This window comes from Schistocerca nitens, chromosome 9 (genome assembly GCF_023898315.1).
Source record: "Schistocerca nitens isolate TAMUIC-IGC-003100 chromosome 9, iqSchNite1.1, whole genome shotgun sequence".
NCBI classification, from domain to species: domain Eukaryota; kingdom Metazoa; phylum Arthropoda; class Insecta; order Orthoptera; family Acrididae; genus Schistocerca; species Schistocerca nitens.
The window spans coordinates 514,023,953-514,275,088 of NC_064622.1; the positions used below are offsets into that span (position 1 = coordinate 514,023,953).

The window sequence follows — 251,136 nt, forward strand, 5'->3', positions numbered from 1 at the left end:
TAAAGTACAGTGGAAGGAGGGAAAAAAAAGTGGATGAACGGAAAAGAGGAGGACACCAGACTACGAAGCAGTTGGCGTGGAACACAATCAGATGGAGGCAGCAGTGGTGGGTTCAGGAACCTGTCAGTGGGCACAACACCATATAATGATGATTACCTGAATCCCAGTCCAATCGGCGCTGTGTCCCTCCTGTCGTTAACTTGCACTCCTTACTCAACTTTGACGTTTTGTTCGCACTTCTCACCGTCTGCTCCATCGCCACTGTCACCTCTTTCCCCTTCTCATCGTTAGTAAATTTAATGGGATTAGGAGCAAGCAGTCCCACCTGTCCGTCACGACACTTTCTACGATTCTTTCTGTGTTGGCACTACGGGTTAACAATGCACACTACTTAGAAAAAAATGGTTCAAATGGCTCTGAGCACTATGGGACTTAACATCCATGGTCATCAGTCCCCTAGAACTTAGAACTACTTAAACCTAACTAACATAAGGACATCACACAACACCCAGTCATCACCACTACTTAGAACTGGAGCGTAACTTTAGCTAGTCACGTGATCAAGTTAGTACCCACTACGGCCGTGTCTACGGTTCACTTTGTTGAGAAAAACCTCTTTTGCACGAGTAATTTTCTTATCTCAATCGACGACTCGCGGCAAGTGAATCTGCTGTAGAACCCCTGGTGTATTATCTCTTTACTAACGAGGAGAACACGGCAAATGCTATCAAGCAATTTCTCAGGAACTACGATTCTTTCGTCTTAAATTTTAATTCCACTCCTCGCATTTCTTTCATTTCGATCATTGCTTCTTCGATATACAGATTGAACAGTGCGGGGGAATGATTACGTCCCTGTCTTACACGCTTTTTAATCTGAGCACTTCGTTCTTGGTCGTCCACTCTTTATTATTCCCTCTTGGCTCTTGTACATATTGTATATTACCCGACTCTCCCTATAATTTACCCCTGTTTTCCTCAGAATATCGAACATCTTGCACGATTTTACATCGTCGAACGCTTTTTCCAGGTCAACAAATCCTATGAACGTGATTTGATTTTCTTTTAGCCTTGCTTCCATTATCAACCGCAACGTCAGAATTGCCTCTCTCTTGCCTTTACCTTTCCTAAAGCCAGACTGATCGCCATCTAGCGCATCCTCAATTTTCTTTTCCATTGTTCTGTATATTATTCTTGTCAGCGACTTGGATTCATGAGCTGTTAAGATGATTGTGTGATAATTCCCTCACTTGTCAGCTTTTGTAGTCTTCGGAAATGTGTGGATGATATTTTTCCGAAAGGTAGATGATATGTCGCCAGACTCACATTCTACACACCAACGTGAATAGTCGTTTTGTTGCCACTTGCCCGAATGATTTTAGAAATTCTGATACAATTTTATCTATCCTTTCTGCCTTATTTGATATCGGGTCCTCCAAACTTCTTTTAAATTCTGATTCTAATACAGGATACCCTGTCTCTTCTAAATCGACTCCTGATTTTTCTAACACATCCGACAAATCTTCCCCCTCATCGAGGATTTCCATGTGTTCTTTCCTCCTACCAGCTCTCTCCTGTGCCTTTAACAGTGAAATTCCCGTAGAATTCTTAATGTTACCACGCTTTCTTTTGATATCACCGAAAGTTGTTTTGACTTTCCTGTGTACTGAGTCTGTCCTTCCGACAATCATTTCTTTTTCAATTACTTCGCATTTTTCACGCGGCCAATTCCTCTTAGCTTCCCTGCACTTCCTGTTTATTTCATTTCTCAGCGAATTATATTTCTGTATCCCTGAGTTTCCCGGAACATTTTTGTACTTCCTATTTTCACCGATCAACTGAAGTATTTCTTCTGTTACCCATGGTTTCTTCGCAATTACCTTCTTTGTATTTATGTTTCTTTTCCAACTTCTGTGATGACCCTTTTTAGAGATGTCCATTCCTATTCAACTGTGCCACCTACTGAGCTATTCCTTACAACAGTATCTGTAGCCTTAGAGAATTTCAAGCGTTTCTTGTTATTCCTTAGTACTTCTTTGCGTATTGATTCTTCCTGACTAATGTCTTAAACTTCAGCGTACTCTTCATCACTACTATATTGTGATCTGAGTCTATATCTCTCCTGGGTACACTTTACAACCCAGGATCTGATTTCGCAATCTCTGTCTGACCATGATGTAATCTAACTTTTCCAAGTGTACCTCCTCCTTTTGTGATCCTTGAACAGAGTATTCGGTATTACTAACTGAAATTATTACAGAACTCAATTAGTCCTCCTCTCTCATTCCTTGTCCCAAGCATCTATTCTCCTGTAACCTTTTTTTCTACTTCTTCCTCTACAACTACATTCCAGTCCCCCATGACTATTAGATTTTCATCTCCCTTTACGTACCGGTGCTGTGTTACCCTTTCAATAATGTCCTCATATACCTTTTCTATCTCTTCATCTTTAGCTTGCGATGTCGGCATGTATGTCTGAAATATTGTTGTCAGTATTGGTTTGCTGTCGATTCTGATAAGAATAACCCTATCACTGGAATGTTCACAGTAACACACTCTCCGCCCTGCCTTCCTATTCATAACGAATCCTACTCCTGTTATATCATTTTCTGCTGCTATTGATATTACCCCATTTCACTTCACTGATCCCTACTATATTTAGATAGAGCCTTCGTATTTCCCTTTTCAGATTTTGTAATTTCCCTACGAATTTCAAGCTTCTGACATTTCACGCACCAACTCGTAGAACCTTATCTTTTCGTTGATTACTCAATCTTTTTCTCATGATCACTTCGCCCTTGGCAGTCCCCTCCCAGGGATTCGATTGGGGGACTATTCCGGAACTTTTTGCTCTGTCATTATGACACGTTTTCAATTACAAGCCACATGTTCTGTGGATACACGTTACGTGTCTTGCCTTCTGCATCTTCACGTCGTTTATCGTTGGTGATTCTTCCGCATTTAGGGGCAATTCATGATGAATGATCTTCACAAGGTTCGTTTGGTAAATCCTCCACATTGCTGAGAACTGAAACAATAGGTAAATATGAAAATTGTTTGTTCAAGACATACAAACTATCAAACATCATTTAGAAAATTTTAAATACCATCTTTTGACTTATTCCTTTGTATTTTGTGCCTTTCTAAGCGCCAAAAACTTAGAAAATAATTCATCTCGTTTAATAACATGACTTTTTACAACTGAAATACTTCTTGACAAAAAAATGCCTGTTTATGTTTCTTATCTACACACAGTGTAGCCTTTCTCTTTGTGCAGGTATTTTTGTTCTCAGATATTTCGTCCCTCTTTGTCAGACAACAGTAAGACCATAAATATCATGTCCCCACGCAACTTTTGCAATACATCACAATAAATAAATATCAAGAAGTGGAAAATCGAAAAATCCAAAACAACATCACGTCTGAGTGCTGATGATACCTGTTTCTGTACATGCGCAGTTTGCAGCATACTCTGGGTTTAGAACTTTCCGCTCAGCATAGTCAGTAATTGACTGTTGTTATCACTGGCCCACTCGTGACGTGGTTGGCAGCTGATGTACACGCAGGCACGTGATGCGCACCCATAATGAGTACTCGCTTTTGATCAGAAAGTCGCTCGTGCAAAATAGCGTTTAACACAGGGTATCCATAAAAGAACGTCCCAGCATAACTTAGACTAATGACAACAAATCATACAACAAATCATATCAGCTAAAAATTGCTTGCGAATATTCAATCTGTGCGCCTATAGTAATATGGCAAACATCCAAGCTAAAATATACATTTCATCCCACACTTTGGTTAAAAAGTCCGGGGTAATGGCAGCAACAGCCTCTTCAATTCTGTGTCTCAACTCTTGCAAACCATTAGATACTGCCAGGACGTGAAAAAAAAAAAAATCGCATGGCGTGAAGCCAGGTGAACATGGTATTGGAAAAGAGCTCTATTCTGTTTACTATTACGACCAATCTAACAATCAAGATCTTCGACGTTCAACTTCGCTCATATGAAGAGGTGCCTATGGGGAGGAGTTCCATATTCCTGCCAAAAAGGTTTTCAGTTTCATCTTCTAATGGGGGAAGAGCCATTCTTGCAACATATCCAGATAAGCTATCCTCTTACAGTAGCTTCAGTGGAAAAAAAAATTGGTACCCATACCCTGACCCAGAAAACGTTTAATTTTGAGGAATCTCTTTGAAATTCCACAATTTCATGAGACTGTTCTGACCCCAGACACGGAAGCAGTAGGGAGATGGCGGCGTCTCACCAATTTTGATATCAAATTGATATGCAAATTAATGAAATTGATCAATTTATTACACCCCCGACCATTCCTACCTCCGCCTCCGACCACGCCTCAGCCTGCACGTGGGCCCCAGCCCTCCCCTCTTACCCTCTTTTGGCGGGAATTCCGAACTTTGGTGGGAATTTCTAAGTCCCAGGCCTGTGCTGACGTCCCACACGGGAACTGCTGGGAAATTAAAAATGGCGCTGCCCTTTCCGGGACTTGAACCCTGGTCCTCCTGGAAGAAAAGCCCAATAGCACTGCCCTAACACAATTATTCCACCAGAGGCATTTGAAATTGGCAGTGGCCAATAGGAACGCAGCATCCGATCACAACGGGGATATAAGGCCGGCCCAGCTGCTCCGCAACCTCCGTTGCGCTCAGTCACTCAGAATAAAGCGCCAGTCGAGATCGTCCAGCGCTGTCCAGGCACAGCAGCAAAGGAATACGAAGAAGCCGCGGCAGAGTAACTACCTCCAGCTTAATGTCTGAGTTTACTGCCGTGTGAGGGTCTTTGTACTTCTATCATCGCTTGTAACAGTTTTTCTTCTTTGCTCATCAGAGGATGCGACATCCTCCAGCCTGTCGGTGTCTGCAATAGCGACGTGTCACAGCCCGTCCAGACCCGCAGCAGCGGCAGCGTCCCGGGATCCTGTCGCGCACCTGGTCAGCCTGATGGAGCAGGACAACCAGCTGTTATTGTCGCTTGAAGACACCCTTTAGCATGACACAGTTCGGTACTGGCCCCCATCATATGCGCTATCACAGAATATTCCAGTGATACTGCATGGACAAAGTGAGGATGTGGTGGATGAGAAGATACCAACTGAGCCGTGTGCGCCTCTACTCTTCTCTTCAATGTATAATTTAACAGCTAGTGATTACGGAGGTGGAATAGGATGAACTGTGTTGTGCAGAGCCGTACATCAAGCAGCAGTTGACTGCCGAGTATCGGCCGAGCCGTCCTCCTCCAGACATTTACTGTTCTACTCTAACTCTGTCCATTGCAACAGTGTACAATGACTCTGCATTCCGTGTGAAATCAGGTGACACATCCAAGTATCTACATCAGTCCACCGTTAAAAAGTTTTTCAATCTACAGATGGTGCTATCCATTGTGTTGGAAAGACTGAACAGATGGCTGCGTTATGTTAAAGCTGTGCATACAGACGTTGCAGAGTATCTAAGTATGAACTGTGTGCATGTGGACGACTTCGAACAATGGGTCAGTGTGGTGGCGACGAAAACTGACATACTGCCAATAAGTTTGAGAGAAGTACGTGCTGAATTCTGTGCTTACAAGAAGGCTTTATTTTCTATATTCTGTGCTGACGTTAAGATAAAGAAAGTATCAGTTATGTAGTGCGTCCTATGTATGATTACTGAATAAGAAAATGTATATAACCAAATATGTGTTTTTTTTTTGTTTCTTACCTCTTATTATGTTGCAAGTACTAAAGCTATTGTCTCAGTATTTTCACTGCAAACATGCAACAGCAGAAAATTCTCTCATTTAACTAAATTCTCCGTAAAAGCCCATTACACGCCAGTACCTGACGGTAGGTATCATGGAAGGATATAGTGTTCATTATTTTCTATAAAATCCCATTGCACGCCAGCGTAGTAGGTATCATGGCAGGGGGTGGCGGGGTTGAAGAAGTATCGAGACTTTATTGTAAGCCACTGGAGCTGAGGCCGTGTGCAAGAACACTGGAAGAAAAAGAATAGCGCACTCCTTCCCGACAAACCGAGCGAGGTGGTGCACTGGTTAGCACACTGGATTCGCATTCGGGAGGACGACGGTTCAATCCCGCTTCCGACCATCCTGATTTAGGTTTTCTGTGATTTCTCTATATCGCTCCAGGCAAATGCTGGGATGGTTCCTTTGAAAGGGCACGGCCGACTTCCTTCCCCGTCCTTTCCTAATCCGATGAGACCGATGACCTCGCTCTTTGGTCTCTTCCCCCAAACAACCCAACAACCCTTCCCGACAACATACGTGCAATAATTGCAGGTCCATCCAACTGCGGCAAGACAAATGTTTTCATGTTGCTGCTAACGCACCCGGACGGAGGCCACTTTGAGTATGTATGTGTATTTTCAAAAACACTATTTCAGCCCAAATACCAACTATTATAGGAGATTCGGCAGGGTGTAGATGGTGTGACACACACGGCATTCGGTGAGAGCAGTGATATATCTCCACCAGAAAAAATAAACCCAATTTGATGGTGTTGCTGTGGAAAACCAAGATCAAAATAGACGATATTTATGTTTCGGTTGCCATATGCCTGTTGATGTATTTTATCTGAGTCAGACATATTCCAGAATTCCAAAACAGCCGGTGAGGGATAATGCAAATCTAATTATAGCATTAAAACAGTACAATCTGAATTTAAAACATATTTACCAGGGTAATGTAGGAACTAGCATGTTGCCAAATTATTTTATAAAAATATGTGCAGATTGCTGGAATCAGTCACAGTATGGGTTTATCGAGTTCATAAAACAAAAAGACTGAATGATGGCAGGTATAGACGGAGCTTCCGGAGTTCCTGTTAGCACACTCGACTCGCATTCAGGAGGACGATGGTTCAATCCCGCGTCCGACCATCCTGACTTAGGTTTTCCGTGATTTCCCTAAATCGCTCCAGGCAAATGCTGGGATGGTTCCTTTGAAAGGGCACGGCCGAATTCCCTTCCCATCCTTCCCTAATCCGATGAGACCGATGACCTCTCTGTTTGGTCTCTTCCCCCAAACAACCCAGCCCAACCCAGGACTTCCTGTATATACAGTCATGCAAAGAGGTGGGTACATCTGAATATCTATTCGCACACCTCCCATGAGCTCAGTTCGATAGGGTGGGTGTGCATACACAGAACATTCGCTTAAACATGGACGCGAAAATTCATATTCTCGAACATAAAGTTGGCGGCGTACGCAACTAACTAGAGACGTATTGTCAAACACTGAATGTCCTGGTTAATGCAATCGAGAAGAAAGTTAATGGCTTAACTCAAGGGGAATAGCTGTTATTGAGAACGCGACATAGTACGAACGGATTAACGCAATTGAAAAGAAAATAGGTGACGTAACTGAAGGGAAAATAGCTGTTGCCGAGAAGGGGGAACACCATAAGAAGAAGAAGAAGAGCGGGTATATAAAACCTCACGCTGCACAGAAGTCCGATTAGTATACACCTAGATGTCAACTACCCATAAAGTCATTAAGACACGGAAGGTCGTTCGCGACAAGTTACGGTTGCTGAGGTTACGGCATTTAAAGGTTTTTCGCAGTGTCTGCGAAAAACCTTTAAAGCAGTTACTAAATCTCTCGATGAACTCTCAGCGAAATTCCGCAACGACGACGATGACGCTATTGCCTATTTCATTAACCGTCACAGTGACGCCAGCATATACAAAACATTCGGTGTCAGTGCGGAGAAACGACACATGTTGGGCACACAGCCTATAATTTTAAATGAAAAAACAATACAGATAGGCGATAAACCGTTCAAAGAACATCCGGTCCACTGAACCTTATTTTCCTAAGACCCACGAAAACTGTAAATCATTCGCCTAAAGATCTGGAAATGTATAGTACTGGCCATTAAAGATGACGTGCTACAGACGCGAAATTTAACCGACAGGAAGAAGATGCTGTGATCTGCAAATGATTAGCTTTTCAGAGCATTCACACAAGGTTGGCGCCGGTGTCGACACCTACAACGTGCTGATATGAGGAAAGTTTCCAACCGATTTCTCATACACAAACGGCAGTTGATCGGCGTTGTCTGGTGAAACGTTATTGTGATGCCTCGTGTAAGGAGGAGAAATGCGTACCATCACGTTTTCAACTTCGATAAAGGTCGGATTGTAGCCTATCGCGATTGCGGTTTATCGTATCGCGACATTGCTGCTAGCGTTGGTCGAGATACAATTACTGCTAGCAGAATATGGATTCAGTGTGTTCAGGAGGGTAATACGGAAAGCCGTGCTGCATCCCAACGGCCTCTTATCACTAGCAGTCGAGATGACAGGCATCTTATCCGCATGGCTGTAACATGGCTGTAACGGTACGTGCAGCTACGTCTCGATCCCTGAGTCAACAGATGGGGACGTTTGCAAGGCAACAACCGTCTGCACGAACAGTTCGACGACGTTTGCAGCAGCACGGACTATCAGCTAGGAGACCATGGCTGCGGTTACCCTTGACGCTGCATCACACACAGGAGCGCCTGCGATGGTGTACCCAACGACTAATCTGGGTGCACGAATGGCAAAACGTCATTTTTTCGGATGAATCCAGGTTCTGTTTACAGCATCATGATGGTCGAATCCGTGTTTGGCGACATCGCGGTGAACGCACATTGGAAGCGTGTATTCGTCATCGCCATACTGGCGTATCACCCGGCGTGATGGTATAGGGTGCCATTGGTTACACGTCTCGGTCACCTCTTCTTCGCATTGACGGCATTTTGAACAGTGGACGTTACATTTCAGATGTGGCTCTACCCTTCATTCGATCCCTGCGAAACCCCACATTTCAGCAGGATAATGCACGACCGCATGTTGCAGGTCCTGTACGGGCCTTTCTGGATACAGAAAATGTTCGACTGCTGCCCCGGCCAGGACATTCTCCAGATCTCTCACCAATCGAAAACGTCTGGTCAATGGTGACCCAGCAACTGGCTCGTCACAATACGCCAGTCACTACTCTTGATGAACTGTGGTATTGTGTTGAAGCTGCATGGGCAGCTGTACCTGTACACGCCATCGAAGCTCCGTTTGACTCAATGCCCAGGCGTATCAAGGCCGTTATTACGGCCAGAGGTGGTTGATATGGGTATTAATTTCTCAGGATCTATGCACCCAAATTGCGTGAAAGTGTAACCACATGTCAGTTCTAGTATAATATATTTGTCCAATGAATACCCGTTTATCATCTGCATTTCTTTTTGGTGTAGCAATTTTAATGGCCAGTAGTGTATCATGAAATATTGCCTTTAACTGATTGCATATGAATGCGAAAAGCCGAAGCAATGTGAAATACAAATCCATCATTAGACCTATTTTGGATGGTGAAAAAAATAGCAGTGGCGATGGAATTGACATTCAGTATAAAAGAGTGAGAAATTGACTCCCGCAGTATATATAATACCTCAATGAGCTAATAGACCTGCTACGACTGCTCACGTCATCAGCTGCCGCTGGTAATACGGTTCATTCGAATGCTGTTGTTTCAATAATTTTTGAGCTTAGAAAGAGAGGCATCATCGAATAAGTTCCAGAACTGCACGAACCGGCACGCAAAATATACCCCCGAAGATACGATATGATTAAAGATTTGAACGACCTGTGGTAGGCGGATCTTGTCGACATGAGCGGATTCAAATATATTTTAATGGTCACTGATACTTATTCTAAATATGCCTGGGCATTACCCATGAAAGCGAAAACAGGGAAGGAAGTCGTACATGTGTCTGATGGATTGCTGCAGACGGGGATGAATCGAAGCAGTCAACCTTCAAATAGATCACGGCGGTGAGTTTTACAATACATATTTCAAGACTGTGACGGAGCGGTAAGGAATACACCACTACTCGACGTTCCCCCACCTGAAGGCGAATATCGTGGAATGTCTGAACAGAGTAGGGAAAACTCAGATGTGGATGCAATTCAATCTTCGTGGCTAACACAAATGGATCTATATCTTCCGACAAATAATTGCACAGTATAATCAAACCAAGCGTCGCACAATAAAAATGAGACCAATCGATGTTCGTGATAATAGACTTCTAGATAAAGTATACAATTGTATTAAAATGTTTGATTCTCTCAAACAGCTATTTAATGTAGGTGGTTTTAGTAAATGTTTCAATACACAAGACAGCATTTGGGAAGTTATACATTTCAAAGTGGTCAAATGAGATATTCACAGTTTCCAATGTGCAGAAAACGAATCCTAGAACCTACCTCTTAAACGACAGCAGTGGTATTGAAACTGCAGGATGTTCTCACATACAAGAGTTACAGAAGAGCTCGGAACCAGGTGTGTATCTTGTAGAGAGTGCCATACAGTGTCGAGGGAATAGAGCGTCAATTAAATGGCTTGGTTTTCCCGCATCGCAAGACAGCTGGACCGACGCTGACGATTTGTTACATAACAGGGAGCGCAGACCACAAGCACCTCAGTAGCATAACAAGCGTGATAGGAGACGCATTAGAGGAGGAGGCTGTATTCTGGACAAACTACAAATTCTTGTATATAACTACTGTGGACCTGGAACAAATGGTTCAAATGGCTCTGAGCACTATGGGACTCAACATCTTAGGTCATAAGTCCCCTAGAACTTAGAACTACTTAAACCTAACTAACCTAAGGACATCACACACACCCATGCTCGAGGCAGGATTCGAACCTGCGACCGTAGCAGTCCCGCGGTTCCGGACTGCAGCGCCAGAACCGCTAGACCACCGCGGCCGGCCCTGGAACAAATCTTCAAATATTGGCACGCAGTGACAAAATGATAAATCTATCCAACGAAGCGTTTATGGAACACGACATCAGATACGCAGCATCTACATCTACATGGATACTCGAAAAATAACATTTAAGTGCCTGGTAGAGGGTTCATCGAACCACCTTCACAATTCTCTGTTATTCGAACTGCGTGTAGCGCACGAAAAGAACGAACACCTATATCTTTCCGTACGAGCGTCGGTGTCAACAAAATATTTTCGCATTCGGAGGAGAAAGTTGGTGATTGGAATTTCGTGAGAAGATTCCGTCGCAACGAAAAACGCCTTTTTTTTAATGATGTCCAGCTCAAATCCTGTATCATTTCAGTGACATTCTCTCCCATATTTCGCGATGATACGAAACGTGCTGCCCTTTGAACTTTTTCGATGTACTCCGTCAGCCCTATCTGGTAAGGATTCCACGCCGCACAGCAGTATTCTAAAAGAGGACGGACAAGCATAGTGTAGGCAGTCTCTTTAGTAGAACTGTTACATTTTCTAAGTGTCCTGCCAATAAAACAAAGTCTTCGGTTATCCTTCCCACAACATTTTCTATGTATTCTTTCCAATTTAAGTTCTTCGTAATTGTAATTCCTAGCTATTTAGTTGTGTTTACGGCACTTATATTTGACTGATTTATCGTGTAACTGAAGTTTAACGGAGTCCTTTTAGCACTCATGTGGACGACCTCACACTTTTCACTATTAGGGTCAACTGCCACTTTTCGCACCATTCAGATATTTTTTCTAAATCGTTTTGCAGGTTGTTTTGAACTTCTGATGACTTTATTAGTCGACAAACGACAGCGTCACCTGCAAACAACCTAAGACGACTGCTCAGATTGTCTCCCAAATCGTTTATATAGATAAGGAACAGCAAAGGTCCTATAACACTACCTCGGGGAGCGCCAGAAATCACTTCTGTTTTATACGATGACTTTCCGTCAATTACTACGAACTGTGACCTCTCTGACAGGAAGTCACAGATCCAGTCACGTAACTGAGATGATATCCCATAAGCCCGCAATTTCACTACGAGCCGCTTATGTGGTACAGTGCCAAAAGCCTTCTGGAAATCCAGAAATGCGGAATCGATCTGAAATCCGTTGTCAATAGCACTCAACAGTTCTTGCGAATAAAGAGCTAGTTGTGTTTCACAAGAACGATGTTTTGTTACCCATGGTTACTGTGTGACGATAGACCGTTTTCTTCGAAGTAATTCATAATGTTCGAACACAACATATGTTCCATAGTCCTGCTGCATATCGACGTTAATGGTATCGGCCTGTAATTAAGTGAATTACTCTTACTACCTTTCTTGAATATTGGTGTGACCTGAGCAGCTTTCCAGTCTTTGGGTACGGATCTTTCGTCAAGCCAACGGTTGTATATGATTGTCAAGTATGGAGCTAATGCATCAGCATACTCTAAAAGGAACCTAATTGGTATACAGCCTAGACCCAAGGCTTGCTTTTATTAAGTAATTTAAGTTGCTTCACTACTCCGAGGGTATTTACTTCCACGTTAGTTATGTTGGCAGCTGTTCTTGAACCGAAATCTGGAATATTTACTTCGTCTTCTTTTGTGAAGGCATTTCGGAAGACTGTGTTTAGTAATTCCGCTTTGGCAGCACTGTCTTCGATAGTATCTCCATTGCTATCGCGCAGAGAAGGCGTTGATTGTTTTTTGCCGCTAACATACTTCACATACGACCAGAATCTCTTTGGATTTTCTGCCAGGTTTGGAGACAACGTTTCTTTGTGGAAACTGTTATAAGCATCTCGCATCGAAGTCCGCGCTAAATTTCGAGTTTCTGTACAAGATCGCCAATCTTGGGGATTTTGCGTCTGTTTAAATTTGGCATGTTTGTTTCGTTGTTTCTGCAACAGTGTTGTGACCCTTTTTGTGTACCAAGGAGGATCAGCTTCGTCGTTTGTTAATGTGTTTGGTATAAATCTCTGAACTGCTGCCGATACTATTTCTTTGAATGTAAGCCACATCTGGCCTACACTTATATTATTAATTTGGAATGAGTGGAGATTGACTCTCAGGAAGGCGTCAAGTGAATTTTTATCAGCTTTTTTGAATGGGTATATTTTTCGCTTATTTTCCGAGGATTTGGGCGTTACAGTGTTCAATCTCGCTACGACAACCCTGTGTTCATTAATCCCTGTATCCGTTTTGATGCTCGTTATTAACCCAGGATTATTTGTTGCTAAGAGCTCAAGTGTGTTTTCACGACCGTTTACTATTCGCGTGGGCTCATGAACTATTTGCTAGAAATAATTTCCAGAGAATGCCTTTAGCACAATTTCGGATGATGTTTTATGCGTTCCGGACCTCCGGAATTAAACATGTATTTTCGCAAACATATCGAGGATAAATTAAAGTCATCACCAATTATAATCGTATGAGTGAGGTATGTGTTTGAAATCAAACTCAAGTTTTCTTTGAACGTTTGAGCAACTGCATCATCTGAATTGGGAGGTCCGTAAAAGGATCCAGTTATTATTTGACTCCGGTTGCCAACAATGACCTCTGCCCATACTAACTCACAGGAACCATCTACTTCAATTTCGCGACAAGATAAATTACTTGTAACAGCAACAAACACGGCACCACCAACCGGTGTTTAGCCTATCCTTTCGGAATACCGTTCGCAAAAATTTCGGCTGAGCTTATTTCCCGCTTTAGCTACCTTTCAGTGCCTATAACGACTTGAGCATCAGTGCTTTTTATCAGCGCTTGGAGCTTTACAACTGATACACCGATGGTTCCTGTATCTAGTTCTTCCTGTGTCCGGCCTGCACCCTTTGTGGCTGAACCCCTTCTTGTGTTTTCTCCTCTAACATAAAAAACCACCCAGTCCACGCCACACAGCCCCTGCTACCCGTGTAGCCGCCTCCTGCGTATAGTGGACACCTGACCTATTCAGCGGAACCCGAAATCCAGCTACCCTTTGGCGCAAGTCAAGGAATCTGCAGCCTACACGGTCGTAGAACCGTCTGATTCAGACCCTACACTTGGCTCTGTACCAGAGGTCCGCAATCGGTCCTGTCGACTATGCTGCACGTGGTCAGCTCTGCTTTCATCTTGCAAGCAAGACTGGCAGCCTTTACCACTTTTGATAGCCGCTCGAAACCATAGAGAATCTCTTCTGATCCAAAGTGACACACATCATTGGTACCGACGTGAGCAACCACCTGCAGTTGGCTGCACCCTGTGCTCTTCACGGCATCTGGGAGGACCCGTTCCACATCTGGAAGGACTCCACCCGGTATGCACACAGAGTGCACATTGGTTTCCCTTCTTGGTTTTTCTTCTTTCCTAAGGGGTCCCATAACGCGCCTAACGTTGGAGCTCCGAACTATTAATAATCCCACTCTCTGCGACTGTTCGGATCTTGCAGGCTGAGAGGTTTCCTCTGAAACAGGCAGGCCACACCATCTGGATCAGCGACAGCGTCAGCCACAGACAGCGCCTGGAACCTGTCAGACAAACCGGGGAGGCTTTACTTGCGGCCGCCTGGGAAGTCTTTCGCTGCCTGCTACGCCCCCGGCGACCTCCCACTCGACCACAGGTGAGGGGTCAACCGCAGAGTGAGCAGTAACGGGGCTGGGCACCAGTGAGGACCAGTCGGAGGACTCGGCCGTGCTGGACGTCCGTTGGATCCCCACGGCCAGCCCACAACAGTGGTGCCCATCCACTGCAGCCTCGAGCTGTGTAACCGGAGCCATCACAATCTGAAGCTGAGAACGAAGTGTCACCAACTCGGCTCTCATCAACACACAACAGTCGCAGTCCCTGTCCATACTAAACACCGTGGAATAAAGATCGTCACACCGCCTATCGAATTTTAGCTGATAAAGCTAAGGCAATACATGTGACAGGGGGTATTAGTATAGGTCAACGCACTGCAGCATTTGCAGTTGAAAAAACTACGCGTGGTAAAGTTGGGCTTGGGTGTGAAGAAACTCAGTCACGTTGTGAGCACAGTGCGTAGGGCACTAAGGAAGAAGATGAAAACCAAAGGGTGCATGAAAAACTATATTCTGACAGCGCTGTATGAAGCTAAAAGCGCTCTGAAGCAGAAAGGAGCGAGAAAAAAAAGATCGATTAAATCACCCAGGGCCCTACCAATACCCAAGACGTCGGGCGGATTTATTCCCTTCCTCATTCCTTCCCTAGCCAGTGTCTCAGCGTGGGTTCACAGGCTGCGGGTGCTGCGGCTATTGCCAGGACAGTCAGGATGAACAAAGCTCTCAGGAGCAACTGCAGGAGGCACGAAGACATAACCTCATGATGGAGGCAGGAGCCGTCGGAAAAGGGCTACACTTGAAACCGTACAAGAAAGGACTAGATATCTGTGGTGTCACCGCCAGACACCACACTTGCTAGGTGGTAGCTTAAATCGGCCGCGGTCCATTAGTACATGTCGGACCCGCGTGTCGCCACTGTCAGGATCGCAGACCGAGCGCCACCACAAGGCAGGTCTCGAGAGACGTACTAGCACTCGCCCCAGTTGTACGACGACGTTGCTAGCGACTACACTGACGAAGCCTTTCTCTCATTTGCCGAGAGACAGTTAGAATAGCCTTCAGATAAGTTAATGGCTACGACCTAGCAAGGCGCCATTAACCATTTGTAACGTTGCATGTACCTCAAGATAGAGTCTCACTTGTATCATCCAGAATGCTGTATACCAAAGGACAATATAAAAGTTAAGTGTTCTAGTAGCTACGTTCTTTTCTTTATCACATTCATTACGAATCCTGTTCCAGACTTAACGCCAGATGGCGTGAGTTGACGCGTGCCCTTTCGGCTGCTTCACTGTGGACTGGCTGCCTTAACAGTCCACTACATTGGCGACGAGGATGGGATCAGGATCTTGTTCTTTCTCGTTGCTTACATTTACTTGTGTCATGGCTTCGCCACATTCTCCAGATGTACTGTCAGAATTTTATCGCTTGCAGAATCAGCAGACGCAGGCGTTATTGGATGCCCTGGGACAGCTCGTCCAGGGTCAACGTGCGCAGCAAAACGATGCGGCCGCCGCCGCTTCATCGCTACCGCAGCCACAACACGCCGTTGCGCCGTCCTTCCGTAGTTTTGATGCAGCCAACGAATCTTGGACAGAATGGTCCCGACAATTTGGATTTCATCTCGCCGCCTACAGAATTCAAAGTAATGAGCGGCAGCCGTTTTTGCTTTCGTGTGTAGGTGTGTCCATCTACCGTGTGATAGTGAAATTGTTTCCCCGACGCGACGTAGCAACTCTGTCCTACGAAGAAATTTTATCAGCTTTAGATGCCTATTTCAAGGAAACAGTAAATGTCGTTGCAAAAAGGTATACGTTCTTTCGTACACAACATACGGCCGGTCAGACTAATAGGGAGTGGGTTGCAACTTTGCAAGGACTTACTAGGGAGTGTGCATTTGAATGTGACTGTGGACTCCCTTATTCAGATACTATGGTGCGTGATGCAATAGCACAGAACGTTTCTGATGTTCGCATACGGGAACAGATTTTGAAACTAGTAAATCCCTCCCTTCAGCAAGTGATAGACATATTGGATAGGCAAGACACACTTGACTTTGCTCAAGAATCATTTGCAACTTCGCCAGCCGTGTGTCACATTAACCGGCCCGCCGGGCCCGCTGCACGGAACGCTAACCTGCCCTCGCGCACGTCCGCGCAGCCACGTGTCCTGCGCAAGCAAGCAAATGCAGTGAAATCATGCCCGCGGTGTGCAACTAGACATTCGCGTGACAATTGCCCGTCACGCCAAGCTATTTGCTTTTTCTGTAACAAGAAAGGACATGTTCAAAGTGTTTGCCAGAAAAAGCTCAGATCAGACAATCGCAACCATTCCCGGCCCTTTGCTTCGCGCCGGAATCGCACCAAGGACACTCAGGCTCGGGAACCTTTGCCCATGGACATTCATGTAGTTAATGCCATTCCGCCCAGTGTTCCTCTCGCTAACAGTGACTGTGTTCGTCCCACAAAAAGTGTGCGTCGACGTCGACGGCAGTCCAGTCACGTCGCACGTGATTCTGTACCAGTGTCTGTTCACGTTGCGCAAAACAGTCGCTCTTGTCGTCAGCAGGACAATAAACTTTTTGTAGATTTGGACTTTGCCGGACAAGTGATACCGTTCCAGCTCGATACCGGAGCTGCAGTTTCATTGCTCAATCACGCCATGTACCAACAACTGGGCGCACCTCCGTTGCGTGCCGCAAATGTTCAGCTCAAGAGTTATTCCGGACAAGCTATCCCTGTGTTAGGACAGTGCACTCTTCTTGCTACATACAAGGAACAAACGAAACTTGTGTCATTTTACGTTCTTCGTTCTTCTACTGCAGTGAACTTGTTTGGTTTAGATTTATTTCAATTGTTTAACTTGTCTATCGTCAATCAGGTCCTATCAGTGAACCAGACTGTGCCTTCCGCCAGTGTTTCTCGTCTTTGTGAGGAATTTGCTGACATTTTTTGCACCGGGCCTTGGTTGCGCTACGAACTATGAAGCACATTTGGAACTTAAAGTCGACGCGCAACCGAAATTTTACAGAGCGCGCAATGTTCCCCACGCATTGCCTGATGAGGTCGCAGTACCGCTACGATATCTTGTATCGGTCCACTGCTAAGCACGGAAACGCTGATGCGTTGTCCCATTTGCCTGTTGCTGCGGATAAAGCATTCGATTCTTCCGAACTTGCTTGCATGTTCATTGACTCGGAAACCGATGACGTGGTCGACTCGTTTCCGATTGATTTTCGTCGTGTAGCTACAGCCACAGCCGCTGACCCTGTCCTTGCTACTGTTTTGCGTTTTGTTGCTACGCAATGGCCCTTGTCAAAGTCGCGGATCGAGGATCCGTTGGTTCGCCGATTTTTTGCTCACAAGGAGAGACATTTTGTACGATGTGGTGTTTTGTTGTTGCGTTCTGATAATGGTCAGTCCAGAGTAGTGGTCCCACGTTCGTTACAGTTCTCTGTCTTAAGGCTTCTTCACCAAGGACGTTGGGGTATAGTGCGAACGAAACAACTTGCTCGTCAGCACTGTACTTGGTTCGGAATCGATGCTGCGATTACGAATATGTGCTCTTCTTGCATGGCATGTGCCGAACAACAATCCGCACCGCCGCAGAAATTCTTTGCATGGCCGAAAGCCACTTCCCCTTGGCAACGCTTGCACATAGATTTTGCCGGTCCATTCTGGAATGCTCGATGGTTGGTTGTGGTCGATTCTTTCAGTGATTTTCCTTTTGTTGTCCGGATGTCTTCCACGACGTCCTCTGCCACCATACAAGCGTTCTCCGCTATTTTTTGCGTTGAAGGTCTTCTGCAGACTATTGTTTCCGACAATGGCCCACAATTCATGTCCGCAGAATTTCAGTCATTCTGCAAGGCCTATGGTATTCAACATCTGACATCCGCGCCATTTTCGCCTCAGTCAAACGGTGCCGCTGAACGGTTGGTCCGGACTTTCAAGTCACCGATGTTGAAGTTGACAGAGTCGCATTCTCAGGAGGACGCTTTGTTGCTCTTTTTGTCCTCGTATCGCTCTCAGCCCCGCGATGGTCGCTCGCCGGCTGAGTTGCTCCATGGTCATCCTCATTGAACCTTGATGTCTTTGCTGCATCCGCCGCATCAGGTTCCTGTGCAGCGGCAGACTCCTGCTTTTGCTCCTGGCGACGTTGTATTCTATCGCAACTATCGCGGTTCACGGCGTTGGCTCGCAGGGCGCATTCTTCGCTGCCTCGGCCGCGCGATGTATTTGGTTTTGGGGGCCTCTGGTGAGGTGCGTCGGCATCTCAATCAGCTGCGCCTCTGTCGTCGCACGGGTTCTGCCGCTCCTCATCTGCTTTCAGCGACGGTGCCGTCCGGTCAGCGCCCTGGGGACCCATCTACTGGCTCGCCTCATCCCCAGGTGTTCCCGACGCTGCCTTCCATTTTGCCCCATGGCGACGCGCCGCCGCCGCCTGTTCTCCCGCCGGCGCCGCCCGCAGTGGACGCGTCGCTGCAACCGCCTGGCGCCTCCCAGGGTCACGCGCCGCCGCTCGCTTCCCGTGACCAGCAGTCCTCCGCCATGGAACTCTTGCCCGCTCCGGACCACATGGCGTCATCGCGCGTTGGATACCCCGACGCAATGGAGGTCGACCCTTCGGCCCCTCCTGTCTCATTACGGGCGCATACACCGCATGTTGACGTGCACCCTGGACTAGGTTTTCAGGCGTTTCCTAGCTCCCCTCGGACCGAATGGCAGGGTGCGGGTGGCACGGCCTCGCCTGTTGTTAGGCTCCCCACCCCATCGCATACGTCAACATGGGGTCCTCCCCACGGCGGGCGGAAGCCTTATCACACGACCGTTCGCCGATTTGCGGGGGAGGAATGTGGTGTCACCGCCAGACACCACACTTGCTAGGTGGTAGCTTAAATCGGCCGCGGTCCATTAGTACATGTCGGACCCATGTGTCGCCACTGTCAGGATCGCAGACCGAGCGCCACCACAAGGCAGGTCTCGAGAGACGTACTAGCACTCGCCCCAGTTGTACGACGACGTTGCTAGCGACTACACTGACGAAGCCTTTCTCTCATTTGCCGAGAGACAGTTAGAATAGCCTTCAGCTAAGTTAATGGCTACGACCTAGCAAGGCGCCATTAACCATTTGTAACGTTGCATGTACCTCAAGATAGAGTCTCACTTGTATCATCCAGAATGCTGTATACCAAAGGACAATATAAAAGTTAAGTGTTCTAGTAGCTACGTTATTTTCTTTATCACATTCATTACGAATCCTGTTCCAGACTTAACGCCAGACGGCGTGAGTTGACGCGTGCCCTTTCGGCTACTTCACTGTGGACTGGCTGCCTTAACAGTCCACTACAATATCTTCATAAACAAAAAAAAAAAAACAAAAAAAAAACAAAAAAAAAACCCTAGCAGTCCTACCAGACAGGGCGCTTACAAATACAGATCTTCTTAAAACTGTTTCGAAGAAATTCACCATTCCGAGATTCCGAGGTGTGTTTATGCGGAATACATTACCGAGGAAATCAGGACAATGCGGAATTGTGAATTTGGATGTAGCGGGAGAGCGTGGAACTCAGCGGGTAGCATAAGTTAAAAAAAATATAAATAACGTTTACTATTTCGACTCATTCGGAGACCTGCAACTCCCAGAAGAATTACAAGTATACTTCACAGGCAGAAGACATATGTTCTACAATTTTCGACGCTACAAAGTGTGGTCATCTATGGATCATGTTCCTCCTGACGTTTACGAATGATATATAAGGACGAGTATTAAGCACCCATTCACCAGTCGATGTTTAGACGCAGTGTCGAACATTCTGACATTAAAAGAACGATGGTCTGTACTAAGTGCGAATTACTTCCCACCAGTTGATTTAAGCATTGGAGATTGGCGCTGGTTGGACTGGAGGCATACAATACCATCCCAAATATCACAGAGGCTAACAATAAACTGCATCTGGGAATTAATGGTAAAAACGAAACTGGAGAAATTGAACCTGGTGAATAAGATGTTGACGATTTAAACGAAGTTTTAAAACAGTCTGGAAAAGAGATTGAGCTCCACGCAAACTTCAGTACACTTAAATCCGAAATAAGGATGGTGAATGCAGCGAGTGATTTTAAGCAGAAAAGGTTCGATAGGTCCGCTATTAGGTTTCACAAAGGGACAGGTTTTGAGGACGGATCCCGATAAATTTTACAAATCTGATCAGACAGTGGATATTTTTCCTGTCAGTACAATCCGTTTTGAGTGTTACATTGCAACAAACTATCTCAACGATATATTGGTTCATTCAATTTACGGATTCTTCTCATCAGTTGGAACAGTGTGTAGGATTGTTGAGACTTGTACCAACGCTGTATACCTTCCAGTGACAGTTCAGACATTAGACTATATGGAGCTGCGTGTTGTGGATCAGAATAACCAACATGTTTACTTTCGTGGTGAGGAAATCATTGTATGAATACTTCTAAGACAAGATGGGCGTAAGGTGTAAAACCAGCGCACATAGCGCGCAGCACAGCACTTCGCAGCAGAACCGCAAGGCGATAGCACGTGCCAACTACGAGTTTCCTAAATCAGTAGGCTTGAAACCTCGCAATGACGTCGTCGCTCAATATATCTTACCCAGTGGAATATGATCAGCGAATCATGCGCCAGGATTAGTTCTCGCATAAACCTTATGCTTCAACGACACTTAACAAGAACGATGAAATTAGGATTGTCAAACAGCACCAAGACGTTTTAACTCTGCCATGCAAGAGTTTCATATATTTGGATGGATACTGTAAGAAAAAGGATGGTAGTCATACAGTGGGATCAAAGCTTACTCGTAATGCTTTGGCATTCCCGTTCCAGGAAATACGTTAGAAACTTAATGGGGTAGAGATTTATTGTATGCGTAATGTTGGTGTAGCATCATCAGTCCTTAAAACACATGTCTCATCATCACACTCGGATCTGAATGGCTTAGAAAATGCAGGGTGGTTCATAGACGAGCCTGTAGGCAGAACAACAAAAGAGTACTGCCGATTTACTGCATGCATACCTCTACAAATGCTTATGGGGTTCTTTGAGGACATGCAGCGAATTATTGTGAATGCTAAACAGGAGCTTATTCGGGTACGGGGCACTACGGATAGCAACTCATACGGTCAAGAAGCTCAAGAGGAGAATCAGATCACCATCAAAAAATTATATGGAAAATGCCGCACATCACCGTGGCGGACGAGGAGCGTCTGAAGTTTTTAAAAGTTCTGAATACATCTACGTCTACATCTACGTGATTACCCTGCTACTCACAATAAAGTGCCTGGCAGAGGGTTCAATAAACCACCTTCAAGCTGTCTCTCTACCGTTCCACTCTCGAACGAGCCCTTAATTTTTTCTGTGCGAGCTCTGATTTATCTTATTTTATCGTGATGATCATACCGGTACACATCTGGCATTAACTTTCCGCTCATGGCAAGTTTTCGAGTAACCGTTGCTGCCGACAGCGAGCAGACAGACACGGGCCATTAAAACCTCAGTGCAGCTGGAGACACCAAGATTCAGCATACTTGCCTTCCAGACCAATAGAAGGGGGAATTTAGCAAATGATTCCACCGTATTTGGCAACTGCAATTTAACTAATGCCAGAGTCTACTTGACTTCTCAATTCTATACGTATGCCAGTTTACTGCTGCAGTGGTATCAGAATGTATACATTAAGCATTTGACATGTATGCAAGGTTCCGTGCTTCTTACTATGGAGGTATTTAAGAGGAAGGATGCCTACTCAGTCCACGGAAATTCAAGGAGCTGCCAAGCTGGAACCAGTCATCGTGATGGACTGTTCTAAGCAGAATGAGATATTTAAATCAGGACCGATAGATGTACGAATCGAATTTGAATCTTCATCAAATTTCCCAGAACACACTGCAGCGTATGCTCTAGTTCTACATGACCGTGTGATTCACTATTGCCCACTTACTGGTGTTGTGCAGCGTGCTGCGTAAATGACCAAGTGCTGTGGCATGCCCAGAGCATTTCACAGTGACAACTTGCAGGCTCAACATCATTATCGACATTCAAGGTTTCTGTGATGGTGAGTGTAGACAATTCATATTTACAGATATTGCACTCACAGTATACACGGAAGATGCTGGTACAAAACACATTCTCAGCAAGAACTGCATTACTGAGGCCTTTCAAGGATGAGAACTGTGCTAAAACAGAGGAGTGCAAAGTGGCTAACACGTTTCTTTCACGGACTCCACTGGGACGATCCTGGTATACCTCATAAAGGAATGATAACGTCACTTCGAATTTCGATCATCCTGAGACCATTATCTACGGCAAACGAGAGGAGAAGATCACTTGGACGCAGCGAATCTTCAAGTTTGCATCTATTCAGGACCTGGAATTCTACAGGTGCCCTGCTTTCCATAATCTCGAGAGGAAGAAGACGTGTGAAAATAGTGCTGTGTCTGCTTATGAAAATGTAAAATTACTTTTAAATTGGATTGTTGTTGTTGTGGTCTTCAGTCCTGAGACTGGTTTGATGCAGCTCTCCATGCTACTCTATCCTGTGCAAGCTTCTTCATGTCCCAGTACCTACTGCAACCTACATCCTTCTGAATCTGCTTAGTGTATTCATCTCTTGGTCTCCCTCTACGATTTTTACCCTCCACGCTGCCCTCCAATGCTAAATTTGTGATCCCTTGATGCCTCATAACATGTCCTACCAACCGATCCCTTCTTCTAGTCAAGTTGTGCCACAAACTTCTCTTCTCCCCAATCCTATTCAATACCTCCTCATTAGTTACGTGCTCTACCCACCTTATCTTCAGCATTCTTCTGTAGCACCACATTTCGAAAGCTTCTATTCTCTTCTTGTCCAAACTGGTTATCGTCCATGTTTCACTTCCATACATGGCTACACTCCATACAAATACTTTCAGAAACGACTTCCTGACACTTAAATCTATACTAGATGTTAACAAATTTCTCTTCTTCAGAAACGATTTCCTTGCCATTGCCAGTCTACATTTTATATCCTCTCTACTTCGACCATCATCAGTTATTTTACTCCCTAAATAGCAAAACTCCTTTACTACTTTAAGTGTCTCATTTCCTAATCTAATCCCCTCAGCATCACCCGATTTAATTTGACTACATTCCATTATCCTCGTTTTGCTTTTGTTGATGTTCATCCTCCTTTCAAGACACTGTCCATTCCGTTCAACTGCTCTTCCAAGTCCTTTGCTGTCTCTGACAGAATTACAATGTCATCGGCGAACCTCAAAATTTTTACTTCTTCTCCATGAATTTTAATACCTACTCCGAATTTTTCTTTTGTTTCCTTTACTGTTGGCTCAATATACAGATTGAATAACATCGGGGAGAGGCTACAACCCTGTCTCACTCCTTTCCCAACCACTGCTTCCCTTTCATGCCCCTCGACTCTTATAACTGCCATCTGGTTTCTGTACAAATTGTAAATAGCCTTTCGCTCCTTGTATTTTACCCCTGCCACCTTCAGAATTTGAAAGAGGGTATTCCAGTTAACGCTGTCAAAAGCTTTCTCTAAGTCTACAAATGCTAGAAACGTAGGTTTGCCTTTTCTTAATCGTTCTTCTAAGATAAGTCGTAAGGTTAGTATTGCCTCACGTGTTCCAACATTTCTACGGAATCCAAACTGATCTTCCCCGAGGTCCGCTTCTACCAGTTTTTCCATTCGTCTGTAAAGAATTCGTGTTAGTATTTTGGGAATTTCTTACCTCACGTTCTGTGTTTTTCTTTCTTTGTACCTAGCTCCTACTTAGATAATGTGTAGCTTTGCCCAGAACCTATGTCTGTGGCTTTGTTCAAACACAGGAGAAATAATTTCATTCATGCTTGCTAGATGTATTTGGAAGTGGACACGATCACGCGCTGCCTGTTCTCAAAAACCTATACGTGCAGCACGATAGGGAAATCCCATGCAGACATTAGATATATTTTGCATTCCTCCATCTTAAACATCATCTCCCTCATGCTTTTGGTTTATTCTAATATCTTGTGTGTCTTCCACAGCCTTTACATACATTTGTAAGGGTAGGGATTTGCGAAACAACTACAAAGACGTATGGTAACGAATAACAATTTTTTATTCATACATAAATACTGACAGTAGTAATAAAGTTTTACATCCACAAATCTTGTTGTTTTTACAAAACACGATGTAGTACTGCTTTTAAATTCACAGTTCTTGCTACTGTTTGAATTTTTTTATTTACATCTCATAATTTTAAAAATAATAGGACTGACTGAAAAAATTTGTACTTTACATTGCAGTACTGTTTACAGCTATTGCAGAGGTATAGTTTCTCTTACACTAATACATAGTAATACTAGTAATACGTACTAATACTAGTAAAATTCCACCCAAGCTAAATACTTCATTTATACCTTTAACTGGGTGGCGCTAAACATTTTCCACCTCAAGCCAGCTGAAATAATTTAATAATACATTGAAGCGGATGGCTCTAAAATGTTCGTCCCAAATAGCTGCACTAAAATGAACTGGGTGGAACTCACACTTAAAACTAATATACTTCGATAGCTAGCGGTAGGTGAAACTTACACATGTACTCATACAATCGCACCCGCTCATGAAGTGCAAAAGTGAGAAATACTATAAACTATTTTTTCCTTAATTTACATTTTTTAACTTTTTTGATGATTTTGGTTCAATTTTTAAAATCTTATATATAAAATTTTTATTCCTGCTTATCTATTCGTGTATAGATATTATGCTACTTATTTAGAAAAAAAATATACACTCCTGGAAATGGAAAAAAGAACACATTGACACCGGTGTGTCAGACCCACCATACTTGCTCCGGACACTGCGAGAGGGCTGTACAAGCAATGATCACACGCACGGCACAGCGGACACACCAGGAACCGCGGTGTTGGCCGTCGAATGGCGCTAGCTGCGCACCATTTGTGCACCGCCGCCGTCAGTGTCAGCCAGTTTGCCGTGGCATACGGAGCTCCATCGCAGTCTTTAACACTGGTAGCATGCCGCGACAGCGTGGACGTGAACCGTATGTGCAGTTGACGGACTTTGAGCGAGGGCGTATAGTGGGCATGCGGGAGGCCGGGTGGACGTACCGCCGAATTGCTCAACACGTGGGGCGTGAGGTCTCCACAGTACATCGATGTTGTCGCCAGTGGTCGGCGGAAGGTGCACGTGCCCGTCGAACTGGGACCGGACCGCAGCGACGCACGGATGCACGCCAAGACCGTAGAATCCTACGCAGTGCCGTAGGGGACCGCACCGCCACTTCCCAGCAAATTAGGGACACTGTTGCTCCTGGGGTATCGGCGAGGACCATTCGCAACCGTCTCCATGAAGCTGGGCTACGGTCCCGCACACCGTTAGGCCGTCTTCCGCTCACGCCCCAACATCGTGCAGCCCGCCTCCAGTGGTGTCGCGACAGGCGTGAATGGAGGGACGAATGGAGACGTTTCGTCTTCAGCGATGAGAGTCGCTTCTGCCTTGGTGCCAATGATGGTCGTATGCGTGTTTGGCGCCGTGCAGGTGAGCGCCACAATCAGGACTGCATACGACCGAGGCACACAGGGCCAACACCCGGCATCATGGTGTGGGGAGCGATCTCCTACACTGGCCGTACACCACTGGTGATCGTCGAGGGGACACTGAATAGTGCACGGTACATCCAAACCGTCATCGAACCCATCGTTCTACCATTCCTAGACCGGCAAGGGAACTTGCTGTTCCAACAGGACAATGCACGTCCGCATGTATCCCGTGCCACCCAACGTGCTCTAGAAGGTGTAAGTCAACTACCCTGGCCAGCAAGATCTCCGGATCTGTCCCCCATTGAGCATGTTTGGGACTGGATGAAGCGTCGTCTCACGCGGTCTGCACGTCCAGCACGAACGCTGGTCCAATTGAGGCGCCAGGTGGAAATGGCATGGCAAGCCGTTCCACAGGACTACATCCAGCATCTCTACGATCGTCTCCATGGGAGAATAGCAGCCTGCATTGCTGCGAAAGGTGGATATACACTGTACTAGTGCCGACATTGTGCATGCTCTGTTGCCTGTGTCTATGTGCCTGTGGTTCTGTCAGTGTGATCATGTGATGTATCTGACCCCAGGAATGTGTCAATAAAGTTTCCCCTTCCTGGGACAATGAATTCACGGTGTTCTTATTTCAATTTCCAGGAGTGTATTTACACTCTGTCATATATGTTTACACAGGCATCCACAGTCAAATGCACTCAAGTACACACACACACACACACACACACACACACACACACACATGCATGCATGCCATGCATCACACATACAATATTTAAACTATGATAAAACAAGCATACTATTAGGTACAAACTCTCAGTCACTCACACACTCTCTCTCATTCAGACCATTGGAGACCCCATCCCCTCTCGCACTTCAAGCAAGTAGTGTGAGTAAGGTAGGGTTTCGATCCCGTCATTACAAATGGTTCTTTTATCGTCATGAGGTGACAATCTGACTTTAGATTGCAGCACAGTGTACACCTCGTGATCTCATGATGGAATGCTAGTTTGCTGTACCAAATACGGAGGTTGTGGCAGAATACCGCGAACGCCACCATGCAGGCACTGTAAATAGTCTTCGACCGTGTGGACACATGATGCTGTGCATTGCACATCTTTAGCTCACTTCTGGGTGGCTCCATATATTGTACGATATGCATACACTTTGGATCTTAGACCCACAAACTCCACAATCGGCAATCCACCTGCCTCATCTTTCATTATGCCAATAACGTTCTTGTTCTGAGGAAAAATACTGTAAGGATTATCGGCTCCATATAGCGAAGCGTCGAATCCATTACCGTGACACTTAATTATATGGCTTGCAGTTCTTCACCTAGTGGATGAAGCTATCTGTATCCATATAAAGTAACTTTGGTTCTGTGAAATGAGTTTTAGCAAATTCATAGTGGAAGCAGTACATTTGGAATTTGGAGATATCCATTATACACATACCCAGATAGATTGGTTTCTTAAACTATACTGAAACCTTCGACATCTCCACAGCACCAAAGTTCTCATTGAAAATAGTGACATGCTTAAAATTTGGTCTGGTGATGCACTTTCTTACGCCCCACAGTGCATCCCATTTGGTCCATCGTGTTCATTTCTTCTCAATGGTTTTACCGAAAATGGAATTATTCATCACTTTCTAAAAATCTTTTCGAAATCACTAGTCGCGTCCGCCCTCTTCTCGGGATTTAATTCAATATACTCCTTCACCCAGGGGGACTGATTGAAGGAGATAGCCCGGAAGATTCTAAGTAGCTGCATCCCTAAGATGAGACACTGCTAGAGATTACAATGATTAATTACATATCTCTACTTGTTTCCAACATCGGTCATCAGTTTAGGGATAGTGCTTCCTGATGGAACTGGTTGCTCTGAATATAATGCAAGTCGCTTGTCATTTCATGTAACCTAACAGGGTATATGAGATCTGCCTTCACCACATACCCTACATCAGAATCAGCCGCCAGACCCAATATTTATCCACCTAATCCCTCAAGTTGGTTTTTGGGCACCCATTGAAACCCACCAACTGGCAGTGCCTGCATCAAAGGCATGCCCGTATCAGTTATTTGCATCTAAATTTAAAATATAGCTTGAATCGAGGGATGCATTGAACCCCACACCCATATGTGAATTATTAGCCTTGGCATGTCTTGGACACACTGGCAAAGTCCTCCACAGACCCCCGCACTCAATAAGAAGAAGTATATCAGCATAAGTCAAAAGTTCGATGATGCGCCTTGTTTTCTTGAGCATTGCATCACAGGACAACCCAGGTGTAGTGATATAAAAGGCAGGGTCCAGAGAGTGCATGGACATGCATACACTCTGAAACTTCTCAGAAACATCCGCAAGCCAGCACACGTTGGTGTGCATGTATAGTCTTGCACATTGATGTAAATTTGGAATGTTGAATTGCCGCCAGACATTCATGACATATTCGTAAGCTGCACTAGTAATGGCATCGCCTGTAAGGATACTACTGAATGCACATATATCAGGTAGCCTGGCTTTCGTCGAGTTTCGCCTTACTATCCAGGTATTCATAAGGGAAAACTCCTCTCCTAGTCACAAGCTGAAACTTTCCCTTATCGGTGTATGCAGATCAGATGATACGCATACCCTCCCGAGTTAGAGTTTCAACGACTTTCTGGAGTGGCGCCTGCATAAAGCGTAGTGTGCCAAGGAAACAGAGCGTAATTTTTGACGTCATTCATTTGGAGAATGAAATATATTTCTCAACACTTTCAGGCAGGACACTGATCTGATTTTTCTCCCAACCGAAATTAACCAATTGCTCAACTAGAAAGTGAGCGTCATAGCCATTTAAATTATGGAAGAAAACGGGTATGTGTCGTGGTAACCGATACTTCAAATTGCATACATTGTGAGCTGCACTGCCGAACTTCCCCGTAAGATGACAATGATCTCTACAGGGAGTTTCAGGTTTTCTATCTAACGGCAGCCCACAAATATGACAGTTAACCGCATCATTGTATAATTTTTTATCCTCCTCTGATTCGACCATGTGGATGGTGCCGTAAAGTCTGTCAACATCCCAGGAGAGTTTTTCAAGCTCAGTGAGCAACCAAACTGCAGGATTATCCCTGATATAAGATTCATAGCGGTTAAGACTTGAACCATATGAACATGCAAGTTGGTACACGGCCGCATGCAGTACGTGTTCTTGTGTGAAAATGGTATGTGAGGGTAAGTGGTTCCGTTCACAGCGTGTGATAGGGGCAAAGAGACAGTCGAAGTCTGTGTACACAACGAATGGACATTGTTCGTGGTGGTTAGCATTCTTGAGTTTAATGAACATTTTTTCTTCTGAAGGCCGGTTCCTAGTGTTCACAGTCTTCCAGAGGCCTTTTTGAAATACTTTTGTTCTGAAAAGATTTTTACACCTGAAGCAAAGGTGTTTTTTATGTCCATGTTTCGACAATTGGCTGTAAAGGAGACGGGACATGTCTTTGACCCACACATAATGCTGATTATCACCTTCAGAAAATAGCAGCATGTTTACATGAAGATCATGCTCATCTGCATATTTCGAAAAATGGAGTGGTCCAGTTATAGTATGTTTGTGCTGCTCATCTGGCTTGCTTTTCTTCTTCTTCTTCAGGCCATAAACGTGAACCAATATTCCGGCATTTTGTGCTTCAAATTTTGCCATGTGCAGAATCTTTACAGGGAACTTGATACCATCGAAATTATAACCTCTGCGGATTTTATTCTTTCGTACGTTGTATGTTGTTGTGCGCTCGGGATTATATCTGTAATCTTCAACAAGATATTGATTATTAGAAACAACAACAAAAAATTTGTACTTAATTTGACTACAGAGAGATAGTGATTAAACATAACTATGAAAAAATTAAATAAATAAGTAAAACGTTCATATCAGGGGGAAGTGATGAGTTTTGGTCATCATTCTCGAAGAATACCCCTACCAGAATCTCATTTTCCTCTAGGGCAACGTCTACAATAATGAATAGTGTATACCCCACACAACTGTATAAGATGAAAAAAAGTCTAACGGAAATATATCATAATTGTACGTAATTTCTTGCTGCATTTAAGGCTCCATCAGTTGCTCAATGTCCATCAGCTGCTGCTCTAAAGGTGCAACAGCGAGATCAAAAGTTTTACAAACACTTGCTACAATCTGAATACATGAAGAGCTGTTTTCTGAACATGTAAACTATCACACAGAATTTGGAGATGTACTTACATGATGCTGGCACAACCTCTTCCGCTTGGTGGAGACTTTCAGCTTCCAGCTGGCGTCCTAGTCCCGTCAACATTTCGGGAATGAATGCTGTAATAGTAATAAAAAAGAACTTTTATAACCATTTGTTACGAAAATGTATCACAATTTCGAAAAATCTGAATACTTTGCTACGAAATTATATAACTGTCGTAATTTGAACTCGTAATTTTTTTAATAAACACATTAGTGCTCAATAGCATTAGCAGCCCTGACGCCGGCTACCAGCGCATTTCGCTTGCTGTTTTACAAGATATGTAATTTAGCTAGTAATCAATCGTTTTTACTGTCTATTCTGTGGTATTTACGTGCATTAGTGTCAGATACACGTGATAAAGGTTTCAGTTTATATTTGCGTCTGAATAAGATAAGCGAAGTTTTCTGTTTAGGATAGTTCCGGGTGTATGCAAACGTTTGTTTACATTCTTAACTGACGTTAAATACGCGGGATTATCAATTAATTCAGTGCAAAATACTCAGTATTTGCGATTATTAGTGTCATTTAGGCTCGATACATTGAAGGTAGCAGTTTTTGTAAGTTATATTAGGTTATTTTTACAGTGAACTTAAACATTTGTTTACATTATCAATACGAGGGTTAATCAGTTTAAGTTAGTGTACAATACTCAGTATTGACGTTTATTTGTGTAATTTAGACTCGATACATTGAAGGTAGCAGTTTTTATACGTTTTATTAGGAATAGTGATACTGACAGTGATTTCTAACCTCACTTGTATACGTTTGACTAGCGCAACCTGCGACCGTTAACAGTTAAGCAAACGTAAAATACGTGGTAAATTAGTATTACACTACAAAATCTGAGTAAATCAGTGTTACAATACAACTTCCGAGCCCTTCTTACATACGGTTTAGTTAGCAGAAAGCTAAAACTCACCTCGCCGTCTGCTTAAATTCCTTAGCTTGCTGTGGGCTTTAATGATCGTATCCTGTAAGCCCATCTGTTCCTATAAAGTAGAATTCGTATTTGTGCCTTACATTCTGAACTCTTATTGTTAGCTAAAGGTTTTGTTTTGTACCTACATCTGTCAGTGTACAATACCCAGTGTTTACGTTTATTAGTGTCATTTAGACTCAGTACATTTAAGGTAGCAGTTTTTATAGTTTTATTAGGTCACTTTCGCGTGTATGTAAACGCTTGTTTAAATTACAAAAACGAGGGATAATCAGTAGATGCAGCTTCACTAGATAGCCCCTAGCAGTTAACTGTAGGTCACTGTCTTATTCTTTAGTATTCACTAAATAGTCCCAGCAGAAAAATAAGCACCAGACCTCGCTGCTACCATAAATTTTTACTTTAATTATTGAGTGTCCTTTCTGCCAACTAGAGTGTAGCTGTTAACCTTGTGTGGCAGTAGGTTTCCTTAAGTTTTTTAGTTAATCAGTTATTATCTAGATGGATAGGGACTGTGTCTGTTGTGTGCAGATGCAGGAGGAGTTGACCACAGTCCAAACGCAGCCAGAAGCTTTGTTGGCCACAGTCAACAAGTTCCAGAGTGCCACCTCGAGGTGCGGTGGGGATGAGGTGCCTGGGGCAGCCTCTGCTGTACTAGATGTGCAGGGGGGAATGTTACAGCTCTCTGGCACTGAGCCGACCTCAGGTGCGACTGAGCCAGCTAGCCCACTCTCACCTCAGTGTGGGTGGCAGACTGTGTCGAGGTCTCAAGCCTCAAGGCAAAGGCTGCATGGGGGAGGCAGGCTCCTGCCAAATCCCATGCACTTTGCTAATAGATTCAGTGTACTATTTGATGCTGGGGGGGGGGGGGAGGCTGAGCCGGATCAGAATGCACCTTCTACCAGGATAGTGGCCACTCTTTCAAAAAGTTTCGGACAGGCACATGAGGGTAGAGGTTTGTTAGTTGTTGGGAGCTCCAATGTTAGGCAGGTGATGGAGCCCCTCAGGAACATAGCGGCTCAGGGAAGAAGTCCAACGTTCACTCGGTGTGCTTGCTGGGGGGCCTTGTCCGGGATGTGGAAGAGGCTCTTCCAGCGGCTATCGAGCATTTGGGGTGCAGCCAGCTGCAGATTGTTGCACATGTCAGCACCAACGATGCCTGACGTCGGGGTTCCAAGGAAATCCTTGTATGCTTTCGACAGCTGGCTAAATTGGTGAAGGATGCCTCCATCTCTCGAGGAGTGGGAGCCAAGCTGACGATCTGCAGCATTGTACCCAGAGTGGACCGGGGTCCTCTGGTTTGGAGTCGAGTAGAGAATCTAAAGCAGAGGCTACATCGACTCTGTGACGAAAATGGTTGTAGATTCCTCGACCTACGCTATGGGGTGGAAGGCTGTAGGACGCCCCTCGATAGATCGGGGTTGCACTACACACAGGAAGCAGCTACATGGGTAGCACAGTACTTGTGGCATGCACATGGGGCTTTTTAGATTAGGTTCCTCCCCATGGGAAACAAACCACTGGCCTTAAAAATTACCAGTTCATGACACTGATGTCGGTGTGCCAACCGTAAAAATTGTTAGTTCACCTAAACAGGTTATTCCAAAGGATTTAAATATGCTTAATCTTAACTCATCTGTTTCACATATGGGGTTATGGACATAGCTAGCAAGATGTTAAAGATGCTCAAAGTAATGTTCATGCTAAACGTTATGTGACATCTGCAGCTCAATGGTATTCTAATCAATTAAGTCAATTTTTATCTAAAGCTCAATTTCATAGTTTACCTGATTATCATTATGTTAAATCTATTTCTATTAATTTAATACCTGTTGGATTAGAAGCTTCATTTTCCACAAGTAGTACATTAAGTGGATCGGGATCCATAACACATGTACCATTTATAATTTATATTAGAGATGGAAATTTAGCTATTGCTAATGAAATAGTTGAAATAAATAGTATAGCTACTAATCCAATGTTAATTAGTGGTACCAAAAGGAAAAAAAAAAGATTTAACAAAAATCATGTGGGGAGATGGATATAAAGATTATCCTTCCTGTACAACAGTAGTACGTAATTGACCTAATTATGATGCTAATTTGATACTAATGGTTCAGCGAAAAAAATATTTGGAGTATACAAAATGAAGTAAGAGGACTAGTATTATTAAATAAAATATATTCACAAGGTATAGCAAGTCATGCAGTTGATAATTCATAAATTTTTTCATGGAATTAGAAGCCACAAATAGGTATAATTAAAACAGCATGGCGTCCTCATGGTTTTGGTTTAGCAGGTGATACATATATGTTAGGTTCAATGAACAGACCTGCTTTTTCCACTGTAGTGAAAAATGTAAGTCCATCTGGTTTTGCAATACAAGAAGAAAGTGAAAAGTAAAAACCAATATCTAATAATATAACATTATCTGTGTATGACCAGCGTATTGAAAACGGTCAGGAACTAGGTAAATTAAATGAAATTCATCAAGCACGTCAAATACCTAGTTTTAGTTTAGGTATTAATCCTGTGTGAAATAATACTCCTACAGAACGAAATTCATATCTGAATGCTAAAATGGTAATTCAAATGACAACTGGAATTACTATAGGTACTAGTTACAAAACATATAATTCTTAAACACGTACATTAATCCATACTGACGAATTGTGGATGACTTCTCCTACTAAATCATTTGTAAATGATTTTAGAGGTGTTTGTTTTGACTCTAATGCAACATATAGCACTGATATATTACCTGGATCCTCTGCACGTGTTACTAGTCATTTAAATATACCAAAAAATAAAGACAAAAAGGTAGGAACTGTGATCATAGTAGATCACCTATTTTAGGTGAAAAGCATGTTGAGGATTAAATATAAGACAATATGTATTATTTTTGTAAAAGTTTATATTCAATAAACAAATTCTACAAAGAAAATGGATTTAATTGTTTTTCTAATTTTATACCCCATGTTGTTTTTCTTGTTGTGGCCTTCAGTCCTAAGACTGGTTGGATGCAGCTCTCCATGCTACTCTATCCTGTGCAAGGTTCTTCATCTCCCAGTACCTACTGCAACCTACATCCTGTTGAATCTGCTTAGTGTATTCATCTCTTGGTCTCCCTCTACGATTTTTACCCTCCACACTGCCCTCCAATACTAAATTGGTGATCCCTCGATGTCTCAGAACATGTGTCCTACCAACCGATCCCTTCTTCTAGTCAAGTTGTGTCACAGGTTCCTCTTCTCCCCAATTCTGTTCAATGCCTCCTCGTTAAATATATGATTTACCCATCTAATCTTCAGCATTCTTCTGTAGCACCACATTTTGAAAGCTTCTATTCTCTTCTTGTCTAAACTATTTATCGTCCAAGTTTCACTTCCATACATGGCTACACTCCATACAAATACTTTCAGAAACGACTTCCAGACATTTAAATCTATACTCAATCTTAGCAAATTTTTCTTCTTCAGAAACGCTTTCCTTGCCATTGCCATTCTACATTTTATATCGTCTCTATTTCGACCATCATCAGTTATTTTGCTCCCCAAATAGCAAAACTCGTTTACTACTTTAAGTGTCTCATTTCCTAATCTAATTCCCACAGCATCACCTGATTTAATTCGACTACATTCCATGATCCTCGTTTTGCTTTTGTTGATGTTCATCTTATACCCTCCTTTCAAGACACAGTCCATTCCATTCAGCTGCTCTTCCAAGTCCTTTGCTGTCTCTGACAGAATTACAATGTCATCGGCGAACCTCAAAGTTTTTATTTCTTCTCCATGGATTTCAATACCTACTCCAAATTTTTCTTTTGTTTCCTTCACTGCTTGCTCAATATACAGATTGAATAACATCGGGTTTGGAATTATTATATTCTTCTTGAAGTCTGAGGGTATTTCGCCTGTCTCATACATCTTGCTCACCAGATGGCAGAGTTTTGTCAGGACTGGCTCTCCCGAGGCTGTCAGTAGTTCTAACGCAATGTTGTCTACTCCGGGGGCCTTGTTTCGACTCAGGTCTTTCAGTGCTCTATCAAACTCTTCACACAGTATCATATCTCCCATTTCATCTTCATCTACATCCTCTTCCATTTCCATAATATTGTCCTCAAGTACATCGCCCTTGTATAGACCCTCTATATACTCCTTCCACCTTTCTGCTTTCCCTTCTTTGCTTAGAACTGGGTTTCCATCAAAGCTCTTGATATTCATGCAAGTGGTTCTCCTTTCTCCAAAGGTCTCTCTGATTTTCCTGTAGGCAATATCTATCTTACCCCTAGTGAGATAAGCCTCTACATCCTTACATTTGTCCTCTAGCCATGTCTGCTTAGCCATTTTGCACTTCCTGTCAATCTCACTTTTAAGACGTTTGTATTCCTTTTTGCTTGTTTCATTTACTGCATTTTTATATTTTCTCCTTTCATCAATTAAATTCAATATTTCTTCTGTTACCCAAGGGTTTCTACTAGCCCTCGTCTTATTACCTATTTTATCCTCTGCTGCCTTCACTATTTCATCCCTCAAAGCTACCCTTTCTTCTTCTACTGTATTTCTTTCCCCCATTCCTGTCAATTGTTCCCTTATGCTCTCCCTGAAACTCTGTACAAACTCTGGTTCTTTCAGTTTATCCAGGTCCCGTCTCCTTAAATTCCCACCTTTTTGCAGTTTCTTCAGTTTTAATCTACAGTTCATAACCAATAGATTGTTGTCAGAGTCCAAATCTGCCACCGGAAATGTCTTACAATTTAAAACCTGATTCCTAAATCTCTGTCTTACCATTATATAATCTATCTGAAACCTGTCAGTAGCTCTAGGTTTCTTCCATGTATACAACCTTCTTTTATGATTCTTGAACCAAGTGTTAGCTATGATTAAGTTACGCTCTGTGCAAAATTCTACCAGACGAGTTCCTCTTTCATTTCTTCCCCCCAATCCATATTCACCTACTACGTTTCCTTCTCTCCCTTTTCCCACTATTAAATTTTCGTCTCCCTTCACTATCGGAATAATTTCTTGTATCTTCTCACACATTTCTTCAATTTCTTCGTCATCTGCAGAGCTAGTTGGCATATAAACTTGTACTACTGTAGTAGGTGTGGGCTTCGTGTCTATCTTGGCCACAATAATGCGTTCACCATGCTGTTTGTAGTAGCTTACCCGCACTCCTATTTTCCTATTGATTATTAAACCTACTCCCACATTAACCCTATTTGATTTTGTATTTATAACCCTGTATTAACCAGACCAAAAGTCTTGTTCCTCCTGCCACTGACCTTCACTAAATCCCACTATATGTAACTTTATCCTATCCATTTCCCCTTTTAAACTTTCTAACCTACCTGCCTGATTAAGGGATCTGAGATTCCACACTCCGATCCATAGAACACCAGTTTTCTTTCTCCTGATAACGAGGTCCTCTTGAGTAGTCCCCACCCGGAGATCCGAATGGGGGACTATTTTACCTCCAGAATATTTTACTCAAGAGGACGCCATCATCATTTAATCATACAGTGAAGCTGCATGCCCTCGGGAGAAATTACAGCTGTAGTTTCCCCTTGCTTTCAGCTGTTTGCAGTACCAGAACAGCAAGGCCATTTTGGTTAATGTTACAAGGCCAGATCAGTCAATCATCCAGACTGTTGCCCCTGCAACAACTCAAAAGGCTGCTGCCCCTCTTCAGGAACCACACGTTTGTCTGGCCTCTCAACAGATACCCCTCCATTGTGGTTGCACCTACGGTATGGCTATCTGTATCATTGAGGCATGCAAGCCTCCCCACCAACAGCAAGGTCCATGGTTCATAGGGGGTGATATCCGATGTAGTCCAATAATATTTAGAAATCCTTTGTTCCCATACATCTCCATTGAAATATTCAATATTAGGACATACAAATACAGCAGTTTTTCAAGAGTAAAATCTCCTTCAAACTTTATTTGAACATTAGTAGGATCACCACTAAAATTCATTTTAATTGTTCAAATGATCCTGGATCAAAAATGGCACCATCCATACATATTAAACGTTTATTAGCACATTCCATCAACCCAAACATAAAATGTTTATTATTTTTATTAGACCATCAAATGTTCAAATGTGTATGAAATCTTATGGACTTAACTGCTAAGGTCATCAGTCCCTAAGCTTATACACTACTGAGCCTAAATTATCCTAAGGACAATCACACTCACCCATGCCTGAGGGTGGACTCAAACCTCCGCCAGGACCAGCCGCACAGTCCATGACTGCAGCACCTTAGACTGCTTGGCTAATCCCGCGTGGCTATTAGACCATCCTGTATTTATCATAGCACTTGCTATTACAAGAGCAAAGGTAGGTTTGAAACTATTTGGTGGACCTATTAAGTGAGTACAATTTCGTATTCCATTTGTTTTGTTTAATACATTATACAATGTACATATAAAATCATAAATAATATCCCAGTCACCACCAAATTTGTATTCTAACAAATGTTTGATTATATCTAAAGATTCTTTTTTATTGTAATAATATGAATCTAATTGTTGTGCATATGCTTGAAAATACACTTCTTTTGCATTCAAAAGATAATTATACAATTGCCATAAAGAAACATCACTTAACATAATTTGAATATGTTTTACAACATTTGAAAAAATCTGATCATTAAAGTACATAAAGAAATATTATTTCTCCAAAATAATGTATTTTGTATCTTATTAATTGGAACAGTAACATGATTTTCTACAGTATTAACTAGTTCTGAAAAGTGTACTTTTTTGCAATTTGGTCTGGATTTAAATTTTCCAGATAAAGTTGTGTACTGGTTATCAAATTCCGGGCTGCTTGAGTCACTTTCGAATTGGGATTCTCCAAATTCACATACATTTGAATTTCCCTTAATTTGGCTTTGTACCAAACATTGCAGGATAATGTTTTGATTTTCTGCCCATTGTACAATTCACAAATCATAAATACATTTTCTGGTTTGTCCAACCATGATGAAGAAACATATCCATCTTGGTTTTGCAATGAAATATTTGAGGAGATTAATTTTTCCATTAGAGTCATAAGGTCCGATGACTATAATAAATTCGGCCCACCCAAAGATATAAGTGATGCTGTTGTGGAAGATACATATGCATGATCTGTTACGTAATTTACAGTTGTGAATGAGGTGGATGTGTTCTCTATTACTTTCTTCCTTTTCGAGGAAGAGGAAGTCGAATTTTCCATGTTTTGGGTTTTGTGCGAATTTTCTATAAAAATTTGTAATAATTTTATAATTATTTTTATATTAGTTTTGCCTGAAGACGTGATATGACCAAATCCTTTGGAATTTGAACATATAGCAGAAATCAACGAAATGTTCTGATTTTTGGAACGGTTCCACTTGTCTTGTATACAATTCACTATTTTGAATAGTGACACTCATATATTTGTTGATAAAGTGGTTACATAACCATACAAGGAATCTATACATTCTTGTTCTGCTTGATATAACTTAACAATTTTAATTATTAGAGCTATAATTTCTAAGCATGGTACTGAATCAGTACTGTCAGTACTTTCAAGTTTCCTTTTCCTGCCCCTTTTCTTAGGTTCTAAATTTGTATTGGTACCTTCTTCTTCTGCTTCTTCTGCTTCAGCCATTTCTAAATCTTTACCTGGGGTTTTAGGAGGTTCTTGGTCGGTAATGTCTTCAGTATCAGAATACTCTGACGATGAAACAGTAGCACAAGTTTTATTTTTGGACATGGCTTTAGATCCAAATAAATGGTTAATTTCTTTTTGATTTGGACGAAAATAATATATGTCTTCCTTTCCTTTTTTCAGTAACCTAAAACATTTCAAAATTTCACTTTGCTCTATATTTGTGATATATCATGATAAATATATTTATCAACAAATTTTGTATGTATATTCCAAATGTTGTTTTTAAACATACATTGCAAAAAAGAATTGAACTCATTTGCAGTATAGTTTCAAACATATTGGTAACACTTTTACATCTAATTTCCATTGTCTGAAAAGTATAATGATCTTGACTTGGAGAATAAGTTGCATAGATAAAAATTCTGCTATCAACATATGCATGTACATTAGTTAATTCTTTCAGTGTGTCATTATCTTTCTTATTAACAATTTAATTAATTCATATCAGCGCACACTCTGCTGCAGAGGGAAAATCTCATTCTGGAAATTTAATTAATGTAACATTCAGCGCATTATGCTGATAATAATTGTGGTTTATAAACATTACTCAGGAGATAATGCTGATAATAATTGTGGTTTATAAACATTGCTCTTATGTAAATTACAAAAAAAACATGTAGTTTTCTAATATTACATACTCATTATATACAACTGACCAAAATAATTTTTGTAATTGCAAACATGTACTGATGTGGTCATGATCATTTTATACAACATATATCAGGTATTATAGCCAAATACCACATAAAACGATCATATCTCCTAAATTCTTTTAATTTCCAATCAAAAGACCACTGAAAATTATTATCATTAGGATGTATATCATAAGTTGTTTTTCCAATAACTTGAATTGTGTGAATTAAAAACACATTTACGCCAGGTTAATTCAAAAGAAAATACATCAGGTCGAGATGTAGTTCTATAGTTCAATGGATTAATAATTGTTATATCTTTTGTGCATTTAAAAGAAATGCTTTCAATCGTTCTTTTATTTGTAAGTCAGAGATAGTTCTATTTGATTCCTCATCTGAATATGTAATAATGTCATCAGATTCGTCTGAATCCCATTCTAACATTGCCCTTGCATCTGATATAGATGGGAGAGAATCATTAGAATTGGTGTCCAAAGTTTCTATAGCTTCATAAGATGGTTCATCAGACATTTCTAGAAATAAAATTAAAAAATAAATTATGTGTAATAATAAATACCTGCTCGTGCTTTTACATAATATAAAGACTACTTGCCAGAAGAGGTGCAGAGCAAATTACTCCGTGACAGTAGTACTGCATCTGTCGCATACTACAGTCCTTTTATACCTATATTTGTTTGGCTGCAAAAAAATGCGCGCTTACGGTCTATCTGATGACGTATGTGGTTGGATAGAAAGTTTTCTAACAGACAGGGAGCAGTATGTCGTTCTGAAGCGGGTGACTTCAACAGAAACAATCGTAACTTCAGGTGTGCCCCAGGGTAGCGTAATAGGTCCTCTGCTTTTTATGATTTACATAAACTATCTGGTTGATGGTATTGACAGCGGCCTGAGACTGTTTGCCGATGATGCTGTAGTCTACAGGAAAGTAGTATCACACGGAAGTTGTGAACAAATCAATGAGGATTTGCAGAAAATAAATGCATGGTGTAATGACTGGCAGATATCTCTCAATATTAGTAAGTGTAAACTACTGCATATAACAAGGCGAAAATCGCCATTGATGTATGAGTAAAAAATAAATGCCCAGTCTTTGGAAGTGGTAACGTGCTTCAAGCATCTGGGTGTGACTATTCGAAATGATCTCAAACGGAATGATCAGATTACACAAGTAACAGGTAAGGCGAACTCTAGATTGCGGTTTATTGGTAGAATCATGAAGCGATGCAGTCCTTCAACAAAGGCAATAGCTTACAATACGTTAGTTGGTCCAGTCTGGGAGTATTATTCGTCTGTATGGGACCCTTACCAGTTGGGTCTGATTCAAGAGATTGAGAAGGTCCAAAGGAGAGTGGCAAGATTTGTCACTGGCACATTTAGCCATCGCGAGAGCGTTAAAAATCTCATAGAAAGTTTAAAGTAGGACACACTTGCAGATAGACGTTGCGCTAAACAGAAGGGGCTGCTCACTAAATTCCGAAATCCGATCTTCACCGAGGATGTAGAGCATATATTATTACCACCAACTTTCAAATCGCGCAATGGTCACCATTAAAAGATAAGGGAAATAAGAGCTTGTACTGAGGCATTCAGATAATTGTTTCTTCCTCGCGTGACCCCCTAGTGGAACAGAGGGGGGGAAACATGACTTTGGCGCGAATTATGCCCTCCGCCACACACCGCTTGATGGCTAGCGGAGTATATATGTAGATTTAGATTTAGACATGGCAACTGACCAAAGTTTGGCCATTTCCCACCACCGCTACTGCTGGCATCACTGCTGCCTGACCATTTCATGTTGCAGGAATCATACTGACACAACTGTGCACTGTCAAAGACTGATGATGATTGTGGTGGGGGTTGGGCTTTATATAGCTTTAGACTCCACCCTCTATTTTGTAGAGGACCAATAGAAACTCAGAATGCCATATCGGCAAGTTATAACTTGCCTTATTTTTTGTTCAAGCAGGCTTGGTGCAGCTATTTGAGGGAGATTTGGTATCACATCTATGGGGGGGGGGAGGGAAAAAAAGGTCAGAGGCAAACATCCTTTATTTGCTGGCAAGCGGCTGCAATATTTGACGCAATTTGTTTTTAAAAGGGTTCTTACGGTGGAAGGGTGGCAACTTTATAAAAACGACTATTTAAATAAAACCCATCAAATTCAGACTTACATAAGGTGTACAACATGCTCTACATTACACATATACCGCCTCGCAAGATGATAGGCAAGATAAAAACATAATTCAGGAATTCGGCCTTTACCTCAATTCTATAAATTCGTTAAACCGAATCCGACAAACATGACAGAGGCAGACAGTCAGACAGACACTAACTGCCTAACAAATGCTGATGAGAGACAGACGAGCAAGCTGGGGACGAGAGACTGACCAAGAGAACAAGTAAAATTTAACAAGTAAATGAACAGCATATCACCAGTCACTTAACTTCTAATAAACTGCGATTTCAGGCGAAGACCTGGCGCAGCACCCCCAAAGCACTCTTCCGAACTGTCCGCTGCCAGCCGCTTCAACATACGCAGGAAGGCCGATCTCCCGTCTCACGGCGTCGCAGCTCACAACGGTCAGCCGGATGTCGTGGTTTGACCCCTGTTGTTCTCGTGTCGACCGCGAAGCCACTACCCCTTTCCATACGGCGCGGCCCACTGGACTGATGTGGGGACCTCACATGCGCCGACGTTCAAGATGGACAAGTCATCTTGTGTCTCAGTGCGCGACCGACCAACCGATCGATCCAACTCGAGCAGACTGGTGGGCTAACATGCAGACTCAGATACAGGAACTCAGCCCCGTCTGGGCGACCACTAGCTGGGTTCTGTTATTGGCGGAGCGGCAAGACTCTCATTTCCTGGTTTTAAAATTTGATCTAAATGACAGACATAGTAGCACTCCGATGACAGACAGACACTAACTGCCGCACAAGTGTGAATGAGAGACAGACCAGCAACTGGTGATGCGAGACTGACCCAGCCTCACTCTGACTGACCCCCTTCCAAGTTTCTTTTTTTTTATTTATTGTGATTTCATTCCCCTGCCCCATATGGGCAGGGGAGGGCTGTCAGCGGCACAATCCGCCGCTCTTCAGCCAAGTGACACGACAACTAAAACAAGAATAAAATGATAGATACATAAGGAGATAAAAAAGGGGAACATAAAACAGAGTAAGGGGAGAAAATGGAGATAAAAATACACGGACATGGAGACATTCATGGGGGACCGTTAAAAAAAGTCACCAGAAACTTAAAAAACACAGTTGGCGATTCTTAAAACATAGAGATGACACTGAATGCACATGCACAGGTTAAAGGTCGGCCACACTATTAAAAACACTTCGGAACAACACACTTAAAACCCACTTGGAGCACACACGACGAAGAATAAAACTGCCAGGTGGGACCTGCCGAGGGAAAGGTTAGAGAGGATGGAAAAGGAGGGGAGAGCATGGGGCAGCTGGGGAAGCGGTGGGATGAAGAGAGGAGGAGCATCAGTGGGTTCACGAAAAGGCAGGAGACACGTGGGGTGGGACATGAAGAGGGAAGACAGGGCAGGAGGAAGCGCAGATACACTGAAAGGAGGCACAAGAGATGGAGGGGGAGTAGGAGGGGGAAGCCGCTCAGGACGAGGGACGGGGAGGAGAGGGAGCCCTGAGGCAGGAAGATGGGGTTAGAGTTGGTAGGAAGGGTAGATGTCAGGGCAAAGCTCATCATCCGGGAGAGGTAGACGGTGGAAGTTGTGTTGGGAAAGGAGATGGAGGGTGTGGAGATGGAGAGAGGGTGGGACACAACGGTAAAGGTGCGGCAACTGGTTAGGGGTGGAGAGGAAGGCAGACACTAGGGGGTGAGGGGGATCAAGGCGGCGGACAATATATAGTGTGCGGATGTGTTCAAGGAAAAGGAGAGGTGGGGGAAGGACGAGGTCGTAGAGGATGCGCGTGGGTGACGGAAGGCGGATGTGGAAGGCGAGACGGAGGGCATGGCGTTCGAGGATTTGGAGGGCTTTATAGAACCAGGGAGGGGCGGAAATCCAAGCGACGCTGGCATAACAAAGGATGGGGCGGATCAAGGATTTGTAGGTGTGAAGGATGGCGGAAGGATGCAGACCCCACGTCCAGCCGGACAGGAGTTTCAGGAGGCGGAGGTGGTTGTGAGCTTTGTTTTGGATGGTAAGGAGATGGGGAGTCCAGGTGAGGTGGCGGTCGAATGTAAGGCCAAGGTATTTGAGGGTAGGAGTGAGGTGGATAGGACGGCCATAAATGGTGAGGTAGAAATCATGGAGGCGGAAGGAGTGGGTGGTGCGGCCTATGATGATCGCCTGGGTCTCGGAGGAATTAACACGGAGGAACCACTTGATGCACCAAGCGGTGAATTGGTCAAGGTGGGTTTGGAGGGTACGTTGGGACCGTTGAAGGGTAGGATAAAGGGCTAGGAAGGCGATGTCATCAGCGAACTGGAGAAGATGAACAGGAGGGGGAGGTTTGATCCCCTGCCGAGCTCATAGCGCCCCTTAAATGCACGTGAACAGGCAACCTTTCCCCTTTCCCACCAGAGGGAGACACCAAAGCTACGGCCACCACCAGAAACGGAGGGCGACTGCTTCACACAACGCGCTACGGCGCGCTCTTCAAAACAGCAAATTTTTACCACGGCTCAAACAGAAATATAGACAATCGACCGATTTTTATTCATAAGATACTGTCTCTCAAAAAAATTGGAAATTTCTGGTAGGGTATTATAGGACCAAACTGCTGAGCTCATCAGTCCCTAAGCTTCCACACTGTTTAATATAACTTAAGCTAACTTACGCTAAGCCTGCTCAGATAGTCGTGCAGTCTAACGTACTGCTTTCAGAGTGGCAAGGTGTGCCGGTCCCCGGCACGAATCCGCCCGGCGGATTAGTGTCGAGGTCCGGTGTGCCGGCCAGTCTGTGGATGGCTTTTAAGGAGGTTTTCCACCTGCCTCGGTGAATGCAGGTTCGTTCCCCTTATTCCGCCTCTTACACTATGTCGGCAGTTGCTGCGCAAACACTTTCTCCATGTACATGTACTCCTTAATTACCACGCAAACATTGGGATTACACTCGTCTGGTCTGAGACGTTCCGGGGGATGGGGGGGGGGGGGAGGGGGCGGGAGGGGGAGGTCCACTGGGGGCCGATCCGCACAATAACCCTGGGCGGCGGTGGGGTGAGTCGACTGCTGTAGCCTGTTGTGGGGTTGTGTACACTGCAGGCTACGGCGAGGACGAAGCCTCTGCGTCGTTTCTAGGCCCAGTTCCATACAATGCAATACAATACAACTTACGCTAAGGACGACACACACAACCATGCCCGAGGGAGGACTCGAAGCTCCGACGGGGAGAGCCGCGCGGACCGTGACAAGACTCCCCAGACCACGCAGCTACCCCGCGCGGCCACTGTCTCTGTGTACGACATGAAACTATAACGAAATCATTAAAAATGAAACAAATCCAGCATCTCTGTCGTTATACATCTCGCACGAAGTGTCTCAGAAACATCTGTAGTCTTTCAGCTTTTCTCCTAAAACTCTGCAATCAAAGCTTCATCCCTCTCGCACTGTGGCATGTTAAGGCGTGTGGACACAGACCAACGAAGGCCGACGAACGATAGACAGCCGCTTCGTTGACCGAGATTTGCTTAGTATGTACGTACTGTACACTGGAACCAACGAAGCGATTGGCCTTGGCTGCAATTCTATCTACTGGTGGAAACATCAAAGCATTGGCGATTATTCGAATGTTTGTTGGTTCAGTAGCGAATTGTGTCTTTAGAAATTGTCTGTAAAGTAAAGTCCCCGAATATGGTCCCTTATCCAAAAATGGCCACCCTATCTAAGCTCTCCAGCAAGTGGCGCAATCATGCGGTATTACTGTGAAGTTATTCAGAAGGTGCTGGAGAGCTACGAACAGTGTATGAAACAAGAAGCTTTCCTGTGACAGTCCGGAATCTTGTGTGTTCTTTTCCAAGCAAAGGTAAGTTTTTGCCACGTTTTACACTCCTGGAAATTGAAATAAGAACACCTTGAATTCATTGTCCCAGGAAGGGGAAACTTTATTGACACATTCCTGGGGTCAGATACATCACATGATCACACTGACAGAACCACAGGCACATAGACACAGGCAACAGAGCATGCACAATGTCGGCACTAGTACAGTGTATATCCACCTTTCGCAGCAATGCAGGCTCCTATTCTCCCATGGAGACGATCGTAGAGATGCTGGATGTAGTCCTGTGGAACGGCTTGCCATGCCATTTCCACCTGGCGCCTCAGTTGGACCAGCGTTCGTGCTGGACGTGCAGACCGCGTGAGACGACGCTTCATCCAGTCCCAAACATGCTCAATGGAGGACAGATCCGGAGACCTTGCTGGCCAGGGTAGTTGACTTACACCTTCTAGAGCACGTTGGGTAGCACGGGATACATGCGGACGTGCATTGTCCTGTTGGAACAGCAAGTTCCCTTGCCGGTCTAGGAATGGTAGAACGATGGGTTCGATGACGGTTTGGATGTACCGTGCACTATTCAGTGTCCCCTCGACGATCACCAGTGGTGTACGGCCAGTGTAGGAGATCGCTCCCCACACCATGATGCCGGGTGTTGGCCCTGTGTGCCTCGGTCGTATGCAGTCCTGATTGTGGCGCTCACCTGCACGGCGCCAAACACGCATACGACCATCATTGGCACCAAGGCAGAAGCGACTCTCATCGCTGAAGACGACACGTCTCCATTCGTCCCTCCGTTCACGCCTGTCGCGACACCACTGGAGGCGGGCTGCACGATGTTGGGGCGTGAGCGGAAGACGGCCTAACGGTGTGCGGGACCGTAGCCCAGCTTCATGGAGACGGTTGCGAATGGTCCTCGCCGATACCCCAGGAGCAACAGTGTCCCTAATTTGCTGGGAAGTGGCGGTGCGGTCCCCTACGGCACTGCGTAGGATCCTACGGTCTTGGCGTGCATCCGTGCGTCGCTGCGGTCCGGTCCCAGGTCGACGGGCACGTGCACCTTCCGCCGACCACTGGCGACAACATCGATGTACTGTGGAGACCTCACGCCCCACGTGTTGAGCAATTCGGCGGTACGTCCACCCGGCCTCCCGCATGCCCACTATACGCCCTCGCTCAAAGTCCGTCAACTGCACATACGGTTCACGTCCACGCTGTCGCGGCATGCTACCAGTGTTAAAGACTGCGATGGAGCTCCGTATGCCACGGCAAACTGGCTGACACTGACGGCGGCGGTGCACAAATGCTGCGCAGCTAGCGCCATTCGACGGCCAACACCGCGGTTCCTGGTGTGTCCGCTGTGCCGTGTGTGTGATCATTGCTTGTACAGCCCTCTCGCAGTGTCCGGAGCAAGTATGGTGGGTCTGACACACCGGTGTCAATGTGTTCTTTTTTCCATTTCCAGGAATGTAGTTAGAGAGCCGGCCGGGGTGGACGAGCAGTTCTAGGCGCTACAGTCTGGAACCGCGCGACCGCTACGGTCGCAGGTTCGAATCCTGCCTTGGGCATGGATGTGTGTGATTTCCTTAGGTTAGTTACGTTTAAGTAATTCTAAGTTCTAGGGGACTGATGACCTAAGGAGTTAAGTCCCATAGTGCTCAGAGCCATTTGAACCATTTTTTAGCTAGAGATTCACAGGTAGTCAACATTCTTTGCTTCATTTTGGATTTGTTGAACATATTTTATATCAACTGTACCGTTGGCAATCACGCGCCCTATGCAATGCTTGCCTTGCTCCTAATATGGCCCCCATGCCGCATCTAATTATGGACCCACGGCCATATTTGGGTAAATAGCTTCTCATATCATCAAATAGTTTCTCTTCCTATTTTCATATGGCAAATGGATGAAACTATGATAAAAATGCAATGTTCAATGAAATTAAAGTTGCTCAAGAGGAAAATATGCCTGTTAAACAAGCATACGTAAATCTGGGTTACCGGGAACAATATTGATGACGTATTTGAAGACTCTAAAGTCGCAAAATGCAGACTCTGGAGATGTTTTGAATGTTAGTCTAGGAGTAAAATTATTTTACCTCCGGAGAAGATAGAGACTCAGCACGTCAAGTACTATAAAACAGTGTAGAGCAATTATTATGGGTTACATGCAGATGATGTTAAACGTACAGCTTTTCAGCTAACCATTATAAATAATACTGAGTATCCTCTTAAGTCTCAATAAGAACCCGCAAGTAAGAAATGGTTGCAACTGTTGCTGAGAGGCCGGCCGGTGTGGCCGAGCGGTTCTAGGCGCTTCAGTCCGGAACCGCGCGAACGCTACGGTCGCAAGTTCGAATCCTACCTCGGGCATGGATATGTGTGATGTCCTTAGGTTGGTTAGGTTTAGCTAGTTCTAAATTCTAGGGGACTGATGACCTCAGATGTTAAATCCCATAGTGCTCAGAGCCATTTGAAACATTTTTTTTGTTCGTGACACACCATCCAGATATCTCCTTCACAACACCGCAGCTGCTGTCTAAAGCTAGAATCCACAAATTCTCAAAATAGAATGTGGACAGCTTTTTTTCGACTCTAAAACGAGAAATGGAGAAAACAAAACAAAATCCTATGAAAATCTTTAATGTTGACGGAACAGGCTTCACGATAGTTCAGCATAAATGTAGAAAAATTGTTGCTGCAAGAGGCATATGTCAAGTTCACTAATGGTCTTCCGCTGGACGTGGCTCACTAGTAAATCTTATAACGTGCATGTCCGCATATGGACAGTTTATTCCGTCCATGATGATTTTTCCACACAAGAACTTCAAGGTTGAATACTAGATTGAACTCCTGCAGGTACAATCTGGGCGAATCATCCTTCTGTATGGGTACAGCTGAAGTTGTTCACAAAGTGGTTCCAGCACTTCATTAACACAGTCAAACCATCCAAAGACGATCCATTGCTCCTGATTTTAGACGGCCACATGACGCACACTCGTAACATCGGCGTTATTCAGCCTGGCCGCGATAATGGTGTTTCCATAGTTTACCTGCCTCCGCGCTGCACTGATAAAATGCCACCTTTGTACGTTTCTTTTATTTTCCCATTAAAATCATACTACACCCAAGAAATTGAAAAGAAGTTGGATGCTCAGTAAAATAGAGTTGTTACTCATTATCAAATAGGTGGTCTGTTGGGTCGTACTTACACAAGAGATGCAAACGTGTCAACGGCTATCAATGGGTTTAGATCCATGGGAATTCAGAGGAATTCAGGATGAAAATGTTGTGGCGTAACAAGCTAGCTACGCCACACTGAGAAGTAGCCGGAAGGGCACGCGTCAACTCTCGCCGTCTTGCGTTAAGTCTGAAACAGGAAACGTGATGAAAGCTATAAAGAAAAGAACGGAGCTTCTCGTATACTTAACTTTAATTTCTTGTTGTACATTGCTCTTGATAATACAAGTGAGACTCTCTCCAGATATGGTTAACTGCGCCTTGCTAGGTCGTAGCCATGGACTTAGCTGAAGGCTATTCTAACTGTCTCTCGGCAATTGAGAGAAAGGCTTCGTACGTGTAGTCGCTAGCAATGTCGTCCGTACAACTGGGGCGAGTGCTAGTCAGTCTCTCGAGACCTGCCTTGTGGTGGCGCTCGGTCTGCGATCCTGACAGTGGCGACACGCGGGTCCGACATGTACTAATGGACCGCGGCCGATTTAAGCTACCACCTAGCAAGTGTGGTGTCTGGCGGTGACACCACAGAAAACATCTTGGACTCACATTTTATGCAGCCATATCCTTCTCCAGAAGTTTGCTAATCGTACCATATCACCTATGCCTCTTGTCAAACCATGCACTTCCACCCGACGAAGTTCAGCTACCCTTGGCACACGCTCAACTCACAAAAATATTATTGTGAAGTCACGTCAGAGGAAGCAAGACAAGGAGGAATCATGTGCAAGAAAGAGACAGGTTGTGCAAACCGAAGGGGGAAAAGAAAAGTTGCTTCCCATGAAGATTCTGTTGCTGAACAAGATTCAAATTCTGGTGAATTAGATGTTAGTGAGGAAAGCGACGGCGGTGAAGACGCAAAACGCCCAGTGACAAACTCTATTCGGAGGACAACAAAGGACAAAAATGGGTTCGGTGCATACAGTGCTTTTTCTGGAGCCATGAAAACTGGAATGGACGAATTTCACGTAAAACTACATGTATCTGCACTCTTTTTTTTAACTTAAATGCTATTATTCGAGAGTTTTCTAGTATTAATTAATTTTTGCAAGTTCTTATGTATTTTCCGGCTTAATTACCAACTGTCAAAGTTTTGTGTTCCTTTAATACATACGGGCATATTTGGATCACCGTTCTCATAAAAAAGGAATGCTACTTTTTGTATTATCATCATTTTTTACGTTCTACATAAAGTTATTACAAAACATGACATTGACATATATAGTAAACAAACTTGGGTGTATAATGACACATTCACTTGTCTTTCTTCTAGCAACTTGATGGATTAACAACTGGAAGGGGGCGATACATCTACATCTACATCTACATGATTACTCCGCAATTCACATTTAAGTGCTTGGCAGAGGGTTCATCGAACCACACTCATACTATCTCTCTACCATTCCACTCCCGAACAGCGCGCAGGAAAAACGAAAACCTAAACCTGTCTGTTCGAGCTCTGATTTCTCTTATTTTATTTTGATGATCATTCTTACCTATGTAAATTGGGCTCAACAAAATATTTTCGCATTCGGAATAGAAAATTGGTGACTGAAGTTTCGTAAATAGATCTCGCCGCGACGAAAAACGTCTTTGCTGTAATGACTTTCATCCCAACTCGCGTATCATATCTGCCACACTCTCTCCCCTATTACGTGATAATACAAAACGAGCTGCCCTTTTTTGCACCCTTTCGATATCCTCCGTCAATCCCACCTGGTAAGGATCCCACACCGCGCAGCAATATTCTAACAGAGGACGAACGAGTGTAGTGTAAGCTGTCTCTTTAGTGGACTTGTTGCATCTTCTAAGTGTCCTGCCAATGAAACGCAACCTTTGTTCGCCTTCCCCACAATATTATCTATGTGGTCTTTCCAACTGAAGTTGTTCGTAATTTTTACACCCAGGTACTTAGTTGAATTGACAGCCTTGAGAATTGTACTATTTATCGAGTAATAGAATTCCAACGGATTTCTTTTGGAACTCGTGTGATTCACCTCACACTTTTCGTTATTTAGCGTCAACTGCCACCTGCCACACCATACAGCAATCTTTTCTAAATCGCTTTGCAACTGATACTGGTCTTCGGATGACCTTACTAGACGGTAAATTACAGCATCATGTGCGAACAACCTAAGAGAACTGCTCAGATTGTCACCCAGGTCATTTATATAGATCAGGAACAGCAGATGTCCCAGGACGCTTCCCTGGGGAACACCTGATATCACTTCAGTTTTACTCTATGATTTGCCGTCTATTACTACGAACTCCGACCTTCCTGACAGGAAATCACGAATCCAGTCGCACAACTAAGACGATACCCCATAGGCCCGCAGCTTGATTAGAAGTCGCTTGTGAGGAACGCTGTCAAAGGCTTTCCGGAAATCTTGAAATACGGAATCAACTTGAGATCCCTTGTCGATAGCGGCCATTACTTCGTGCGAATAAAGAGCTAGCTGCGTTGCAAAAGAACGATGTTTTCTGAAACCATGCTGATTACGTATCAATAGATCGTTCCCTTCGAGGTGATTCATAATGTTTGAATACAATATATGCTCCAAAACCCTACTGCAAACCGACGTCAATGATATAGGTCTGTAGTTCGATGGATTACTCCTACTACCCTTATTAAACACTGGTGAGACTTGCGCAATTTTCCAATCTGTAGGTACAAATCTGTCGGTGAGCGAGCGGTTGTATATGATTGCTAAGTAGAGAGCTATTGTATCAGCGTAATCTGAAAGGAACCTAATCGGTATACAATCTGGACCTGAAGACTTGCCCGTATCAAGCGATTTGAGTTGCTTCGCAACCCCTAAGGTATCTACTTCTAAGAAACTCATGCTAGCAGCTAGCAACTGTTCGTGTTTCAAATTCTGGAATATTCCATTCGTCTTCCCTGGTGAAGGAATTTAGGAAAACTGCGTTCAATAACTCCGCTTTAGCGGCACAGTCGTCGGTAACAGTGCCATCGGCACTGCGCAGCGAAGGTATTGACTGCGTCTTGCCGCTTGTGTACTTTACATACGACCAGAATTTCTTCGGATTTTCTACCAAATTTCGAGACAATGTTTCGTTGTGGAACCTATTAAACGCATTTCGCATTGAAGTCCGTGCCAAATTTCGCGCGGCTGTAAATTTTAGCCAATCTTCGGGATTTCGCGTCCTTCTGAAATTCGCATGCTTTTCCCGTTGCCTCTGCAACAGCGTTCGGACCTGTTTTGTGTACCATGGGGGATCAGTTCCATCTCTTACCAATTTATGAGGTTTGAATATCTCAATTGCTGTTGCTACTATATCTTTGAATATGAGCCACATCTCGCCTACATTTGCATAGTCAGTTCAGAAGGAATGGAGATTGTCTCTTAGAAAGGCTTCTAGTGACACTTTATCCGCTTTTTTAAATAAAATTATTTTGCGTTTGTTTCTGGTGGATTTGGAAGAAACGGTATTGAGTCTAGCTACAACGAGGATCACTAATCCCTGTATCAGTCATGATACTCTCTATTAGCTCTGGATTGTTTGTGGCTAAGAGGTCAAGTGTGTTTTCGCAACCATTTACAATTCGTGTGGGTTTGTGGACTAACTGCTCGAAATAATTTTCGGAGAAAGCATTTAGGACAATCTCGGAAGATGTTTTCTGCCTACCACCGGTTTTGAACAAGTATTTTTGCCAACATATCGAGGGAAAGTTGAAGTTCCCACCAACTATAACCGTATGAGGGGGGCTTTATTTGTTACGAGACTCAAATTTTCTCTGAACTGTTCAGCAACTATACCTTATTTAAATTATTCAGGACAGCCAAAAGTCGTTCTTTCATTGGTCGGTTTCGCTCTTTAATTTAACAAAAACATCATCAGAAACTACGCAATTTCAAGTTTAAAGTACAGTAGATGACTGTCAAATTAAAGAGTGAGACAAGTTAATAAAACCTACGGAGTGCGACTTGTGGCTGTCCTGGAAACTTAGTTTCAACAGTCGATGTTTTCCCTGCAGGCGATGGCTGCAATCGCTAAAAGTGTGTATTTATTGTGTTCTGTCCACCAGCGTCGTTCGTCCTTCGTGTTTTTCTGATGGTCAGCTTCTTGCAGAAAAATACGCCTAAATGCTGCACATGTGACGACTGCTACGTTCTCTCCTTCCATCGTAATGCCGCCCGGTGAAACTGTAGTTAAAGTACTACTTTATAACGGTAGCAAAACGTGAGCAACGTATGCGTGTTATCAGAGCCGAAAACGATTGCATGTGGCTGAAACCCTTGCCCCAAGTCGCAAGTTTGGTGTGGATGAGAAACCGAATGCATTGACGACCAGCGTTCAAATGTTGAAATGTGTGTGAAATCGTATGGGACTTAACTGCTAAGGTCATCAGTCCCTAAGCTTACACACTACTTAACCTAAATTATGCTAAGGACAAACACAGACACACACACCCACGTCCGAGGGAGGACTCGAACCTCCGCCGGGACCAGCCGCACAGTCCACGACTGCAGCGCCTTAGGCCGCTCGGCCGACCAACGTTCGGCCGAATCCAAGCTTGACTGGTTGGTTGGCTGTTGGACCAAACAGCGAGGTCATCGGTCCCATCGGATTAGGGAAGTATGGGGAAGGTAATCGGCCGCACCCTTTCAAAGGAACCTTTGGCTGACGCATTTTAAGGACATCACGGTAAACCTATGCCAGGATGGCCGGATGCATGTTTGAACTGTCATCCTCCCGAGTGCGAATCCAGTGTGCTGTGCTACCCACTGCGCCACCTCGCTCCGTGAGTCGAGGCTCTGTCGTTCGTTGGCCTGGTATGTACGTTCCTTTAGCTGTATCTTGTAGGAGTCGCTTGCACACGGACGCTCGACGCTCCTGGTCGGCCCAGACGAGCAGGCCAGGCCGCCACCTGCCTCGCCCTCCCTCCCCCTACCGCAGCCCCCCCCCCCCCCCCACCTGCACGTGCTCTGCCGTCTCGTCGCCCGGCAGCTAACGCAGTCGCCGAGCGCTCGCAGCACGCATCGGCATTCCGCCGCAGGTCACGCCACACAGCGCGCTACGGTACGCCACGCCTTCCAGCCACTGCCGCAGGTGAGTCCCAACTTTCCACAAGTTTTCCGTTTCTGCATTTTCAAAAGCCTAAGGCGCACACAAACAAGGAGCAGCGTTAAAATACGTCACATAACAGAACCCAGAGCGTTGACCTCGATGGGGAGTGTTCATCAGAGGCAAGGGTATAGGAGTGCCCCAGCAAGTGTGACAGGACAGCCATTGTTTTCTATTTACGTAAACGATCTTGCGGACAGGATGGGTAACAGTCTGCGGCTGTTTGCTGAATCTTCTGTGGTTTATGGGACGGTGTCGCGTCGTGGCTGTCGGAAGACGCAAGGTGAACAATACAATGAAAAGATAGCTACACACCGTAAGGACGACACGCTGAGTTGCAAACGGGCACAACGAAAGGACACTTACACATTAGGTTTCGTCAAAATCCTTCTTCAGAGAAGAAAACATACACACACTCATTCACACAAGCAAGCACACCTCACGCACACACAACCACCATCTCCGGCAGCTCGGACGAAAAGGGCGGGTAGAAGAGAATGAAACAAGCAAATAATCCTAGTGAATGTATGTCCAGAAACGAATGGTTTCCACGGTAGCATGTGTTACGACTGAGTTCGTGAACACCTTATGACAGATCACATTCGATTTGTTCGACACGTTCGACAGTGCTACACGTATCCTTATATGGCGAGAAGTTGTAAGACGCAATGCACCCAGGAACCGTGTGGAACATGATCGTTTTGGTGGTATAGGTGTGGGGAGGCATAATGTTGCACTGACCTCTAAACCTCTGAACACGGCACACTCCGACCAACGTCATTGTTACCCTCTGTTCCTTCCCCTATGCGTCTTTTGAGGGGTGCATTCGGAACTCCTTTTTAGGGTTCCTTACCTGAATCGGTAGAAACGGATCACCTCTGTCCGTCCGCCACTCTGGTAACACCCTTTCTACTCAGAACTGGGTAGAGGTATCAAGCGGCAGAGCTGTTCTCGGCGCTTCAGTCCGGAACCGCGCTACTGCTACGGTCTCAGGTTCGAATCCTGCCTCGGTCATAGATGTGTGTGATGTCCTTAGGTTAGTTAGGTTCAAATAGTTCTAAGTTCTAGGGGACTGATGACCTCAGATGTTAAGTCCCAGAGTGCTCAGAGTCATTTGAACCATTTTTTTGAGGTATCAAGCTGACATTTATGTCACATGCTAAGGTCTAGGTCCCTCGGCGGCGTGAAAAATTTAACCTCATAAGTCAACGCAATCGAAAGATAAAACCGTAGATGGCAGATGTTCTGATACTCGCATAATCAACCTGCAAAATCTATAAGCGAAATGTATGTAGTCAGGGGGCCTCTAAGTCTAGAGGTTGAGCGCTTGCCTAAAAACAGGCAAGTCGTGGCATTGAATCTCTCTCGGACAACGGATTTTTCAATCCTCCTTTTGAGTAGCGTTAAACTCTAAGTACGTTAGGTGTCGCCGGAAACAACACGCAGTTGAACTGTAGGTCCGTCTTCTGCGGCTGCAGAACTGCGGCAAGTTAGCGACACATAAATCGCCGGTGTGGTGTCCAGCTCGTGGAGCCACGTGAAATTATTATCGTCTGTGTACACAATTAAGTCGTCTTAAGCACATCTCCAGATTTGATGGATGAGAATGCGCGATCGCATCGAAGGGCGGAGGTGTAGGAGCCCTTGGAACCAGGGGGATATTCGGCGCGTGAATTGGCCTGCCCTTTCCCACGACATAGAGCACATCGAGCAAGTGTAGACTGCATTGGGCAGCAGTACTGCAACACGTTCACGTGCGTCGAAAACCGTCGATCACTTCTCAACCGCGCCGGTGGAAGAACGGAACGCCCCACCGCTAGAACCTTGTGGCCCGCATGCGACCACACCACCTTGCAGATCGTCCGCTGCCGCTCGTGGCACTCACAGACCCTGTTACGAAGCATTCACCGCCTTTTGTAATGTCCAAGTGACCGTCATAAATTGCAGTGCCTTCAGAGTAATTATTGTCTCGAATAAAAGTGTTATTCCTCTCGGTCTCACTGCACATTTCTTTTTATATTTCACTGTAGCAGTTCTTTCTATATATGACCCGAGTTTCGTGTAGCTATGTGACTTGGAAGCAACAAATTATGCGAGAGTTTCTTTCGTCCTTAAGTTTTGCACACCAGTGTCTCATTTATGAAACGACTACTCGCTTTATTAAAGCAGTTGAGTTTCACGTAGAATGATTTTACACTTATTAAGTTGACAGTGTAAATGTCCATGGCAGGATCTCCCAAACTCTGTTCCGCAGAACACTGTCTCCGAGAAAAATTATCAGTAACGTGCGTCTCTTCTCCGACATTTTTACGACACTAATGACACACAAATCGTGATATCCTTTTAAAAATCACGATTTCTGTGTCATTAGTTAAGTATTAAAATTGAAGTAATCACTGAATAAAACAAGTTGTCTCATTTTTTTAAATTTTTTAACTCTCAAAATAAACAAAGTGCTTCATCAGAGTACCGGAATTCTCAAAGTGTTCCGTCAGAGGAAAGGTTTGCGAACCCCTGGTCAGTGATAAGCCTATTCTTCCAGCTAGACTCAAGTTCACTGTCATTTAATGTCATCTCACTCTCCCTCACACAATTTATAGCAGGAGTTACACTAATCGGCAGTGCTGCTATTGACAACGTTTCTGTAGACACACCGAGAACGCAAAACCAGTACATAAATACTTGTAGTTAAACTGGAAGACTAAGGAACGAAAGATAAATTGATGACTAATAAATGAAAAACAAAGTGTATTAGCACATTGGAAAGATATACACATCCCATTTGGCGTCTTTAAAAAATGTAATGCATTCAGTAAAGTAGCCTGCCCCTAAACAAATTACTGCCAGAAACTTATGGGTAAATCGAACGTGTGTCGCACGGTCGAGGCGAGCGACCGATTGCAGGCGGTGTCGACCTTCGGAACTCGACACTCGGCGGTCAGCTGGTTTACACGCGAGCACGTGACACAGACGCACGACGCGTCGTCCTTTTTGACACGAAAGTCGCTCTCGTGAAACCGGTCGAAGGCGGAGATCTGGAACTCTGCCAGCTCTGCGTTTGAGTCACATCATTATCGATCTAAACTTCCAGCAAACACTTTTATTGGTACAGCTAATCCTGTTCCATCAGAATGACAGACAGTAAGAGCAATAATAATCCTAGTGGAAAATTCGTGGTGAGGTTCGGTTTCATAATGCTTTCACGTTGTTGCAGTGCCAGAGCTGATATCTCCTGAAGATTACATCACTCTTAATTCCTTGCTACTGCATCTCTTTACAGGTCCGGTATTCATACTGAAATACGCATAATTTCCGCCAAAAATTACATGACTGTTCTTTATAGATGTTGTATTTTCCGCTATCTTTATTAAAATCATATGCGCGTGTTAGAAAGAGATATTCATAAAATGTCTGTGCTCTTATGACAGCTACTACCTCAAATTCTGGCGGCCTACCAATGAGGAGGAAGAATTATAAATGTAATGACTTCCTGTGATAACAGTTCAATATGCGCATGGGTGTATCGATAATTTAATGTTAATTTCACGATGATTTCTTATTATACAGACAGTGCACCACACCACCGACATACCGCTATGATTGTTATGCTTCTTATTCCTCTTCTTCTTCTGCTTCTTCTTCTTCTTGTGATTTTACTGCCTCGTTGGACCACTTCAACCATTTTCCGGTCGTCTTTTTCAATAGATTTTCTTTCCGAATTGCCGAGTATCTTTTCATTCGTTCTGATATTTTTTGTCATTTCTCATCTCTAAATACCCTTTTTATTCTTTGTCTATTTTTGGTTCAAATCTTATTTTTATGTTTTTCAATTTCCTTAAACTTGCTGTTTGTTTTGCAAATCTTCCACGGTTAATTATTGCTCCTTCACATTCTCCCTGGTTTTATTTATCCACTCTACTTGCTGGTTTTATTTATCCATTCAAGAAGAATGGATAAATCGTGTTCCAAAATTCCTCTTTAATTTTTCTTGTTAATCTAGTTTCTGATGTCTTCGTAATGCGAACAAAAAGAGATCTATTTTTCTGTATAGTGTCTGTAATGGTCACTGGTTCACCTTACACCACTTCATTTCGAACTATCCACCTTTGTCCTTTCTCCATCTTTCTGACATTTATGCATGTTCTAGCTAGTCTTCTCTCTACTTTTAGGATTTTGTCGGTTCTGTTTTTGTGGGTGACACTGAAAAGTTTCACTTCCACATGTCACCTCTGGTTAAATCACCATCTTGTAACGTTGTACTTTAGTTTTCATTGACAGACATTTTTTATTGTATGTACACCATGTTAATTTTTGAGCTTTTTTATTTTGTTAGTTCTTCCTTGCCATGCAGGTTTCTACTCCAAGTTGCATTTTATAATTTCTCATAGGTTTTAAAATTGCTTCACTATTTTTACTTTCCTGTTATTTACTGTCATGTGGTTGATTACTAATAGATCTGCTTCCATTATCTCAGTCTTTTCGAATAATATCTGGAGTCCTATTTTTTATGCTACATTTTGTAGGCTAGTTATTTGATTTCTGGCTTCTTGAATGTTATTAGCTAGTAACGCTAAGTCATCAACGAGTCCCAAGCAGTTGACGTTTATTTGGCTTCTTGGTTCCAATTCTTAGGTTTTTAGAATTTTCCTTGTACCATTTCCTCATCTCGTACTCCAGAGCAAAGTTGCAAAGTAATGACGATAAACCATCTCCCTGTCTTAGCTCTGTTTTAATCGTAAATGGCTCAGACATTTCAGATCTAAACTTTACTTTAGATATTATGTTTGTTAGTGTTTTTGAAGGTTATAATTTTTATTACTTTGTGATGGAACTTCTTCATCACTGAAGATACGTGGATACAATCATAAGGTCTTTTTGAAGACTACGAAGGTTATGACTCCTTATTTTTGTCTTTTTTTGTAGTAATCCATTACCAATTTCAAGATGATTATCTGCTCTGGGCAGCTTGTCCAGGGTCTAAATCCTCCTTGGTATTCTTGGGTCTAAATCCTCCTTGGTATTCTTGTAGTTGTACTTCAAGCTGATCTTTACGGCGATTGTATAGAATTCTTGACATGACTTCATATGTGACATCCAAAATGGAAATTCCTCTATAGTTGACTGAATTTGATTTGTCGCCTTTTAAGTGTTCTACACCTTTGTTCCATATTTTCACTATCCATTGGTGTAATGATGTCTTCACTGTTTCTGCTGCATATTTCCAGTGTTCCGAACGTTGATCTTCTCCACTTGCTTTGTAATTTTTGAGCTCTTTCAGAGCTTTTTAGACTTCATGGATTGCCGGTGGGTTTATATTTTCTTCTGGTTTTTTAATAGAGGTATCTGAGTTTATTTGAAGTAGTTCTGAGCGATCTTCGAAATTTAGTAATACGGTAAATGTTTCCGCTGAAATTCATGTATTTAACTACTATTGTGGTCCATCTTATTCTTTTTATCTTTTAACATTAATGTTGGAGGATCATATCTTTGTAAGTGTCTACTAAATATTTTGTAGTAATTCCCTAAGTGTGTTTTCTCGCTATTTGTTTCTATCATTAGAAATATATCTTTTTGACAGAACGACAGAACGAAAACACCATCAGGAATTGTGAAGCAACTACGGACAATACGGCCGCACAAATGAAAACTATCTTTTTGATGTTGGTGCTTAATCCTGCTTATTATTTTTGTGTTATGTTTCTTTGCTCTGTGAGTTCCAAGTGCGATTCTTCTGTTTTATAACTGTGATATCTTAACCAGGCTTGGTGTCGGTGTGCCACTGTTTTAGCACGCTCTTCGTTTCACCATTGGTGTTTGTTCCCTGGGTTTGTTGAGGCCATCTCTTCAGCTATTTCTGGGAACTATTTCCTCTAGACCATGTGCCATTTTTATATTCCTTGTTTCTTGTTCGTATTTCTTGTTACTTGTGAATTTATGAGAGTCGTAGGTTCTCTTCTTTTTAGGGTGCTCCTTTCTTTGTCAATGGGGTGAATTCTGCTATTATTTTTGTAATGATCTGATCCAGTATCTGTCCCTTTCAGAACTTTCGCATTGTAGATTTCCATACGGTAATTTTTATCCTTACAGACATGATCCAGTTGCCATTCTCCATTTTTACGATTATCGTTATTATTGCTTACATTCCTGAACGAGAAATCCTCATACGTTATGTAACACTAGGAAATAAAAATAACATGACTCGAATCCAGTATGGGCTGACGTGTAGTCTGCCGCACTAAGATCGAGTCACATTCGATGGAACACAAGGGAAGTTGAAAACATTCCACAATGCACTATAGCGGTGCCATCCACACAGCCTGTCGACGGAACGGTACGCGACTTCAGCCGTCGAGAGAAAGTTTTGTCGTTTGCGTTGGAGGGCAAGAGGGAGGGGGGGGGGGGGGGTGGCGGCGGACAGAGCTGGGGAGGAACGGTATCGTCTTCCGGAAAGTTAAACTGCTCCCGCAGTGCTCACTCAAATTGCACCAATCGATCTCGTGCTTTTGCACTTTCTTCGCATTTAGTTTATTACTAGCTGAGGACCCGACGTTTCTCGGATATGTATTTATTCCAGTTCTTTTAGTCTATCTCCTCCTTTCCCACTATTTGACCTCCTCCAGTCTCTCCCTGTCCATTCCCCACTCTCTCTCTCAATCTCCTCCTCTATCCTTTCTCTGTCCATCTCCTCCTGCACCTCTCTCTGCCTCTCTCTTCTTCCCTTTCTCTGTACATTTCCCCCTCCCACTCTCTCTGTCCATCTGCTCCTCCCTCATCTGCGCGTCCATCTCCTTCTCCCTCTCTGTATGTTCATCTCCGCTCCCACCTACTTCAGTAGGAGGTTGCTGCCTCTTACCCCAACAGTATTTCTTTCCACGTTTGGTTGAAATCGATCCATTGGTTTAGAGGGATTTTTTTTCCCGCGGCTTTGCCCGCATACGCATACATTTAACTTACTTCACTCCTATTGCTACACATATTTCACCTGTATTTCTAACGGACTTGGCCCTGCAGTTTCGCTTCCACGCTTTATGACGTCATACCTCCTGACGTAGTGTCATACAATGATATAATTTCGCAGGTATATCCAGTGGTATACGCTGACACTGTTTGCGAAATGTGTTACAAATAGAGTTAGTAGTAATAGAAGTTGTAAGCGATAAACTTTTCTCCTTTCATCATTTTGTGGGTGGTGTGAGAGAAAAAGCCTCGTAAAGGTTTGAAATTACGTGTAAAGCTTGTTGCAATTCAGTAAGCGCTCTCATTCTCAAACATCGAATAAAAAACAAAGTGCGGCTATTCGCTCCTCGCGAGCTGCTCTCCCTTTCCACTTCCACCCGTTTGAGAGGTTGATGGTTCTTACTCCCAGAGTAAATCTTTCCAGGCGGTAAATGACGTGTTTACCAAATTTGGTTGAAATCGAGCCAGTGGTTTACTAGTAGATGTGGAACATACATAGTTCCAACATACATAGTTCCATAGATTTAGCTCCATTTTACATGACGACTGCGATATTTCTTCCAAGGGTGTTCTTCCACAAGAGAAGCCAGATATTTCAAAGCGAAAATGACTTAGGTTTTATAAAATCTATACAAAGACTGCACTGTGCATAAATAATAACATCAATTGATGAAACATTTGTTATTAAGTAACCTTTTCTTTAACAGTGAGAATGTAATCTTTCTTGAAGAAGAAAGTTGTCGTGATTTTATTTAGTACCTGTGAATAAAAAACACAGTAGATGAGGCAAACAGGCTCCACCGACGAGGGAGTGCCTCCGAATATTAAATTAAAGTTTTTAAATAAAACAAACGTTATTAACATTCTGTATCTTTATTACTCTTGTCTACATATTTATTTCTAAATCAAATCACCAAGGCGACGAACTCATTTCACCCAACGAGAGACCAGTCATAGCGTCATAGCGTCATTATAGAATGTTTGTTAACGGATCTACAATCTCATTTCTGCCTGCACTGCTTCATTACTATCGCAGTGAAGTCCTTGAAGGTGTTCTTTAAGTTTTGGAAACAGAAGAATATCGGATGGGGCCGATTCGGGACAATGGACTCAAGACGTCGGGCTGTTGCAAGCGTCGCAGCACTCGCATGTGGTCTGACGTTGTCAAGTTGAAGGAGATTGTGCTCCACGTGTGGACCAACTGTTTGAATTCGAAACTCGATTACAGCTCGCCGTACGCTACACACCCCCATGTTGCACGCTGCAATTCTGAGCCATCGAGCGGCACACGATTGCAAATATATAGATATGAAGAGTAAAGATGTAGAATGCTAATAATGTTGGTTTTATTTAAAAAGCCTTAAGTGATTTCACATAAAAAATTTGCAGGCATGACTTTTCAGTACGCTCTCTTTTTCGTTTCTAAATATAGTTGGATGAGCTTCTATGTAATGAATGCTGATGTTTTAAAATCTTTGTACGATACTTTTCCAGTTACTTCACTTCTCCGCAGCTTACCATTGAAACACTGTCACGATTAACCATTTTGAGGTTTGCTATGGATACCAATAAACCTTATCGTTGCAAGTTGCTTAATGCTGATAGTATATTTCGACTTTTTTGCAGCACACATCATATCTCATAACGATCACTTACACCATAAATTTGTTTTCAGTTAGTTCTGCCGTGAGTAAGCAAAATTTTTCCTTCATTTCCACCCGGATGTGTGGCGCGGCAGTTACAGCGTCATCAGCGCTTTTCTTTTTTTTAAAAAAAATATTTAAGCGGAATGAAAATAAATACTCCATTATTACTGAATGGTTTTTTGTACAAGTTTTGGTAGCGAAACGAAGAGTGGAAAATGGACAACTGAGATATTAAATGGATCAGCGTGAGGACTAATTTTAGCAAATAATATTTAATTGCTTTAATCAGGATAATTACGAAAATATTAATTGGTGATTTGAGAGAAAATTGAAATATTTGACGAGCAGTTGCTGCTCTCAAAAGCCTAGCTATTTTGCACCTAAAAGTTACATTGGTGTATATTGGTGACATAAAGGCTTCCTTCGATTCAAATACTAAATTTAGGACGTTTCGAGAGCAAGAGACACTAAGAACACGAATGAGGAGTGGAAATGTTTATCTAATCAAGGCAGAGCTACTTTGCATGCAGCCAAATAAGAGTTACATTTAACTGTCAAAATGGTTAGTTGGTACCAAGCACTAAATTCAGGACACTAAGAAAAGAAAAGACCATAGGAAAAGAAATGAAATGTCAAGATCAGGCTTTCTGAAAAAAAACCTGAAAATTAAAAAAAAAGTTGAAAACAATGGGTCAAATGTTTTGTGTAGACTAGAGAAATATTTCACGTGCATTTGAATGATGCTCGAAATTTTATACAGGAACTGGGGTGCGTCAAAAGTTCCTCTAATCTTTTTTATTCCTTACTTTTAGACAAATCATTTCAGACAGCATTTGATGGATATTTTTCAAAAACGTTTGTTAACACGTGTTGTGGTTTTTGTGGCACAGCATGTGTTAACACGAAAACAAGTAAGTCTACCACTGAGGACGCTGTAACTTCAGCTTAACGTGTCTGGCGTAGAAGAAGGGAAAAAATGTTTGTTCAAGGCGGAACGTATCCAAAAACAAACCGACACAAGTGAGCTTCAGCGTCAAGGTGACTATCACTTTCAGCGTTTGCTATTGGGCTAAGCGGTGTGTTGTCGTTCGGTCGAGTGTGAATTCAGCGCTGTTCGACGGCGAGGTCGCCTTCCAGTTCTGTGAACTGTGTGTTCTCGGTTGCGCTAGCGTCGCTCCCCGACGCCTAACGCCGTCCTGTGGTACACAACAGGCTGGTCAAACTTTGAACGTCGATTTGCTTCTGAAACGCGAGAGCAGCATTCTTTGTATGTGAGTATGCGCTACATTCGTGCAGAAATCGAGCACTATCGGTGAGCCGTTGGATGTATGCTTCCCCTGCGGGAATTAACACGCTATCTGCCAGTCACTTATTTTAGTTTTCCAGTCCCCGAAGTATTTTCACGAGGCGAGTGTACATCTTCAGCGGGGTTATGTAGTATTCGCATTTGACGTGACATACAGTTCCTATATTCCATTAATCGTAAAAGGATTAAATAAAGGTCTTGCCGACGACGGCGTCATCAGGGACGGAAGACAAGGGGCGGAAGTACATCGGCTGCCTCCTTCCCAATGGAACCATCCCGGCTTTGAGCTGTACATACTAACTAAAAAAAAAATCACAACAGCAAGAAAGTGTTGTGCAACATAAACGAAAATTGTTAGGTATGTTTATACATCTGAAAGATGATGTCCATCCAAATTTTCCGCCAGTTGCATAAGAGTGGTTATAGTACCAACAATATGCGGATGCAAATCACGTTTGCTTTAAATACACGGTGTAACGGTCCTGGACGATAGTTACCTTTGAGATTGGGCGTGGTCAGTTGATGTTAGTGAAGAATGCCTTTAAGGCAACAAAGACGCCATTTCCAACACCTCACTGAGTTTAAGCGAGGTCGTGTAATGAGGCTACAAAAGCTGGTTGTTGCATCTGCGATATTGCAGAAAGCTGTGGCAGGAATATAGTCACTGTACGAGATTGCTCGCAGCGGTGGTCACAGGAAGGTACGGTCGCAAGGAGGCCGGGCTCCAGGTCACGTGGCGGCACTGAGGGGAAGACCATCGCGCTCAGCGTCGTGCTGCATCTGCAGCAGCAAACTGAGCAGCAGCTGGCACCGCAGTGGCACAACGAAATGTTACAAATGGGTTACTCCGAGGACAGCTCCGACCCAGACACCCAGTAGCGTGCATTCCACCGACTCCAAGCCACCGCCATATGCGACTTCATTGGTGTTAAGCGAGGCTCATTGGAGGCAGAGTGGAAGTCTGATGTGTTTTCTGATGGAAGCTGGTTCTGCCTCGGCGCCAGTGATGGCCGCGTGTTGGCTAGGGGGAGGCCACTGGAGGACCTGCAACCATCCTGCCTGCGTGCTAGACACACTGGACCTACACCTAGAGTTGTGGTCTGTGGTGCAACAGCAGGGGCACTCTCGTGGTTATCGCACGCATTCTGACTGTAAAATTGTACGTCAGTGTGGTGATTCGATCTGTTCTGCCACCATTAATGAAGAACATTTTAGGGAGTGTTTCCAACACGATAACGCTCGCCCACATAGCGATGTTGTAGCCCGACACGCTGTACAGAGTGCTGACATGTTGCCTTGGTCGGCTCGATCACCAGACCCGCCTCCATCATCGGACGGAAACTCCAGCGCCATCCACAGGACATTAACTGTCCCTGTGTTGACCGACCAATTGCAACGAGTATGGAACTTCGTCCCAGAAACTGACATCGGGAACATATACAACCAAATACATGCTCTTTTCCACGCTTGCATTCAATATTCTGGCGGTTACAGCGGTTATTAATGTACCACCTTCACATTTGCAATGACTCATCTCACGCATATACAGGGTGGTCCATTGATCGTGATCGGGCCAAATATCTCACGAAATAAGCGTCAAACGAAAAAACTACAAAGAACGAAACTTGTCTAGCTTGAAGGGGGAAACCAGATGGTGCTATGGTTGGCCCGCTAGATGGCGCTGCCATAGGTCAAACGGATATCAACTGCTTTTTTAAAAATAGGAAGGTTTTAGGAATATGAATGTTTTAGTTGGACCACTTTTTTTTTATTAACCTGTTAGGTAGACAAATGTATTCCCGAAATTTCATTACCCTACATTAGTTTTTGGCGTTTCAGTTTTTTTTTTTCTGGCACTGTATGTTTACAGGAACCAAAATCGGGTGGCCTGAAAATGTCTCCTCCATTGGCGGGGCCAACTCGTATTTCGTTTTTTGCCTTTTATCGTAGTCTATACTCGTTGTTAGGGTACTACTGGAAAGGTCCATGTTAATAAAAATGGCAGAGAGTGGTTCTGATGTTATGTGATATATTTTGGGCCCCTTTACTTTTAAGTGTTTCAACCTTACGCATCTCAAGCTATTTTCGCAGGAGCGCAAATAGCCTCGCTGTTGCACACACGCATGCGCGCACCTCGCTATGCAGTTCCGTGCACGGTATAAACAGACGAACCTGAGAGTGAAAGAAATGTGCACGCATCTCAGATTGTCTAATGCACTTGTTTTTCTCACAAATGTGCCGGCCAAATATACCCACATCGCGACGACGTTTTTCCCTGCTGCTGCAAGGAGTAAAGAAACCTACAAGAAGCGTTTCCGCTTATTTTAAGACCCAATTTAGTTCTGCGTAAAGTAACATCCTCAAAAGGAAACAGCGGATGTAGTGCCGGATAAACACTTGAGACATTCGTATCGGCACTGTAGTGGGAGCTACCAATCTTTTTTACTTCTGGAGGAGTTCGAACGGATACTATTAGTACACGAAGCACATTATATCACTTAAACACAGGTTGAGCAATATAAGAATAGTTAACCTGGGAACAGTCCATATCAACAGGAATGTCATCATCTTTTCATTGCTGTCACTGAACACTACAGAGCCGCTATCACTTGATATCTCAATGGACACCTGACTATAAACTCTGGTACATAGATGTCAGGTCGCAGTGGGGTTTGACTGAAAACGTTGCTGTTATCGTAGGCGGTGACTGTAGAGAGGGCAGAGCAGCGCCATGCTCTGACGTAAGTAGTCTTCCGGCAGCGGCGGCCTATGGAGCCTCTCCCATTCGCTGCTACGTCAGGCAGCGACTGTCCTTACCTGTGGCTCCGTCGTGGGGTACCAACTCTCTGACATGGGGCCTCGTTCTTAGAACGACACCTCAGTGAATATCAGTTGTCGTGTATACTATGTGCGATATTTCGCGACTACATTCGTGACAGACATGAGCAGAAACGCCCATTTTCACATCTGTGCATATTTTTAAAGTCTCTTCCGGTTCGTCTCGTCAGAGCAAATGGGACTTTTGCGATAAATCTGTACTGTGTTCCATCAGATGTTAAATACCAGGTGGTTAAAATTAAAGTGCAACTACTCGCGGAGGTCCAGTGTGGGCTGTAGTCATCGTATGGCAGCGAAAATTGATAGATATGCTAATGCGTTAATGCGGAACCGATATACACTGGAAAAAATTAGTTCTCATTTTGGACACCAGGTGCAAATCTGGCGCTGTGCACTGTTTTTGTATGACGGTGCGACATTGACGCTGTCATTTGACAAGCCATTAACGTGAGTGGACAGTATGGCCATCAGTAAGAAAGACTATGCTATGTTAGTGGAATTGTTTTTAGGAGTACGTGAATGGCAGCAATTACAGAGCTGCATTGTAAGAGCGTAGCCGATTGAAAGGTCTGAGGAGATGCCTGATGTTACTATACTTTTTAAAGAAGATGATAATGAAATTCAAAAATACGGGTGAGCTCTGTGGCACCTGGAAGAGGAAGGCGTCCTATCCCGGTGGAAGTTATTGACGAGGTTTCTGTTGCTGCAACTGACCATACAGCTCGTGGCCCGGGTAGAGCTAGCGCTCGTGAAGTGTCGCGAGAATTGTCCACACCGTGGTGAACAGTATGGGAAGTGTTGCGGTCTATTTTACACCGGTACCCGTACGACGTACAGACGATGCAGCATCAGCTGAATCCTCATGATCCGCAGCAAAGTTCTAGATTTGCTCTTCGGTTTCTGGCAAGGATCGAAGTTGACGACGTGTAATTCGGTAATGTTGTGTTGAATGACGAGGCGCATTCTACACTGGATGGTGCTGTCCATACATGGAACTGAAAAATTTGGGGTGCTGCTTAACCGCGTGTTGTGTATGAACTACCATTGCACTCGCCGTATGTGATTGAGTGGCGTGGTGTGGATTAACTTTTATTCTCGGTCCGTTATTCTTGGAAGAGAATAAATTTTTACTAGTAAAGTGAAATAATGATGGCAGTTTTTACAGTATGTGTGTGGATCACCTCCATGAAGGCAAACTGAGTACCCCATTGCCTCCACATTATCCCCTACTGTAATGTTTTCTGTAACTCGTTACCATAACTTCGTCATGAAGCTCAATCAGGCACGTGCATTAGTTTTTGACTTGATTGTAGACCATTTCAGGTCAAATATACTAATCTTGAATAATGACCATCTATTTTATGTGGCCCGTATTGCCAGATGCTACAGATTAGATATAGACGTTCGTAAGTTCAATCATGACCATTTGTGTGCTAAGTCAATGCATTGTAACCATAGCTAAGCAAGTGCTTAACATTTACGTCTCAAAAATGTTTAGACCTAGTCATAATAATGACGATGTTGGCTTTATATTATCCATCCCACTCCTAAGTTCTTTTTTTAAGTGATTAAACTTCGTGCTTAAGCACAAAATTTTCCTAGAAAGGACATACGTTGTAAGCACGTGATGTCTTCCTCATATCATGACCAACGAATACTTCATATATGTTAAGTCAGTCGATCTAAGTACGTTCTGCACAGGTTAACGTATACGCCCTTTTCCTCAGCTGTACCTTCATTTCACTTTACTAGTAAATTCAAGGTCAGGAGTTAGGTTCGCGTCTTGTCCCAACGAGTAACTATCACACAGTTTATGCGCAGCCGCAAGGTACTGCGTCCGCCTAGGCGGGCCTCATGACGCTACGGTCAGTTCCAGTACAGCACTCGTGGCGGTCGCGAAGTGGGGCCGAGGCAGTTCCAGATAAGTTTTTACCAGTCTGACGATAATTTATGGATTTGTAGTTTTACCTTGACGATGTCCACTATAGACAAACTGTAGTTACTTTTATTCTGAAGAAGTGTGATGTTCAAAAATCGTTTTTCCACCTACCAATAAGTTTTCCTTACAAAATCTGACCATTCTAGCACCTCTTTCGTTTCTGTTACACAATCTAAACTTTCCAACCACATCTCCGTCTTTCCTTTCGCCAACCACCGCGTTCCAATCTCCCATTACTATGATGCACGCCTTTTTCTTCTCTCTCTCCACCAGTGACTCAACTCTGCTGTAGCATTCTTCAATCCCATTGTCGCTGTGTTGGCTCGTTGGTATGTAGACCTGTATCAGAACTACATCTTTCTTGTGACCTTTCAACCTCAGCATTATCAATCTCCTATTTATGTATTCCACCTTCATTATCATGGTTTTTACCTTCTTCTTTACCGTGATAAGTCCGCACCTCGTGGTCTCGCGGTACCGTTCGCGCTTCCCGAGCACGCGGTCCTGGGTTCGATTCCCGGCGGGGTCACGAATTTTCACCTGCCTCGAGGTGACTGGGTGTTGTTGTGTCGTCTTCATCATTCAACCTCATTACGGTGGGAGGAAGGCAATGGCAAACCACCTCCACTAGGACCTTGCCTAGTACGGCAAGTTTATGGTCATCACTCTGCAACACACCATTGCCTCCCCATTCCACCTCGCACATTCCGAGAATATCTGTATTGTTGTGCTCCACCTCTTTTTTCGCATTTTCCAATTTGCCAGATTGTAAGAGGGTGCGAACGCTCCATGTACCAATCCTTAGCTTTTCCTCTTTCCTTTTCTTTATCTTTACACTTTCCATTAGCCTCGAAGTACTCCCCTCCCGGAGATCTGATTGAGGGGATGTTTTACCTCCAGAATCATTATTTTAACATAGAGAGCCATGCCAAGTGTGCCTTGGGAATAATAATGTGGTAGCTTCCGGTTGTTTTCCACATGCGATACCAGCCGCCCACCCTGGGTCAGACGCTGTTTGCAGTTGCTCACTCCGAGTCAGACACTGCAGCTGCCTGTTGGTCCGCGGGAGTATACGGGCAGCTAATTCAGAAGTTAATCATTTTCGCCAAGACGACGTTTCCCACTGTAATTAGAGTTGTAAAACTACCATAGGCCACGGTCGGCTGTGAGCAGTAGGCGTAGACCACAGCAGTTCTCCTAGCAGCCTTGGTCGGTTAAGATTGTAACACCTACGTGTTAGGTGTGTTGCGTGCCTATCAAACGTTACGTTTCCATCGCTTTGTTTGTACATTCTATCAGTAACCTATTAGATTCCCCTAGAAGCCGGAAGTGATGAACCATCTAGAAACTGAGTGAGGATAGTAAAAAGGGCTGTATATCTACATAGTCATCCTGCTGCCTGTTATTTAAAAATAAACAGTATTTATAGCAAAATTGAAACTGTCAGAGTTTAATTCAGTTTTTATTAGAAAATTGTTGATTTGTAACGTGAAACAGAGGGACGCTGTAGTAAAAATTTAAAAACAATAGCAAAACGAAGCACAGTTTCCTCAATATAAAGTTAAATTAAAAAAGAAACGCAAAACAAAAATATATCAAAGATCGCTTCAATATGTCGTCGAGCTTATATAAAACTTGTTTCTGTAATTCAAATTTATCATACTATCCGGAGAAACATAACTGGCGTTCTATGGATGGGAACGTGGACTGTCGGATCCCTTAATAGGGCAGGTAGGTTAGAACATTTAACAATGGAAATGGATAGGTGAAAGTTAGATGTCGAGAATTAGTGACGTTAAGTGGTAGGAGGAACAAGACTTTTGGTCTGGTGAATACAGGGTTATAAATACAAAGTCAGATAACGGCAATGCAGGAGTAGGATTACTAATACACTCCTGGAAATTGAAATAAGAACACCGTGAATTCATTGTCCCAGGAAGGGGAAACTTTATTGACACATTCCTGGGGTCAGATACATCACATGATCACACTGACAGAACCACAGGCACATAGACACAGGCAACAGAGCATGCACAATGTCGGCACTAGTACAGTGTATATCCACCTTTCGCAGCAATGCAGGCTGCTATTCTCCCATGGAGACGATCGTAGAGATGCTGGATGTAGTCCTGTGGAACGGCTTGCCATGCCATTTCCACCTGGCGCCTCAGTTGGACCAGCGTTCGTGCCGGACGTGCAGACCGCGTGAGACGACGCTTCATCCAGTCCCAAACATGCTCAATGGGGGACAGATCCGGAGATCTTGCTGGCCAGGGTAGTTGACTTACACCTTCTAGAGCACGTTGGGTGGCACGGGATACATGCGGACGTGCATTGTCCTGTTGGAACAGCAAGTTCCCTTGCCGGTCTAGGAATGGTAGAACGATGGGTTCGATGACGGTTTGGATGTACCGTGCACTATTCAGTGTCCCCTCGACGATCACCAGTGGTGTACGGCCAGTGTAGGAGATCGCTCCCCACACCATGATGCCGGGTGTTGGCCCTGTGTGCCTCGGTCGTATGCAGTCCTGATTGTGGCGCTCACCTGCACGGCGCCAAACACGCATACGACCATCATTGGCACCAAGGCAGAAGCGACTCTCATCGCTGAAGACGACACGTCTCCATTCGTCCCTCCATTCACGCCTGTCGCGACACCACTGGAGGCGGGCTGCACGATGTTGGGGCGTGAGCGGAAGACGGCCTAACGGTGTGCGGGACCGTAGCCCAGCTTCATGGAGACGGTTGCGAATGGTCCTCGCCGATACCCCAGGAGCAACAGTGTCCCTAATTTGCTGGGAAGTGGCGGTGCGGTCCCCTACGGCACTGCGTAGGATCCTACGGTCTTGGCGTGCATCCGTGCGTCGCTGCGGTCCGGTCCCAGGTCGACGGGCACGTGCACCTTCCGCCGACCACTGGCGACAACATCGATGTACTGTGGAGACCTCACGCCCCACGTGTTGAGCAATTCGGCGGTACGTCCACCCGGCCTCCCGCATGCCCACTATACGCCCTCGCTCAAAGTCCGTCAACTGCACATACGGTTCACGTCCACGCTGTCGCGGCATGCTACCAGTGTTAAAGACTGCGATGGAGCTCCGTATGCCACGGCAAACTGGCTGACACTGACGGCGGCGGTGCACAAATGCTGCGCAGCTAGCGCCATTCGACGGCCAACACTGCGGTTCCTGGTGTGTCCGCTGTGCCGTGCGTGTGATCATTGCTTGTACAGCCCTCTCGCAGTGTCCGGAGCAAGTATGGTGGGTCTGACACACCGGTGTCAATGTGTTCTTTTCTCCATTTCCAGGAGTGTAAATTAAAAAAATAGGAACGCAGATAAGCTACTACGAACAGCATAGTGAAGGCATTATTGTAGCCAAGATAGACACGAAGACCACGCCTACCACACTACTACAAGTTTATATGCCAACTAGCTCCGCAGATGATGAAGGGATTGAAGAAATGTATGATGCAATGAAACAAATTACTCAGACAATTAAGAAAGACGAAAATTTAATAGTCATGAGGAACTGGAATTCGATTGCAGGAAAGGGAAGAGAAGAAAAACTAGTTGCTGAATATGGACAGAGGGCCAGGAATGAAGGAGGAAGCTGCCTGGTAGAATTTTGGACAGAGGATAACTTAATCATAGCTAACACTTGGTTTAAGAATCATGAAAGAAGGTTGTATACATGGAAGAGGCCTGGAGACACTGGAAGGTTTCATATAGATTATATAATGGTGAGACAGAGATTTAGGAACCAGGTTTTAAATTGTAAGACATTTCAAGGGGCAGATGAGGACTCTGACCACAATTTATTGGTTATGAATTGTAGATTAAAACTGAAGAAACTGCAGAAAGGTAGGCATTTAAGGCGATGGCACCTGGATAAACAGAAAGAACCAGAGGTTGCAGAGAAATTCAGAGAGTGCATTAGGGAACTTTTGACAAGAATGGGGGAAAGAAATACAGTAGAAGAAGAATGGGTGGCTTTGTGAGATGAAATAGAGAAGGCAGCAGAGGATAAGGTAGGTAAAAAGACGAGGGCTGGTAGGGATCCTTGGGTAACATAATAGATATTGAATTTAATTGCTGAAACGAGAAAATATAAAAACGCAGTAAATTAAGCAGGAGAAAAGGAATACAAATGACTCAATAATGTGATCGAAAGCAATTGAAAAATGACTAAGCAGGGATGGCTAGAGGACAGATGTAAGGATTAAAAGCATATATAAGACAGATGCGGCCTACAGGAAAACTATAGAGACCTTTGGAGAAAAGAGAAGCACTTGCATGATTATCAAGAGCTCAGACGGAAAACCAGTCCTAAGCAAAGAAGAAAGATGGAAGGAGTATGTAGTTGGTCTATACTAGAGCGCGATGTACTTGAGGGCAATATTATGGAAATGGAAGAGGACGTAGATGAAGATGAAATGGGAGATATGATACTGCGTGATGAATTTGACAGATCATTGAAAGACCTAAGTCGAAACAAGGCCCTGCGAGTAGATAGTATTCCTTTAGGTAGCCTTGGGAGAGCCAGAGACAAACGAAATACCTTCAGACTTCAAGAAAAATATAATAATTCCAAAGAATGCAGGTGTTGATGGTTGTGAAAATTACCGAACTGTCATTTTAAAAAGTCATGATTGCAAAATACTAACACGAATTCTTTACGCGCTGGTAGAAGCCGACCTCGGGGAAGATCAGTTTGGATTGCGCAGAAAAATGTTGGAATACGCGAGACTGTACTGATCCTACGACTTGTCATCGAAGATAAGTTAAGGAAAGGAAAACCTACATTTATGGCATTTGTAGACGTAGAGAAAGCTTTTGACGATGTTCACTGGAATACTCTCTTCAAATTCTGACGGTGGCAGGTGTAAAATACAGGAAGCGAAAGGCAATTTACAATTTGTACAGAAACCAGGTGGCAGTTATAAGAGTCGAGGAGCATGAAAGGGAAGCAGCGGTTGAGGAGGGAGTGAGACAGGGTTGTAGTCTATCCCAGATGTTACTCAACTGAGCAAGCAGTAAAGGAAACAAAAGAATAATTTGGAGTAGGAATTAAAATCCATGGGAAGAAATAAAAACTGAGGTTTGCCGACGACATTGTAATTCTGTCAGGGAGAGCAAAGGACCTGGAAGAGCAGCTGAACGGAATGGACAGTGTCTTCAAAGGAGGGTATGAGATGAACACCCACAAAATCAAAACGAGCATAATGGCATGTAGTCGAATTAAGTCGGGTGGTACTGAGGGAATTAGATTAGGAAATGAGGCACGTAAAGTACTAAATGAATTTTGCTATTTGGGGAGCAAAATAACAGATTATGCTCGAAGTAGAGATGATAAAAATGTAGACTGGCAATGGCAAGGAAAGCGTTTCTGAAGAAGAGAAATTTGTGGACATCGAGTACAGATTTAAGTGTTAGGAAGTCTTTCCTGAAGGTATTTGTATGGAGTGTAGCCATGTATGGAAGTGAAACATGGACGATAAGCAGTGTAGACAAGAAGAGAGTAGAAGCTTTCGAAATATGGTGCTATAGAAGAATGCTAAAGATTATATGGTAGATCACGTAACTAATTAGGAGGTACTAAATAGAATTGGGGAGAAGAGGAATTTGTGGCACAACTTGACTAAAAGATGGGATCGATTGGTATTACACGTTATGAGGCATCACTGAATCAGTTATTTAGTATTAGAGGGAAGCGTAGAGGGTAAAAATCGTAGAGGGAGACCAAGAGATGAATACACTAAGCAAATTCAGAAGGACGTAGGTTGCAGTTGTTATTCGGAGATGAAGAGGCTTGCCCAGGATATAGTAGCATGGAGAGCGGCATCAGACCAGTCTCTGGACCGAAGACCACAACAATATTAGGAAACTCTTATCTCTCATCATGACGAAGAACGTTCTATTGAGAGAAAATAAAAACAATAATTATATAGATTCTTTTTAATGTTTGAGCATGTAAACTGTACTTGTATCAAAAGTAACTGCTTTATTAGATAAAAGAGCAGAAGTTACGCTATCAGATAATTTTTATTACTTGTGAAATACAATTTATATTCCGTAAGGATGTAAAATACACAACGGACTAACACTGAACGAAGTGTGGTTCTAATTATGTGCAAAACAAACAAACAAACAAAGAGAAGTTGTTGGCTCCCATTTCCTCTCTCACACATTCATTCATGTTTCTTTCCCTTCCAGTGTTTCACATATTACAGGCAATCCTTTCATTTTGTCAGTTATTAGTTTATCAAAACTATGGGACCGTAGTTTTTGTAGAGCGCATCTGTAATTGTAGTGTAGCCTTTGTCGTAAGTCTGAATAATCGTTTGCGCAGGAACACCAGAGGCCTAGAAAAGCGATTCCGACCCTTGAAAGAACTCGCTGTCCGTGCACCTCAGAATCGTGCACATGAGCGAAGTTTGGATGACCTCGGAGAGTAAAGCCCTCAGCGCAGGCTGGAGTTTTGTTGGAAATCCGGGTGTTAAGTAAACCCTGCAGCACGGGCTCTGCCTCCCTGGGCCCCCGAGTTGTGCTGTCAAGACGCGTTTCCGTGGCTGGTGGGGGTCGCGCACAATTGCAGAGTAAACTACACTTCACAAGACTTTGTGCAAACGTGACGTCATTTTGACGTCATACTCACGTAACCAAGACCGTAGGAACTGCTATCGACTTTCGTTATCATTAAATGCAGTGTGCTTGGGAAACACCATGTTGGATTCAGTAATTTCGTATCGTAACTTGCGTGTTATGAAAGTATGCAGTTTCAAGACAATGGCACATTAAAGGTTAATGAAAACACGTCATTCTTGTACGATTTGCTATAGTTAAACGTTGCATAACGACGCATTGGCGTTAAATCCTTCGTGAGATCTAAGTTACGAGGTGCATTCAAGTTCTAAGGCCTCCAATTTTTTTTCTAATTAACTACTCACCCGAAATCGATGAAACTGGCGTTACTTCTCGACGTAATCGCCCTGCAGACCTACACATTTTTCACAACGCTGACGCCATGATTCCATGGCAGCGGCGAAGGCTTCTTTAGGAGTCTGTTTTGACCACTGGAAAATCGCTGAGGCAATAGCAGCACGGCTGGTGGATGTGCGGCCACAGAGAGTGTCTTTCATTGTTGGAAAAAGCCAAAAGTCACTAGGAGCCAGGTCAGCTGAGTAGGGAGTATGAGGAATCACTTCAAAGTTGCTATCACGAAGAAACTGTTGCGTAACGTTAGCTCGATGTGCGGGTGCATTGTCTTGGTGAAACAGCACACGCGCAGCCCTTCCCGGACGTTTTTGTTGCAGTGCAGGAAGGAATTTGTTCTTCAAAACATTTTCGTAGGATGCACCTGTTACCGTAGTGCCCTTTGGAACGCAATGGGTAAGGATTACGCCCTCGCTGTCCCAGAACATGGACACCATCATTTTTTCAGCACTGGTGGTTACCCGAAATTTTTTTGGTGGCGGTAAATCTGTGTGCTTCCATTGAGCTGACTGGCGCTTTGTTTCTGGATTGAAAAATGGCATCCACGTCTCATCCATTGTCACAACCGACGAAAAGAAAGTCCCATTCATGCTGTCATTGCGCGTCAACATTGCTTGGCAACATGCCACACGGGCAGCCATGTGGTCGTCTGTCAGCATTCGTGGCACCCACCTGGATGACACTTTTCGCATTTTCAGGTCTTCATGCAGGATTGTGTGCACAGAACCCAAAGAAATGCCAACTCTGGAGGCGATCTGTTCAACAGTCATTCGGCGATCCCCCAAAACAATTCTCTCTACTTTCTCGATCATGTCGTCAGACCGGCTTGTGCGAGCCCGAGGTTGTTTCGGTTTGTTGTCACACGATGTTCTGCCTACATTAAACTGTCGCACCCACGAACGCACTTTCGACACATCCATAACTCCATCACCACATGTCTCCTTCAACTGTCGATGAATTTCAATTGGTTTCACACCACGCAAATTCAGAAAACGAATGATTGCACGCTGTTCAAGTAAGGACAACGTCGCCATTTTAAATATTTAAAACAGTTCTCATTCTCCCCGCTGGCGGTAAAATTCCATCTGCCGTACGGTGCTGCCATCTCTGGGACATATTGACAATGAACGCGGTCTCATTTTAAAACAATGCGCATGTTTCTACCTCTTTCCAGTCCGGAGAAAAAAAATCGGAGGCCTTAGAACTTGAATGCACCTCGTACAGTAAAAAGAAGCAAGCCCCAAAAGTGCTGTCTCAGCGAGCTCGTGTGTGGTGTTGCGACTGAGGATGAAGCACAACTACAGAAGCGAACTGAAAATGGCTGTGCGACTGTGAAAAATTTAATGAACGGAATCTGAAACATCTGGAGAGAGGGAAGACGTCGAGCACGTCACTACCTTCGTCTGCACCGACACAGTATGTAGTTAAGTTGAATTTCAGGTCTCTTCGTGTCGTTGCTTCCTGGGAAGAATTAATTTTGTGTTGATTGTGTTGCACTTGTGATCCCTACTATACTGCAAAACTCTGAAATAAAGCAATTTCAGATAAAACTTTATCTCACGTTTTGCTCTTACTTTGATGCGTACACTACACCCATGAAATGTGTACAATTACTTTAATCACCCTGTATAGCAGATTCTCATCCTATTGTATTTTTTTAAAAAAGTTTTCATCTTCCCGTTTCTACAAGGTTCTGGGACTAACTTATTAAGTTAACAGATCTCTCTCTCTCTCTCTCTCTCTCTCTCTCTCTCTCTCTCTAAGGAGTGAATTGGTACTATCAATACCTTACAAATTAAGCATGACACACGCAAATCCGAATAAATATTCAAAACACGTTGATCATCTGATGAAAAAAACTCAATACCGACACGCTTTCGAGAGATCCTCAATGTTTTGTTTATTCATCGGACGTAAAATAAATGATATGCTGCTTTAAGACGTCCCTTCTAATCACAGACCAACTCCTGAAACTAGTTTTCGGAGTTTCTAAAAATAAACTTATCTTGTTGAAACATCTTAATGAACGCGGTCGAACGTATAGTTATTGGATTCAATGCTAGCTGGCTTCAGTTTTTTTTTCCCCTTGTAAATCAGTAAGTCGTCTCAGTTTCTGAGTTGGTAAAGGCATATTATGAAAAAAATAGTACAACTTTTTCAGTATGTTTCGACATTAATTGTAGCTATCATTTCAATGTCTCCCTTATTCACAGTCCAGTCCATACGAATGCAGAACTTCGCATATTTATAAACGACGTAACGCCTACCTTAACGTACCGTGCAGTAAAGAAAAAGCGTAACCACCAGTTGACTCTACGTGGGGTGAATGTTATTGTTTTGAACGTCATGTTCGCCTCGCGTGCACTGAACCGAACTCAAAAGTCGACGAACGGCTCTTTTCGTCTTCGATGCAGCACGTGACGCCAAAATGACGTCATGTTTGCACGAACTCTTGTAAGCTGTAGGTAACCCACAACAACGTCGTAAAGGAGAGAACATAGTCAAAGAAATCATCGAAGTGTCTACTTATGCTATCGAGTTTAAGGATTCTCTTAAGTCATCTATCATAGTACTGTATTCTATGAACAATGTTTCAGTGCAACCTTCACAAAATACTATAATTTCGAAAAGGTTTGCCTGTCCGAGAATACCGGAGCTTCTTGCAAGGCATGCAATTTAAGGCAACGCGACACAATCTTGTTATGCAGACAAGTTGTGGTGGCTGTGCACCCTGCTGCATTTAAAATAATATATAAAACACTGCGCAACACCAGCCACGCTTTAAAAACATAATTTTTAATAATTTCTTGTTTGCGGTACCTGTTTCTGGGACACTGAAAAGGCCGTCAGGCCTTTCGTTCCTAACAAAGAGTCCAGTTTCTCTCAGCTGGTCCGATCAAGGTTTCCGAGATGTTGTTTCCCTTGGCTGTAGCGCAGTTCGAGAACTGGAAATTCCTACCGGAATATTCCTAATTGCCCCACTCCTGAATCCAGGAGAAGAGGGGGGAGTGCGGGCAGGGGGAGTGAGAGAGGTTCCACAGTTCCTTACTTGCTCCTCTTCCACATCCTGCCCCAATGTAATTTGCTTTCGCCATTACTTTTAACGTGCCTGCGATAATAATAATACCAACAATAAAACATACAAAACGTTTTAATATAATAGTGATAATTTGTTTCCGTTAGTGCTCGGTATATTTGCTGTTGGCTTAATCTGCAAGAGGTTGCAAGTCAGAAAAACATGCGCTGAGGTGACAAAAGTCATGGAATGTCTGCTAATACCTTTTTCCCCAATGTAGTGGAGCAACTCTATGTGGCGTGGACTCAGCCGCTGGAACTTCGCTGGAGAGATATTGAACCGTGCTGCCTCTATAGGTTCGAAAGTTGTGCCAGTGCAGGATTTTGTGCAGGGACTCACCTCTGGATTGGGTCCCATAAATGTTCGTTGGGATTCATGCCGGGCGATCTGGGTGGCCAAATCATTCGCTCGAGGTGTCCAGAATGTTCTTCAAACCAGTCGCGAGCAGTTGTGGCCCGATGACATAGCGCATTGGCATCCATAACATGAAGTCCACGAATGACTGAAAATAATCCGAACGTAGCCGAACATAACCATTTCCAGTCAATGATCGATTCAGTTGGGCCAGAGGACCCAGTAAATTCCATGCACACACAACGGACATCATCGTGGGGTCACCACCAGTTTGCACAGTGCCTTGTCGAAAAATCCGTGGCCACACCAAACCCTACCAGCCCTTACTAGCTAAAATCAGAACTCATCTGTCCAGGCCACGTTTTCCATTCGTCTAGTGTCCAACCGACACGGTCACGAGGCGTTTCAGGCGATATCGTGCCGTCAACAAAGGCACTGGCGTCAGTCGTGTGCTGCCGTAGCACATTAATGCCAGATGCTAACGGATCCGTTCGTTGCACATAGCACCTCGATTTCTGCCGTTATTTCACGCAGTGTTGCTTGTCTGTTAGCACTGACAACTCTACGCATACACCTCTGCTCTCGGTCATTAAGTGAAGGAAGTCGGATTTTTGTCACCTCAGTGTATATCATTTTAAAAGCATATGTTTGAAAATTTGCGAAATTCCCGTGTCACGCAGTTGCTTTAAGACGTTTGATAAAAACACTCTCTCACAACTCTGGCAAAGTCCTAATGTATCAAATCGAAGTGTGGGATCACTATAACCAAATTTCCTTCAGTAGTACGAGGCGTGAACACAGGTCGCCACACTATGGCTATACGAATCTGTCAATGAGAGCACTACCGTTTCACTCAGACATCTTTGCCGATGTTCGAGAAGTCAGTTCTAGGTTTTCCCCCTTTCTCGTTACATTTGTAGTTAAACTCCGCAAGCCATCTCAGTGGCGGAGGGTATTTTGTGTACCACTGTAATTCCCCCCCCTCCCCCCTTCCTGTTGCAGTCGCAAATGGTTCTAGGAGAAAGTGATTGCTGGTAAGTCGCCTTGTGAGCTAGAATCTTTCTAACTTTTTCTTGATGGTCTTTTCGCGAGCAAGGGTTTCGTAGGCTATATCCCTTATGGGAGGACTACATTTCCTGAGGATTGTTCCAGTGAATCTGTCTGACACGGCCCATACCTGTGAAATGAAATGAAATGAAATGATCGTATGGGATTGATGGCAGGGAGTTCAAAAGACAAGTTAATGAATGCTATTGAAAACCATTAAATTTACAGACACCTCTAAAAAACAGCCCGAGAATGTACTAAATCAGCAACATGGATGTAGCAATAACTCTTTTTAGTCCTTGTTCAGACGCCGGCCGGAGTGGCCGAGCGGTTCTAGGCGCTACAGTCTGGAACCACGCTACCGCACGTTCGAATCCTGCCTCGGGCGTGGATGTTTGTGATGTCCTTAGGTTAGTTAGGTTTAAGTAGTTCTAAGTTCTAGGGGACTGATGACCTCAGAAGTTAAGTCCCATAGTGCTCAGAGCCATTTGAACCATTTTTTTGTTCAAACACCTCCTTCGAGGCTGACACACTACTTTCTCATTGCTTTAAGAAGATGGATCAATAAATTATTCGCACACTGGGAGAAAGACGTCAGAGCTACGTGTACCTGTACCAGCCTGAAATTTATTTTTCTTTTCAACCTACACCCTTGTAAATTTAAGCACGAATCGCATCGCTCGACAAGGTTTTAAATCCTGCAGCATAGAATTCTTGTGGCAGGCTTCGCATCTAACGAGTGACCTCTCGGCACATATTAAGTTGATGTGGTTTCTTAAACTGCTGCAGTCCACAGCACCGATGTGTCCCGGGGGAAAGAGCGTGCCGTCACTGTGTAACCACGGCGGCCAAGACGCTCCTTGTTTATGATTTGTTCCCTGTTCTTTGCTGTATTCCTGTATCCAACTGAACACAAATTTCCAAGAAATACAGTCCTAACCACGTACGGGACGAATGTCGCTATGGGCGTGCTCTGCGGATAGTTCCTGGACTCATAAAAATCGCCCACAGGGTACTGCATTAAGTTTCAGACTCTTTCTCATCGCCATGGGCTCTTTCCCATAGATTGCAGTTTTCTCTCTCCAAAACGCGAGTTATGCATGTTTGCCGTAGACCTACAGTACACCCCGATACAGATCTTTATTTGGGCGACCAGCTCGTCGATGCTGTGGCGCAGTTCCGTTTTTTGGGATTTCTTCTTGATAAAAAGCTGACGTGGCTGTCCCATATTCGCCACCTGAAGACTCGCTGTATGCGGAAGCTTAATGCTCTTCGCCTCCTGGCCCACAGGCCTTGGTGTGCAGACCGTGCCTCTCTACTCCATCTTTACCGTGCTCTGGTTCTGTCCAGACTAGATTAAGGTTGTCAAGTTTATGGCTCGGCGGGTCCTTCCACTCTATAACTACTTGACCGTGTTCATAATTGAGGCGTGCGTCTGGCTGTCGTTGCCTTTCGCACTAGTCCTGTAGACAGCCTCCTCGCAGAAGCGGGGATTTCCCCTCTAAAAATGCTACGCAGCCAATTCCTGGTTTCGTACGCAATCGCCATTCGACTATTCCCTGACCATCCCGTGTACACCGTCCTCTTCGCAAACGAGGGATGTCACCTCCCTGAGGCTGTGATGTAACAAAATAGAAGTGATGTTGTTATTCAATTGAAAAGTTGGAGTTTGAGATTTTGCTTATTGTTTTATCAATCACAATTGGCGTAAGAGTCATGGATTGACCATTGTCAAAAAATATTTCATTATGAAATGTGAATAGTCTTTAGTTGCAGTTTCTCGTGGCTTGAAGCAATTACAGCTAGCGTGCTATTGATTAAGAAATTGCATTATCGTCTTAAAGCAATTTCAGATAAAACTTTATCTCACGTTTTGATCTTACTTTGATGCGTACACTACACCCATGAAATGTGTACAATTACTTTAATCACCCTGTATAGCAGATTCTCATCCTATTGTATTTTTTTTAAAAAGTTTTCATCTTCCCGTTTCTACAAGGTTCTGGGACTAACTTATTAAGTTAACAGATCTCTCTCTCTCTCTCTCTAAGGAGTGAATTGGTACTATCAATACCTTACAAATTAAGCATGACACACGCAAATCCGAATAAATATTCAAAACACGTTGATCATCTGATGAAAATGCTGTGGAGCCAGACTGGCGGTATCCCGTATACTGGAGGAATGTCCCCTTCTTTTGGCCCTTTGTACTAAGTACGGTCTTCCAGTCTTTAATATTAGCGGACGATTCACGTATGGCTGAACTGGCCCTCAGTTTCCTCGGTGAAAGTGGTTTTTATTTTCAGTTGTAAGGTTTTGCTTTCCTCCTGGAGGAGGAGCTGGATGCTTATGGTCGGGACATTTCTTCGTGTTTTCTGTTTTTCTAGTTTTTAGATTTGACCTGCCCTTTTATGCTTTCTACTGTATCTGTTTTTAGTTTCCTCGCTTTATTGTTTGATTCCTCTGACAGAATGCATCCACTTTTCATTGAGACCTCTTACGCACGTACTTTTGATTTTCGGGACTGATGACCTGGCTGTTTAGTCCCATAACCCCACCCACACGGTCGATCACAAGAATCGCGGTGCTGCAGTCGCGAAAATACTCATAGTACGCCTACTATCTTGGTCTGACCGCAGATCATTAAGCACGGCCACGGAATACTGCGATATCGGGTAGGCCTACCTTCCACACTCTGTGCGCTGCCACCTTCTTCATACAGACAGGCGCGAAATTTAAAACGGTGTGCAGTATTCTGGCGCCTGCGACTTATTTATTGACTCACTCTCATAGATCCGTGGCTGTCGTACACGTTTCATCGTTTTCTATCTGCCATTGGATCCACCCTATTGCACAATCAGCGTATACGTGACACGTTTTCCAACATTAACGTACGTTATGTCTTCCCCACTTCAATACATTAGGCACAGCAGTCGTTGCCGAGCAACGCTCTGGAGCCAATCGCTGCGGTGGTCGCGTAGCGTCCAAGGAGACTTCGCTGGCTTGTCGGCAGCATAGAAGTACTTCGCTGGCGCTGCTGTCGCTTAGGAAAGCTATGCTGCCCAGCCGGTACGGATGTGGCGTCTCCTGCGATTGCCTGATGATTGCTGCGTTCGCTGAACGCATCGCCGACTTCTTCTGCAACCTTACATTTTTGAAATTACGTCACCTGATTACACGTCGCTGCTTGAGCTCACCATACATATCGCGACCCTATTTGATTATTCAAGAATTTTAAAAACAGTTTTAAATAATTCTCGTCAGCTCTTCCACGTATCGGTGGAATGTCCCCTTCTTTTGTCCCTTCATACTAAGATCTCTTACACGGCCGGAAAAAAAGTTAGTACATCTGGAGAGACGACATCCATTTTGATGCGATGACGGCATATGTCATCTGGGGGACAGTATATCTTATGATAATGGTTTCAACGTCGTCCGCTAATAGAAAGCATAATGGCATAGCTGCCAGAGCGCCATCTGTGTCTACCCTCTGAGAGGGAACGCTTACACCCAGGTGGCCCAGTGTGCTGGAAATGTGTGAAGCAAGCCACGGAGACCCACTCGTGTGCTAATTACGGCCAACCGAGCGAGTTTGAAAGGGGCCAAACTGTGGCCTCCACACAAGTTGGACATGTTGCGTCGGTTGTGCAACGTTGCTGGTCTCGGTGGTCACGTCAACATTCTGATTGTCCACGCAGCAGAGACGCCCTCAAGGATAGTCGTATTGTAAGGGCAGCAGTGGTAGTTCGTACAGCACAGAAAGTGGGCTTGTGAACCCAGATGTGTCAACACCAACTGTTGCCAACCTGTTATTAGCAACGGGACTACGGGCACGAACACGTCTAGCCCGTCTTCCACTCACGCCACAGCACTGTCATGCACGGCTCCTCTGGTGCCATCAGGATCATATGGAAGATGGACTGGCGCGCATGGCCTTCAGCAATGAAAGCACATTCTACCAACACGCAAGTGGTGGTCGTTTGCGCGTACGACATAGGCCGGGTAAGCGCTGACTCTTAAAGTGCATCCATCCGAGACATGCTGGCCCCATCCCCGGCCTTACGGTCCGGGGTGCGATAAGCCACAACTCTCGTTCACCTTTGGTGTTTCTGGAGGAGACGCTAGCTAGCGCTCGGTACTTGCAGAATGTTATTGTACCCGTGTTTTTTCCGTACTCGCAACAGGACGCTGATGTGTTGTTCCAACAGAATAACGGTCGCCCACACACTGTCCGTCACACTTAATGTGCTCTGCAGGGCGTGTGATAACTTCCTCGGCCAGCACGCTTTCCGGACTTGTTTTCAATCGGGCATGTGTGGGAGATGACGAGAAGAGAAGTAACTCGCGTGACTCAGACCTACGTGTACAGGTAGAGCAGGCGTGGCGTAAGGTATTCCAGTACGGTATTCGCCATCTGTACGATCAAATGGACGGCAGACTCCGCGTCTGCATTGCCGCCCGTGGACGCTACACCACGTGCTAATACGGGTGTTTCAGCATGGGTCGATACCCCGCACCTCAGAACCCTTGTGCTATTCATCTGCAAATGTAATCATTTCATGTACTCGACGTGCACTGATGCAAATCTTGAGTGAACTGGAAACGTGTAAAGGGGCACGCTGATCTTTCACGATAGTGTATGTATGAGGATCACCCGTAAGGCAATGCCCCACTCTTTTGTTTCTCAGCAGACAACAATATTCCGAAAGTGAAATATTAGGTGTGAATTCTTTGTAGCTTCCCGAGCAGGCCTCCAGAATTTCTGTTTCGCCTGGCAGATAAAGTAGCTGCAGCAATGCTTCAAAATAGCGCTAGTAAGTGATGTAAGTTGGTTGGGGGAGGCGATCAGGAGGCACGTGAGCGGAAATCCACGCTTTGTACCGAGCGGAGGGGCCGTCCACGGCTGTCACACGTCGTGCGTCGCGAGGGAGCTGAACTTCCGACGCATTACGACGCAGTAGCTGGCTCTGCCACGATCATCAGCGAAGAAAGCCTAGGCGCAAATTACAGGACAGTTGCGGTCATTATACAGCGCCTCCGTGGGAATCGCTTCTTACCGGATAATCTTTGACTATCAGCACACATCCTAGCGATATTTCCATCGAAACGGCGTCTCTAGAACTACCAAGAAGCGTCAACATATGGCGTTCAGCGAGCCTACAACTGTTTCTATTGGTATTGTTCAACGAGTCCACAACTGTTTCTATTGGTATTTGAAAGTATTTCACAAAATATTTCATAAATTTGTAGCAAGGCTATCAAATACTTGTATAATTTGTTTCAACAGTCACATCTGTGTAATGTTGTACATACAATTGTCCCGTAATTTTTACATTTTATTCACAAGTTACAATTTTTTTACGTACGTTAGATTGCCACTGACGTAATGCAGCAGATGCGTGCGCCTTGGTACTCTATTTAACCCGTGGCAGAATAGCCACAAGGAGCAGTTCCCACACATCCGTTCAAAATGGTTCAAATGGCTCTGAGCACTATGGGACTTAACATCTGAGGTCATCAGTCGCCTAGAACTTAGAACTACTTAAACCTAACTAACCTAAGGACATCACAGACATCCATGCCCGAGGCTGGATTCGAACCTGCGACCGTAGCAGCCGCGTGGTTCCGGACTGAAGCGCCTAGGACCCACGCATCTGTTCGCCACGCGGCCAGCTCCAGTGATTGAACACCACACTGTAGCACTTCTGGTCTTTTGCATACTTTATGTAAAGCGCCAGCGAAATATCACGCTGTTATGTTACGTAAAGGCTGTATTCCCGTAAAAAAAAAATAGGTAGTTTCATATCTTCACAGTGAAGATGGCCGTTTAAAACTGCCGAAACCGGTCATTTTAATAAATGAGAAATTTTGCGATTCTGATTGTTTTGTTTATAAATTTATCATCAAGAACAGATCGCTGTCACCCCTTTACCATGTTGCAAACTGTGGAGACACGTGCAGCTATATGCAGATTTCCACCGGCTGGCACCACGCAGTGCTCTGATGGGAGAACTGAGGCCAGGCTCGCTCCTGCCGCATTCTGATGCAGCCGTCGGCTAACAGATGCCGGTTCACTGTTGGGGACGAGGAAGGCAGCTGCGATGTGCCGAGAGGGAAGCAACGCCGATAAAACCAGTGAAGCCTTTAGTCTCCTCCTGAATCGGGAATGGATTTGTTTAAAATGCAGGCTGACGTAGTCCATGTTGCATCTGCAGGGATCTTCTAGAATTTTGTAAGACGCGAGTTAGAGACCAGTTTATTCCAGTGTAGTTGGCCTGAAGTGGTGAAGAAGATGAGAGAGATCCGGTGTTACGCAAAGGCACAGCGAAATTGTTGGTCGTAACAGGTGTGGCGCTGCAGATCTGAAAAGGTGACAGGTACTTGATGTGCGAGGAGAGCTATGAGGGACACCAGCGACTTGGAAGCAGACGAAGTGTGTGGGGGTGACGTCGGCTGTGTGGCCGCGTCCCGCCGAGAAGCCGCGCTCGCAGGGGGCGCGGGTGGGAAGCGCAGCTTCGCCAGAGGCAGTGCCGCCGACGAGCGGGTCGAACCGGTCAGCGTGATTCCGCGCTCTCCAGCGGCTCTTGTCGGCTCTAGTTGACTCGAAAACCACGTACTTTGTCACGAAAATCGACGCGCCTTAAAATTCCTACATTAGCTCTATTAAAACGCACATTCCCTGCCGTATCACTACGCTAGTCGTGTTGTTCTGTCTGTATTACATACAAATAAAATCTTCAAATGTTTTTTATTCCAGTGTTTGATCACAATATCAATTATTTTGACGATGACCTGTTGCAGTCCGTGATGACCATCCTCAGATCTTTTCTACGCCATGTCCTAAAGTGATAAGGCCATAATGCCATCGTCGAAACATATAAATATAGTCAGCACAGCATCGACGCATACATCTAAAATGAGGTGTAGAGTGGGCCACATCGTCCACACAGTCAGCAGCAATCAGTCATCAATGACTGAAACCGGTCATTGACAAAAAAATTGATATTGTGATCAAACACTGGAATAAAAAACATTTGACAGTATTGGATCACTGTTCGCATACACGATTATGTCGCAGCTGGTGAAATAAAAACTTCAATATCCGTGACCATGTAGTAAGACAAAAAAGATAAATGTCTAGCCAGTAAGGAGATCAGCTTATAAAATTTCACAAGATCGAAACGATTCACTCCTGACAGAGGGCGCACTTACGTTTACAATACATCAAATATTAGAGGAATTATTTCTATTAATTTAATAAGGAAGTCCCACAGTCCCTCAGAAAAGACGAAGATAAAAAGAAAGCGAATACGGCCGTACACTAAAGTCCCGCAGTGTGCGACCTTGTATTTTATGCCACAGTCTTCTGAAGGCTTTTATATCCGATATGCTATTAACTGACATATAATTACAATAATTCCTTCCAAGAAGGGCACGTTTATGATGCATCTTCAACGTGCCTTCGCATTAAAATAGCGTACTTTCATAACACGCGAACTTACTTTGTACAGTCACATCAATGTGTCCTCCTGTCAAAAGCCTGAGTAACCAGCTCTAGGAGCGCGGACCGCTGGGGGACGTGCGGTCAGAGTGAGTGCGGCTGTGGTGGAAGGCAGCGACACCACTTTGGAGCCGTGCCGACTCCACTGCTGCGGCCACATGTGCTGTTGGAGATTTCACGGTTGAAGTTCCGTGATGCGCACAGCACGAAAGAGGTGGCCCTGCAGATTCTCGACACGGCTTAAATCCGGGGAGTTTGGTGGACAGAGGACTACAGTAACCTGACGTCGGTGCTTTTCGAGCCACGCACTTACACTGCGAGCCGTGTGACACGCTGCATTCTCCTCCTGGGAGAGCCATCGTGCTGTGGAGAAACTATCTGCATGTAGGAGAGGATCTACATCTACATCTACGTGATTACTCTGCTATTTACAATAAAGTGCCTGGAAGACGGTTCAGTGAACCAAGCTGTCTCTCTACCGTTCCAATCTCGAAAGGGTCGCGCGAAAAACGAGCACTTAACTTTTCCTCTACAATCCCTGATTTCTCTTATTTTATCGTGATGATCACTTCTCCCTACGTAGGTGGGTGCCAACAGAATGTTCTCGCAATCGGAGGAGAAAACTGGTGATTGAAATTGCACGAGAAGATCCCATCGCAAAGAAAAACGCCTTCGTTTTAATGATTGCCATTCCAATTCACGTATCATGTCTGTGGCACTATCTCCCCTATTTTCGCGATAGTACAAAACCAGCCGCCCTCGTTTGAACTTTTTCGATGTCATCCGTTAGTCCCACCTGATGCGGATCCCACACTGCAGAGCAATACTCCAGTATATGGCGGACGAGCGTGGTGTAAGCAGTCTTTGGTTTGCTCTACCCACAACATTATCTTTGAGATCTTTCCAATTAAGGTTATTTGTAACTGTAATTCCTGAATATTTAGTTGAATTTACAGACTTGAGATTTGTGTGACTTACTGCGTAATCGAAATTTAGTGGATTTCTTGTAGTACTCGTGTGAATAACTTCACACTTTTCTTTATTCAGGGTCAATTGCGACTTTCGCACCATACGGATATGTTATCTAAATCATTTTGCAATTCTTTTTGGTCATCTGATGACTTTACAAGACGCTAAATGACAGCATCATGTGCAAAAACGCCGGCCGCTGGTGGCCGAGCGGTTCTAGGCGCTACAGTCTGGAACCGCGGTACCGCTACGGTCGCTGGTTCGAATCCTGCCTCGGGTAAGGATGTGTGTGTTGTCCTTAGGTTACTCAGGTTTAAGTAGTTCTAAGTTCTAGGGGACTGATGACCACAGATGTTAAGTCCCATAGTGCTCAGAGCCATTTGAACCATTTTTTTTGTTCAAAAACAATCTGACGGCTACTCAGATTGTCGCCTATGTCGTTAATATAGATCAGGAACAATAGAGAGCCTATAACACTTCCTTGCGAAACGCCGGATATTACTTCAGTTGTACTCGATGATTTTCCGTCTATTACTACGAACTGTGCCTTTTCTGACAGGAAATCACTAATCCAGTCGCACAACTGAGGCGATATTCCATAGGCACGCACTTTGGTTAGAAGACACTTCTGAGAAACGGTGTGGAAAGCCTTCTGAAAATCTAAAAATATGGTACACTGTCGGTAGCACTCATTGCTTCACGAATATAAAGAGCTAGTTTTCTTTCACAAAACGGTGTTTTCTGAATCCGTGCTGACTGTGTGTCAGTGAATCGTTTTCTTCGAGGTACTTCATAATTTTCGAATGCAGTATATGTTCCAAAACCCTACTGCAAATCAACGTTAGTGATATGGCCCTGTAATTGAGCAATTACTCCTACTTCCCTTTTTGGGTGTTTCTGCATACGGAAGAGGATTTGTCCTCAAAGAACGATGCGTACTTGTGTAGATCCAGTGCGCCATCAGAATGGCAAGATCACCCAGGGAACGCCACGAAAACATTCCCCAGATCACAACGCCCCCTCTTCCAGCCTGGACCCGGACGTTTTACGCCGTACATGCCGGTGGCCACGCGTCCGTCAGAGAATAAGACGCGCTTCGCGTAGGAAGGCCACCTGCCGCCCGCCACTCAGCGGACGTCCAGCTGCGTCACCGGCGCCACACTTCCAGCCTTCGCCGCCGATGAGCGGCAGTCAGCCTTGATGCAAGTACCGGTCACCTGCTGCAGAGGCCCATACGCAAACAACATTCTCTCAACGGTCGTCGAGAAGACACTGCTGTCAGCTCCACGGTTCGTCTGGGCGGTCATTTGCTAAACAGTTGCACGTTACTCGCCCGTACACACCACCGTTGACCTCTGTCCTCTACGGCCCGAGGTGCACCGAAGTTGCTTCGGCGCCGGTTTTGAATAACGCCATTTTGCCATGCACGGTGTACTTTAAACACGGTGGCACGTGAACCGTTTACAGACTCGACCGTTTCCAAAACGCTTCCACCCTCGGCCCTTAAGTCAATGACCTTGTCCTTTTGGACGTGAGATAAGTCGCTCCGTTACCGCATTACGACGGTGGCTGCGCCGTATTTCTCGTCTCCTCGACACGTTTTACATACCCACCACCGCTAGTGCTGCCACCCACCATCTGTGGCTGATGATTGTACGTTGACGTCGAACAGAGGCGGTAGTCACATTAATGTCACTGGACCCTCTGTACAACACAAAAATAACTAAATACGGAAATTCTTTAACCACCAATATGACGTTTCATGTCATTTAGTGATAACAGTTCGTACCAGCAGTGATGCGTTCTCGAGAGATCCTCAATGTGCTAGTGCTTGGAAGCAGCGTATATTCATTGGCTGTAAGTTACAACATAAAACCTACTAAATATGGGCTTGAACTAAACACGTCGAATACAGTTTGGCGTCTCTCAATTTCTGGTTCTTCTTGGTTCTAATTCACGTGGCACGTGGCCGAAATGTCGCAGAACTTATTTTGTGTTCATTCTGTGATAGGAGCCCGAATAACATGGAACTGACGTGCTGGAAAATGTATTAAAAATCGGAACTACCACAATGATAATGGCTAGTTACTAGCCGAAATCTAGATTTGCTTTATTAAAGCCTGAAAGGAAAGGATGACTGATCGCTGTGTTCTATCAGTTTCAAAGCCTTATCACAGTAGTTGAGTGCATTCCACATTCCTGATGGAAGGTAACTTATTTTGTGTTTCACGTTTCGAAATGCTTCCTCAATGTGAAATAATAGGAAGTGACGTCTTAGGACTCGCAGAACGCCACACCAACGTCGTCTAATTCGTCCTTCGTCACGAAAGCTTAACGATCCGTAGGTCGGAGTGACGTGAGAAATAATCCTACGTTACAAATGTATATTACGCAAGCATTGCTAGCTAGCTGAAGTCGTCTGAAGTTATCGCCATATTTTGTCCCGTGTTGCACTACATCACACAAATAAAAGACTTCGCAGGTCTAATTTTTGTTTAATATCGTGTCGAAATACTTTTCTACATTTTTGGACTGCGTGTAGGCAAGAGATTTCCTGCATGCTGTGACAGTTTCTTCTTCCAATATAACGCAGACATCTTTTAATGTTTTATTCGATACCATGAAGGATTATTGAAGGAACTATTTTACGAAAATATACACTGATCAGCTTTCGATGCAACATGAAGGTAACCTATGAGTCCTTAGGGTTTAGTTTAAAATCAGTGTTTTTCTCTGTATGGCGTGTAATTCACACATTGCGTTTCAATGCTTGACGCAAGATCTGTTGTATTTCAGTCTCGATTATTTCAACGTTCAAAACATTTATTTATGAACCAATGGAGGTTTGGTAGCCAATGTGCTAAAGGTTTATCTCAAATGTCCAATTTGGCATTTGTGTTTTGATGTTCACCCCTGAGGACTTGCCCTTTCTTGTAGCTTGTGAATGGCAAAGTAAACATTTTGAATGTTTGACCTCTGCAAACACCTTGGGTTTGCTCTTAGTGTTCACAGTACCCGAGGAACGGCTGGCTCTCACCAAATTTTGCAGGCTATACATAAAACTTACAAAGCACCCGATTTTCATCTCTACGGAAGACACCGAAATCTTGCTCAACACTTCGCAGTATCCCGTATTCTATTTTTTAAACATGATGGTCTTTACAGTATTGCAGGATCTTGGAAGTACTTTCTGTCGCCTTTTCTTTTCTCCTCTCTCCAAAGAAGGGCATTATTAACTGTGGAAGGGATACATAGAATGGCTACACGAGGGAGATCAACATGAAAAGAATAGTATTAGAAACAGGAAGAAGGTGAGGATGATGTGATACTCGGAGAGAAATCTCTCAGAGCGCTGAAAAACCTACGTCGAAGAGAAGCCACTGGAGTAGACGATATACCCTCAGAATTATTTAGATGCTTATGAGAACAGAACTATTGCACATGGTTCGCGAAATAAGACGTGCGTTCAATAAGTAATGCGATGCATTTTTGTCGGCCAATTTTGGTTGCAAACGAGGCAGAATTCGTTGTGGGACATAGTGGAATATTCTCACTTCATCCCCTAAAGCTTCATGAAGTTCCGATGGATGGCGGCGCTATAAGTAGCCTTCAAAATGGCTTCTGTAAAAAAGGTGCATTCCAAACAGAGAGCTGCCATCGAGTTTCTTTTGGCGGGAAACCAGAGCACTGTAGGTCCTCGTAGGCGCTTGCAGAATGTCTACGGAGACCTGGCGGCGAGCTGTTGGGCGAGGTGTCTGTCACCGTGGCAGCAGGGCCCTGCTAACATGTCTGATCTGCCACGCGCCGGCCGACCGCACACAGCTGTGGTGTTGGAACGTGCGGACACTCTCATTCAAAGTGATCGACGGATCACAAGCAGAGCCCTCGTTGCACAACTGGACATCTCTGCTGACACACTCGTCCACCAGCTGGGGTACTCGAAGATGTGTGTCCGCAGGATTCCTCGCCTTAAAGTGCAATGAAGCTATGCGCTCCGTGGGAGGCAGTACGTGGATGACGGGGAGAATATTGAGGCAGCAAGGCGTTGGCTCTGACGTTGACCAGTAGAGTGGTACCGTGCAGGCATACGACGTCTCTCAGTAAAGTGGCGGTCGCATTGAACGGAGGTTATCCGAAAGAATGGGGAATAATATGGTGCATTGGAATCCAGAATAAAACCAACCTGCTCAAAACAAATGTTGCATTACTTATTGAAAGCCCCTCGTATACATGACAAGTGACATACCCACAGATTGCAAGAAAAGTGTGTAATGATTCTGATGAAGGAAAAAGAAAAAAATGGTTCAAATGGCTCTGAGCACTATGGGACTCAACATCTTAGGTCATAAGTCCCCTAGAACTTAGAACTACTTAAACCTAACTAACCTAACGACATCACACACATCCATGCCCGAGGCAGGATTCGAACCTGCGACCGTAGCAGTCCCGCGGTTCCAGACTGCAGCGCCAGAACCGCTAGACCACCGCGGCCGGCAAGGAAAAAGAGAGAGAGAGAGAAAGAGAGGCCAGGTTCTGGCAGCAGCGAATATTACCGACCTACCAGTTTAATAGGTCATGGGTGCAAAGTACTCACATGATTTATTTACAGAAGAATAGAAAAAAATGGCAGAAATCGACCTCGGGGAAGATCAGTTTGGGTCTCGGAAAAATGAACGAATATAATACATGGCAGTACTGACCCTACAACTTATCTTAGAGGATAAGTAAACCTATCGTAAATATCATTTGTAGATTTATAGAACGCTTTTAAAAACGTTTACCAAATTACACTCTTCGACATTCTCAACATATCATGGATAAAATATTGGCAGCGAAAGGATATTTACAGTATCTGTAGAATACCAGATTGCAGTTACTAGAGCCGAAGCTCATAAAAGGGAAGCAGTAGATAAGAAGAGATCGAGACATCTGCGACCACATAAATACTCCCCTAGCCACCTGACAGTGCACGGCAGAGGGTACTTCTGGTACCAATAACTGGTCTGCTCGGCCCTGTTCCACTCGCAAACGGCGCGTGGAGATCACGACTGTCGGCAGAGCTCTGTAGTGGCTCTAGTTTCTCCAAGTTTCTCCTCGCGGTCATTTCGCGGGACGTATGTGGGAGGAAGCAATATGTTGTCCGACTCTTCCCGGAAGGTATTCCCTCGAAATTTGGGTAGCGCACCCCTCCGTGATGCACCAAGCTTCTCTCTTGTAGCTCCCTGTACTGCCACTGGAGTTCTTTGAACTTCTCAGCAATGCTCTTGCGCCGAGCAAACGATTCCGTGACGAAGCACTCAGCTCTTCGTCGGGTCTTATCTAGCTCTTCTATCAGTCGTACCTGGTAAGGATGCCAGACTGATGAGCAATGCTCAAGAATCGGCCGAACAAGCACCATGTAAGCCACTTCTTTCGTGAATGAGTTCCATTTCCGGAAGAAAATGGTTCCTATGGCTCTGAGTACTATGGGACTTCACTTCTGAGGTCATCAGTCCCCTAGAACTTAGAACTACTTAAACCTAACTAACCTAAGGACATCACACACATCCATGCCCGAAGCAGGATTCGAACCTGCGACCGTAGCGGTAGCGCGGCTCCAGACTGTAGTGCCTAGAACCGCTCGGCCACCCCGCCGGCCATTTCCGGAAGATTCTTGCTGTGAATCTCAGCCAGGCATCTGTTTTTCCTTCTATTGTTTTACGTGGTTTGTAGCGTCTCCCCGATTTATTAGTTCATTTAGCAAACAATAAAGGAAATCAAAAAGAAAACTGCAAAAGGGGGAGAAAAATAAAACTTGGGGTTTTCCGATAAGGACACTGTAACACCCTCAGAGGTGGCAAATAACTAGGAGGAGCAGTTAAACGGAATCGATAGATTCTTGAAAACGGAATCGATAGATTTTTGAAAAGAGGTTATAAGGAGAATATCGAAAAAAAAATAAAACAAGGGCAATGGAATGTACTGGAATTAAATTAGGCTATACTGAGGGAATGAAATTCGAAAATGAGACACTAAAGGCAGCCTATATGAGCAGAAAACTGACGATGGACAAAGAACCGGGGAAACAACATGCAGACTGGTAACAGTAAGAGAAGCATTTTCGAAAAAGATGAATTTGTTGACATCGAAAATAAATTTCAGTATTAGAAAGTCTTTCCTTAAGGTATCTGTGTGCAGTGTAACCTATTACGAAGTGAAATGTGAATGATAAGGATTTCAGATCATCACGACGGATACAGGGATTAGTGAAGACACAGTCGTAGCGAGGCTCAATTCCGTAACAAAGAAATTCAGCAAAACTGAACGCGAAATATATCTATTTATAAACGCAGCTAAAAGTACGCTTGACGTCTTTCTAAGAGACAGTCTCCAATCCTTCCAAACTGTGTAAGTGAAGACCATATGTGGCTTAAGTTCAAAGAAATAGTATCAACAGCACTCGAGAGATTCATACCAAATAAATATATAAGAGACGGAACTGATCCGCCACGGTACACAAAACACGACAGAAAGCTGCTGCAGCTGCACCGAAAAAGGCACGTATAATTTAGACGGACGCAAAATCTCCAAGATTGGCGAAGTTTTACTGAGGCTCGAAATTTGGTGCGGATTTCAATGCGAGATGCATTTAATAGTTTCCACAACGAAAGACTCTCTAGAAATGTAGCAGAAAATCCAAAGAGATTCTGGTCCTATGTTAAGTAAACCAGCGGAAAGGCTCAGTAAGTACCTTTACTGCGCGACAGTGATGAGGAGGAGGAGGAGGAGGGAGAGACAAGGGACCCAACCCTTCGGAGCAGGTAAAATCGTGGCAAACGTCCGGCATTCGATCAGAGAGAGCCAGCAAGAGGCGCGCGCCCCTCAGTCGGTGTTCTCGCCCGCTGGCGGCCGCGCAGCTCCGGGAAAGGCGGCGCTCCGCCGGCGAAGAGCAAACACTTGTCTAGCGCGGCGCGCACACAGCCCTCCCACTCCACTGCGGCCAGCTAAGGAGCCTCCCGAGGTCGCGCGCCAACAGGTCCTGCCGCAGGACAGGTTTCCTTTACAGCTAAACGGAAATCCCGCTTCCGTCTCCCGCACTGCGAGAATCACAGGCCGTCCTGCACTCACAGCGCATGGAAGTAGAGAGGCTTTCCGCGTGGCGAAGAACCGAAGGGCGTATGTCTGGACCCCCCCTCCCCTCCCCCCCCCACCCCCGCACTCTTGGATACCTTCAGCGCCTAGCACAGCGCCAGTGACCGCTGTTTCCTCTGTGTTTGCTTGTTTACTCACTACCTCATCTAGTCTCTCTATCGGGTGTGCTTCAGATGTGTTAGTTTTCAAGTTACCACTAAGTTGCTCATTTTACAACTGCCGACGGCAGAACGTGGGACTACATACAGATTGAGCCAAACGCGTCCGACTGTACTCCACATTACACGACTGACGCACGTGTCTCGACGTTGTACAGCCACGTTACGGTCATAGTACGTTACTACTTTTTCGTATTCTTAGCGTCTTCTGAAGTGGATAGTCATCCCGTAGACATACATTATCGAACAGTACGCTCAGATGGAAAAATGATAATAACGTAGTTCCGTTCCGTCTAGGAAAGAAAAAAAGAAAGGTCTACTTCGTTTTAAAAACTGTAAAAATAGCATATACATAAAGGATTTGGCTGACAGGGTGGGCGGCAATCAGCGGTTTTTTGCTGATGAAGCCGTAGTGTACGATAAGGTTTCGAATTTGAGTGACTGTAGGAAGGCACAAGACAACTTAGACAAGGTCTCCAGTTGGTGTGACGAATGGCAGTTAGTCCTAAACGTAAAAGCGCGGATGAATAGAAAGGTCAAAACTGTAATGTTTGGATACAGTATTGCTAGTGACCCGCTTGACACAGTCAAGTCTTTTAAATATCTGGGGATAACATTGAAAACCATATGAAATGCAACGAGCATGTCAGAACTGTGGCAGAGAAGGCGAATGGACGACTTCAGTTTATTGGGAGAGTCTTAGGAAAGAGTGGTTTACCTGTAAAGGAGACCGCCTATAGGACGCCTGGTGCGACCTGTTCTTGAGTACTGCTCAAGTGTTTGGGATCCGTACCAGGTCGGACTGAAGGAAGACATCGAAGCAGTTCCGAGACGGGCTGCTAGATTTGTTACCGGTAGGTTAGAACAACACGTAAGTGTCACAGAGATGCTTCGCAAACTCAAATGGGAATCCCTGCAGGGAAGGCGACGTTATTTCCGAGAAACACTATTGAGGAAATTTAGGGAAACGACATTTGAAGAACGACTGCTGAACGATTCCACTCCCTCCAACATACGAGGGTAATTCCAAAAGTAAGGTCTCCTATTTTTTTATAAGACCTGTTTATTTCTACAATGGTTTACAACAGTTTAAAGCTTGAACATTTAGCTATTTTTTACATAATCACCATTTCTGTCGATGCATTTTTGTAGACGCTGTGGCAGTTTTCGTATGCCCATGTCATACCATCTTGCCGCCATGCTGTTCAGAAAGATATGAACCTCTTCTTTCTCCTCGTCGTCGGAGCTGAATCGCTGGGACCACAATTAACGCTGACAGGTTCTGTGAGACTCTCAAAAAACTCAAACGGTCAATTCAGAACCGGAGAATAGGAATGTTGAGCAAGCGCGTACTCATTCTCCATGACAGCGCTCGCCCACACATCGCTCGGGAAACCGTTGCTCTCCTGCAGCAGTTTCAGTGGAACATAGTCACCCACCCACCCTATAGTCCTGACTTGGCGCCCAGTGACTATCAATTGTTCCCTAGGTTAAAACAATATTTGGCCGGAAAGCGATTCAGCTCCGACGGCGAGGTGAAAGAGGACGTTCATAGCTTTCTGAACAGCATGGCGGCGAGCTGGTATGACACGGGCGTACAAAAACTGCCACAGCGTCTACAAAAATGCATGGACAGAAATGGTGATTATGTCGAAAAATAGCTCAATGTTCCAGCCATAAACTGGTGTAAACCATTGTAGAAATAAATAGGTCTATGTAGTTATAAAAAATAGGTGACCTTACTTTTGGGATTGCCCTCGTACATTTCGCGCAAGGAACACGAAGAAGAAATACGAGAAATTAGGGTTCACATGGAGGCATACAGACAGTCGTTTTTCCCTCGCTTTATTTGCGACTGAAACAGGAAAGGAAATGACAAGTGGTGGTGCAGGGTAACCTCCGTTACGCATCATACGGTGCGGATTGTCTCTGTAGATGTACATGTAGATTCTGGTTAAGAGGGAAGACATTGTAGCATGACATGCACACATTCTTAGAACAAAGAGAGAAAACCAGAAAGGTGCAAATAAACCTAAAGCTGTGTTCTGAACCTCCAACTGGGAGGTACGGAATGTCGTGTGCGGTCGCAACAGAAATCAGTATTAAATAAATGCTGTCCGTAGATCTCCGGTTTATACAACTCTATCCCGTCGTTCAACCGACGACTCTCAGGACAATATTGTCCTGAAAGTCGTCGGATTTCGTTCTCTGCTCCTCTGAATTTTCCTGTTCCATTCGAATAAAATTGCGAAACGAATCTCTACCTTGAAATGTATCTTATGAACTCCAATGCAACATCGAAAATATGGGCGTAATACTTTATTCTAAAACCGAAAATGTTGCGGAACTTCGACTGAGTTAAGGTATAATGTCTATTAGTACGTATTTCTGATCGTCGTGCAGCGTACGAGAAGTTCGCTGTTGAAGCTATCGACGTGTTCAGAATCCTCTTCGTGATTTTCTCCGCCTTTCACTTTCGGTAGAGCGCCAGATGCAGCCAAATCACGGTAAAGAGCTCGTTATGTTCTGTGAGACGCAGCGGGTCGTTTCAGAGCGCTCAGCGAAGCGACCACGACGGACAGAACGTCTGGCGTTTCTCCGTGATGCGAAACTCGTCCTGTCTGGGAACGACGGACTGGCTGGTATCGCAGGCCGCGAACCTCACACTGTGACTGCGTAAAGGCCGCGAGTTCGAAAAGTAACGTGCAATGAAACAAGTCAGTATTCCGAATGTGGATCCTCTGGCCGCAGTGCCGTGAACCTCACACTGTGACTGCATAAAGGCCGCGAGTTCACAAGTAACGTGCAGTGAAACAAGTCAGTATTCCGAATGTGGATCCTCTGGCCGCAGTGCTGCGAACCTCACACTGTGACTGCGTAAAGGCCGTGAGGTCAAAAAGTAACGTGCAGTGAAACAAGTCAGTTTTCCGAATGTGGATCCTCTGGCCGCAGTCCGCGAACCTCACACTGTGACTGCGTAAAGGCCGCGAGTTCGAAAAGTGACGTGCAGTGAAACAAGTCAGTATTCCGAATGTGGATCCTCTGGCCGCAGTGCTGCGAACCTCACACTGTGACTGCGTAAAGGCCGTGAGGTGAAAAACTAACGTGCAGTGAAACAAGTCAGTTTTCCGAATGTGGATCCTCTGGCCGCAGTGCTGCGAACCTCACACTGTGACTGCGTAAAGGCCGTGAGGTCAAAAAGTAACGTGCAGTGAAACAAGTCAGTTTTCCGAATGTGGATCCTCTGGCCGCAGTCCGCGAACCTCACACTGTGACTGCATAAAGGCCTTGAGTTCGAAAAGTGACGTGCAGTGAAACAAGTCAGTATTCCGAATGTGGATCCTCTGGCCGCAGTGCTGCGAACCTCACACTGTGACTGCGTAAAGGCCGTGAGTTCGAAAAGTAACGTGCAGTGAAACAAGTCAGTTTTCCGAATGTGGATCCTCTGGCCGCAGTCCGCGAACCTCACACTGTGACTGCGTAAAGGCCACGAGTTCGAAAAGTGACGTGCAGTGAAACATGTCAGTATTCCGAATGTGGATCCTCTGGCCGCAGTGCTGCGAACCTCACACTGTGACTGCGTAAAGGCCGTGAGGTCAAAAAGTAACATGCAGTGGAACAAGTCAGTTTTCCGAATGTGGATCCTCTGGCCGCAGTCTGCGAACCTCACACTGTGACTGCGTAAAGGCCGCGAGTTCGAAAAGTGACGTGCAGTGAAACAAGTCACTATTCCGAATGTGGATCCTCTGGCCGCAGTGCTGCGAACCTCACACTGTGACTGCGTAAAGGCCGTGAGGTGAAAAAGTAACTTGCAGTGAAACAAGTCAGTTTTCCGAATGTGGATCCTCTGGCCGTAGTCCGCGAACCTCACACTGTGACTGCATAAAGGCCGCGAGTTCGAAAAGTGACGTGCAGTGAAACAAGTCAGTATTCCGAATGTTGATCCTCTGGCCGCAGTGCTGCGAACCTCACACTGTGACTGCATAAAGGCCGTGAGGTCAAAAAGTAACGTGCAGTGAAACAAGTCAGTTTTCCGAATGTGGATCCTCTGGCCGCAGTCCGCGAACCTCACACTGTGACTGCGTAAAGGCCGTGAGTTCGAAAAGTGACGTGCAGTGAAACAAGTCAGTATTCCGAATGTGGATCCTCTGGCCGCAGTGCTGCGAACCTCACACTGTGACTGCGTAAAGGCCGTGAGGTCAAAAAGTAACGTGCAGTGAAACAAGTCAGTTTTCCGAATGTGGATCCTCTGGCCGCAGTCCGCGAACCTCACACTGTGACTGCGTAAAGGCCGCGAGTTCGAAAAGTGACGTGCAGTGAAACAAGTCAGTATTCCGAATGTGGATCCTCTGGCCGCAGTGCTGCGAACCTCACACTGTGACTGCGTAAAGGCCGTGAGGTGAAAAAGTAACGTGCAGTGAAACAAGTCAGTTTTCCGAATGTGGATCCTCTGGCCGCAGTCCGCGAACCTCACACTGTGACTGCGTAAAGGCCGCGAGTTCGAAAAGTGACGTGCAGTGAAACAAGTCACTATTCCGAATGTGGATCCTCTGGCCGCAGTGCTGCGAACCTCACACTGTGACTGCGTAAAGGCCGTGAGTTCGAAAAGTGACGTGCAGTGAAACAAGTCAGTATTCCGAATGTGGATCCTCTGGCCGCAGTGCTGCGAACCTCACACTGTGACTGCGTAAAGGCCGTGAGGTCAAAAAGTAACGTGCAGTGAAACAAGTCAGTTTTCCGAATGTGGATCCTCTGGCCGCAGTCCGCGAACCTCACACTGTGACTGCGTAAAGGCCGCGAGTTCGAAAAGTGACGTGCAGTGAAACAAGTCAGTATTCCGAATGTGGATCCTCTGGCCGCAGTGCTGCGAACCTCACACTGTGACTGCGTAAAGGCCGTGAGGTCAAAAAGTAACGTGCAGTGAAACAAGTCAGTTTTCCGAATGTGGATCCTCTGGCCGCAGTCCGCGGACCTCACACTGTGACTGCGTAAAGGCCGTGAGTTCGAAAAGTGACGTGCAGTGAAACAAGTCAGTATTCCGAATGTGGATCCTCTGGCCGCAGTGCTGCGAACCTCACACTGTGACTGCGTAAAGGCCGTGAGGTCAAAAAGTAACGTGCAGTGAAACAAGTCAGTTTTCCGAATGTGGATCCTCTGGCCGCAGTCCGCGAACCTCACACTGTGACTGCGTAAAGGCCGCGAGTTCGAAAAGTGACGTGCAGTGAAACATGTCAGTATTCCGAATGTGGATCCTCTGGCCGCAGTGCTGCGAACCTCACACTGTGACTGCGTAAAGGCCGTGAGGTCAAAAAGTAACGTGCAGTGAAACAAGTCAGTTTTCCGAATGTGGATCCTCTGGCCGCAGTCCGCGGACCTCACACTGTGACTGCGTAAAGGCCGTGAGTTCGAAAAGTAACTTGCAGTGAAACAAGTCAGTTTTCCGAATGTGGATCCTCTGGCCGCAGTCTGCGAACCTCACACTGTGACTGCGTAAAGGCCGCGAGTTCGAAAAATGACGTGCAGTGAAACAAGTCAGTATTCCGAATGTGGATCCTCTGGCCGCAGTCCGCGAACCTCACACTGTGACTGCGTAAAGGCCGCGAGCTCGAAAAGTGACGTGCAGTGAAACATGTCAGTATTCCGAATGTGGATCCTCTGGCCGCAGTGCTGCGAACCTCACACTGTGACTGCGTAAAGGCCGTGAGGTCAAAAAGTAACGTGCAGTGGAACAAGTCAGTTTTCCGAATGTGGATCCTCTGGCCGCAGTCCGCGAACCTCACACTGTGACTGCGTACAGGCCGCAAGTTCGAAAAGTGACGTGCAGTGAAACAAGTCACTATTCCGAATGTGGATCCTCTGGCCGCAGTGCTGCGAACCTCACACTGTGACTGCGTAAAGGCCGTGAGGTCAAAAAGTAACTTGCAGTGAAACAAGTCAGTTTTCCGAATGTGGATCCTCTGGCCGCAGTCCGCGAACCTCACACTGTGACTGCGTAAAGGCCGCGAGTTCGAAAAGTGACGTGCAGTGAAACAAGTCAGTATTCCGAATGTGGATCCTCTGGCCGCAGTGCTGCGAACCTCACACTGTGACTGCATAAAGGCCGTGAGGTCAAAAAGTAACGTGCAGTGAATCAAGTCAGTTTTCCGAATGTGGATCCTCTGGCCGTAGTCCGCGAACCTCACACTGTGACTGCGTAAAGGCTGTGAGTTCGAAAAGTGACGTGCAGTGAAACAAGTCTGTATTCCGAATGTGGATCCTCTGGCCGCAGTGCTGCGAACCTCACACTGTGACTGCGTAAAGGCCGTGAGGTCAAAAAGTAACTTGCAGTGAAACAAGTCAGTTTTCCGAATGTGGATCCTCTGGCCGCAGTCCGCGAACCTCACACTGTGACTGCGTAAAGGCCGCGAGTTCGAAAAGTGACGTGCAGTGAAACAAGTCAGTATTCCGAATGTGGATCCTCTGGCCGCAGTGCTGCGAACCTCACACTGTGACTGCATAAAGGCCGTGAGGTCAAAAAGTAACGTGCAGTGAAACAAGTCAGTTTTCTGAATGTGGATCCTCTGGCCGCAGTCCGCGAACCTCACACTGTGACTGCGTACAGGCCGCGAGGTCGAAAATTAACGTGCAGTGAAACAAGTCAGTTTTCCGAATGTGGATCCTCTAGCCGCAGTCCGCGAACCTCACACTGTGACTGCGTAAAGGCCGCGAGTTCGAAAAGTAACGTGCAGTGAAACAAGTCAGTTTTCCGAATGTGGATCCTCTGGCCGCAGTGCCGCGAACCTCACACTGTGACTGCATAAAGGCCGTGAGTTCAAAAGTAACGTGCAGTGAAACAAGTCAGTATTCCGAATGTGGATCCTCTGGCCGCAGTGCTGCGAACCTCACACTGTGACTGCGTAAAGGCCGTGAGGTGAAAAAGTAACGTGCAGTGAAACAAGTCAGTTTTCCGAATGTGGATCCTCTGGCCGCTGTGCTGCGAACCTCACACTGTGACTGCGTAAAGCCCGCGAGGTGAAAAAGTAATGTGCAGTGAAACAAGTCAGTTTTCCGAATGTGGATCCTCTGGCCGCGGTGCCACCTACAATGGGCTCAAAAGAAGTAACAAGGTGAGGTCACGACGTTGGGATCGCGGGAGTACTTCAGACTTTGTACGCCTCTAGTAGGCCATTAAGACAGCAGAATGTGCGAGTTGTCAGGTCCACTAATCTGGCAATTCCGAGAAAATCGCAAGAGAGTTTCTATACCCATCTATTATGTAATTGATGTATCTGTGCGAAGGGTTGCCTGTGAGAAGTCGTTGTGGTTAGCGTTCGCGCTTTGCAAGAGTATGCCGGACGAAGCGACAGTTAGAATTCTGCAAGCACTTATTTTTTAATCTACAATTTCTTCGTCACTGGTCACATCATATACTTAATACGACATTTCCCAGGCAATATAGTGAAAGAAACCCACGCACATTTTCATCAAGTTGTAGTGAATTTCCTAAGTTATTTGACTACTTACTGTTTTAATTAAATTTTCAAGGACGAGGGAAGGGCCTGGAAAGCCCAAGTCGAACCTCAATAAGTAATGATGCCAATGACGTTATTGGGTAGTATAGTAAGTCACAATGTGCCGGACTACAAGAGTCATGTACAATTACTCGTCGGATGTGCTCTCGACGTCATACGTTGCAGCGTGGTATTTGCCATACAGACATGCAAAACGCAAATTGAAAAGGCATCTGCTACGTTGAATGAGTGCATTGTTCCCGCATTTACAGGGAATGTTCAGAGATCCTAAGGGAAACGGACCCCGTTAACATGTTGAAAAATTTCTCTTTCTTCCGATAGTATAGATTAAAATTTAAGTCGGAGCGTCACCTCACACAGGTTCGTTTTACGAAGCTCGAACACTAACCACTTCCAACTCTAAAGTCCGGCACCTACTCACAGATACATCAGTTACACAACAGACGCGTAAAACTTCTCTCGTGATTTTCTCGGAATTGCCAGAGTTGTGCACCTTACAACTCGCACATTATGTTGTTTTAACGGCCCAGTAAATATCTACTAAGTCTGAAGTAAATCTGTGATCCCAACGTCGTGGCTCCCCCTTGTAACTTGTACAAGAGCCCGATGTCTTTTTCTGGAGGAATGACAGACGAATTAATGGGAAAAAAGTGCAATGAGCGTCGAGGGGCGGACCGCCACTCGACGAACGGCACCTGATCATCACCTCTAAGGCACCTGATCATCAATGAAGCAGCCTGTTCTCGGTATGAAGTACCTGGAGAAATTTATGGAGTGTCTTCCTCGGCAAGCTGCGGCCACTATCAAGGCGACACAGGCGTGTTGTTTGTTTGCAGTGAATAACTTTTTGTGCGCTTTTATTATCATAATTAGAAGGGATCCGCGTGGAAATGGTGGAACTCTTACGAAACGCTGCTGCAGCAGCAGCAGAAAGACCTGTGCAAGTACTGACGTCAACATTAGAGCTCCTGCGGAAAATCACCGACAGCAGTCAGCCGTGTTGTGCGCGACCGAGGCCAGCCGCAGCGCTCGCGTCTCTTTGCGAAGGCAGCGCGCGTCCCGGAGTGAAGCCAGGTGTCCACAGACATGCCTGCAGTCGCCGCCTGTGCGTCGGCCGGTTCCGCTACTACGCCACTGCTCGCAAAGCCGTGGTTACACGGAGCGGGCCAGCTAGCGTTGACGTGGACGCGGGCGGCACATCCGCCCTCACGAGAGACGGCGCCGTCGCGTCGACACACGGAACGAGCTGGTCAGCGTGACCTGCGCCCACGGCGCTCTCCAGCGGCGCTCGCTAACCGTACACTTTCTTCACGAAACCGGACGCGCGTGAACTAGCTGCGACAACCCTCTGTGTGTCGAAGAGGAGCGGAGAAAGTAGCGAGGAATATTCTTGACTCGAACAGCTAATTTCTGGTGGAGGAGCACTACTTAATGCTGTACAATGATCTGAGAGACAAACTAGTAGAAGTTATACGTTAACTGAGTTGAATTTTCAACCCACTTCCGGTTTTAAATTAAATATTGCTCCGGGATAATGTCTAATGTCAGCCTGCGCGTGTATAATATCCACATTCTTAATGTTCCATATACTACCAACACTCTGAAATAAAGTAGTTCATTACATAGATTTGTAGATCGACATTCTTTTCGTGATTTCGTTCCAGTCGAAGAGGAGATTTTTTCGGAGCTGCTCACCATAAATGAGAAAGATATTTACTGTGAAGCTGCAAACATGAACCAGTCCAAGAGATAACTATATACAAATTTTACAGAAAGTTTCATAATACCAAAAAGTACCATGGAGTAGGTTACGTTTACTTTTATCCACAGACAGGCAATCGCTCTTAAGACAGCTGGACACTGGGGAAACATTCCAGTCTTTCTCTGCCTCGTCATGACTGGGTGTTGTGTGATGTCCTTAGTTTAGTTAGGTTTAAGTAGTTCTAAGTTCTAGGGGACTGATGACCATAGATGTTAAGTCCCATAGTGCTCAGAGCCATTTGAACCATTTGAACCAAACATTCCAGTCGTAGGTCTGTGCGACAAGAACTGCTGCAAATACATTATTAATAATAAATAACATTTACAGTTGAGATAATACTTCTATTAAATGAATAAGAAAGACCTAGAATCTCTTAGAAAAGAAAAGGTTAAAAAAACTGGTAGAAGGCAAATGCAAACCTCGTGCCATGGTCCACAACGCACGAAGCTATCAATAGCGCTACAACTTCGACAGCACATCCGCATCTCCCTATATAGCATACAAGCAGTGGCGGCTATTGTGTAAGAACTTAGGAGCACGTCAACTCCCTAATTTTTGACACCTTGCCGATTTATTGGTTATTATTCTTTCAGTGCCGTTAAACGTAATGTAGATGCTGTAATCTGAAACACACGACCCTAAATCTACCGCACTATGCTACATTGCTACTCCTCTAATCTCCGTGAAGCGTAGCATCACGGTCGCGAGCACATCTCCAGTTGTGCAAGTTTTAAGGAGCTTCTACGCATTGCCGTCCGCCGTCGCCGAGCGGTTCGAGGCGCTTCATTCCGGAACCGCGCTGCTGCTACGGTCGCAGGTTCGAATCCTGCCTCGGGCATGGATGTGTGTGATATCCTTAGGTTAGTTAGGTTTAAGTAGTCTAGGGGACTGATGACCTCAGGTGTTAAGTCCCATAGTGCTTAGAGCGTCAGAACCATTTCTGCGCATGCGCAACTGGCATTATGTAATTGCCTTACCGGCAATATATACGGATTTGATAAACAACGTACACAGTTCACCACTCAACTACAAGTATACACCCATGCCAGCAATCAAAGAAGCATACTTTTATCCTTATTCGCTTGGCATAAATCCCGCTAGACGGTAGCACACGCCTTAGAAGTGCCATTTCACTTATTATATGGTAAAATTAGATCGGGTATCATTATATGTTAGAGTCATACAGATAGAAAAACCTGTTTTGTGGGATTCTTAATGAGATATAGTACATTAAGTCTTGGATTTTGTCATTCAGTAATCCGTTTGAGACGCTGAGAGTCATAAAGCACATTATCGTCCATTGCAAGTCTGTAGGATTTATTCACGATTCTGACATCTGTTGATCTCATGCAAGACTCAGATACTGTATGTATGAACATTCACAAAAGGCAGTCTCGCTGGTTTCTTTGATATTCACACGTGGGATCGAGAACAGTGTGCTTTTCGCCCTTATGATTCTCATTTGTTTTCCAGTCAAGTAATCATCTTGATTGATAGTACTACTAGAATTTAATGTTTTCCACGAACGGCTGTTTTTGTTTGGAGTTGGTTGTTTTCGGTGCAGGAATTGGCTTCGTGTGCAGTGTCCATGTGAACACTGACAGAAAAGGGAATTACTAGGAAAAGTTAGCCGCAGAGGAACTAGGGCCTCCCAGGTCAGATGCGTTGACCGAGGAAGTGGCGAAGTCAAATATGCGTGGCTACAAGCGAACATTTAACAAAGAAATATATAACAGGCGTAAGTTGTTGTCGGGGTGCAACGTAACCGTCTCACTTTCAGCCCGGAAGATAATTCGTTAGTTAATACATGTTTAGGAACTTGTACATTTCTCCAAATATATATATATATATAAATTTATCAGCTTATGTATACATGTTTCCCATTTTTGTGTAAATGGAACTTTTCGTGCTTATATATATATATATATATATATATATATACGTAAATATGTAGAAAACCACAAATTTCACAAAAACAGTTCTTTCTTTTTTCAGAAAAGTTACACATATCACTACGATTATTATTATTATTGCTATTATTATTGTTGGAAGTGGCTGTAGGTGTATAAATATAAGCTAATCTGTTGTACAGTAGATGCCACTAATTTAACTCTCATATTTATATGAATCTAAAAATTTGTGAACACACGTAATGTGTGAGGGTTGCCCACACATTTTTGTTCTCAGCCGGAAAAAAATGCTACGAATGCAAAACGTTACGTGTGTATTATCTGAAGTCTCCTGAGAGGGCGCGCCAAGTTTCCGTTTCCTGAGACAGATAGCGTAGCTGCAGGACAGTTTCAAAATGAAGTCTGTAGGTGATGTACGTTATTAGCAACGTGCCGTCATTGAATTTCTCGCTGCGGAGAAAGAAACTGTGGGGAATATTCACAAACACTTGTGCAACGTCTATGTAGCGTATGCTGTTGACAAAAGTATAGTTACTTGGTGGGCACGGAGGGCGAGGTCATCAGAAGGCGGTTCGGCGGAGCTCCACGATTTCGAGACCATCCGTGGCTGTCACGCCCGACATGTTGTAGCGACCTGATGTTGTCATTCACGAGAGCAGACGCATCCGTGGTAGACATTTTGAGGACGATGAGGAGGTGATTCACACAGTGCCCTTGTTTCTCGCTGGAGGAAGACCATACAGGATTGAGATTACGTGGAAAACTAAGGTGTGTGGATAAAACACCAATTTTTCGTGTGTGTAGTTCTCATTACGTTCAATAAAGAATTGTTGAAGAGAAAAATGTGGTGCATTACTTTCTGGGCGACCCCCATATACTGACGTTCCGCCACTGCCTACAACGTCTAAAGACTATATCTACAAATGTCATTATTTGATATTTAATATGCAAGACGCGCGCTTTTGGTAGATCATCGTCGTGCCGAAGCATCGAAACGTATACTTTCGTAATACACAAGCTATAACACTAAAAACATCATCTACAGGAAGTACCTACCGATATGCAGTTTCCTGCTATTTTAATGTAACAAATCGCAGCTAAAAAGATGTGATTTTGAGAGATCCTCAATTACCTGATGCTTATATTCATACCACGCACTCATTGAGAAAGAAGATCCACTAAATACGATGTTTAACGCCATACAATGTGGCCGTTCCTATGTTAGGTTTGTTTTCTGTTTAGCAAAAGTGACAAAAAGTAGATTTCAGAGTACCTGCCGGCTCAACACAAAAGTTAAGTACAGATGGTGTTGAGGATCAGTGGACAAAGTTCAAAACCATCGTACAATATGCGTTAGATGAGTATGTGCCAAGCAAGATCGTAAGAGATGGAAAAGAGCCACCGTGGTACAACAACCGAGTTAGAAAACTGCTGCGGAAGCAAAGGGAACTTCACAGCAAACATAAACATAGCCAAAGCCTTGCAGACAAACAAAAATTACGCGAAGCGAAATGTAGTGTTAGGAGGACTATGCGAGAGGCGTTCAATGAATTCGAAAGTAAAGTTCTATGTACTGACTTGGCAGAAAATCCTAAGAAATTTTGGTCTTATGTCAAAGCGGTAGGTGGATCAAAACAAAATGTCCAGACACTCTGTGACCAAAATGGTACTGAAACAGAGGATGACAGACTAAAGGCCGAAATACTAAATGTCTTTCTCCAAAGCTGTTTCACAGAGGAAGACTGCACTGTAGTTCCTTCTCTAGATTGTCGCACAAATGACAAAATGGTAGATATCGAAATAGACGACAGATGGATAGAGAAACAATTAAAATCGCTCAAAAGAGGAAAGGCCGCTGGACCTGATGGGATACCAGTTCGATTTTACACAGAGTACGCGAAGGAACTTGCCCCCTTCTTGCAGCGGTGTACCGTAGGTCTCTAGAAGAGCGTAGCGTTCCAAAGGATTGGAAAAGGGCACAGGTCATCCCCGTTTTCAACAAGGGACGTCGAACAAATGGTTCAAATGGCTCTGAGCACTATGGGACTTAATATCTGTGGTCATCAGTTCCCTAGAACTTAGAACTACTTAAACCTAACTAACCTAAGGACATCACACACATCCATGCCCGAGGCAGGATTCGAATCTGCGACCGTAGCAGTCGCCCGGTTCCGGACTGAGCGCCTAGAACCGCTAGACCACCGCGGCCGGCGGACGTCGAACAGATGTGCAGAACTATAGACCTATTTCTCTAACGTCGGTCAGTTGTAGAATTTTGGAACACGTATTATGTTCGAGTATAATGACTTTTCTGGAGACTAGAAATCTACTCTGTAGGAATCAGCATGGGTTTTGAAAAAGACGGTCGTGTGAAACCCAGCTCGCGTTATTCGTCCACGAGACTCAGAGGGCCATAGACACGGGTTCACAGGTAGATGCCGTGTTTCTTGACTTCCGCAAGGCGTTCGATACAGTTCCCCACAGTCGTTTAATGAACAAAGTAAGAGCATATGGACTATCAGACTAATTGTGTGATTGGATTGAAGATTTCCTAGATAACAGAACGCAGCATGTCATTCTCAATGGAGAGAAGTCTTCCGAAGTAAGAGTGATTTTCAGGTGTGCCGCAGGGGAGGGTCGTAGGACCGTTGCTATTCACAATATACATAAATGACCTTGTGGATGACATCGGAAGTTCACTGAGGCTTTTTGCGGATGATGCTGTGGTGGTATATCGAGAGGTTGTAACAATGGAAAATTCTACTTTAATGCAGGAGGATCTGCAGCGAATTGACGCATGGTGCAGGGAATGACAATCGAATCTCAATGTAGACAAGTGTAATGTGCTGCGAATGCATAGCAAGAAAGATCCCTTATCATTTAGCTACAATACAGCAGGTCAGCAACTGGAAGCAGTTAATGCTATAGATTATCTGGGAGTACGCATTAGGAGTGATTTAAAATGGAATGATCATATAAAGTTGATCGTCGGTAAAGCAGATGCCAGGCTGAGATTCATTGGAAGAATCCTAAGGAAATGCAATCCGGAAACAAAAGAAGTAGGTTACAGTACGCTTGTTCGTCCACTGCTTGAATACTTCTCAGCTGTTTGGGATCCGTACCAGATAGGGTTGATAGAAGAGATAGAGAAGATCCAACGGAGAGCAGCGCGCTTCGTTACAGGATCATTTAGTAATCACGAAAGTGTTACGTAGGTGATAGATAAACTCCAGTGGAAGACTCTGCAGGAGAGACGCTCAGTAACTCGGTACGGGCTTTTGTTGAAGTTTCGAGAACATACCTTCGCCGAAGAGTCAAGCAGTATATTGCTCCCTCCTATGAATATCTCGCGAAGAGACCATGAGGATAAAATCAGATAGATTAGCGCCCACACAGAGGCATGCCGACAATCCTTCTTTCTACTAACAATACGAGACTGGAATAGAAGGGAGAACCGACAGAGGTACTCAAGGTACCCTCCGCCACACACCATCAGGTGGCTTGCGGAGTATGGATGTAGATGTAACGTAAAACGATGTCGCATGTCTCTCTCCAGGAATGCAAGTCTGACATGCCAGATTTTTATTTCACGCTCCGCATTGTAGTGGGACGTGGAATTCAACGCTGTGACTTCACCAGCTCCCCGCCCACGTGCGTTTCCAGGTTCCGTGAGAGGACGGCTTAGGACTAGTAAGACTTCGAACCTCGATTTGTGGGAAACGCTTGAGCAGCGCATCGCACTAGTGCATCATTCGATACACGTTAAGAACGTACTAGAATCGCGTGAAAGGTGAGTAAATTCCGCGAGCCGTTGGGTGTATATTTCCCTCGCGAGCATTCGCCGCAGCTGGGACTCACAAGGCTGGGGTATTCGTTCCGCTGCGAGTCGGCCCATAATCACAGCGCACGCCGTCAGCTAAGGGAACGCGGTGTGGTAACAGCGGGCAATTACCGTGCCTGACAGCACAGCGCTACGGGGGAATGGAATGTATGCTGTGTAGCGGGGGGGGGGGGGGGGGGGGGGGCGAAGGAAACGTAAACAACAGAACCAAAACGGGACGGGAGTGGAGACGGACCGGCAACAGACGCGTTAACGAGATGTTGTGACGCCGATGCATCGTGTGGGAGCTTTGTGTGATAGGGATGGGCTAATCTGTTATGGTAAACCTACCTAACTTCGTGATATTATGGACTGTAAATGAAAAAGCAAAACAAATATTCATTCTAGGAATTGTAGGTTTTACATCTAAAAGACATGATAAACAACATTTAAGAAATGATGTAACTAACCTGTTACTACGGGTTATTACGTTATTATTGGGAATGGAAATACTTATTGCTTATGAAATTAACGTGAGAAGATTGGGGTCGCTACCGACTCTAACCATACAACTAATCAAAGGCTTGGTCGAGTCGGAAAATAAATTAATTTGATCACAGACCAAAAACTCACAAAAATGCATACGTTGTGATGTCGCTCATAGGGGATACGATGTAATTAATAGTATTCCCCGTGCACTGTTTACGACAATCAAACGTTTAAAATAAAATAGCACGTGCAAGAACACTGTGCAGAAGATCAGCTCCCAGCAACACACCTGACAATAAGACTTAATCTAAGGCATTTGTCTTAAAATAAAGGGAAACTGATCACTGGACCAGTGCGTAAGGAAACGCGTTGGATGTGCTAACAGGAAAGCTACGAGGTGAGTGGCTTAGGTGCAAAAACGTAACCTCGGAATACAAGAGGAAGTTGTGGATAAAATCATTTATTTGTAAGACATGGATGTGAAGCATGTACACAATTCCTGATAACATTGAAGAAGGGCGTCGATACGTTGACCGCTATAATCAACACCTAAAAATCATTGGTGTGAATCATTCATACAACTGCTGTTGCCTGATTAACGTTTCACAGTACACCCGCGTGCCCACGTGGAGACACAATTTCTAGATATAGTGCCCAAATTGCAACAATATCACATCACACAATCATGTTAACATTATTTAAAACAAACATGCGATCGGGCAGTTAGAGATGACGGTAGCCCAACAAACTATAATCTTCTACCACGTGGTTGGCTCCCCACGACGAAAGACACATAAAGCAAGGAAAATTTACGAGAGGACAAAGCTATAAATATTTAGAAAGATGAAAGCTTATACAGGCACAGCTGAAGGCAAACAGACATGCATACAGAAGCGAGTGCTCACTTCTTATCGACACCTTTGTGTGGCGCTCTTCCGGCGGATCCAAGTCTGCTACAGAAATTTACTAAAAGAAAAATCAGCCAAAGTTTTGCATTCCTTGCTGCGACAAGGCAAAGCAATCTTTCAGATTTGAAAAGCTAGTCCAAAAGCTAACAGCTCTCCCCTCGCCAAGTAACAGCGCGCCACGCGGTCAGTCTAACTCACCCTCCTTCGACTGGAGCACACCTGTGGACGCTTCCCGTACCGGCGGCAGACTGCCTCCCGCTTCTTCTCCAGCCTCTTCCACGCTCTGCGTGGACCGGAAAACCCAAAGATGCCATTTCCGCCACCAACGTAACGCAGGTGGATTTCTCACAAGTAGCACAAACCTCTTTGCCTACTTGATCACTACGAGAGTTGGCTATTCTGTACAACTGCTGCTGAATCTGTACGACTATCGCAGACTTTCTGCAGCAGACTACGCCACCGTCTAGCAGCGTGACACACAACGACATTCATTCAATCACACCACTATGAGTTATGAGAAAAGATAAACAAGGAAAGAAAGAGAAATACTAGTGAAAATGGGCTACCGGGCTAATGAAAGGTGGCTACAGGACCCTTTCAATGAAATACGCTTGAAGTTATAACATGTAGTAACCAAAGTGGGCATGCTACTCAACTTCGTCACAGTATACGTAATCTACAATTACATCCATACTCCGCAAGCCACCTGACGGTGTGTGGCGGAGGTACCTTGAGTACCTCTATCGGTTCTCCCTTCTATGCCAGTCTCGTATTGTTCGTGAAAAGAAGAATTGTCGGTATGCCTCTGTGTGGGCTCTAATCTCTCTAATTTTATCCTCATGGTCTCTTCGTGAGATATCCGTAGGAGGGAGCAATATATTGCTTGACTCTTCGGCGAAGGTATGTTCTCGAAACTTCAACAAAAGCCCGTACCGAGCTACTGAGCGTCTCTCCTGCAGAGTCTTCCACTGGTGTTTATCTATCATCTCCGTAACGCTTTCGCGATTACTAAATGATCCTGTAACGAAGCGCGCTGCTCTCCGTTGGATCTTCTCTCTTCTATCAACCCTATCTGGTACGGATCCCACACTGCTGAGAAGTATTCAAGCAGCGGGCGAACAAGCGTACTGTAACCTACTTTCTTTGTTTTCGGATTGCATTTCCTTAGGATTCTTCCAATGAATCTCAGTCTGGCATGTGCTTTACCGACGATCAACTTTATATGATCATTCCATTTTAAATCACTGCTTCCAGTTGCTGTCCTGCTATATTGTAGCTAAATCCTGTGATACGAAAAACCCAACTTCTTTATAATGTGCTTAATTCCATGATAATTTTCTTTTGCATTGTTAAACTTAAGGCTCGTTACACTCATTTTCAACATCGCTGTCAGTGTCACTAACGTTTGCACAAATATTACACTTGAGTACCGTAGCTTCTGCTGTCTAAGGGGGGCCCATTGCAGACAAAAGCGACACTGAGACCGACCACTAGTATTCTTTGTACAGCTGTAGCTCTCTTTACAAGTGGCACATAGGTCGTCATTTCTTTTGTTCTTTGAGTTCTCCTTTCCCTTAGACATTGATTTTACTGTGGTACAGTGGTTACCGGATTATTCGGTTAACGTTCGGGACGAACTTGCATTTGTGTTATGAAATTGACTTCACTTCATTCGTAAGGGTGAACGGTCTACCCATTTTGCCAATGGTCTCGCCAATTGGCCGAGCGGTTCTAGGCGCTTCAGTCCCGCACCGCGAGACCGCTACGGTCGCAGGTTCGACTCCTGCGTCGCGCATGGATGTGTGTGATGTCCTTAGGTTGGATAGGTTTAAGTAGTTCTAAGTTCTAGGGGACTGATGACCGCAGATGTTGTCCCACAGTGCTCAGAGCCATTTGAACCATTTTTGTTGCCCGGCAATTGCTGAATAAGAACAGTCAGTCGGCTAATGGCTTTCCCATTCAGCCTTTTTCTGAATTAAAAAATAAAATAAAAATGACTCTTCTGCTCTGTTTTCGTGATGTCACAAACATTTTTAACAATCAGGTGTTTTTGCTCCCAGCAACTAGCCTCGCATCAGAGATCTTCTGAAAATAAAGAAACAGCACCCGAGGCTAGGCTGTTAATTTTCCCGCAAGCCTTTGGGAAAGCGTAAGAGTGCCACCTGCTGAAGGCACGGGAAAGCACTGGCCCTCCGCTGATGACGCCGCTTCCCCGGCCTCCGCCCCGTAGAGGCCGACACCCGGGGCTGCCGCCAGACCCGGCCTTCTGTCGTTACGACAGACACCGCTGTGCTCGTCCCAGACCCAGCGTTCTGCCCTCGTTCCACGCACTCGCGAAAGATAAAAGGAAAAGAGGTCCCGCACCATGTTAAACGTAGTTAAGCTTTGAAGCTAGTTACAAGTCACTATATGCAGTCACTGTAGTCCAGTTCGCTTTTATAAACATTACGACCATACTGTGCTCCCCTCACCGTACTCTAAGTACAGTATTACTTTCACATTAAACTAAAAGTGACACAACAAAGGGCTTACCGATTTTTGATCCTGCTTTTCCTTCTTTTGTGATGCTTACTAAACCCTCTTAAAGTATGAATATAAAATTTTATAAAGTTCATATATCTTCCACTGGGCAACACCGACAATGATATGCAGAATGATGATCAACATTGTTTTCACATTTTAATGTCATATGAAGAGGAAGCGTGCATGCAAGGGCTACGAGCGGAAGCTGAATCTTGTACAGCTTTATGTCACGTACGTGCAGAGTCCTAGCCTTGTAGTTGCTGTAACGAAAAAAGGAGGGAAAGGAAGTGTAGAGTTTAACGTCCCAGCGGCAGCGCAGTCTTTATAGATAGAGCACGAGCTCAGGCAACGAAGGGATGGGGAACGAAGTCGGGCATATGCTTTTCAAAGGAACTACGCCAACATTTGCCCGTAGTGATTTAAGAAAATCGTGGGAAACCTAAATCTTTATGGCCAGACGGGGATATGAACTGTTGTCCTCCCTAATGCGAGTCCATTGTGCTGTTCACAGCACCATCTCGCTCACTTAGTGCGCTATGGTATCTCGTCTGTGTCACATGTGCTGATCTGTTGATATGAACATCATTTTTGAAACAGCATCCAACAAAAACTTTATGAAAGAAGCTGTAGGATACTCACGTAGGCAGTGAGCAATCACAAACTGATAACTGAAGTAATTGTGGGGACAGTGGAGGTAGACATGGGCTTGAACATAGTAAGAAGTTTTAAACTATCGTAGGTTTCAGTGATTATGTAGACATGAATAGACTTGCAGAAAACTGACAGACTCGGAGAGCTGCATTAAAGCTGCCTTCGGACTAAAAACGACAACAACAGCACGTGAGAATGAGTCTGTTAAACATGAAATGAACGAAATATGTTGTTCTTCGAAATAAGGAACGCTAATCGGACCAGGTCAACGTATGACATCGAAATAAGTGTCCAAAGAATAGAAAAGCAACTGGAATCACTCAACAGAGGAAAGTCCACTGGACCTGACGGGATACCAATTCGATTCTACACAGAGTACGCGAAAGAACTTGCCCCCCTTCTAACAGCCGTGTACCGCAAGTCTCTAGAGGAACGGAGGGTTCCAAATGATTGGAAAAGAGCACAGGTAGTCCCAGTCTTCAAGAAGGGTCGTCGAGCAGATGCGCAAAACTATAGACCTATATCTCTGACGTCGATCTGTTGTAGAATTTTACAACATGTTTTTTACTCGAGTATCATGTCGTTTTTGGAAACCCAGAATCTACTATGTAGGAATCAACATGGATTCCGGAAACAGCGATCGTGTGAGACCCAACTCGCTTTATTTGTTCATGAGACCCAGAAAATATTAGATACAGGCTCCCAGGTAGATGCTATTTTTCTTGACTTCCGGAAGGCGTTCGATACAGTTCCGCACTGTCGCCTGATAAACAAAGTAAGAGCCTACGGAATATCAGACCAGCTGTGTGGCTGGATTGAAGATTTTTTAGCAAACAGAACACAGCATGTTGTTATCAATGGAGAGACGTCTACAGACGTTAAAGTAACCTCTGGCGTGCCACAGGGGAGTGTTATGGGACCATTGCTTTTCACAATATATATAAATGACCTAGTAGATAGTGTCAAAAGTTCCATGCGGCTTTCCGCGGATGATGCTGTACTATACAGAGAAGTTGCAGCATTAGAAAATTGTAGCGAAATGCAGGAAGATCTGCAGCGGATAGGCACTTGGGGCAGGGGGTGGCAACTGTCCCTTAACATAGACAAATGTAATGTATTGCGAATACATAGAAAGATGGATCCTTTATTGTATGATTATATGATAGCGGAACAAACACTGGTAGCAGTTACTTCTGTAAAATATCTGGGAGTATGCGTGCGGAACGATTTGAAGTGGAATGATCATATAAAATTAATTGTTGGTAAGGCGGGTACCAGGTTGAGATTTATTGGGAGAGTGCTTAGAAAATGTAGTCCATCAACAAAGGAGGTGGCTTACAAAACACTCGTTCGACCTATACTTGAGTATTGCTCATCAGTGTGAGATCCGTACCAGATCGGGTTGACGGAGGAGGTAGAGAAGATCCAAAGAAGAGCGGCGCGTTTCGTCACAGAGTTATTTGGTAACCGTGATAGCGTTACGGAGATATTTAATAAACTCAAGTGGCAGACTCTGCAAGAGAGGCGCTCTGCATCGCTGTGTAGGTTGCTCGCCAGGTTTCGAGAGGGTGCGTTTCCGGATGAGGTATCGAATATATTGCTTCCCCCTACTTATACCTCCCGAGGAGATCACGAATGTAAAATTAGAGAGATTAGAGCGCGCACGGAGGCTTTCAGACAGTCGTTCTTCCCGCGAACCATACGCGACTGGAACAGGAAAGGGAGGTAATGACAGTGGCACGTAAAGTGCCCTCCGCCACACACAGTTGGGTGGCTTGCGGAGTATAAATGTAGATGTAGATGTAATGGAAGGTTTTTCACCGACAAACGGTTCTCTCCAAAAATTACTTGAAAGCTTGGAAGTTGTATAAATAATAGGTTGATTAACATCTAGCTAAGGTGCAAAAGTGAAGTAACTCAATACGGTGCCATCAAACATTTACCACATAACATGTGGAATGTGCGCAGGCTCCACTAACTGTAAACGGCTGGTAAAGTCCTCTCCGGCAGCAGCAAAACACTGTGTAAGACCCCTTGTGTCTTCTACTGTTGCTCTTGTTGTGGACTTAACAAGAGGTGGACTAGTGCACGATTCCTGCTCACAGATCTCACTGACTGCAAGTTACAGGACACCATATAAACTGCGCTCGTCCTGTGCTGACGACGTGTACAGGGTGAACCAGAACTCCACCGACATAATTTCGGAGGTTCTCCAGGGATGTACCCTGAGTATATTTGTATAAGTCCCGTTGTCTCCAGTGGCTCGTAATTGCATTTCGTCTCATCTCTTGCCCCCGACCATCTTTTTACCTGTATTGCACTGTAAGTATCTGCATAATGCGCCAAATGTCGACGGTGAGCTGTGTGTCTTGTTTGCAAACACTTGTTCCACTCATTCAAGTCACTTGCTTTTGACAACAGTAAAGCCCACATTACTGTTCGACCTAAAGATTGCAAGCAGTTCCATTCTTTGTTGTACGTTACCGAAAAGTAAAATACGCAGCCCAGACGTGGTTTTCTGCGTTGCTCTGTGTTTCGGCGCCTAACGAGCACACAGCTTACCAAAAATAAATTTTTCAGAGACAGTTTGATGAAGAAAAGGTCTTCAAATTTGCATAAAGTTTTAGAGAGATCGGATAGTTTGAACTTGCGGTTTACCTTTACGAGTCCTTCAAGATCAGGAACCAGTTCCTTATTACCCAAACGTGGACGGCCGTTAGTTCCTCATCGTTCGGTTGATCACGCCTTCCATTGAACTGCCGGGCCCGTCTCCTTCTAGCTGAATCACTCGCCGCATTTCTGCGGTAACGTAACTACCGCAAGTACGCTGTACTGCAACTGTAGCGCTGATTTGGAGAGAAATACTGACGGATTTAGCGCTGTATTTGGCCTCAACGTATACACAGCACACTAAATTTTTGTCGGAGTTTCAACATGCAGTTGTTTGCTCTCATAATTTGGAGTTTTGTCAGCAAACACTGGCCGTTGAAGAAGTTCCGAAAGTGATTTTATTTCTGGCGTATAAGCGACGTCAGCTCACTCACTGCGATGGCAGCTGGAACTGGTAGCTGCAAACGACAGACGTGTATTCGGCCAGCTTCGACTAGACAGTGTTAAGCAGTGGATGTATGGCTGTAGTGTTCCAGTACTGTTGTATCACAAATCGCAATAGAGCAGCATGTTTAAATCAAGTTTTCAAGACATCCTCCAGACTGTTTTTAAGAAGGAGAAAGTGTGTGCAAAGTTTGTCCGGCACACCTTGACGGACGAACGAAAACGACAAGTGGACGCCTTGCACGTGTCGATTGAATGCAAAACGCCGACGTGGCGTTATCAACGCGAACCTACCACAAAACCACGAAGTGCAAACATTCACATCAATGGTGAACACTTTGACGGCATAACCAACATTCAAGGCAAATGTAATCGCGAGTTCATCGACATCCAAAAAAGGACTTTTCTAGCAGTTTCATGCTTTTGCACGAACGTTCTGTGCATTGTACTCAAGTGAGGGGAGTCTGTACAAAAACTGAAGCGTTAAAACCGTCTTAACTTCTATTTTTTTTTAATAATCCAGTCTCACAACTCCTTGGACTTGTGGGATTATGAGCACGACTCTTCCCTGTGTTCAAAAATCAAAGCGATACTGATTTCTCTGCTCGCGCGACCGCGCGTATGTGTACGTGTGTGCGTGTTCGGTTTCCCTGTCGTTGCCGGTTTGTGGATTGTATGAGATCAGCTGGCGGCGTCAGTCGGGTTTGCTGTAACAGAGGGGATCACCGGTACTACTCGTACAGTCTGTTTGCTTAGTTTCAGCTTGCTATAGGTGGTTAGAAAACCCTAAGGAAACGCGTTGTGATTCCACCTGGCATTATGATCGTGGTTCCCCGGTTTACGATAAAGGGTTTGTTCGAGTGTCTAGAATTGCTGTACGACCATGGGGAGAGTTTTTTGAATATTTGCACGCGGCTCACGAGGCGGAACTCATAGCACTAGTCCGCGAGGCGTGTGCGTCGTGGATACTAGAACTTTGTTCAAAAATGGTTCAAATGGCTCTGAGCACTATGGGACTTAACATCTGTGGTCATCAGTCCCCTAGAACTTAGAACTACTTAAACCTAACTAACCTAAGGACATCACACACATTCGTGCCCGAGGCAGGATTCGAACCTGCTACCGTAGCGGTTACGCGGTTCCAGACTGAAGCGCCTAGAACCGCACGGCCACACCGGCCGGCCAGAACTTTGTTCTGTGTGACCTGCAGACAGCGCAGGCGGGTCTCAACTGCTTAACCCCAGACTGGCGCAGCGTATGTCATCACTGGTCTACTAAGTGGCGTGTAGATGGACCTCAGCAACATCGTGTTTACTTGTAAGTAGGCTGTTTAGGTTTTTTTATTGGTAACGCCACCTCTGTATGAAAATCACTGGCTGTGCTGTGTGCAGTCTGTGGCTGCTATTCATTGTTGTAATACTCGCCATTATAGTGTTAGGCAGCTGGCTGTGAACAGCGCGTAGCGTTGCGCAGTTGGAGGTGAGCCGCCAGCAGTGGTGGATGTGGGGAGAGAGATGGCGGAGTTTTGAAATTTGTCATGAACTGCTATATTTATATATGATGATATCAAGGTAAATACATTGTTTGTTCTCTATTAATATCTTTCATTTGCTAACTATCCCTATCAGTAGTTAGTGCCTTCCATAGTTTGAATCTTTTATTTAGCTGGCAGTAGTGGCGCTCGCTGTATTGCAGTAGCTCGAGTAACCAAGATTTTTGTGAGGTAAGTGATTTGTGAAACGTATAGGTTAATGTTAGTCAGGGCCATTCTTTTGTAGGGATTTTTGAAAGTCAGATTGCGTTGCGCTAAAAATACTGTGTGTTAGTTTAAGCACAGTCGAGTATAAATTGTTTAAAGGGGAAGTTTCATATGTCGACCCTTAGCCTAGGATACCTCACTGGAATCTTCTGATTTTTTCTTGTAGTTTGTGTAATTAGTGTAGATTTTGTTTATTGCTAGCGCGTAATTGTAGAGAGAATCTCCTTTGTAGTTGCAGTCTTTCATTGTTGTACAGTAAAACAGGTGTGGCACGCATGTAGATTTGCACCAAGTATTTCGCAGCTGCAATTAACTAGATATTATTTTCAGTGCTATGTTAATGTGTTCCCATATTTTTGCTCTTCAAATTGTGTTTTTCTGTGTTGTCGTGTGAAATACTGTGACAATAATGGCGTGTGAAAAACGTAACACTAGGCTCCAAAGTAAACTGAGATATGACAGTGAAGACGAAAGCAGTTTGTTAGCGCCACTGTGTAATGAATTAACTAATGTTCAACATAGTAACTTGGTAATTGTGCATAGGGAAATGGAGCGGGCGGCAAACAATGGCGTAGGCAGTGAAACAATTAGTGAGCAGGGAATCATTATCGATCGATCGGTCGGCAATAGCTCGGCTCAGGAATCCGAAATGACACGACACGATCTCGCAAATACTGTAGATTCAGGTTTTGGATCCTCACCGTTTTCTCAAATAAGTCAAGACACATTTTCTGCTTGTCAAAATGTGAATGTTTCCGGTGCAAATTCACTGCCGAAAAGCACTGAGGAACATGTTCCAGACACCAGTGCATTGTTATTACAATTAATACAACAAATGGGACAAACACAACAAAAGCTTCAAAAGTTAGACACAATGGAACAAAATCTTCAAAAGTTAGACTCCACGGTTGAACAAACACGTGAAAATTTAACTACTGAGTTACATAACATCGAATCGAAATGTCAAAAAGCCTGTAATGACGTAAAAACACAAATTTGTGAGCATTTCCAACCTATTTTTTCGCGGCATGAAAATGCACTACAGAATCACGAAGCAGCCATAAAAGAACTGCAAATTATTGTTCATGAAAATCATGAGACCTTGCAAGCTAAAATTGACTCAGTTGCATCTACCGATTCGGTTACGCAACTTGCAAAAACCCAGGCAAACTTAAAGGACACAGTAGAAAGACACATGGAGGAAATTAGTACATTATCAGAGAAAGTAGTTGAACTTTCGGATCAGCTAAATAATTTATCTACGAAGGTAGATGATAATCTGAATGACACAAAACCGGTAGTCTTTAATGACACAGAAGAGAGCGAACAAATTAGGAAACTGAAACAAAATCTGAATCAAATTAATACGCAACACCAAGTAGAAATCCGGGAAGTACAAGATCAGCTGACACAGGTAATACAAGAATTACGTATTTCAGAGGACACTCGCGCTCCAACACGGGAAGAGGGACATAGAAATACGGAACAACCACAAAATAATAACATAGGACACTTCGGAAATTATGAAAGAAATTGGCAAGGTGCACCGAATTTTGAAATGGAACCGCCGAAACGACGTAACAATGACCGATATGCGACTCGCCGACATGATGACTTTGACTATAAGCTGTTCATTACTACACGTAAATTCAAAACATTTAAGAATTCTGGCAACGACATTCATCCTCAAGCATGGCTCCATCAATTCTCTCATTGTTTTCCTCCCAACTGGTCATTGCAGCACAGATTAGAACTTATGTGTGGCTACTTGGAGAATGAACCAGCTGTAAGAATGCGATCGGTCATTCACGATTGCCATAGTGAAGGAGAATTTTACCATGCCTTCCTCTCAGCATATTGGTCTCAAGCCACACAAGACCGAGTAAAACATGGCATCATAATGATGAAACATTTCGAACAATCTGAATTCTCCAGTCTTGTGAAATATTTTGAAGACATGTTGCACAAGAATCAGTACCTGTCAAACCCATACAGCCCCTCAGAACTCATCCGCATTTGCTTAATCAAATTACCTGAACATTTACGACATATTATTTTAGCAGGACGTTGCAAAGACGACATTGAAGCTTTTCAGGGACTCTTACAAGAACTGGAAATTGACACTGACAATCGCGGAACGCAGGAGCACAACAATTACAGATCACATCCGACGCAAATCCGCGATGAAAGAAATAATCACTGGACGCGACAAGGCTATTCTCACAACACAAATCGTGACCAAAACAGACACCACCCGTATGACAACCACTGGCAGAGTAATAACTACAGAGAAAGTTCGCATTTCCGTAGTAATGAATATGACAGAGACAATCATAGAAACAGACAATATGGTAACCAGAACTATTATTATCAGGGGAGACAGAATAACTTCAGACGCAACAGTTCAGCGCGCAGTTACGATTCAGGGAGAAATTCTCCACCACATGACCGACAAGAAAGAAACTATGGCATCTACCGACATGACGACAGACGATATGATCGTAACGACAGACCTGAATTTCATCAGAACTGGCGGGATTATAACAGAGCTGGGCCCTCTCGGCAAGGCGAATTTGTAGAAGTTCGGTCTCCTAATCCCAATAACGACGCGCGCCAACAAAGGGACAGACAATGACGCGCTCCGCAGGCAGCTGCGTGCGCCAGCTGGCTCAGAGAAAAATAACATAGACGCTAACCTTGAGAAAAATTCCAGTATTCTTTACCGACGTATACCACTTGATAATTGCTTTTCAGTTGAAAGTCTGCGTACTGGGAAGAGTATAGGTTTACACCACATTTCACATGTAAAACCGTTTATTGAGAGATAATCTGCTTTTTAACTTTGTCTTTGCATAAAACTTTTCACTTCACATTTCTAGTAGGCTTTGTCAGACTTAGAATCTGTTAACAAGCAACAATGTTTGAAGTTAAATATCCAATCAAGAACCAAGAGATCTTATTTAAACAGAAATTACGAATGTATTGTTATAGTGAACAGACGACACAGTGTTGTATTTGTACATTCTTGCTTGTTAGTTGCACGATTACGTAACGACTATAAGGCTCACATACTTAGAACATTTACCAGTACTGTTAATGAGATTTTAATGCAACATTTTGGTTTATTTGAAAATACATTCTGGATTTAAAGTGCTTTCTGAGAGATACCAGATGACACAGAGGTTAGTTTATGTGACAGCTACACGATTTTATCACGACGCTACTAATGAGTGACAATTTACAATGTTGCTTTTGCGGTGTATCTGTTTTATATCTGCACAGTTTTCTGAATTCTTCTGGAAAGAAAAACATGTTTTAGTAGTAACTTTTGTGGTATAGCAACAATGAGACAGCCTTTTTTGTGGCACAACAATACGTTACAGTACAGTACTTTATTCATCACAACAATAAGCGTAATAACTATGATATCTATACACAAAGCATTTCACTTTTGTTTATCATGAGGTAAGTACATTGACTTCTGCAGAACTTAGCTTTCGGAGGACGATAACTACGAGACTTCCACAGAGATTATGTTGCAACAAGACGCACATTTAGCGCTACAGGACACGTATTTGAGTGATTGATTTTGTACTTAAAATATTTATTTTTAAAGATTTTTGAAGTGCAATGATACAAGAGTTTTCCGTCGTACATTTCATTCCATTGCTGTAATCTGTATCACCTGAGGGTATTATACATTAATCCTCAGGGGGGTACACGCCTACTTTGTGTACCATGTGTTTGGCACGCACAAGGAGCCCTAGCTAATATGGTATTTGCTTATACACACAAATTACACAGCTATCTGATCATGTAACTGAGAGATAAACATTTTTTTTTACTACATCAGTGACAGATGTTTACGTAATTACACAGTTGAATAACTTCACACTTATGAAATTGCATTTTGTCTGTACTTTGAGAACTGTTCATATTTTTTCGGAACCATTGTGATACTATGAGAGCTTTGAATGATGTATTTGGTATGGGATCATGATTTTTAAACTACGTTTGAGGTAGATGACACTATTGAAATGAGCAGAGAATTTTTCTTAGGTTTTGAAATTATTGGAGGAAGCTACGACGATTTTGAGAATTGACTGAGATGTTATGATATTATTACGACGACGATGTGTATTATGCTGTTGAGGTATGTTTATGATGAACAATTTGATGCTATATGGGGAATTTGATTATGCTATGTATTTATTACGATGAAATAGTGAAGTGTCGTCGCAAGATTGACGTGTCGACGAATATGTATATGTGTAATAAGGTAAGGGGTAATGTAAAGTGATTAGGGACTCTGACTTGTGGAAAAGGTTGTTGGAAACCAAGAATCGTACTTTAAGAGTTATGAAATGTGTGTATATGCGTGAATGTATCACAATGCTGGCGAAAATTTTTTGGACGCTGTTATATTTATAGGATTTTATTTCTACAGATTTGCAACGCTAATTCTTGACCTGTGAAATATTTTTATGTGAGACTGTCACTGTAGCGGAAACTGCTGTCGTAAATATTTCCGTACGAAAGTTAAGTGACCACCTGCACGTAATGCGTCATGGGCACCCAGATGGACGACAGCCACCCGAAAAAAAAAAAAAGCCATTAGCGTGTGCCTTCCAGCGGCACAGGTAAAAAAAAAAGGGAGGCCATTATCCTCGCTATTGACGTTCCTTTGTAGAAAGCATTGTAAATACGACACGCTAATAATAACTTGGAAACATTCTTACATCTGCACACCTGATTAGGACAAGTGTATATCTACGAGAGTTGAGAGAATGTCTACTAACTTATGAAATGTCACATGACTATTGAATGATATTTTTATGCTTTGGTTTGCGTAATTGCTTATTTCATTTGATATCTGGTTTCCAGCTGTCTTGCAGCATTGGTTTCATAAAATAAAATTAAATGCATTTGCTAATGTGAACACTTTCTGTCAACAGATCTATTAAATAATTACTTTATGATCCACATTCTTCGAAAAAGGAGCTCTTGGAATGGAAAGAACAATAAGAAGGGACTAGTAACAGGAACTGCATACATAATTTTCTTTTCAACTACTTGGTAATTTTTTTGGTAGAGTAAGTTATCGTGATGCATCACTCTAGTGTTAAGATGTGACATAGGTATTAGACATGGCTATTTTTAGTGTAATATTTTTTCTGCTTGAACTTTGTCATGTTTAGGCATACGTTATTTCATTTTTTTGCTGCTGTTTGCCAGGCATAGTGCTACTGAATTTTAATTTGTGTTACTCTGTTAAGCCAGTTTTACTACTGATTTATTTTTCTTGTTTGCTGCTCATTGCCTTATGTTAGTTGTAATTTATGCTGCTTGCTTCGCCATTTGTATTTTTGATCATTGCTGTTTATGTTAATTGATTTGTGCTGCTGCATTGCCTCGTCCCTTAGTTTAGAATCTGAGCTCAGTAGATTTAAGTTAGCTTAAGAGGGGGTAGACTATATAAGAAACTAACTATGATGAATTGGAAGCAATGCATTGACAAGGTATATAAAAAAAGATTTGGGCCAAAATGAGTATTGTACAATGAGCTATAATTATTTTGAAAGAAATATGGTTAGAATACAGAAAACAGGTATAGATAGGACTTTTTGGAAATAGTGAGGAACGAAGGGAGATCTCCGAGAAGTAAAGAAAGTTTTGTTTGCAAAATACTGCAGTAAAAGAAACCCTGTCCTTTCCTTGTGTTATCCCACTATGTGTTTGTGTTCCCTTGTTATTTATGTTTTTCCTGTATTTATATGTTTATCTGATAAGACTTATGTTGTAGAATTTTTCTAATACTAAGCTACATTCACTATGATGAGGAATACTGTTATCCTCAAATATAATTGGCATTAATAATATGTTATTTACCTTGTAAATATGCTTAGACATTATTTATTCTGTTTTGTTTTAATGCTCATGTGTGAAGTTGATATTCCAAAAGTTATTCTGATCTTTCATGTATGTACTTATGTCATAATTCCTGTGACACTGATGTATATGTTATTTCAATTCTTTTGTAAAGCCTGTATTACAAATGTTCTCTGTATTGTTATGTTCTTTAATGATGTATTTTGTACCTTTGTAATTGTATTCTTATGTTATAAAATTGTAATTGACACCAGTTCATCATATTATTAACTTGTAAGTTACATTTCACTGCACACGTTTCTGTATATGGACAATATGTGAGAAGTAGGGACTGATAGTGTTTGCACGTGTGTTAATAATTCAGCAAGGAACTGGTTAACAGCATTGCTGGTTCTAAGGACAATTCCAAAAACTTTGTGAGTGCACAAGTGGTGGTTATGGACTTGCTATATTATCCACAAGACTCTTCAATGGTGATTGTGCACCTGCACAGTCACACGAGATGGCTGCTGGCCATCTCTACAAGGACTGCAGTGGGTCTGCACCTCTGGTGGCCCACCAGTACCATTATCTCTACAAGGACTACAGTGGGTCTGCGTCTTTGCTGACTCACCAGTACCATTATCTCTACAAGGACTACAGTGGGTCTGCATCTTTGCTGACTCACCAGTACCATTATTTCTACAAGGACTGCAGTGGGTCTGCACCTCTGGTGGCCCACCAATACCGTAATCTCTACCAGGACTACAGTGGGTCTGCTCTGTGATGACCTACCCACCAATACTCTTCAAAACTTCGACTGACTCCGCTGTGGGTTTGCTCTGTTGTGGCCCATTACCTGTCAGCATGTCAAGAGTCAGCACTGTCTTTCCGTTGGAAGGACAACGCTACTTCTTCAAGACTGCATGGAAATCCACTACTTCTGTGTGCATTTTCTTTTACTGCTCAGACTTTGAGAAAAACACTGCAATTTGATGAATGATCAGGACTGTCTTTATGGACTGTGAGAAAATTTTAGCTTTTGACCAACATTGTGTCAATAAGTGTGTGCATTTGATTTCTTTGTTATTTTAATTATGAAAAATTTTTTCAAATCTGTATTGGGCACTGCCCAAACCAATTTGTAAAATTTTTTGTGGGGAGCATGGGGGCTATGTAAGTAGGCTGTTTAGGTTTTTTTATTGGTAACGCCACCTCTGTATGAAAATCACTGGCTGTGCTGTGTGCAGTCTGTGGCTGCTATTCATTGTTGTAATACTCGCCATTGTAGTGTTAGGCAGCTGGCTGTGAACAGCGCGTAGCGTTGCGCAGTTGGAGGTGAGCCGCCAGCAGTGGTGGATGTGGGGAGAGAGATGGCGGAGTTTTGAAATTTGTCATGAACTGCTATATTTATATATGATGATATCAAGGTAAATACATTGTTTGTTCTCTATTAATATCTTTCATTTGCTAACTATCCCTATCAGTAGTTAGTGCCTTCCATAGTTTGAATCTTTTATTTAGCTGGCAGTAGTGGCGCTCGCTGTATTGCAGTAGCTCGAGTAACCAAGATTTTTGTGAGGTAAGTGATTTGTGAAACGTATAGGTTAATGTTAGTCAGGGCCATTCTTTTGTAGGGATTTTTGAAAGTCAGATTGCGTTGCGCTAAAAATACTGTGTGTCAGGACAGTCAGGTTTAATTGTTCAAAAAGGGGACGTTTCATACTTTGCCTGTTCAGAGTTGGATGGAGCTGTTTGTGCCTCGTCTATGCTTTATTAGCGACATACACTGAAAAGCCAAAGAAACTGGTAGGCCAATATCGTGTAGGGCCCCCGCGAGCACGCAGAGGTGCCGAAACACGAAGTGGCGTGGACTCTACTAACGTCTGAAGTAGAGCCGAAGGGAACTGACACCATGAATCCTTCAGGTCCGTCCAGAAATCCGGAAGAGTACTAGGGGGTGGAGATCTCTTCTAAACAGCACGTTGCAAGGCGTCCCCCATATGCTCAATAATGTTCATGTCTGGGGAGTTGGTGGCTAGTGGAAGTGTTTAAACTCAAAAGAGTGTTCCTGGAACCACTCTGTAGCAGTTCTGGACGTGTGAGGTGTCGCATTGTCCTGCTGGAATTGCCCAACTCCGTCGGAATGCACAATGGACAAGAATGGGTGCAGGTGATCAGACAGGAAGCTTATGTACGTGTCACTTGTCAGAGTCGTATCTAGAAGTATCAGTGGTCCCATATCACTCGAGGTTTACAAGCCCCACACTATTACAGAGTCTCCACCAGCTTGCCCCTGCTGACATGCAGGGTCCCTGGATTGATATGGTTGTCTCCATACCAATAGACGTCCATCCGCTTGATACAATTTGAAACGAGACTCGTCCGACCAGGCAACAAGTTTCCAGTCATCAACAGTCCAATGTCTGTGTTGACGGGACCAGGTGAGGCGTAAAGCTTGGTCTCGTGCAGTCATCGAGGGTACACGTTGGGCCTTCGGCTTCGAAAGCCCATATCGATGATGTTTAGTTGAACGGTTCGCACGATGACATTTGCTGATGGAGCAGCATTGAAATCTCCAGCAGTTCGCGGAAGGGTTGTACTATCACGTTGAACGATTCTCTTCACTCGTCGTTGGTCCCGTTCTTGCAGGATAGTTTCCCGGCCGCAGCGATGTCGGAGATTCGATGTTTTACCGGATTCTTTATATTCACGGTACACTCGTGAAATGGTCGCACGGGAAAATCCCCATTTCATCGCTACGAGATGCTGTGCCCTGTCGCTCGTGCGCCGACTGTAACACCACGTTCAAACTCACTTAAACCTTGATAACCTGCCATTGTAACAGCAGTAACCGATCTAAGGACTGCGCCAGACACTTGTCGTCTTACATAGGCGTTGCCGACCGCAGCGCCGTATTCTGTGTGTTTACATACCTCTACATTTGAATATACGTGCCTATACTAGTTTCTTCGGCGCTTAAGTGTATTTGTACGTGGTCCTCCAAAGTCAGTTTGCGGTCGATCCAGACACCGAGGTGCCTGACTGCCTCAGGTAATCGTATTGGGGGCTGGCGCAATAGTCTCCGTCTGCGTCTGACTCGCCTCGCACTTCTCGACGTTTACTCTAATCCGCCATTGCTCCAGCCGAGGCTCCACAGTTCTGAGTGTCAATGTCTGCACCACGTTGGCCCTCTCATTAGTGTAGATGACTACCGTCGTATTAAGTATTGGCCTACCGTTAATATTAGACACTACCTTGGGGCAGTCCGACTTGTGTACCATTTTGTGTTGAATTCTTTGCCTTTAATGTGAGTGTTGGATTAAGTTAGCATTTACTTTATAGCAGTTCGTGCCCTTTCGCGTCAAATTCCCAGTGATGTTCAATCAAACGCAGGATGGTTTAGTTAGAAAAATCACCCAGCACTTGTAAAATCACGCTTGACAGTATTTTGAAAGTCTGAAGAGAGTTGCATTTCGTCGTAAGGCGATTTTTCCCGTGCCTTATAGAGAATTGTTATAAAATGGTGTTATTGAAGGTTAGTATCAGAAAATTTCCCAAGACACGGGGTATGAATGATAACTGTTACAATGCACCACAGTCATTTAGATGAAGCCGAGACGAAGAATTTGATGCAGGACACTTCTATCAAGTGGGGAAAATAACCACAAATTGATCTATAAAAAGAACTTAAACTACAGCGAATGCGTGGTGTCAGAAATTTTCAATATTCTCTCGCTTTCTGTGCACAAACTACTGGCCACAGAGAAAACAAGCATGGTTTTTTATGGAGGAAAATTAATTTTGTACGTAACCGCTATAGGGCGTAGTTTACGAGTTAGACTAGAAACACGTACAAATGTGACATTCAAACGCAGCCCCAACCGCACTCTCACCCCCACAACTCAGGATTTCTAATATACTTTTAATGGAAATCTCTCATACCACCCTACAAATAACTGTGACTACGCGAATTATTTTCCGTATTCGACCTTTATCATCACTGAATGGGTAATTACTCCACTGCCTTACTCGACTATTTTGTTAACATCATTAATTTTAACTTACCTGTGAGGGTATTGAAATAAACAAGACTTTCGTAAACGTCATCAAAAAATTAACTATGTTTACTATTCGATAACGTAATCGTTGCTAGCACAGCATTTTCGTACTAAAAAGGCCAGATGAACAAAACGAAGTAATTGTTAATTTTGTACTGTCAAAATTCACAAAATTGTGAGGTAAAATTTACACAAACGTCAGCTTTACAATTTGTAAGTGCTCGACTAAGCCGCTCAAATGCTTATAGCACAGCCAATGAAGACCAAAAACGGTCGAATATGGGAAATTGTTCGTGTAGTTGCAAATTTTCGTACAATGATAGAAGGGAGTGGCATTAACAACATATGAAACTCCTGGCTGTGCGTGTGTGTGGTGGGGGAGGGGGGGGGAAGTGGGGGAGGCAGTCCGTTTGAAGGCCAGTTTTATACGTTTTACACGATTAAACCGAAAACAACGTCTCTAGCGATATCATATACGAACAGAAAATTAAACTGTATTAAATTTCCTCCAAAAAACGTCCAATTAATTTTTTTTTTCTCTTGGGCCAATAGTCTGAGTGCAGAGAGCTAGAGAAAGTTGGAAGCCTTGCGCGAGGCACATGCGTTATAGTTTAAGTGTGGAAATTTCCGGACTCGGTGGATATGTTGGAAACAACTGTCGTTTACGCCCTGTATTGTTCCTAAATAAGGCGCAGCACGGCCGAGTTACACTGAGGTGACAAAAGTCGTGCGACATGGTCGTGCACATAAGCAGATGGCGGTGCTATGGCGTACACAGGGTATAACACGGCAGCGCATTGGTGCAGCTGTCATTTGTACTCAGCTGATTCATGCGAAAAGGTTTCCGATGTGATTATGGCCGGCCGAGGGAATTAACAGACTTTGAACGCTGGAGCTAGACGCATGGGTCATTCGGAGATGCTCTGTGTCAAGTGCGTGCCCAGAATATAAAATTTCAGGCATCACCCCTCACCATGGACAGCGCAGTGGCCGATCTCCTTCTCTTACCGACCGAGAGCAGCAGCGTTTGCTTAAAGCTGTCAGTGCCAACAGGCAAGCAGCACAGCGTCCATTCAGCGTGGGGCGTGCGACGAACGCATCCGTTGGGGCAGTGCAGCGAAATTTGGCGTTAATCAACTACGATGGTTCAAATGGCTCTGAGCACTGTGGCACTTAAACATCTTAGGTCATCAGTCCCCTAGAACTTAGAACTACTTAAACCTGTGGTGTGCGTACTATAAGACCTTCGGTACACACACCATCAGATTATTTGACTTGTCGCTCTAGCGAAGTAGGCGAGTGTCAGCAATATGTCTCGTGGTCTTATCGTGGCGTGTTTATGTTCTGCCGTTAGGTCAGACGATAGAAATGCCACTTGCACGCTTAGAGTAGCAGATTGACGGTGACCAACTGTAAACAGAAATTGATTAATTTTCCTTTGGTCTTGGTACGTTAATCTTATTCTCACATATCTCTGAAACTTGACAAAGTGTCTATACATTTCTCTTCGTGGCTATGTACAGGAATATGATAATCTTATTAGGCGCAGACTGAAACTTGACTGTAGACTGGTACAGACAAATACAGAATGATGCAGACTGATGCAGACTCATGCAGACTGACTAATCGGAGGTCTGTACACTCGTTGTAATACCTCGAGCGTTCAGGTATCACTGCGCGAGTGTGATCCGCGAGGAGAAAAGGTTCTACGTTAGCAGCAGTCTCACTGACTGCGTTACATATTAATACGCGGATCGGCGGAAGCAGAATTTGGTCCGTCTCTATGACAGCGCCATCTCGTAGTGCGGAGACGGACGAGCGCTGCGCCTGCGCTGTTGTGCTCAGCGGGGCGCGCTCTAGTGGGAAAGTTGTGTACGCGCTGACTACGCGGAACTATGTACACAACAAAACCTAACTAACCTAAGTACGTCACACACATCCATGCCCGAGAGAGGATTCGGACCTGCGACCGTAGCAGTCCCGCGGTTCCGGACTGCAGCGCCTAGAACCCCACGGCCACCGCGGCCGGCTAATGAGCTACGGCAGCAGCCTCTGCTAACAGCACCGCATCGCCCTCGACGTCTGTTCTGGGCTGCTGGCCATATCCTTTGGACCCCAGACGACTGGAATACCGCGGCCTCATCATATGACTCGCGATTTCATTTGGTAAGAACTGACAGTAGGGGTCGAGTGCAGTGTAGACCGCACGAAGCCATCGACCCGAGCTGTGAACAAGGCACTCTGAAAACTGGTGCTGGCTCCATAATGGGGTGGAATGTACTTACGTGAAACGGACTGGGTCCTCTCGTCCAACTCAACCGATCATTCACTGGAAGTAGTTACGTTCGGCTTCGTGGAGATCGTGTGCAGACATTCGCGGACTTCGTGTAGCCGAACAACGATGCAATTTTCACGGGGGCCAATGCACCATGTCACTGGGCTACAATTGTTCGCGACCGGTTTGAAAAGCGTTCTGGACATTTCTAGGCAACGGTCTGGCCACCCAGATCGCCGAGTCGACACTTTTATCGGACGTAATCGAGGGGTCAGTTCGTGAACAGAATCCTTTCGCCATTACGGGCGGTTACAGGGGCATCGTGGGTCAGTGCCCTCGCTGGGGACTTGCAACGGCTTGTTGAGTGCGTGCCACATGGAGCTGCTCGCACGACGCCTGGCATATGGAGGGCCGACACGACGCTGGGCGGTATCCCAGGACTTTGGTCAGCTCGGTGTGTCCCGGCGGCGGGAGCAGCGCAGAGCCGGCAGTCGCGTCGCGTGCCGCTCTCAGCCGCTCACCCGGCGACTTCCGCTTCCTGCTGCTGCTGCACACACGGCTTCCTTCTGCCGCCCGCACCAGCGGCGGCGCACCGGCGGCGGCCCTCCACCTTGTTCTTTTTGCGCCATTCACCACGAAAACTGATTTCGTCATTCCACTGTTACAATGAAACACTATCTTTAGAAGCCGGGACGCTAGTCGTGGATAGAAACAGCGATTCAAAATTATGTTTGTTACCTTAATTCCAGTCTACGATTAAAACAGTTGTCGTTAGACTAGCCATGTCTGTCCATAGTGACCGTCTTCAGAGCTGTCAGAATTAAGGTAAACCGAGTGCAACTAATGGACAATCTGCCTCTTGTAAACATTAAAATTGCCGGCCGGACTGGCCGAGCGTTTCTAGACGCTACAGTCTGGAACCGCACGACCGCATGTTCTGTATATCTACACGCTAGCAGGTTGCCCATCCCACTTAGAGCAAGAACTGAAAGAAAAACGATGCACGTTAACGCTTGGCGGTAACCAGTTTGCTAACAATGGTAACTGCAGGTAATGGCACACAATATAAGGTGTCTAGTGGGTCTATCTTTCGGTTTCGTCACATACCGCATTTGTCCGGAACAGTTTATGCCGACTTCTCTGTCTTTTCATTTCTGCAAACGCCAGCGAGCTAGGACCTGTAGTTTCAAAACTGCGTGGCGAAGCTCAACGTTGTAGTTTCTGTTGACAGCGACGATTACGTCACCATGTCCCCTCATACGTCTCCGCCCACCGCAACGGCCAATCATGTCTTTTACATTCTTGTTCATCATTTTTAGCGGCTGTTTTCGAAAAATTCCGATTTCATTAAATAGCACGCTAGTTGCGTTAAAAATTGTTTTTTTAACGCAACTGGTATGTTGTTCCTTCACATCGGAAATATTGACCTACCAATTACTCTCGGCAGAGGAAAATTAACAGTAGATTGCCTAGCATTTGCAGACGATCTAGCCAACTCGCGCTGTTTCAACAGACAAAAAACAGATTGAACTCGTAAAGAAACTACGGAAAAAGTCGGCCTGCAAGTATCTTTCGAAAAGACAGAAGATATGACTTGCAACAAACAAGCACCAATATTCATGGAGACAAAATATGGAAAAATTAAACGAGTCCCACAATTTAAATATCTCGGTTAAACGATTCAGGAAACTGCAACAGAAACGAAACCCAGCCAAGTCAGACGCCAAAAGATGGACACTGCTTATCGACTCACTCAAAATATCTACAGTAAAAAATGTGTCTCCAAGCACACAAAACTACGACATTACAATACCATCACAAAACCAGAATACCTATATGGATCAGAGACACTAATTTTAAACAGGAAAACAGACATAGAAAACATTCAGAAAAACGAACGGAAGATCGTAAGAAAAATTTTAGGCCCAAACTTGTAGATAAACAGTATCGGCTCAGAGGCAAACAGGAAATCAAACAATATTCTAATATTCACAGTGACATTAGAAAACGCAGATTAAGATTCTATGGACGCATCAAAAGAATGAATCCGGACAGACTTACAAAGCAAATATTTGAATGCTATGAAAACAGGAGTAAATCTAAAACAGACCCAATGAAACAGATTGGCGAAATCAAAACAGATCTGAAACTAGCAGGAATTACACCAGAGGATATCTAAAACAGGGAAATCTTCAAAATTCACAAGTGGCAAATCGACCAAGAGAAGAAACCAAAGAAGAAGACTGGAACAACGTGGTCTACAGAAAGAAAAGAAGCCCACAGAAAAAGAATGAAAGATGTATGGCCACAAAGAAAGACAAATGCACGCCATAAGTGCTTTGCGTACTCCTAATGGGCTCATTAGCAAATATATATATCGGTACTCGATACTGTCTTTTCGATACCGATACGTCGTGGCGGAAATATTGCCTATATGTGTTGCTACGGTTTGGAAAAAACGATAGAGCGATATGGTGACATTTTATCAACAGTCCTACTCTGAACGCATTAAATTTAACGCCCTCGGCTACGGAACGAATGACTGCGAGCAGCGGATCATGTGGAAGACACGGACGACTACACTTCACAATAATTATTTAAATGAAAACTTTCTAAAATGACATGTTTTAAAAAAGGAACTAACAGACAGAAACCGGCCGCGGTGGTCTCGCGGTTCTAGGCGCGCAGTCCGGAACCGTGCGACAGCTACGGTCGCAGGTTCGAATCCTGCCTCGGGCATGGATGTGTGTGATGTCCTTAGGTTAGTTAGGTTTAAGTAGTTCTAAGTTATAGGGGACTTATGACCACAGCAGTTGAGTCCCATAGTACTCAGAGCCATTTGAACCATTTGAAAAGACAGAAAATAATTTCCCCTGGCCCCATACACTCAGACAGTCGTGAAAATTTGTCCTGGTGAATTTTTAATAGCGATGACAGTACATCTAAAATTTAAATTTAAAATGAAAAACGTAGGGAACGTGGCAGACCTAACTGATGCCTGAATAGTTCACCCAAGCCGCTAACAGTTTTATTGCACTGCAAATGATGTAAACTATTGGGCGACTTTTTTTCTGAGTAATTCCTAGTCCTTACACTCCTAACGATTATCTATTAATGCACTCCAAGTTTTTAGTTTCAAATTGTACAAGGACAAATTTTCAGGACTGTGTGTATGGAGTTAGGAATCTGTATGGTGTAGGAGAAATTGTTTTATGCCTTTTAGTCCGTTTTAAAAATGTATTACATTATAAAGATTTATTTAAATAATTCGTCCTTCGTGTGTCCCGCGAAGGTAAAAAGGATGGAGCCCACGCAGAGGCCCACCAGCAGTCATCCTTACCGCCACCAGCCAGACAACAAAGCCAATAAATACGAGGGCTATCCACAAAGTACATTACGTTTTGGAATTAAAAATAAATAAAGTATTGGATTTTTTTTATTATATACAGATGAAAGCCACACTTAAATACTACTTTTCTACATAGTTGCCATTTAAATTAAGGCACTTATCGTTGCGATGGACGAGCTTGGAAATTCCTTCGTCGTAAAATTCGGCCGCCTGCGCCTTCAACCACGTGGTTACCTCTTCTTGAAGCTGTGCGTCGTCATCAAAACGCTGCATAGCCAACCACTTCTTCATAGCTCCCACTTAAAAGATTCGAGAACTTCACGAGTGGCATTTGCCGTGTGGGCCCGGGCGTTGTCGTGAATCAGCAAGATCTTTGAGGCCAACTTTCCCCTGCGCTTGTTTTGTATTGCTCTTCTGAGATTGTGCAGAGTTTGGCAATACCTTTGAGAGTTTATTGTAGTGCCTCTTTCCAGGAAATCCACAAAAATCACACCTTTTCTGTCCCAAAAGACAATCATTACGTGGTTGAAGGCGCAGGCGGCCGAATTTTACGACGAAGGAATTTCCAAGCTCGTCCATCGCTACGATAAGTGCCTTAATTTAAATGGCAACTATGTAGAAAAGTAGTATTTAAGTGTGGCTTTCATCTGTATATAATAAAAAAAATTTTCCAATACTTTATTTATTTTTAATTCCAAAACGTAATGTACTTTGTGGATAGCCCTCGTACGACACTGTCATCCAGTTCTGAGCTATATCGAAACTTTCAAATCCCTAGATTATAGGGAAGTTAGTTTGAAACCAATTGCAAAATTGGTACAGAACAAAGCGACCTAATAAAAACGTGTTAAAATAAGGACAACGCCTTTAGTTAACGTGGGAGCCAGCGGTTACGCCTGGAAAGGAAAACGCGCCGAGTGTGAGTGACCCTCGCCGAAATGCTGACCACCTTGTGAGAGCACGGCCACCTCGAGCTGTCGGCATTCGACTGGTCCTTCCGGACAGTGGCCCACCTCTGCGCTGCCACCCTCCCAGGGCGCCAGCCGCCATCCAGTCTGCCAGCAGCCGACGCCTCCACGGGGCGACCACCCACTGGCCCTGACGACCATTTGGTCAGCCGATTGTCTTTTTCTGTTCATTTAGTATTTTTTAGCCGAATCAATTTACCGAATCAAGCTGTGTCTGTGGCCACACCAGCCTGGTCAGTGTTTTCCACTTGCCCTCCGCGTTTGAGGGGTTCCTTCAATGTGAGACAACCAACTAACAGTTGTTTGACGAGAACAGGCGTTACGGTTCCACGTGACCCTGACTATATAACATAAATGACGTATATCATTTCAAGGAGAGGTGCATAAAAAGTATACTTCTGAAAATGAAGCATTTTCAAAATTTTTGTTCGTTGGTTGGTTGATTTGAGGGAGAGGACCAAACGGCGAGGTCATCGGTCCCATCGGAATAGGAAAGGATGACGAAGGCTGCCGGCCGTCCTCTTTCAAAGGAACCATCCAGGCATTTGGCTGAAGCGATTTACGGACATTGCGGAGAATCTAAATCAATATGGCTGGACGCGGGTTTTAAGCGTCGTCCTCCCGGATGTTACTCCAGTGTGATAACCACTGCGCCACCGCGCTCGCTAAAATGTACGCATTTTCTTAAATACGAATTTTTCGTAGTTCCAGCATTGAATATCAATTTTCGGTTGGAGTGAAAGCCTAGTAACTGGTGCTACATTGTAAATGTGTGTGTTGTGGTCTTCAGTCCAGACACTGGTTTGATGCAGCTCTCCATGCTACTCTATTCTGTGCAAGCTTCTACATGTCCCAGTACTTACTGAAACCTACGTCCTTCTGAATCTGCTTAGTGTATGCGTCTCTTGGTCTCCTTCTACGATTATTACCTTCCACGCTGCCCTCCAATACTAAATTGGTGATTCCTTGATGTCTCAGAACATGTCCTACCAACCGTTCCCTTCTTCTAATCAAGCTGTGCCACAAATCCCTCTTCTACTCAATTATATTCAGCGCCTCCTCATTAGTTACGTGATCTACCCATTGTAAATATATGTTTGAACAAATGAACAGTACTTTCTAAATTTATAGTTGTTGAACCTCTGTCTCTCTCTTCCCGCTCGTTGGACCCATCACATGTAATTATCTTTCGGTAAATACTCAGATGAGGTGAACAGAAAGTATACAGGATATAATTTTTTTAATCGTACAGTAAACGAACCAAACGGTTTGTCGAAACTATTTGGTCCAAAATTTTGCTTCTTCCGTTTTGTAATAATTACAAGTGGCGCTGGGCCGTAAGCGTCATACAATAAGCTTAGACATCTGTAAACATGATGCCATCCAGATATTCGTCGTTTTGTGATTGCATCACAAGTTACTCTCGACTGAATATGGCAACTTACGAGCGCAATTCTGGTCATTTGCCGAAAGTTTTAATTTTCTGCTTTAACGTGAAGAAAATGGCGGCTGCGGGTCATAAAGTGCTTGGTAAAACCTATGATGAGGTACCATTTACTGAATGAACGTGCACAGAACGGTTTCAACGCGTGATTTTGAAGTCAAAGACCGGCATGGTGGAGAGAGAGAGGTTTCCAAACCTACTCAAACCGACGGAAACGATCACGGGAGATCGTTATGGAAAGCAAATGATGCGTCTGAGCAGAGCATTGGAAAGGTAAACGGCCACAATAAAGCGATACACACGGAAAGGTGATTTTGCAGCATGGCAGTGCTCAACCCCTTCTTGCAAAACCCGTCAAAACATACTCGGAAACGCTGGAATGGGAAGTCCAACCCCACTGGTCGTATTCTCCATTCTCCCTCTGACTTCCAGCCTTTCCGATCCGTGGCTCATGGCCTGGCTGGCCAGCGCTTCCGATCGTATGAACAAGTGTAAAACTGGACCGATTCGTGGACCTGTCAAAAGACGCCCAGTACTTCCGCCGCGGGGTTCAAAAATGGTTCAAATGGCTCTGAGCACTATAGGACTTAACATCTGAGGTCATCAGTCCCCTAGAACTTAGAACTACTTAAAGCTAACTAACCTAAGGACATCACACACATCCATGCCCGAGGCAGGATTCGAACGTGCGACCGTAGCGGTCACGCGGTTCCAAACTGAAGCGCTTAGAACCGCACGGCCACACCGGCCGGCGCCGCGGGGTTCGTGCGCTGCACGACAGATGAGAGAAAGTAGTGGCCAGCTATGGGCAGTACTCTGAATCGTAAATATTTCGTAAGATTTTCATAATAAAGCCTCGAACATCGAGAAAACACGGCGGAAGCATGGTTATAGACCTAACACTTTTTCGTGAAAAAATTTCGTCATACTTCATTAATATCCTTTCGATGTTTAAGCAACGCAGCGTGCGCATGAACGAGAGTGGGGAACCGCTTGAAAACCGCACTCAGACTGGACGACGGAGCCCACAGAAAGACTACAGAACGGCTTCGTTTAAAAGATAAAGAGTGAACAATTCAGTCATCACGGAAAGTGACGATGGACTGTATCGATAGTTTTCATTGGATCCTGGCCATAGACTGATTTCACTCGAAGAATGAATGAATAATTCAACCGATATATGGAAGTACCAGAGCATACGGAGAAGTGATGTCTCCAAATTTGTATGTGAAAACTCCTAATGCTTTCTAAATAAAACAAACGTTAGTAACGTTCTACAGCTTTTTTCTCGCTGTTTCTCAAGTTCAAAAAACGGCTCTGAGCACCATGGGACTTAGCATCTGAGATCATCAGTCCCCTAGAACTTAGAACTACTTAAACCTAACTAACCTAAGGACATCACACACATCCATGCCCGAGGCAGGATTCGAACCTGCGACCGTAGCGGTCGCGCGGTTCCGGACTGAAGCGCCTGGAACTTCTCGGTCACCGCTTCCGGCGTTTCTCAAGTAATGAAATAGCTACATTACACACCGCCGTGTTGCACGCTACAACTCAGGCCCTTTAGCGACAAAAGGCTGCTGCAGAATGTTAATAACATTTGTTTTATTCAAAAAGTTTAAAAGAGTTTTCACATAAAAAATTCGGAGACGTTACTTTTGAGCACACTCTCGTACAACAGAATGATTCGATTGCTTTCTGACGCCGGCCGAAGTGGCCGAGCGGTTCTAGGCGCTACAGTCTGGAACCGCGCGACCGCTACGGTCGCAGGTTCGAATCCTGCCTCGGGAATGGATGTGTGTGATGTCCTTAGGTTAGGTTTAAGTAGTTCTAAGTTATAGGGGACTGATGACCTCAGAAGTTAAGTCCCATAGTGCTCAGAGCCATTTGAACCATTTTTGTTTTCTGACAACCGACTGGATCGCTTGTTTTCTTTCTGTTTTCCCGTCTGTACGCGATGGAGTCATTGATCCTCCTACCTAAATAGCTATACGCGCAGAAAGAGAGAGAGAGAGAGAGAGAGAGAGAGAGAGAGAGAGAGAGAGCATAGAGGTGAAGTAGCACATGATTCGCTGATCAGCTGCAACTCTATGTTCATCCGCGATCGCGAGTCGCTTCGTGTGTCCGCAGTGCTTTCTGCTGTTCGAATAATGTTTTGAAGACTTCAAATCGATTGCAATATGTCAGAGTTATTTTATGATTTGTTACGCACTCTGTATGTGTCTGCATCTTGGCCAGACAGCAGATTGTATACATTTTACCCATCTGAACGTAAATATTAGGTTTCATCAAGGAACTGTCTTTTAGAAGTATTCGTGATGTACTGTTTTCAAGTAAGCACGGTGACATTTGTACCTCACGTATTTCACCATCCGTCGTTCATTCTGCAGATATTGAGAAGAATGTCAGGTACTACGCACATATTTCCACGGAATGAGGACATACCAAGTAGGCAGAACGAAACAGACCGTCGTCTCCCCCCTCCCTCCTCTCTCTCTCTCTCTTTCTCTCTCTCAGTGTTTGCAACAGTTATAAATATCTCGGAAACAGCGCATCGTACGATAAAAATGTTCAAGGTGAAAATTTAAAATTAGTGAAGTGGACATGTGTCTGTCCTACAACTGGCCACCTCCTAACCACCCCTCCTGCGGGAGCGAGGGGTGGGGGGAGGGGGGGGAAGAGGGCCGGTCAACCTTGTATATTCAGATGAAAGTCCCCATTTTCATTGCATATTAGCATTCAGCACCAAAAAATATGTATGGTTTACTGAAATCATTCGAGACAAATATCAAATGTGCCAGGTTTTGCAATTAATAACCGACGCATCTTATTCTACATTGCGTTTACGACGTAAATGTAAATGTAAACCTTTGAGTTCTGCCGCTTGATATTTATGTTCGAAATTTACTTTTTGCTGTAAATTTCATTATACAGTCATGGTTAGCTATTTCAATCTCTGGTTAGAAACTACGTTTAACGGAACTCAGGAACAATGACGTGGATGTAATAGTTTTCGTTGCCATCGGGATGCGAGATATCGGCGAGTCGCCTTGCCTCTCACCACTGGGGTGCCCGATTTCGGTGAGTGTCCATGGCAGTTGCGCCTGTCGCTGTCACAATGGCTGTGGCTTGTGTTCCGCTGGTAGCCGGGTAGCGGCCAGCGCGAGAATAAGAGCCGTCAGTCACCTTGATGAAGCGGTTCGAGGACGGCCACCGAAATCAAGCCTTCCGATGATATGAGGGCTCACCACTCTCAACCCCTACGGAAAAGATAATTACGTTACCAGACAAGTAGCCTATTTGCCAGAAATGTCGTTTTCTAGCCATACTCGCATTTGTACTTTAGAATCACAGCACTCAAATAACTTTGAATATAAATGTCAACCGATAGGATACAAAGTTTTACATTTACATCGTAAATACAATGCAGAATCAAATTCGTCACTTCTTAATTGCAAAAACAGGCTCTCTTGTTGTTTGTCGATTATAGCGTCATCTAGCGCGAATGGGAAACAGTGGTTTGAGTACACCGCACGTGTTTTTTGGCGTAGAATACAAACATGCGATAAATATTGGGGTTCCCATTTGAAAATGCAAAGTGGACCCCCGCCCACGCAGAAGGTTTGGTTAGAAGGTGGCCAGTTGTTGCACAGACAATTGTCACCCTTTATTAATATAAAATTTTCACCTAGAACACTTTTTTCGTGCGATGCGTCGTTTTCGCGGTACTTAGTTGTCTCGAGTTAAAACAAACCAATTCCTTGTATAGCCTCTCTAGCGACCCGGATCTAGGAGCGCCACCCTCAGAGGCCACAAACCTTCATAAATACTCCACAAGCCACTGTACAGCGCATGGCGGAGGGTACTTCGTACCATCATTACCAGTTTTCTTTCCCATTCCATTCGTGTTCTGAGCGAAGTAATAACGACTGTCTACTTGTTGTAAGTTGCCGTAATCTCTCTCATCTCATTCTCATGATCCCTGTGCGAGATACACTACGTGCACAGAATAATGGCCGCACTGCCTTCTCGGAAACAGGTTCTGTAAATTTACCCAACAGGTTTTCCCGCGAACTACGTCCTTCTTTCAGATATTCCCCTATAAGTTCGCTGCGCGTTTCTGTTACACTTTCTATAGGCTATACCGAATGGTACTCACAATGAACACTTGAAAGGAAAACTATTCTAAGTGTTATTTATAACTGTAAATTGAATGTAATAAGTGCTACGAAACCATAAAGCCCTTATATTCATGTTGGCATACACTGTGCACTGGATGCCATTTGCCTCGCTTACTTGTCAAGGTCTGTAACAATGCACTAGCGTCCTTGGTTACCAGTCGACGCTGCTGATTGTTCGTTGCTGTCACTCGCCAGCTGCTTTTTTCGCTGCAGCCCACCCCACACGGTCAACAACCCACCTTATATGTTCACCCCCTTCCCCAATCCGATCCTTTAAAAAAATCGTTTCAAGACAAGTTAGTTTTCACGTATCTCAATGTTTATGGTATCAAATCTTGTGAACTACGTCTCGTACAATGATATAATTTTGCACCACATTAGTGGTGTAAGTCAATAATGTCTGCAAAATGTTTTGCGAATAGAGTTAAGCTCGTGGTCGTGCGGTAGCGTTTTCGCTTCCCGCGCCCGGGTTCCCAGGTTCGATTCCCTGCGGGGTCAGGGATTTTCTCTGCCTCGTGATGACTGGGTGTTGTGTGATGTCCTTAGGTTAGTTAGGTTTAAGTAGTTCTAAGTTCTAGGGGACTGATGACCATAGATGTTAAGTCCCATAGTGCTCAGAGCCATTTGAACCATTTTGAATAGAGTTAGTAGTAAAGAAGTAACGAACTAAAATGTCGTGCCTGTGCTGAAGTTTCACTGCATGAACAGCGAAAATGTACCGTACTACACTTCTTTCCTCTCATAGTTTTATGGGGGGTATCGACAGGAAAACTTTCCGAAAAGGTTTAAATTTGTGTATCAAGTTTGTAGGAAGTCGCTAAGTACCCTCATTCTAAAGTAATGAACGAATATACTGTGGTCTACAGTCCGAGGACTGGTTTGGTGCAAATCTACGTGCTATTCTATCATGTGCAAGCCTCTTCATCTCCGAATAAGCACTGCAACCTACAACCTTCTTAATCTGCTTAGTGTATCCATGTCTTGGTCTCCCTCTATAATTTTTACACCCATACTTCCCTGCAACAATAAACTGACGATCCCTTGATGCCTCAAAATGTGTCTCATCAACAGATCCCTTCTTTCTGTCAAACTACGCCACAAATTTCTGTTCTCCCCAATTGTGTTCAGTACTTTATCATTAATTATATGATCTACCCATCTAATCTTTAGCTTTCTTCTGTGGCGTTACATTTCGAAAACTTATTTTCTCCTCCTGTCTGAACTCTTTATCGTCAGTGTTTCACTTCCATACAAGGCTACACTGCACACAAATACATCGTCAAAAGACATCCTGACATTTAAATCTTTATTTTATGTCAACAAATTTCTCTTCTTCAAAAACGCTATTCTTGCCAGTGCCAGTCTACGTTTTATTTGCTGTCTACTTCACCTGAATAGCAAACCTCTCCTATTATTTTCAGTGTCTCATTTCTTAATCCAATCCGCTCATTATCACCTGATTTAATTCAACTACATTCCATTATGTTTATTTTGCTTTTGTTGCTGTTCATTTATTGTCCTCCTTTCAAAACACTATCCATGCCGTTCAACTGTTCTTCCAAGTCCTTTGCTGTCTCCTGCAGAAATACTATGTCATCGGCAAACCTCGAAGTTTTTATTTCACCTTCCTAAACTTTAAACCCTACACCAAATTTTTCTTTGGTTTCGTGTACTGCTTGCTCAGTGTATAGACTGAATAAGACTGGGAATAGGCTACGATCCTGTCTCACTACCTTCTCAACCACTGCCTCTCTTTCATGCCCTAGACTCTTGCAACTACCGTCTGGTTTCTGTACAAGTTGTAAATAGCCTTTAGATCTATGTATTTTACACCTGCTCGTTTCAGGATTCAAAAGAGTGTATTCCAGCCGACATTGTCGAAAGCTTTCTCTGAGTCTACAAAAGTTATAAACGTAAATTTGCCTTTCTTTAGCCTATCTTCTAAGAGAAGTCGTAGGATCAATGTTGTCTCCCTATCTCCCATGTTCTACATTTCTCCAGAATCCAAAATGATCTTCAACGAGGTCGGTTTCTACAAGCTGATATAATCTTCTGTAAATAATTCGTGTCAGCTATTAAACTGATAACATTCACACCCGTCATCACCTATTTTCTTTGAATCGGAATTATTATATTATTCTGGAAGTCTGAGGGTACTTTGCCTGTCTCATACATCTTGCAGAACACGAAGAACAATTTTGTCGCGGCTGGCTCACCAAAAGAGATAAGCAGTTCAGACGGAATATCGTCTACTCCAGGGGCCTTGTAGCCTGGATAATTTGCGTGCTATCACTTACACTGCCTCAAGACACATACATAGTTTCTAACGGTAATACTTTACTTACCGTGTTAAATGTTTACCGTAAGATTATACTTCTTAATGAGTAAATTTTGACAGCATCTTAAATTTTAAATCCGCTCAGTCGGTATGCATGTGACAGCATATATACCTAGTACGTTCCAAAACGCCGCGCATAAAAACGGGATTTTCCAGTGCACATACCTCGGGTTCTACAGGTGATGAAAAGGTAGGGTTTAGTATTTTGGACAGCCCCATTATGTACCCCGCAGAAGGATCGTGCTAGTGCCACTGTCCCGCAGTGTAGCGTCAAATAATGAATATTAGACACTACCTTCTGCTTAGGTAAATGGAGCAAATCGGTTGGTTCTTTTTGTATCTGATGTGGTCTACCGTGGGCTTGATGAGACTTATGGAGGCATCATTAGTTCATGGCCGGTTCCTCGGAAAACACGAAGAAAGGGCTTTTTTACCATATTTTTGGCATAACTATCGGACCAAGACCCAGCAAAGCATTCCAAAACGGCTATTCACAACAAGTGGCAGAAATTTTTACGAAATATTTCTAAGATCCCGATCTCAAACAACTTTAAAATGTTTTTGGTATCTTTATCCGTTTCCAAGACACAGCGGTTCAAAGTTACCCTACTTCTACACCTAAAATCCGGTATGGGGCGAAATCTAAGTAGCAAATAACCGCAACAAATTGCTCAAATTTTAAAAGTATGCTCTCTCGGCATTTCTCTAGAACAGCCATCTCCCCGTTTTCAAAAATCTTTATCCATTACCGAGGAACACCCTAAAAACTTCCACCTGGGAGTAGATGGCTATGAGAGACTTACAGCGACGGACTAGGGACTATGAGTGAGCTACAGTTAGGAGAGCTCGTGGAAGTCATAGGTGAGTTTCAGGTTAGAAAAGCGCAAAATATGTTCGCATGCCAAAATTTTTTGGAAAATTTTTAAAGGTACTGAGGAACATAGAATGAGCGACCTGGTACTCCACTTCTCAGTCTTTTAAAGAAAGAAGAACATATTCGCCTTTTTTGTACACACATAGGAGCAGTTTTCCTCTGGTAATTATATGAAATATAGAAAATCAAATTTTTGTTGTCTCTGGAAGCCGTTAGGTAAGCAGCTTGCAACTGAGACCAGCTGATCGGCTGACCACCTTCGCTGTTGAGTGAGACAGACTACTCCTAGCCTGCCCCTCCACCTCTCCCGTTTCACCTCGCACTCGGTTACAGTCTTTAATCGTTCCCTCTTTCTCTTCCTTATTTTTCATATTTCGCACACCTATCAGCTGTAGTCCAAACATAACTGTCCTTGAATCTCTTCCTACTCGCAACATTTAAATGACAGGACGCTGACAGTTGTTTATTTTTATATAAAAAAAGACTGTTTTGCCTTCAACAACCCTTAGTACCTTTTTCCCGTGAATCATCTCACTTTACCTGTTTCAGTCTGTGGACAACAATATTCGTTCGCTATTTAAACAGTCTCTTGTCCAAGTTTGACATTCAGCAGCCGCACGGGATTAGCCGAGCGGTCTATGGCGCTGCAGTCATGGATTGTGCGGCTGGTCCCGGCGGAGGTTCGAGTCATCCCTCGGGCATGGATGTGTGTGTTTGTCCTTAGGATAATTTACGTTAAGTAGTGTGTAAGCTTAGGGACTGATGACCTTAGCAGTTAAGTCCCATAAGATTTCACACACGTTTGAATTTTTTTTTTTTTTGGACAATCAGCTTCCGGTTCTTCCCTCTGGCGCACACATTGACTACCCAGGTGTGTGCATCCTGTAGCCACTCCACTTACCCAACATTTACTGCTGCGTCGTTAGCGAACCGTATTGCCCTGATGTTCTGTCCGCTGCAAACAACTGCAAGCCTAGGTAGCGCTCTACTCCCCTGCCGGCCGTGGTGGCCGTGCGGTTCTAGGCGCTTCAGTCTGGAACCGCGTGACCGCTACGGTCGCAGGTTCGAATCCTGCCTCGGGCATGGATGTGTGTGATGTCCTTAGGTTAGTTAGGTTTAAGTAGTTCTAAGTTGTAGGGGACTGATGACCACAGATGTTAAGTCCCATTGTGCTCAGAGCCATTTTCTACTCCTCTCATTACCACTTCATTATACATTTTAAATATTATTGATGGCAGTGAGCAGCTCTGTCGTACACTATTCCTGGTTTTGGCTTATTGTGTGGTTCACAAGAGAAATCGTGGAGGGCCGCATCAAACCATTCAGAAGACATAACCGCTTACAGCGCAACCCCCGCTCCCCCTCCGAACCACCCCCTCACCGAAGAAAAAAAATCCCCTAATGCCGTCGCTGCTGTCAACTTCGCGTAAACAGAGTGGATTAAACTTCTATCCCTCCCACACCGCCTAATTACAAAACAAAAAAAAAAGAAAAGTAAATCCGTTCCCCGTTATCAAAAGTCCTATCTAAATCTACGAATGAAAAGTATGTTTCCTTATTCACAAAAATGCGTCGTATGTTATTAACAGGAGAGTGAAGCTTGCTTCTCGAGAGCTTGACCTCAAACCAAACTGCTCCTCTCCTAAATTCCACTTTTAGTTTTCCCGTTTGATACTTCCTCTCATGAGTATTTTGCGCTTGAGTTACACTAGACTGACTATGTCATAATTTTCACATCAATCGGCTCTTGCTTTCTTAGGAAGCGTAATAATTACGTTACTATCAAACCTCATGTACCGGTAGCTTCCCCACTTACACAAATTTAATTCACGAGCGCATAAAGGGTAATTAATTAGAACTTGCACTCATTTTATTTCGTGAACGATTCGAAATATCGAAATGAGGATTTTAGCAAATTGATAGTAGACCGAGGGGAAGGAAATTTTATTGTTTGGGTAATAGTTCTACATCACGTACCAACAAAAATATTGAGACCAGTGTTTTTTTTAAAAAAAATAGGAACTATTCGCTTTTTAACGTCATTGGCACCCTGTTAAAAATACATCTACGGTGATACAACGCTGCATGACGTTAGCGTTGAAATTATTCGTGACAACATCAGAAATGAGCAAAAGCGAAGCTAAGGCTACTGCGGTGTAAACACGGCCATGTGAGGCTTTCATGCGACTCCAGCACCATCTACTGTTAACTTGTTTTCAAAAAATTTGTTCGCTTTGATATGAGTATGGAGGCATTTGAAACAGTATTTAAAAGCCTCTGATACGCTAGTAGTTAGCACACACACTGCATGACAAAAACAGAGAGGCATCCAGAAGGCATTGTCGGATGTCTAGGCAGAACAACGAGCAATGTGCATTACTGCTGTTCGTATTTAGTGTTTTTACCGGAACTAGTAGGGTATGTAAAAGGCGTGAACAGAGTCAGATGTTGAGTGATCGCTGTGAAGGAGATCCCGCGTACACGTGTGAGACTGCGTTATCAGCACGTGACAGCGCTCGACAAGGAAAATGGTATGATTCTCCATTTCGCCGGTGGTGCAATATCCAGATTTGTGGGTCGTTATCATTTTTAATTTTATCCTAGAGTGTCAACCTACAGCAACACCTCCAAAATCCCACCTCCATTAACAATAAGTTCCTTTTATCTCTTTCAGCCTTTTCTCATGTTTCTGCCCCATACGTTGCTACACTTTCTACAATAGTTTTAAAAAAGCATGATCTTCATTTCTAATCTAATTTGTGTGCTCGATAAAACTCCGTTAAACTGTTTGGTTGCGTTTCTTCCTTCCCCAAAGATGGCTGGACAGTACCGAGAAGCGTGTGGAGACGTTCAGCAATCGCTCTGTTGAAGGCAGCAGATGCCCGTGCCAGGGCCGACCATCTGTTGCCCGACAGCCGAAGTGCGCTAGGTACAGTTCCACATTGCCGCCTACTGAGCAACACAGACCAGCTGTGTTACTGGACTGAAGAAGTTGTGTAACTAAACATCGAAAACATTGTGTAACTGTTTTGTTTATGTAAAATGTTTTCGATGTTTTAAAGTGTACAACAAGTTGTGTGTGATGTTTAGTGCGTGTGAGACTCTGCACAAATGGACCATAAGGAAACTTAAAGTCAACGAAATGAAGCAGACTCTCACAGATCGACAACATCACATAGAAATGACATAACGAACACAAAAAACGCACTTGAAAATGGGAATCATTTCCCGAAACGCATCGTGCGAAAAATAAAATAAATAAAATCGTGACTGGTAGCAGATGAGTTATTTATAAACAAATCTATCGTTTTCACAGTCGCAGGCTTTCAGAACCATTTCTAATGCATCAAATAAAAGTTAAAATTTCGTTACTTTCTACCAATGTTGGTGTTCTTGGTGTTGCGGCTTCATCGCACAGCAGTGCACATTGCTGAGACTACTCGTGTTTGTGTGCACACATTACGTCACCAACTCTCTCGCCTGCGAAGTCGCCGAGTACGCGTAACTGTCGAGCAAACAAACGTCGAGATAGACTGAGCTGTGATGTGACGCATGATGCAGCTACTTTTCAGCGGCGTCCCTACAGACTCAACGCCCTGTTCGAACGTTGCTTCGTAAAATACGTGGACTGTGAGTGCGGGTCACTGATCGTGAGCAAGTAACCTGCTGTCCAGAGTTAGCCCGAAGATCGAGCATTCCTTCAGCGTCCGAGCGAAATTCTCGGGGAGCAGGGACTGATAAAAAATTTCACGCTGAAGCAGGTAAGGCAGACCACCGAAAATACATAGGAACCGAGTGAGTACATTAAGATGTGTTTTTCGCTTTAATTCTGGCCGACAATGTGACGAAATGTACAGTTTGAACCGGATGGTTATAATTTAAGTCCAGTTGGGCTGTAATTATCGTATAAAAGCGAAACTTGGTAGATATTCTAAAGCGTTATTGCGGAACCGCTTTACGCTGATAAAAAATTGGTTACAATTTTAGTCATCAGGCGCAAATACGGCGCTGTGAATGGAAGAAAAAACGTGTAGAAATGTTTCCATATGTAATGGATTATGAGTGGGGCGTGGGCAGGAAACGTGGATCAAGTGAGAAAGGCTAATATTCAGAAAGGCTAATATTGATCTTGTTATTAACCCCCGATTACACAATTTGTTCAATATGAACACTGGAGTCGTCGACGAGATGCTGTACAGCGCCAGATTTGCACCTTGTGGCGAAAATTGGAACTGATATTTTTTTTAAAGCGTGAATCTGTTCCGCATTAGCGCATTAGCATGTATGCCATATGGTAATTACAGCCTACACTGGACCTTCTGAGTAGCTGAACTCTAATTATAGCCCCCCCAGCCCCCCCCCCCCCCTCCCGGTAGTTGTCGAATTCTTATATGATTATTCTGTTTCTTTATTTTTTTATTTTTTTGGAACTATATTCCATTTTCGGTAACGGTGGGGAAAGCATTCGAAGAGGACTTTTACGACATAAAATGTGTAGAACAAGTGTATGTAGTGGACCAAACATCTACAGGGCTCAGTGCTTGGAACTTTTTATTTGTTACATACCGGATGTGAATGGCTTGCCCACTGCCCTACCTTCTGTACCCGTGCTTTATGCAGATGATCTGGTTTACTAATCTCTAGCCCGGAATGCGGTACCAGTTGCAGCACAGGGGCAACAAAAATTCGATTTTCAATATTTCGCGTGATTATTAACCGAATAAAAAAAATTAAATTTCTGTCGTATTTGACTCATTAAGAGGCTTAATCTTACGTTAAGAATTCAACACAATAAGACACGCATTGTTCGTCTTGAGGCAGCCCAAGTGACGGCGCGGAAATACACGGACTTCATTCATCCAGTACTTCAGAATGAAAGCTGTTAGCGGCGTGCAACAAAGCAGGGGCTGGAATCTCACTGACTGGAGCAGAAGTGTCCTCAGTGATGAGTCCCACTTCCAGCTGAGACCCGGTGACCATCGAAGACGTGTCTGGAGACACCCGAGACAGCGGTGGACTGCCGACCCGACTGTCAAGCGCCAAACGACCAGACAGCCAGGAGTGATGGTCTGAGGTGCCATAGCAGAAGCCACGGCACCCTAACAACACAGCGGTACGTCGGCGATATTCTACGCCCTGTTTTGTTGTCCTTCATGGAAAGCCATCCTGGGCTCACACTTACAGCAAGATAATGCTAGGCCAAATAACTGCTTGTACGAGTATAAGGTCGAGAGGTAGACCAACGCGGTATTGAGCTGCTCAATTTGTGAAGCTCTTTCTCTTCAATAAATCATCCATTTTTATCTGAAATTATAATCATTCGGTTGTCTGTACATTTACATCACATCTACGGATTTCCGTCAAGTTCGGATAATTCCTTCGTGGTGCGTCGTTTGTTTGCCTTAAAGTATAAATTATATAATGGATTACACAGGGGAAAGATTTCAACAAACCAAAGTGTGGGACAAGAGTGTACTTTATCACCTGCTCCTCATAATATTTATATGAAAGATACCATCTAAAAATAGAAAGGGGTCCCAGAAGAGATCCACATAAACATGAATAAATATATTTACATGCTACTATACGCCTATGGTATTGTATTAACAGTAAATTCTGAAGGCAAAGAGCAAAAATAAATCCATGTTATAAATTTTATCGGAGGGGATTATAATTTTAAGGTAGCAGTAAATAAAATTAAGACAGTCGCATTCCATGGATAATACCCAGTCATCATCATTTAAGACTGATTATGCCTTTCAGCGTTCAGTCTGGAGCATAGTCCCCCTTATAAAATTCCTCCATGATCCCCTCTTCAGTGCTAACATTGGTGCCTCTTCTGATGTTAAGCCTGTTACTTCGAAATCATTCTTAACCTAATCCAGGTACCTTCTCCTTGGTCTACCCCGACTCCTCCTACCCTCTACTGCTGAACCCATGAGTCTCTTGGGTAACCTTGTTTCTACCATGAAACATGACACCACCATTTAAGCCTGTTCGCCCCGACTGCTACAGGGTGTTTCAAAAATGACCGGTATATTTGAAACGGCAATAAAAACTAAACGAGCAGCGATAGAAATACACCGTTTGTTGCAATATGCTTGGGACAACAGTACATTTTCAGGCAGACAAACTTTCGAAATTACAGTAGTTACAATTTTCAACAACAGATGGCGCTGCGGTCTGGGAAACTCTATAGTACGATATTTTCCACATATCCACCATGCGTAGTAATAATATGGCGTAGTCTCTGAATGAAATTACCCGAAACCTTTGACAACGTGTCTGGCGGAATGGCTTCACATGCAGATGAGATGTACTGCTTCAGCTGTTCAATTGTTTCTGGATTCTGGCGGTACACCTGGTCTTTCAAGTGTCCCCACAGAAAGAAGTCACAGGGGTTCATGTCTGGCGAATAGGGAGGCCAATCCACGCCGCCTCCTGTATGTTTCGGATAGCCCAAAGCAATCACACGATCATCGAAATATTCATTCAGGAAATTAAAGACGTCGGCCGTGCGATGTGGCCGGACACCATCTTGCATAAACCACGAGGTGTTCGCAGTGTCGTCTAAGGCAGTTTGTACCGCCGCAAATTCACGAAGAATGTCCAGATAGCGTGATGCAGTAATCGTTTCGGATCTGAAAAATGGGCCAATGATTCCTTTGGAAGACATTGCGGCCCAGACCAGTACTTTTTGAGGATGCAGGGACGATGGAACTGCAACATGGGGCTTTTCGGTTCCCCATATGCGCCAGTTCTGTTTATTGACGAAGCCGTCCAGGTAAAAATAAGCTTCGTCAGTAAACCAAATGCTGCCCACATGCATATCGCCGTCATCAGTCCTGTGCACTATATCGTTAGCGAATGTCTCTCGTGCAGCAATGGTAGCGGCGCTGAGGTGTTGTCGCGTTTGAATTTTGTATGGATAGAGGTGTAAACTCTGGCGCATGAGACGGTACGTGGACGTTGGCGTCATTTGGACCGCAGCTGCAACACGGCGAACGGAAACCCGAGGCCGCTGTTGGATCACCTGCTGCACTAGCTGCGCATTGCCCTCTGTGGTTGCCGTACGCGGTCACCCTACCTTTCCAGCACGTTCATCCGTCACGTTCCCAGTCAGTTGAAATTTTTCAAACAGATCCTTTATTGTATCGCTTTTCGGTCCTTTGGTTACATTAAACCTCCGTTGAAAACTTCGTCTTGTTGCAACAACACTGTGTTCTAGGCGGTGGAATTCCAACACCAGAAAAATCCTCTGTTCTAAGGAATAAACCATGTTGTCTACAGCACACTTGCACGTTGTGAACAGCACACGCTTACAGCAGAAAGACGACGTACAGAATGGCGCACCCACAGACTGCGTTGTCTTCTATATCTTTCACATCACTTGCAGCGCCATCTGTTGTTGAAAATTGTAACTACTGTAATTTCGAAAGTTTGTCCGCCTGAAAATGTACTGTTGTCCCAAGCATATTGCAACAAACGGTGTATTTCTATCGCTGCTCGTTTAGTTTTTATTGCCGTTTCAAATATACCGGTCATTTTTGAAACACCCTGTACATCTATAGAGTTCATTCCCAGTTTTTCTTTGATTTCCTCATTGTGGACACCCTCCTGCCATTGTTCCCATCTACTAGTACCTGCAATCATCCAGCTACTTTCATATCCGTAACCTCGACCTTATTTCGCTCCCATACAACAAAGTTGGTCGAAAGATTGAACGGTGCACAGATAACTTAGTCTTGGTACTGACTTCCTTTTTGCAGAAGAGAGTATATCGTAGCTGAGCGCTCACTGCATTAGCATTGCTACACCTCGCTTCCAGTTCTTTCACTATGTTGCCATCCTGTGAGAATATGCATCCTAAGTACTTGAAACCGTCCACCTATTCTAACTTTGTTCCTCCTATTTGGCACTCAGTCCGTTTATATCTCTTTCCCACACAAAGTAAAAAGAAAATTATAATCTTAGAACAGTTTTTGGATCAAGTTCAGCACGTCAGTGACCTAGGGAGCTACATTACTTCTAACGAAGATAAGGATGTGTGTGGGGATTAAATTACAGAGACATCAGAATATGTGTGGCACTACAAGCAAAATATAAAAAAAGAAAAACACGTAAGCAGACAGAAAAAGACATTCTATAAGGGAATGGCTGTCTCTATTCTACTGTAACACAGTGAAAAGTGGGATATGAAAAGTAAATATCGTAGCCACGTTAAGGCGGCTGAAATGAAATTTTTACCAGCAGTCAAAAGCTGCAGTAAGCTGGACCGTTGGGAAATGAAAACACAAGACAAGAACTGAATATTTTTGCAGAAAAATGACAATACAGAGGAACATAAACAAAACTGGAAGGAACATCTGAAACGAATGGAAGAAGCAAGTACTCCAAAGATTACCTTACAGTACAAATCCAAAGTAAAGAACGACATTGGACGACCAGTTAAATGATGGAATTGAGGCCAAAAAATGTTCGATAGGACTATCTGTGAAACTCAGAAGATGAGGAGAAGGTAATTTTTGGAAAGACTCAGTTCAGTGTAAACACTTTTTCAAGTGTGAAAAGGATCTTAAGCTAAGTCTCATCGCAATGACACTAACGCTCTAGGTGTGGGTACGAATGCAAGTAGAATTTCCTTTTAGCTGTGAAGTTTCTATGTTACGTCCTTGATATTCGCCAAGTATTACCACAACGACTCAGTGTGGTGATGCTTGAATACTCAATGTTATTGAAGGTAATTGATTAGCTGTGAAACTTTAATTTCGCGTGAATCAATAGGTGATGGAATGATGCTCACATCCAGTCTGCAGATAAAATCGCACTAACGGACACATTTTGGGCAGAACAAATGAAAAAGATTTACATTGAGGCAAGTGGCAACTGCTTCTGACTGTGAAATTTGTTTATAATGAACAAAATCTTATGTCCAGCCGAATGGTAGTCTCCAGCAAATACATTATTTCATGTCTGATTTCTCCCCTGTTGGAGATTTCGCGGGTAACTGTTCAGATACTGGATATGGACGACATTTGTAGGGGCAACACGTGACTTCCTTGCCGTAAGTAATCATCCACTTGTGGTGAGTACACGTTCAGATGAAGCTCGGGTAGCTGCTGCGTATCCCCGAGATTTTTCGGGTCATGTTCACCAGGTTAGGGCAACGATATTCTTGTAAAAACAAATAATTGCCGAAAGCAGATAATATTTCTAAAAATAAAATTTGCAGGTCCTACCGAAAGAAGAATAATTTGTCTTGGACTGCCACCATATAACTAGACCGCTGTCATCTCCTGGACTGTCCATAAGGTAGGTTTCAGTTTCGTAATCCTCTTTCTCGTCGGTGTCATGCCCTTCGTCATACCCGTTATCACGTGATCGCTTTAGGAATGGTCGGACAGCTGACTCGGTCACATTATCCTCGGACGGAATCGTGGCCCAAAGCTTTCTAAGTTCAATGTGAAGCTGACGCAGAATAAAGTCACCGTTTACTTTGTTGTCCTTTGGTTCACACAAAATATCTGACTTAAAAAATCTTACGTACCTCGTTCCTCTTCTCTTGTGTCATTATTTTAAGACATCGGAATCGCGGCTATAAAAACACCTCTACCTTCTGCAATACATGTAGCACAAACTTTCACACACCAGAAATCGCTATTTTCATTTCAGATTGATCATTGCTGCACTTACACTGTCCACGGTTGCACAATGTTCCACAAGACTAGCAAATGACACCAAAACGTACTTACGTATCTGTCGGTGCTCTTTCCACTTCCATTATATCTGCTCCTTCCTCGAAAGTAGTAAAACAGCTAATTCAACAACAACAGTTCATTGTTCTGACGAAGACAGTATTAAATGATGTTTGCAATGAGTCTCCAAAATACGATTTATCTACAAAAAGGGACTACTTAATGTTTTCTGTGCAATGTCACACATGAAGCAGTATGAGCTGTTTTTCTTCTGTGAGGAGGCTGTGACGGGTGCCTCTTACCTTGATATGGTGCAGCTGTTGTGTTGTTTGCACAACTGACTGCGAGTGTTTCAGCTTCCAACAAGACGGGGTATCCCCTCACTGGAGCATCGATGTTTATCGCTGGTTGAACGGCGAAATTCCGCGTCACTGGACTAGGCGTAGTGGTGTGGCATTGTTCTCGATGTCTTGTCCGAAAATTACCTTGAGCAGACAGTTAGAGAACCAATGCGTGCGGGTGACGTCTTAGACCTTCGGTCAACAAACAGACCTGAACTTGTCGAATCAGTTAACGTAGAGGAAGGTATCAGTGATCGTAAGGCTGTGACAGCATCTGTGAGGACGGGTCGTACAAGAAATGTTAAGGAAGGTAGGAAGATGTACTTGCTCAGCAAGGATGACAGGACAGAAATTTCAGAATATCTCAGCAAATATTCGGTGATGAGGACGAAGATGTGGAAAACAAATGGAAGAAATTCAAAGACATCGTTCAGTATGCCCTAGATAAGTATGTTCCAAGTAAGGTTTTAAGGGATGGGAAAGAGCCATCGTGGTTTAATAGCCGTGGTAAAAAAGCGCTACAAAACAAAGAGCACTTCATCTCAGACGCAAGAGAAGTAAAAACCTAGGTGACAAGCAAAAGCTGAACGAAGCGAAACTGAGCGTAAGGAGAGCAATGAGAGAAGCGTTCAGTGATTTTGAAAGTAAGACGATGTCAACCGACCTGAGTAAAAACCATAACAGATTTTGGTCGTATGTAAAAGCAGTAACTGAGTCAAAATCATCTAACCATTCTCTCAGCGACCACACCGGCACCGAAACGGAAGATAACAGAGAGAAGACCGAAATACTGAATTCTGTTTTCCGAAGTTGTTTCAACGCGGAAGATCGTAACAATGTCCCTCCTTTCAATCGCCGTACGAACGTCTAAATGGCAATATTAAGATAACCGATCGCGGAACTGAAAAGAAGATACAATCACTTAGTAATGGAAAGGCGTCAGGACCAGATGAGATACCTGCAAGATTCTATAAAGATAATGCGAAAGAACTTGCGCCCCTTCTAGCAGTAATTTATCGTACATTGCCTGAGCAACGAAAGGTACCTAACATCTGGAAAAAAGCGCAGGTCATTCCCGTTTTTAAGAAAGACCGTAAGACAGATCCACACAATTACAGTCCTGTATTATTAACGTCAATCTGTTGTAAAATTATAAAACATGTTTTATGCTAAAGAATTACGACGTTTATGGAAAATGAACATCTCCTCTACAAAAATTAACATGGATTCCGTAAACAGACATCCTGCGAAAGTCAGCTCCCTCTGTTCCTGCATGAAATCCACAGCGCAGCGGACAACGGCGCTCAAGTTGATGCCGTGTTCCTTGATTTCAATAAGGCATTTGACATCGCCCGCCTTTTCCGTTTAATAATAAAAAAAAAAAATACGAGCTTAAGGAGTATGGGAGCAGACTTGCTATTGTATTCAAGACTTTCTTGCAGACAGAACTCAACACGTCGCTCTTAACGGAACTAAATCGACGGATGTAAAGGTAATATCCGGAGTACCACAGGGAAGTGTGATAGAACCGTTGCTGTTTATAATATAATATATAAATGATCTAGTAGAAAGCGTCGGATGCTCTTTAGGGGTATTCGCAGATGATGCAGTTGTCTGGTTAACATCTGAGGTCATCAGTCCCCTAGAACTTAGAACTACTTCAACCTACTTAACCTAAGGATATCACACACATCCATGCCCGAGGCAGGATTCGAACCTGCGACCGTAGCAGTCGCGCGGTTCCGGACTGAAGCGCCTAGAACCGCTCGGCTACAGCAGCCGGCTCTTTGTGAGTTTGAGTGAATTCAAGGTTCTTTAGTGAGCGCGCATGAGTTCTTGTCGATGATTGACAATTAAGTGCAGGGTTACGCTTTACGCTAATCACTGTATTTAGAAGAGATGAGAGTAAGTTTTGAATTGTTTTCAGTTAAAAACAACAGTTTGCTATATGATCGCTTGTTGTACAAGCAGGCAACGAAAAAAGTTAGACATGAAGTATCATGTACACTCCTCGAAATTGAAATAAGAACACCGTGAATTCATTGTCCCAGGAAGGGGAAACTTTATTGACACATTCCTGGGGTCAGATACATCACATGATCACACTGACAGAACCACAGGCACATAGACACAGGCAACAGAGCATGCACAATGTCGGCACTAGTACAGTGTATATCCACCTTTCGCAGCAATGCAGGCTGCTATTCTCCCATGGAGACGATCGTAGAGATGCTGGATGTAGTCCTGTGGAACGGCTTGCCATGCCATTTCCACCTGGCGCCTCAGTTGGACCAGCGTTCGTGCTGGACGTGCAGACCGCGTGAGACGACGCTTCATCCAGTCCCAAACATGCTCAATGGGGGACAGATCCGGAGATCTTGCCAGGGGTAGTTGACTTACACCTTCTAGAGCACGTTGGGTGGCACGGGATACATGCGGACGTGCATTGTCCTGTTGGAACAGCAAGTTCCCTTGCCGGTCTAGGAATGGTAGAACGATGGGTTCGATGACGGTTTGGATGTACCGTGCACTATTCAGTGTCCCCTCGACGATCACCAGTGGTGTACGGCCAGTGTAGGAGATCGCTCCCCACACCATGATGCCGGATGTTGGCCCTGTGTGCCTCGGTCGTATGCAGTCCTGATTGTGGCGCTCACCTGCACGGCGCCAAACACGCATACGACCATCATTGGCACCAAGGCAGAAGCGACTCTCATCGCTGAAGACGACACGTCTCCATTCGTCCCTCCATTCACGCCTGTCGCGACACCACTGGAGGCGGGCTGCACGATGTTGGAGCGTGAGCGGAAGACGGCCTAACGGTGTGCGGGACCGTAGCCCAGCTTCATGGAGACGGTTGCGAATGGTCCTCGCCGATACCCCAGGAGCAACAGTGTCCCTAATTTGCTGGGAAGTGGCGGTGCGGTCCCCTACGGCACTGCGTAGGATCCTACGGTCTTGGCGTGCATCCGTGCGTCGCTGCGGTCCGGTCCCAGGTCGACGGGCACGTGCACCTTCCGCCGACCACTGGCGACAACATCGATGTACTGTGGAGACCTCACGCCCCACGTGTTGAGCAATTCGGCGGTACGTCCACCCGGCCTCCCGCATGCCCACTATACGCCCTCGCTCAAAGTCCGTCAACTGCACATACGGTTCACGTCCACGCTGTCGCGGCCTGCTACCAGTGTTAAAGACTGCGATGGAGCTCCGTATGCCACGGCAAACTGGCTGACACTGACGGCGGCGGTGCACAAATGCTGCGCAGCTAGCGCCATTTGACGGCCAACACCGCGGTTCCTGGTGTGTCCGCTTTGCCGTGCGTGTGATCATTGCTTGTACAGCCCTCTCGCAGTGTCCGGAGCAAGTATGGTGGGTCTGACACACCGGTGTCAATGTGTTCTTTTTTCCATTTCCAGAAGTGTATTTTCTGGGAACAAAGAGTCGAAAGAAAAATTGATAATTGCATGTAAACATGACGATTCGTTTGCAGTTCGTAATGCTTGTGTGTGCTCAGTACATTTTGCTGATTCGGATAGAGAGACGAATTTGAAGATTGTATTGTTGAATTTTCCTCCGAGGCATTAGTTGGTGCCTGACGCTGTTCCAGCTCTATTTCTCCTAGTCTCCAGAGCTGATGGTAATGGCTCTGAGCACTATGGGACTCAACTGCTGTGGTCATAAGTCCCCTAGAACTTAGAACTACTTAAACCTAACTAACCTAAGGACAGCACACAACACCCCGCCATCACGAGGCAGAGAAAATCCCTGACCCCGCCGGGAATCGAACCCGGGAACCCGGGCGTGGGAAGCGAGAACGCCACCGCACGACCACGAGATGCGGGCTCTCCAGAGCTGATCTAAGGGCTAGTAATAAGCCTAATAATGAGAGAAATTTCAGGCAAAAAGAAAACATATTTGCCATTAAGAATATCGGAAGAGGTTTTACGGATAAATATACAACCAACTAATAAAGAAACTGCTAGTAGAGAAGAAAATTGACTATGAAAGCAAACAATGCACGTTTGTACGAACATGTAGAAACTATGGAGTAAGAAATAAATGAACTTAGCCAAGAGCGTCCAGATTTAGGGAATCGTCCATCTCAGTGTAATGATGAGTACACTAAAATAAAACCTTTTGGAACAGTGACTGAGGGTCCTTTTGCTGCCAGGAACAAATGGGCATGTAAGGACGATATAGTAACTGGTGATCTGAAGATGCTGCAAAGCGTTATGTTTTGGCATCGACGTACTGAAAATCCTTTCGCTAGTGCAGTCACTATTAAAAGTAGACTCGGTCAGTGTAGCATCTCATCAGGTTTTATTGATTTAAGCCTTAATCTCATGGAAATACAGTCAAGGCTACTGAATAAATCTGAAAAAGATGCATTTCTTAGTTTCTCGTGGAATGGAAGCTAACAGTGACTTACGTCTACCGAAAATCAAGTAAAAGACGAAAGGAAAGACTCATGTAAAGTACTCCTGCTCTTAGAATATAAAAGCAGAAATTACAAACTTGGCAGTGTTAAAGTAACATTTTTAGTGTCCCTCATTCATCTGCATCTACATCTGTACTCCGCAACCCAGCTTACGGTGAGTGGCGGAGAGTATTTGTGCCACAGTTACTTCCGTCCTTTTCCTGTTCCAGTCGCGAATGGTGTGAGGGAAGATTGATTGCCGGCAGGCCTCTGTGTGAGCTCGAACCTCACCAATTTTTCCATTACAGTTAGATGGATGTAAGTGGGGGGGGGGGGGGGAACCAATACAGGGTATAAGTGCAGATATTTCTATTGGTGACTGAGGACTGTGTAATGTATAACATTTTAGCAGTATTTACTTCATTTGCAGACTAATAATTACAGCTGTTAGGAGTAGTATGTTAGGTTGGTTAATACCTCGAAGTACATGTGGCAAGGCAAGCCATTGCTTATTTTCGCTTCCGCAGCAGGTCATGTGTTAGAAGTATGGACTCTTGGACCCTAAATGGTAAGTGTACACTGGCAGGTGGAGTCCACTTAGTGGTGCAGCTCTGACCATGCAGAAAACATCAGGTAGTAAATTATGTGACATGTTTGCTGGATGACTGTTAGACGCAGAGAAAAAACAATGGAGACACTGATGTGTGTACATGTTAAGGTGCTCCGTATGATAATATCTGTGTATACTGACCGACTCGTCCAGGAACGTACGCTGTCGTAATTTTAACAGGAAAGCACATAGTGTTGCCTCTCTTGTAGCGTCTCTCACTGGAATCCGATTAAGATCTCTATGACACTTCGGGCTCACTAAACGAAATTTCCAAGAAACGCGCGGCTCTTCTTTATTTTCTCTACCCGGTAACGGTGCCACACTGATGCGCTATGTTCAAGGAAGTTTCTGTAAGTGTGGGTGATATGCACTTTCTGGAGATTATTTCAATAAAGCTAACTCTGTCATCTGGCTTCCCTACAGTTACTTTTATGTGGTTCTTCCTTATTAAGTTGTTCAGCACGCATACTCTCAGATGTTGAACTGATGTGACAGGTTACACTGATTGCTCGGTAATAACGGGGATGTTCACCTATTTGTAGGGTTGGAGATTCAGTTCGTAGCGTTTTTCCACAGGTTTAACAAACACAACATACACGCACAACAGAGACTTTAATCATCAATAACGTATTCCCCTTCATTATTTAAAATAGTCTGCTAACGCTGGGGTATCTTTTTGATTCCGCAACTGTAGAAATGACGTGGTTTTGAGGCGAAGTATTCGTCACGTTCGGAGTGCATTTTCATCCGGAAAGGAAGTCCCTCGAGGGTTTTTCCATAGAGAGCGGAAAAGATGAAAATTGAGGGAGGTAGATCGGATGAATAAGGTGGCTGCGGAATGACTTCTCTACCCACTTCCTGTGCAGTGTTTTATGTCAGTCTAGCAGGATGCGTTATCGTTGAGAAACATCATCTCGCGCATTGTTCCCGGTCGTTGTTCCTGGACTGATTCTGCAAGGCGTCTCAGTTGTTGACAGGTTACACGCCAGGGAAGCAATTCGTAGTACAACAGTACACCGTCGCTGTTCCACCAGAGGCGGGGAGTTTGGGCTCAGCCACTGCTTTCTTCTTCTTACGTTAACACAAAGTAACGATACAGTACAGGAGTGGTCGGTGTTGTTCACGAGCCAATTAGTGACAAGCAAGCAGAGATTCACATACGGCCACTCGCTGATTTGGATTAGAGCATACGGTACCCATATACCCGATATTTGAACCTCCCCCATTGAAAGCAAATACTGCAAGATGGTGAAATGATCACAGTTCATTACACTGACTTGAATCATCGTGGATTAATACGTCTAAACGAGTTTCATCAAACCCCGAAGCTCGTCCTGTACGTAAAGACTCATTAACGTGAAAACGATCCTCCTTAAAACAAATCTATTTTCTTGCCGTGCTCTGTCCGATGTCCTCATCCCCGTACACGGCGCAAGTGTTTTTTGCTGTCTTCGCTGCTGTCACTCCTCTACTGAACTCAAACAGAAAAATACGTCGGAAATGTTCCGATTTCTGCGCTTGGCTCTCCATTTTCTTCCATCCCAGCTCCACTCACTACCTACAAATGACAATATGTAAACTCAAATAGCGACAGTGAACTACAAATACAAATGACACTCGATAAATTCGTAGCAGCCGGAATAACAACATGCAAAACAAAAACGCTACGAACTTATGTGTCAAGCTAAAATAATTATAATATCTGTTTGCGCTGAGAGTCAACTGTCATTCGTGCATTCACCAGGGTAATGGAGCATCCAGAACTGAAAGAGATATTCTAATCTAAGGAGATTTAAACATGGAAGAACTTACTACGTCTAGTTTCAAATAAGAATAACATGCGTATAATCTACACATTGGTGAGAAAAGATTCAACAATTAAAGACAGCAACCCACTGGACGGAAATAAACAAACAGAAGAGAGCAAAATTTCCTCGAGTGCTTATGGTGAACTAAATTGAGTTTTCAATGCGAAACGATTTAAAAGTTCTGGGTGCTGTGAGATTAATCGAGAGATGCACGTGTGGAATTTATGAGAGACAGGAAAACAAATACCGGTACTTTACTCAGCAGACAAACATAATTATAGGGATTGATTGTAGTGACACGTATGGGTACTGACACGGAATGTACCGAAGCGAATTTGGAACAAGGAAAACGTTCGCCACATTCCCTACCAAAACTGGAAGTTCCACTGCTGCTTTCCGAGCATGCAGGCCAAGGGATTCTCGTACTAATTTCTTGGCGTCCATGAAGTGTTGCTGGAATGTAAGAAAATTATTTCCGATTCTGCCCACGTCGGGTGTCCCACATTTCCGAAGAGGAACCTACGTACCTGTTTCGAAATTCGCACAGAGAAGGGCGCCCATAATATATATATATATATATATATATATATTTTGGGGGGGGGGGGGCGGAGTCTAGACCTAGAGCCACGCAGTGTTTGTAATGTATTGGCGACTTGTAAGTAACCATAAAAAAGTTCTAGTTCCGACCCCGTTAAAAACCTGTGTAGTATCGACTTTTAAATCATTTTCTCGAAAGAAAAACACCTGACTACCAACATTTTTTTTCCTTTCCACGAAAGCTGGGTGGGGAGAGGGAGACCCCTCTCCCCCCCCCCCCCCCCTCTGTCCTTGGCTACAGCCTCCTTGAGCGCTCTTTATGATGAGGCATTTGACAGACCAATCGGGAAGTAAATCCTCCTTCATTTCATGTAGGCTTTACTCGTTCATACCATACGAGTCAACGCTATTAAATGTAGTAGAAATCAATAAATTAGAAGATATGTTAGACGAACCTTTGAGCATGTCTGTTCTGTAAAATCAGGTGTCGTAAACCGCCATTTCTCATTCTTTTTCTTTTGTGGCACACCAAAGTACGTTTCAAACGTTCGCAACACCCCATACATGTTATTTTTCGCTAGATGTAAAAAAAGTATCACATACAGCGTTTTAGCATTGAATGCAAAAATGTATATGACTGTTATGATGCGACTCATGTTCAAATGCGTACAATAACGTACAGTGATGGGCGATTTCTTGCAAATTGTTTCTTCGAGAAACGATTTGGCGATTTTTTTGTTCTAGGTATTTTATCTGCAGAAGATCAGAAGACGATATAAATCTCGAGACACTCCTGACGACACGGCGGTCGACAAACGCTGGTAGTAAACAATGCAGACATCTCTTGAAGTTGACATTCTTTACTCAAAAATGTCACTGCTGATGATAAACAATTACGAATAAACTAAGAAGTTACTTTGTAATTATTAACTGACATTAAATTGTGAAAGGGTGCCCATATCTCATACTTGGTGAAAAAAATGTTTACGTTCTTGGTATATCAAATGATGCATTGGTTGCTTGCTATTAGTTGTGTAACCACTCAGTATGTTAATGACATTGTATTTTCCTCAACAGTACATTAATTCCCGAGATTTCAGGAAGATTATCCTCTGCTTTGGATACTGAACGTTGTCTGTTGCAACAACAGATACAAATGGAGAAGGTGATGGATAGGGATTTTGGGAATACGTAGTGTTGTAAATGTTAGTCAGTTTCTAAAAAATTCACAACAAAGATATTAAGCACGAAAATATAAATGGGGTACTAACTATTCTTATACTACTTTCATGAACCAAGCCACAGAATTAATTATAAAACATCGTGTGTTATGTGAAGGAAGACATTTTTCTGTTGCGTGGCCATCGTTTGACGAACTACTACAAGTATGTGCTTATTTGATAAATTTTCTACTTCACACGCCATTCTAGTAATAAGAAATAAGTGAACAACCCTTAATCGCATACAGAACGATGGAAACATTGTGCCTAATTACAGTCTGGCAGACGACAAAAACTGCAGGCACTCTGATGTTGTACGATCGGAAAAATGAGTTTTAAGAGGTACACCGAGCGAAGTGACGTGGTGGTTAGAACACTGGACTTGCATTCGGGAAGACGACGGTTCAAACCTGCGTCCAGCCATCCGTTATTTCCCTGTATCGCTTCAGGCAAATGCCGGGGTACTTCCTTTGAAAGGGTATGGCCGACTTTCTTCCCAATCTTTCCTTAATCCGATGGCACCGATGACTCCGCTGTTTGGTCCCTTCCCCCGAACCAACCAACCAGTGAACCAGCTACATGGTACAGAGATTACTGATTCCAAGCGATAAGACCGATTTAACGACCGAAAAGGAAGTGGGTAAATAAAATAAAAAACGTAGATGCGTATAACCGAATATTGTGAAGCATGGAAAAGTCTACGGGAAGCCATCTAGCAACAGATGCTGATAGCCGCTGCTGATGAAGAGACGTTTTACACCTGAAATCTCGCATCTCCCACCTACGCCGGCCGGTGTGGCCGTGCTGTTCTAGGCGCTACAGTCTGGGACCGAGCGACCGCTACGTCGCAGGTTTGAATCCTGCCTCGGGCATGGATGTGTGTGATGTCCTTAGGTCAGTTAGCTTTAATTAGTTCTAAGTTCTAGGCGACTGATGATCTCAGAAGTTAAGTCGCATAGTGCTCAGAGCCATTTGAACCATTATTTCTCCCACCTACCCATTCATCTAGTGTCAGTCAGTACGTTGGCAGAAAAACTGGCCCTCTTGCTCCGTCGCTATTTAAGTAATGGGATTCTTGCAAGTATGTGCGTCGCGCTCCTCAGGAAACGCTATTATTTTATTTTTATTTTTTCTTGCACTGTTTGGACGACGTCTCATTGCAGTGGCCTTTTGAGTGTTCGCGCTTCGGCTGTAGAAGGCTGAGCTATACAAACGAAATTTCTTTCGAACATTTAGATATTATTTCACGTTATTATAATCTGTAGCGGTATGCCTTAAAAAGTTCTGTCAACACGCAGGAACTGTAATAAAACATAGTTTAATATTGCAGTTCGTATAAAAATGTAATTTGGGATTGGGGTGGATGGTAGTATTCGTAATGCACTGTATCTTGTACTATACTCACCATAGTGATCTATCAGTCAGGTATGAACTAAGAATATTGATGAAAATGTTTCATAATTTAATTTGTATTTTGTAATGTGTTTGATTTTCTGGAATAAAGTACTAGGAACAATAAAATTAATACAGCAATGAATAACTTGTAAAGATAAATGTAAGTGTGTTAAAATAAGAGCTTCATCTTATTTGTGAAAAGTTTGTCGCTGTTAAGAAATTTTCAGAAGAGTTGTGTTGGCTACCCTGGTTGTTTATATGTTTTCTGGTTCCGTCAACAGTGTGTAAGCTGCCGGTTAGGGCCTGAACTGATTGATTGTCAAACTTTTATGAAACGGTGAACACTACGCATTCGTTCATACAGTTTGCATATTTAGATTAAGACAGTAAGTATTGGTAGTACTGTGGAGTTTTGAATTACCCACCGTGCAGTGATGTCGCATCCGGTGCTTTGACGAACTTTCGTATTTCGTTTACTTGACACATGTGGCACATTTTTAGAACGTACTCTTCAGTGACTGATTTTGTTGCCTTTGTCTTTACGTTTAGTGGAGTACTTGTCCACAAATACTCTGACAATCTCGAAAAACAAGCTACAAATATGATTAATAGTGTTCGTACATGTAGTATTTCTGCCTTGCTGCTGATTTTGTGTGACGCTATTTTGTAAGACGCTATTTTGTAAGACGCTATTTTGTAAGCCGTTACGGTAAGTGTAACCGTAGATACTTCTTGTTCTTCTCTAAAACTCGTTAATTGAATTGCCTTTTAAAAATAACATCGGATAGTTAAGAATTTGCTCACGAGCACTGTAAAAATGTTTTTCGAAGAACGCTCATATTGATGTTCTGTATACTTTAAAGTAGCACCAAGTCCTTAACAAGACATTCTCTTTTTGATGCCTATGTTGTTTCAGAGGGATTGAGAGAAGTGTCGTAGTGATTTAGAAGCGAGACTCGTTGAGGAGGACCTAGTTTCAAATCTTCGTCCAGCCATCCAGATTTACTTTTTCCGTGTTGTTATCGCGTGAATGCAGTGTTTGGATCCACATAATGGATATATTCCGGTCCCCTTAAAGTGTAGTGCTCGTGTCTTTCATTGGCCATGCGGCGACGGGACTTTTAACCTTAACCGCTTTTCCTTCTTGTTTAATATGCGACTTTCGGCACGTTGACTGCACAGATTAAAAGATTACTGTTTGTCCGTAACACCATGTTTGTTTACTTATTTTTATGTTGATGCTAAAAGTTCCATTTCTCTTACAGGACTGGTGACTTTTTTACTCCTATATCTTCAACATCTCAACTGTTCCTGATCATGGCTGGTGAGGGCAGTAACTCACCAATATTGGATTTCCTTCGTGGGAAAAAGATATTCTTGACTGGGGGCACTGGTTTTGTAGGTGTTGCCCTCATAGAAAAACTCCTTCGCACAACTGAAGTCGATACTATTTACCTTCTGATGAGACCGAAAAAGGGCAAGCAGATAGCAGAAAGACTCCAGGAACTTGAAAAGAATTCTGTAAGTATTGTGGATAGAAATATTCTGCAGTGTTAAAATTAGCCATAGGGAAAAGTTTTCTCATGTTTATATTAATAACACATGTATGAGAAAAAATGATGAAATATTGCTTAAATAAGGCTTCATTTTATATAGTGTGTGTTGCTTTTATTGTCTTTTAGCTGAATACTGAACATTTTTGTAGAATATTTCAAAACATTTTAAGTAATGAGAAAGGTTAAGCTGAGTTGTACTTGCCAGTAATTCACTTGATAAAGTTCTTTCGTGCAGATATCCATGGTTTTCCTGAATTCAGTAACAATAATTATTATTATTTCAGAACACAAAGGCAGCAGCCACTTTCTTTTTAATCATACCATTAACTTATTTACTGCAGTTTGTGCTGAGGACATAAATATCTTGTGAAATGGTTCTTTATAATTCTTTCTGCTTCTCAGTGAAATTAATCTGCAAAATCTTGTAACACTGAAATTTTTTTCTGTGTTTGGCTTTCAGTTGTTGAAGTGTCAGATACACTGTTACTGGAAGAATATACAGGGTGAGTCAGGAGGAAATGTACATGTCTTGAAGGGTGATAGTATCAGTGATTCTGAACAAAAAATTCATATTAACATGTGCCTTATTGTGAATGGTTTCCGAGATAGAGCACATGTAGTATCACTTTTGTACAATTTCTTGAATTACTCAAAATCCGCACCCTCCAGTGAAAACATGTTGCTGTGCGAAATTAAGCTACATTCAGTTTCCTACAAAAACAGGACCTGTTCATGTTTCTCAAGGACTTAAGTTTGCCCAAAGACAGCATGAGGATACTGACAACCTAGTGCTATGCACGTGTGCTGTAGCTAGGTGCTCTTTGTAGCCCAATTTGAAGTAGTTTCTTGGCCTGATAGAATACAAGTGTCCTTATCAAACTGTTCATCTAAGCTTCCTCTACACTACCATTGTACGTTGTGAACAATAACAATGTTTGAATAACACAGAAAATAAGTTGGCCTAACAAAGTATTATTACACATGTTCTATGTCAGAAACCATTGACAATAAGTTCATATGAAGTTTTTTGTTCAGGATCACTGATACTATCACCCCTCAAAGCCTGTACCTTTCCTCCTGACTCGCCCTGTGTATCATTTAAATAAAATCCATATGGTTAGATGACTCTCATATGTAGTAAAACTACCATTGTTGGCAATTGTATTACATGTGGCGTGTTCACACACTCAGGAGGATTTTATTGAAATGGGTCCTGGCCACAAACTGTTTGCTTTAGTATTATGTTGTGCAGTTGTCCCAGAGTGTCAAAATAGTGTCATGAAACATAAGTTACTTTTGGGTATCCACAGTTGAGATGTACATTTAAAGTGTCTGGCTGCCACATAAGAAAGTGTGGAGAAAAGAAAAATTTTTCGCAACATAGAAGCTAATTGATGTAAGAAATTAAATGCAGTCCTATATTAATTGGATTATATTGATTCCTCAAAAGGTAAGCTTTTTAGTGTGTGTGGCAAGATTTCTGACGAGATAATTTGCAGCTCCCGTTCAGAAGATTCAGTATCCATATAGGATAGGCTGACTCTGAAGTCTACTAACAGATTTTGACAGGTTGATCAAGGCCTCTTTCTCAGAATTTTTCCAGCAGGGACTACTGCTCTACTGCTCTGAAGTGGACCTTTGTGGAGCAGTTAATTCTGCTTGTCACCTCAGTCATCTGTGTGACTCTTGTTTCATAAGAATACCCACAGACTAGTGCAGATGTGTGTAGAATAAAATGTGTTGTACATAAAGTGTCATATAAACTAGTGTCAATAAGTTTACATTACTAACTAATGACAAAATTTTTGAATGTCCTCTTGCTTCTTTAGTTCTACACTTGGTTTATGGCAACAGTAAGACACCATTTCATGTAAGGCAACAGAAACAAAAATTTGAAAAAGAATAACGCAGTAATTCATTTATTCCTTCAACATTTTCCGTAGAGCCCATCACAAAGCAGGGATGTAAAACAAGTCACAGTACACATTAACATAAGTTGAGGACATAGAAACACATTTTTACTGTATCACCAGCACTCTGTTCTGGTATTCACACTAATGTTGTCTAAATTAAGTCGAGTGAATTACTAAGAAAGCTGTTACATTGAAAAAAAAAAAAAAAAAAAAAAAAAAAAAAAAAGCTGCTGCCGCCTCAGTTTTACTGTGTACTGTTTCATAATAAACATATCTGGTTGTCATGAAGCTAACAAAACTTTTCTATTTCTCAATCCAAATATTCACATAATTTCTGGGAGAAGTGGGCAACAAGCTATGTGTACAATTTTTTTTTTAATTTGTAGGTATTCCCAATTTCTTGATTTGTTAGATGGGGACTTGTTGACTATCTTACCATAACTGTATGTAACTTCATTCTGGACACTGGACAAGCAGGCAGAGTCTAGTCAGTAATTATTTTTGTGACTGCATATATCACAGTAAAAATACTGATGCAACACAGCTGATACGGGTCTCCACTGGAGTGCACCTGCTAACTGGAACAAAAATTGTGGATTAACTGCTGTGTTACCATGGAATGCAGAGCAGTATGTTATGATTCTTGAAACCTGTAGGTCTTGTCTGTGGTGTGTCATTGTAAAGCTTTTCATGATCATGGAGATGTACATTTTAAACATCTCCTGTAAAGGAACAGTCCTGTGTTTTTATGTTCCGTACAGTAACTGTGTTGTTATTACTACTCATGTGAGTGTCCCACTGTTGCCAGAGTTTGAACCTGTGACGAGAACATTTTTCTGCGTGGCCAGCAGTGAGATATTTTCAAAAAGTACATACATTTTGTGTCAGAGTGTGTAAAATTACTATTACATTGTGCATTGACAACAGATTTCTGAAATCCTTCGGGGATGTAGAGATCGGACATGCAATCCTTAATGGTTGGAAGTCTTCAGATACCTTCTGATACAGGTAGTGAGATTTGAGTGACTGACAAAAGTTTGCACTGGAATGGTATCAGTGCAATATAGTCACAAAAGTAACTAGAACTGAACATAGAATGAGTTGAAACTTCCTGGCAGATTAAAACTGTGTGCCCGACCGAGACTCGAACTCGGGACCTTTGCCTTTCGCTGGCAAGTGCTCTACCATCTGAGCTACCGAAGCACGACTCACGCCCGGTACTCACAGCTTTACTTCTGCCAGTATCTCGTCTCCTACCTTCCAAACTTCTGTAAAGCTTGGAAGGTAGGAGACGAGATACTGGCAGAAGTAAAGCTGTGAGTACCGGGCGTGAGTCGTGCTTCGGTAGCTCAGATGGTAGAGCACTTGTCCGCGAAAGGCAAAGGTCCCGAGTTGGAGTCTCGGTCGGGCACACAGTTTTAATCTGCCAGGAAGTTTCATATAAGCGCACACTCCGCTGCAGAGTGAAAATCTCATTCTGGATAGAATGAGTTGTTGTGTAACTTAGAATGATTTACCAGAGGTTGACTACACTGTAAAACGATACACTTGGCAAACGACCGTGACCAATGCCTCAAGTTTTGTGAGCAAAATTGACTCATTCTGCTGATGGTGTATTTGGTCATAATGTAGTCTATATAGTGGGCTAACACTGTAGTCCACACAGTGATTGGGCCCAATTCATTGAGACAGCAACTCAGTCAGCAGTTCTGCCAGAAGTTGAGGCTGTCTTCAGTTTCTGTCGTGTCACTGACTCAACCGGTTCTGCATCTGACGATTTTTTTTCTGCAGGGATTTGAACGCCTCGTGAAGGAGTGCCCCGAGAAACCTTTTGCGCGGTTGAAGGCTGTGGCCGGAGATGTCTCGGAGGAAGGCCTGGGTCTGCTGCCAGAGGACAGGCAGATGCTGGCGCGGGAGGTGCAGCTGGTGTTCCACTCGGCCGCGACCCTAGACTTCGAGTCGCCTCTCAAGCCGACGGTGGCCACGAACCTGCTCGGCACTAGGCGCGTCATCGAACTGTGCCGAGAGATGAGCAAGCTCGAGGTGAGCGAGTAATTTGCTGACTTTCTCTGGGAGGAAAATATTGAGTTGACATCTTAATAGGACAGATCTCGCTGTGGCTAGTGACTTGTCAATGAAATATGTTTCGTACTAACAAGGGAACCTCCCCATCGCACCCCCCTCAGATTTAGTTATAACTTGGCACAGTGGATAGGCCTTGAAAAACTGAACACAGATCAATTGAGAAAACAGGAAGAAGTTGTGTGGACCTGTGAAAAAATAAGCAAAATATACAAATTGAGTAGTTCATGGGAAGATATGCAACATCAAGGACACTAGGAACGCAGGAGCGCCGTTGTCTCGTGGTAACGTGAGCAGCTGCGGAACGAGAGGTCCTTGGTTCAAATCCTCCATCGAGTGAAAAGTTTAATTTTTTTTATTTTCAGTTTATGTGACAAACTATTGTGTTTTCATCACTTTTTTGGGAGTGATTATCACATCCACAAGAAAACCTAAATCGGGCAAGGTAGAAGAATCTTTTTACCCATTTGCCAAGTGTACAAGTTAGGTGGGTCGACAACATATTCCTGTCATGTGACGCACATGCCGTTACCAGTGTCGTATAGAATATATCAGATGTGTTTTCCTGTGGAGGAATCGGTTGACCTATGGCCTTGTGATCAGATGTTTTCGGTTCCCATTGGAGATGCACGTCCTTTCGTCTACTAATCGCACGGTTTTGCGATGCGGTCGCAAGACACAGACACTAAACGTATTACAGTGAACAGAGACGTCAATGAACGAACGGACAGATAATAACGATGTAAAAATAAAGAAAGTAAAATTCTCACTGGAGGGAAGACTTGAACCAAGGACCTTTCGTTCTGCAGCTGCTCACGCTACCACGAGACCACGGCGCTCCTGAGCTCACATTGTCCATAATGTTGCCTATGTGGCCCATGGACTACTCAGTTTGTATATTTTGCTTATTTTTCACAGTTCCACGCAACTTCTTCCTGTTTTCTCAATTGGTCTGTGTTCAGTTTATCAAGGCCTATCCACTGTGCCAACTTATAACTAAATCTGAGGGGGGTGCGATGGGGAGGTTCCCTTGTAAGTACCATGTCTGTGTTTAATTCTTCATATAACTTTTGTGGAGCATATTGTCTGGGAGATGCATTATTGGTACTGACAGTTCAGTAGCATTGTTCCATTGCCTAGTGAATGCAGGTAGCCAGCCAACATTGGACTGTACTCGAGCAGGCAGCAGGAGCCACGTTGCCTCTCTGCAAATCTGATGCCTGCTTCAGAACATACCATTGAGTGTCTTGCATGAAACTGGTGCAGTCATTTGTGTTAATAGTGCAATTTGTAGTTTATTTTACTTTTGTTGTTGTTAGTGTTTATTTACTCATGTTTCCTTTTAAATAATATCCAGTGCAACGAGTAGTGCCAGCCAAATTGTGGAGGGAAAGAAAGAAAAGTGTCCTACCCAGCCGAGCCCTATGAATTTGTGTGTTCTGTGAGGGACTACTTTCAAAAAGAAAAGGAAAATGGTGATCCCTTATTTCCTGTTGCTCAGGTTGTTAAGAGGAGTGCAGCAGCATTGAAAATAAACAAGAACACTGTTGTAACAATAGGGAAAGAACAGTACAGTATAGGCTGTGGTGAGAGTGGCACAACAAGGCTGCACACACACTAAGAAGCACGTGATAGCTGTAGAGGGTTTCCAGAAAGACACTTATTTGTCATCATATATATAGCTATTATAATAATAGAAGGTAACATCCCACTCTATCTAAATTACTCGTTTCACTTCAGAAAGATAATATTTTTGAAGCAAGCAAATTTTCTTTACATATAATGCTGGAAGGCATAGCCTTCAGCAATTCAGTGTTTAACAGATGCAAAATATTGATGGAAAGGACGGGTGTAGTCGCATTTCTATGCAGAATCATGGGTGTGAGATTCGAAAATATACTGTGGCTAGATGAAATATGGGTTAATGCCAGTCATTCATTATATAGAGGCTTGAGTGATGGATCTCCTGAGGGGGGTCATGGCAGTGCCTGTTGGAAAAGGAGGGCGAATTTTTGCAGTACATGCAGATACTTTGGACGGTTTCTGTTAACTGCTTATTAATGTTTCATGCAAAAAAGACAGGTGATCACTACAAAGAGATGAACAGTGTGGTTTTTCAAAAATGATTTGAAACATTGCTTATGACAAATCTGACAAGTCCATCAGTGGACAATGCCCCATATCATTCCATTGTTCATGATAGGACACCAACTGTGGAAATGAAACAAGAAGAATAATTCAGTGGCTCAAATGACAAAAAGTGGATTTCAGAGAAGATTGAAGGAGGCAGAGTTACTTGAAATTGTAGTACAAAAGGAACCACAATTTCCAACATATGTAATTGATGAGATTTCTAAAAGGTACGGGCATGAAAGTGTTGGGCTTTCTTCATACCATTGCCATGTCAGTGCCATTGAAGGGGTATGGGTGCAAATAAAACATTATGTTGCTGCAGACAGTAAAAAATTCACGATCTCTGAAGTTGAAAATCCTCTTCTCGTTGCTGTCAATCAATTGACAAGCAAGACGTAGACAAAAATTTTGAACAGTACTGAACGTGTCAACAGTGTGTGAGCCAGAAATGAAGACACTGGGAAACAATGTGTAGAAAATTTAATCATGCAACTGGGACAGAGCACTGAGCAGTATTGAAGAAGACAATTTTAAATAAGATTTTGACAGTAATGAGAGTGGCGTTTTCCTGTTAGCATAACACTACCACACCAGAGAGTGTAAGGAGTGAGCATGCCATCGACCTATTGTCATATTGTGAGTACGATCTTCAGATTATAACCATTAATATAGTGCTAAATTATTCAGTTGTTTGTTGTATAATTAATATTGCTAATATTTAGTTGTCATTTATTTTGTGAAGTTTAACAAGTAACTTTGATATTTCACATATATTGCTATTTCATATATATTTACAAATATCATTGGAAAAGTTCTTGTAGAATCTAATTACTTTGGGATTAAAGGAGACCACTTACTGAGAAACAGGAGGATTGTTATCAATAGCCACACATGAAAGAAAGAAAGAAAGAAAGAAAGTAAGCTAGTAAGTTTCTCTTTCTTTTTTACTTTCTTTTGTGTGTGCCCGTCCCTTTTTCAACACATTTACAGGTTAGATTTAAAAATTATCAGAGTAAAGCACCTGACCTCATATTCATACAGATCTTTTAAACCTTCATTAGAAATGTTGTGTCGATTCCCTAAGGTCTCGACACAATGAGTGGCTAGGTGCACGCGAAACTAACGCAGACGGGCGTAAATTCTGAAACAGGAGACTGGATGAAAACTATAAAGAAAAGAAGAGAGATTTTAATATACTTAACTTTAATGTAGTCTTGTTCTTGTTGAAATACATCTCTTGCATAGTAGTAAGCAATTAGCAATGATACACATGGCGCCTTGCTAGGTAGTAGCGATGGACTAGCTGAAGGCTATTTAATCTGTCTCTCGGCAAATGAGAGGAATACGTGGTAGGTCTAGTCGCAAGCTATGTCGTCCGTACAACTGGGGCGAGGTCAAGTCCGTGTCTTGTGACCTGCCCTGTGGTGGCGCTACGTTTGCGAATACACAGTGGCGACACGCGGGTCCGACATGTACTACAGGACCGCGGCCGATTTAAGTTACCACCTAGCAAGTGTGGTGTCTAGCGGTGACACCACAAGAAACGTGGATCAGATAGTTCCCTACAGTGTCATATTGTTTATTCCTGCACACCAGTCACACACAGCACTTTCACAATAACCATATATCAAAATGTGGCCACATCTCCCTTGTCCCTTGAGATGTAGTTGAGTTTTGACTATCCACAATGGGGAAGGTTGCCATCACTGTTGGGTTATGAATTAGGTGGTCATTCTGGAGTGGGTATTCATTCCAGTGTTCTGTCAATTTTTCAGTAACATAGTAAAATTAGTGACCCAAAGATCGACCCAGTTTGGCTTGCCGGACTTCGTGTAAAGCTGGTGGAATTTAAAAAGTGCTGATTACACCAGAATTCTTATGGGACTCTGTCTTAAGAATTTACACCTTGGCAGCCATCCTTTTGAGATGAGGTGTAGCAATATTGTATACACTCCTGGAAATTGAAATAAGAACACCGTGAATTCATTGTCCCAGGAAGGGGAAACTTTATTGACACATTCCTGGGGTCAGATGCATCACATGATCACACTGACAGAACCACAGGCACATAGACACAGGCAACAGAGCATGCACAATGTCGGCACTAGTACAGTGTATATCCACCTTTCGCAGCAATGCAGGCTGCTATTCTCCCATGGAGACGATCGTAGAGATGCTGGATGTAGTCCTGTGGAACGGCTTGCCATGCCATTTCCACCTGGCGCCTCAGTTGGACCAGTAGAGATGCTGGATGTAGTCCTGTGGAACGGCTTGCCATGCCATTTCCACCTGGCGCCTCAGTTGGACCAGCGTTCGTGCTGGACGTGCAGACCGCGTGAGACGACGCTTCATCCAGTCCCAAACATGCTCAATGGGGGACAGATCCGGAGATCTTGCTGGCCAGGGTAGTTGACTTACACCTTCTAGAGCACGTTGGGTGGCACGGGATACATGCGGACGTGCATTGTCCTGTTGGAACAGCAAGTTCCCTTGCCGGTCTAGGAATGGTAGAATGATGGGTTCGATGACGGTTTGGATGTACCGTGCACTATTCAGTGTCCCCTCGACGATCACCAGTGGTGTACGGCCAGTGTAGGAGATTGCTCCCCACACCATGATGCCGGGTGTTGGCCCTGTGTGCCTCGGTCGTATGCAGTCCTGATTGTGGCGCTCACCTGCACGGCGCCAAACACGCATACGACCATCATTGGCACCAAGGCAGAAGCGACTCTCATCGCTGAAGCCGACACGTCTCCATTCGTCCCTCCATTCACGCCTGTCGCGACACCACTGGAGGCGGGCTGCACGATGTTGGGGCGTGAGCGGAAGACGGCCTAACGGTGTGCGGGACCGTAGCCCAGCTTCATGGAGACGGTTGCGAATGGTCCTCGCTGATACCCCAGGAGCAACAGTGTCCCTAATTTGCTGGGAAGTGGCGGTGCGGTCCCCTACGGCACTGCGTAGGATCCTACGGTCTTGGCGTGCATCCGTGCGTCGCTGCGGTCCGGTCCCAGGTCGACGGGCACGTGCACCTTCCGCCGACCACTGGCGACAACATCGATGTACTGTGGAGACCTCACGCCCCACGTGTTGAGCAATTCGGCGGTACGTCCACCCGGCCTCCCGCATGCCCACTATACGCCCTCGCTCAAAGTCCGTCAACTGCACATACGGTTCACGTCCACGCTGTCGCGGCATGATACCAGTGTTAAAGACTGCGATGGAGCTCCGTATGCCACGGCAAACTGGCTGACACTGACGGCGGCGGTGCACAAATGCTGCCCAGCTAGCGCCATTCGACGGCCAACACCGCGGTTCCTGGTGTGTCCGCTGTGCCGTGCGTGTGATCATTGCTTGTACAGCCCTCTCGCAGTGTCCGGAGCAAGTATGGTGGGTCTGACACACCGGTGTCAATGTGTTCTTTTTTCCATTTCCAGGAGTGTAGAACAGACAACCACTGGGTGAAAGTAGATATAACAGTGCCAGCCACCCTCCTTATGTCCTCGTTTAGCCGTACACCTGCCTTCGTTATATTTTTGCTGGTTTGCCATGCAGTGCCACAATATCGAGAATCTGAGCACGAAAGTGAAATTGTATCATTGCATAGTCACACCCAGCTATTTTGGGTGGGGTGGATTTATTCTTGAGCCAAGCTTCTTTGACAGTTTCACACACTGCCACTTAAATGAGTGTCAGATTGAGGGTGAAATCCCGATATTTAGGGAAGTAGTTATGGGAAATTTTAACCCATCAAATAGTATGTATAACTTCCTGTGTGCCTCTTTATTATGGAAGTGTGATGCTGTGACCTCTGTTTTGCTCGACTTTGGTGGGAGTCTCCACTGGCAAAAGTACTCATTCAGTATGTTGAGATCAGTGGAGTGTACTCTCATAATCCTTGAAATCTTTACCCTGATATTTTAATACCATGTCATGTGCTTACTGGTTAGTAGCTTGCACACCGTAGACATAAATAGTAAGCAGATGTAAAAGCAGGACTGTTTATTGATATGGCACTAAAATTCAACAGCTTGAAAACACTTTAGTAGAGACACATCATCTGAAAATATCAGTGTTCATGACTATAGCTTCTGGAGAGCCATGTGCATATTGTATTTAAACCTAGTGTAGAGCAGATGACAGTTCATTCCAGTGCCAACATAAATATGCTTGTCTGTGTAGTCCACAAGATTAGGCATAGACTTCAAATTTTGTTCTAGGAACAAAAATAGTACTGATGTTGATGCAGTGGAGTGAAATAAACAAAATTTTGCTGTGGTACTAAGCATTGATTAGAATTGTGTTTCATTCTATAATTACAATAATTTCATTGAATTTTTTTCCTGAAGTTCTATAAATTCATAAATATAATTTGTTTCAGGCTATGGTTCATGTTTCTAGTGCGTATGTGAACAGTGATAAAAAGAAAGTGGAAGAAATTCTGTATGATCCTCCAGCCGATGTTGAAAAAGTAATAAATATTGCAACTACTCTTAATGATGAAGCAGTAGATGCTATGACTCCAAAGTAAGTAATGTATCTCTGACATTTTATTCTGAAGGAACTTATTATAAGAAAAGCTCAAAAAACTATGAAACTATTGGTGTATTAAAATTTTGCAGAATACAGAGCTATTTCTTGTTAACAGGTTACTAGGGGAACTTCCTAATGCGTATGCACTGACAAAGAATTTAGCAGAAAATGAAGTATCAAAAGCAGCTCAGTATTTCCCTGTTGCCATAGTGCGTCCCAGTATGAGTGAGTACAGACTTTACATCATTTCTTCTCAGAATGTGCCATTCCTTTACTACATTAATGACAAATTTTTGAATACATTAATGGTGTAAAAACAAAAGCATGTATAGAAGTTACACTCCGTGTTGGCCATATCTGGTGGTGTGCTCTGGTACTTTGGCTCAGAAATTTCAAAGTGAACCAAGGTTGCAGACGTAAACCTGCAAACAGCAACAAAAAAATTAATTATATAACTTTATTTTTTATTTATTTATTCATTTTTTAAGTAATAATTAAAACTATCACTACCCCTCAGATTTTATTTCTCAGACTCAGGTGATATACTATTACCAAATCATCATCAGATGTTCTGTTTAACATTTTGAAGTCAACCCACTTAGCAGAATAGCAGGTCTAGGAAGCCAGCTGTTAATGGCATTATGTAACACTCAAGCAGGTGTCTGTGTATAAAGTATGCCACCCACAAATTTGTCTTTGTACCATTCCATTGTCGTTTTACACTCTTGGACCCATACCTATTCCATCTTCATTGCCTCTGCCAACACAGTAATAAGCTGTGTTGTCATATGCCCAAACAAGCAGATGTAATATAAAACTAACTGTGAACTACATGAAAAAAAATTACTATCCGTGCAAGAAAATGACCCACATTACAAGCTACTAGCATAGTCTCGTAATGAGGCAGTTGTCTGAGATGGGGATAAAATAAGTCATTGGCTGGAATTTGATGCAGCTGCGCTGTTTAGTGCTTCAAGTGGGTCATTACTGTGGGGTAACACTTGTATGTGGCAACAGAGTGATACAGTGAATGTTTAGTTTATTGTTTTTTAATTAAACAGTGCTTTAGCTCATGTAATGGGAGTTTATTACATAGTTGTTGAATCAGGCTATGATTAAATTCTGATTTTGATCATGCATGTTTAGCTTGGTGACATAAACATAGCTATTCTTTACATGTGTGCAAAGTGTGCTGTGCGCCCGCTCGTGGTACGAAAAACGATGTGCCTGCTCAGTGGGTAAAATTTTACTACCAAGTTTGTGTTTCGTATATCTGAAAAAGTAATACTCCTAAAAAAGACCAGGCTTCAAGATTTCTTTTTCTTATTTATAGAAGTTCTCTGATAGGTTACAAATTTTAAAATAGAGGTATAACTATCTGAGAGGGAGGGCAAGTGTGATGTTAGTTATTGAGCAATTCCACGTAGCTGCCTTTGTATGGAAAAGTCTGAAGTATTCTGGCATGCAGAGAAGTGTGTTGCAATCAGGGCAAAACCTATTTGTTTCTTTCCTACGTGCTTCGACAGTAAAACGTCTCATCTTCTTCACACAAACTGTGGAAACCCATGTTGAATGCGGCTTTGTCATGAGATTCGTCTGTGAAAAAGACAAGATTCAGACAAATAAAATGGAAGTAAATTGTCATTGCAATAGCAGTATTTGTAGAAACAATTTAAACGGTGAAAAAATATAGCAGACTGCAGCTTACTTGAATATGAATCTTCTGCAGACTTTCAGATTATTCTCCCTTCAATCAAGAATCATTTAATTATTCCTTTTCAGCTGCCAAGATTTCTTCTTAACTCCCCAGATGACGTATTTGTAGCAGAAATTCCAGCTAACTACAAAACCTAACAGGTAAACACATGAAAATTGTGACAATGTGAGCACACTTTGGCTCAGTCAGTCATGACAGCAGTTCCTAAGTTTGTTAATTTCTTTCAAAATAATTTTATAGAAATTGAAAACAGAAGGTAGCACCAGTCAAGTGGCAGGTAGTGAGACATCCATATGTTGTTCTCATACAAAATCAGTTCAGTTTGAGTGATAGACACCTTGTGTGGAAAAAATCACAGCCAATGATATACTCAGGTGTGACCTTTTTAAGCACAACATTGTGGCTAGAGTTGCGCTCAGGCTGGGTCGTCAAGTTATTTAGAAGAAATGAAAAATGAGGTGGCAAAATACTAAGAAACTAAATTACAAATCAAACTAACAGCTATACACAACTATATACACTTGAGTTCAATATTTAGTAACTCTTTCTTTGGTGTGTTCAGTTGACAAGCAACTATTTAGTGAATTCAAACATGTGTAATTGTATGCAATGCTAGTTTGATTTGCAATGTGGTTTCTAGCATTTTATTATTGCAGTTTCTCCTTGTTCCTTATGATTATTTCCTAAGAAGTGTAAGTCAGTTGTCATAATATTTAAACAATGGAAAATCTAGGATGGAATGACAATAATATTATGAAAAGGATGGATTGCTACCCATCATATAGCGCAGATGTTGAGTTGTAGACAGGCACAGCAAAAAGATTATGAACATCTTTAGACACACACACACACACACACACACACACACACACACACACGACCACTGTCTCTGGCTGCCTCAGCAGCATTTCCTTTTCATAATATTCTCCTCATACTATTCTTGTGACCTGAGACAAAAAAAAAAAGAGTATTGTAATGTTGTACAGACACAGCATCAGAAGTAACACCAACCATGTTTTATTCTGCTTCCACATGAAGAGATCAACAATGACATTGAATGAAGTGCAGAACAGTACAAAGTCTCGTAACTGTATAATACATTGATATATGGTCTTGTAGGTGAATATACAATAAGCAGTAAACACAAGGGAGACAGAGGGAACATGGCACAACACTTGCTGCACCATCTATCTAGATGACGAGGCGACATCTCTGTGCCACCCGTGGAGGCACATGTATTGTGCACTGTTTTATTGTGTGTGCTCACACTGTAGGGTCACAACAACAATAAAAAAAATTAGTCTGAAATTTCTTTGTAATTTACAAGCCATGAAGTTCTGTTAGAAGTGCCTCAATTCTTATACAGAGGTACCTGGAATGAAATACTAAGAGAGCGCGATGTGTGCCTGTAGTGGCAGTATGCGACTTCTCTGACACTGTTATTGTCTTTATTACCTGTCTGTGTTGCTGTCTTAAGGAATTCATGAAATATTTCTACAATTTTTTCCCTGTGTTGTTAGTAAATGAGCCATCTTAACTGGCAAAGTGTGCTGTCTACCATTTTTTTTGTTTTCATTGTATCTTCAGAAAAATAATATATGTAACTGGCACAGACATCTGCATAAATATTCCTCGGGGGTGGGAGTCAGAAAGGCTCTAAAGTAGGCGTTTTTTAATATAAATGAGTGGCTTGTTTAGACATTTCATGTCACGATAATGAAATGTTATAAGTGACATGAAAAAACTCATTATATCATAGGGAATTGATGGTTACCCACTACATTCTAGAAGTGTATGAGTATTCTGTAATGAATAACAACTCTGGGTTCCAGGGAGGAGAGACAAGTGCCTCCTCTCCCCCTCCCCACCCCCCTCTCCCTTTTGGATCAGTATGGTAACAGTGTGGAGCATTTCTCTGAACTAAATGATGTTGTTGTTGTTGTTGTTGTTGTTGTTGTTGTTGTTGCCTTCTGTCAGAAGACTGGTTTGATGTAGCTCCTCATCTCCTCATGCTACTTTATACTGTGCAAGCCTGCCTGTCTCGAAATAACTACTGTAACCTACATTCTTCCGAATTGCTTACTGTATTCATCTCTTGGTCTCCCCCCCCCCCCCCCCCCCCCCACCATCCAATCTTCAGCATTCTCCTGTAGCACCACATTTCAAAAGCTTCTGTTCTCTTCTTCTCCAAACTGTTTACTATCCATGTTTCACTTCAATACATGACTACACTGCATACAAATACTTGAGAAAAAACTTCCTAGTACTTAAATCTGTATTTTATGATAATAAATTTCTGTTCTTCAGAAACGTCTTTCTTGCCATGGTCGGCTTACATTTTATATTCTCTCTACTTTGGGTATCATCAGTTATTTTGCTGCCAAATAGCAAAAATCATCCACAACTTTATCTTGTTTCCTAAGCTAATTTCCTCAGAATCACTTAATATAGTTCAGCTAGAGTCCATTATTCTTGTGTAGGTATTGTTGGTGTTAATCTTATGTCCTCCTTTTGAGACATTATCCACTCTGTTCAAATGTTCTTCAGAGTCATTTGCTGTCTCTGATAAAATTACAGTCATTGGCAAACCTTAAAGTTTTTATTTCTTCTCCCTGAAATTTAATTCCCATTCCAAATTTTTCCTTGGTGTCCTTTACTTCTTGCTCAGTGCACACTTTGAATAGAATAACATAGGTAATAGGCTACAATCCTGTCTAAAAACAGAGTACAGTGAAATTAGTCAAATAAACAAGAATGTGGCAACTAGGGGGAAAATGTATCTGAGTACAAAGAAATGTAAATATATCTCTGTTTATTTAGAAGACTGTGTCTGAAATTTGAGATACCAGCTTGCCTCACTCTACCTTCCTCAGGCCCAAAACTTTAGGCATGCAAACATATTCACACTTTTTTTTTATGGTGCAACTCACCTCAAACTCCTACAAGCTTCCCTAACTAGCCAGCCCATACCCATTAGTCCATCACCGTAAGTTGCTCATACCCCTCTACTCCCAGTCACTTTTTCTCACTCATTCATTTATCCCAACTCAGTGTCATTATCTCTTTGTTTCTATAGGTCATTGTCTCCTATGTCACATCCACAGTCACCTTCATTCTGTTCTATTACTACAGTATTCCACTTTCTCTTCATTCCTCCCCTGCCCCCTCCCCCGTCCTCCCCTTGCCGCCCTGGCTCTGTCTCCTCCACTTAGTACCTAGCACTTTTATATCACTGTCAGCTGTGTTCCGCTGCCACTGTTTCTCTCACACGGTCATTGTATCCTTCGCTCTTTCAATACCCAACCACTGTTTGCTATCTTCCAGTATTTATTGTAGGATGTAATGAGCTGGGACAACTGGGAGATCTGGGAGAAACCTGGGAATTTTTTCATCTGGGGGAAATCCAGGGAATTTTTTAGAATTTCGGGAATTTTTCATTGTTTTAGTTTTCAGTTAAATTTTTGTAATTTTGACTGGTAAGAACCAATACTCTATCAAAGGATATTACTGTATCCCACTATTACAGAACAATACTGCAGTAATAAAACATGAATGAGAGAAAAAAACAAAAATAAAACTTAAGTTTCAAAGGAAATGTGTGTATACAACAAAACACAGTACTCATACAAGTGTCTACCAACAGCAAAATGTGTTGAAGGCTTTAGAAAGATTATGCAGTGCTTCGTAACAACAAATTGCCTCCATTGAGTGTGACATCACAACTGTTTACCTTTGATTCATTTGAGCAGTTGCGAAAGGGCCCGTGTGCATGTGCTGTTGAGTCACATATGAGTAGTACCTTCTCCCGCTTCTGGATACAGAAGTGTGGCTGTAAGCTGTACAAGCAGTAGCAGCAAACTGCCAGATGCTACCTGGAAAAATTTTACTAGTGTGTCCAAGCTGCCAGATGCACACATGCACAGCAGGCCTGGGTCTAGAGGGCGGGGCATTTGATATTGGTACTTCGTGAATTAAATTCTGTCGTGTTATAAAAATGACCATTTGTGCCACAACAGTCTTGTTAATTTCCCACCAATCGTCGTCTATTGTTTCAAAGTTGGTTTTGCATTAGCTTATTTGTTATTTTTTTATCTGTTCTGCTCATAGCGGTCAACAAATTGTGCATAATTGGCGAGCAGTCTGTACTGGGGGCTGGTTTTTTGTGCTCCACTTCATATTATTTCACTGCGATCAGCCACATAACGCTACAGTTGGCTAAATGAGAGGTTTTGCAGAATCACGAAAATTACTTTTACAAGTGTGTGAGAATTCTGTAATGAATAAAAACTATGTACTCCAGAGGGGAGGCAAGTGCCCCCTCATGGCGCCTACCATCTTCAGTCACCTATGCTACTTTCAATTTTTCATAAGGACTATATACTATGCACAAATGAAAGGTAAATGAGTAAAAGTAAATGGTTCCCAAAAAAAGAGTGATCAGCAGTGAACTAGTTCCCAAGGACGAACAAGTTTGCCCATCTCCAATGTTGGCCCTGTACTGTAGACTAGTGACACCAAAACAATTCTTTGGTTGGGTATACAAATGATCCCAGGCCCAAGGGCTTGAGCCTACCCTTTTACCACCAATAGAATCCAAGGTAACAGAAACAGGTAAAATGCTAGTTTTATGTGCGGTGTTTTGGAGCATGTTAGGTAACCATGCTATCTGACGCATGCATACCAATAGGCATCGTCTACAGAAAGTGTAACAAAACTTGTTCAGACTTCATAAAAGCAGCATAATAAAAAATAATGTTGTTAAAAAGTGTTCTCTCAAGCACTGATTAACAGATTAATTGTTGTTGTTGTTGTTGTTGTTGTTGTTGTGGTCTTCAGTCCTGAGACTGGTTTGATGCAGCTCTCCATGCTACTCTATCCTGTGCAAACTTCTTCATCTCCCAGTACCTACTGCAACCTACATCCTTCTGAATCTGCTTAGTGTATTCATCTCTTGGTCTCCCTCTACGATTTTTACCCTCCACGCTGCCCTCCAATGATAAATTTGTGATCCCTTGATGCCTCAAAACATGTCCTACCAACCGATTCCTTCTTCTAGTCAAGTTGTGCCACAAACTTCTCTTCTCCCCAATCCTATTCAATACCTCCTCATTAGTTATGTGATCTACCCACCTTATCTTCAGCATTCTTCTGTAGCACCACATTTCGAAAGCTTCTATTCTCTTCTTGTCCAAACTGGTTATCGTCCATGTTTCACTTCCATACATGGCTACACTCCATACAAATACTTTCAGAAACGACTTCCTGACACTTAAATCTATACTCGATGTTAACAAATTTCTCTTCTTCAGAAACGCTTTCCTTGCCATTGCCAGTCTACATTTTATATCCTCTCTACTTCGACCATCATCAGTTATTTTACTCCCTAAATAGCAAAACTCCTTTACTACTTTAAGTGTCTCATTTCCTAATCGAATCCCCTCAGCATCACCCGATTTAATTTGACTACATTCCATTATCCTCGTTTTGCTTTTGTTGATGTTCGTCTTATATCCTCCTTTCAAGACACTATCCATTCCATTCAACTGCACTTCCAAGTCCTTTGCTGTCTCCGACAGAATTACAATGTCATCGGCGAACCTCAAAGTTTTTACTTCTTCTCCATGAATTTTAATACCTACTCCGAATTTTTCTTTTGTTTCCTTTAATGCTTGCTCAATATACAGATTGAATAACATCGGGGAGAGGCTACAACCCTGTCTCACTCCTTTCCCAACCACTGCTTCCCTTTCATGCCCCTCGACTCTTATAACTGCCATCTGGTTTCTGTACAAATTGTAAATAGCCTTTCGCTCCCTGTACTTTACCCCTTCCACCTTCAGAATTTGAAAGAGAGTATTCCAGTTAACGTTGTCAAAAGCTTTCTCTAAGTCTACAAATGCTAGAAACGTAGGTTTGCCTTTTCTTAATCTTTCTTCTCAGATAAGTCGTAAGGTTAGTATTGCCTCACGTGTTCCAACATTTCTACGGAATCCAAACTGATCTTCCCCGAGGTCCGCTTCTACCAGTTTTTCCGTTCGTCTGTAAAGAATTTGCGTTAGTATTTTGCAGCTGTGACTTATTAAACTGATAGTTCGGTAATTTTCACGTCTGTCAACACCTGCTTTCTTTGGAATTGGAATTATTATATTCTTCTTGAAGTCTGTGGGTATCTCGCCTGTCTCATACATCTTGCTCACCAGATGGTAGAGTTTTGTCATGACTGGCTCTCCCAAGGCCATCAGTAGTTCTAATGGAATGTTGTCTACTCCCGGGGCCTTGTTTCGACTCAGGTCTTTCAGTGCTCTGTCAAACTCTTCACGCAGTATCTTATCTCCCATTTCATCTTCATCTACATCCTCTTCCATTTCCATAATATTGTCCTCAAGTACATCGCCCTTGTATAAACCCTCTATATACTCCTTCCACCTTTCTGCCTTCCCTTCTTTGCTTAGAAAAGCATCTGAGCTCTTGATATTCATACAAGTGGTTCTCTTCTCTCCAAAGGTCTCTTTAATTTTCCTGTAGGCAGTATCTATCTTACCCCCTAGTGAGACAAGCCTCTACATCCTTACAATTGTCCTCTAGCCATCCCTGCTTAGCCATTTTGCACTTCCTGTCGATCTCATTTTTGAGACGTTTGTATTCCTTTTTGCCTGCTTCATTTACTGCATTTTTATATTTTCTCCTTTCATCAATTAAATTCAATATTTCTTCTGTTACCCAAGGATTTCTATTAGCCCTCGTCTTTTTACCTACTTGATCGTCTGCTGCCTTCACTACTTCATCCCTCAGAGCTACCCATTCTTCTTCTACTGTATTTGTTTCTCCCATTCCTGTCAACTGTTCACTTATGCTCTCACTGAAATTCTGTACAACTTCTGGTTTAGTCAGTTTATCCAGGTCCCATCTCCTTAAATTCCCACCCTTTTGCAGTTTCTTCAGTTTCAATCTGCAGTTCATAACCAATAGATTGTGGTCAGAATCCACATCTGCCCCTGGAAATGTCTTACAATTTAAAACCTGGTTCCTAAATCTCTGTCTTACCATTATATAATCTATCTGATACTTTTTAGTATCTCCAGGATTCTTCCAGGTATACAACCTTCTTTTATGATTCTTGAACCAAGTGATTAAGTTATGCTCCGTGCAATTCTACAAGGCAGCTTCCTCTTTCATTTCTTCTCCCCCAATCCATATTCACCTACTATGTTTCCTTCTCTCCCTTTTCCTACTGACGAATTCGTCACCCATGACTATTAAATTTTCATCTCCCTTCACTACCTGAATAATTTCTTTTATCTCGTCATACATTTCATCAATTTCTTCATCATCTGCAGAGCTAGTTGGCATATAAACTTGTACTACTGTAGTAGGCGTGGGCTTCGTGTCTATCTTGGCCACAATAATGCGTTCACTATGCTGTTTGTAGTAGCTAACCCGCACTCCTATTTTTCTTATTCATTATTAAACCTACTCCTGCATTACCCCTATTTGATTTTGTATTTATAACCCTGTAATCACCTGACCAAAAGTCTTGTTCCTCCTGCCACCGAACTTCACTAATTCCCACTATATCTAACTTTAACCTATCCATTTCCCTTTTTAAATTTTCTAACCTACCTGCCCGATTAAGGGATCTGTACCAGCACAGCAAGCAGTTTTGGTTAATGTTACAAGGCCAGATCAGTCAATCATCCAGACTGTTGCCCCTGCAACTACTGAAAAGGCTGCTGCCCCTCTTCAGGAACCACATGTTTGTCTGGCCTCTCAACAGATACCCCTCCATTGTGGTTGCACCTACGGTACGGCCATCTGTATCGCTGAGGCACGCAAGCCTCCCCACCAACGGGAAGGTCCATGGTTCATGGGGGGAGATTAATTGTATTATGCCTAAATAATACAAAAACTAACAAAGAACCAAATACATTCTACCGTATTGCCTCCAGAAATGGCTATTATTGCTGTATAGTTTACACACATAATTGTCAACTTGAGGCTCTTCAGAATATAGGATACAAATTTAGTGGCAAAACTGCAGAAAGATTAAAATATATTTTGTTTCCCTTTTATTGGAATGTGTCTTATAAACTCAGTGCATTGCTGTGCAGATGTCATGTTAGAATAGCCTTCAAAACTGGTAACACATCTTGTCAGCTGCTTGTTCACTATATTAAAAATTAAAAAATCAAATTTACAACTGCGGGCAAACACACAGAAACTTTAATGCTATGGTCGAGAGAGATCAAGCTTTGCTTCTCACTTTATTTTGAAAGGACACTGTCACTTCTATTGTCAATAAGCTCACAGTTGTTTTGTATAAAATGTAGAAAGGCACCTCTGTGGACATTGTGGAGGAAACTGCAATTTACAACAGTGTGTGCCATGAGAACAAAATTCTTAAAAAGGCTGGATGCCTCAAAAACTGTTTGATGTTTTATGATATGAATTTATGAATTAATTTAGTGCTGGTACATTTTGTTATGTTATCCGATAGGCCAACATTTTGTAAAAATAAAAATAAAAATATTAAAGAGAGAGAGAGAGAGAGAACACCACTCAGTTTCTCAGGCTGCAAGTCGTATAAACATTGTGTTTGCATGCAAATATACCATTTGCTGTTCCCATTTGTTTCCCATCACTGGTTTCCCAGAATCTATTATTTGTTTGTTTTAATATCTCTGAGCATCGTCTGTTGTCCTTTCTTTTCCCATAATAGTAATTTTTGTATGTCTGATGCTTATTTATCTACGTCATTCTCTTAAATACCACATCTGTATTTTATTTTACTTTTAAAGCATTGTATCAGTATTCTTCTCACTACTTTCCTCTGTCTACGTCCCTCCCCCTTCCCAGAGGGCTCGCCACTTTTTGGCAGATTCGTGCTTGGCTACCACAGGGCCCCAGCCTTCACAGCATCCTTTCCATGCTTCATGTCTGTTCTCTTGCTTTTCTTCTTCCCCTCCCTTGGGGAACATACCTGGTCTGTTTTTGGAAATTTATTCTGCATTTTCGGTAAATATCAGAATACTCTCCACTGTTTTTCATTCCTTTTTTCTTCATTCACCTTCTCCTATCCTTGCTCCACTTTGGCATTCGAGGTCCCTTTTTTCCTTCTTCCTATGCACTCCTGAAGGCCAGCCCATGTGTCTGACATGTAACAGGTGACTGGGTAACCTTTAATTCCCATCCCCGGGTCGACAAGTAAGGTTTGCATGTGGTACAGGCCAGGCCTAGGGAGGGATGAGTGCCTGAGCTGTCTTACCTTCCCAGATTGCTGATTGGTGCCTCTGTTAGGTGTTTGGGAGGTATGAACAATCGCCTAACGCGGGTGCGCCCCACTTCGAATGGGGCCCCCAGTTGGAAGGAGCGTGGCATCAGGGACACAGGCTATCAGGGATTTTCGCGCAATGAGCCAATCATCTTCACAGTCAATGGCTACATAACATAAACGGAATGAGGCTAACGATTCAAAGACTGTCCCAGCTGCACCTTGGTTCCTCGTGGTTTCATGTACTGAAAATGGTCAGTCCTCGCTGCAGTTAGTCTGTTTATTATTCACAAAGATGTTGATGCAATTGCTGGCTGTGTGAAATCTTGCTCTCGTTTACTCAATGGAACTTTGATTTTGGAGACTACTTCTGATTCTCAGGCATAACAACTGCTTTCAGCTTTGCTCCTCCATGGCTATCCTATACGTGTCGAGGCCCATTGAACCCTGAATTCTTTCCATGGTGTTATTTACAGTAGACTGCTGATCGTCTGACTGAGGCAGAAATCCAGACATACCTCTCTGAACAGTGTGTCATTGCAGACACGATCAGGTGATGAAAAAAGTACATGCCTCCTTAGTGCCCACCTGCACTGTCTTTCTCACATTTGAGACTGGTTCTTCCGTAAGATCAATGCACGTTATGAAGTTATCACAGTCGTTCTTACAACCACACTTGAGTCCTGTCGATGCCCCGCCTGTGGTAGGGATGCTTATGAGGGTGATTGTTCGCTTCCTTCTCCCTGCTGGATGAACTGCAATGGCGACCATGCCGCCTCCTCCCATGGTAGTCCCCTGCATCTCGATGAGGGAGCTGCCCAGGAGATCTGTGCGCACGAAAAAGTGCTTTACCCAATCACTCGCTAGTTGTTCACTAGTTGGAAACCGTGTGTTCTACCATCTGGTATCTACAGCACTGTTCTTGCTACATCTTGCTCCTCAGACATGGCTGCGCACATGCAACCTCAAATTTAGCACCACCGTAGCAAAATCGCCCAGCATCACAGTAGCATCACAATCTCATTCTACAGCTGTGCAACATGCCAACAGTCTTTTGCCTCATGGAGCGAAGTCACCAGCTACACACAAATACTCCCATGAAGACTTCGTACATCCCTCCAGCCAACCAACCTCCATGTCTTCTTTTGCCAACGGGAAAGGCTCCAAAAAGTCAAAGGCAAATGGTCTCCTCCATTGCCGACTCACCACGTGATACCCCTCGACTGGCAGACCTCCGTTTCGGTGCTCACCACCAACCGTTTTTCTGCCCTGGGCTCTGCAGACTGACAGGAGGAGACTGCCAAAGCGTATGAAGAACTCGTGGAGCAGGATCCTCGTGGCTCTGTGTTTGTAGCACCGAGTCTTCGAAGGCTGGCACTTGGCAGCCACTGAGGTGACATCCCTTCATTTTTTCCTCGTCATGACTCTCCTCCAATGGAACGTTCGTGATCTTCAATTCAGCAAAGAGAATTTACTGCTGCTCTTACAATTGCAGTGTCTACACTACATCTACATCTACATTTACATGGATACTCTGCAAATCACATTTAAGTGCCTGGCAGAGGGATCATCGAACCACCTTCACAATTATCTATTATTCCAATCTTGTGTAGCGTGCGGAAAGAATGAACACCTATATCTTTCCCTTATTTTATCGTGGCGATCGTTCCGCCCTATGTAGGTTGGTGTCAACAAAATATTTTTGCATTCGGAGGAGAAAGTTGGTGATTGAAATTTCGTGAGAAGATTTCCTCACAATGAGAAACGCCTTTTTTAAATGATGTCCAGCCCAAATCCTGTATCATTTCTGTGACACTCTCTCCCATATTTTGCAATAATACAAAATGTGCTGCCTTTCTTTGAACTTTTTCGATGTACTCCGTCAGTCCTACCTGGTAAGGATCCCACCCCGCACAGCAGTATTCTAAAAGAGGATGGACAAGCGTAGTGTAGGTAGTCTATTTAGCAGGTCCATTAGATTTTCTAAGTGTCCTGCCAATAAAACGCAGCCTTTGGTCAGCCTTCCCCACAACATTTTCTATGTATTCTTTCCAGTTTAAGTTGTTCGTAATTGTAATACCTAGGTATTTAGTTGAATTTACGGCTTTTAGATTAGACTGATTTATCGTGTAACTGAAGTTTCACGAGTTCCTTTTAGCACTCATGTTGATGACCTCACACTTTTCGTTATTTAGGGTCAACTGCCACTTTTTGCACCATTCAGATATTTTTTCTAAATCGTTTTGCAGTTTGTTTCGATCTTCTGATGACTTTATTAGTAGATAAACGACAGCGTCATCTGCAAACAACCGAAGACGGCTGCTCAGATTGTCTCCCAAATCTTTTATTTACCGTATTTACTCGAATCTAAGCCGCACTTTTTTTCCGATTTTTGTAATCCAAAAAACCGCCTGCGGCTTAGAATCGAGTACAAATTAAGCGGAAGTTCTGAAAAATGTTGGTAGGTGCAGCCACAACTTACTTCTGCTGTCGAATATATGTACTATGTAGCGCTACACAGGCATGCTTTGCAGGCACAAAGATAAATATTGGCGCCAAAACCTTTGCGTCAGTTAATAAATTTAAAAAAAGGTGGAAGACGAGCTTTTTTCTCCGCCCCGAGTTTCGACCACTGCATTTTCATACATCATCCAACGAAGTAATACAAATTCCTTATTGAAATTCTGGAAACAAATTCCTTATTGTTCATCTTAGAATGTAGCAGAACTTCAATGTACTACGAAAATCCGACTGGCAAGACTGTTTGGTATGTTTGTCAATATGGCCAACTACGTTCTGAATTTTTTCCTACCTGTGAGAAGAGATGGTTGCTAATAGGAACATTTATGAATTGTGAATCACATGCAATTTTCTCTTCACCGTAAGAATAATACGAATATAAACGTTTTGCCATGTATTTTTTCGTGTTTGCTGCTATCTCATTTAAATCCTGTCAGCCTAATAAACTACGAAACTAGAGTGAGACAACAGAAAACGCGGAAGAATATACATATCATGTCATGTTTATATTCGTATTATTCTTATGCCTAATAATGATACAGTCATAAATGAAGCACGGCAATTTACTAGATTGTTAAATCTAAGATGACTCTAATTTCTGTGCAGAATATAATGTACTAAAGATGTGTCTGCAAAGATTTTCAAACGGAGAAAAATTTTCGCTAAACTCTCGTTCAGAACATATTCTATTATACGCAGTCTATTATTTGGTTCTTGTTGATGATTATCAAAGCAAGTAGCATTGTAAGTAACAACAGATAAGTCTCTTGCCATTGTTTCGCTAATGAGACTATTCCTCTCTTTTTGTAAAAAAATTTGTCAGCGGCGGTAGCGTGCACAAAGCAAGCCATGCTGCGAGCGACGACAGGTCGTAAACACTCATTACCAGAATGCGACATAACAATGCATGACACAGTACAATAATGCATTTTCAGCTTAGAGTGACGTAAACACCTATAACAAAGAGAACGGCACTTATCAGATCAAAGAAAAATGTGCAATCAATGCAAACCAGACGGAGCACGTGAAAAAGGAAGGGTACCCGTATAAATACGGACGGAGCACCTGACGCATAGCAATGGGTACTTGGTAAAGCTTAACTGCTAAGCTTACGAATCGAACCAAACTACTGTAGCTGTAACGTCATTCATTCGACCTAAATTGTGTCTCATATTACAATGGGCCATCTTTGTTTCGATTTGGAGGTGCGGCCTAAAACTTTTCTCTCCCCTTGAATTTCGAGTCTCAAATTTCAGGTGTGGCTTAGATTCGGGAAATTTTTTTTTCTCTTGATTTCGTGTCTCATTTTTCGGGTGCGGCTTAGATTCGAGTGCGGCTTAGATTCGAGTAAATACGGTAGATAAGGAACAGCAAAGGTCCTATAACATTACCTTGGGGAATGCCTGAAATCTCTTCTGTTTTACTCGATGACTTTCGGTCAATTACTACGAACTGTGACCTCTCTGTCACTTGTTCCCTGCCTGCAGGAAACAAAATTGCATCCTCATGACTGCTTTGAGCTTTTGCATTTCTTCCCAGTCTGCTTGTCTGCCATGTGTGGCTACCCATCCTATGCCTCCTCCTTTGATGACTCCTTTGATTGCCAGTATGGGGCACATCCCTCTTCTCTGTTAGCTTGTGGAGTTCGCTTTCGGCTCTTGCTCCGGCAGCTTAACTTTGGTTTACCTGCAGCTTTCCCGGTCAGTGTAAACCCTTCACCATCCTAGCTTCATGCGTCGGTGCATGTTCATCTTGGCCTTCATTTGCTTCCTACTCCAGTCTCACACTATCGCCTTAAGTTTCACTGTCTTCGCACAGAACTTTGCAGTAGTACCTTTATATACACAGATGGCTCTCGGACTGACTATGGTGTCTGGTGTGCCTTTGTCATTGGCAATGAAATTTTTCATTATCAGCTTTCGGAACACTGCTCAGTATTTACAGCAGAGCTCTTCGCCCTGTATTAGGCCATGCAGTGTACATCCGTCGACAGGCCTTTCAATTGCATCGTCTGCTCAGATTTTCTCAGTGCCCTTCAAAGCCTCTGTGTGCTGTACAATGTACATCCCTTGGTGCAATGAGTCCCCGAAATCTGTCACTTGCTCTTTCTCGATGGAGCCACTCTGATGTTTATGTGCATTCATGGTTACGCCAGTCTGACAGAAAACAAGGCCACTGATGCTGCTTCCAAGGCTGCAGTCCTCATACTTCAGTGCACCAGTTGTCCCTCTGACACTGTCACTCTCTGTGTTGCTGTCTGTTAGAAGGTGGTGTCACCTTGGCATCAGCACTGGTCCTCCCTTCATAGGAATAAGCTGTGCTTTATTAAGCCTCTCCCAGTGGCTTGGAAAATTTCCTCTCAACCCTCTAGCCATGAGATCATTTTAGGTAGGTCGTATATTGGGTACTGTCTTTTTAGCTATTGCCATTTGTTAAGTGGTCTCCCGCCCCACTTTGTACTCATAGTGCTCAACCTTTGATTGTCTGCCATTTCCTTACAGGATGATCTTTTCTTTAAACACCTAACATTCTCATTTGTGTTTGCCGTCTGAGTTATCAGCCGTTTTAGCAAATAACACTTGGGCTGTTGACTGCGTTTTACTTTAAATCTGTCACAGAAATACGGCAGAGGCTGAAGAAAAATCCTCCCTGCTGTCTGTAGGTCATCTCTCTATCTTGCTCACCGCCTTCTGTGTGTCCATGTGTCATAAAACTTGTTCAGTGTTGTCATGACGGCTGACATGTAAGTTCATATTACATTCATCAATTTCTTAAATTATAAGAGTTTATTCAATATGTATGTTATTATACTCTTTTATGATGTTTGTAGATAAGCTGTTTTTCAGTATTATTTAGTTTGTTACATATTTGTACCTTTTAATAGCAGACAAGTTGCACTTTGTTTTTCGGTGCTATGTAGGTACCACTGGATAATGAGCTCGGGGATCAAAACCAGTCGTCTGAATTAAAATTAAAAGAAATGGAACTGATGTTGAAGAGTGAAATATTATGACCACAGTCCACTGCCTCGTTGCTTTGCTGGCATGTGATGCTTTAAGGAAAGTGCATAAGAGGTGTGGAAATGAATGGTGAATTAGTCTAGCAATGATGCATGCAGCAAATGGGGAAAGCAACTGATATAAGCGTCTTTAACAAGAGGAGATTGTTGTGGCCCAGCACCTGGGACTGAACACCACAGAAACAGTGAAGCCGGGTAGTCGTTTGCATGCTACTGCTGTGAGTGTCTGAAAAGTGATTGAATAGTGGTGAACCACAAGTAAGCAGCAAGGCGTGGTATCTTCATGCCTCAACACAGAATGTGCTTGTCGGATACTTACCTACTCTGTACGCATCAGTCTGTCGTGGATCTGAGGACAGAGTAATGCTGGTACAATTATTTAGGAACACAGCATTCAGCACATACTGTTAAATGTGGGGCTCCACAGAAGACACCCCTGTGTGTTTCAACATTTTCCCATCATTATCACTTAAGATTGCAATGGACACAGGATTGTTGAGAAAGGACTATAGATCAGAGGAGACAGTGTTGCCCGGTCAGGTGAATCACATCGGAGGTCACGGCCGAATACGCTGTCGTACAGGCAAACGGCTGCTCGAAATGTGCATTGCACTGTGGACACGGGTCAGTGGGGACAGTATTATGCTAAGGGGGACATACATCTAGACCTCCAGCTCACCTGTCATGGTAATCTAACAAGGCACTGTGATGGCTGTGGACTGTGTAAACACGATAGTGAACCGCCTGCATTGCTTCACGCTCAATATTTTCCTATTCGGCGATGGTATCTTCCAGCAGGATGACTGACTGTCACGAGTGCAGAGTCGTGCTACGGTAGTTTGGTTTGAAGAGCTTGATCGTGAACTCACATTTATGTCTCGGTCAGCAAATTCACTTTATTTCAACTGGCTGAAACGCATATGAGATGCTATCAGGTGTCTGCTCTTTACCCTCAAACCACAAGCCCATGATTTATGGGAAATGCATGGCCTGTGGGACATTTGGTACCATGAATCTTCAAAAACAAGCCATGCACCTGTTAAACCTATGCCACACAGAACTGCTGTATTGCATTCCCAAGGTAGAGTAACTATTACGAAGGTGATCTTAATGCTTTTCTCTTTCTATGCCTGCTTTCGGCCAATTGGTACCGTGCTGTCTGACAGAATCGGACACGTCCTGCAGTTTGCCAAACAATTTTACAGATACTATTTGGTAACAAATAAATCAGTTTTAGGGTTTCGTATCTCAGTTGATAAAAACAGAGCCTTTATAGGATCACTTTGTTGTCTGTCTGTTTGTTACAAACACTTTTTCTCAGGAGTGGATAGACGTATCAAGGTGAAATTTGTCATGTACTAAGGTCTACGGTCCCTTGGCAATGTAATAAACTTTAGCTTCTAAGCTGAAGTAATCAAGAGATGACCACTTATGTCATATATTTTAATAGCTTCAGACTTGTTCATCAGAACCTGTAGAGTATTTTCCATTGAACTATAATCATGAAAATCGGCAAGAAAAGGGGAAAAAATCCAAAAATTATCTGTTTGTAGTTACATATAGGAAAAATATTTCTTTTGGCGTGTGTAATCCAACATCAAACTTGAATTTGCAACTTTTCAAAAATCTTGGAATCCCTGGGGCCGATATCTTGCCAGTATCAGTGGCGATAATAGCCAAAACGGTAGAGATTCGTGATTGCTACAATGGATGAACTGTCTGTATACACAGTAAAGTTTGTACGGTACCCACACAGCACGGACCCTACGTGCACCTGGCCAATTTTGTGTTGCTTATAGGTTTGTGTGTCAGCTTCTTCATTTTGTTAACGGTTGTAGTTATTGTGATATTTCCATTTAAGTAAGACACTGTGTGAAGTTCGAAAAAGTTTGCAATGAGAAATAGGGCTCACTACAACTTTGCGTCAGATGCATATTACATTGTATGTTACTGTGTGTGAAATTTAGCTAATGTATTGAATTTTTCTTTAGACTTGGGTAGAGGTCTCTGTCACCAATCTCGAGAAAATTGGTTTTATGTACTGTAGTACACTCATTTGTGATCGTGTGTGCCAGCTGTAAAGCCAGAATGAAATATCCGTGACATATCTTGTAGCCCACAACTGGTTTGAGGTATCGAAACAAGATTTTAGCAAACGATGACACACAAAGGGGAGAGTATTCGGCATGTAGTTAATATGTGAAACTTAATTATCTACCGTGTTATTCCACTAACTTCAGATTTTTTGATGAAATAATATAATTTTCAAGGGATGTCAATAGATGATGGAACGAGAATTGCTGTGGACTGTGGAACAACATAGATAAAGACATTACTCATTTATTTTTGTTCTGAGGATGCGTTTTTTCATAAGCGACACTTGTCTTCAGATCCCCACTTAATAAACTGAGTAAACCACTGTTTCAGTATTCTGTCACAATTGTGTATGCCCGATGTCTTTGTGAGGAGACATTGTGCATAACACCACTGTGTTATCGCAAAAGAGGCCAATTTTAGTGTGACAACAAGATAAATGTAGGTTTTACTCAAAATTTGTCACTCTATATGCGCGTCTGAAATTGACAAATGGTTAACAGGTCCGGCAAAAATAAGTTGCTGTTTTTGTTGTATTTTCAGTCGAATTATTTTTAGATACCAACCAATGCAGAGGTGACAGTAGATCTTTTTGGATTTTCACCACTGAAGTGCAGGTGTGGAGGGGTTCCAATTATTATTTACAAAAATGTGAGTGTAGATTTCGGTTTAGAACAGTGCTTCCCTTCAAGCGCTCAGCATTTCCACCACAGTGTATTGACAGCTTGCCCACAACCCCCAACACTACTGCTCTCCCCTGCTTCCTCAGCCAACTGCACATCTATTGGCCATGTTATTTTGCATGCACTCCACTATCAATAGTCACATATTAAGACTGTCATACACTTTTGAACCTAATTGTTTCTTTGGGGAGGAAAGAAGCATAGATCGGGAAGGCAGGGCATGTGACCCCAGGACAAGAAGGACCCAACTGTTGTAAGAATGAGCAAGTGTGGTCAAATTAATTGCTGAGGGAATTAGATTAGCAAATGATGTACAGCAAAATAAAATACAATGGCAGATGTAAAGAGGATATAAAATTTAGATTAGGTAATGACAAGAAAAGCCTCTCTGAAAAAGAGAAATTTGTTAACATCTAATACAGTTGTAAGTAGTAGGAAGTCTTTTGAGTGTAGCTTTTATATGGAAGTCAGATGTGAATAATAAACAGTACAGACGAGGAGATTGTAAAAGGTTTTGAGATGTGGTGTTACAGAAGAATGCTGAACATTTGAAGGGTGTATCTTATAACTAATGAAGATGTATTGATTCTACTGGGATTAGAAATACCTTTATGGCAGATCATGCCAAAAAGATAGAGGATGGATTGATGGGAATACCCTAAGGCATCAAGGAATAGTTAATTTGGTAATGGAAGGAAAAAAGAGTGAGGAGGGGGAAGGGGCCATAAAAATTATGGAGAAATTGTACAGCAAGACTTAGGCATGTGAACTGAATGCAGGTGGATTGGACGTGGGCTGCAGTGGTTATGCAGTGATGATGGGGCTTGCATGGGATAGACTAGAGTGGAGAGCTGCATTGCACCAATCTCCAGACTGGAGGCTGCAATAAAAATAATAAGTAACCATTGTTCTCACAAGGTGCTATTGTTTTGTAATTAGAATCCTGTATTGCTATATAAAGCTTCTGAACTTGCAATTTGTAATTCCTGCAAAGAATAAGAGTATTTTTTTATTGAATAATTTTTGAAAAAAGAAACACTGTACATGTTCTTATAAAGGTTGAACCTTCGTTATACCATGAAATAGATTTATTATATGAGGTGCATTCAAGTTCTAAGGCCTCCGATTTTTTTTCTAATTAACTACTCACCCGAAATCGATGAAACTGGCGTTACTTCTCGACGTAATCGCCCTGCAGACGTACACATTTTTCACAACGCTGACGCCATGATTCCGTGGCAGCGGCGAAGGATTCTTTAGGAGTCTGTTTTGACCACTGGAAAATCGCTGAGGCAATAGCAGCACGGCTGGTGAATGTGCGGCCACGGAGAGTGTCTTTCATTGTTGGAAAAAGCCAAAAGTAACTAGGAGCCAGGTCAGGTGAGTAGGGAGCATGAGGAATCACTTCAAAGTTGTTATCACGAAGAAACTCTTGCGTAACGTTAGCTCGATGTGCGGGTGCGTTGTCTTGGTGAAACAGCACACGCGCAGCCCTTCCCGGACGTTTTTGTTGCAGTGCAGGAAGGAATTTGTTCTTCAAAACATTCTCATAGGATGCACCTGTTACCGTAGTGTCCTTCGGAACGCAATGGGTAAGGATTATGCCCTCGCTGTCCCAGAACATGGGCACCATCATTTTTTCAGCACTGGCGGTTACCTGAAATTTTTTTGGTGGCGGTAAATCTGTGTGCTTCCATTGAGCTGACTGGCGCTTTGTTTCTGGATTGAAAAATGGCATCCACATCTCATCCATTGTCACAACCAATGAAAAGAAAGTCCCATTCATGCTGTCGTTGTGCGTCAACATTGCTTGGCAACATGCCACACGGGCAGCCATGTGGTCGTCCGTCAGCATTTGTGGCACCCACCTGGATGACACTTTTCGCATTTTCAGGTCGTCATGCAGGATTGTGTGCACAGAACCCACAGAAATGCCAACTCTGGAGGCGATCTGTTCAACAGTCATTCGGCAATCCCCAAAAATAATTCTCTCCACTTTCTCGATCATGTCGTCAGACTGGCTTGTGCGAGCCCGAGGTTGTTTCGTTTTTTTTTTTTTTTTTTTTGTCACACGATGTTCTGCCTTCATTAAACTGTCGCACCCAGGAACGCACTTTCAACACATCCATAACTCCATCACCACGTCTCCTTCAACTGTCGATGAATTTCAATTGGTTTCACACCACGCAAATTCAGAAAACGAATGATTGCACACTGTTCAAGTAAGGAAAACGTCGCCATTTTAAGTATTTGAAACAGTTCTTATTATCGCCGCTGGCAGTAAAATTCCATCTGCCGTACGGTGCTGCCATCTCTGGGACGTATTGACAATGAACGCGGCCTCATTTTAAAACAATGCGCATGTTTCTATCTCTTTCCAGTCCGGAGAAAAGAAATCGGAGGCCTTAGAACTTGAATGCACCTCGTATGTACCTGCATCTATGTTTACATTCTGTGAACCACTGTCAAGGGCATAGCAGAGGGTATGTCCTACAGTACCAGGTATTAGGGCTTTGTACTGTTCCATTCACGTATGGAGTGCAGGACAAATAGGCAGACAACCTTCTGGGTGGGCAACCACAGCTTAGAGACATTATGAATAACTACAGCAACACTCAGCACTCAGTAACCGTTCAGATTGTCATAAAAATTATAACAATTAAAAGGTCAGGAATGCCGAAGTGTTTCCAAAAGCTGCATAGCTGTATGAAGGTGCTTTGCTTTATTGATAGGTACCAATTTCTCATCAGCAGACACACATCTTTAGGTTTATAATGCTATATTTCCATAAAGTAGATTAGAGTGTCCCAGCTTTTGGAAAGTTATCCATGTTCAGAGTCAAACCACAATGGTAGGTCATCATAATAAAACTGAGTACACACAAAGATGAGTGTAAAAGTGCACAAGGCCACAGTCCACCCTCCAGTGTACTGTTAGCCTCCACAGGCTGCTTAACACCACTTTGGCCTGTTAGCAATACAGCGGAAGTCGCACGTTACATGGAATTCTAAGTTTTACTTCACTGGTTTTTACACAGCTGGTGTATACTGGATCAAGTAATATATCCTTAGGGATGTTGTCTGTTCTGGCTTGTTTAGCAGTCATGCTTTGTTCATTTTGACAAGCATCTTTTGGTATACTGAACTTCATTATGACGACCGATGATCATGGTTTGACTCATGGATAACTACCCCAAAGCAGGGACTCTGTAATAATCTATCTATGTTATGGAAATATAACCATTATAAATCTGAAGGTGGGTCTATATTGATGATAAACAGGAGTTGCGAATAAAGCTATTTTTCATACAGCTACGCGGATTTTGAAAGCACTTCATCATTCTTGACTTTTTAATTGTTATAATTTTTTATGATAATTTGAATGAGTGTTGAGGATTGTTACTTTTAATAGGAAAAATAATTGTTTAAATGCCTTTGTGTGTGCTGTAATTAATCAAATGTTATTCTTGTGAATCTTATAGAAGAGTTATGTAGGGGGTTGGGGACTTTTTCTAAAGTCATCATTTAAAGCCAGTTCTTGAAACTTTGTTTGTAGACTTTCTTGGGATAGTTTCTGTCTGTCTTCAAGAGTCTGCCAGTTCCGTTCTTCCCACATCTTGGTGATACTCTCCCACTAGACAAAGAAACCAATTATCATTTGTGCTGCCCTTCTTTGTATGCCTTCAATATCCCGTGTTAGTCATATCTAGTATGAGTCTCACACACTTGAGTAATATACTACGATGGTTTACACAGGCTATTTGTAGGCAATCTTCTCTGGAGGCCTTATTTGGAAATGAAAATTGCACCCCCCCCCCCCCCCCCACACACACACACACACAGATCAGGCCACAGCAGCCAGATACAGCTGTGCGGATTTCTGAAGAAGACTCTTTTGGTCAAGAGCTTAAATGTTTAGTAGTCTGTCCATTGTGTCCACCTGTGACTAAATGCCTCTTCTATGTGGTGCAGCAATCTATCCTTTTCATAATTTTTTTTGTTATTCCTTCCAGACCTTTCCAGTGTTTGACACATTGCTTAAGATTTCGTAGGTTTATGGTTAAAAACTGGATGTATGAATCATTGATATTAATACTGTAGGATAGTGTTTACTGCATCAGATCTAAAAGTTAACTTATTGTTTACATCCTCTGGCCTTGTCAAACTGTATACTTCATGGAAGAATTGTGTGGCTTCAGTATTAAAGGTTTTTCTTAAAACTGTGCTGTGGTTCTGTAAGAAGTTAGTGTCTCAGAGTGTTGTAATATTTAATTTCAGTCACTGCTGCATGGAAAGAGCCAGTACCTGGGTGGACTATATCCAAGAATGGACCAACCGGTTTCATGATGGGAGCTGCGAAAGGTGTGGTTAGGAGACTGCCCATGAAGACAGATGTGGTCTGTGATTACATACCAGTTGACTGTGTGGTGAATGAGCTAATCGCAGCGAGTTGGGAGGCAGCTACGACAAGGTGGGTTACACATAGCTTATATCTCTTTTTGATAACTGTTCCCCATTTTACCAGAAGTTTTGTGTGCAGAATCTCGTACTTTCCATTTCCATTAATTTTGCCTCATAATCTAATAGTCACACCCTGTAGTGTGGTTTACTGTGCTCTTTGACTACCTGTGTACTGTTGAAGTGGAAAGGTTTCAATGTCCTCATTTATAGATAAATTTTAATTTCTTGTGACGTTGGACAGTGTAGTGTACTAGCTATTACCCAAGGCTGCACATTCATATCATTAATTTTGTTATGATGAGTCAGTAAGTTATTGTACGTACAATAACATCAGCTGCCCTCGCATATCTGCTTGGTCGGGTAAGCTTTGCTCGTGATGTATGCCCACTGTCTAACCCCCTTCCAACTGCCCCAGTACGTGACGTGCTGGGATGTGCAGTCACACATTGTGCTATTGAAGTAGCTATACACTGAGGTGACAAGTCATGGGATAGCACGATGCATATACACAGATGGCGGTAGTATCGTATACAAAAGGTATAAAAGGACAATGCATTGGAGGAGCTGTCGTTCGTACTCAGGTGAGTCAAGTCAGAAGGTTTCCAGTGTGATTATGGCAGCATGATGGGAATTAGCAAACTTTTAAGATGGAGTGGTAGTTTTAGCTAGATGCAAAAGACATTCCATTTCGGAAACGATTAGAGAATATAATATTCTAAGATCCACAGTGTCAAGAATGTACTGAGAATACAAAATTTCAGAAATTACCTCCCACCGCGAACAATGCGTTGGCCGATGGCTGTCACTTAACAACTAAGAGCTGTGGTGCTCGCGTCGAGTTGCCAGCACTAACAGACAAGCAACACTGAAATAACAGCAGAAATCAGTATGGAACGTATGACAGACATATCCATTATGACAGCGCGTCAAAATTTCGCGTTAATGGGCTGTGACAGCAGACAGACAGACAGACGTGAGTACGTTTGATAACAGTACGACATTGCATACATTGTATACAATGCCTCTCCTTGGCTCGTGACAGTATCAGTTGGACCGTAGACTGGAAAACTGTAGCCTGGTCAGATGACTCCAGATTTCAGTTGGTAAGAACTGATGGTAGGTTTTGAGGGTGGTGCACACCCCACAAAGCCATGGACCTAGTTGTCAGCAAGGCATTGTGCAAGCTGGTGGTGGGTCCATGATGGTATGGGCTGTGTTTACATGGAATGGACGGGATCCTCTAGTCCAACTGAACTGACCAGTTACTGGAAATGGTTATGTGCAGTTACTTCAAGAACATTTGCAGCCATTCATTGACTTCATGCTCCCATAAAATGGTGGAATTTTCATGGATGACAATTCACCATACCACTGGGGGTCAGTCTTTTGTGATTGGTTTGAAGAACATTCGGGACAATTTGAGTGAAATGACTGGGTAATGTGTAATCCCCAGCCCTGGGTCGACAGATACACCCTGGTACAGGCCAGGCCCAGGGAGGGGTGATTTCCTGAGCTGCTACCTTCCCAGATTGCCGATTGGTCCCTCTGTTAGGTGTTTGGGAGGTGTGATCTTAGGTATGAACAATCATCCGAGGTGGGTGCGCCCCCTTCTGGAGGGGATCCCCAGTGGGAAGGAGTGCACCATTGGAGTCGTTGGCAATCATGGGTGATTTTCTCGCAATGAGCCACTCATCTTCACAATCAACGGCTGTAAAACGCACATGGAATGAGGCCAGTGATTTAAAGACCCTCCCAGCTGCACCACGGTTCCTCGTGGTTTCACGTACTGAAGACGGTCTTTTGCTATAGTAAATCCATTTATTATTCAGAAGGGTTTTTATGCAATTGCTGGCCCTGAAAAATCCTGCTCTGATTTACGCAATGACACTTTGCTTCTGGAGACTACGTCCTGCCTCCTTCTCCACGCTGGATCAAATGCAGTGGCGACCATGCCACCTGCTCCTGCAGTTGTCCCACATATCTCAATAAGTGGGCAGTCCAGGAGATCCAGGTGAAGGAAAAAGTGCTTTACCCAGTTGCTTGCAAGCTGGCTAGTCGGGTACCTTGTGTTCTATAATTTGGCACCTGCAGTACTGTTATTGCTAGGTCTCGCTCCACGAAGGACGTGGCCATGCAAACAATCAACCTCAAATTTAGCACTGCGGTTGTGAAATCGCCTAGCGTCATGGTACCATCCCCATCTCATCCTCCCACTGTGCAACACGCCACCAAACTTTTGCTTCATGGGGTGAATTCACCAGCTACACAACTGGCAGGCCGGAAAGGACAGAAGGGATACTCCCGTGAAGACTTCCTAAGTCCATCCAGCCACCCAGCATCTGAGTCTTCCTCTGCCAACTGGAAAGGCTCCAAGAAGTCAAACAAAGGCAAATGGTCTATTGCTTCACTGATTTGAAGATCATCTTTGACGGTGTCAACCATGTGATACCCTTGCCCGGCCGACCTCCGTATCGCCTCTGCGCACCACCATCTGTTTTACTGCCCTAAACACTTAAGGCCAACAGAATAATGCAGACACTTATGTAGACCTCGTAGATCAGGATCCTCCTGCCTCTGGCCCTGTAGCAGGGAGTCTTTGCAGGTGGGCACTCATCAGCCGCTGAGGTCACATCCCTTCATTTTTTCCTCATCACGATTCTCCTCCAATGGAAAGTTCACGGTCTTCGATCCAACAAAGAGGATTTACAGCTGCTCTTAGAATTACAGTGCCCACTTGTTCTATGCCTTCAGGAAACAAAATTGCATCCTCATGCCCGCTTAGAGCTCTCACATTTCTTGCAGGTCCATTGTTCTCTCTGCAAGAAAGTCTTGAATCCAATTTTCTGCTTAATACATCCAACAGCATCTAGGCAGGGGCCATGTGTGCCAGACACTGACGTGAAGCCAGTGTCATACCCATACCTAAGCCCAGTAAGGATAAACACCTTCCTTCTAGCTATTGCCCCATTTCTCTTAGCAGCTGTGTTTCCAAGTTGATGAAACTTATGATTGATGCCCGACTGGTATGGTGGCTTGAGTCTCCCAATTTACTAACCACTGCACAGTGTGGATTTAGAGTGCACCATTCTGCAGTTGACCATCTCGTCATGTCATTAGTGGTTTTCTGTGGAAATCCCAGATGGTGGCTGTGTGTTTAGATTTAGAGAAAGCCTAAGACACCTGCTGGAGGACTGGTACCCTCTGTACTCTGTACACTTGGGGCTTCTGTGGCCACCTGCCCTGTTTCCTTGAGGGTAGGAAACTTTCTTGGTCCTCGCACGTCTTACCTGACAGCCCGCTGTACTCGGTGACTCACTGTTCTAAGTGTCCTCAGTGGTACTTTCTTGGGAGCAGATTGAACGGCCCTCCTCTGTTTTTTACTGGCCTTTCTCCATTTGAAAGTAGATTATGGGTGCTCTGTTTATCCATCTGCACATCCGTCCCTCTTATGCTGTCTCAGCACCATCTATAATCGTGGCATCCATCTGGCCACTGGTGCCTTTTATGCTAGCCCAGTTGTGAGTCTGTATGCAGAAGCTGCTGAACTACCACTGTCCTGCCGCTATGATTTTCTTCTCAGCAGATATGCATGCAGTTTGTCTGCCATGCATGGCCACCCATCCTATGCTGCCTCCTTCAGTGACTCCCTTGATTGACAGTATGGGGTGCATCCTTCTTCTCTGTTACCTCCTGGAGTTCACTTTTGCTCTGGCTCTAGTAGCTTAACGTCATGCCACCTGCAACTTTCTTGGTGGCTATAAACCCTTCACCGCCTTGGCTTCATGTGTTGGCATGTGCTCACCTTGGCCTTTGTTCGCTTCGTAAGGACACTACTCCATTGCTTTTAGTTTCATGACCTCCGCATGGAAGTTCATGACAGTGCCTTTGTATACGTTGATGGCTCTCGGGCTGAGTGTGGCGTCATGTGCCTTTGTCATTGGCACCACCAATTTTCACTATCGGCCTCCGGAACACTGTTCAGTTTGTACAGTAGAGCTCTTCGTGCAGTATCATGCCACACAGTATATCCGGCGGCACAGGCTTTTCAATTGCATCATCTGCTCAGATGCTCTCGGTGCACTTCAAAGTTTGTGTGTGCTGTACACTGTCCACCCCTTATTGCAGTGGGTCCAGGAAAGCTGTCATTTGCTCACTCTTGATGGAGCCACTGTGACGTTCATGTGGGATGCTGGTCACGTCTGTCTGACAAGTAACTAGGTTGCTGATGCTGATGCCAAGGCTGCAGTCATCAACCTCAGCCTGCTAGTTCTTACATTCCCTGTGATGATCTCTGTGTTGCTGTCTTTTAGCAGGTGGGATCACTTTGGCACCGCCACTGGCCTTCCCTTCACAGGAACAAGCTCCGAGTCATTAAGCCTCTCCCAGCGGTTTGGACGACCTGCTCTCAGCTCTTTCGTCATGAGGAGATAATTTTAACTAGGTTGCATAGTGGGCACTGTCTTGTTAGCCATTGCCATTTGTTAAGTGGTGCTCCCCCACCACTTTGTGCATATTGCGCTCAACTATTGGTGGTCCACCGTTTCCTTACACAATGCCCCCTTTCTTTTTTTTTAACTGCTTACGTTCTCGTGTGTGTTTGCTGTCTGAATTATAGGCCATTTTAGCAAACGACCCGCGGCCTGTTGACCATGTTTTACTTTTTCTCTGTCATAACAATATGGCTAACCCCATTTAACTTTTAGTTCAGGACCTTCGTTTCTCTATATGGCGCAATTTATTGATCTTTCTTCATGTCCCTGTTTTTAGCTGTCATTTCTTCTTTTGATTGGCAGTGACATGTAGTCATTTTTAACTCCTCTTTGTCTTCGTGTTCTACAGTTTTGACATGGACGCATGTGACCCAAGTTGTTTTTGTGCCCTAAAACAAAAAAATAAAAAGTGAAGCGTGGTGGTATCCAAAATAATTTCTGGATTGATGATGGCTCCATTCTTTTTTTATTATTTTATTTATTTACGTATATAGTGTGTGATAAATTTGCTAACTTATGTGGTTTAAAAATACTTGGCTTCTGTTTCTGGGCGTCTTCAGCGTCATAATTGAGCTGAAACTCTTTTTAAGGAAAACATAGTTTGAGGAAACAGTATTGTTGTCCCCAGAGATTCGTAAATGGGGTTGTGTGTGAATGTGAATAAAGTCTGAATTTTGTTCTGTGTTCATTAAATAGTGTTACTGTGTGAATATGAACTGTGGCTAATGTCTGTATGTCCTCCCATTCCTGCTTTCATTTTTGTTTTACAGGTAATATCTTGTGTGTTGCATCGTTCGTCTTACAGTACTACATATAATGACACACATTACGTGTTCATATTTTTCTTTTTTTCTCTTGATTTAGTCTACATTAACCTTCTTTACATAGTAAATAGTTCTTTTTTATCAAATTTAGGAGCAAAGGTAACAGTTCACCCAATATTAGAGGCCATAACTTATCGACAGGCATCTAAGTGAGACCGAAAACTTGCTAGCTTTGGGATGACTCAAATGGTTCAGTGAGTTGTTACCATTGCTCCTAAATTATTTACGTTCTAGGAAGATTTTCCATTATTGTGTTGTTTTGTATGACTTTTTTTTTTTGTTTTGACAGGCCCAATAAGGTACTGGTGTACCACTGCACGTCGAGCACACGCAATCCTTTCCGCTGGGCAAAGATAGAGAATCACGTGAACACCTATCTCCACAAGTATCCTCTCAACTCAGCTGTGTGGTACCCTCACCTGAAGTTTCTGCCCAGTTTGCTTCTCTTCCGAATTTCGGCGATTTTTGTGCACTTTGCACCAGCTTATGTGCTCGATACAGTCATGCGTGTAGCTGGCGGTAGACCAATGTGAGTATTGTTGTGGAATCAATGTGTCCATTCATTAAGTCAATAGTATGTCATTGAAGGTAACGTATTTTCTGTTTGTGTAGCTTAGGAATCTGAGAAATCCTTGGAAATACACACAGTGTGGCCAAAACTTCTACGTGCATGTTCCTCGTTGCCCCAAAAGATACCAGCTAATGCAACTCTTGGAATTGAGGTCTAGCCTTTTTGCCAATGCAGTGTGTAATTTTAGGGGGAACATTGTAATGTAACTTGGTGTATACAAAAGTGAGATTTATATTTCAATTGTAGCACAGTGATTACTTAACACAGGGCAGTTAATGTTATTACTCACCTTAGTGATGTGCCTTCAGCTGGGCACTTGAGCAAATCCACAGGTTTCCTTGAAGCAGCCCTTATTTTTTAGACAAACTGTCATCACATTGTGAAAAAAGTACTATGTACAGTAAACATTCTGTTAAACACCCGCATTACTTACCATATTTACCCAAATGCAAGCCAGCCCTTTTTTCTGATTTTCAGTGGCTCAGATTCATGCGCAAAGCCTGAGTTTTGCCACAGAAGCTGCTGGATTAGTGTTTTGGTATTTGATGTTAATTGTGGAAGAAATTCAAATTTAATATTGCTCATTTTCGAATTTAGCAGTTTTGCAAATATTCATATCAGTAAAAATTAAACTCTTTGTGTATATACCATCAATATGGACATTTTTAAGAAACATGGAGAAGTTGAAAAATATGGTAAATACAGTTTTACATTTTGACAGCTCCAATTCCATTTGGAAGTTGTTGGCACACATCGGTGTACTTAAAGCTATTTCTCAATGCAGGATTCTGGAAATTACTACAGTCAGTCATCTCGTTTTATTCTTCAATTTTTTATTTTCCATTACCAGTTCTGAATTGCCTACCAATCATCGGGCAGTATGTATATATTGCATGTCTGCAGCATTTTCGGAGTCATGTAGTGGTGGCAAGGTGCAAAAACGAAACATGTAAGCAGTGAATGTGGTGAGAATTATTTACATTATGAGATTGTTTAAGATGCATTACTTACACTTTCTAAATATGTAACTGTAAGTAATGCATCTAAATTGAACTTGTAAGGTAAATAATTCTTCCCACATTCAGTGCTTGCGTGTTTCATTTTTAGATCTTGCCAAAGCTACACAGTGCTGCAGACATGCAGTAAATTTGTACCATTTGATGATGGATCTCTAGATGATTCAAAATGGGTAATAGAAAATAAAAATTGAAGAATAAAACAAAAGGCAGCTGATTGCAGAAATTTCTGGAATCCTGTATTCATCACAGTCGCAGACTTCCACATGCGTTATGGATAAAATTTATATTCCTCAATGCTGCCAATATTCGCGACATAACAGTAAGTCCCAACTGTGTTCAGCAGTGCAGTACAGTGAGATTCACCTGGGACATCACCGATAACAGCCCACCTGCGTAGAGGTCCCAGCTACAGCTGCCTTTATTCTAGGCCGCTCTATCATTATTGACAGACGTAGGAGACACTCAAGGAGACAGATTTTTTGCGGTGATGATGATACTTACAGTTCGCATTTTGTACAGATCACTAGTGATGGAAATTATTTTCTTGTACACAAATTATATTGTTTAGAATCTTAAAAAAGTAATATAACGAAGTATCTGGTGTAGCCTCTACCAGAAAAGATACAAATTGGCGTCTTAAACATGTGGATTGCTCTTCGCCCAGTTTATATCCTTTAAGCAAAGTGTGATTCTCTGTCAAGTCAAAATGTAACATTCTTGGATGATAACACTATATCTCATTGAAAGAAAAAATGCTTCAAAATTGTTAACGCATTTGTGGCCACTTGTCTACAAACTACCTGTTGGCTTATCTCTCGGGTTCTTCGGCCGACATTCATCTGATGATTTTACTGGCATGTTCACCACCAACAATGGAGGGTGAAGCTTTGACAATGCCAGCCACTTGTGCTGGTGAAATGTCAGTAAAATCATCAGACTCTTAAAATGACATTCGTGTAATATGGAAAGACTGACATGCAACTCGAACACGTGTTCCGGTACAGTCTGTAAAAGTTATAGTGGCGTCAGCTACCCAAGTTCCACTTGGAATATTGCGGGATAACCAGGAGATCCGGGAAAAACCCGGGAATTTCTTTTTTGTTTCTGTTTTCAGGTAAATTTTTGTAATTTTGACTGGTAAGAAACAATACTCTAACAAAGACTATTATGTATTCCACCACTGCAGAATAATACCGCAGGAATAAAATGTGAAAGAGAGAAAAAAAAGGAAAATAAAACTTAACACAAAGGAAATGCGCCATATACCGGGTGTCAAAAAGTCAGTATAAATTTGAAAACTTAATAAACCACGGAATAATGTAGATAAAGAGGTAAAAATTGACACGTTTGGAATGACATGGGGTTTTATTAGAACCACCCCATATTGCTAGACGTGTGAAAGATCTCTTGCGCGCGTCGTTTGGTGATGGTGTGCTCAGCTGAGACTTTAGTCATGCTTGGCCTCCCAGGTCCCCAGACCTCAGTCCGTGCGATTATTGGCTTTGGGGTTACCTGAAGTCGCAAGTGTATCGTGATCGACCGACATCTGTAGGGATACTGAAAGACAACATTCGACGCCAATGCCTCACCATAACTCCGGACATGCTTTACAGTGCTGTTCACAACATTATTCCTCGACTACAGCTATTGTTGAGGAATGATGGTGGACATACTGGGCATTTTGTGTAAAGAACATCATCTTTGATTTGTCTTACTTTGTTATGCTAATTATTGCTATTCTGATCAGATTAAGCGCCATCTGTGGGACTTTTTTGAACGTTTGTATTCTTTTGGTTCTAATAAAACCCCATGTCATTCCAAGCATGTGTGTCAACTTGTACCTCTCTATCTACATTATTCCGTGATTTATTGAGCTTTCAAATTTATACTGACTTGTTTATCACCCGGTACAACAATAAAACACAGTCCTCATACAAGCGTCTGCCAACAGCAAAATGTGACTAAGGCCTTAGGAAGACCATGCAATGCTTCATAACAACAAATTGCCTCTGATGAGTGTGACGTCACAACTGTTTACTTTAGATTTGTTTGAGCAGTTGCGGGCAGGCTCATGCGCATACGCAGTTGAGTCACGCATGTGTAGTACCTTCTTCCGCTTCTGGCTACAGAAGTTCGGCTGTTAGCTGTATAAGCAGCAGCAGCAGCAAGCACAAGATGCTATCCAGAAATACTTTACTGTAGCATGCAAGCTGCCAGATTCACTGGGAGCAAACCAGGTATGTATCCCGGACGGCAGTTTCAGGGAAGGGGAGGGAGGCTGCCAAATTCATAATCTTGAGGAAAAAACCGTGTTTCACAAAGCGCCTAGTATCCGGCGCATGTTGGTCTGTCGATTATTCATATGATTTTGAAACACATCCCCGTTTGTTTTTTAACATTTTTGAACATATTCTAAATTTATTTTTGAATGAATCATAAGTTGATTTTTGAATGCTTGCTTAGTGTACGTCATGTCTCTGCTAGGGGAATCCCCTTCGCAATTAGAAATAAACTTTCCTGCAGACAGAAGGGGACGGGGCTATATGAGCTGAGTGGAATAAAGCCGAACAGATGAATGGCGATCACAGTTTGTTTATGTGGTATTCAAGAAAATGAAATTTTAATAGACAAATTTTGGCCAGACTGCTACACTGCTACACAGTTGTACTGTCGCCGGTAGCAGCCGCCTGAGTTCTATTCTGGGAGTAGCGTGGAAAACACGTTGTATGAAAATGTAATAACGCGTAACAGGAGAATAAACACGGGATAAATAAACCGTTGATACCAGTACTTTGTGAATTATATTCTGTCATGTTATAAAAATGACCACTTGTGCCAAAACAGTCTCGTTTATTTGTTGTGTGTTACAATTGTTGCAGTATTAGACAGGCCTATTTCGTTTTATTTAGCAGACAGTGACAAAGTACACGTAATCAGATTGAGAAACCACAACAGTCTTGGGTACTGTTTATATTAACAGCTTTTTCAGTATTAGACAATGAAATTTCAATTTTTCAGGTAGCAAAACATTTAACGAACTTTGATGAGGTAATGGATCCTCGAAAGCACGCCATGTAAAGCTGTAGCAAGAGTAGAGAGAAAAAAAAATTGTCGGACTTAAGGATTGAAGAAACGTATACTGTCTTGCCTGTCTCTTCTACCGGTTTCATGTATCCTATATTTAATTTTATGTCACTCAGAAAAGCAAGTTATTAGCTATAGGCAATAAACAATGCAAATTTTCTGAAGAGTTCTTATTCTCCCAGAGATCAGAAGTTCAGACATTTATGTCTTTATTAAATTATGTTACTGACACATTTGTGTTATATATCTTAAAGTGTAACACACACCAAAAATATCAATATTATATGTGAAAGCTTAGCTTCTCTTGCAGCTTATTAATCTTGGAGACCAATATTATATGTGATAGCTTTTCTTTTCTTGTAGTAACGCTGTATATATTAATTTAAACCATTATCTTTTCCTATTTGTGTGTACGTGCTACTTAAGTGATATTGCTATTGGCTGACTACATCACATGTCCTACACTAGAGTATCCGCTGTCATCGGCTGGTGAGATCATGCTACGAGCAATGACTGGCTACAAAAGCGCATTGCAATTTTGATTTCAATGTTTTGGAAAATAACATGCAGTGTTTGGTGGAATTTAAATTTACACTTTTGTAATTCGAAAATATGCAGTGTACATGTTGCTGCACATCAGAGATATATCCAGAACTTTTTTTTTCTTTCTTTTTCTGAGTTTGGTTCTATGCTGATGTATAAACCCATAACCATTCAAAGGATTGATCAGTTTTACAGTTCCGAGGAAAAGTATACTGTCACTTAACGCTTAACATGGAAAAAGTATATTTTAATCTGGGAAAAATATGGGAATATTTTTTTTCTTGTCCATGTATACACCCTCTTTTTGCTGTCAGTGTCTCATTTCTGAGATGTAGCTTACATTTGAGATCAGCTTACATTTGAGTAAGTACGATAGTATTGAAGTTTTCTGGGAATGATGCTGCATCAATTGTACAAGTGCGTGTTGAAAAGTAACATCTCCAAATTTTTTATGTGAAATTTTTTGTTTGTCAAATAAAACAAATATTATTGACATTGTACATACATATTTGCAGCCCTCAGCCACTAGACAGCTCGGAAATGTAGCATGTAACATGTCAGTGTGTAATGAGCTGTCAGTGAAACCTCCCACTTGTTGGGAGAAAAGTTTGTTGCCAGGGTGACTGTGCTGAGAAATAAATATGTAGATGTTAAGAATAAACATGTAAAATGTTAATGAAGTTTGTTTTATTTAAAAAGCTTTTAAGAGTTCTCACATAAAAAATTTGGAGGCATTACTTTTTAGCACATCCTCGTAAACTGTCACTGGGCAAAACCAGTATTTTGGCCATTGTCTCAACTCCTTCAGTGAGTGTGACATTATGTCAAAATTTTGATACTATTAGTCAACTGTGGTGGAAGGAGTGGGAAACTTAATTGTAACATTACATGCCATGAACTGTTGTAATCAGCATATGACGTGTGGACCCTGTTTTTCTCTAGGATATGGGTTGGACTGTAGCGGTTTGTCACCAGTAACACTCACATCTAGAGTTGTTTATGTGGCCAGTGGTTTTTTTTTATGCCTATCAGCCAATACGTTGCAACCTCTCTTCATACTGTTTGTACGATTTAATATTTCAGTGACATCTTCGATCTTGCGTTTTGTCATCCCAGAGTGTTTGGCGAGTACGTGGGTTTCACTGAATTTTTATTTTCTTGCTGCAGTCTTTGTTGTATTTGGCCACTGTAGTTTTTTTGTCCTGCACAAGTGAAATGTAGCACTCGTATTCCTGGATGTGTGCTGCTACTGTCTGATGTAGGCTTCTCCACACTCCACACCTCACCTGGAAAACATATGCAATGCACACTGTGTCTATCTTGTCCTCAGTGGAGCCCATCACATACTAGATCTCACGGGTGCTGCAGAAGACGAGCGAGATGCCAACTTGGTGAAACTGCTTACCTAGTTGGTCAGTAACACTCTTCATGTGATCTAAGCTTGCTGTTGGCTGCAGCTTGTCTATACCGTGCACATGTCATGTTCATTTATTTCTTGCCGTGGCTCTGCAGATTAACTTGTGCTGGCAACCATTGGCTAAAAATGTTGTCTGCAGCCTTTCAAGCTCAGCTGTTATGTTGGGAGCATCACGTAGGTGCTGCGTGTGGGTAGTCAGCAAGCAGATGTCAGAGATATGCAGGTGGTGGTGGTGGTGGTGGTGGTGGTGGTGGTGGTGGTGGTGGTGGTGGTGGTGGTGAGGAAACCAGATGCAGTAAAATTTCCCACTCCTTGAGCCACAGAAGACCAATAGTATCAACAGTTTTAAGATTGCAAAGTAATATCATGCTTATTTGATAAGTATTTGTGAAATGTGGTGAATCGTGTACTGCAAAGTGCACCAATAAACCCACAAGGAAGCCACACATAACATGCTTTCTATCCAGTGACTGTTACCTGCAATATGATGTAACACTGTACACTGAAAGGCTTTTATGTTAACTGACTGGACTCTGAACCCTACACAATTATGCCTGCATTTCTTGTTTCTTCACCAAAGATAAACTGACTGTGTCCAAACTGATGAGCTGTCAAATTGAAATATTGCCACAGGGCGCCAGGGTGTATAATGTTCACTAGTCTCTGTTGGAGAGCCGTATCATGTACATTATCTGCACCTGTGACACTGTGTGCTTCTGGGCCATGACTTATGGGTGGCTCTCGACATGGGAACATTCTCATTGCCTCTCAACAATTACCTATGGCACTGACTTCAGTACCTTTGCTGCAGTGGAAGTCTCCTGAAATAGGTCACAGTATTCCTCAGTGTTTGGCAATTGCTGTCAGTTAAAATTTTCACTTACAGCTCTAGCAAGCCTCTTTTGGCATTATTGTGCCTGAAAATTTTAGTTTAAAGTATTAAATAACCACAAACCCTATTCACTGCCCCATGTTTCTATCCAATGAAAAAGTCCGAAAGTTATATAATTTGTGGTAATTTTTGTGTTTCCTGTTATTTTAAGCCTGATTTCATATAGTTGGCATTTTTCCCATGCCAGAAATTGAGGCCATTTTTAAAAAATCCTTATTTCATGTGACTGGAAGTGATGAGTTTTTACTTTTCCAATGCCCAGCACAATTGGGCGTTCTTGAGAGCTGCATTCTGGTTTTTCATGACATTTTGACTCCATTTTCGCATCTGGGCCTTGCTGAAATGGAACAGCTGCTATCTTTACATGAATTGTGTGCCAAATGAATTTGAGTGCAAAAATAATTGTTGATAGGAATATATGCTGATTTATGTGCTTCGACAATTAAGTAAATTGTTCACGTTAATAAAAAAAATCTGCATTCGAACTTAATTATGATAGCATCATTATGAATTACTGCAGTGGTTGTGCGAAACTGGGTAATTGGCATGTTGCCATGTTGTAATTACTGTTTTAGTGCTAGTCTTGCCATATAAATCTGTATTAACAAAACCATTCAGTAGGATGAGAGGGGATGGAGAGAGAGAGAGAGAGAGAGAGAGAGAGAGAGAGAGAGAGGAATGGGGATAAGTACAGAACAATGCTGCAAAGGTATGTGATGTGCAGTTGGTGGTATACTGTGACTTCATTTTTTTCAAATCTTGTTGTCAGGGATCCTATTTTGTAATGCTGTTACATGTTGGAGCTTTCTATACTATAGTGATGAGACAAGTAGTTCGAAGTCCACTGTTTGCATTATGTAACACTCATTCTTGGCAAGTAATGTGTTTAAACTAGCCTACAGCTTAAATGAATCAACTTTTGTAGTAGTCTCCCAACAGTGGATGTTAATCAGACTTTGAAGCAACTAACATTCTATTTTTTTCACTTCCTACTGCTTGTTTTGAATTTTGGACTAATGTGACATTCTAATTAATGAAATAATTTATAACATACATTTTGTTTTTGAACTGTCCAATGTCCTTATAATAAACTGGTATAGAGTTAATGTTACAAAAGTTGAATCAGAACTGAGCCTCGAGTGGACATTGCCATGCCATTTAAATACACTTGCAATATTGATTTACTTTCCTTTGCATTATTACAAACATTATTTTGTCAAATTTATGATTAAAAATTTTAAGTTTTGCAGAAATTACATATGCTATAATTTTGTAAAGTATTTCCTCAGACAGTAATATTATGAAATGTAATAAATGTTTCAAGAGAAATTACATTAAGTTTTCCTAACACTAATGCTTTTAATTGATAGTGATATTACAGCAGTCAATTCAATGCTAAAATGAATGCGACTTATGAGTGATATATTTATTCACAACTGGTTTCGATCATTGATCATCTTCACAATGGAAAAATATTGTGACAACTTCACATGTCATACGTGCTATTTTAACCAGAAATGATGCCGTAGCTGACTTGCAAACATAAGAAAATGATACTTCATGCTATAATACTGGCTAGAGCAAATAGAAAACATTGAAAAATGAAACTGTGTGTCAGAAGTTAGTGTGTGAGCAATGTGCTTTGTGATGCAAGAGCCATGAATTGCTCACCACATTTCAAGCTGTTTCCTTCTCACATTTTCTTGTACGCATCACGACATGTCCTGATAGTACCATCAATTAGCAGTTTGTCCCTTTGGCACAAATTCATGCTGAACTAATCCTTTAAAATGGAAGAAAACTATCAACTTGACTTTGACATTTGACCTGATGAGCTTTTTTGGTCTTTGAGAGCCTTTCATGACCGGTTGTGAAGACTGAATCTTGGTCTCAGTATCATAGTCATAGAACCACATATCACCAGTTATGATTCTCTTAAGGAACGTCTCATTCTCATTTGCGTGATCCAACAGCTCTTCAGATTGTGAGGCGAAGGTCTTTTTTTGTCTTGGCTTGTGAACTGTGGGACCAACTCAGTGGCAACACAATGCAGTCCAAGATGCTGTGTCAGGAATTCATGATGTGATCCACCTCAAACGTTATATTCTTGTGCAATCTCTCATTCAGTCAATCTTTGATTGGCATGCACAATTTCATTGATGTTCCTGACACGCGCATCATCGGTAGACATTGAAGGGCATCCTGAATGAGGGTCATCAACATTCTACTCAATACAATGCTGAATAATAACTAACAGACGTACAACAATGAAACTTCCAGCAGTTACACAATAAATACAGGTATGTGCAGGGATTCTGATTGCATTTCACTCCAACACACCATTGACGCGAAATTACGAAAGTTCTGGAATTTTTAAACGGACCTCATAAATTGCACTTTTGAAACTGTATGAATACTGCAGGAAATTGATGAGTTTCTCCTTAAAATCTACTGGCATTATCTGTGCTAATGTTGCTCTTCACTAGAGAGCAAGAGCATTTCTCTGCATTAGCTGATGACACCAAACGATACTCCCACAAAATTCTCCTTATGCTAGGCATCCTATGTTTCCTCTGTCTTGCATGTAGGAAAGAACCTTAGCTTCAGGTTCCCGATATTTGCCACATTTCAGTCCCCCCCGAGTGCTTTTCTCATTGAAGCTGCCTTCTTCCATTTCTCTTCTGAAGCAACCCAGCATCACACATTAGATTTGTCCAGCCTTTACTTACTTCTAGCCCATCTATTGGTTGTGATTGTGTAACACACAAATGTAAGTTTGAAGCTTGCATCATAACTGTGCCAGATTCCTTGTGTTTGTGCTGATTTTCACTCTAAATGGTCTTTCATATCAGCATAAATCAGGCTTTCTTACCAGTATCCAATTGAAACTGAATTATAAGGTAATGAAACAAACAATATCTGTAGCCCTACACAATGTTAATACCAATAAAATACCATTGAAAGTTTGCATTGTAGCATAATGAAATTTCTTGCCACCTGTTTTGGTTACACACTAGTTGTATTGTTGCAAATGTGCATAATTTTTTTTACAACCGTTATGTGAGAAGGCCAGCTAGTGGATATAAGCTGCATCCAGACTCTTTTGAGTGTGAAATTTGGATAAAAAGTGTGGTTTATTTTCAGAATGATACATTAATCTCTTTTCAAGACACTACTCATTACATTCAGGTGCTCCTTCAAATCCTTGGCAATCACTGACAGAGTTACAATCTCGTCAGTATACCTTAGTGTTTTAGTTTCATATCCTTGAACTTTAATCCTGTTTCTCTTTGGTCTCATTTACTGCTTGCTGAGAGCACTGATGGAATAACATTGGGCATTGCCACAATACACTCTCTCTCTCTCTCTCTCTCTCTCTCTCTCTCTCTCTCTCTCTCTCTCTCTCCTTTCTTAGCCACTGCATACCTTTCATGTCCTTAAACTTGTATAATTGTAGTCTGGTTTCAGTACAAATTGTAACTTTTGATTCACTGTATTTTATCCAAGCTTGCATCAAAATATAGGCATTGTCAAAAGCTTTCTCCAAATCTAGAAAAGCTGTAAATATAGATGTGTCTTTCTTCTCCTAAGATAAGTTGTACGGTCATCTTTGCTGTGCATGTGTAGTAAGTAGAAAAGGTACTTACTTCTGGCAAGCCCGCTTTTCTGCCTAATACTTTTGTAGCAGGTAGGAAAGCTAATTGGCAGTGGAGTGTGGAAGATGGGAGACAGTACGTTGGGTGTAGGTAGGGGTGGGATGATGTAAGGCAGAGAAGTATTGTCTTCACAGAGAAACAAGTGTGCTTGCAGTAATTTACTTTGGTTTGTAAGGTAACCACTGTAGACTGTTTACTCCACAGCTTGGTGCGTCTGCACACAAATGTGAGCCGCTCGCTGTCCCGGCTGGAGCCTTTCATCTTCTCAGAGTGGTTCTTCGATAACAAGAACACCCTGGCGCTACAGAAAAAGCTTTCGGAGAAGGACGCAGATTTATTCAATGTGGATGTCGGATCACTGCAGTGGGAGAACTACTTTATCGACTTAGCACAAGGAGTGCGACAGTACCTGAACAACGAACTGCCGAAGACACTTCCTGCTGCACGTCGCAAGGACACAATGTGAGTCTGATTGCGCTAGTTAGTGAGGTAGAAAGTAAGGCACAGAACTCTGACTCAAAGTAGTTAATGCGAGATCAATAGACATTACTAATGAAAGATCTGGAAACGAGTTATGTATCTTTTTTATTCTTTTTCCCAGATAACAATTGTAATAGAATCTACATTAATCAAGAACCTTAGTTTCAAATGTTTGCACTAGAAATATATCTTATTATATCAATTTGGATGCAGAAATTCTATTTCATTTTGCGTATTTTCACACGTTATAGTCTTACAGAATTATTCATTGGAGCTTTGCATCTAAAGTAAGGAATTCATTCAGCAAAGGTGAGCAGTAAGAAAATCATATGAAGTGAAGAAACACACATTATGCAAGGGATTAACTTCAAAGATCTGAGAATGTGTACACTAATTGCCAGCAGATTTAATTAGTAGCATTTATTGCCAGCAATGAAAATCAGTGTCAGGGTAACAGTGATTTTCTCGACAATAAAATTTACAAAAATAATTTCCGTGTACACTGGGCATCTTTATCTATGGTGTATATTGGAATTCTTATTCTGGTGAAAAGTCCAACAAATTACAACAAACTCCCCTGAAGAGTAAAATCTAGATAACATGCAGATTCAATAGAAAACTGCCTAGCCTGTTCACAACATTTATTGACAACATTCCTCTCTTCTCAGACAGTATATGCTGCATTCAGGTACCCAGAAGGGGAAGAAGAAACAAAAAAGTTTCACGGGTTCAGAGGGTATGTGATATTATTTCAGTGATTACAAAATTGAGTCAAATTTAGAAAGTACTTTGCACATGAGAAACTAGTTATCAGTATGGTGTTGCACCCCATCTGGCCTGAAAGAATGCTTTGATTTGGTTGGGAAGGGTGTCACAAGCTTTAGTATCTCACAACTGTTGTAGCTCGTGATCGGTATCCCAGTTACCGGTATCGGGCAGTCGATGTCAGAGTCGGCCCCACACGTGTTCTATTTGGAACAGATCAGGGGTCCTGCTCACCACAGTAGTTCCCCAACACCACGCAGGCAGTTCACGAAGATACATTCCGTATGTCGACGAGCATTGTCCTGTTGAAAAATGGCATATTGATATTGTCACCTAAGGGGTAGCATATGAGGATACAGGATGTCTGTGACATAGTGCTGTGCCATCACAGTTCCCTCAGTCACTACCAGCTGTAAACTGAAATCGTACCCAACGGCTCATCGCACCGGAATACCTAGAGTAACACGTCTGTGCCTCTCCAAAACATTGGAAGAAGAGGGTCTCTGCCCAGGTCACTGCATTACTCACAGACGGTGATCATCTGTAGTATTGCAGAACTGCAGCAGATTAATCATCAGTAGTCTGTACTTCCTGGTCATCGAACCAGTTCAAATGCAGCCATTTGTGTTACGATATTAACGGCAGCCTACGTTTGCGTGTGCAAAGTTGCATTGACAGCTAAGCGTGTCTTCTGGGTGCTTCAGTTTTTTGTTAGGCAATGTAGATAGCTGCTATTTGTTAAGAAATGTCATTCACATCTCCAGAGAGAAATATTTAGTGTTTCTTACTGAGATAAAACTACTGTCTCTTTACCTAATTTGCTGAACATCTAAAGCCATGGTGTGATGAGCCATTGTGTATGACTTCAGTTTACAGTCCTTTCATAATTATTGTTGATACAACTGCCTCATGGTCTTTAATACCAGTTTCAATACAAACACTCACAAGAGGTCAGGTAGATTAGTTGCTATTTCATATAATATATTTCCATCATGAGTGGGGTTCCAAATATATATATCTGACAGAAGAGTTGGCAAAAGAAGATCCGTAACAGTTGCAGTGGGCGCGGCACTGTGCCTGCCCCCAACTAGCTACATTAAAGAATTTTGAACATATCTCTATGGTAATGCTTTAGTTGTCACAGCCCCATAGAATACTATTGCTTCACCAGCAGCCATTTATAGTTGGCAGTTGAAAGCTGGCAGCAGCACTGTAGCAATCACGTATCTTCTGCTATGTGTATGTAGGTAGCGTTTACAGAAAACTAGTATTCTTTTGCAGCATGTCGTGTTACTCCTACCACTTACAAATTTTTTATTATCCCAGTTGATTTATAGATGATTAAAGTCTCCCATCAATGATGACACACAATAGTGCAAGCTGAGGTCTTCTCTTAAAATTTTTGGTTTTGTTTGAGGATGAATGTGGTGCTAGATAGTAAGATCCAGTTATAAGTTTGAGTGCGCACGCGCGATCGCGCGCTTGCGCAGGCGGACACGCGCGCGCACGCGCACACACACACACACACACACACACACACACACACACACACACACACGCGACTAACGTACACATGCCAACTGTCTACAGACACTCAGGCCCAACAGTGGTCTGTGCCTGTTTGTGATGTCAGCAGCAATCTGGATTGGACGCGTGCGTGCGTGCGCGTGTGTGTGCATGTGTGTTTTGAAGAAAGAGTTCTTTGCCTGAAAGCTGCAATTTTAGCAGTCTTTTCATTGTGTCTCTCTACGACTGAACACCATCTTGATGTGTTGAGTAGCAATCTACCCATTTCATATTGCTGTTATTCCATTCTGGACTTTTAATTATTTTGTTTCACATTTAACTTCAGTCTCTGTATATCTAGATGGTGGTGTTTCAGTGTTTATTAATATATTTTAATGCATAAATTCATTTCTTACATGTGTTTTAAGGAAGAGGGTAGACTTCAGTCTTTAGAGTGCATCCACGTCTTGTATGTCATTGTCAGTATCTTCACCATTTCTGTTGCTGTTGCTATCATCCCCTAATCTTGTTATTAACTCTTCCAGCCTTTCTTCCAATGCACCTTCTTGTTTCCATGCCTCTTCCAAGATGTGCCAAGTATGTTTGATAATGTTGTTCTATTTTGCAGAAGTGATACTGCCCAGTTCATCACTCACTATCAATTCAGTGCCTTTTCATTAAAAACTTTTATCTCCATCTGTAACATATAATTCCAGCAGTGACATAGTGGAAGGCACAACACACTATGCCCATTTTCTTCCACAATTTTGTCACTTTCGTAAACGGTATACACAATCTGTGCTCTTTAACAGTATCCATCAGTTCTACCATTCTCATTTCCCCATCAAATGAATCTATGCTGTTCTTCTCTAGCCAGTCCACTTTGTACTCTTCCTGCTGCTGCAAGCAGGGGCTTTGTTTAACTGAATCAAGTGATATGGTACATCTTCCAGTATTATAATGGAATTCTTTTCCATATTTAGAAGCAAAGGGTGTATGAACTACTCTTTAAATTTCATTGCTGTCATTTCCTCATGGCATTTTCCAGATTCCTTCAATGTAAACAGCAACAAAGCATTTGGTACAACTCACTGATTGTTTCAGCTTGTAAGAGAATGAGTCAGCTGCCTTTTCCAGCCAGAACTTTTGTTGTTCCTCGTGCTCTGTCATCAGTCAATGCATTTGGTCTGAAATGACCAGCATTTAGCTACATTTTGTCCAACGAATTGATTTTGTGAGATGTACTCTTAGATACTTCCCCCCAAAAAATAATCTCCAGGCAATGATATGCTTTTCCAGCAGAACTCGTCTTCCTGAAAAAGTTTTGCATCAAAACCATGTCTTCTTCAGTACAACTGCAAAACTGGCTTTTCCTCTGAAAAACAACTCACTATCTCGTAGCCAGAGAAGCAGCTCCGTCTGGGTTGGATATTCTTTCCATGCACAAAAGTCATATATTTGTCACCAAATTGTGTTTTCTTGAAATTATCCTGCTCTGTTGCTTTAGCAGCACGGAATCTGGTTTACACTGTAGTCAAAAGAGGAGCAGGTGGCTCCTGTAGATCTCCAGCACAGTTGTCCCTCATTATTTTCTCCACAGAAGTCATTCCAGTTTTCAGAGCAGCAACATGGTTCAACGACTTTAGACAACCGTATAAGAGGCCCGCTGTTTGCTCTTTCTGACTCAAAATAGTGTTGTATGTTGTATGAGCTCATGAGGTTATATATGACATTGACACTTTAAGGTAGCACCAGTACCTACTTTCGTACAGCTAGAGAAAGAACCGCATCACCTAAGTTTGAAATTAATGACAATGTGCACAGCACTCTTACCATGAACTGAATGGGTAACTCATGATCTGTGACAAATGATGAAAAGTGGCAGATGCTTTGTGTTTGTGGTTGCTGAGAAAACATGGCAGCATGTGCCATCTTGGATGATAGGTGTGGCAACTTGACACCATCATCATGGCAACATTCATGATTTAGGGAGCTCAGATTTGCACTTGGTTCCCTTCCACACAATATGATCCAACAAGTGGAGTATCAGGGACATTCCTTTAATGGCCCGACTGTAGGTGCTCTTTCTTATCTCGTGCTTCCATTTTTATAAGTTTGTCATATGTTCAAAATGCCCAAACAAATTGATCCATACCCTTCTGACACGGAACGTATCAGGCTTGCCAACAGGTGTCGTGTTCACACTGACTCTGTTTCAGTTACAGTAGGAGACAACACTCAAACGTCGTCGTAACGGGGTAAAGGAAGATTCTGTGGCATCGACTACATAATTATCAGTTACAGCATCTGTCACTTATACACGCATCTCGGCAGATGACATTTAGGAACCTCAAATTAACCTGATGTAATAGTATCTATGGCTTGGAGGTGGTCACTGGATGAAAACTGGTTGCTCATAAATGAGGGCACATTGCAGCAGTTTTGAATGGTTTTGTCGTGCTGTTGTTTAAATACAATGCAGCTGTGCTGCACTTTTTCAAGGAGACATATCCTGTACTTACTGTAGAGGGTACATTGCCCACTGCAAGGGATAGTGCTTGAGGTACCTTTGGTATTTTTAGTATGTCTCTCCTGTTAGCCCTCTCAGCATGCCAGCCACTTGGCAGTAACTGGACATCAGTGAGTTCCACTTCCAGCTGCTAACAATCAGCAACTAACTTGTCCCACACTCAAGAACAGCATTCACAGTGGGGCTGCATTGTGGCTGGTTTGATGTTTTAACAAACTAACACTGTTGCAGTTAACAACCAACAAACTGATTTTTGTTACAAAAAGAGTAAAATTTGGGATAAAATTTACTGATTTCCTAAAGCTTTCTAGGAACTCAAGATTCTTGTCACTAGCCAACTCACTACAGTGAAATTTCCTTGGCTTATTTTTGAAAGGACTACTGATTCTGAATGTCATAAACAGGAAAATTTACTATGTAAAAATGCTTAATTTGGAAATGATTCAATTTTTTCATCTTTGAAAATGCAGAACTAAGTGTGCCGTGTTTGTGTTAATACGGGATCTCAAAATGCGACAAGTCCTGTTGTGATGTAACAGTAAATTATAATTCAAAACATACCTTTTAGAAATCACATTTGAAATATCAAACCTAGAAACTCTCAAAATTATATATCAGTATACAAGAAGAAAAAATGTGACAAAGGTGGTGGTACTGGCTAAATCCTCCCCCTGCGGGTCCGGGGTAAGAATAGGCCCGAGGTATTCCTGCCTGTCGTAAGAGGCGACTAAAAGGAGTTTCAACCATTTCGGCCTTCCATGTGATGGTCCCCCTTGGGGTTTGACCTCCATTTTTCAAAATTCTACAGCAGTATGAGCCTTTTGGGGAAGGACGCCTTACGTGGTGTATCACTGGTCCTCCGTGCACTAAGACCTTGGCACTCAGCATTGTAACGGCGTTGTAACCATACCCACTATTCCTCAAATTGGGCCTAAACGCCTGATGGGTTGTACAAGTTACACCCATAGTGCGTCCCCATCTGCACCTACGATCATGATGGACTTTCAATGGCACCCGAAATCCAGCACGGTAGCCAGCCCGTTGTGGTGGGGTCGACATGTACCCTCTAGGTTGTAGCCCCCTGACAACACAGGGATCGTACTGCCGATACCTGAGCTGCACCCTCCCCACGTCGGCCAAGGAGTAGATGCCCGTCTCCTTGGGGCATCAGGACTCCCGGCAACGGTCATCCTGCCAGGTGGCCCTTGCTGAGGCTGGGTGGCGTCCGTGGGGAGAGCCCCTGGTCGGAGTGGGTGGTATTGGGGCGGACGTTTCGCAGATGAAACGTCAACATGTATTAGGTCGCTCTGCGGCCGAGTCTTTTAAAAAGAAAGGTACTGTCTCTGGTTCTGGTTCTCCTGCCCTTTCCCTCTTGGCCACTCCCTGGGAGGAAGGACAGGCCCGCCGGCTTGGGGCGAAGTACTTCCCCCGCTATTTGGTCTGTTCTCGGACCGATGGGGGGACGTTCGCCACCTCCAAGCCCATGTTCTTTGTTCAGCACATCGAGGACATCTTCGGGGAAATCGAGGCTCTCAGTAAAATGCGTTCGGGATCCGGTCTTATAAAGACCACCTCCGCCACACAGTCAGCGGCGCTCCAGGCGTGCGACTGACTAGGGGACATCCCAGTGTCCATTGTCCCGCATCTGGCACTGAATAGGACGCAGGGGGTTATTTTTCATCGGGACCTCGTGCTGCAATCTGATGAGGAGCTGAGGGCCAACCTGGAGCGCCGAGGCGTGCATTTCGTCCGGCGAGTCCAGCGCGGCCCCAACGACTGTCGCATCGACACCGGGGCCTTTATCCTCGCCTTTGAGGGGGACGTTGTCCCGGAGAAGGTAAAGGTGACGTGCTACCGGTGCGACGTGCGACCTTACGTCCCGCCTCCTATGCGCTGCTTTCGGTGTTTGCGCTTTGGGCACATGTCGTCACGGTGTGAGGCTGAGCCCCTTTGTGGCGATTGTGGATGTCCTCTTCGTGAGGAACATACATGCTCCCCACCACCTCGGTGCGTTGATTGTCCTGGCATCCACTCGCCTAGATCTTTAGACTGCCCTGCGTATCAGGAGGAGAAGAAGATTCAAGAACTCAAAACTTTGGATAGTCTCTCTTATTCTGAGGCCAGGAAGAAGTATGACCGCCTACATCCCGTGACGTTCACAACTTCGTTTGCCTCAGTCGTGTCCACTCCTTCCACAGTATCCTCACCCCTATCCTGTCCCCCCTCCACCTCCTCCCCCCATCCGGGGTCTATGCCCGCCTCCCAAATCCCTCCCTTCCAAATCCTCCTCCCCCGCGGCCCCTGCCCCCTCTGCCCCAGGGGCCACCCTTCCTCCCCCCCTCCCCTCCCCCTCCCGCCACCTGAGAAGCGATCCTCTTCTCAGGCGTCCATCGGGGAAACCTCCTCGGACTTCCAAGAAGGCCTCCAAGAAGTAGTCTCTATCCCCCTCTCCACCCCGGCGCGTTTCGTCTGACGCTCCATCCGCGAGTCGCTGCTCCCGGCCGTCCTCAGTTTCGCCGGGACGCTCTCCTGCCAGGCGCTCAGCTGGCCTCTCGTCGGCAAATGATGCTGCCCCTCCTACGCAACCCGGGACAGCGGCCGCAGCTGGCGACGACTCGATGGAACAGGATCCGCCTCCTGCCAGTTGTAGCGTTGTTCCCTCGAAACCTGGCCCTCCGCGGCCGTCGAGGTGACCAGCTCTTCCCCCATCTCGTTCCCCCCTTTTTTCTGACTAGCGATGGCCTTGTTACATTGGAACATAAGAGGTATTCGATCTAATCGGGAGGAATTAAAACTGCTCCTCCGCCTGCACTGTCTGCTCGTCCTTGGTCTCCAGGAAACCAAGTTGCGCCCAACTGACCGTATTGCCTTTAACCACTATACCTCGGAGCGGTATGACCTCACCCCTGTGGACGGTATTCCAGCACATGGTGGGGTCATGTTGCTCGTTCGGGACGATGTCTATTACCATCCCATCCCATTGACCACCCCACTCCAAGCAATAGCTGTCCGTATTACTCTTTCTGCCTTTACTTTTCAGTTTGTACCGTCTACACTCCATCGTCATCCGCAGTTAGTCGGGCTGACATGATGCACCTGATTGTTCAGCTTCCTCCGCCGTTTTTATTGTTTGGCGACTTCAATGCCCATCATCCCCTTTGGGGCTCTCCTGCATCCTGTCAAAGAGGCTCCCTCTTGGCGGATGTCTTCAACCATCTCAATCTTGTCTGCCTCAATACTTTCCTCTCGGACTCTACTCATACCTACTCACACTTGGACCTTTCGATCTGTTCTACCACTCTTGCCCGTCGGTTCGAGTGGTATGTCCTTTCTGACACCTATTCGAGTGACCACTTCTCCTGTGTCGTTCGTCTCCTGCACCACACCCCATCCCCACGTCCTTCGAGCTGGAACATACTGAAAGCTGACTGGGGACTTTACTCCTCCCTGGCGACCTTTCCGGACTCCGATTTTCTCAGTTGTGACAGTCAGGTCGAATACCTCACGGCTGTTATCATCAATGCTGCCGAACGTTCCATTCCTCATACTACCTCTTCTTCACGTCGCGTTTCCGTCCCCTGGTGGAATGAGGCTTGTAGAGACGCTATCCGTGCTCGACGACGTGCTTTACGCACCTTTCGCCGCCATCCTACGTTGGCGAATTGTATTGGATACAAACGACTCCGAGCGCAATGCCGTAGAGTCATCAAAGACAGCAAAAAAGCTTGTTGGGCCTCTTTCACCAGCTCCTTTAACAGTTTTACTCCCTCTTCTGTCGTCTGGGGTGGCCTGCGCCGGCTGTCGGGCATTAAGGCCCACTCCTCGGTACCTGGCCTGACTTCAGGTAATGAGGTCCTTGTTGATCCTGTGGCTGTCTCCAACGCCTTCGGCCGCTTTTTCGCGGAGGTTTCAAGCTCGGCCCATTACCACCCTGCCTTCCTTCCCAGGAAAGAGGCAGAAGAGGCTCGGCGACCTTCCTTCCACTCGCTGAATCTGGAAACTTATAATGCCCCCTTTACTATGCGGGAACTCGAACGTGCACTTGCACTGTCCCGGTCCTCTGCTCCGGGGCCAGATGCCATTCACATTGAGATGCTGGCACACCTTTCTCCGGTGGGCGAAAGCTTCCTTCTTCGTACCTACAATCACGTCTGGACCGAAGGTCAGGTCCCCATGCGTTGGCGTGACGCCGCCGTTGTTCCTATACCCAAACCCGGGAAGGATAGACACCTTCCTTCTAGTTACCGCCACGTTTCTCTTACAAGCTGTGTCTGTCAGGTGATGGAGCGCATGGTTAACACTCGGTTAGTCTGGATTCTTGAATCTCGACAGCTTCTTACCAATGTCCAATGCGGCTTTCGACGACGCCGCTCCGCTGTTGACCACCTTGTGACCTTGTCGACATTCATCATGAACAACTTTTTGTGAAAGCGCCAAACGGTAGCCGTGTTCTTCGATTTGGAGAAGGCTTATGATACCTGTTGGAGAGGAGGTATCCTCCGCACTATGCACAGGTGGGGTCTATGCGGTCGCCTGCCCCCTTTTTATTGATTCCTTTTTAACAGATCGAAAGTTTAGGGTACGTGTGGGTTCCGTATTGTCCGACGTCTTCCTCCAGGAGAACGGAGTGCCTCAGGGCTCCGTCTTGAGCGTAGCCCTTTTTGCCATCGCGATCAATCCAATTATGGATTGCATTCCACCTAATGTCTCAGGCTCTCTCTTTGTCGATGACTTCGCGATCTACTGCAGTGCCCAGAGAACATGCCTCCTGGAGCGCTGCCTTCAGCGTTGTCTAGACAGCCTATACTCATGGAGCGTGGCAAATGGCTTCCGGTTCTCTGAAGAGAAGACGGTTTGTATCAACTTTTGGCGATATAAAGCGTTCCTTCCGCCATCCTTACATCTCGGTCCCGTTGTTCTCCCATTCGTGGAAACAACTAAGTTTCTAGGGCTCACATTGGACAGGAAACTTTGTTGGTCTCCGCACGTCTGTTATTTGGCGGCCCGTTGTACATGTTCCCTTAACGTTCTCAGAGTTCTTAGTGGTTCATCTTGGGGAGCGGATCGCACTGTCCTGCTTCGCTTGTATCGGTCCATAGTCCGATCGAAGCTGGATTATGGGAGCTTCGTCTGCTCGGCCATCCCTCTTACGCCGTCTCAACTCCATTCACCATCGGGGGTTACGTCTTGCGACCGGAGCCTTCTACACTAGTCCCGTCGAGAGTCTTTATGCTGAAGCTGCCGAATTACCATTGACCTACCGGCGCGACGTACTGCTGTGTCGGTATGCCTGCCAGCTGTTGTCAATGCCCGACCACCCCTCTTATCAGTCCTTCTTCGCCAATTCTCTCGACCATCAGTACGGGTTGTATGTGTCTGCCCTGCTGCCCCCTGGAGTCCGCTTCCATCGCCTGCTTCGATAATTGGATTTTGCCCTCCCTCCCACCTTCAGAGAGGGTGAGAGCCCGACACCACCTTGGCTCCAGGCTCTGGTTCATATTTATCTCGACCTCAGCTCGCTCCCGAAGGAGGGTACTCCGGCTGCAGTGTATTGCTCACGGTTTGTCGAACTTCGTGCGCGACTTGCCAGTCACACCTTTGTTTACACCGATGGCTCCAAAACTGACGATGGCGTCAGCTGTGCCTTTGTCGTCGGGGCTGTCACTTTTAAATATCGGCTCCTCGACCAATGTTCCAGCTTTACGGCCGAGCTTTTTGCTCTCCATCAGGCTGTTCAGTATGCCTGCCGCCACCGCCATTCATCGTATGTACTCTGCTCTGATTCACTCGGTGCTCTTCAGAGCCTTGGAGCTCCCTATCCGGTCCATCCCTTGGTGCAACGGATCCAGCAGTCCCTCCATTCTTTCGCTGATGATGGCTCTCCTGTCAGCTTTCTGTGGGTTCCCGGACATGTAGGAGTGCCTGGGAATGAGGCTGCTGATGCTGCAGCCAAGGCTGCAGTCCTCCTGCCTCGTCCAGCCTCCCATTGTGTCACGTCATCTGACGTTAGTGGGGTTGTTTGTAAGAGGCTTGTGTCGTTGTGATGGGATACTTGGTCATCACTTCAAGGAAACAAGCTCCGGGCAGTAAAACCGTTCCCAACTGCTTGGACAACCTCCTCCCGACCATCTCGGCGAGAAGAGGTCCTTCTGACCAGGTTGCGGATTGGGCATTGCCGGTTTAGCCACCGCTACCTGCTCTCCGGTGACCCAGCCCCGCAGTGCCCTTGTGGTCAAGCATTAACAGTGTGCCATGTTTTATTGTCGTGTCCCCGCTTTAGTCAATCTCGTGTTGTCCTGTCCCTGCCATCTACTCTACCGGATATTGTAGCTGACTACGCTCGAGCAGCTGCTCGTGTTCTTCGTTTTATAACTTTGACTGGCTTGTCCAAAGACATCTAACTCTTTTACTTATTTTATCTGCATCTTTGTAAGGACTTTCTGGTGTCCCCCCCCCCCTCCCCTTGAGTTTTACTAGATTCTATGTGCTCTAACAATTGTGACTGGGCGCTAATGACCTCAGTAGTTGAGCACCCTTAAACCCCAACAAAAAAAAAAAAAAAGAAAAAAGAAAAAAAAACTGGCTAAATCCAATGTATCGAAAGTGTACACTTGTGAAATCAGCCATGCAGGAGAGTCATGTGACTTGAGAGACAACCTCACATGTGATTACAATAAATAAAAACACACTAAAATTCCAGTTTGGTTACACTTTCTTTTAAAAAGTGAATGTCATTTGTTTAGCATCTCTTCATTAGTGAATCACCTCTGCTAACCAAAAGAGGCTAGTCATTCAAACTAAGTGTTAGTGTATTGTACAGCCTAACTACACTACAGCATGATAACATACATAGTCCTGTTATCACAAAGGTTTGAAGAACATATCAATTATATCAATTATTGACTTTTTATCTTTTGTCTTGATTTTAGTATTGTGTTGCCTATCTTAGTTAATATGTTCCTCACTTCTCCATCAATTTCAAAACTCAAAACATAACTCTTAATTGTGTCCATTGCTTCAGTAGTTTTTGATAGTGTATTAACAGTTCATCCTCATCTTCATTTTCCTCTCGTTTCTCTGCCATCTGTTCCAGCAACACTTCAGTTGTCATGGACTGACAGACAGCAACACTTTCATTGTACTCAGAATATTCATCGAAGCTAAGGTACTAAGTTTTATTTGCTGCCATTGTTCAGCTGCTATTATTTGATTTTCTGGAGTGATGTCAACTGCAAGTACCCGATGAAGGCTAGTCTCCTGGAAGCATTTTGAGATTGTGCTTTCTCACTCTGAATTCCACGCTCTTCTTACAAAATGCCTAGCATCAAAGATCATAACCTTTCTGGTTGTGGAATGAAGACAAGCCAGCCTGTTCTGTACAAGGGTCTTCCAGTATTTTTGTTTCAGACATTTTATGATGTTTTGGTCAAATGGCTGAAGGTGGCTTGTACAACTGGGGAAGAAACACTACATTTGTGTTACGTAGACTGGTGATACAGAACTTTACCCATGGTCTAGTAGTTGTGTCTTTGATCTGTAATCAAAATGTCCTCGGTCCCAGGTTTAAACCCTGCCATCGCATAAATTTTGAATAAAAATCAGCAGCAATTGTGGTCAAAGACATCTGGCATAAGAAGCCACCCTCATTCTGCCAATGGCTTTGTCAAATAGGGCGGAGGATTGGACAGGGATTTAGGGCACTTTTTTGCCCTTGGGGTGTATTTAGCCTGTAAGGCAATTACGTCACACGAGTTGCGCATTTGCAAAATCTCTTTAAAACGTGGACAACCGAATGTGTGCTCGCGACCCTGATCTCAAGTTTAACGGAGTCTAGAGGAGCAGTAGCATGGTAGATTTAAGTGCAGTATCTTTCAGATCACATTTAACAGCATTAAAAAAAAAAATAACCACTAAATCCACAAGGTGTTGAAAGTTAGGGTGTTCACATGCTCCTGTGCTCTTACACAGCAACCGCCACTGGTGGATAGGAAGGTAGGACAGAGAGTGTGATACTGTGAACAGTTCAGCGATAGGGTTGTTCTCATCACAGTTGACAGCAAAGCAACACCGACAATGATAGTTAAAGTGTACATGCTGACATTGCAAGTCCGAGATGAACAGATGAAGTACATGAGGATACTGAATGGGTAATTCAGTACATAAAGGCAGATGAAAATGTAATAAGTCATTGGGGATTGGAATGTGGTGGTAGTGGAAGGAGTAGAAGAAAGGGTTATGAGAGAACATGGGCTTGGCAGTAGGAATGAGTGAAGAAAAGAACTAATTGAATTGTACCATAAATTTCAGCTATTAATAAAGAATACTCTGTTCAAGAATCACAAAAGGAACATATACTTGGAAGAAGTCGGGAGACACGGGAAGATTTCAATTAGAATAAATCGTGGTCAGGTAGAGATTCCGGAATCATATACTTGACTGTAGGGCATACCAAGGAACAGATATAGATTCAGATCACAAATTAGTAATGATGGAGAGTCTAATCAGGAAGAATTAGTATGCAGTGAAGTGGGATACAAAAGTACCAAGGAATGAAGAGATACACTTGAAGTTTTTTGAGGTTATAGATACTGTGATAAGAAACAGCTCAGTAGGCAGTTCAGTTAAATAGGAATGAACATCTCTAAAAAGGGCAATCACAGAAGTTGGGAAGGAAAATATAGGCAAAGAAACCGTGGGTAATATAAGAAACACTTCAGCTGATAGAAGAAGGAAATACAAAAATTTTCAGGGAAATTCTGAAGTACAGAAATTAAGTAAGTTGGAAGTCCAGGGAAGCAAAGGCGAAATGGTGGCATGACAAATGCAAACTAACTGAAATAGAAATGATTGTTGGAATGACTGGCTCAGCTCATAGGAAAGTCATAGCAACCTTCTGTGAAATTAAAAGCGAGGGTAGTAACATCGTGACTGCATTGGCAATTCCACTGTCAAATGAAGAGGAGATTGTGGATAGGTGGAAAGAGTAAGTTAAAGGCTTCTATGAGGGACATGATACAAGAAGAAGAAACAGGAGTCCATGTAGAAGAGGTAGGGGATCCAGTATTAGAATCAGAATTTAAGAGAGATGTGAATGACTTAAGATTGAATAAGGCAGAAGCAATAGATAACATTCAATCAGAATTTCTAAAATCATTGGGAGAAGTTGCAACAAAGTGGCTGTCCACGTTGGTGTGTAGAATGTACGAGTTTGGAAATACGCCATATGACCTGCGGAAAAACATCATCCAAACAATTCTGAAGGTTGCAAGAGCTGACTGCAAGAATCATCGCACAATCATTGTAACAGCTCATGCATCCAAGTTGCTGACAAGAATAATATATAGAAGAATGGAAAAGAAAATTGAGAATACATTACATGACAATCACTTTGGCTTTAGGAAAGATAAAGGCACCAGAGAGGCAGTTCCGATGTTGCAGTTGATGATGAAACCAAGACTACAGAAAAATCAGCACACCTTCTTAGAATTTGGCGACCTAAAAAAAGCATTTGACAATGTCAAATGATGCAAGAAGTTTGAAGTTCTGAGAAGAGTAGAAGAAACAGAATGAAGTGCTTCGATTAGAAAGGATGTAAGACAGGGATGTAGTCTTGTGCCCCTTTATTCAGTCTATACATTGAAGTAACAACAACAGAAATGAAAGAGAGGTTCAGAGTGGAATTAAAATCCAGGGAGAAAGGATTCAGTGATAAGATTTGCTGATGACATTGTTATCCTAAGTGAAAGTGAAGAAGAATTAAAAGATTTGCCGAATGGAATGAACAGTCTAATGAGTACGGTATATGGATTGAGAGTAGATTGAAGAAAGACAAAAGTAATGAGAAGTAGCAGAAATGAGAACAGTGAGGAACTTAAAATCAGGATTGATGGTCACGAAGTAGATGAAGTTAAAGAATACGCCTCACTAGGCAGCAAAATAACCAAGGGACAAAGAGGACATAAAAAGCAGACTAGCACTGGCAAAAAGGGCAGTTCCTGGCCAAGAGAAGTATATGGATATCAAACATAGGCCTTAATTTGAGGAAGACATTACTGAGAATGTATGTTTGGAGCACAGCATTGTATATGGAAATAAAATGTGGGGCGTGGGAAAATCAGAACAGAAGAGAATCAAAGCATCTGAGATGTGGGCTACAGAAGAATGTTGAAACTTTGGTGAAATGACAAAATAAGGAGGTTTTCCAGAGAATTTGTGGGGAAAGGAATTATGGGAAACACTGACAAGAAGTACAGACAGGATGGTGGGACATATGTTAAGACATCACGAAATAACTTCCATGTTGGTAGAGGAAGCTGTAGTTGGTAAAAATTATAGAGGAAGACATAGATTAGAATACATCCAGTGAATGAATGATTAAGGATGTAGGTTGCAAATGTTACTCAGATGAAGAGGCTGCCATAGGAGAGGAATTCCTGGTGGGCTCCATCAAACCAGTCAGAAGACTGATGACTCAAGAAAAGAAAAGAACCGAAAAGGCATTGCATATCTTGCAGATGCACTCTCACTGGTCAATAAACAGGATGGTTTTCCATTTGTAACTACCAACATTGCATCCCAGGCACTCAAGGATTGTTTGAATATAGTTTTTATTGCCCATGCATTTGCATTACATATACAGGCTGGTTTACGAAGATATGCAAATTGTTTAATATGTTATTCTACAAGTAAAACTAAAGAAAAAAAGTTCATACAAACATAGGTCCGCAAATGTTTAGTTATGGCTAATAAAAGATTTTGCCTGAAATTTAGCAACTTCACTAATATGAAGCCATCGCAAAACTGTATGAGGTTAAAGCAAAGCATGACTTCCATGTATTTTGTTGTTATTGGTCTGGTGAATCTAATAAGATGTGTATCTGTAGTAATTTCCAGCACATCCAGAGAAGCAAAGATTATTATACAAGTAAATTTGTTTACTTTCCATTAAGAATCTAGAAAAATTTAGGTCATTGTTGGCAGCCATTAGCGAGTTGTTGCAGTCGTTTCTTAACTTTGAAATGAGTTAGTTTTCTTTGTTGTTCAGTGAAAGAACATTAGACAAAATTATGAACAATCTTGTGAAACTGAAACGAGCAACAAAATCTGTTCCTACATGTACAGCTAAAAGCATTGAACTCAGTGGAGACATTTTTGAACGTTTATTGTGAATGTTCTGTAAAATTGTATGTACACTGTACAACTTACTTAACATTGAGCTTTGTTTTTCCGGTTTAACATGAATTCACATGTGCTATGGTATTAATAAAAGCAGATTATCTGACACATTCATACCATTTCAGTTAACATTATTACCTTCATTTTTCCAAAATTAAATTATCTACAACTTCTGTTGAAAACTTTGTGCAGTTGTCTGGAATTTAAAAAACAAATTGGGCCAAGTAGTTAAAAAAAATAAAAAAATTACGAAATTACTACTTTGCTTCTCTGGATGTTCTGGAAACTACTGCAGATACACATCTGGCTCATATTTTATTAGATTCACCAGACTAATAATAACAAAGTAAATGAAAATCGTGCTTTACTTTAACCTCGTGCAGTTTTGCGATGGCTTCATATTAGCGAAGTTGCTAAATTTCAGGCAAAATTTTTTATTAGCCATAACTCCATAACTATACATTCGCAGACCTATGTTTAAATGAACTTTTTTATTTAGTTTTACTTGTAGAATAACATATTAAAATATTTGCATATCTTTGTGAATCACCATGTATATCGACAGGAAAATGTCTTAACATTTTTGAAGTAGCACGGACTCTTCCCCTTTCCAGTTATAAGTGGCACCAACATTTCCGTTCCACTTTCATTACAATGTAACAAAACAGTTAGTGTTTCTTTACTAAATTTTTCACAGTTCAGGTGATAAAATAAGGCTGTCTCATCTGCATTAAATCATTATAGGAGCTGAACTTATCTATGGCTGATGGAAGAGTATTTTTCTGTGATCGAACAGTGTCAATGTTCGTGCTTCTAGCCTTACCATGAATACATTCATACACTAAATTATGTCTCTTCTTGAACCTTCCAATCCTAACGATGCCATAAAATCTGCGAGCCACAACTTTTGTGTCAAATATATTGCTTTAGCACAAACTGTTGTATTGTCAATCTCAGTGTTTGAAAAACGAGCTTGTTTTATCTACTGTAGCAGCATGTTCTCCAGTTCTGGAAACTGACTGCCGCACACTTCTATTTGTTTGCTGTTTCCTCCTTCTAAAAATGCTACTTCAATTATTTTTGTTTTGCTCACTTTTGTATTTAATGTTGGTGGAGGAATGTCCAGTTTTTGTCCAATGTTAACTTGTTTCCTGTGTTAATTTTTGTCCATTTCCTGAGTACTTTTCTGCATTCCTTCATTTGTTAATTGTCTCACTGTCTCTTTATCCGTGATGAACCAGTACACTGTTTAACACAAAGAAACCACGGACTGAGAGTCAGTCAAACACTAAACATGAATAAAGGAGCCTAGCAACTGAAGTACATGCTGTTTAGTTTGTTTGGCCTCTACAGAAGTCAGAAGTCGTCAGAGCGACTGTCGACCTACATGAACTAGTTCATTGCTTAATTTCTACCACAGCGAATGATCTGTATGAGCTGCTGATTTCCTGCATGGAATAGCGATGTCTCCCGGCACATTTTTGCACCATGCGGCCACAAACATTCTACTCCCACCACTCTCATAACACTCGGCAGCAAAAGTTGCAGTGTTCAAACAATATTGATATCATCTAATTTGAACTTGAGAAGCTGGGAGGGAGAACGCACACACAAGTCGGTTTAGGACGGAACTGTGACTACACTGGACAAGTGCAGTCCTCAACAGTCAGTCATTCTTTCTCAGCCTGTCTGGTATGTCTTCCCTGATCTGGGGTTCTGGGTGACTTACCCGTACTCTACTTCTTTTCCGAAACATCTCCAGTCCTTTTCCTTCATCACTCTTCCTTCCCCGTCAACCTTCTGTCAGAAGAAGGAGCCACTGCCTGCAAAATCATGCAAATGTAAAATCTTGTTTTATATGTGTATTTGCCTGCAGCCACTTGGTGAGTAGTTTTTTATCCATCAAATTACATTATATTGTCAAAAATCAATTATTTTCTTTGTTACAACCAGAATACTGTATGAGCTGTAATGCGTCATTTCTAACTGGGGTTTGGGTATTTGCAGATTGTCATTAACTGCCCCAACCCTTGAGAAATCCTATTGGAAACATATGCTATAGTGTGCTGGATGCCTTGTCAAACAGTACTTACTTACTTACTTACTTATGGATGGATGGATGGATGTAAGATGTAAAGATTGTTTCTGCGTCTTGCTTTTACTGGCTAGCTGCTGCTGTTGACACTAAGTGAGAGTGTGAAGTAAGTGGCATAAGTCAGTAGCTGTATTGTGGCATAATTGTGAGAAACCTGAATTTGGTAAATAATGCCTCATTTAATTACCAGCCTTTGAGTTAAAAATATAGTTTGTGGCTGTATTGAGTTGATGCAAAACATATTGCAAAATGCTTTAGAAAAGATATCTGAATGGTGCAAAACTTGGCAATTGACCTTAAATAATGAAAAGTGTGAGATCATTCACATGAATGCTAAAAGGAATCCACTAACCTTCGGTTACACGATAAGTCAGTCTAACCTAAAAGCCATAAATTCAACTAAATATCTAGGAACTACAATTATGAACAATTTAAATTGGAACAAACACATAGAAAATGTTGCGGGGAATGCAAACCGAAGACTGCGTTTTATTTCCAGAACACTTAGAAAATGTAACAGATCTATTATAGAGCCTGTTTACACTATGCTTGCCCATCATTTTTTGGAGTACTGCTGCACGGTCTGGGATCCTTGCTAGAAAGGATTAAGGGAGTACATCAAGAAAGTTCAGAGAAGAGGAGCCCATTTTGTATTATCGTGAAGTAGGGGAGAGTGTGTCAAGGACTGATACAGGATTTGGAATGGACAGTATTAAAATAAAGCCATTTTTTTGTTGCAGCGGAGTCTTCTCATGAAATTTCAATCACTAACTTTCTCCTCCGAATGCGAAAATATTTTGTTGACGCCAATCTACATAGAGATAAACGATCATCATAATAAAATAAGGAAAATCAGAGCTTGCTAAAAAGATATAGATATTTGTCTTTTCCACACACTGTTCAAGAGTGGAATAATAGAGAATTATTGTGAATGTGGTTTGATGTACCCTGTGCCATCCTCTGAAGTGTGATTTGCAGAGTATCGATGTAGATTATCGCACATTGTGGTGGGGAATAAAGTCAAGCGAAGTAAAAAAGTTTGATCATCTTGTGCAGTAAATGTGGACATACTCTAATTGTAAAGATAGCATTCATATCATAAAGGAGGCCACAAATAAGTGCCTCTCGCGAGATTTCCTTTTCTGCCCTTAGCCTCAGATGTCTAGTATCTCCTGCTTCACTAAACATACCACCATTGTAAGAGAGCTGTATGTCACTATGAACAGAATTCTGTGTAACAAATTTTTACTCAGGAACGCTTACACTCAAGTGTGTGTGGAACCTGTATGAACTAGGTCTAACACGAGATGTTGAACATATGGCAGGAACGATCTCAAGTCTGGAACAGTCCGACATAAAAATCGTGAGAGACTCGGCAACCATTTAGATATTTAGAATGTATCATTTATTTTGCTGTCACAGTTGGATATTTTTATGTGGTTTGACTAGTTTCGTTCGCCTGTGTAGCCAAGTGGACCCGGATTCGATTTGTGGTACTACCAGACATTTTTCCTCGGTGGGAGAACTGGACTGGGGTTCACTCAGTCGTGTGACGCCAAGTGAGGAGTTATGCGATTGAGACACAGTGACTCCAAGGTAGAAACACCGACGACAGCCAGCATGTGGTGTGCTAACCCCATGCCCCTCTGTACTGCATCCAGTGAAGAGTTACTGAGGATGGCACGGCATTCAGTCAACTATTGCATGGTCTTCAGGGCCTGATTGTAGGGTTCTTATGACTAGTATTGTTCAAAGTTGATCACCTTCAGATCTGTGTAGTTGTGTAAGCAACTCGTCATACCCATACGGAACAACTGTAATTCCATATAGATGCATCTAGTTGCTTACACAACCTCGTACATTTGAAGATGGTCTATTGTGATCAGTACTAGTCACAACAAAAATTGATGTGGAAGTGTGAATGAAAAATAAAACATACATTTTTAAAGGCCACGTGGTCTGTCTGACCCACAAGAGTGTCACAGAGCTGCTGAAAAATTTGAACGGCATGAACCATGGACCTTGCCGTTGGTGGGGAGGCTTGCGTGTCTCAACAATACAGATGGCCGTACCGTAGGTGCAACCAGAACGGAGGGGTATCTGTTGAGAGGCCAGACAAACGTGTGGTTTCTGAAGAGGGGCAGCAGCCTTTTCAGTAGTTGCAGGGGCAACAGTCTGGATGATTGACTGATCTGGCCTTGTAACATTAACCAAAACGGCTGTATGATTAAATGATGATGGCGTCCTCTTGGGTAAAATATTCCGGAGGTAAAATAGTCCCCCATTCGGATCTCCGGGCGGGGACTACTCAAGAGAACGTCGTTATCAGGAGAAAGAAAACTGGCATTCTACGGATCGGAGTGTGGAATGTCAGATCCCTTAATTGGGCAGGTAGGTTAGAAAATTTAAAAAGGGAAATGGATAGGTTAAAGTTAGATATAGTGGGAATTAGTGAAGTTCGGTGGCAGGAAGAACAAGACTTCTGGTCAGGTGACTACAGGGTTATCAACACAGTCAAATAGGGGTAATGCAGGAGTAGGTTTAATAATGAATAGGAAAATAGTAACGTGGGTTAGCTACTACAAACAGCATAGTGAACGCATTATTGTGGCCAAGATAGACACAAAGCCCACGCCTACTACAGTAGTACAAGTTTATATGCCAACTAGCTCTGCAGATGATGATGAAATTGATGAAATGTATGACGAGATAAAAGAAATTATTCAGCTAGTGAAGGGAGACGAAAATTTAATAGTCATGGGTGACTGGAATTCATCAGTAGGAAAAGAGAGAGAAGGAAACATAGTAGGTGAATATGGATTGGGGGGAAGAAATGAAAGAGGAAGCCGCCTTGTAGAATTTTGCACAGAGCATAACTTAATCATAGCTAACACTTGGTTCAAGAATCATAAAAGAAGGTTGTATTCCTGGAAGAATCCTGGAGATACTAAAAGGTATCAGATAGATTATATAATGGTAAGACAGAGATTTAGGAACCAGGTTTTAAATTGTAAGACATTTCCAGGGGCAGATGTGGATTCTGACCACAATCTATTGGTTATGAACTGCAGATTGAAACTGAAGAAACTGCGAAAAGGTGGGAATTTGAGATGGGACCTGGATAAACTGAAAGAACCAGAGGTTGTAGAGAGTTTCAGGGAGAGCATAAGGGAACAATTGACAGGAATGGGGGAAAGAAATACAGTAGAAGAAGAATGGGTAGCTCTGAGGGATGAAGTAGTGAAGGCAGCAGACGATCAAGTAGGTAAGAAGACGAGGGCTAATAGAAATCCTTGGGTAACAGAAGAAATATTGAATTTAATTGATGAAAGCAGAAAATATAAAAATGCAGTAAATGAAGCAGGCAAAAAGGAATACAAACGTCTCAAAAGTGAGATCGACAGGAAGTGCAAAATGGCTAAGCAGGGATGGCTAGAGGACAAATGTAAGGATGTAGAGGCTTGTCTCACTAAGGGTAAGACTGCCTACTAAGGGTAGGACTGCCTACAGGAAAATTAAAGAGACCTTTGGAGAGAAGAGAACCACTTGTATGAATATCAAGAGCTCAGATGCTTTTCTAAGCAAAGAAGGGAAGGCAGAAAGGTGGAAGGAGTATATAGAGAGTTTATACAAGGACGATGTACTTGAGGACAATATTATGGAAATGGAAGAGGATGTAGATGATGATGAAATGGGAGATAAGATACTGCGTGAAGGGTTTGACAGAGCACTGAAAGACCCGAGTCGAAACAAGGCCCCGGGAGTAGACATCATTCCATTAGAACTACTGATGGCCTTGGGAGAGCCAGTCATGACAAAACTCTACCATCTGGTGAGCAAGATGTATGAGACAGGTAAAATACGCTCAGACTTCAAGAAGAATATAATAATTCCTATCCCAAAGAAAGCAGATGTTGACAGATGTGAAAATTACCGAACTATCAGTTTAATAAGTCACAGCTGCAAAATACTAACGCGAATTCTTTACAGACGAATGGAAAAACTGGTAGAAGCGGACCTCGGGGAAGATCAGTTTGGATTCCGTAGAAATGTTGGAACACGTGAGGCAATACTAACTTTACGACTTACCTTAGAAGAAAGATTAAGAAAAGGCAAACCTACGTTTCTAGCATTTGTAGACTTAGAGAAAGCTTTTGACAATGTTAACTGGGATACTATCTTTCAAATTCTGAAGTTGGCAGAGGTAAAATACAAGGAGCAAAAGGCTATTTACAATTTGTACAGAAACCAGATGGCAGTTATAAGAGTCGAGGGGCATGAAAGGGAAGCAGTGGTTGGGAAAGGAGTGAGACAGGGTTGTAGCCTCTCCCCGATGTTATTCAATCTGTATATTGAGCAAGGAGTAAAGGAAAGAAAAGAAAAATTCGGAGTAGGTATTAAAATTCATGGAGAAGAAGTAAAAACTTTGAGGTTCGCCGATGACATTGTAATTGTGTAAGAGACAGCAAAGGACTTGGAAGAGCAGTTGAACGGAATGGACAGTGTCTTGAAAGGAGGATATAAGATGAACATCAACAAAAGCAAAACGAGGATAATGGAATGTAGTCAAATTAAATCGGGTGATGCTGAGGGGATTAGTTTTGCTATTTAGGGAGTAAAATAACTGATGATGGTCGAAGTAGAGAGGATATAAAATGTAGACTGGCAATGGCAAGGAAATAGTTTCTGAAGAAGAGAAATTTGTTAACATCTAGTATAGATTTAAGTGTCAGGAAGTCGTTTCTGAAAGTATTTGTATGGAGTGTAGCCATGTATGGAAGTGAAACATGGACGATAACCAGTTTGGACAAGAAGAGAATAGAAGCTTTCGAAATGTGGTGCTACAGAAGAATGCTGAAGATAAGGTGGGTAGATTACATAACTAATGAGGAGGTGTTGAATAGGATTGGGGAGAAGAGAAGTTTGTGGCACAACTTGACTAGAAGAAGGGATCGGTTGGTAGGACATGTTTTGAGTCATCAAGGGATCACAAATTTAGCATTGGAGGGCAGCGTGGAGGGTAAAAATCGTAGAGGGAGACCAAGAGATGAATACACTAAGCAGATTCAGAAGGATGTAGGTTGCAGTAGGTACTGGGAGATGAAGAAGCTTGCACAGGATAGAGTAGCATGGAGAGCTGCATGAAACCAGTCTCAGGACTGAGGACCACAACAACAACAACGCTTAAAAATAAATGTGAGCTGTCCTGTGAAAGCCTGCTTACGAAATTTCAAGAACCAGTATCAAGTGAGGACTCTTAAGAATATGCCACGGACCCCTATGTATTGCTCCTTTACAGACTGAAAAGACAACACCCATTGCAATGTGCATAGATGAATTCAGGCAGTCATTCTTTCTGCACTCCATATGTGATTGGAACAGGAAGAAACCTTAACACATGCTTGTGACATCTGCCCTGCACTTCATAGTTATTTGCTGAGTATGGATGTGGATGTAAACTGTCCTGAAGTTGGCACTGTTTTGTGCATTTAATATTGTCAAGTTTTTCACTTTGTTATTTTAGTCTTGAGAAAATGAGCTACGTGTTTTGTACCATGGAAGTGACAGGCCTGTTGTTTTCTTTGCAGCCTGCTGGTGGCCCACCTGTCCCTGCAGGCAGTGCTATACGGCCTGCTGTGGTGGGCGGTGTCCAGTGCGCTCAACGCGTCGTTCGCCGGCACGGGCTGGGCTGTCATCATCGCGTACATCCTGTTCAGTTTCTTATAAATAATTTGTGTTGCATGAGAGCTGTTGCTGTGCACTGCAGTGATTTGTTATTAGCAAGAGTTTAGATCTGGGGGACGTGGCCAGAGAGAGAGATGAGGGGGGAGGGAGTGGCATGTTTGTGGCTGTTTTTATCTTTCAGCAATATAGGAACAAAGTGAGGGAGGCAATAAGAATTTACTAATACAGTTTTGTTATATGGATGGTATTCAGAACAATGTTAATGCTTTTTATTTGTTATATATCATTCTGTTTCCTTTAACAGATACAGAGAATAAACATTTCTGTAACTACATTTTTACTGGTTATCTCAGTAATTGATTTGTACCAATTTTTGTAAGTAAATATGCTTAAGAAAACTTTCGGGTGTATTTTTTTCCAAGCTAAGTAAAATGTGGCTGACTCCTGTATTTACATGCACACACAAAAATACTTGGCTTCTGGATCCGTGCAGTACAGCAAGCAGTAAGGTAACGCCAGTAATCGACAAATAGCTTTGAAATTATGATGGTTAAGGTAGTTGACAGACAGGATCTGTTTTAATAATCATTTCTTTCTATATCTTTCTTTTTCATTTGAGAAAGAACCCAGGATATAGGTATTAAGTTTTCCACTTTGCCAAAGGATGACATTAAGATGGGAGAGGGGGGGAAGGGGGGGGGAGGGGTGCAGAACCAAGTGGGCCACACTGTGGCATAGAAGCTACTGTTTTGCTTCACTACGTGGATGTGTGTTACTGTTCAGTTTCTGTGTTACCTTCTTGTAGAATTTAACATGTGCATTTCTCAGTCCCACCTGATTTTTGCTGATGTGAATGATGCCACTGGCATTTTCAACAAGAGGAGATTGTAGATAGCAGTAGAGTTGTTTTAATGGGTAACAAATTCAGATTCGTAAATTATTGAAGCTAGTCACTCACCAATTTTAATTTGTATATATATGTGAATGAGCCCATTAGGACTACGCAAAGTACTTAGTGGCGTGCATTTGCCTTTCTTTGTGCGCATACTTCTGTCATTCTTTTGCTGTGGGCTTCTTTTTTTTTCTTGAGACCACGTTGTTCCCGTCTTCTTCTTTGGTTTCTGGTCTTGGTCAACTTGCTACTTGTGAATTTTGGAGCTGAAGATTTTCCTGTTTTGGATATCCTTTGGTGTAATTCCTGCTAGTTTCAGACCTGTTTTGATTTTACCAATCCATTTCATTGGGTCTGTTTTAGATTTACTCCTGTTTTCATAGAATTCAACTATTTGCTTTGTAAGTCTGTCCGGATTCATTCTTTTGATGTGTCCATAGTATCTTAATCTGCATTTTCTAATATCACTGTGAATATTAGATTATTGTTTGATTTCCTGTTTACCTCTGAGCCGATACTGTTCATGTACAAGGTTTGGGCCTAAAAATTTTCTTATGGTCTTCCGTTCCTTTTTCTGAATGTGTTCTATGTCTGTTTTCCTGTTTAAAATTAGTGTCTGTGATCTGTATAGGCATTCTGGTTTTATGACTGTATTGTGATGTCGTAGTATTGTGTGCTTGGAGACACATTTTTTATTGTAGATATTTTGAGTGAGTCTATAAGCTGTTTCCATTCTTTGGCACCTGACTTTGTTGGCTTTTGTTTCTTGTCCATTTTCCTGAATCATTTCACAGAGATTTTTAAATTGTGGGACTCATTTAATTTTGCCATATTTTGTCTCCATGGATTTTGGTGCTTGTTTGTTGCAAGTCATATATTCTGTCTTTTCAAAAGATACTTGCAGGCTGACATTTTCTGCAGTTTCTTTCAGGAGTTCAATCTGTTTTTTGGCTGCTGAAAAATCGCGACTTAAGATGGCTAGATTGTCTGCAAATGCTAAGCAATCTACTGTTAATTTTCTTGTGCTGAGAGTAATAGGTTGGTCAATCTTGTGGACTGATTTTTAATTTATATATAATAAACAAAATTGGTTGTTAAACAAACCACATGACTATAGAAACAAGCAGCTAAAGCAGGCCTACAGATCTCTATCAAGAAGACACAGTATGTGAGAAACACAAGGCAGCTCCTAGTTGGATGACAATAGGAGGAGGGAAAATTGTACACTTGAATTTCTATACACGTGGGTCATATAGACCCAAGGGATTAAAAGTGTAATAAGGAAAGCTGTAACAAGGGGGGAGAGCGTATTTTTTCCCATTTTAGCCTTAAGCTATGTAAAGTGTATAGAAAAACAGTGGTTAACTTTCCAGTGCTTGATTTTAAATATGAGACATCTGTTATCAAAACTGTATGTGTCTATTCAGTTTGAAGTTGAGAAAAAGCATGAAACCTATGTAGGACATTGGAGATGTGAGATTTTTTCAACATTACTGGCTTTTGTTTTATTGTTAAGTTTGCTAATGGATAGATAGCAAAATTGAACCCCTGTGATTCATAGTATGGTGACACTTAGGGAAATAAAATGGACTTGTCCAGTTTTGAAGCCAACTTGTGGCCACGTCTGTTTTTGAAACTATTCCATCAGAATTGTCCATTTATGACACTTACTCTTTGGACTTCTCTGACGTTGTCTGCCTTGTAAGGGGTTGTACATGACCGACTGACTCAAAAGATTTTCAATTATGACATTTATTACACATTCACATATTAGAACAGCATAACAGAAAATACAAAATACTGATGAGAAAAAGAGGAATTAAATCATTGTGATACATACAAAACGACATAGTTTGAAAACCCACATAATCTCACAATAATGGTGATTAGACAGAAAGTCTAGTTTCATGGCAGCTACCTTCACAGAAGTGTGATTCATCAAGGTCATCAGAAACTCTTTCCATAGTAGTAATGATGCCTTTGTAAAAACTTCAGTTATCTAGGCTTTGCCAGTGTTGTCCAAAATGGCTTTGAAAAAGCTTACCCACACCCCCAGTCTTTTCTTTTTTCACTTTATTTCCACCAATGAGTAATACGGCAGGATTTACCATGTCACTTCTTTTTTTCTTTCGTTATAATTATGCCTTCCACTCCTACATTATTTCTAGAAAATTGCTCTCCTCTAATGCGAGTATTGTTTTCCCTTTTTCACCTGACGAGAAATCTCTTACAGTTTGAAATTCTGAAGGGAAGTGACTGCATTGATTTCATGAGTCTTACTTTTTTTGCTTTCCAGTCACATATGACCTAGTCAGTACAAATAAGCTTCACAGTTTCATGGTTGGAGAACACGTTATGGTTCTCAGCTGGTTGAAGAATGGTGTCCATTCTCTTCAGCTCTTTCTCAATTCGTCCAAGCTCTGCCAGGAGACAGAAATAAATGGCAAGTTGCTGGAAAGTAAATGTCAGTATTCACAAGAAAACCACTGAAGAGCCATTTAGACAACATTGTCAGCAAAATTAAATTTTGATCCTGGCCTTGGCATCCATCAGTGAAAAGCCTTATGAAATTTATCCCTTGCAGATCTAGCATTCAGAGTTCATTGTAAATACCAGACATCACTTCATTCGAAGTTGTAGAGCATTGGTCCTCTGTCCAAGTGCGCCGTGATACTTTGGATCTAGGCATAGTGCTCTTCAAACTGCCAATAACAATTGTGAAATTATACAGATTTACCTGATGGTTTTTTTTTAGTCAAACGATATATGGCCATGTCATCCTTCCCCTCCTGGCAATTGTAGACCGTCTTCCCTGTATTGAGATTTGTTTTTTTAGCATTAAGTTTCCTACGATGGTGGCAAGCTGAAAGCATTTTGAGCATGTGTCTGTTGCTGGACATCCAAAGGCAATATTAAATTTTGTGTTCTACACCTTTTAATATATAGATTTGATGACAGATACACTTGAAGAGCACAAGGCAAAAATGATAAGTCACTTTTTTGTAACTTTTCAGGGTGACGAATTTTCTGCTCCAGTCTCTTGTATATCATAAACATTCACCGTATAATTATCACAACAACATTTTTATTGTTCTATATCCATATGTTTAGGTAATAAATGTAATACAATAAACACATTTTTAATTTTAAGGTGCTTTATTAATTAACAACTTAAACAGTTACACAAAAAACATGGTAAAAGTGATGGTAGTCATAAAAAACTTGGTAAAAACGATGAAAATCCACTATCTTTCTGTGCTTCTTCAGTGGATTTTGTAACCTCTAAACAGATTCTGTTTACTGTTTATTTTATAAAATTTATAATATTCTAGATTTTAACAGATTAGGCCCACATAGATTTTATTTTAATACTGTTACTTAAAACTTATGTTTTGTCAATGAGGAAGCTCTTCAGAGTACTTTTGAGCAGATGGACTGCAAAACTGCTTCAAGTGCTGCAGGTCTTGGTACTTTCCAGGTTTTAGTTTAATCAGATCTCGAGATAAGCAAACTTTTGGGCTAAAACAAGGGAACCTGCTGGTAGTTTTTGACATAAAATAGTAACCTACCTACTTACATAGCGTATTATGAATTTAACTAATAACCTAACTAAATATCTGTTGAAAATAACGCCAAAAATATTTCCTGTACTGATAAGTTTTCATTGCTTTCAAGGTTACACTATTGATGTGAGGTATTATTCTATAACTCATTATAGGTCTATAGATTATTGATATGTGAAAGCAAAGTTGAAGTGTTGAGTCATTTTCTGTTACCTTCACGCAGAATTGGTGGTAAAGAGAAGGACGTATTGTCACCAGGGTCTTCTGTCTCTCTTGAAAGCTTGGTAAGCTGGTGTTGTGTTAGGATCGGTGAGATAAGAAAGTACCCAGTGTAAGATGATCTGTGTTCAACTAACCTGTAATGGTCTTTTGAAAATTTTATTTCACGAATTGGTCGTGTAGCAAATGGGCATTTCTTGTGATAGTGATTTTCCAAAACAGCAGTCCATTTTCTAAAAACGTTTTGGTCAGCTTCAATCACAGTGAAAGGTGAAGGCTTTACTCTGAATTCTTTATTTCATTTATCCAATGTTCTGGTATCTCTGCGGGAAATTTGCCGTTTATCAGGGCTATATCTCTATCGCATTCTAGGTAAGAGTGGCCGTGAATAGGTAATATGATTGTTTTGGAGTCTAGTTTTTTTAGGATTTGTACCACATAATGACAGAAGCGAAACGTGGTGTAGTTATTGTTCTGTGCGATATAAGAATCGCAAAATAGGTACAAGTTTTTGACATTGGACTGTAACATGGTGAAGATACAATAGTGCAACATCGATATTATTTTGTCAGCACCTTTACCTCCTCCTGTTTCTGGGTAAGCAAAAAAAGTTGCATTTCCCATAGATACGCTGTGGACATTGAACAGATACAATGACAATTGACACTAGTAGTAAACGTCATTTGTGGTCAAATTAAGTAAGCTTAAATTTTTTTTGCAAGTCAATGGTAAGTGCCTCAGTATCCTCCCTTTTCCTCGAAATTTTCCTACATTTTCTCTTTGTGTCATAAAACATGTTAGCTTTCCTCAAGTGTAGTTCATTCTCACAATGTTTTGTCTTAATGCTGCTTAAAATATTTGCTTTTTCCTTGTCATCATTAGTCTGTTCCAGCTGGAGGTTTAGAGCTTTCATTTCTGCTTGGTACCTGTCACATGCACTGCAGGTGTCGCTTCTGGGATATCCGAAAGCTATGTTAAACTTAGGCACAAATATCTGTCTATAATATTCATAGGACACAATCTTACCACTAGGCCTACCTGTCTTGTACAATGTGTACTTTTTTTTTTCAAATTTAAAGTGTCTGGCAAGTATGTTCTTTTAGTTTTATCAAAAGTGTAATGGCTGGTACGGCCCTTAAACGATGCAATGTGATCAATGACACTTTGCTTAACTTCTTCTGAGGTCCTACAATGTTTGTGGTCATACTTTCCTCTCGTCTGTTGGGGGTCCACCTGTTTCTTTCAGACTCGTTTGAATAGTTCGAATCCTTTTCCAAGTTATACCAAAAATAGACAAAAATGTTTTATAACACACAGGGGTGTCAATAAAATTATCACCATCCTTTATTCTTACTTTGTAGGTGTAGCTCTTATCATTAAAATGTGAGTAATTTTCAGGCTTTCTTGGTCTGCGATTTTTTACGTCATAAACATTGATAAGCCCAGCCAAGTATGCGTACTGAGCATCATTAGATTCTAAACTATTAAAATGAGAAATTAATTTTTTTCTTTCATCTTCACAAACTCTATCAAAACACTGTAGTCTTTTACATCTACAATCGGGCCCAGTTTCGTGAGTATACGCTTTTAAGTTTTTTCATCACATCTCTTACCCTTCCATGGGATTTTCTCTTCTTTGTGCTAGATTTACTGATGCTTTTACAATCTTCATCCACACTTGACTCACTTAATTCACTCATTTCCACATAAACTACTACCAGAAACACAAGCTATAAACTTTGGCAACTTTCTAAACACAAAAACAAAGTAAACAAAAGAATGAACTCCTGATCCAGCAGGTTTTGCCAACCTTATGAAATGACTCTCATCATATGTGCCGTGAACACAGATGACATTCATTCGTTTTACTGTGCACAACAAAAATAAAATGGCAAATAACTTAGTAACTGCCAGCATTCTTGCCATGTACACCTCCCTACAAATTCGGCCGTATTTCAGCTACAAATTCCTGTCCTAACCTGAAAATGGGAAAAAATTGACTATTATCATTTTTGCCTTGTGCTCTTCACTTGTTCATACTTATTTCCACAGTAGAGTGATTATGTTCCTTTTAGCTTATGTATGAACATTTGTACATCGGACAATTTTGGTGCATACAACCGTGAGTAACTAACTTCACCCCTTCTTTTGAATTTGGCAGAACCATACAACCATGAGTAACTAACTTCACCCCTTCTTTTGAATTTGGCAGAGCCATACTTCTTTATTCGACTGAGTACTCCAAGAACTCCGCATTTTGGTATGCCAAGTATTCCGAGAAAAGCTTCTTGACATACACCTCCACTTTTACCATGCCCATTTGTCACAGTGTATGTGACAACTTCACTTTTGCGCCATTTTGGGCTGGCCGATCATATTGTGTTTGGTACTGGCATAGAAGACGAGCAGCATTTGTTGATGAAGGCACCCTGTTGTGACTTTAGACTCATTGTGTAAAATATTTGCATGGAACCTCTTCACAACGTCTATTGTTAACATGTGACAACTTTTCTCTTGATATTTATTGTTGCAGCCATCCAGTAAGTGTAGTGAACCACAAGTTCCATTTTTGTGATCCATGGACTTTTCCAGTTCTGAAAATAGATGCCTCATATAATAACATTATGGAAAGAAAGTCATTCCATATCATATTGACCTGCAGATAATAGCAGGGTTGCACTATTTCTACAAAGAGCAAATGAAATTAACAATAAAACTTTCGAAGGGGAAGGGCTTGAAATAGGAGGGACATTTATTGAAGCAGTTATTCCCCACCTTCAGTGGTTTGAATGAAGCTTTTAATTGGTATTTCCCCAATGAACAGCAATTTAAATGTCAAAATGAATTGTGAATTAAAAATCCATTTATTGGCAATGCGCGACCTTTCAGCCATCTCAGCAGAAGAATTTGAAACATTTACGGAACTTATGTTTTGTCAATGAGGAAGTTCTTCGAAGTACTTTTGAGCAGATGGACTGCAAAACTGCTTCAGGTGCTGCAGGTCTTGGTACTTTTCAGGTTTTAGTTTTATCAGATCTGGAACTAAGCAAACTTTTGGGCTAAAACAAGGGATCCTGCTGGTGGTTTTTGTCATAAAATAGTAACCTACCTACTTGCATAGCGTATTATAAATTTAACTAATAACCTAACTAAATATCTGTTGCAATAACGGCAAAAATATTTCCTGTACTGATAAGTTATCATTACTTTCAAGGTTACACTATTGTTATGAGGTATTATTCTACAAGTCATTATAGGTCTATAGATTATTGATGTGTGAAATATGCTTTGGTGTTGGAAAAGGAATTTAAGTAAATGCCTTTAGTGGAATTACAGTGCAAATATGAATATCTTCAATTGTCACAAAAGGCTGCATTGGTAGTTTTACCATTTGAAATTATATATTTGTGCAAAACAGTGTCAGCTTATGTGTTGACAAAATATAAATACTGCAGCAGACTCGATGCTGGACCTTCCATGTGAATTCAACATTCATCCATAATTCTTAATGCTAAGTATATCAGCAAAAATAAGAACCAGTTACACTCATCTCATTAAAATTGAAGTATAAATTAATTAACAACTTTTGTGTTAATTTTGAAATTACTTTTTGATGCAAATAAATATTATTTGGCTGTCGCGTTCAAAATGTAATACAGAAACACAATGTGGTTTGATGATAAAAGTAGACATTAAAAATGTTCCCAGTTGCTGAGAAGCTTAAGAAACACTGCACTAGTAAAGTACTATGGTATAATGTCTAGTGTCCAAATGTGGGACAATGGCAGGAATGTGGTAGAGCTTCTGGAACAGCTGCATGGGACACTTCATGACCATTTCAGCCACACGCTGTAACTTTTTTCTTTAGGTTATCAGATTTATGACTGGCTTGATTTGTGCTGCGTCCATTTCATTTCCTGTACCAGTCTCTTCAACTCAGATTAGCACTTGCAGTCAATGTCCAAATACCATGGTAGTAATACCTTGGTGTTTCAACATGTCCAATCATTCTGTCCTGTCTTCTTATGAATATTTTTCACAAGTTCCTCTTCTCACATGTTCTGCAGAGAACATTTTCATTTTGTATTGTATCAGATGATCCGATTTGTAACATCCTTTTATAGCACCACATATCAAATGCTTCAAATATCTTCTCTTCCAGTTTTCCCACACCCTAAGATTCCCTTCTATCCAATGTTGTGCTCCAAATATACATTTTCAAAAAAAATTTCCTTAAATTGAGGCCAATGATTGATATAGGAGCTCTCTTTGCCTGTGTCGCATTTTATGTC

At 43.0% G+C, this 251,136-nt stretch overlaps 1 protein-coding gene across 3 annotated transcripts; it reads left to right on the forward strand.

Moving 5' to 3' along the window:
• Positions 1-53,639: 53,639 nt before the first annotated feature.
• LOC126203532 (putative fatty acyl-CoA reductase CG8306) lies at positions 53,640-242,568 on the forward strand. Of its 3 annotated transcripts, none has more exons than XM_049937855.1 (9): positions 53,640-53,758; positions 166,726-166,981; positions 170,721-170,972; positions 177,526-177,671; positions 177,793-177,902; positions 201,256-201,448; positions 207,042-207,281; positions 218,139-218,396; positions 242,074-242,568. In XM_049937855.1, the coding sequence occupies exons 2-9, from the start codon at positions 166,778-166,780 to the stop codon at positions 242,210-242,212; spliced, it is 1,542 nt and encodes a 513-aa protein (XP_049793812.1). In that variant the 5' UTR covers positions 53,640-53,758; positions 166,726-166,777; the 3' UTR covers positions 242,213-242,568. The 3 variants fall into 3 exon arrangements, with proteins under 3 accessions (XP_049793812.1, XP_049793811.1, XP_049793813.1); XM_049937854.1 differs by lacking the exon at positions 53,640-53,758 and adding an exon at positions 165,705-165,846; XM_049937856.1 differs by lacking the exon at positions 53,640-53,758 and adding an exon at positions 165,987-166,169.
• Positions 242,569-251,136: the final 8,568 nt, after the last annotated feature.

Coding starts and splice junctions, on each gene's coding strand:
- LOC126203532 (XM_049937855.1), top strand. CDS start 166,778: ATGGCTGGTGAGGGCAGTAACTCACCAATATTGGATTTCCTTCGTGGG. Junction 166,982..170,720: donor AGGAACTTGAAAAGAATTCT/GTAAGTATTGTG, acceptor TTTTTTCTGCAG/GGATTTGAACGCCTCGTGAA. Junction 218,397..242,073: donor GCACGTCGCAAGGACACAAT/GTGAGTCTGATT, acceptor TTTTCTTTGCAG/CCTGCTGGTGGCCCACCTGT.